The sequence below is a fragment of the Trachinotus anak genome, unplaced genomic scaffold (genome assembly GCF_046630095.1).
Source record: "Trachinotus anak isolate AG129_WGS33_773 ecotype Australia unplaced genomic scaffold, CSIRO_AGI_Tana_v1 ptg000023l, whole genome shotgun sequence".
In the NCBI taxonomy this organism is placed as follows: domain Eukaryota; kingdom Metazoa; phylum Chordata; class Actinopteri; order Carangiformes; family Carangidae; genus Trachinotus; species Trachinotus anak.
Genome location: NW_027273874.1, coordinates 3,497,557 through 3,743,918, shown reverse-complemented (window position 1 = coordinate 3,743,918; position 246,362 = coordinate 3,497,557). Strand labels below are relative to the sequence as shown.

At 40.9% G+C, this 246,362-nt stretch overlaps 18 protein-coding genes and 2 non-coding genes across 41 annotated transcripts; 9 read left to right on the top strand and 11 right to left on the bottom strand.

Annotated features, from left to right (window-relative positions):
• Nucleotides 1-15,781: 15,781 nt before the first annotated feature.
• Nucleotides 15,782-45,116, top strand: rin1b (Ras and Rab interactor 1b). 3 transcript variants are annotated; one of them, XM_071459421.1, is made up of 12 exons: nt 15,782-16,040; nt 29,019-29,162; nt 29,462-29,576; nt 29,816-29,888; nt 30,288-30,379; nt 31,302-31,459; nt 31,752-32,036; nt 32,315-32,870; nt 38,643-38,951; nt 39,173-39,304; nt 40,423-40,592; nt 43,142-45,116. In XM_071459421.1, exons 2-12 carry the CDS (start codon nt 29,019-29,021, stop codon nt 43,463-43,465), a joined length of 2,358 nt encoding a protein of 785 aa, XP_071315522.1. In that variant the 5' UTR covers nt 15,782-16,040; the 3' UTR covers nt 43,466-45,116. The 3 variants fall into 3 exon arrangements, with proteins under 3 accessions (XP_071315522.1, XP_071315521.1, XP_071315519.1); XM_071459420.1 differs by having other exon boundaries at nt 31,302-31,468; nt 31,755-32,036; XM_071459418.1 differs by having other exon boundaries at nt 31,302-31,468.
• A 349-nt stretch (nt 45,117-45,465) lies between these two features.
• On the bottom strand, nt 45,466-51,716 carry LOC139606952 (actin-related protein 2). Its single transcript, XM_071459422.1, has 9 exons — nt 51,497-51,716; nt 50,316-50,426; nt 49,141-49,299; nt 48,733-48,862; nt 48,393-48,529; nt 48,075-48,224; nt 47,665-47,810; nt 47,408-47,540; nt 45,466-46,527 (listed from the first exon to the last, which is right to left on the bottom strand). Exons 1-9 carry the CDS (start codon nt 51,542-51,544, stop codon nt 46,357-46,359), a joined length of 1,185 nt encoding a protein of 394 aa, XP_071315523.1. The 5' UTR covers nt 51,545-51,716; the 3' UTR covers nt 45,466-46,356.
• Nucleotides 51,717-52,334: 618 nt separating this feature from the next.
• clcn3 (chloride channel 3) lies at nt 52,335-120,675 on the top strand. Of its 12 annotated transcripts, XM_071459021.1 has the most exons (17): nt 52,335-52,491; nt 53,630-53,706; nt 84,067-84,288; nt 91,222-91,403; nt 104,049-104,209; nt 105,524-105,623; nt 106,605-106,792; nt 107,255-107,377; nt 108,441-108,647; nt 108,842-108,922; nt 109,032-109,284; nt 109,676-109,968; nt 110,057-110,243; nt 110,506-110,904; nt 111,216-111,432; nt 112,992-113,067; nt 117,930-120,675. In XM_071459021.1, exons 4-17 carry the CDS (start codon nt 91,241-91,243, stop codon nt 118,107-118,109), a joined length of 2,628 nt encoding a protein of 875 aa, XP_071315122.1. In that variant the 5' UTR covers nt 52,335-52,491; nt 53,630-53,706; nt 84,067-84,288; nt 91,222-91,240; the 3' UTR covers nt 118,110-120,675. The 12 variants fall into 12 exon arrangements, with proteins under 12 accessions (XP_071315122.1, XP_071315126.1, XP_071315125.1 ...); XM_071459025.1 differs by lacking the exon at nt 91,222-91,403 and having other exon boundaries at nt 52,336-52,491; XM_071459024.1 differs by lacking the exon at nt 112,992-113,067 and having other exon boundaries at nt 52,336-52,491.
• On the bottom strand, nt 53,379-59,358 carry six7 (SIX homeobox 7). The gene is made up of 3 exons (XM_071459044.1): nt 56,989-59,358; nt 55,246-55,409; nt 53,379-54,873 (listed from the first exon to the last, which is right to left on the bottom strand). The coding sequence occupies exons 1-3, from the start codon at nt 57,394-57,396 to the stop codon at nt 54,663-54,665; spliced, it is 783 nt and encodes a 260-aa protein (XP_071315145.1). The 5' UTR covers nt 57,397-59,358; the 3' UTR covers nt 53,379-54,662.
• b4gat1 (beta-1,4-glucuronyltransferase 1) lies at nt 70,005-75,475 on the bottom strand. The gene is made up of 2 exons (XM_071459034.1): nt 72,883-75,475; nt 70,005-72,238 (listed from the first exon to the last, which is right to left on the bottom strand). The coding sequence occupies exons 1-2, from the start codon at nt 73,984-73,986 to the stop codon at nt 72,047-72,049; spliced, it is 1,296 nt and encodes a 431-aa protein (XP_071315135.1). The 5' UTR covers nt 73,987-75,475; the 3' UTR covers nt 70,005-72,046.
• On the top strand, nt 74,563-74,644 carry trnas-gcu (transfer RNA serine (anticodon GCU)). Its single transcript has one exon. It is a non-coding gene; the product is annotated as a tRNA-Ser (tRNA).
• Nucleotides 75,623-78,943, bottom strand: pfdn2 (prefoldin subunit 2). The gene is made up of 4 exons (XM_071459046.1): nt 78,786-78,943; nt 77,585-77,673; nt 77,189-77,312; nt 75,623-76,884 (listed from the first exon to the last, which is right to left on the bottom strand). Exons 1-4 carry the CDS (start codon nt 78,867-78,869, stop codon nt 76,693-76,695), a joined length of 489 nt encoding a protein of 162 aa, XP_071315147.1. The 5' UTR covers nt 78,870-78,943; the 3' UTR covers nt 75,623-76,692.
• Nucleotides 79,170-82,919, top strand: nit1 (nitrilase 1). The gene is made up of 6 exons (XM_071459043.1): nt 79,170-80,352; nt 80,703-80,936; nt 81,558-81,661; nt 81,783-81,919; nt 82,182-82,307; nt 82,412-82,919. Exons 1-6 carry the CDS (start codon nt 80,288-80,290, stop codon nt 82,676-82,678), a joined length of 933 nt encoding a protein of 310 aa, XP_071315144.1. The 5' UTR covers nt 79,170-80,287; the 3' UTR covers nt 82,679-82,919.
• Nucleotides 120,676-122,518: 1,843 nt separating the features above from the next.
• mfap3l (microfibril associated protein 3 like) lies at nt 122,519-130,649 on the bottom strand. The gene is made up of 3 exons (XM_071459039.1): nt 130,491-130,649; nt 128,578-128,977; nt 122,519-124,706 (listed from the first exon to the last, which is right to left on the bottom strand). The coding sequence occupies exons 2-3, from the start codon at nt 128,888-128,890 to the stop codon at nt 123,757-123,759; spliced, it is 1,263 nt and encodes a 420-aa protein (XP_071315140.1). The 5' UTR covers nt 128,891-128,977; nt 130,491-130,649; the 3' UTR covers nt 122,519-123,756.
• A 2,670-nt stretch (nt 130,650-133,319) lies between these two features.
• On the bottom strand, nt 133,320-141,892 carry aadat (aminoadipate aminotransferase). Of its 3 annotated transcripts, none has more exons than XM_071459035.1 (14): nt 141,831-141,892; nt 141,320-141,391; nt 140,393-140,561; nt 139,813-139,945; nt 139,299-139,373; nt 138,980-139,189; nt 138,673-138,738; nt 138,430-138,512; nt 137,628-137,724; nt 136,769-136,830; nt 136,581-136,645; nt 135,168-135,274; nt 133,778-133,879; nt 133,320-133,662 (listed from the first exon to the last, which is right to left on the bottom strand). In XM_071459035.1, the coding sequence occupies exons 2-14, from the start codon at nt 141,384-141,386 to the stop codon at nt 133,621-133,623; spliced, it is 1,278 nt and encodes a 425-aa protein (XP_071315136.1). In that variant the 5' UTR covers nt 141,387-141,391; nt 141,831-141,892; the 3' UTR covers nt 133,320-133,620. The 3 variants fall into 3 exon arrangements, with proteins under 3 accessions (XP_071315136.1, XP_071315139.1, XP_071315137.1); XM_071459038.1 differs by lacking the exon at nt 141,831-141,892 and adding an exon at nt 141,713-141,780; XM_071459036.1 differs by lacking the exon at nt 141,831-141,892 and adding an exon at nt 141,474-141,703.
• A 376-nt stretch (nt 141,893-142,268) lies between these two features.
• On the top strand, nt 142,269-145,145 carry ino80b (INO80 complex subunit B). Its single transcript, XM_071459040.1, has 6 exons — nt 142,269-142,405; nt 142,629-142,753; nt 143,101-143,281; nt 143,409-143,566; nt 143,796-143,968; nt 144,068-145,145. Exons 2-6 carry the CDS (start codon nt 142,711-142,713, stop codon nt 144,530-144,532), a joined length of 1,020 nt encoding a protein of 339 aa, XP_071315141.1. The 5' UTR covers nt 142,269-142,405; nt 142,629-142,710; the 3' UTR covers nt 144,533-145,145.
• On the bottom strand, nt 145,044-163,151 carry intu (inturned planar cell polarity protein). 3 transcript variants are annotated; one of them, XM_071459019.1, is made up of 17 exons: nt 162,392-163,151; nt 160,220-160,821; nt 158,327-158,412; nt 154,319-154,534; nt 152,199-152,317; nt 151,205-151,294; nt 150,489-150,566; nt 150,066-150,249; nt 149,741-149,794; nt 149,294-149,356; nt 148,471-148,689; nt 148,028-148,120; nt 147,461-147,892; nt 147,009-147,103; nt 146,685-146,874; nt 146,392-146,534; nt 145,044-145,859 (listed from the first exon to the last, which is right to left on the bottom strand). In XM_071459019.1, exons 1-17 carry the CDS (start codon nt 162,475-162,477, stop codon nt 145,748-145,750), a joined length of 2,862 nt encoding a protein of 953 aa, XP_071315120.1. In that variant the 5' UTR covers nt 162,478-163,151; the 3' UTR covers nt 145,044-145,747. The 3 variants fall into 3 exon arrangements, with proteins under 3 accessions (XP_071315120.1, XP_071315119.1, XP_071315121.1); XM_071459018.1 differs by lacking the exon at nt 162,392-163,151 and adding an exon at nt 161,560-161,876; XM_071459020.1 differs by lacking the exon at nt 162,392-163,151 and adding an exon at nt 161,560-161,875 and having other exon boundaries at nt 160,709-160,821.
• A 687-nt stretch (nt 163,152-163,838) lies between these two features.
• On the bottom strand, nt 163,839-164,055 carry LOC139607313 (small nucleolar RNA U3). The gene has a single exon (XR_011684832.1). It is a non-coding gene; the product is annotated as a small nucleolar RNA U3 (small nucleolar RNA).
• A 952-nt stretch (nt 164,056-165,007) lies between these two features.
• Nucleotides 165,008-168,409, top strand: trmt10b (tRNA methyltransferase 10B). 2 transcript variants are annotated; one of them, XM_071459041.1, is made up of 9 exons: nt 165,008-165,156; nt 165,410-165,588; nt 165,839-165,947; nt 166,074-166,207; nt 166,409-166,561; nt 166,933-167,011; nt 167,455-167,522; nt 167,759-167,882; nt 167,965-168,409. In XM_071459041.1, exons 2-9 carry the CDS (start codon nt 165,457-165,459, stop codon nt 168,099-168,101), a joined length of 936 nt encoding a protein of 311 aa, XP_071315142.1. In that variant the 5' UTR covers nt 165,008-165,156; nt 165,410-165,456; the 3' UTR covers nt 168,102-168,409. The 2 variants fall into 2 exon arrangements, with proteins under 2 accessions (XP_071315142.1, XP_071315143.1); XM_071459042.1 differs by lacking the exon at nt 165,008-165,156 and adding an exon at nt 165,236-165,258.
• A 2,735-nt stretch (nt 168,410-171,144) lies between these two features.
• cxcl19 (chemokine (C-X-C motif) ligand 19) lies at nt 171,145-175,529 on the bottom strand. The gene is made up of 3 exons (XM_071459047.1): nt 175,354-175,529; nt 173,307-173,442; nt 171,145-171,775 (listed from the first exon to the last, which is right to left on the bottom strand). Exons 1-3 carry the CDS (start codon nt 175,403-175,405, stop codon nt 171,646-171,648), a joined length of 318 nt encoding a protein of 105 aa, XP_071315148.1. The 5' UTR covers nt 175,406-175,529; the 3' UTR covers nt 171,145-171,645.
• A 4,251-nt stretch (nt 175,530-179,780) lies between these two features.
• On the bottom strand, nt 179,781-181,978 carry cxcl8b.3 (chemokine (C-X-C motif) ligand 8b, duplicate 3). The gene is made up of 5 exons (XM_071459215.1): nt 181,690-181,978; nt 181,364-181,472; nt 181,150-181,230; nt 180,376-180,451; nt 179,781-179,874 (listed from the first exon to the last, which is right to left on the bottom strand). The coding sequence occupies exons 1-5, from the start codon at nt 181,748-181,750 to the stop codon at nt 179,854-179,856; spliced, it is 348 nt and encodes a 115-aa protein (XP_071315316.1). The 5' UTR covers nt 181,751-181,978; the 3' UTR covers nt 179,781-179,853.
• Nucleotides 181,979-185,963: 3,985 nt separating this feature from the next.
• LOC139607253 (protein mono-ADP-ribosyltransferase PARP14-like) lies at nt 185,964-195,126 on the top strand. The gene is made up of 14 exons (XM_071459976.1): nt 185,964-186,659; nt 187,765-187,898; nt 187,998-189,110; nt 189,186-189,422; nt 189,968-190,192; nt 190,335-190,389; nt 190,680-190,826; nt 190,967-191,029; nt 191,156-191,332; nt 191,708-191,890; nt 192,027-192,656; nt 193,209-193,345; nt 193,424-193,601; nt 193,919-195,126. Exons 1-14 carry the CDS (start codon nt 186,488-186,490, stop codon nt 194,209-194,211), a joined length of 3,744 nt encoding a protein of 1,247 aa, XP_071316077.1. The 5' UTR covers nt 185,964-186,487; the 3' UTR covers nt 194,212-195,126.
• A 1,077-nt stretch (nt 195,127-196,203) lies between these two features.
• parp142.2 (poly(ADP-ribose) polymerase family member 14-related sequence 2.2) lies at nt 196,204-204,380 on the top strand. 2 transcript variants are annotated; one of them, XM_071459470.1, is made up of 14 exons: nt 196,204-196,492; nt 196,577-196,683; nt 196,929-198,437; nt 198,533-198,769; nt 199,305-199,529; nt 199,633-199,687; nt 199,854-200,000; nt 200,232-200,294; nt 200,379-200,555; nt 200,658-200,840; nt 200,962-201,585; nt 201,982-202,118; nt 202,433-202,610; nt 203,110-204,380. In XM_071459470.1, the coding sequence occupies exons 1-14, from the start codon at nt 196,318-196,320 to the stop codon at nt 203,394-203,396; spliced, it is 4,104 nt and encodes a 1,367-aa protein (XP_071315571.1). In that variant the 5' UTR covers nt 196,204-196,317; the 3' UTR covers nt 203,397-204,380. The 2 variants fall into 2 exon arrangements, with proteins under 2 accessions (XP_071315571.1, XP_071315572.1); XM_071459471.1 differs by having other exon boundaries at nt 196,413-196,492; nt 196,626-196,683; nt 203,110-203,543.
• Nucleotides 204,381-204,432: 52 nt separating this feature from the next.
• Nucleotides 204,433-215,385, bottom strand: f13a1b (coagulation factor XIII, A1 polypeptide b). Of its 2 annotated transcripts, none has more exons than XM_071459472.1 (15): nt 215,224-215,385; nt 211,691-211,914; nt 210,647-210,832; nt 210,171-210,419; nt 209,934-210,052; nt 209,747-209,854; nt 209,249-209,426; nt 208,834-208,972; nt 208,385-208,488; nt 208,013-208,101; nt 207,689-207,842; nt 207,188-207,463; nt 206,755-206,915; nt 206,355-206,491; nt 204,433-205,672 (listed from the first exon to the last, which is right to left on the bottom strand). In XM_071459472.1, exons 2-15 carry the CDS (start codon nt 211,875-211,877, stop codon nt 205,531-205,533), a joined length of 2,229 nt encoding a protein of 742 aa, XP_071315573.1. In that variant the 5' UTR covers nt 211,878-211,914; nt 215,224-215,385; the 3' UTR covers nt 204,433-205,530. The 2 variants fall into 2 exon arrangements, with proteins under 2 accessions (XP_071315573.1, XP_071315574.1); XM_071459473.1 differs by lacking the exon at nt 215,224-215,385 and adding an exon at nt 213,689-213,793.
• A 4,610-nt stretch (nt 215,386-219,995) lies between these two features.
• Nucleotides 219,996-228,044, top strand: LOC139607106 (trichohyalin). 2 transcript variants are annotated; one of them, XM_071459738.1, is made up of 3 exons: nt 219,996-220,200; nt 220,544-221,320; nt 222,357-228,044. In XM_071459738.1, exons 1-3 carry the CDS (start codon nt 220,152-220,154, stop codon nt 227,951-227,953), a joined length of 6,423 nt encoding a protein of 2,140 aa, XP_071315839.1. In that variant the 5' UTR covers nt 219,996-220,151; the 3' UTR covers nt 227,954-228,044. The 2 variants fall into 2 exon arrangements, with proteins under 2 accessions (XP_071315839.1, XP_071315838.1); XM_071459737.1 differs by having other exon boundaries at nt 220,496-221,320.
• Nucleotides 228,045-246,362: the final 18,318 nt, after the last annotated feature.

The window sequence follows — 246,362 nt, the reverse complement described above, 5'->3', positions numbered from 1 at the left end:
ATATCGATGAGAGATGTTCCTGTGAGTTTGTGTCAGAGACTTGGTGAATATGTGTTTTACATACTGAAGTTGGTTAATATATATGTTGGTTGGAAAGCAGTGAACTGAGTCGTTCAGTGTGTAGTTCCGTGTACGTGTGAAGACATACAGTATATTCTGCACACGTGTGTTTCTGTGCTGTTTTAATGCAGTGCATGAGGTGTACATCTGAGGTAGTGAGCTCTTCTTTTGTCTTCTCTGCGGCGAATTTTATATCTTTGCCATTGCGTGTGTGTCTGAATTTGTTTAGCGGGCTGTCAGGTTTATTATTGGCTGGTTGTGGAAACTCCTCCATAAACATTCATTAGCTCCAAACTTCAAGCAAGAAGGCAAGTCCAGGGCAAGTGTGAGTGTGTAGGTGTACAGAGCTACAAAGAGCATAGGAAATGACACAGACTGCGGCTGGGAAGATAACTTTTCTCTTCTTTTCAGTTTCAATCATCTAAACCCAGACAGAGAGATTTCATAAGTCCACAGTGTCAGTGGTATGTATTGTTCGTAAACCAGGTTTGATATGATTTAATGTAAAATTTAAACCCCATAAAAATGTCCCAGTGTGGTGTGGTTCTTGAAATGCTGACATTTTGGAGACAGGTGTTTGTCACCTGACGGAAACAGTCTGGTCCAGTTGATTCGGGCAACGACAAAATTTCATTTGGCTAAGATTTCGCAGGTAAACGTTGATGTCTAAGTTTGCCTCATCAGTCTCATCTTAGCTTTGTTACGTCTGCCCTCATCTTTCTTTATTAGTGTGGTTAGTTTAATGAACTCATATTAATTAGCTTGTAGCATAGATCACCTGAAACCTGGTCAGTCCACCACTTTGGTCCAGACTTAAATATCTCACAGACGATTTATTTATAAATCTAGTACAGATACTCCTGATCCCAGAGGATCGATCCTATTGACCCAGGAGAACAGCCGTGTGTTTTTCTCTAACACCAGCAGGAAGTCAAAGTTTCCACTTGTACAGACATTCAGGGCTGACTCATCCCCTGACTGTCATCAGGTTGAAAGTGTCACTTTGTCCAATTCTCTGACTTATGACCAAATACCTGCAAATAAGCAAATGTTGGCATAATAACATCAAGCCAAACTAAGATGGTGAACATGATAAACATTATACATCCATTCAGGTGAGCTGATTATCCTGGTATTGTCCAACAATGGTTTACTGAGACTAATGGAAGCCGTGCCGTAGGTCTATTACATTAAAGATGGCTGTGTTTAATTTCTGTTTCAGAGTTGCAGCTGAGGTGTGCCACGGCTCAGGAACTGGCCGAACTAAATGTCACGAAGCCACTGTTGTTGGTCATTAATTAGACCTGCGTGCTGCCTGCTGTGACATGTCAAAATGTCTGTATGAGTGACTTAGTTAACATGATCCCCCCACACATTGCTCCAGGACTCCAGCCACGGCGAGGTCGGAGTAATCGTCAGTCTGACTTTGTGATTCACACTAATACAGCGTCACTGTCACTGCACAAAGATAAATAATATCTATTTCTCTTTAGAAATCACAATTTTAACCACCAACAACAACCACCAAGGAGATATTTATTTATTTATACCTAAGTAAAAATATCTAATTTCAGTTTGAGCAGAATCAGCCAACATAACGGTGGGTGCATTTCTGTGCACCTGTCTGTCACGTGCAGCTAACAATTCAGTTTAGGCAACAAATCCAGTTAGGATTTAAGTATCATTTTGATCCCGGTAAAATAAGATTAACTATGATTAAAAAGCAAAAAAGAAGCTAAAAATAACTTAAGTGATATCACCTTTATTTTCCTTCCTTTCTTTACTTCAAAATCAGACTGTCCTCAATCATTTTGCCTTCATATTGTTCTTTATTGGGTGGAAAATGCAAGTGGAGCACCGTATTTCTGTATTTCTCTTACTTGTCACGCACAGAGCTTCACACTCATTTCACCAAATTACGTCACATGTTCATAACGTCTGAATGTTGAAAGCAGCATGTTTACATTTACACGTGTTTACAGTTACAGAGTTACAGTTACAACGCCCCTCGGCCTCACAGAAGACTTTTGTTTTGGTTCCTTTTTGCTGCAGCGGTGTAATGAGAAAGCGACAGCAGGCGGTGTCAGAGAGATGACAGGGGCCCGTCTCACTTTCATTAAAACCTCACACAGCCCCGACTGCACCCGCAGATAAAAGAGCAGAGGCGGAAGACAGGAGGGTAATTGGAACAGCAGTATATGCAAATATTTAGCCATTCAGAGGGTTCAGGGATGTATCTGTGTGTGTGTGTGTGTGTGTGTGTGTGTGTGTGTGTGTGTGGGGAAGTGGTGGGTGGTTAGGCTTGTGTATCTGTATATTGTGAAAATAAGTTACATGAGACTATGAAAACATCCTCATATAACATCCTAATGCAACATCTTTTCACAATGACGAGTATATAACAGTAACACATGAGTTATCATTTTGAACCGTGCTAGGAATTCATTTAGTTGAATATGAAATGATGTGATTTTTCTATTAGGAATTAATAACCCCTGTAATGTTTCTTGTATTGATCCGATATCATTACTAGTTATTAAAATCCTGTATGTTGAAGCTCTCTCGTGTAGGCATGATGAGGCGGAGGATGTCGGTTGTCATGGGTTACTCCCGGACTTCTAAGAGGCGAACTACCTTTTACCCCCCTTTCGTTCTAGGCTGAAGAGCCAGTTCGTAGCTGGTGCCTCATCTCGAACCGACAGCTGAAGAACCAGCTCTTGGTCGGGAGAACTGGTTCAAGAGCAGCACCAACACTTTCCAGAACCAAGAACCGCTTACGTCAGAGGCTGGGGGTTAGATTATTGTGACCTACCAGACTGAGTTAAGCTTTGTGATCGCCATGAAAAAATAAAAAAAGGTTGAGCCAGTGTAGCATCTAGTCTGACTAATCAAAAGAAGAAGAAGAGGAAAAAAACAGAGCTTCAGTAAAACCCTTGTAAAAAGACAATGTGGTCTGACACTAGCGTTGGTGGCGGACCACGCTGTGGTTGCTGGGAAAGCGGAGACATAAACAGATGTGGGCTACACAGTGACGTGAGGATGTGGCTGTATGGGGGCTCGCTACCCTGCGGAAAAGCAAGAACCAACTCTGAACTGGCACTAGATCTGCTCTGGAGGAAAGGCGGTATCTGATCCAGCTGATCTCACAGCCCTGGGAGGCCGAGGAATCTCTGTGGACTCAGCACTTTGATCCTTTCACAGAACTAATGCAGAACCTGGACCTGCTTCACAACCAAAAACACATGGAAATTTCACTTTTTACAATATGGGACCTTTAAGAAACATATAAAGGCCTGGATAACATTTAGCTCGCACACATCACAGAGCTGTATTTTGAAGTGTGTAAAAGAGAGTTTGTAGCTTGCGGTGGTCTGTTGTGTTCTTCTCCTTCCTCCTTTGTCTGCACTGTGAGCCTCTGCTGCGAGGAGCCAGTCTGAATAATTAGTCGCCGTGTGATGAGGGCGTCGCGTACTTGGGCTCGGCCTTTTTGAGCAGAGTGCAGGCACGTGTGGCATTTCGTGCTGTGTTGGGTGCATGGGAGGGGAGGGGGTTTGCTTTAAGTTTCTGTGTGGATGTGTAAAGTGTGTTTTAATGTGCAGTGAAAGTTCGTCTGTTCGTGTGTGTGTGTGTGTGTGTGTGTGTGTGTGTGTGTGTGTGTGTGTGTGTCTTCTCCCCAAGCGGCTGATGTCACTCAGTAGCCGAGCGGAGGAGCATCTCCGGTTTCCTGGGCTCACAAAGAAAATAACGGCCGCTCTGTTGCAGCGCTCCATTCTTCCAGCAGCCTGCGGAGACCTGGTGGGCCTAACAGGGGACCCCTCACCCCGCTCATTATCAGCCACTCTTTTTCTCTCTCTTTCAATGCCCCCTCTCACACACACATTTCATTTTCTCTGCCCTTTTCCTGCCTTTTTCTTTCCCTCCATCCTCTCGTGCGTCTTTCTCACAGCCTCTCTGTCTGTATCCCAACCTCTCCTCAGTCCTCTGGCCTTCGCCGGCAGAATTTCACTTCTGCTGCCAAAGAAGCTTAAAAACGATTAAAAAACCATCATGTTGGCAAAAGAAAATCCTCAAAGGACACAACCAGTGAAGATCAAAGTGTAAATACATCACATTCTTCCTCCCACCACCTTTCTATCTTCTTTCTAAGATTTTTCCGACACCTCTGACTTTGACAAAACACCAGTGAATTATGCATCTCACTTCACCGCTGCAGCTTTTTTCTTTTCTTTAATTATGATTCATGTTGTGTTTCAAAACAAGCAGATGTGTTTCTGACTGAAGCTGAGAGTGACTGCATCTCTCATGGAGGAGGGAGCGTGCTTTTCTGTTGCCTTGTTTCAATAATGCAACAGTCTGAAGCATTCATCCATACATCATTCAGAGGACTGGGCTTCACTTTCCTCTCGCGTGCTTCCTGAACGCACCACAACAAACTTTGTCAACAAAACTCAAGTTTTTGTTTTTGTCTGATTTTCACAGTAAAATTCTCTTTTATTTTTAAAGAGGAGCTGATGGCTCTTAAATTGATTTTCACTTTGATTTTATGTCCCCAAACATCTAAAAGTTGGTCTTTTTGCAAGACGATGCTCACCACTGTGTTTTACATTGACTTGGGGACCAAAGGGTTCAATGGGGCCCCAAAGCCAGAGTGTCTGGGTAAAGTTACTCTTATAAACATTTCTTGCTGACGAGTCAAAAGGCTCAGTCAAATGTTTATCTGAAAACATCTTCACTGTGGGGCTCTGCTAGGTCACATGGGACACCTTTGGGCATCTGTGCCCAGGGGCCCGTCATTTCACACTCACAGTCACAAGGTCCTCTGGTGACAAGCACAGCTCAGGAAGACCTCTGCTGGGAGAAAACCAGCTGCTGATTTTGACTCCATGTGGTATTTAAGAAAAACAGAGAATGTGGTACCTCTTCCTAATCATTAATAAATGACTTGTTCTTGTTTTGTAGATCAGCTATGAGCTGGTACCTTGCCAGGTGTGAGAAATCTCACAGCTCCACAATGAAATGAAGGTTTAGCTATTTTAAATAGTGAAATATTGTCGGTTGAATATGAAACTGTGATGGGACTAATTAGACTGTGGCACAGGACGCTAAAAGAATGTGGACACATGGACAGAAATCCATCTGTTTTCACATAACTGTAGATCCGATGGTTTATTTATTCACATTTATAACCTCATGCAAAATGATGTATCAGCTTTTTGCATTTGCATGTTTATTTTATGAACATGCAGAATCTATAATCTGTTTAATAACTTATTGTCATTTATATTTGCAGGCATATGGCTTATTGGAAAGTGAGCTTCACCAGCAAGAGACCTGGCAACCTTGAAATTGCTCTTAATCATGGCTTATCACTGGTTTAGTTTTCAAATGTCTAACGAACATATTTATGATTTTAAAAAGAGTGACTTGTACAGGACATGCATTTACAAGTGCAATTTTAAAACTGGGTGACTACCTATCAATATACTGTTGCATTTATATTTATATTGTATATTTTTACAACATGATTTAAGGATATTTCTTATGTTTATATTTATCTTATCTTTATTCTTTATCTCTTAAGTCATTCTCTATTCTTGCATTTCTATTCTTCATGGAGCAACTGTAACATGACCCAATTTCCCACTGGGGATCGATAAAATATTCGGATTGATTGATTGACATTTTGAATGACAGTGTCGCAGCAACAGAGCGTTTGCTGACGTTTTGTTTTATTTTATTTTGGAACTCAGATTTAAAAAATCTTTTGTAATATTCAAACATAAACAGAGACAAATTGGCCTCGATAACTGAATATTGCACAGATCAAATTGTGTGGATGCTTTTCCTGCTATTATTCACTGTAATATTAGCTCCTAACATCCTCAACAAGCCTTCATCTGGTGAGCAATGGTAAAAAAAAAACAAAACGAACAGACAAACAAAAAATAAAATGCTGAAGATAATAAACCATTCCCATAAAGCATAGTGACAGTGCACAAGATTATGGACACTGCTGCTGGAAAAAACAAATATAGAGGGAACATCAAGTATTTTCAGCTAATGTGCAGAAATACAGTCAGCTCCGGGTCTGTCTCGCTTCTCTTTTGGGTCCTTTTCTCTGTCATGTTCAGGATCCCAAAGAGCTGGAGCGTGAAACTCGAGCCTCCGATAAAAGTACTTGGTTATTGGGTTATCGAACAGAAGGACAGAGGGCTGGTGGAGGAGGTGGGGGTTGGGGGTGTGGGGGGGTTAAGGCGGTGGTCTTAAATGTGCGCTGTGGCCCGGAGAGGGGGAGCCACGGATTTACAAAACAAATGAACGGTTACTGGAGGAGAGAGGAGGGGGGTAATCTGACCGCTCCCCTGCTTTGCATTCACATTAAAGAACTACTCTCTGCTACTTCTACCCCCCACCCCACCCCACCCACTCTGGACTGAACACACACACACACACACACACACCCTCCTCCTCCTGAAAGACAGCTTTCAGAATTGGATTACCAGCTCTGAATGGGGTCGGTTCCCCTCCGCTGGGTTCCGTCTCCATCCCCTGCCGGGACTAGTGGTCCTGACACACACACACATACACACACACACATACACACACACACACACACACACACACACACACACACACACACACACCAGTCCTCCTTAATTGGTGGACTGTGCCCTCATTACATGTCCAAATATATGCATGTGCTGCCATTGTCTCTCCCTAAAGACTCCCTCTTTGAATGCAGATTGAAAGCACACTCCTGTGTGTGTGTGTGTGTGTGTGTGTGTGTGTGTGGTGATCACAGCTGCGGATGTGTCCTTGATGGCGGCGAACTTGAATCTCAATCTGACCCTATTCTACTCTGGGGGGGCTCAGAGACAAAGCTTCATACTGTCCATGGGGACACCCTGAGCACTCTTTCTCACGCCGAACTACACACACACACACACACACACACATTCACATGCAGGTGAGCTCAGTGGGAGCTTGGAGGAAGAGATCTGGTGTCTTGTTATCTGCTGCAGCCTGTTGTTCTCCCTGCAGAAACCTCAGAATAATTACCATAAAATATTCAAACACAAGTGAAAATCTCTTCTGCAAAAAACACAATTATGTCCCATCCAGACCCCACATTCTGGCAACACACCAACAGAAACACCACCTGAGCTCATCTTTGGTCAGCTAAAGACCAGACCAGCTGGTTGCTGCTAGAGAAACTGAACAAAGAATACCTCCAGATGCTGGCTGTGTGAGCTGTATTTATCTGTCTCTTGCATTGGCAGCCTCTCAGTCTGTAATACTAACATGTATAAAATCACAAATGATAGTAAAATCAAATATAGTGTAGCTACATACCAAACTGCATTTATGTTTAATTTCCTCAACTGTATCCATCATCAACTGTAACTCATCCAACTGTATATATATATATATATATAAACAAAAAAACAGTCACGAAGCTCATTTTATTCCCAGTGGTTGTACAGCTCTGCTTTATTGTCACGACCTTCAACTTGTGCACTTACGCTTGAATTATGCAGAAAAGACACCAAAGTCTGAAGCTATATAAATGAGATCATGGTTTCCCGTGTAATTCATTGCAATTGATGCCATATTACCTCATTACATTAGATCACATGCCAACGTGTGAAGTGGATGGAGATGCTCATAACTCACAGAGAAGCAGGAATGCTACCGATGCTGCATATCTGCTGGAGAAATGAGGCGGTAACGTGAACATATGTTGAGTTTACCGCAATCAAAAAACTCAGTTAATACAGGTTTAAGATGGAGGGTTGATACAGGATGTGGCTCTGATATGTAACTCCTCATAGAGCTTAGACTCTTTTTGCTAAAGTGGAAATCACAATCATAAATGTTCAGTGAAATCCTCATCCACTGTTAATCGGCGCTTAGAAACCGTGGTTGACTTATAATAGACGAGGAAGTGTATTGATCTTCTTTTCAAATATCTTCCAGACTTTGGGTGCAAACGAATGACCCCGACCTATTTCCTGTGTGCATCCACCCGTCTGTCACTCATCCAGGCCTCTCATTGCTTAACAGATTAATTTGCCGATGGCGGAGGAGGGATTAGTCAGCCAGAGGTGTGATCGTCACGCCTGTCGTCCTCCCACTTTACACGTCCCTCACCTCACCACCGCCGCCCCCGCCCCTCAGTGAAAAAAAAAAAGATACTTAATCATATTCTCCCGTCTTCTCTCACCTCCACACACACACACACACACACACACACACACACACACACATCCATCACTCCCTTCCTGTTTTCTATATCTGTGTCTGTCTAGAAGCTGGCAGTGGCATGCTTATATATATATATATGACAGACGAAGAGGAGAGGACTGTAGGTGGAGCGTTTAAGTGCATTTACTGTATATATGTATATAGAAAAAAGGGAGACACTGTGGAGGTGGAGGTGAAGCAGTGGCTGCTGAGGATTGAAATGTGACTGACAACTGATTGTTCTTTTCTCTCTCACTTTCGTACCATATGATTTATAAGCAGACACATGAGATTTTATTATCAATAATACTGATTATGTAATGAAATATAAATCTGATGAATGTTGTGGAAGCTTATTCTCATAGCACTTGTACAAATCTATAACAGTACATTTCAGAATTTCTCATTAACTTTTCATACAAAGGATCTTTTATGGGCTATAAACATGGGTAAACTGAGTGTTTTCCTGACAGTGTGTATTCAGTCCATGCACACACACACACACACACACACACACACACACCACATACTTTAAGTTGCCAGACTCATCTGCAGGCCGACAGACAGATCTTCTCAGGTGGCCGCAGATTTTCAGGTACTGGGAGTTTGTATTGTGTGATCTCACCTCCGTCTCAGTGTTTTCAGACACAGCGAAACCCTGTGATGACTGCGGAAGAGAGAGAGAGAGAGAGAGAGGGCCGACAGCTGCAGGGAGATCAGGAGACGTCAGCTGACGTGCGGCGTCGCGAACAGATGTCGGTGTCAAAACATTTTTATGAAGTGTCTGCTCCACTGGATGGGCTCTGATGTGGGAGTTCTCGCTGTCCCTTTCTGCTCGTTCTCCTCCTGTCTTTCTTTAATCCACAAACACAACGAAACGTCTTGCCACCTATTGGCATTTAAACAAATCTAAACTTTCAATTACTGACATTAGTAGTGACCATTTTCATGCCACAAATATAAATGCATTCAGTTTCTTGCTCTGAGCTTTTCTCTGCTGATTCGCATTAATACCATTAGATGTGGGCTGGAGGCTTCTGTATTAATACAGGCTGACACATAACACACCCACTCAATGACCAGTGGGTTTATTAAGACATTAATGAATTGTTAAAATTGAATTAGGAAGAAAAACTCATTTGATTTACAGGCTTTACAGACTGTTTTATCTACAGGAGACAGAGAAGAAACCATGTTTTTTCCTTTAGGTCACTGCTGATTATTTTCCAAAGCATAACTTCAGTTTTAGATTGATCTTCTTCTTTTGTGAGCAGACATTGATTTTCCCGTCCTCTGAAGGAAGTTTCATGTTTTTGCAATCTGATTTTTTTTGCTGCTCTTACATAAACTGAGACAAACAGAGGCTTAGAAGGAAGTAAATCAATCTAAAAAATGATGGTATCCTTTGAAATCAATTGCTGTGCTGTAAAGTATACACTTTTTATACTTAATGGACTGAACAGAGTATAAATCTCTCACTCAGAGGGTACTAATATTTAATCTGACATCTCAGTTTACTTCAGGTTTAGTTGGAAGAGTTGGAGGAGATGAAGCCAAGTGACTTATATATGATATATATATTTCATTATGAACAATATGCAACAAAAGGTAAAGCTATAAACATCCTAAAATACAGTTTGCATCCTGTATTTTATTTCCCAGTGTGAGTCTTTAAACTCTGGGAGGCAGCACTGGGTGCATTTGGCAAGTAAGGATGCTTTCAGAAAGTCTTGAAGAATGAAAGTTCAGTCTAGACCTTTCCACTTTTTGGCCTTTTCCAGAGCTTTCCAATATATGACATGGTCTTCACCTGTAGTTAAAACTGTCATAAGGACATGTGAGCTTAGCAGCTGTTCTACAACCATTTCATGTCTAAAAAACATGAACATGAAAAAACACGAAAACATGAAAGTTCGCTCTTGGCTTTGACAAAACAATCTGGACTCATGGTCCTCTTACTGGCTTATTCCCAGGGCTTTTAAGATCAGATAATTGTTAACTCATGAGCTAAAGGTGAGTGATGTCCATCGCCATGACAACTGAGTAACCCGCATCTGCTGGTGAAGACTGTCTGATACGGTTAAAATCTCTGGAAAAGGCTCCAAGCCTTTTGCAAACAGGTCGAGAATGAACTGATCACTGGTGTTTTCAGTTTTTTTCCTCTTACTTGCTCCTGAGCGTGTTGTTTACGCCGTGGTGAGAACGAAAAAGCCACCCCACTCGCACTTTCTTACAGTCGGCCAATTAAACAGGTCAAATTCCTTGCAGATCCTGTCCGCTTGGCAGACGCCCTCAGTTCTCGCTCTGAAAAGCACTAGACTGAGGATTAACTTATTGTACTGTCGTTAAAATTCAGCTCAGTGCAATTCTGTCGGGAGCAAACTGATTCAGTACAAACTGCTGTCTACCTGGTTCCGGTTTGTTGGCCGCCGCTGTCGTTATCCAACCACAGAGTCCGGACTCTGTGACTCAGCTGTTTCTGTCTCCGGGTGCGGGAGATGTGAACGAGGTGTCAACTCGACTATGTCACTGAGCCGTGCAGCGGAGGACTGATCTGCGATGAAGGGAGGGAACCGACAGACAGAGGAATAACAGGGTGCCGGGGACATGGACGACAAAAGTCAGCTCCTCTGCCTGTTGTCATATGCTGCTCAGCCCTCGGGCATTGTGGGAAATGCATGTGCATGTGAGAGTCTTGGCACGTGTGTGTGTGTGGATTTAGTCTCATACCCTTGATGTTTTTCACCGTCGTGCAATTCTTTAGACACTGAGTGTGAAAGTACAGTTTATTAAAATCAGGAAAATATATTTCAAGTTTTAAAGTTAAATACAAATAAAAAAAGCTAATCACATGTTTTACATGTAATATCTTTATCTATGTGGAGTAGAAGTGTAAAGTGCAGCCCTTCTACTAACCTCTGCTGTAACGAAGGATGTAAAAATGGATCTCACACAGAAAACACAACCTTTCCGAGCTGCCACCTATTGCTCTGCAGCTACTCTGAGGTCTGAGCGGCAACACACCTGCCTGTCTCCACGTCCTGCCCCCAGCGTCCGACATGAGCATGCACACAATATATGACATGGGTGTAACATGATAACACTCCTCTACACACACACACACACACACACACACACACACATATACACACACCGACAGTGTAGCAGTGCCTGTGTCCCCGCTCATTTCTCTTTTGGTGAGTCAGAGATGTTTTGCGCAGCGTTGAAACCACAACACATCACTTCCATTTTAGTTCACACTCTGAAGGGCTGTGGGCGGCATGAGTGTGTGTGTGTGTGTGTGTACAGAGAAGAGCGAGAGCAGAAGGGCAAAAAAGGAAATAGAGGTAACTCATGTGTGTGTGTGTGTGTGTGTGTGTGTGTCTGGGCTTCCAATTAATTAACATTATCTCAGCGCTGTTGGTTTCCGAGTGGCTGCAGATTGCCACACTAGTGATTTTTCCACTCAGTGGACGGAGGAACTGGCCCACAGTGATCTGGCATGTGAAAGATGCTGGAGGAAGAGGAAGCTGTCCTAACGTGGCAAACACCCAGCAATGAAACACTGAGAGCCACACAACATCTGAAGCAGAGTTTCCGCCCTGAAGGCGTGCAGCAGACCGCAGCTCGAGAAAATGGGACATTAAAAAAAAACCACATCCTGACTTTGGAGTGATACAGTTTTTTTTTGTGGTGGTGGTTTGATCAGCCTGAGTTATTCATATGAAAAAGACAAAGGAAGTGTGGCTATGTCTCTTTATGAGTTTTTGGAGATTGGTTCTATTGTGCATGATGCTATAAATAAAAAAAAAGCAAATAGAAAAGGTGACAGTAAATTAGTTTTTTTTTTTTTTTGCTATTTGAAATCTCAAAATTTCCCTCATTGCAGGCAGGGCTGTACGCTGCAATTTTGAGGCTGTAATTTTGTAATTTCACCCAAAAGCAGAGTGAGAGTCAGTATTACCAGGCCCGGGACGCTGAGGTCACATCTGTATTTTTAGCCATGCTAGCGGTATGGCTCCAGGGATGGAACTGTCTGTCTGTCTGTCGATGAATTGACATGAAGTTTGCTGCAGACACTCATGGTTCCCAGTTGATCCACTGACTTTTCCTGTAGCGTTACCATGACGTTGACTTTTGTGTGAAATTTCCCTACAACCATTGAGTGGCTTGCCAAGAAATTTGCCAGAGTTATACCCTTAACTTTTTATCCAGCATTTATTCATGTCAAACACTTATGGTTTATGGTATCATTGAATTAGTTCAAAAAGTATTCAAATAAATACAACAGATGAATTTCCAAATATGGAAAAAAAAAAAGAAAAGAAAAATTAGCTCAATTAAATTAAATGGAGAAAAATGTATTTGTTAAATTGAAACAAATTATTTTAAACTAAATTAAATGTACACTATAAATTAATTATGTGAAATAAAAGAAAAAAGATTTAGTCAATTAAATAGGTATATTTAATACGATATAAAATAATTAAGTGATGACATTGGCTGAGGCATATAACCATGTGGTGGTAATAAAAAAAAAAAAAACCAAGAGCAAAAATGAAGAACTAAGAGCATAAATGTGTTAAACAACTTTTTTTTTCCAATCACAACTTCCACTAAAATTACAGAGGAAAACATGAACATTTTCATAATTGTCATTGAGTGTCAGTGTCATCATTTTCAGAGTGGCAGGAGTTCACAGTCACGCTCATCATCTGCGAGAATGAGTCCAGAGAGGCATGAAAATGAAAAGAAAGCAAGTCTTCTTGGAAGAAACGAGAAAACAAATTTGATTGGATTAAAGAGCGTGCAGAGGAATGAATGTGGCCATTAAGATGCGTAGCTGAGGCTCAGACAATAATGGTCCACTGCCAGGCACCAAACAACATCTGGAGCTGGCATAGCACCAACAAACACTACAAACAGAAAAACTAATAATGAGGAATGTGTATTAGGAGGCACATCACCATGTTTCAAACTTAATCAGATCCGAAATGTGATTACATGGCATGAAATTAGGATAGGAACACCAGAATTAAGTTAAAGTCTGACCTTTTGCTGAAAGACAGTGACAATGTGGCCAAAAGTATGTAGACAGCCAAACATTAAATCCGTATGTGATTGTTGAGCATCTCCTTCCAAAACCACGCACATTGATCTGCTTCTAGAGACGCCTCCAATCTTCTGGGAGGGTTTTCCATGTGGTTTTTTAACCAGGCTGCAGGTTGATGAGACCTGTTCAGAGTTCATGTTCCAGATCATCCCAAAGGTGTTGGATTGAGTTCAGGTCAGGGCTTTATGTAGGGCTATATATGTTTTATATTGTCTTTTTTATTACCCTGTTTATTTCCTTAATTTCATTCATCATTTATGTCCAGCACTGTATCACATCATTGTTGAAAGATACAAACCAGCTTCTCTTGCCTCACTTTTCCTGGAGCTGTTATTATAACAAATTCCACAGTCTGGGGCCCACAACAACCAAAGTGCAGTCCCCCATGATGGTCCAGTCTAGACTGTAGAACTGCCAGCAACTTTAACCTAGACGACCTCAGAGACCTTAATGAGATTTGAGGGTTTAACGTGTCTGAGATGTGAGCAGGAGCCAGCCCAGTGAGTGCCTTTAAAGCGATCAGTCAGTCAATTCTGTACGGCAAGGAAGAAGTCCTGTCAACCTCCTCCATGTCTAACTGGTGAAAACCATTTCTTTATGGATCTGGCTTCGCCCGTGGGAACATAGTCATGTAGAAACAGGACAGAGTCTGTATAGTCAGTATAGATAATGGATGGATGGATTAGAAAACAACCTGTGCTCCCAAACAAAGTTGTACTGGAGAAAATGAGTTGCAGCCCTATATGTCATATATATATATATTCAGGCCACCTCATTACATGTATAATCTAATGAAGTCCAATTCAGTTCATCCATTCATTCATTACTGATGTCACAGTTAAAGGTGGGTTTGTGCTGAGCACCATTATACTGAGAGGTGAGAGGATCAGCTTATTAGAAACACCTTTAAGCTCCAGTAAAACATCAGGCTACCTTTAACTCTGACCTCGGTGCTAAAACGCATAATTTAATTAACGACTTTTTCAATATTTAACCAAGTGCTTTGAGGGCCTAACCATAAAACAAAGTTTAATCAAGCTTTAGTTGCTATCTGTTGATGATATTGGGACAACAAAGAAAATACACGGTCAGTGAACACTCTGCAAATTCTCAGATACATTCATTAAAAATGTTACGTCACTACTATAGTTTGATAAAATGCATTATTCAGTAAAATGAGCAGTATGTAAAAGCCGTTTCTAGCAGACTGGGTCGGTGTTGGTGTGTGTCAACTGTAAGCTATGAATGTTTAAGTATATCTATGTTTTGTGGCGCATGTTTATTTTTGGTGCCATTTCCTTCATGTGAAAGTGTTACTTCCGTTTGACACCAGTTCGCTTCAGTTTCATTTCCTGCAGTGAGATGAGACACTATAAATAAAATTTGGTCAGACTCACTAAATAATCCATAGAGGTCCTGAAACAGAGCAGCACCAGCCTCTAAACCTTTCCTTATTAAAGACTCAACCCTTTAAATTCGGCTTTAAATTAATGCTCCACTCTCCCACAGCTCACGATGCTTTCGGCCCTTGGAGGTGAAGCTGTAAACACAGCCTGTGGCGCCCTCCAGTGAGGAGAGGCTGAATGACACATCCTCACCTGTAACAAGGACAAAAAGATGGATCCAGATTGAGCTTGCAGAAAAACCACACTGTTAGGATTGTTTGACGCTCTAACAGCTGCCCCACACTCAGTGTAATGCTTCTGATTAATGTGAGAAATGCAAAATGATTCATCTGAACACAGTGTTGTAAATACAAGTCCGTCATGTGATTGAAGGTGATGGTTTTTAAGTGGCTTTAAAACACTTTAAAATCTCCTATTGTATCTTTATAGTGTTTCCATAGCCTAATGTTTTGTGCGATATAACAGATATGAACCTGTTCCTTTTTATTGTGGTTTAAAACTGCAGGCATTTCTTTAATAATGTAAATTATAATCTTAATTGTCATCTTAAAATACTTTGTTTTTATACTTCCTGGCATCACTCTTATATTCCTTAATTCATTGGTTCTCAATGGTGGGGTGTGAGGACCTCCAGGGGTCCTTGAGGGGCCTCCTGGGTGTCACCAGTAAAAATAGTAAAAATTTATTTTTTGTTATGGGTTTCAAACACTTTTTGTGTAATAAAACACCTAAAAGCAGAAACGTCATCCGATGGGAGTGAGTAAAGGGCTGAGAAATCTGCGCAGTAATCTTTTAAATGTTCATCTTCTACTATTTCCTCCGTGTCAACAGCGGTGTCGCTGACAGATTTAAGATTAGTCAGTGACATAATGTGATCATGTTTGGTGTGTGTGTGTGAGAGAGAGAGAGAGTGTGTGACAGAGTGAGGGAGGCGGGAAGGGGGGGGTGGAGGGGGCGCGCACACACACACACACACGCACACGCACGGTGTCTCCGCCGCGACTGTGTGTTTCCCTTCAGATGCTCGGACAGAATTAAAAAATGCGCTCCTCCGCCCTGTCGCCGGCGTTGCGCGCATCTCCTTGACGAGCCTGCGCTCCCACAGCGTGGTGCTCGGGCTCCGGGGCTCAGCAGCGTCTCCACACACAGACCCTCAGACTCTCCCGGAGGCTCAGTCACACCGCAGAGCACCACCTGTCCCCACCTTCACAGGCAAGGTAAGTCCCTTTCTTTTTTTTCTTTTTTTTTTGGCCATGCTTTAAAGAAAACAGGCTCCATGAAAAGTGAGGATGCTGGAGATGTTGGCACACACGCAGGCTACAGATTCAGGATTAATGTTTATTTATTTTTTCCCTTGCTTCCTTTAAAAAAAGGTCTGTTCTCAAGTTCAAAGCGCGTTGGCGTTTTGTTGTTTAACGTAGTTTCCGGTCCGCAGGGGACGTCTTGGTAAACAATGCTGCTCAGTGATTCATGCACATGTGCCCCCCTTGACTTTCAAGCTCTGCCAATTAATCAGCCGGTGATCAGGAAACATCATGGATCTGCGGGGTGTCCCACAACTCAGCCTGGCTCCAGCCAAAGTGGTGGTTTCTTTTTAATTGAGAGGGAAAGCTCCGCTCTCCAGGCAGGAACAATTAGGGATTCTCATGTCATTGTTCCAGGCTGGCGTTTAAGACACAAAGTGGAGGTGTTGTAATTGTTATGAGCCCCAGGTTTATCCTCAGGTTGTCAGAGGAGCTTTTGTTCTGGCTGTGTAGACTGACACTTGGCTTTCTCTCAAGTTTAGTCAATAAAATCTTTTTTTTTTTTTTTTTTGGAAACATCTTAATGCTGTATTCTTTAGAGGAGAAGAAGAAGAAAGAAAAAAGAAATACGCCTCCAAAGTTTTGACTCTTTGTATGCACATAGCGGTTGTTCAGTTGTATAGCTGATGTTTTGACTTATTCAAATCCAGCGCAGGTGAGGAATGATGCAGATCATTTATTATCTTTATTTTCATTTTTGGGTTTCACAGGTCTAGAGGTGAACTAATGCCGTGTGTGCACCTGTGTTCTGCCCCACATCCACCTTTATGAGCCAGAGTGTGTTCAATTAGCCACTCAGACATTTAAATTGTAAGCATCCTGATCTCTCGTCTCTGAGGGCAAAGTGAATGTAATCTCACACCGTTGGACTGTTACATAACTTTAAAACTGAAGTGCCATCCTGCCTGCGTAGGAGTAGATGTGATGTTCCCACTTCCTTGCTGTTGTTTTGCTCGTTAAATCTGAGAGAGCCACATTACTGTAAGTGGCATTTTTTTTTTTTTTTTTTTTTTTTTTTTGTGACTTTGCAGGACTGATGCTGATTTTCGGGGGGCTTTCATGCAGATGAGGCCCCCGAGCAGCACTGATTGCTTTGCAAGTCCTCGCTGTGATTATGAAGCCTACCTACATGAAGTCTGGGATTGTTGACTGTGGAATGACATGTTAATTTTGAAGGTGGCATGACCAAATGTGTGTATATATTTGTGTGTGTGTGTGTGTGTGTGTGTGTGTGTGTGTGTAGGGGGGCTGCGTTCTGCCCTGTGTTGTGTGGGAAGAGTGTGATCGCAGAGTGAACCAAGCATGACGCTCAGAGCTGTTGGACAGAGTTCAGTCCTTTGCTGAGCAGTCTGTCCTCGGTGCTGGAAGTGGTGCGCAGACAGACATGTTACAGTAACCTGACTCATGTATATGGCAGGCTTCCCCCCCAACGCTGCTCAGGAATTGTGTCATCGTCATGCAGCACAACAGAGGAACCCGAAATGAGTTTCATTCCCGAAGCAAATGTCCACCATTTTGAAAAAAATCAGGCAGATACTCGGAACAAACGACGGCTGGCACACAAGGAAAACTAATGACTGTCAAGTGCTTCACTTATTTTTCAGAGGAAAACCACCAGCAGCGTCAGGAGTAAAGTAATGTTACTATCTCATCATTGAAAGCTGCTTATCTTTACATCCTAAGTCCTTCTCAAATAGAGTAAAAAAAAAAAATCAGCAACCTTTCAACTTAATCAAATAGATTTTTGAATGTTATCCCTTATTTTCCTGCTAATACCCAGGAAATTTTCTTAATAGTTTCCTAAATAGGGGCAATCTGGTAATTCTTAGGATGTTTTCATGGAGAGCGGTTACGTAATTTGGTAGTAAATGAGGAAACTGCTGATGGATACTCCCACATTATAGAGTTTAAGAACCTAATGTCCTTTTCTCAAGTTTATCCTTATGCTCTATTTGAATTTTTTTTTTTTTTTCTAACTGCTGGATTTTTTGCCTTTGCTTTTATTGTCCTGTGCAAACATTGCACCCATGCAAAACAAGAGTGAACCTCCCACCTTGGACCAACCTGTATGAATAAAGTTTGAATGTCCCCAAGAATTAAAGGTTGCATTCAGGAAGTTAGATCTTTGTATTTATGTGAAGCAGTAAAAGATACAGCTCATTTTAGTTCCTGAAAATAGCTTCCACATACACAGGCTCTGCAGTTAAAGTCATATCCCAAGAGAAGAAGGTACATCCTGCTGTGCTTCTGCATTAGATAAGTCATGATATCACCGCTGTAGGTAAATAAATGTTCTGCCGCCTCAAGTGCTGGTTCCTATAAGGCTCGAGAACGTCAGTCAAATCCCACCTACAATAAAACATTTTATGGGGGCTTATTTTTGATTGATTTGGTGTCAGTTAGGACTCCTTCCTCAACAGAGCAGCTTCCTAAATGTGTCAGCTGAGTCAAAAACATACACACGTGATTGGATCTAACCCAACGCACCTCAGCCTCGATGTGAATGTGATTGTGCAGCTCTTCTGAAAAGCCTTGAGAAAGGTGCCAGACATTGGAAAGGGTTGGTTAAGAGAGGCGAAGTTGACGGGGAACAGGTCTGACTTGACATCCTCCCTCCCCGGCCGCTTCAGAGAGAACAGTATTAATGCAGGCGTTTGTCCTCTTGTGGTCACTCTAACACAATCTGAAAATGGAGGATGAAAGTGGTCCCTCGTTGTCATTGTCAAGACCACACTCAGAACATTCACATGAGGAAGTAAAAAGCCTTCTTAATGGAAAATGAATCAAAGCACAAGTGGAAAGCATTTAGGAAGATGCACAAAACGTCCAAAATAACAGTTTTACATCCCAAAATGCTAAATATCATCTGTTAACTCACTGTCACGTGTGTGTTAGCTTGATGTTTTTTAGTTATTTGGAAAAAAAAAACACCTTTAGGTTTAAGTAATCTGGTCTGATTGAGAAACAAACCCCTGACTCCAAAGTTATTAACTCAGGTCTGGAAAAGGCTGTTAAACTGGAAATGAACAAAAAAATCTGCCAAAAACCTGTGTAGAGTATCTGCTCCGAACATCCCCAACAAAACTTGAAAAAGCACTCAGCATTTTAGAGGCATTATTCACACTCACTTATCAAAAACCTCTGACATTACCTAACAGTGCTTTACAAAAATAACATTTTGTATGAAGTGCTTCTCATGCCCATCTGTCATTAGTCACACTGTGAATCACGCAGTTCGAAACAGATCAGAAAAAGCAGAATATGTGACGTTTAAAGCCTTTTTAAGTGCTTGAATCCTATTGTTCTCCCACAAATATCAGGATTTTGGATTACACACTTCAAAAAAAAATTACATTTCTATGTCACTTACATTTTTTTTTTTTCTTGAAAATGTTGCCAAGCAGTTTAGGCACAGCAACAGCTTAAAAACAACATGGTGAAATTATTCCAGTTGTTTTTGTTTTTTCTTGGGAAGTGGAAGCAACAAGTGGCAGCATCTTGGAGAAGCAGGAAACAAATGGACAGATTAGATCTAGATTGTTATTCTGGCAAATTAATCCACTTAGTATGAGAAAAATTAGATTTCAAAACTCCGCGATAAATTCGGTGACCTGTTCAGATGGCCGGCTTTGGCACTGCAAGCCAAGTGCAGCCTTTCCAAACAACCAAGAGACAGACTCATTTAGCCAGAAATATTCTCCAAACATCAATTAAAACTTCCATCAGTGATCAACAGAAACATTCAGCACACCAGCTATTAGCTAAAGCCTCCACATAATCATACTCCACAAGTGTTTTGCGCTCGATGAGACTTTTTTCTCAAGACTCCGATTGGCAGTTCCCTCTCATTCCTGTTCGTTTGTATTGTGCCTTTCATTACATTAGTATCATTATTATTAGTTGGTAGAGTTTGATGAAATGACATAGTTCCAAGTGTAGCTCCACCCAGCTTCAAGAATAAGTAAAGACACTCATTACTTAAAAGTGTTTCTAGTATTTAAAATTTACCCCACCAACTCTAAGCAGGGTTGGCCCATACAGGTTGTGTCCTTTTCCGATTTAATATCCCAAGTTTTAAAAGAACTAAAATGATTTTAAAATGAACTTTGCAGTGAAAACATGTTAAACAATAATCCACTAAAATATTTGCAAGACTGCAGTGGTGCTATGTAAGTACACACATATATATACATTTACACAAGTATTGCACAATTAAGAGTTACTTCCACTTAACTAGAGTATTTCCATTTTATGCTACTTTATAACTCAATTCCACATCAGGAGGAAATATGTAGAGAAGAGATATATAAAGAGGGGAACTTAAGTGTAAATAAGGGAACTTTTAACAAAAAAAGGGATATTCTGTGAACGATTTATGTGCACAGAGCGCTACAGAGTCAAAGCAGTTTCTCCTCAAAGTGTCGATTCAGTGTCGGTGTAATTCAGTTAAGTGTCGCGCTGCAGAGAAGAATCGGTGGAGACACTGCGGACCATTCCTGGAGAAATATGAGATGGTTTAAAGATTTAATGACATCATGATGGATAGTCTATAGCATCTCCCTCCCTTTTACACACACACACACACACACACACACACACACACACACACACACACACAGCTCTGGTCTGACAGAACTATTTGTGATAATGCCCCTTCTGAATCACTGCAGCAGTTAACTGATACGCTTCTAAAATTATGAATATTCACAGTTATGCTAACAGTCCCTCTTCTCTCCTACGGCCCAAGTGTTGCGTCTGACTCATACTAATGCCTTTGTACAACTTCGTCACACACACTCACACACATTAACACACATTAACACACATCTCTCACTTCCCTGTCACTGGCCCTGAGTGCCATTGCTACGGCGCTCTTGCAGCAGGCATCAAAACGGACACCTGTCGTCAGTCCACAGGTCCCCGTGCCCACTGTTGCCCCCCGTGGATACTTATAGCCCACTGCAATTATGTTGTTCCATTAGTCATCCTACGCATGCAGTGATGGGCTGCCTGCTATACTTAGCCACCGTCATGGTCACTCTTGTGCGAATGAGAGATTTTACAGGCTGATGCTGGTGGTTGGCGTCAAACACGATGAATAGCGGTGAATAATGAGTAAACAGTTGTTGTTGACTTGTGTTATTGACAAAGTTTGGATGTGCAGGAAACAACCATTGCTCATTGATGTGTGGTCAACTACTATTGTGCACGTTAATTAAAAGATTTGCCTCATAAGGTTAAATTTGGTATCTACAGAGAGTGAAGTGCTATTTTCAGTACTTTAGCTTATTCAGACTTGTGCTTATTCTCTTTTTTTCCCCAAGAGTTGAAGGTAAGATACAAGGTGTTTGCTTCTCCAGGTTCCCTGTCTGCAACAACCTCCACAAAACTCCAGAAAGTTGCTGCCACCGGTTGTTTTGAATTTTTACTTTCCACACAAGATACAGTGTGTTAATAAATAACCAGGACTGAAAAACAACAAGTTTTCCAACTACATATTGCCTAAGTCTTATGATGTGTTGTCAAAGTTTCATTGGAACTGTGCTAACGAAGTAATCGTTGTCGTATTGTCGTGATTATCACTTGACAAGAGCTTCAGCCATCGATTAGTTTACAAGACAGAAAGAAGGTTATAATACGCAGGACTATGTCTTACTAGATCAGGTATAGTAGCCTAACATTTACTGTATGTTACCCAACAACGTGGCAAAAGTTTGAATTGTAGCCTGTCCATTAAATATAAGGCTATAAACAGGGAACAGGCAAACAGCTAGACCCCGTTTAAAGGTTAAAAAATCTGCCTCCAACCGCCTCTCGATTTTTAACATATCTTTATATCTTGTTTCATGCACAAAAAGGTCTCGAAATTACATACTGTAGTTTATACTGGTTATGCTGCTATTTTTTTGGCTGAGTGCATTAAATTTCTGTAGCACTTGCATCACCATGAGGTGGCAAGGGAACCAGCTATAATTACAGTCATTCATCTGCAAAACAGGTTTTGAAATCCATGGCTTGATCATTATTTTTCAGCTCACTGCTGTCCTCCAGCAGTGCTGCCACCAAATGCCAAATATCGCACAGGCGCTGTAGATCTATCTGCGATAATCCTGCAGTGTTTAAAGGGAGCCATTATAGCTCATTTTCATCACAGAGAGCTATATACTAGAATGCCAAAAAGCCACGACTTTATAACCATGCTAAATTGGAGTTGTGGAGCAGAGGCTAGCTATAGGAGAGGGGGCAGGACTTTGGTTATTTATCATGGAGAGTTGGAGACTTTTCAGATCTGTTTGTTGAGGTGCACCTCAACAAACTGGCTGAAAATGCATACGTGTAAACTCAAGTGTTTCAGTCACTAATCGGAACAAACACCAAGTTCCTGCAGCAACCCAGTTAAAAATCATTTCAGTTGCCTCTGCAGAGAGAGAGCGAGAGACAGTTTGCAGAAAGTTACAGACTCCAGTGCTGACAGTGCACATGGATTCTTTATTTTGTGACTGGACTGTTAAAGTTTTAGTAAAGTTTGGGGCTGGCTTCTTTTTGTGAGCATCTGCATTTCTCTCTGTGCAGAAATAAGGAAATATAGACTGACAGTAAAGTAAAATCTGTCGGAAATTAGAAAGATTGTTCATTTGTTTGTGGAAAATAGTGCTGTAAACATGCAGATATTAAAATATTGACACAATGTCGTCATGTAGATGTGCAAAGAGCTGTGAAAATTACTTAGAAACAAACAGCAATTCATTCAGAATATCTAAGAATATCTAAATATCTAACCAACAAGAGGATTACAAAAAAATAAGTGTGACTTTACAGTGACTGGATGTGGATGCTTCGCCGGCTGCCTGCTTATCAAAATCTCCAGATGGAAATACCATATGTAGGATGTGACAATGAGCAAAGTTCACAACATCGCTGTCTGTTTTCAGCACCACTATCATCACGTTTATTGGCTGAAGGTTACTCTGGTGCAGAAAAACATGTATCCCGAGAGTTGTGAAGTGTTGGATGCTGAGGCAGCGGCTGGAGGTGGTCTGTATCAGCATAAGCTCTGTGTGGGGGTGGAAGGGGGGGGGGGGGGGGGGGGGGGGGGGGGGGGGGGGCGGTAGATGTTGTCAAGGACTGTGTTTCCTACTCATCCTTCCTCTGCTGCTGTCTCAGGAGTCTCTGCAACCGTCTCCAGACTTGTTCTGTTATGTTTTGTGTTGTTCCTCTCTTTCTGGTGGATGACTAGCAGAAACGTTAAGTACAGTTCAGACGCCTCATCACTGCAGCTGAACAACAGCAGCATTTTCATCTCATTATTTTTGGACAAAGGATCCGTAATTGTCTTAAGAGGAGGCAGAGAAACTACTCTCTGCTCTGCAGCTAGAAGACGTGCTGTGCTAAGTGTAAAGGCCAGTTTTTCCTCACTGGAAACCTGCGCTCTTTTGCTCTTACTATCTCTATCATTATGGCCATATCCACCTACACACAAAACTCAGCTGAATACAGCCTCATGTGTTCTCTGGATGAAACTGAAGTGGGAAATGTAGGAAATCATTTAGAGAGGCGGGTTGAGGCAAAGTGAAAATATGAATACAGAACATTAACAATTATTATTTATTGAAGTTTACAGACTGATAGATCCCAGGGTTCCTTTACAGAACCATTTCCATATTTGCATATTTTTATTATATGTTATGGCCTTTACCAGATAATTCCTTCATATATTTTAGGCTGCCATTGTTTTGTTTTTTTTAGGTTACATATGAAAATAAACTTGAAAAATTGAAAAAAACTAAAACGAAACTGTAACGAAGTGAGATTTTCAGCAGTTGCAACTCTGATGATTGAGTTTAGTAGAAAGAAAGTCATAACAACTCATAACACCACTGCACCACCACATCATGAACAGTATGAGGAAAAATGTTTTCTTTGATTATCTGTCTCAGACAAGTTTCAGGTTTCTAGAAGCTAATTTTACCCTCTTGAAATAAATGGAAACCAGACAATCGAGCAAATCACCGAAAAAACTATAGGAACAGTCAACAGTTAATATTTTTGTGTTGTGTTTTTTAGATTCTTCACTCATCACCAGAGCCAACATGTTCAAAGAGCAGTCTGTGTCATAAATCACCTTAAAGGGACAAAATTTTAAATCAACTTTATTGGCAGAGCAGTGTCCTTTGTATGAAGGCCTTTTCCGTCTCCATGCACTTTGCAAGTATGTGAATTTGAGTGAGAACCCCCCCCCCCCCCCCCCCCCCCCCCCCCTCAAACATGGTGATTTCTTGCTCTGCTGGAAATCAACACTGAGCTGCAGGTACCCGACAACACTCTTCACCAGGCTCCTGTTCTCCCCTTCACCTGCCTCAGCGATGCATAACATGACAAAGCTGTTATCAGGCAACATCTGGAGGTGGCACAGAGAGTTGATCCTGCGGCGGGGGAGGGGGGGGACCACTGCACTTTCTCCGCAGCCTGTCAGGGCACTGGTCTGGAGGCGGACGAACTGAATCCTGCAAATCTGGACACTATGACGTTGTCCATCTGCATCAAGCTGGTCTTCTCTGTGAGCAACTGATCTCTCTCATCCTACACTGTTCTCTAAAAATCCTTCATCCTCCTATTCACGCTGCAGCCCGAGTGAAGTAACTTCTTCCTCATCTCCAGCCCTGAAAGCCTTCATTTAGCCCTGAGGCTTATCTAATCAAGTTGTGCACATATCTCATTGTCAGATATACGAAGCTGTTGTCTGAAGAGCGACAGGTGGTGATGTTATCCTCAGTAAAAAAATCTATTATTTATTCGTACCAGTGCCTTCAGCAGCTTAAAAAACTGGGAAGAAAAAAAGAGTTCGGCTCTGTTTTCTCAGATGTGATGACAATGGTCTTTTGTAATGTTTGAGTCACTCTCTCTCTGTCATCACTCGCTCAGCCAGCATGTCGGTCAGTCCGTCCTTCTGTCCAGTGTTTCAGCAGAGCTCTGCCCAAACCTCCCTGCAAAAAGGTCTAAACTGCACGGTTTCTTTTCACGTCAGTCAGTCGGTGTTTGCAAAATAAAATCTGATGTTCCCTTTCCAAAAATACTCATTAACAACCCGCTGATTTTTGGCACCGCAAACGCTCCAGTTTCAAATATGTGGGTCCATTCCCCCTCTTCTGATCCTGTCTCCCAGAAAAGGAGGGAAGTAATTTAGGCTTTTCAAAAACTCCTCTCTACAGGTCCCCACAGATTCCCACTTCTGGGCTCAGCACTCCTTTTCCTCCGCCTCTTTCCTCCACCCCACTTCTGATGAGTCTCGCCCTAACTGTCTCTTCATCTGCTCCTTGTTAAGTGCTCAGTGCGTTCAGCAGCATCAGATTTTGTGCTCTCTCCCGCTGGGTTCCCGGCTGCTGCTGCTGCTGCTGCTGCTGCCTGCAGGTGCAAAAACACCTTGTTAGATAGACACTGTACGTCTCCCTCTGCTTATTACATTTCCAGTCTGCCAGCTTGAGCCGCTGAACAGCTGCAGGCCCACTGACTTTGTGATTTCCTTACCCAGCTTTAATTTTTCGGGCCCGGCTTTTCTCCTCTCTTTTCATCATTTTATCTTTTATCTGATCTCCTCTGTTTCTCCCTCTCTGTGTGTCTCTCTTTCTCTGAGGGAATTACATAATCTCTGTGCGTGTGTGTGTGTGTGGGGGCAGCGTTGAATTTTATGTAAGGCGGACCTGGAAATGGCTAGCGAAACACTTGGGTCTTGCTCTCTGTTTTGCTTTTTTTTCTCTCTCTCTCTCTCTGCTCGTCTTATAGCCTTGTGTGGTCGTGTGCTGGGTCTTCAGGTTGTGGATGTGCGTGGTGGCTGGCTCCGGATGTACAACGGGGTGACTCTGCAGGCCCACTCAGAGTCACACACACGCACACACACACACACGTATTTATTTATTTATAAGCACACCTTGAAATCAGAAGTGTTGGACTGCTCATTTGAAGATGATGATGCTCGTTGACTTGTAGTGCGTCTGATCCCTCCAGTGTATCTTGGACAGATAAAGCAGTTTGTGCTTTATTTATTTGCATTTTGCTGTTAGTTAAGCCCCACCCCTCTTAGTTACTGTTGCTACGTCAAGCTTTCTATTCACACATGGGACATACATCATGTATTTTTCAGTATTCAGGCCTTGTATTATAGCGCTGTATTCTGAATGAAAACTTAATTAAAATTCTGAAGGTAAAGGTTTAGATGTGTATTGCAGAAAAAAACATTCTTAGACAAGCAACACAGAGATTAGATTTAAGATTTACAGGATGTTTCACTTGTGCAAGACAAAAAGGATTTGAGGAGTAATCTTCCCCAAACCAAACACAGGACAGAACAGAGCCACAAATGTTCCTCTAAACTCTGATTGTATGGCTTTGCGCTCTGTAATCTGTAATCTCACAAGGTAATATAGTCGTCTGATAACATGCCCTCCACCCATACAGAAATGAAATATATGACATCTATGACTCTGTATCAACAGTGATGCCAATTATTTCATTTATATTATTATCATATATAAATACATCCTTTGGATATAAGTTTATAATATAAATGAAATACCCACAGTGACATTTGTATACTTAGATTTATTAAAATATCTATGATAAATTCTTTTAGATGAATTTAATGTAGTTTTTATATGTAGGTTTATTATAACAACATATAAAAAAGATTTTAAAATTAATTTCTCATGAATTTTAAACATGTCTAACTTCCCATTCTGTATAATATCTAAGTGTAGCGCAGGTGTAATTGTGTATAAAATCAACATGTTGACAGACTTTGGGATGGATATATATTTATTTAACATGTCTACAATATAATGTTTGGATGCTCTAGACATACAGTATAAGCCCTGTGTCAATATATTACATTATTTCAATTTCTAATAGGTCTCATATACGATTTTTTACATGTGTTTTCATTTATTATGTTCATACATGACATAAGTGAAGTATACATACAAATATTACATTTGTGTATTGGCATATTGGCTTTGAGCTAGGTTGCTACTGTGGCTAACATAACATTGCTAATGTTCACAGCTAAATGCTAATTTAGTCAATTCTTCTCAAATACAACCAGGATCAGATTCTTCCACAGTTGTTTGCTGACGTCTTGCAGCTGTCTGCACAAACCTGTGACTATTACATAACACAGCCCCCCTCCTTTGATTGACATCTCTTGTACTTGAATGCTAACTCCTCTAATGCTATTTACCATTTCCTTTCAATGGTCCTACAGAGCGGAGATTGGCACATGGATAACTGGTGTGCCCTCGAGAGGAGACTTATATAAAAAGGTGACAGAAGGTGATGAAAAATGTGGAAAAGTCGACGTGTTGCTGAATGAAAACAATATTCATAATGCTTCCTCTTACACCACTGGAACAGGTTGCTGCATCATTGCTCAGAAGTGAACTTTAGTGCTCTGATGTGAGGGAGGAAGCGACTAAAATAAAATAAATAAATAAAATGCAGATTATTAATGGAAACACTTCAGAAAACCCGTTACCCCTTTATCATAGGGAGTGTGCATGTTTGTGTGTACACAGTGTATACATGTGTGTTTTGCGTGTGTGCGTGTTCGTGCATGCACGCGCAACTCCAACTTGTCAGAGAGAGAGAGGGTGTTTCACTGAGTGGGAATGCCTGGTAGGATGTGGGGATGATAGGCCCGGGGTTGCCATGGCAACCATCTGCTGCTACGCTCGCAAGCGTTCGCCGGCAGCCCACACAGTGTGACATCCAGCAGCAATCCAATCTGAGAGAGAGAGAGAGAGAGAGAGAGAGAAAGTAAATCTGTGATTGAATGTTAACATTATAGAGCCAAAAATAAGGAAACACGCAGTTTAAACTGACTGAGGCTCTTTTAAGTACATGGAAAGGTGCATTTTATGCAGAGAGTGCAACTTCAAATCCATTAATTCTGTAGAGACGTGTAGAGTTTTCAGTTGTTATAGTGAAGACAGACGGAGGAGAGGTGGAGGCCTACCCTGTTCAGAGCAACACACAGCAACACTCTGACAGATTATAGAACAAACAGAAGGCTTTAAAGCTGCTTTAAGAAGTTTGATTCATAGTTTTTTGAGGGATAACTTAATTAAAACCACTCTCAGTTGCTGAAAGTTATGATGCCAAACAACTCCTCTGTTTCAAATCTGGCCACGAACCTTTGTTGCATCTTTTTCTCCCTGAGTTCCTGTCATCTCTCGGAGAAAGTATAATGTATCACAAAAAAAGTTTTCATCGTTATTTTTTACTTGGCAAAAGAATATGACATAAGTCTGATTTGTGGTAATGCAGCCACAGTCACAACATGAGTCATAATGAGTCTTTCTAGATGAGGCTGGTGCCACCAATCAGATGAAGGAAAGCTGAGATGAGTAGATGCTTAGTAATTTTGAATCTGCAGTCAGCAACAGTATCTGCTTCAGTTTAATTTGTTTACCTCTGCAGGAGCAGGTCAGATTAAAAACATAATGTCAGTAACCTGAAAACATCAGCAACACAAAGGAAGTGAGGACGTCTGCTTTCAGTGTCAGTGTGTGAAGAGGTTACACGACTTTTACTGGACATAGATTTCACTTCAACTTTAACGGGCACTGTCTGAAAAACATGAATCCAACTCTATAGACAAATACAATGTATTTTTTATATATATATATATATATAGCATTATTACTATTCTTAATAGTTGCAGCTTAATGATTGATTTGCATACAGATAGACTTATCGATTACAAGTTATACAGCTTTATTTTCTTGTCACTTCAACCTCAACATTGATTTGAAAATCGAGAATGGGTTAAAAAAAAAACACACAGAACAGTATTTGAAGCTGTAATAAATAAGTTCTTGTACGATAAAACCTGTGTTTCAGATGCAGGAGGTGGGCAGTACCCAGCGAGGCTCTCAGCGGGCCTTCAGCGTCCTGGACCGTCTGCTGCTCACACATCCTGTGTGGCTGCAGCTGTCGCTCAACCAAGACTCTGCCCTCTACATCCTGCTCAGAGAGCCTGTTGGGGTGAGGACCAATCAATAATATTAATCATTAATACATGTTGAAGGAAAACATGAAGAAAACAATACCCATTTATGTTTTTTAAAATCATTTCTCAAATTTATATTACCAGATTTCTGTATACAACCGTGGGACTTCATCTTGTTTGAATAAACATCACACAAACAGAACATTTCTGTGCTAACAGCAAACTTCATACAGTGAAATATTTCATTAAAGTTGATCTTAAGCACAGATTTTGGACTTTGCATTGCTATTTGCACCATGCACCAATAACACCCCTGTACTTCTGGTGCTTACAGACTTTTTTGGTGCGTAAATGCAGCTCCAGCCTGAGGAAGGTGCTGTGTTTGAGAGTGGCAGCCGACACAAGTGCCTCCTCTGTTAAGGAGTGCTTCATCTGTGAGGAGGACTCCAGTGAGTATAAAACAAGATGGATTCGCGTGTTTTAGCCACCTGTAGCTACAGAAATACACATTTCTCTGCTCAGCTTATGAGGGTGCAGTGCACTTCATACACTTACTGCTCGAAGCGACGTGGGTCGGAGAATATAGGTCCTCCAAATTATTTGCAGCTGCTATATTTCCCGTTAAATTTGAACGAGTTTCCCTCTGCCTCCACTGCTGTCAATCAAACTCTGTCTGTTCTATAACCAGCATTTGCCTTGGAGAGCTCAGCACTCACCTTCCCTGACTTGTGTCGACTGGTGGCCTTCTACTGTATCAGCAGGTAATGTATCATATTAACTGATACACCAAAGTAAAATCAAGTGAAATCTTAATGCTGCAGATATTCTAGGCAATATTGTGTGGTGACAGTTTGTCTCAGGCCCATTCCTATCCCACAAAGAAATCATTCTCCTGGTTTGGTGTGGAAGAATTTGCACAGAGCCCTGATTTCATCCCCGTCCAACACCTTAGGGATGAGCTGTAATACTGACTCCAAGCCCACATCAGTGCTGGATCTCACTAATGCTTATGTGGCTGATTGAGTGCAAACACCTGCAGCCAAGTTCAGAAATCTTGTGGACGGAGTAGAGGCTGTTACAACAGATTAATGCCAAGCACTGGTCATCAATTATGTATTAATTGATTTTATTGTTGATTTTTTTTTTTTTCTTGTCTGCAGGGATGTGTTGCCTTTCCCACTGGAGCTACCAGAGGCCATTGCTAAAGCCACAACTCACAGGCAGCTGGAGGCCATTTCACACATGGGACAAGGTACAGTCACCGTCCCTTTCAGAGTGAACTTACTTTTCAGTGGCACTAGTGGCATGGCTCCAATGACAGTGTCAACTAGACCGTCCACCACAGGTCTAGATGAAAATACCTCAACACCTGTTGAATTAATTGCAATGAAATTTGAGACATTCATGTGCCATGAACTGTAAAAAGTTTGCTGATCCCCTGAGTTTTTATGCAGCATTATACCCATGTGGAAGTCTAATTGCTGCAAAACTAATTCTCATCAGCATTGCTGTGCCTCCGAAAAGTTGCTAGCGTGGCAACTTGTTTACAAGTACTTCTTTATGCTACTTCTCATTGCATAGACAAAAGACACAAGCAGAACGAGAGTAAAAATGTGTAGCCTCTCTGCAGATCACTGAGAGAAAACAAAAATAACCTATTGAAAATATGAGACAATAAATTAATAACTGACAAAAGAAGTGACTGCCAGGTTGTATCTATTTTAACATGGTAACATGTAGGACTGTTGCAGTGCGGTGGCAGAGAGCGAGGTGTGACTTATGGCTAAAAATGACAGAAAGATGCAGGATGTGTCACTGACTGCACCTCAAACAGAACCAGACGCCGTTGTGCAAAATCTGTTTGCTCCAGTCAGCTACACAAGAAAAACTTTTTATATCCGTTAGTGTTTATCTGATGTTTAGTTTGTGTATTGCTCTTTTCAAAATGTAATGTTTTTTCCCTCGACTTCCTCACCACAATCAGGAGCCTAAAAGGGAAATTTATGGTTTTATGTGCTGCATTTTAACACAAATTATTCATTATATCATTAATTTAAAGCTATTTGTAAACATCCACCTTAAGCCTGTGTGCTGCATTTTACAGTAATCTTAATATCCCTGTTACAAACAAATCCTTAATTGAAGAGCTTTTGCCTTCCTGTATTTTCTCCTAGACTTCTGGAGCTTGCCGAGTGCCTCAGACATCCAGAATGGACCAGTGGACCTGTTTGCATCAACCAGCGGCAGCCAGGCCCAGGATCGATGTACCCTGCTGACCCGAGGCAGACAAGGAAAACTCTGCTTCATCAACCCGCTCTTCCTGCAGCTGGAGGTTAGCAAGGTTAGTCATGAAGGCTGTGTGATTATTTCAGCGTTTATCTCTACTTTTGAGGAGATTTTCATGCATTTTTACTAAAGACCAAAATCAAGAAACCCTGTTGAAAATGTGTTTTGTAATTTGGTTGTTCAGTTCCTGAAAAGTTTGCTTTGTTTTTAAAATTTGCATAAATTTCAAGAGCTCTGAAGCCATCCCCCTTACTTATATGACTGCTAATATAGCGTCTGTTTACTTTGTTCACATTGGCTTTGAAAAATAAGAAGAATCCGCTCTTTCTTTTCTATAGCAGCCACAACTCACAAACCACAGTGCCTCCAATAAACGGCACCGCTTCAAGCGCAGCATGCGTCTCCGGCTCTCGGAGTCCTCCATGAATCTGTCCCTCGAGGGGATCGGCTCCTACTCGCCTCCCCCGTCACTGGAGCAGCCTGGTGGGTCGGAGAGGCTGCAGAGGGGCGCCACTAACCCACAGAGGAGAGTTCATGCTGGGGCAGGGGTCCTGAGGAGAACCCCCGCTGTATCACCGGGTTCTGCAGAGGAAGAGGACCTGATGTCTGTCTATGTGCCTGAAGTAATAAGTTTTAATATATTGTTTTGTCTTTCAGACCAGGGGGGATTGTTAATATTTAGAATTTTATAAAATTATCTTGCAGCCAAATTAATGTTTTTAATGTTACTTAAAATAATAACTGCCTCAAACTAAGCATAGTTTCACATGTTGTAAACTCATCCAGTACTTCAGGCTCATACAAACACTAACACTACTCAAAGTTACCTTAACTGTCTCATTACAGCTGGCAACAAATAATAAGAAGAATTAATGAAATTATCACTTCTCTCCTGCTCAAGACATCTGCCAAGGTGGAAGAGTCTCCAAAGTCCCAGGCATCGGCCCGAGCAGAGGAGCCAGGCACTGAGGTGGCGGCTCTGGCCCTGGAACGGCGCCCGGCTCCGTCCCTGGCCGAGCTGGACAGCAGCAGCTCCTTCAGCAGCATGGACGAGGACAATGACTCGGATTCAGAGCCAGAAAGCATGGTCCAAACCCAAACACACATCTACAAGCGCCCGCCACTTGTGCGCTCCCGGGGCCGCGGCGGGCTGCACCGTATGAGCGAGGCCTTCGTCTGTTTCTTTGCTCCGGACAAGCGGCTGACGCGGCTGGTGGAGGAGCTGTCCAGAGACAGGCGCTCCATCTTCGGAGGCATGGTTCAGGACTTCCTCCTGGAACAGAGAGAGGTGCTCAAATCCCTGGCCTCACCTTCATCATCATCGTCCTCATCCCGGGTGACCTCAGTGCAGCTCCTGCAGGGTCTGCGGCTCTTTCTGTCCCAGGCAAAGTGCTGCCTGATGGACAGCGGAGAGCTGGAGCCCCCCATTGAAACCCTGGTGCCAGAGAACGAGAAAGGTAAACAAACAGCAACATGGTAAATGTGGCAATACACAGTAATTTCTCACATCAATTATATCTGAACCTTAGCTTGAACCATGACTTTCAAACACGCACTGTTGACTTTGAAATGGCAGCAGTGTTACAAAGGAGCAGGCACAAAAAAATTTCCACTTTCTAGCACAATAATTAACTCTCATTTGCTGAACCAAAAATTCTAAAGTAACAATGATGGCAACGTACTGGTACATAACAACTCCTCCAACCTGAACAATGGTTTTTTTCAACCCTCTAATTCGAGCCCTCCACTGCGGTATCTAGAGCAGCGGATCTACCTTGGTGGCTATGGTTACTATAATAACGGTCATGGCCTGGTTCAGTTCAAGTGATCTGGGTTAAAATAAGTACTTCCTCAACATTAGATGATCTTTGTTGTCACGGTTACAATAATAACAACGTGGATAACTTTGTGGATAATAGAAATAACATAAACTGCCAACCCCACATGAGAATTACTTCAGCTGCCAGATTTTGCCTTACAACAAAACGTAACTAACTTTTTTACAGGAGACTCTCGGACTCTCAGTATACTGTATGTTTAAAATGACTTTCTATTCAAAAAAGGGGATTTACAAGCTTCATCAGTGTTAATATAGCACCTATTGTTTTCATTAATATGCTTTTTTTGGGTTACCAGCTGCACGAGAATCGCTTTGTCCTCAGTCATAAATCTGTTTGAATGTTTTATCTGTGTCCTCAGTTCAAGTGAATGACTTTCATTCTGGATCGAGTAACTCACTCAATTGTTCCTGATGTTCTGCAGGTGTTTTTCAGAAGAGGAGGAATCTTCCAGATTAATTTAAGTTATTAATAATTGACAAAGCAAGTTATACAGTAGTTTGTAAATGTCTTATTACTGATCTATTAAGTATTAATGACTGACTAAAGCCATTAAGTAAAGCTTATAAACCCCTGACAAAAGAAGGTCCACACACACTACAGTACACCCGTATGTTGCCAAAATTGTCATATTATTGTAATTTTTGTTCAAGCGAATGTGAGTTAAATCTGTTGCAAACAGAAAAATATAACTCATTTATGTGTGATCAGGTTTTCTCCAGGCACACAACTGATAGTTTGTTCAAGGAAGTAGAAATGAAATGTTCCAGTTTCTTCTCAACAATATTCACACCTGGGAGCTGCCCAGTGCTTCCAGTCTTTCACGGTTCACCACTGAGAGCCTCCAGCAGAAAGTGACTAGGATTACGTTTTTTTTTTCCATTTAGAAGCAAAGGTAGAAGAGTAAATGATGTTTTCATTTGGTTTGAATCCTAAATTAAAAAACTTCAGTTTGTCTTCCACTGAGGTTTAAGCATTTACAGTCACCTGCTGCTCAACTTTCAGTGGACAGGTTGAGTTCTTCAGACTGAGAGAGAGAGCAAATTGACTGAAGGGGAATGAAAATCGTTCACTTTAACTGCAGAGCTACAGGAGATGAAGAAAGTTACGATTAAAGATGATATACAGCAGCCAAAGGGATTTTACAGCCTGGAAATCCATAAGTGGTCCTTATGAATAGTTCATTAAGGATGTAAAAATGGTTAATAAATAATATAGCTTTGCAAAAACACATAAAACATCTCTGCGGACCAACAACCAATGCAGATGTCTCTGAACAACACCTGCATTTCCACTTACGTGCTCAAAGAATAGGCTTTTACAATATTAAAGCCATTAGTAGCAGTCAAAATGAATCTCTTATAAAATATGAGGTGTTTCCAATTAAAGTTAAAAAAAAAACAAAACAAACACATTGCCATTTTAACTCATTTGATTTTATCGGCAAAGAATCTCAAAATGAATTTTTTAATTGGATTTGGCTGATTGTGCTGGATTACGTCCTGAGCTCCGTCTTCTCAACCTGGTGAATTTCTAATATGCAAGGACGATCAGTTCATTACATCAAAACAAGGAGACGGTGACTTCAGCAGGAGACCGGAGGAGGGAGAGAGAGATATGTGGGAAAAAAAACAAAACAAAAAAAAAAACTGTACTATTAGAATAACACCAATTCAATAGACACAGTGCCAGAGGACGCAGGTCTATGGAAACAGACAGCCTTTTCTGTTAAATGGTGGGCTGCCCAGGCTCCAGGCTCCTGTGAAAGGCACTGTCAACACAAAGTAGTTTGCGTGGGGGGTAGAGCCTCATTCACTGGAGCTCATATTGTCTCTGGTATTTAGAAAACAGCATTAGGAAAGCCCTGCCCGACGCGCCTGCACTCACATCCATCAAACTCGGAGTGTGATTCTTCTCATTATTGTAAAGGCATCGCAGGGTGTTGCTTTGGAGGGATTGTAGTTGGATCTTTTGACACTGCCCTGTGCGTAGGTTTTTCTTTTTTGGACTCCTCTGTGTGCGGCTGAGTGTGTGTTTGCAGGTGTGTTTGTGTGTAAATGTGCGTGATGATGGATGGTTGCCTGGCAGTGCAGAGGCTTCAGGGGAGAGTGGTTGGCCGCTTCCTTCCTTCCTCCCTTCCTTCCTTCCTTCCTGCGCTCTGATTCTGATTTATCTCGCTTTGCGTCGGTGGGAGGCATTTGCATTTTTTTTTCTCCCCCTCGTTTATCATAAAAAGATATCACAGTCCCACGCTCACTTGAAGAGCAGCACGATTCAGGGGAGGGTGGGAGGGAGCGATAGAAATAGGCAGGTTACTTTGAAAACGTAATCAGTTACAGATCTGCGAGTAATAGCAAAAAAAGTCGTGTTTTTTCCAGACTAGCCAGCAGCTCACAAGGCTGTAATCACATTACATGTAATCTGTTACTCTCCAGAGCTGTAAAAGAAAGAGGGATGCTGGGATTGAGCAGAGAGGGAGGTGGAGTATGGAGGGCGTGAACGATAAATCACAAAGGGGAATGATATAGTAAGGTAGATGAGGGGGGGGGTGTTGGGGGATTATGAGGATGGAGAGGAGGGAGGGGAGGATTTTGATGATGAGTGGAAAACAGTGTGCACTGGAGAATTGTTACACACATAGTCAGGACTGCCCACTGCCTGCAGGAGGATCACCAGGGTGTGTGCGTTTTCACGTGTGAGAGCATGCATGCATGTGCGCTGTACATGTACACGAGTTTCTGTATCACACATCACTGTTGTCAGGTGTTTTCCAGGAGCAAAGAAAAATAGCTTGACGGCAGGAACTCTTTAATTCTCCTTATTCAGCGTTTATATGCAAAATAAAAGCATTTAATGGATCGTTTATAAAGTGTTTATTAATGTACAGTATTTGTCAACACTTGTAACTCCTCCTGTGTGGTGATATTTTATATCATATAAAATCTGTTTGCAGCCTCACCTGAAAAAAAAGCTGTTGACAGACACATTAATAATCATTTACCTTACAACAACATTCTAGTTTGTTATAAACCATTTATTGAACATGTATACTCTTTATTGGTGAATGTTAAATAAAGGGACTTAAAGTAAAGTTTTATCTTATAGTTAAATATTATGGGAAATGCACCTATTAACTTCCTTTCACAGATACCTAATGTCTGTGTGTTAAGTTTTAAGCAAGAGACAGGAGGGGATTAGCCTAGCTTAGCATATAAAGACTGGAAACAAGGAGAAACAGTTAGCCTGCCACTGTCCAGCAACTGTAATACTCACTGTGTAGCATGCTCCGTCTAGTATTTTCAATCTGTTCACTAACAGACATATAGCGGTGAACGCCCACTGAACGTGATGTGATGCATAGTAACGTTTACCTCTGTTTGTATTTTTTTTTTATATGTGAATGAATCATCTTTCACAGATTTGTGGGTTAACACATCACTTAGCAATTACTTAGCCTCCTTAATGACGAATTACAGTGATGCAATTACTTTTTCCAGTGACAAGTAGTTTAAGGGATTCCAGTAATTACATTACACTTATTAATCCCAGTAATGCTCCATTACTTTGATATTTGGGGGTCAGCTTGTTTGCTGTTTAGTTAGGTGCTAGGTGCCTGGCGGGGCGCTGTGGTTAGTTTGCACCAAAAGAGGAGTAAAGCGACTATAAGTCATCTATCATTCACAATCAGTGCACCCACATTCAGGAGTCACCCACTTGTTTTGAGTCAGAGGGTGTGTTGACCACACATCTGAGGCTGGGATTTCTGGAGAGCTGTGCACCATCACTGGGGCTCGGCTACTGAAGAATCTGTTGGTCAAAGGTCCCTGTGAAACTTCGTAATGTAACACGTGACTGTCGCTGCTGCTTTGTCAGTGTGTGTAATGAGTTACTGATGAAAGTTTTCACACTTTCACTTTATGTAAACGAGGGTGAGGTTCACCTGCAGTCTCCAAAGTCACTTCAAGAAAAAGAAAAACATGAAGCAGTGGTGAATGAAGAGGTTTTGTTTTTACTTGCTGGAGAGGACGTACAAACAAAAAAGGAAATACTAATTGGCACAGAGAAATTATTGGAAAAATCATAGCCAACCTATTTACACAGTGTTTGCTAACAAGCTAACTGCACACTAGCTTGTGAGCATCAACATGCCCACAGCAACGAATGAGAGGTAGTGTAGGCAATGTTGTGTAATTTGTTTGCTACCAAAAAGACACTTTGTGATTTCATGTGTCTTGGCAAACAACAGCAGGCCACAGCCTCCCAGAGACTCATCCTCACAGTGGGGTGTCCAGGTTTGGTACCATCATGCCTCACTGACCATATCTGACAACCCTGGCTGTAGCCGGAGTACGAGAGCTGGGCAGTTGGATAAGCAGGTTAGGTATTTGCCCATGCTGCTGGTGTTTACTCCTAAATTCCTGAAATAGTTCTGCAAAACAGGCTAATGAAGAAATCTGCTTAATATCTGGTTAATCTGGCCATTCATGTAGGTGAATGTGTGAAATAGTGGGTATTTCTATGGTGCGGACTGTAGTGAAAAGTCATTTGGATTATCGCAGAATATGCTCTGGGATAATCCCGAATTTAAAAGCACACTTAGTTGATTTGGTGGACAAAAAACAAAAAAACAAAAAAAAAACTTAACACCTGGACAGTCTGATGCAATCCAGTACAGCAGCCCTGCAGTAAATTCTACCTTTATGTAAGTTACACTGGTTTTTTGTGTGAAATGTGTGAAGTTGATTCAACTTTTTGATATAATACAATTGATATGATAGAATTTGTGATTCTGGATTACATCATATAGTTAGATATGTATGTGTTAAATTATATATATATATATATATATCATTTTTCATCATACTACATGGGAGACTGAAGAAACTGTGCATTACAAATCACATGTATTTGTATTAAATATTTTTCCTGGGTATGTACACTTTATACTCTGTGTTGTTTCAGTTTAAAAAGGGAAAAGTAACCGTCTCTCCACTCATGCAATCAGTAAGACAGTGAAAGTCCTGTACACACAGCAATATAATTTCCCCAGGCGCTGGTCAAATGCAGGCAATGCCTTGCCGTACACCAAAACTACTCAGCTCTGCACCAAGCTAAACCCTCTTGTTATATATTTAAACATTTCTACAAGTGGAAGAGAGCTTCTACTTGACACTTCATTCACCCTAATGATTCCATTGCAATGATCAGCATACCTTTCTGGGCCTCTTGCCAGTGCCTCTAGATATGTAGACACATTTCTCTACCGACAAATGCCCAAACAAATAAAACACACAAAACACACGCAACCCTATCCCCAAAAAATGTCTCACACCTGTACAAAAATGTTCAGTCTCTGTCTCTCAAACAATGAATCCCTCCCTCTGTCCCCAGATCTGGCACTGGAGCGAGCCATGTTCTCCTGCGTGCTCAGGCCTCTGAGGTCCCACCTTGAAAAAGCCCTGGTGGCGTTGCACAATCTCAACGGCTCCAGCCAGCGTCTCACCCAGAACCTGCTCCATCTGAAAGGGGACGCCGCCATGGAGCGGCTCGGCGTGCGGACGGGTGTCCCAGACAGCCGCGAGGTGGAGAGGGTGAAGCAGAAGCTGGTCCTGATGCAGAGGACGCACTCGCCGATCGACAAAGTGCTGCTGCTGCTGCAAGTGTGCAAGTGCGTCCATAAGGCCATGGGGTCCTTACATGGTGAGACCAAAATACTTTGGTATTTTTTGAGATTTTAAGCCTTGACTGTAACTTTAAAAACAAGAACAGCTCTTTTAGTAGCCGTCCTTATTTTGAAAACTGCAGAGAAGGACAAATATCTTCCATAGTTTGAAACAATACATCAATGATTCAACTCAAATTGTCAAAGTAAAAAACAAATGCTTTACACTTATACTGCCCTCCTGTTACTTTCTCTGCAGGACAGGAAGTGAGCTGGGATGACTTCCTGCCATCATTGTCTTATGTAATTGTGGAGTGTAACAGGCCTCACATCCTGATCGAGGTGGAGTACATGATGGAGCTGCTGGAGCCCTCCTGGCTCGGAGGAGAGGGTACGATCTATACTAACTGATATAAACCCAAAATGTTGTCAGTGCAGCAATAAGTGGAGGAGTGCCAGCATTTATACAGTGGTTTTTCAGCCAGGTCAGCAGGTAAATGAACATGAGAATAGTGTCACATGACTTGAACTCTATTCAGGCTCATCCCATGAGTATGATGACTTCAGACTCAGCTTGACGAAACCAAGACGACTCAACTCAAATTCAACGCTATTTAACTTTAGTATGAGGAAGAAACACATTATATATTTACATTTTTAAGTGGCAGTAAATTAAATAGTGGTGCTTTCAAATTTGTTCAGAGTTTCAAAGCCAAAGTTTAGGTCTAATGTTGCTGTTTGGTGAAATGCATAACTATTTAAACTTTCATTAATTTGGTCATTTAAGGACAAAACAAGCTATAAACAGGAGATTGACTTAAAGTTGCACATTTCAGGCAAAGCAACATTAACGTTCATTTAAACTTCTCCTTCTGTCTGCCTGATGAATAGAAGTTCACTCTCTTTTAGCTCTGTTTTTGGTCTCCACCATCTCCCCAAAAAAATATCTGGCTCTTTAGTTGCTAAATGCCATATTCTGAGTGTGAACCAAGACAGTAACGTAACAGCCCATTAGCCATTAACCATTAGGAGGCTAAAATGCTCTGGACTGCAGTGTCGGGTGTTAAATCTCTGTGAGTTTTTTTCACTACAATTGACCTCTTTTGTATTAAATATCGTCAATTAATCCACTGTTAACAAAGAAATATTGATTAGCAGCTTTAAATCTACATTGTTGAATATGTTGCATATTCTACAATTATTTTGTATGTATTTTTTCCATCAGTTTTACACTATTTCCAGTGAAATATAAGTCAGATTTTAATTCATAGCTGTCAGCTAAATATTATAGGTATCAACTTTTAATTACTTTAATAATATTTAATTAATTAATCAATTATAGTATACCAAATTAGATGTAGAGAAGAGCATTTAGGTAGTAAATGACAAAGCAGCCTCCTATAAACTGAGTAGAACAGTGAAGTTTTAGTCTATTTAGTCCATCATTAAAAGCCTTTTTAGTGTAAGTGATTTAGTTTAGCCCTCTACCTTTTTTTGTTTTGCTCCCAGGTGGGTACTACCTGACCAGTGTGTATGCCAGCCTGTGTCTGATCCAGAGCCTGGACAGGGAGCAGCCATTCACAGGCTGCCTGACACCAGAGGCCCAGGAGGCGCTGAAGGAGTGGAGCTGCAGACGGAGCCGGGAGGCCCAGAGACAAAAGGAGAGCCAGCAGAACCAGGTAGGTAAACACTGGGAGCATTATGTGTGGATTTGTGTAGTATAGTAATCTACTGTATTGCTATCACACACAGATGCCCTGTTTGAAATTTAGACTTATGTGTGGACAGCAGGGACTTCTGATTCTCCAGTGAACCATGTGAATGACACACTGCAGTGGCGAAACTGAATTAAAGACATTGAAGTTTTCTATGTTGGACTTGCTGTTAGCAAACACACTGTATGTGTTTTATAATTTGTCTAAAACCATGAAATACATGGTTTTTTTGGGGGTTTTTTTTAACTTAACTTATGGTTACATGAACATTAGCAGAGGAGAAAAAACATCACGTGCTAACTGATGCTGGAGGTGATAAAGTGTGGCCGAATGAGGATCAAAGGTTGTAAAATTCCACAGTCAGTAATGTAATGTAATGTAATGGTTTTTGTGGACAGCAGAGGTTTCTTACTCTTCTTTATTGGATATGCTGCACAGATCATAACATATCACAGACAGAACTGGGCAAATAGTTTTTCCAAATACCTTCTCTAAGTGGATGTTTAATGTTTGTTCGGATCCCCATGAATTTTAATCTTGGCAGCAACTACTCATCCTGGCGTCTTGGGACCACCTTCAAATTAACTTAAGCTGGGCAGATGCTACACAATAAAAGGCCAATCTGTGGACAGATTTTCACGATTGTGGAAAATGTGCACAGGAAGGAAAATGAAAGGTCAGATCAACACTGGTCCAGGATTCACATCTGTATCTGTTAATCTAATCTGAAGCTGTAGTTTTAGATAGTTAGTAACTAGTTAGACCTGTATCCTTTAAACCTTTTTTATTCTTTGAACCTGTTTATTGTCTTTCAAATGGCACAAAAGACACAAACAGCAGCCAAAACACAGATTATTCATCCAAAGAGCTGGGATGTTACATTAATTACACCGATGTTGATGCACAATGAGCAACATCTGACTGTCCTACATCTGTAACTGTGTTTGGAACGAGCGACAGTGACCCATATTTGCTGCTGCTGCTGCTGTTTGAGAAGGCGAAGACTACCTCGAATTTTCTAGAGGTGAAGCAAAAGGTGGAGGTTTTCAATCAAACGTCAGATCATCCATCACAAGTCAGACAACACACCTGGGTTTCCCTCCTTTGCGTGCAAACACATTTCAAATTCATTTGAGGGGATTAGTTTTTAGACATTTTTAGAGGTAATCCTCTGATCTGGGGCTGCCGGCTTACAATGGGGCATGCACTAATGCACACACACACACACACACACACACACACACACACACACACACACACACACACACTGAATTTTACCAACGCTCTCCTATTATCACTCTCCCGGCCCCAGATTGGTATAACAGTCCACCAGATGCCATGGAAGAAAGGCATTGTCATCCACAACGTTTCTGTCTCGTCACGTGGTGCCTCTCCTGGCTTCAAATAGCCGATCTAACTCACCCGGCAGCCAGATTTTCCACTGACACAGGCGGGGATCAGTGAGCCAAGTGCTATGAAGAAGTGGGCGGTCAGATAACATGAAATTTATTGAGCCGCATCTACCCATCGAAGCAGGCAAACACAATATGCACACGGACAGCGAGGAGCTCAGTGACTCTGTAAGTTTTGACGCTGGAAGACCTGTTGATTATAATTGCTGGTGTGTGTTTTTCTTTTTTTTTTTTTTTTTTTTTTTCTTTCTTGAGTATATTTATCACTTGTGTATCTGTGTGTGTGAGAGTTGTGTGTGCAGGTAGAGTAGGATGAGTAGTGTGTGTGCGTTTGTGTGTGGCAGAGAAAAGGATTCTCACTGGTTTCTCAAGATTGGATGTTTGGTAAAAGCATTATGTTCAGTATGTTTTCATTGTGTGTGTGTGTGTGTGTGTGTGTGTGTGTGTCTTTAAAGAGAGTTGTGAGGGCGTCTGTAGGTGGTTGTATCTGACATTATATAATAGCTTAGGTACATTACAATTCTGGTAAGTGTTTTAAGAGTGGCAATTGTTGAGACACTCGTTAGTTGTGTTTGATCGCCTTTTTTTTTTTTTTTTTGCTCTGTTGAAAATGTCGGAAAGTTTCTGTTTGGATTAGAGTGCAGAGGGAAAACTTCACCAGCACACCCAGGTAGAGCTTAATGGATTACATTTTGTGAGTTTGGACGAGGACTTGCTCTAATGGATTAATTCTGGGAGTTTGTCAATGAAGCTGTTACATGCAGCAGAGAAAAGAGCGGTTTGATGAGGAGGATTTTTCATGTAAAGCTCTTGGACCTGCAGGTTGTATGTGTGGGAAGCAGGAGCTTTGTTTTAGGGAGAATTTCTTTTATGAACATCATTTTGACTCATTTATTGTAGTGGATTATCAGCCTGTGTGCTTGCACAGCTCTCACTCCTCCTCTGGCTCCATCTCTCTCTCTCTCTCTCTCTCTCTCTCTCTCTCTCTCCTCCCCCTCTTTTGCCCTCACTCCGTAAGCCTCTTGACCTCTATTTTGCATGAATATACAGTCACTCTTTTTTTCCTTTCTATCTTTTCTCGCCCTCCTTCCCTCCCTCCAGAGGTGCGTTCGGATACTGTTCCAGGACGGGGAGCGGAGCGCCGTGCGGACATTGCAGTGGAGAGCCGGGGAGACCAGCCAGGCCCTGGCGCAGCTGTGTGCCGCCACCTTCGGAGTGTCCGACCCGCAGCAATACACCCTGTACTGGCGCAGCGGCGGCGAGATGAGGGCCCTGCCGGCTCAGGCTCAGCCCCAGGACCTGGCCAGCCACAGCGAGGGAGGCCCCTCGCTCTCCTACCTGAGGACCGACCACGACTTCAGCAAGATGCGGCGGCTCACCAGAGGTGGCGCCGTGGACCTGAGCGAGTCAGTGTGTGAGGAGTGAGTGGGAGGGATGGAGGAGGGAGGAAGGAGGGAGGAGGAGGAGGAGGAGATGGTTGGTCGCTCTGGCTTTCTCTCTTTCTCTCTCTCTCTTGTTCTGTCTCTTTCTCTCCGGCGGTGTGTTGTGTCTCGTCGTGGGTCAGGACTTGTTGTGAAAAACTACAGCCCTTCTCCAGACCAGGAGCAGACCTTTAACGGTAAACTCTTCCTTAAATGGACCAACATGCAGAGCAGAGCAGGACCAACATAGGGACTGTTGCCCAAAGTTGTACTATGTACCACTCAGTGTGGCTGCTAGTGTAAAGGAGTGTACTTTTTGTGACATGGAAAAATGTGTAATAAATGGATTTGGTTGTTATGTGAAACATGAACCCAGAGTATATACCATGAAGGGATTACATCATTAAAACGTGAGGAGGCTCAAATCCAAAGACAAATTCTGTGAGACTACTGTTGCCTGGAAACAAAATCACTTCCTGTACGCACACACGAAGGCAAATTGTCCACCGTGGTGATGTAACCCTTTCCGGTATAGTTCTGGGCAAAATCTAAAAGACACTTGGATGTTTTATTACTTCACTTTTATCTGTAAAAGTCTGCAGATCTTTGGATGGAACCACGTTGTTAAAGGGTTTGGGGATAGAAAACCTGTCTGTGCCCCTGGGAATAGACTTTGACTAAAAGGTGAGATGTGTTTATCGCCAAGACCAAACCTCAATACCAAAGTGACAAAAACAGAAAAAGAGAGGCCCTTTTGTGATGCAACAGGTGTTTACTTTGAAAGAAATCAGGTTTACAAGCTCAAAGGAAGCTTTAAATCAGCCATTTATTTTTAGAATCACCCACAGAGACAATTGTATTTTTACTTTTTTGAGAAAAGGCGCAGACTCTCCTCCTTGCTCGTGTATTCTATTAAGTGTTTTTGGCAGTTGGAGTAATAGGCGAGTAGGAGGGAAGTGATAGAAAAGCATCAGCTCTCTGTTTTTAAACCATGTAAGAAAAAAAAAAAAAAAGAACATCACATCGACGCACCGAGACAAACCTGCAACAGACTTACTGAATGACTTGCGAATGTATTCAAATCTTTTTTCCGGTTCAGAGTTTAATCCTCTCAGAACTGCATTCACTTCATGTTTCAATCCACCGCTTTTGAGTTCTACTGTTTCTCTTGGCCGCACTATTCAATAACACTGCGTTACAACCTGCACTGAGAGGACAGTCCGACCAATAAACCAGGACCTCGCGGTGACTGGTAGAATGTAAATGTAAACGTCACCAGCTTCTGGTGGCTCCTGCTGCAAGTCATCACTATCAACTGACTGTTCAACTCAGTGTCATTATCAATTATCATATTGTGTATTTGAAACTAACTTTTAATTGTTCAATTTGTTGGGTAGATATCAAACCTAAATATGGGATTTTCAACATATCTGGAGTTTTTAATCAGCTGGGGAGGTTCATTTTGAGAACTATGATGTGTTTTGAGCGTTATTGCATGCTTTTTCATTTGCCGTGAAGGTTCTGCGAATGTGGTGTATGTGTGCGTGAAGCATGTGTTCATTGTGGGAGCTCACTATTTCTTTTCTGTGTAAAAACACATTACTGTATTTTGTCAGGTAATTCAGTATCGCAATAAAAAAATTGCAATATCTGTTCACAGTGTTGTTACATGCAGTGTGAGCTGCAGTTGTCGTTTGGTGTCTTAAACAAACTCAACCACCAGAGGGAAGCAAATACTAACGCCACTCTTCCACTCCTTGCTATTAGACCACATAAATACCTCAAACTGTAATACTTTATTATTGTTATTATTATTATTATTATTATTATTATATTAACCCCTGAAAGACAGAACTACACACTTTTTGCATGAGGTTTAATTAGCTTGTATGAATTTAAGAGCCTCTCAGAAAGATGGCAGCTCTTTAAAAATATTTAACATTTGACTTATAAAATATTGAAATCAATAATGTGAAAATGCAAAAAAAAAAAAATCAAGGCAAATTATTTGCATTCTTTTTATTTTTTGACAATTTATCTTGATAATAGGATTCAGAAATAGCAATGACAGAGAAAAACAGTACTGGTTACTACAGGTTGATGGTTATTTATCGTTTTAAACATTTCACATTTTCTGCATCAGTCAGTGGTGTTTTTCAGGCCTATACTAACATTATTATCATTAGTTCCTGTATCCGTTCACATAAGGAAAGTCCAAGGCAATGTGAGGTTAGATTCACTTCAAAATTCCTGTTTCATTTACCGTAACTCATCATTTAGTTTCTGATTGGCCATTTAAGACAATTTCACCCAAATATATATGCACACTTTTCGACACATCTGAGTCTTGTGTGAGGTTGAATGGAGACTCAATTTAAGCGTTCAAAAATGCCTCAAACTGCTGATTCAGTGCATAACCTAATTTCAGTATCCTTGTACTTTATCTGCTCAGTCAGAATTCACTGCTGTGATGCACCACCATCACCTACAAGGTCACAAATATCTTCAGTCAGTTATATGGGTTGTGATAAATGTATGAATAAATTCACAAGACTCACAAGACAAGAAAAAGATTTTATGGAATATTTTGATATGGTTGTGCTGATAACATTGGGTCTTGATCCAACTTCTCTAACGGATATTTTTAATGTTGGTTAATTTGCAATTAACTGAGTCATTGTTTGATCCATAAATATCAGAAAATTACAAAGATATAAAACAGCAAATGCTCACATTTGAGAAGCTGGAACCAGAAAATACTTTTTGCATTTTTCTTTATATATGACTAAAATAATTAATCAATTATTTCAGCACATGTGGCTATGAGAAGTGAGGTGATATAAAAACTTGAAATGTGTGGGTGACATTTTCCTATTTCAGTTAAACATTTTTTTTTCATCTGACTCCACCTCCCAGTTTCTGCAGCACCCCCAGGCCTTTCTCTTGGTACTCCGCTCTGCTCAGCCAAAAGGAGTCCTTGTCCTTCATGATGTTGGCCAGCACAGCACCACCCAGGAACACCATGTGTTTACGTCTGGGAGGGTCCTCGATGCGAATCTTAAACTTCTACACAGGTGACGAGGAAAGAGGAGAGATGCCATTAAAACACAGAGGATGAAATGTACAAACATTCCCTCTGTTATGCTTTTTATTCTCTGTGTTTCTGCCAGTGTGCAACTACAGTATATTACTGGATTTACAATAATACCATAATATGAATAAAAGTAAGAATTTTTTGTATAATAATTCATATTTAGTACATTGCTCAAAGCTGGTCTTTAACTGGCTCTATACTTAAAAAAAAAACAAACAACAACACTATCATTTATTTTTATTAACATTATTATTATTAATAAATATATACATTTTTATTTGGTGATAGTTAATGGCTGACATATTGTTTTTTCAACCTTTTATTATTAATGCAATGAAATCAAACACTGCAACACTTTCTGAACCAACTGTAACAAAACAGTCTTGGCTCAAGGTCCACTTACTTTCAGTCTTCATCTTATGATTCAAACAAAAGCTCGAGGACAAGTGAGTTAGCGGAACTTGAGCTGAGATTGTTTCCTTAGCTGCTTTTAAGTCCTGGAGGTGTTCAGAATATTTATAAATATCATTTTTTAATGCATACAAATCAAACTCCGTCTGCTGATGAAGACCATGTGATATGATCAACAGCTCCAAAACAAGGAAGTAAGCGACCCCTGAGTTGAGATTGTTTTGTCAAATGCAGTTATTATTACAAAACGTTCAGAAAAGCACTATTATATCAGTGGTATGTAAAATTTATCATATAACTTACACTTGCATAACATCTTATTTAACATCCTGGTGTTGTTGTGTTTTAAAACACAGATGATGAACAATTTAAATTCCAGCTGTATCCCCACTGTGCTGTCCTCCAGCAGAGCGGAAATACCATGAATGTTCAAGTTCTTACTGATAGTTTCTGAGTGTCTCCGTCCAGCACTCTCTCCAGGTAGAGCTGCTTGATCTCTCTTTCCAGTCTGGATGGAAGGCCGGGATACATGGTGGTCCCTCCTGACAGAACGATGTGCTTATAGAAGTCTGCCCTGCAAAGAAAAACAGGTTGATAGATGGGAAAATGAGTTTGTGTTTCGTCTATCTTCGAGTAGATATAAAGTATTTTCTATAGCTGTGCACATTCATTACAAACAGCAGTGATGAAACTCAGACCTGAGGTCAATGTCTGCAGCCTGGATGGTGTTAAACAGCAACTCAGCCACTCCCGCTCCCTCCACGTTGATGAGGTGAGGCTGGAAGAGGGCCTCAGGAGCCCCGAACCTCTCTCCACCCACGTTCACCTGTCGGCCATCAGGGAGCTGCAGCAGAGAAAGGAGACATTTTAGTTCATACGCTTAGGTGTCGACAGATCAATACCACTCTCAATGTGAAGCTAGAGCAAATTAGCTCAGCTTCCCCTTGTTTCCAGTCTTTATGCTAAGCTTAATATAAATGCATACAGACACAGGCCTGGTGTTGGTCTTCTCATTAAATGCTCAGCAAAGTTTTTTCCCAAATTACCGAACTGACAAATATTAACCTTTCCAAAAAAAATGCTCCTCTGGGGTTTTGTTCTTACGTACTGTGAACGACTCCACCAGGTAGGTGGTCTCCGTGGCCAGGCGCTGCTCTTGCTCGATGTTGTATCCCACATAGCAGAGCTTCTCCTTCAACATACGCACAGTCTCAAAGTCAGCTGTGTGGTTGAAGGCGTAGCCGCGGAGCAGCAGGAGCTGACGGTGGGAAGATGAGAGGTGATTTGTTGAAGCAAGCATCAAAAGTGTTTATGTCATTTTTCCTACATCCATTTTTACTGACAGATGCAACGCCAGATTTGACTTGTACCACCTACTTCGAATCCCTTCAGGTGCAAAGTTAAGACCCTACATTTGCCGACTCACCTTAATGAGGTAGCGTGTGATGTCACGTCCAGCGATGTCCAGCCTGCGCGTGAGGTGGGGTAAGGAGAAGCCCTCGTACACCGGACAGATGTGGGTGACACCATCCCCTGAGTCAACGACCACACCGGTGAGCAAACCTGTAGGCCCAAATGAAACATTTCAATAATCAATGAATCCATCGTTAATCAGCAGGAAGCAGAGAGTACATAGGGGTTGCATAGGTAGCCTAGATCGGGAAAGACAAAATAGAAGTCTGATTTCCTGTGCCATTACAAATTGCCTCACGATGAAAAGGTAAAATATTAGTTAGTTAGTTTAAAAGCTGTTGTTAATACCTTACCCTGAGCGTACAGAGTGAGCACCGCCTGAATTGCCACATAGATGCCGTGGAACTGGTACTTCTCAAACATGACCTCTGCAATCTTTTCCCGGTTCTTGGTGGGGTTCATGGGTGGCTCGGTCAGCAGGATCTTGGAAGAGTGAAGATAATATACAGCTGTGTGAAGGAGTATTTCTACAGGTTCAAGTTAATATTTTCTTGTAGATAACAGCAAAAGATGTTGAGATATTAAGCACAAAAATTTACCATTAATTACAATTACGTGCATTTCAGTACTTTGTGGATTTTGTTGTTTACTTAATGCTGCATTACAACATGATATATATGCTACTGAGCTTTATTTTGAAAGGTTGAAACTCTGTGTTTCTTGCAAACCACCATAGCCACCCCTGCCCAGCAGTTTTGTACCTTGCACTCTGACGGGCTGATGTTCAGGCGGTCAGGCCCGAAGGTGTAGTCCCACAGGTGGAGCATGTCGTCCCAACAGCGCACCATGCCATTCTCCATGGGGTAGGACACCTCCAGCATGGAGCGACACTCGCTGGCCTCATCCCCCACCATCAGATCCTGGGTAAAAAACACAGGAGGAGTTCAGCCATTGTAGAGGAGTCTGTGGATTTATTTTGGTGTCAATAAAGAATAGATTTTTTTTCTTGAGGAGAGGGGGAAAATTAAAGCACATTTTTTCGTTGTCTTTTTTCTGTTGATAGATACAGTGAATATAAAAAATATAAGAAATTTAAGATTCAATAAATTACACAAAACATGAAAAAGGACAAGGGCTGGGTATCATTTCATTACCTGTGCTAAATGATCCCTTAATTTTGGTACATGGACAAAAATGATGCTGTAGTTTGAGGAATGTTAATTACTGTCTTAATACAAGAAGCCTTACAAGAACTTTGTCTAAATGAAGATTTCTAAAAGTTTTCTTATAAAAATCAGAAAAAAATGAGCGAATAACCCGACTAAGAATCTGATAAGGTCACAGATTTTGATCGTCACTGCCACAGATGCATTTCAGTCATTACTCGGAAGCTATTGAGGGCCCAACGGATCTTTGTTGGACAAAAAGAAATAAGTACTTTAAAGAGAAAGAGCTGTGAAGGGAGAAGAATTACATGGTTTAAAGGTCTGAATGATCTGCTTAGCCTCAGGTTACACGAGCATATGAACTTAACTGTGTCTTAGGAGGCTAACCAGAGTACAGTTCTAAGTCACTCTAATGCGTATGAGCTAAGAGGTAAGAAGAGCTGGAGGAGCAGGTAGGTCAGGCATTTAATTATCTGAACTGAGAGTGTGTGTCCACATTTACCTGACAATAATTTGCTTTTCTTTAAATAAAACTACACGTAGAGAGAGAGAGATTACGACAGTTGGTGACTCTGTTAGTAAAGCTAGTTTTGTCCCTTTTTCATCCCTTCTATTGTCCTGTTGTTTATGTCAATTCAAGAGCAGTTACAGCAGCTTGGGTCGTGAGAATATAACATGGCCTGATAAAGGTGAGTGTGTATGTAGTGCCCTCAGCATTAAGAACCTCATTACATTATGCAGAAGGATAAGGAAGGATGCCATGACCTCACCTTTATCTCAATGTTGCCCACTTTGGTGCTGGATCGTATGATTGGTCGACCCACCATGGCAGGGAAGATGTGGTCGGGGAAGTTGGATCCAGCAAAGCCGCACTTCACAAACTGAGGAGGGATGTGAAAAAGAAACAAGGGATTTGCGTCTGTGAATAAAGTTCTCGTTTTTGAATGTAAACTGAAACTGAAAGTTTGGTTTGTATAACCCTGAACAAATGCTACACATGAATTGTAACCTTACTACACTACAAGTCTTTTGTACGGATAATTTCCATCTATTAATCAATTCCATTTGGTTTAATCCAGTGCTCGGCTTAATCTGCATCCAGGAAACTGACCTAGAGCATATTATTATTATTATTATTATTATTATTATAATGCTTTTACCAGATTGTCTTATTTATCAGACAATGCAATTGCAATTTCATTACATCTTTAAGAGCATGTAGAATAATTTGCATGCATTTGGTTAATAATCACGGTGTTACTTGGCCTTTTAATGGTATGCAATTCACTGCAGACTGCTTCTCTCCCTGTCATGACTACACCTCATACTCTACTGTCTCAACTTGTCTTTGTGACAATGGACACATTCCTTAGCCCAGAGGGATGAAATACATTCCTAGCAGAGGCAAAAATAGGCTGCAGCCAGTTTCTGACTGCAGGTATCCTACAAATCACACCTCATACTCCTCTCAGATAGCAACATTTAAATGCTACAGTACAGTATTAAAGAGCCACTCTTGCAGTTTTAGCACCTCAAATCTCTCTTCCTGCTTTTCAACCAATTGTTGCTCACTTCAAAGCATTACAACCATTTATGGCTGTGTGTGCACATAAGAGGTAGGGTGACAAGTCCAGACAGATGTGGATGTGGAACCAGGCTCTAGTGTGCACACAGATTCACACCCTGGACTTTTTCATATATTTGCCTCTAAATCTTGGAACAATTATTTGAAAACAAAACACTGAAATTTAACACACTTGGTTTAGGTTTGCATGAAAAACTGAAAAAATATGTGGTTTACACAGACAGTAGGACACAATCAACTGTCACAGTCATAATTAGAATTCAACTAAATATTTACTAGAATAAAGACAATGCATAACTGATACTGGTAATACTCTGTAAGGCTATTATATGATACAGTATTGACATTTAGGAATATCTGACTTACCCCCGTCCCATTGTCACAGACCACCACTTTCCTTCCCTCGCTGTCCATCTTTAGACAAATCCTGTAAACAGCTCCAGATACTCCCACCTGTCAGAACAGGGGTCCAACTAACAAGTAGCAAATTCAAGATTTCTACACATGAATTTAGCAGTGACAACAACAGACAGGTAAGCAGAAGTCTTCTTGCTACTCCTTCAAGTGTGGGCGGGATTACTGAAAGTGAGGACACCCTTTATCTGTGGCCTGTGAGGAGGAAGGAGACCTGCACTACACCTTTTTAGTAGCAGTCTGATGACATAGACCATCACAAATAATTTTTAAAGTTGACATTTGAATATTGCTTTTGATGACAAAAAAATAAGAAAAAATTTATAGATTTGTATATTGACTGTTCATAAAGTCTTTAAATTAAAAGGCACTTTTTAAATGTAAATTAAAAGTATTATAAATCACAATCACATGAAAAATTGTATTTAGATTAAACAAAATCAAAGGCTTTTTTGTTATAATGAGTCTCTTGGATGTTTTTACTTCCTGTTTATAAATGTATTGAAATTACACATCTTGAGTGAGTAGAAAGGGTTTGGAAAACTGGAGATTTTGAACACTGTCCGTTCATCTTCATGGAAAAAAATATTTTATTTTGCAAAGTATGAAATATTCCTATATAAAAAACTGGACACATCCAAAAAAATACCCTAATTGAGCTGAATATTTTGAATGGAGTTTCTGTGTTGAAGCTTTTAGAAGAAGATACGAATTAAAAGTGAAGAAAATATAGAGACGTCATCATTATGTGCCCCCTTGTTTACTACCGTTAATTGGGCTACATGACGAGCAAGAGCCACCGCCGCCATCTTTGTTTGGTTTAGCAAACACTTGCAACTCTGATGAACAATTAAACATCGTCTTTATTCTTCTCTAGAAAGTATATTTTTCGGTTAAACTGGGTAGAGGAATATTTTCGGGAACCTGGAAATGTCCTCAAACCATTGGTGAGTGTTGTCCAACAACGTGTCTGGTTTTATTGTGTGTTTAATTAAGGCCAACCTAATTGTACAAAAGCCAAAATTCATTGTTAAAGTCTTATCTCTGATTAAGAAAAAAACAAAAACACTGGACTCAAACCCAGCTGGTGAACATAGTGAAGAATTTAGCAACTTAAAGAGAAAGTTTTTTCTCTCTGGAGACTTAAATTGAGCTAAGATGAGAGTGGTTGTTGGACTTTACACTCATTAAATTAGCCAAAAACACAGCTCCAGATGAAAGCTAATGTTGCTAACGTTGTCTGCCATTACAACTGCAAGGTTTATAATGTGTTTCTGTTTGTTTTGCACATCACCAGGGAGGCAAATGTGGAGTGAAACCTATGTTGAATAGATCTTTTTCACTACAGATATTCAGACTTGCTAACACAGGGGTTACATGTGAAATAATTAGTTGTTGATGGCGAGATGGACCATACAGTTTGTGTGAATCAGTATTCACTGATTTTGACTGCTGTCAGTGTCACAGCTCAGCTTTTAGTTGATTCACATGGGTGGGGGACATCTTACTCTGTCAGATCCAACAGTAAATTACCATATCTGCCTCTGTTTGCAAGCACAAAACAGTACAATTGCAACATTAACTTTTCTGTGTGTTGAAATAGCTGTAATTAGTAGATGTTGCAACTGTACCTCTCTTTTGGTTTCCGTCTTTAAAAGTAAATGACTCTCATAGCTTACTTTTTAATTGGAAAATGATAACTTCTTTTCGTAGATCTATGTTACAGGGGTTTATTTTGTAAATCAGTAAGAATCCTGGATTTGTATTTTAATCTGAAAACACAGATTGTGTTCCCTGGTTCTGAGCTTTACAAATATACTGAGCCAGTGCAATGTTGGATAAAAATAGGTTCATTTATTTACATAAAACATTTACAAAATACATGTTTTCATTGAAATGCAGTTATATGTCATGTGAAATGATGGTTGTAAGAAAGACAGCAAACAGTAAGCCTTTGAGTGTGTCGTTGTGTCATGAGGACACAATCATATCTGACTAGGTCTCACTGTTCTCAAATGTAATAGGCACATTGAGTTAAGACCTATTTAGTGCTTTACTTTCTCTTTTTCATCTTTTCTGTTTCAGCTCCTGCAGGAATTCGTCATCAGAGCAGCTCAGGAGCATTTAAAGAAAACCCTACATATAAAAACAGAAGTGAACAGGTAAAACACAATTGGTAACAAAAATGTTTTGAGCAGCACACGTGCATTGTTAATTACATAAAGTTAAGACTGTCTAAAATTGTGTTATTATGTAGTATTGCATTGTTAAAGACTGATGCCCTTTGTTCCTTCTTAAGGCAGTGAAATGTGTTGAATTGGTCATTCACTATGTTTACATGCACATTATGACCTAATTACTCTGATTAATTTCATTAAGGTAACAGTAAAGCCGTTTCTCCTCATGTGCGAGGTGAATACACTGTATGAAACTGGACTGTGCATATACATGATCAGATCGAGTCAGTCATTAAGCAAAAATGTGTGTTAATCAGTTCATGCTTATGCTGAAAATTACTTTAATTCATAGGCCTCATGTATTTAAAATATGCCAAATATAAACTGTTTGCATGGCAATATCAACAGTCTGATAGTAGCAAGTTATTAATGTGCATGTAAACACATACACATACAGTAGTTGCCTACTGAAGGCATTTAATGTTGAGTGTGTCTGAGTAATTTCCATACAAATATGTTATGTGGCTGACATAGAAACTATTATAAAATGATCTATCCAAAATATTCACTGAAACCAGTATCAAAACTTAAAGCATTAAGATTCACATTATCTAAAGACCATGAAAAACACTTGTTCGATGTAGAAGTACTCATTGGATGTTTACCTATCTACTGTCCTGAGTCATGGTCAGCAGTAAACTAATTCATATAACAGTCAAGGTCATGTGCCATGGTGCTGTTTTAAGTGCATAATATTGTTGCATACATTGTCCACTCAGAGCCACATCCAGTGGGCTCCTCGCGCTCACCCTCCTCCCTCTGAGAACAGCTCCAGTGTGTCCACTGCCTCAGACAGGTCAAGAGTCTATAACATATGTCTGAGTCTGATGACAGACACTGCGCTCATCCCTGTCCGTGTTGATGGACCACCGTCCACCGTCTCAAGACTCGAACTCGCTGTCGCTGCTGACGGAGATCTCTGGAGTGGAGGCTCCTGTGCCTCTGCGCTCGGTCTCTGTGCTACAGTCGCTGGCCTCTGGGCTGCCTAGGTGGTGAGGGGAGTTAGGCAGCAAGTGGGGGTGATGGCGGCGCTCCTGAAGGGACCCATCGGGGGAGCTTTCAGAGGGCAGGAGGGAAGGATCCTGCTGCAGTCTAGGGTGAGAGAGAGATGAGGTCCCAGATTAGAATCTTTGTTTACAATGCATGTGGCAGAGCTGCTCTTCAGATAGAGATCTCTTTGGTTTAGTCAAGGCCTGGAAGGCAGAGCTATAAAAAGTTCCTTAAGCCATATTAAGCGTGGCAAAGTATGACACACACTGGAATTTTTCCTCATTACTTTGCCTCATAATATCAGTCGATTGCCTTTTAATAGAACGTAACCTGACTGAAGGTGAATTGAGTTTTTCATGTTATTTTTTTTAGAGAAGTCCTGCCTCTCAGAAGATGTTTGTACAACACAAACTGAATGTAGTCATAATCTTTTTTAGTAATAATCAGCATAATCTGATGTCATTTTTGATATACCTGTTCTTTGCGGATGCAGCGCGGTCTCTTTGGCGGCGGTTCTTGAACCAGTTCCCGACCTGTGTGGGCGTGAGTCCAGTAGCCTGGGCCAGATGTCGTTTCCTGGACGGGTTGGGGTAGGGGTCTTGGAGGTACCACTCTCTCAGCAAACTGCGAGTTCTTTCCTGGAGAAGACATAGAAATATTTGTCAGACTTCCATGCTTGGTTCTGTGTGTCTCATTAACAATATGTGATTTCAGCTATTCTGTCATCAGATGTGTTACACTTTGAAGATACACCATATGGTGGCTGGCCATAGTAATGTTGCTTTGACATCATCCTATCATCCAATAATCTTTAAATCACTATTGAATGATGCTCAGTATAATCTTGTTAGATTAAATTTATAAACAGATGATCACAGACTACACCATAAGTATAGCCTACATAAAAATGTATATCCACTAAATTGGATCATGTTAAGGGGCTTAATCGGAGGCTGGAGAGGCCGTTCCTTCTGAGGTTTGGAATTAGAGATTACAGTACATTTTTGAACAATACTTCACCCTGCCACAAGAGGGAGATCACACACACAAACACACTGTTTGTTGTTTGCTCTCTCACCATGCATTATTTCGAATCTTGTAAGCAGCTCTTTGGTTTGTTGCTCATTTCTCCCTTTATGAATTTTATCGTAACTTTAATTGACAAAATGCAGTCACTCTGCTTCCACAGTAACCACTAACAGTCTCATGACACTGAAACCTGCATTTTTTGTAAACAAGATGATGGTTAAGATGCTCTGCACATCAGAACATTAGAGGTTATTAGTTTGTGACAGGAAGAATAGTTTTGTAAAATGGACAAGGTTAGTGGTTTCTAACAGGAAAAGTCTCGCTGTAACTGACTGCATCATACGACAGTCCTCTGGCTCAGCAGCAGGTACATGGAAGGAATGTCTCCTTGATAGCAGACAGATGGCTGATTGAGACCTGTGCAGGTCTGTGCTCATAGCCACTTAAAGTGATGTTTGTATTTGAAAGGAGTAGCAGATAGTTAAAGATGAGATGAATCTGGCCTTTGCAGCTGCAGACATTAATTGATACAAAATATGTAAAAAAAAGTGGCAATTTTAACACAAGAATATTTATTTCTATTTATTTCTAAATAGCCCAATTATGTAAAGTTATTTGAAATAGCAAACATAAGCTCTAAGACAAATATGAGAAAGACAACAAAAATCAAGATGCAATCACAATTACTGATAAAACACAAGATAAAAGAAATACAGTTGCGGCACTTCCAGGAACCATAAACATGTTGTCTGACATTAAGTATGTCAGAGCATGAATAAGCTGGTCAGAAAATAGCGTCCAGACCTGTATGGGATCTCTGATCTTGCATCAGGACACCGGGACTAAAGTAGTTCAGTAGGCTTCACAGCAGAAGGCAGAGGGATAACCACAGCTCTGACTATTATCATCTTAAGAGCTCAAAGACCAGGCAGCTTGATACATCAGAGTTAAAAAAGCACCTTTACTTGAGAGAAACTGAAGGTCAAGCTTTCAATGTTAAGGTGTAATTTCATATGATCTAAATGCATGTGATGCCAGCAGAGGACTTTTCTGATCTGATCTGATCTGATCTGATATTCAGTGTTTCGCCCAAAGACGAGGGAACACGTCGGTTTTACATACTACATCACCCTGTCACCTGCAGCCATGTGGGTCAAATTATAAATGAATCGTTATCAGGTGATTTACCTTGAAGCAGTGCGTTTTCTGCTCGCCGTCCCAGATGGTGCGGGGCAGAGGGAACTTCTTGCGGATCCGGTACTTCTCCACCGGGCCCAGCGGCCGCCCACGGAGCCTCTCTGCCTCTCGGTAGTGCGCGTCCAGCCACAGGTCTTGGAGTTTGGCGTGCGACTCCCGTGTAAACCTGTGGCTCTGAAGGATCTGGTAAAGAGCCTCAAAGTTTCCTCCGTGGAAAGCCACCAGCGCTCTCGCCCGCATCACGGATTCGTGTCGGTTCAGAGCTTCCCCGGCGGAGCCAGGGACAGCGGCGGGCAGGGACCAGAGGAACCGGCCGAGGCGCTCGATGTCCCCGGTCTCCTCCAGGTTCTCGCACACCCGAGCGACCTGGTCCGGCGTGAACATCGGCAGTGGGAACATCTCTGCCTTGTTGCGTCTCAGCAGCTCAGAGGAAGCTATGAAACGCTCACAGGGCGCATGAAACGATATATCCAGCCGTGCGTAAAACTCCGTGCGCTCGGTGCCTTTTTTTTTTTTTTTTTGTTTTTGGAGGACAAGTTTATTGACACTTGCAGCATCTATCTGCTGCCTCTCTTATGTAACTGAGTCTTTCCTGGTATTTGGGCAAATGTTCCAAAGAAGCCGATGCGTGAGAGAGTAGAGACGAATAAAGAAAGAGGACAAGCAGTCGACCTGTATTTATAGCAAGATACAATTAGCATCTCTGTAGTTGTTTTGAGAAGGATTATACGTTCAGGCCATTAGCCTCTTAGTGGGGGGTTGTGTGTACAGAGGTGACTGGCTGATCAGCTTGTTTGGCTTAGCCTGAGGATACATTGACTGCCAGGATAACTGCAGTGAGCAAACAAGCAAGGGTAGGTTATTTAATAGTCGGATCTGATAGAGATGGAGCACACCAAGCAAGTGTGGAAGGTGGTTCAACACAGAAATGAACCCAGATTTTAGACAGCAAGCAAAATCTAAGAAAATTGAGGCAAAATGCAAAAAACATGAAGTTTTCTGATGTCACCTTTGTCTCTTTATGACTGAGTGAAAACTTGAAAACTGTAATAACTATGTCTTATGTCTTGGATGTCACAATTAAGTGTTGATGGTGATGAAAATTGGTATGACATGTGCCTGACATTTGGTTAAGAGGACATGTTGGGGAACAGAGCTGTAACGATCTCTGACCAGCTAATACCCATGTAATTAAAACAGACATTGTTGTACCTATAGGCTACCCTATGCGACCTCTTGCGTGGCCAAGACATGATGAAAAAGCCCCTAGACATGGATGTGCTGCGGTGCAACTCCAGGACACACAGTTAATGATCCGCTGCCCGGTTCAATCCTTCTGATCTTAGTAGCTCATTAATCAGTCTTAGGGCAGTTTTCTTATTAATCAGGTTAAGGACCCTGTAAGCATCTGTCAACTACAATGCAAACATGTTACATTTATTTGCACACAATAGCCTAGAGTAAAAATAGTAAAGTGTCAGTTTAGCATGAATGGAACAAAGCATGAATAAAGAATAATAAGTTATAGATATTAAATTTACAACTTCACTGAAGTCAACAATAACAAGGCAGACATGGATTAGTCCCTACAGTGAATATTAGGCTTTGCATAAAGGTTGCAGTCAGGTGAAGGATCATCTGGTTTAAAATAAGGTGAAGGGTTTTAAAACCCGATCTACAAATCTGTCTAGAATACAAGTATGAGCCCGGCAGACGCTGAGGCCACGTCGCTGAACATCTGGAGTCCCAACTTGTGTATGCCAATAATTAAGATCTCCAAATTATAAATAATCTCTCCAGCAAAACAACTACAAACAAAAGATGCAGATATACACATATAATAATTACACCACAAACTGTTTGCATATGAAGCTGATAAATTCTCTATCATTCATCAAAAAACTAGATGTAAAAGACATTTTTTGTGATTTTAAAATGTTTACTGGAACATACTAAGATGTTTACTCCAGAGGACGACCATATACCATACACAACGAAACCTTTCAAATTAGTGGCATTATTTAAGCAATAACAAATGTCTATTCAGTTTTTTAAAACAAGTTTCACCACAGTTTTCAGATGGACGCGTCTTTACAACACTTACATTGTGATTGTGGCTTTACTAGGTAGCTGTCTGTGTAATAATCAATTTTAACACTGTCAGAGTCGGGTTTTCAGAAAGAAATATTAACATTTGCAAGTAACAAAAAATATAATTTAAAAGTTGATTGAAAAGAAACACATCAGTCATTTAGTAATTATGTAGTTTGTAAGATATTCTCACATTTGAGGAACCTGTAACCAGCAAATATTTACTAGATTACTTGAATCTTGTTAATTTTGTGTCAGATAACCATCTGAATAATCCTTTCAGCACCAGTCATGGAGGAAGCTTTCCAAATCTGCTCCTGAGACGCTGTTCAGTAGAGTTTCAGGTATAGAAAGCGTATAGATTTACTGTATAAGCAGTGGGCAATCATTTGATACGTGTTAGATCCTAAACCTAGATTAAAATACCAGGGGGATTGGTAGGCTAATGGAAAGGGGGGCATGTGTGATTATGTGTGTGTGTGTTGGCACAGAAGGGGAGAAATGACCTCAGTGAAGATCATGCTTAGGTTAATCTAACCCCTCCAAGTTTCAGACACTTTGCGCCACTGACCGACACCACTACACACACACACACACACACACACACACACACACACACACACACACACACACACACACACACACACACTCACCTTCATTACAAGAAATCCGATGGCCCAATCTGTTTAACACTTTGAGGGCAGACTGAACCAAAATCTGCTTAAGTGCTCCCAAGCCGTTACAACAGGATGAATGATAAGATGGTGATGAGATGAACAGATGATGTGTGTGCTTGTAGAAGGGTGGAGTGTCCAGGGGGGATGATTATATATATCTTTGTAAAATAGAAGATCTTGACATCACCACTAATGCTACTGTAAGGACTTACTACCCTTAAGGCAATTACTATTGATAATTTACCCCCCACTTTAGTGATAGAATGGTGTAACCTTGGGATATTTAAATTATTTTGCCCTTTACCATGTTTTTTGTCAGCATAACACCACCTTTCACTGCTACCTTAATGATTCTCAACATCTCCAACAGCCTCTGGCAGACTTTTATTTTGAAATTGATACTAGAAATGTGCACTGTTCTACTTTTAGATGACAAGGAGAGAGAGAGAGAGAGAGAGAGAGAGAGAGAGAGAAACAGATTGATTTAAGGTGTGATGTTAAATAGCTACAGAGTTGTGGTCGTGTGTGCATTTAACTGTCACGTGAGAGGAATTGCACAGCAGCTCTTTTAAAGGGAAACACTCAGGACTATCAACTTAATCTCTTCATATAGTGGTTGTTAGGTAAACACTTCTTTAGCAGCAACAATGTTTTGTGTACAAGTCAGTACACAGCAATGGTTGAACCTGGTTGGCTGGAGCAATTGTGTGTGGAGTTTACATATTTTCAGAGGTTATGTTGAAGTGTTGTAGCTCCCTCCCTCAAACAGACCAATCACATTTAGAATATTTGAACTGGAAACCCAACAGTTCTTGTATATGTGAATGTGTTTGTTTGTCTTTTGCTGTGTCCTAATTCAGCTGCTGGATCGTCCAAAAGACTTGGAAAACTGGATCTAAAGGTGAAAGTGTGTCTGTGCTTCTTCCCTGAATGCCAAATGACAGAAACTACTGTTACATGAAGGTACCTCTACCTGTCTTTACAGGTTAAAAAAAGGAAGTCGCCTTCAGATGGTTGACCTCTGGAAAACTTCCATGTTACCCAAGTTAACAGCTTATGCTCTGGAGTTTTTGAGTACTAGTGCTATGGAGAAGTTTCGAAAACAGGGGGCCCCCTTTTTTCACCTATTTTTAATCAATTACACAGTGTTGCTTGCTGTTTGCAAACATGCACACATAACAATGCTGAATTTAAAATATTGAATAAAATGAGCTTTGCAAATGTTTTAGGGGAAAGGACATGTATGATTAGGCCTCAAAGGCAGAAACAATAAGTTTTGTTTGGAGACAGTTAATTAGAATACAACTTTTGTTTATTTACAAGAAAACTTGGAAAACAATACTGTGTGATGTCAGCTTATCTGTAACACTGACATGTCCAAACTGTTAACAAGAACAGCAGAGTTTTAGTGTCTAGCTTTCATTTTTCATTTGAGTAATTCATGTTTATCTTCCAATCTTATGAGTCAATGAGGAACAATGTTCCATCATTTTCAGCTTGCTTTATAGGAGCATTTGACAGGGGAGAAGCCGTGTTGGCTGTTCTTGAAATCCAGATCCAGTCCCTAAAGTGGGACAGCCCATTAACCCTATGATAGGCTCACAGTCTGTCTTGGACATACCCCATCTCTCACCCAGTTCCTCCTGTGAGCCCATCTTACCCCCATACCCCCAGTATAATGTAATGTTATTCATAAAGAACACATTCTCTGTTCAGTAGATATAAACCTGTAGTTCCATAGATTGTATTTTTTGTTTGGTCACTGTGTTTTGTTTTAATGCAAGAACGAACTGACGAACAGAGGTCGACTGAAACGGTATTTCCAATGTCCGATGCAGATAAAAAACTTATTTAAAAAAATTCTTTAATGTCTGCAAATATTTTTTGTTCATGCTTGATATCGGCCTGATTAATCAGCCAACCAATTAATTGGTCCTACTGTAGAACACGTCAAACTTGTCAGCAGCTACAAATTAACACACACACACACACACACACACACACAATATATGGTGGAACCCCACTTGACATAATTAATTAGTGGCCTAAACAGAGGCCTCCTGCTTAAAAAAATGACCTGTTGATTTTGCCAACAGCCAAAGCGGGGGGCATGCATCTGTGTGTGTGTGAGTGTGTGTGTGTGTGTGTGGAATGGGGGGAGTATTACCATGCTGTATAAATCCACACCAAGCACAATTAACAAGCAATTGGGAGGAGAAGTAATTAGTATTATCTGCTTATCACCGTCAACCCCATTCTAAGGAAAATGGGTGAAAAAACACACAATGACACATGCACACATGCACACACACACTAATTCCCTCCAGGCAAATGTGTAAGGGCTAATTACAACCTAATTTGCAACTCAATAGCAGTATCCTCTCAGACAGGTCTATCCCCCTGCGTCCTCCCCTCCCCTCGTCCCCAGCACACTGTGTGTTAGCTTTGCCTCTCAGCTCACGCTGATAAAACTCACCAAACAAACGACAAAAATTACCCCCCCATCCGTCGCTGTGGGGTGAAAAGAGGAAAGAGAGGAAGATCTCTTGATTCAATAGACACAGGTGATATAAAGTAAATGTGGACTGTGATTTCAGCAAATACTGATGGGGGATTTCATTAAAACTTTAAAGAAGTTTACATCTTTAGTCACGTTTTATGAAGTAAAAATACAAAAAGGCTAAATAGTTATATATAGAAATATTTGACATGCATCAGACTAGTGTGAAGATCTAATAAGCAGTATTGACTATTTTATATGAGTCTCCTGCTTTAGAAGCACTTTAAGAGACTAAAAGTATGTCTCATAAATATATTAGTTTTGCCTTACTCTGAGATCAAGAGCTGCAAGTAATGATTATTTTCACTACACCTAAAAATCTTCCAATTATTCCCTCAATGAACCATTATCATATGGTGTATAAAATTTCAGAAAATGATGAAAAAAAATCCTCATCCTTCCACAGCCGCAACAGAAACAAGAGTGCTGTCACTTGTGGAATTAAAAAGTGCGGTCCTTATACATTTAAACTATAGGGTTAGTGTTTTGTGGAGGTATTTCTAGTAAAGATTATGTGGCCCTTGACTTCAGGACTACATGTTCCCCCGATTTCTAGATTTCTTTAATGAAATCTTAGAAATTAAAAGTTCTGATTAATAAATGAAATTTCAGAAGAAGTACCATTAATCCAAAGTCAGTGTGACTAAATGCTCTGTTCTTTTGTAGAGCTGTGTCACTGTGCCCCGTTTCATAACATCATAGCGTGTCAAGGGGGAATCCCTTCTTGAATTAATACGTTAGTAAGAGCAACAAGCTTCTTTACACTTTAAGGTGTGAGGTGAAAAGCTGTCTGGAGATTATTTGTGTAATGAGATGTTCTTTCCAGGTATCGTTCACTGATGGATTGGGTTATTGTTCCCTCCAGTGTAATGAACCGCCCCCAGACAGTATCATGTTCGCTGTTTGAGGGATCAGCTTACCACAAGCTCACGGTTAGCTGGCAAACTCTAATTTAAGCCTTTAAAAAATAGCCCCAGCAAATCACTGCTTGCACTGGAGAATTTGTTTTCTTGTTTTGCTGATTGTGGTGACAGAGCTTTGAATGCCTTGAAGCGACCGTATGGGTGACACGGACGGTGACGTGACAAGCTGAGTTTAAACACAAGCAGTTTCAAAATTGGTGTTTGGACTGATCAAGTTTTTTGAAAGAACCAGATGATGATTTTGTTGTGAACTGTTTTAATAATTAGCCCCAAGTGACTGAGTGAATCTTTAAGTAGTTTAAAGTAAACATCAAGCTGACACATTGTACTGGATAAAAAGTAATAAAGATTAGATCATTTCAATGAGTTTTGTAGGGTTCAGTAGCCACCACGTATTAAGTAAGTATTATCAGTACTTTTATTGGTATTAACTGCTGTTATGGGCACATTTAGTCATTAAAATTTTAATTTAAACTGACTTTCTGAGATTAAACAGCATAACTACAGAAGCTTGTACAATAGACAATAGACAGCTCTGACTACAAACTTTGTAAGAAAGAAGTAAAATACATGATTAATATTCTCTGGAAGAGAAGTAGACAAAATTGTTTCACTTAAATCTTGGTTAATTTTCTTATCAAACCCTTTGCCTTGCTTTGTCATAAAAAAAACCCTCCTCTTCCTCTGTTTCCTCCATCATCATATGTAACAGGTGTTACTGGAGTTGTTTAGGAATCCTGAGGGATTTAAGGTGGGACTTATTCTTACCTAATACTATAATGCTCATTAATTCCTGCTTTGGTGACTTACCTCCCCCTGATCCTCTCTGGTTGGCCTGGGCCAGGCCAGCCCATCCTCACCCTCTGTGTCTGCTGATGCTGTCAAGGCCTCAACAGAAAGAATGCTCAGATGTCAGGCGGGAAAAAGCAGTGGAACAATCATTTGTCTTACAGAGGGGTAACCATTGGGGAAGGTGGGAACACGGTGTTGTAAGATAAGGGCATGTCACAATTATATATATCTTTTTAATAAACCCCCCAGTGCAAAATGGGGTGTTGGAGAGGTGTGTCTTGTCTAAAAAGTGTGTGTAGGGATTTGGAGCATAATGCATCCAAAACAACACTTTCCTTTGTCAGGGCAGGGTGAAAAATGATAAAGTTCATTTACTACAAGTTCCTCATCTGGAAATCCTGGCTTTGAACCTCATGACCACAAGCTTTCACCCCGTTGAGGCTTTACACACTTCGTTCTAGTTTCCTGTTCTGTACCTGAACTTGCACTCAACTTGTATAATAAGCACACAAGTGCAGTTGTGCCATGTCAAGTTTAATTTCTGCATTTCCAAAAACATGTGTATGAGGAGCTTAGGAAGATCAATAGAGCAGCAGTTATTAGTTGATTAATTGATTAGTTGATTAACAGAGAATTAATAGTTGAATCAAATAATTGTTTTAGTACATTTTTAAACAAAAAATGCCGAATATTCTTTTCTTCTAGCTTCTCAAATGTCAGGATTTGATCATTTTCTTTGTCATACATCACAGAAAAATGAATATCTTTGTAGTTTTTGACTACTGGTCACACAAAACAAGCCCCCAGATTGTGCACCTTATATGTTGCGCTGCTTTGTAATTATGAGGAATGGGATTCATGAAAAGCAACAGGACACGCCAGGACACTAAGTGCGTTCTGTTGGTGACCTTTCTGCTAGGATAGGGGTGTGGGGGTGTGTGTGTGTGTGTGTGTGTGTGGGGGGGGCCCTGTGATGGTCATTTGTGTAATGTTTTCTATAACCTCATGTCTGAAAACATGGGGGATGGACATATGGACTGTGCCCCTTGTTTATTGTGACAACTGTCAACATGTCTTTCACATGGACCAAAACATGAACACACTGTGGTCAGGCAGCTGGACATCAGATGCATGACTGCACTTTGGTGGTACTTAAGAAAATAATTGTTAATAGTGAAGTTTTTGTTGTTTATTGGGTATAGTCTGAAACGTTTAATACAACCTATATTTTTATTTTTTGCCAAATGTCTTCAGTTTATCCTCACACTTAACAAGATTCAGAAATTTGACTTGCTGAATACTGGGCTGATGCTCACACACTGAAATGATGGATTTAATGAGTAACAGTTTGTCCTCAGTGTTGTCAATGCCTGGCAGTTGTTCTATAAATGCCACTAGCCTAAGGATGCTCGTAAGTATTTTAGGCAGAGGTAGACTGAACAAGCAAAGCAGTTTAGCATAGAATTAGTCTAATGCTAATGAAACATTTTTGAAAACAGGATGTTATAATGCAAAGTAAAACAAATCCACTAGAGCATAACATAGGTTTATTATTCCTGTCAATATGAGCAATATGTTTGTGTTGATTATTTCAGGACTTGACAGGACTGTATAGCATCTGCTCTGTTGAAACTCATCCTCCACTAAATGTAATACAACGTAGTTACTGCATGATTTGCACTTCTATGTTGCAGTGCAAAGCAGAGCAGAGACTGCTCATTGCAGTATGTTGCATTTATGAGCCACAATATCGTGTTTAAAACTCAAACTTTCAACAAACTAAGAAAATGTGAATGTTGTGATTCACATTAGAATTACCATCACATATTTGTACTCTTCTGGTTCAGTCCACACCCAACTTAATATTGAGGCAGTTGTTCCAGTAAACATCCAGTGACAATTCTGACATCATGATGACAAAAAAATAGTGAAAACAAATACGGTCACCCTCACTACTGGCTTATATTGATTTTGTTTAAAGTCGTGTGGTGAGATCCTTTGGTACACTGGCTGACAGCTCAACTAAAGTTTAATCTGTCATATAAATCCCACTTAATCTCCTGTACTACAACTGCTTTATTAAGTATATTAACTGGAGCAAGTGTTCGGCCAGGTTTATTGATGCCAAAACAGTTGCTTCTTTTACTAAACTCGGTTAACTTTAATCTTTTGTAGTACTTTTGATAGACGTTTTAAATCACTACACAGAATAAAGACAGCCAGTCTTTTATTTGTTTTCTAGTGCAGCAATCGTAGAGCATGATAGTATCACTGAAATCCTTATGGTAATCTTTGTGACAATGTTGGCATACACCCGGTTTGTGTTGTGCAAACATTAGGGTAATTGTATCATAGCTTCCATCATCTGTTACTGAATGATCGTGATGTATGAGCCTTGTATTAGGGAATCGATCGAAGCAGAATTAACTCACTGTGGCTATGGCGCCCACTGTAAGTGTGTGTGTGCGCATGTGGGCGTGACTGGTCAAGAACATATGTTTCAGGGTTTCACTTTGTGGTGCATACTGTGTAAATATAGTATGTATTTTTCAGTTTCTTTCAGTACAGCATGAAATGGCTTATATATGTAAGCGTGGTGAATTTTAATGATTACTCACCTGTGTGTGTATTTTTGTCTGCTTGTGTATGTCTTTTGTCTTTTCTCCCACTGGGTTCATGTGACAGCAGGGGTGGGAGGCTAAGAGGCGTTAGCTTGGTGAGAAGGATTACCTATATCTGTTAGGCCTCCTTTTCTTTCCCCCCGGGCAGTGTCATGTCTCATTACTTCTGTCCTTTAGCAGGATACATTTAAACTGCAGGCAGCCTGGGCGTCCAGGAACACCAGATTTACAGGCAGAGTGATATGCGTGACCTTTGCTTGAGAGGCTTTTTCCAGTAAGCAGACAGGTAAACTCCTAAAGCAGTCATTGATGGCAGCTAAGCCTTCACTTGTTTAAGTGAAACGGATGCCTGCAACTCAAAGAGAGACACGCTCAGCGTGTGGTTACAATCTGTTGTCGTGATTGTCTCAACAAAAAAACGTCCGTGTTCCCGGCTGACACACCTGCATGTAATTAACATACAAAAGAGTGCACACCACATATATGAAGAAGGGAGGTTACACAGGAAGAAATCAAGGTGGAGTGCGTTACTAGAACAGAACATTGTAGAACACTGGGGGTGATATGTTAGATATAATGTTAAAAGCTTCATGCTGAAAGGATTAGTAGGTGATTTGATTAGCTGACTGACTAAATTAATTGGCAACAATTTTGATAATCAGTCGTTTAAATCGTTTTTAAAGGTGCTATGTGTCTGTTTTTGCTATGGCTACATAGTCAACGTTAGTATTAACGGCTGTTTACTTACCAGTCTATAAGACATGTTCTGAGTTAAGCCTTGGACTTCATTCCTTTATTTATCACGAGCTGTCTCCAGCACTGGAAAGCAATGCCAACGTTGACAATGCTAACATCTTTTTTTCTACTGATGTTAGCACGCTAACCAGCTATCCTCGGTCAGTAAAATAAGATGCTGTAGATGACGCCTTTATCTTCTGATCTACGAAATGTGAGCAAACAATTTATTTATAATCAATAAAATAATCAAGACATTAACCGGTTATGAAGATAATTGTTAGTTTACAGCTCTAGATTTTTCATAATGTTGCCAACCTTACCTAACACCAGACTTCAATTAAGTTTGTAACAAAATTCAGTTCAACCTACATGGATGGATATGCATTACTTTATCAGAAAATGTAGGGATAAGCTAAAAAAATATAGATTTTTTTAAAACTATGTATTATGTCTAACCCTCGTGGCACTCAGGCCTATTTTTATTTTTGGCAACAGACATTTGTGAGAGAATTGCTGACACTGTGCAAGTATTTTCCACACTGCAGATACTGCCCCAGTGTGTAAAATATACAGTGTAAGAGTAATCTATTCATGTCAGTTTTCTGTAACAATATATTTTAGGTTTCCCCCAAAACACTTCACTTAACAAATCATTCATTCAGTCGATGTAAAGATCTTTTCAACCACATCTCTAAACCATTTGGCCTAATCACTTGTAAATCCTTCCAGTCAAGTGGCTCATTAGAAGAAATCACTGATGTTAAGCTGCGTGACATAAACATCCTCTATAGTCCTTTTCTCTTCAAACTGCTGTTAAACATGCTACAGTGGACAAACAATCAATTCATTTGCACCCACGTTTCATTTTGCAATTTCCCTCCATGAGTATGGGTCATTGATTCCTTCATTTCTCACCCATTCGTTGACCCATACAGAAGGGCCTGTATGTCTGCAATGCCTGTATGTTGACCCCTTGCTCTCATCGCCCTCACCCTTTCTTCCCCCTCCTCTCGAGGAACCCCCCACCGCCTGCTCATCTCGCCCTCCAGCTGGTTGCCTCCACTGTCCAGAAGCCATGGAGCTCTCCTGGCCTTAGCAGGGCGGCTAATCTAGATGGCGGGAGGCCTCCCTCCTGCTAGCGTACACAAGAGAGGGGAGCCCTAATTGCTTATGTCGTAAAGCTCTCTGACCCAGATAAGCCTTCACTCCCCAAAGCTGTCGAGATAAACCCCACTTTACCTCACCAAACCTGCCTTTCCTGATCCACAGAAGCCACCCCCCTCCTCACATTTCTGCACCTTCTGCCACATTATTAACACCCAGGGCAGGGGGAGAGGGGAAGAAGAAAATGAACCCCATGAATAGACAAAACTTTATGTCTCTGTAGAATATTATTTTTTTCTGTCAAATGAATACCAACAATTTATTTACAGCATGTTAATAGTAACCATGTTAAAAAAAAAGTTTTCATGTAGCTCAGAGGAGGTGGAAAAAATATGGATAGCGATACAAGACAAAGAATTTTAGAGGCTTCTTTCAAAAAAAATCAGTGAAATATAGTTCAGGATATGCATATTAGTCCTAGCAAGTGCACATCTTTGAAGAGAAAGGTTTGAGAAATTGATCAGAAAGCAAAAGTCCCTATATTTTCTAAGTACATGACTTGATAAGGTGGACAATAATTGGGTGATCCCATTGAAAGCCAAACTAAAGCCAAAAGTTTGGAGTTGCGTGCCACTGGCACTCGCGTGCCTGGCTCATTATTGAGCTCGGTAATGCAGGCTTAACCACGAAATGCCACAGTGCTTCTGACAATAGTCAAGTGCCGAATGTCACACGTGCTCTACTTCTTTAACAGATGGCCAGCTCACCGATCAACACTTGGGTAACTGAAGCTACACAAACAGATATTGAATTAATGTTTTTAGTTTTCCATGTTAACTTTCTAAAACCAGCTTTTGTTATACAGCGATGTAATGAAAACCATTGTTCTTCAGGAATAGTAACAGTAACTCTGGTGGCATAGATAGAGAGAGCTCCAAAGAGAGAACTCTTAAAGTCCACTTTAATACAGATCTTAATTACTAAATAGGAGCTTTTAATTGGATGCTGGCCTGACTGACCCTGTGATCACCCATCACATGCTATTGGTGCAGGGATGACTTTAAATCCTCATCTTAAGCCATGTTACACCACAGGTTAACGTCAACTGTGTCAAGTGCTCAGTGAACGATACTTCTACTGATATCTTGTAGCTTTTCTCACAGTGAATGACACACAAATTGGAAATATATGAGTTACTCCCAACCTAATGTCACACACAATTTCAGCTCAAATGAAAGAAATTTGCTGCATTATTGCCTTTTAGAAACATTTTTGTCATGTTTCTGTACTTGCCCTGCCCTCAGCTTCTTTACCTCCTATTTAAGTGATACTTCTGGAAACACTGTTGACATTATTTGTCATTACAAATCCCTTCGGTGAAGTTAATTGATTGGATTTGTGCATTTCCAAGTGCTCAAAGAGCCTTCTGATGACTGAGGGTGATGTTCTTTATCTTTGACCAATCTTGCATAATAAAAATAAAGTGAGTTACAGTTATGGGTTAAATAAAAGTCATCCAGTAGGTTTAATATAAATTCCAACAATACAAATCAGGCATTATATACTATGAACACAAAAGACAAAATAAATACAAAAACTGCATTTTCAAGTAAGGAAAAGACACATGAGAAATAAAGCACCACTTCACATCATCATACAAGGTAATTTGTTGAAATTGATCTCACTCCAAAAAAATACCAAATAAAATTATTTCATAGTAGCTCTGAAACAAAAATCTTGAATGTGCCATACCAAACATACATTTTCTCACAATCACACAATTTTGTGCTACGGTTTTTCCTGCTTGGGGTCATTCAACAAATGATTCAACCAATTCCTGTTAAAGAAAAACATTTTCACAATAAATATATCACTAACACTACAAGTGAAGAAGGAAAAAATATTTAAAACTCTCCAAAAATCAACAATTATAGAACAATTTAACACTTAAAAGTAACCAAACGTCATCTTTTGTGTATGATGCTTATATATGTTTTCACTGAACAGACATGAGAAAAGTGGTAGTCAATGTTTAATACTGTTTGTATGTATTAGTGGGTTACAGAATCTAATATAATTTGCTATTTGTTTACTAGTGGCGTTGATAAGTATTTCCACAGCAATCCTTTTAACAACACAGGCTCTTTTTTGTTTGCAGTTTATATTTTGATTATGCATTTAAATTTTTTACTTTGTACCCACTAATCATGCTACATTTCCACATGTAGCTCACTCACTCACATACACTCTGTTAAAAGGGAAAAAACCCAAGCTTTAGATAATCTAATCGACTACCTGTGTCAGATCCTCAGTGTTATAATACAGTAGTTTTTCACAGTGTTGGCAAAATGCTAGTGTTGTGTCTCTATACAAACCTTCCCAGTACTTTGTTGTCCTTGTGATGTGTGAGTAATAACCTCAGACAGTTTGAGGCAAGAACAAGCACTGACAGTGTACTGAAAACTTCTGAAATGTGCTGACGGCTGTGGTGCAGAGTGAATTCACATCCCTCTGAGCACCAAACAACACTGGTGTTGTGTAATCCCTGTGTCCTGCTGTGGCGTTGCTAACACTCACTTCAGGCTAAAACATGTACAGCAACCAAGGGCTTAACACTCAAGTGCCTGTTGCCATCTGGTGGCCGGAGCACATCACTGATTGGCACAAATTTCAAAGAGTCGCACTTGATTTCCCATTAGTCTAAAAATTAAAGTAATTAAAGCCAATGTCATAAACAGACTGAATTGGCATTTTGTTTCACATCATTATTATCAAATCTGACAAAATTGCCGAAAACCATACATAAATGGAGAGATTGTTACCTTACAGCCAATCACATTGTTTCATTATAAACCGTATTTGCATACAGAAGAAACCTCATGGTTCTGTCTTTAGGACAGAAAGACTTTTTTTCTATCTTTTAAAAAGGACAAACTGTTGTTTTGAAATTACCTTAACATTAGTTTTGACTGTAAAAAGGCAATCTTTGATCAGCTGTCATCAAATGTAAAACCTCAAACTTCATGTTACACGAGAAACAGAATTTCTGTTTCTTTGAATATGCAGACACTCTGGCTTGCACGGACATGTTTGTACCTATTTTTGTATCTGGACAGGTTTTAAAATAGAACCTCGAGGATGTACCTCGTATAGTTTGAAATTATATATATCTGTAGTAGATCTCATGCCATCTAATCTTTAAATGACTGGTTGAAATGTTAATGTATTTGATTCAAAAAACAGCAATTTCATGAGTTGCCAGTATTTTCTTTTCAGTACCAACAAGCAGGATGCTCTCAGAAATCCCTGCAGAACATTTCCCTGCTGCTCATTTTCAGAAGGACTTGAAGAGTTGGATTAGCTTTAACTCTTTCTGTGCTATCATCACAAGAAGCCATAGAAAAACTAGGATGCTGTGGGCTGAAAGAGTCTGACTGGAAACGAAATTTGATTAACCTAAGAAAAATATATGTCCATCATTTCAGAAAAAGACTGATTTTGCTAGAGACTGATGCAGGCAGGATAAAGAGCCCTCATCTTTTCTCAGCATCGTCTCGTGGAGGATGGGTATTTGGTTTTCAGGCCCTCTTTGAAGCTGCGAAACAGAACCCGGTTGTGTTTGTTCTCCTCATCTTTCCTGGCATGGAACTCCCCCTGGATCTTGAAGCCCCGGTGAACCACGAAGGCAGAGCTCAGCACCGAGAACCTGTATCCGGCCACATGGAGCTCGCAGGCCTGGATGGAGATGAGAGGAGAGGGTGAGCGGGCCGACATGAAGTAGGAAGTGATGAGAGGGAAAGGAGGTGACAAGGAAGATGACAACAAGGAGGAAAGATGAGAAGTGAGGAAAAGAGATTCCTCCTTCAGAGGCTCATAAGACGTGGAAATGTACCAAATTACTCAGTTTGGTTCGGTAAATGAAGAGATTTAAAAGGATAACACTGGAAACATTCTACATTTTTGTTGTTGGCAACTTTTCTTATTGTCCGAACCCACTGAGACATTGACATTTGGTTGGTTTGGGTCTTTTCATGGGATGTTGACAGTTACAAAAATATATAGATTCACCAACCCCAGCCCGATCTCACATTTCAAAAGACCGTGTTACACAGTTTATTTCCAAACTACTGGAAATAATCTATTACTGTACAGCTCAAGAACAACAGAAAATGTACATCTGATTCTAATTTTACATTAAGGCCAGTTGTTCAGGACAGGGTTGTGATAGAGTCTCTGGACATATCAAATTTTAAAAAGAAGAGCAATTTTATGTTATGTTATACTATTTCTAGAACGTTTAACTGCATATCATGATCTTCATCAGCTTCAGCAGCTATAAAGTGAGCCTTAAGATGGGGTTTCTTTTTCAAATTACTGACCTGGCTGATGCGATTGAAGCCATATTGCTTGAAGTTCTCATCATAGAGGGGCACAGTGCGGGGCCCAATATAGAAAGGCTCCCAGGGGTCCGTCCAGGTGAGCGTGTAGGCAACTTCCAGAGTGCCAGTCCCTCTAACGTGGCTGTTAACCCACTGTGAGTAGTTGGTGGGGGCCTGACAGCGAGGACACAGCTCTTCATAAAAGGGCCGGACCTCACCTACCTGGTAGAGCTGAACCAACTCTGTCTTGGTGCCAGGCATCTTCCTGGCGTGTCGGATCTCGAAAGCAGGCAACACAAAAACCTCTTCGCTCCCTGGCTCTCGGCTCGTGATCATGGCCAGGAACTGCTCGTGCAGGTCAGCACTAGGCATCATGTCAATGTCAATGACCAGGATGTAGGAGGACTCTGTGCCACCCCGGGCAACGTTACGAAGAAGGTTGTTTGGGTAGGAGATGTTTCCGCTGATGGCATAGTTCTTGTATTTATCCCTGTGGGTCTCCAGTCTGGAGAACACAGAGGCACAGTCCTCAAGGCCTGCAAAATGCTCTCGGTCCTGGTCAGGGAAACTAGCCATCTCTCCTGAGAGGCAGACCAAGTGGAAGTCCACCAGGGCTTGGATCTTAGGGCAGAAGAAGCTGAGGGCATAGACCAGAGCTGTGGCAAACTTGACATCTTGCCCATGTGCGAATATGGCCACAGAGAGCGGGTTCTGCCACCTTTCCAGGAGAGATTCCAGATGATGCAGGTTGTTGATGGTTGTGTGTGTGGCTAAAGCCAGGACATTGGAGCTGGGGTCGGACCCTGGTTTCTGATTTGTGGTGAAATCGCTTTTGATCAGGTTCTTGTACACCCGGTACTGACCACTGTTGTCGAAGATGCCACCAGTAGACAGAGAGTACCTCAGTCGCTCCTTCCGAGTGTTTTTCTCGGCGTGCTCATTTTTCTTGACTCCGGAGCTCCCAAAGAGCTCAGAGTATCGGTACCGCTGCTGCTTACCGTGAAACTTGGACAGAAAGGACAGGTAAATGAGCTGCAGCAGCGCCACTATCAGCAGAGCACTCAGCACCACTTTGAAGGCGGAACATTTCTTGGAGAGATGCATTCCAGAGAAACTGAGAACTGGCCTTTTACTGTACACAAAGCAGGTCCAAACACCGGAGCAGGCAGCTGTTTCCTTCAGGGCTGGCTACGTCCGTCCAAGCTTCCCAGCTAACGTTAGCTACATTGCTACCACGATGCTAACACTACAGCCTGCAAGACTGGAAATGCAACGGCATATTTTGCTGGTTAGTGGCAACGCTGCCCCAGATGTTCATACGGCTTTCGACGGCGCTAAGAAAAAAAAAAAAAAAAAAAAAGGACGAATGAATCGAGTTACTGTGATCTCCATCAAAACACAACAGTTGTCGTCATTCTGCTGCTGCTGCTGCTGCTGCTGCGACCGCGGCGCATATCGATGTGTAATAACCGTAATGCCTGAAGTAAAGGCGCCGGCGGAAGCACAGCTAGGTGGCTAGCTATTATCAGAACCGACTGAATTGAAAATGAACAGCCATTTTCAGTTCTTAGTCGGTGTACATGAGGGTGAGGGTATCAAACATAAACAAAATAAGTATTGACATTAATGTGATCTATGTCTAACATAAGAATCTGTCAGCTACGGTAACGGAGTCCATAGGACGAGGTGGCCGAGTGGTTAAGGCGATGGACTGCTAATCCATTGTGCTCTGCACGCGTGGGTTCGAATCCCATCCTCGTCGATCGTTTTTAATTTCATTTTGCTGAAATCAAATGTAGTTTAATTGTCAATTTAACTGTTTAATTCAATTGTTCGATTGTTTCATTTAACTGTCAGTAGGCTTGGTAGCAGGAACAGCACCATCACAGTTGTAATTCATTCTGTCTTCACGTGTTCTCCCGCCATCACTGTAAAGATGTTCCTACATATCTGATTTATATGACACAGTTACCTAGGTGATTCTACCTGCTAACATGCAGATGTAAAGGGTTACACCACCAGAGTTTAAAAGCAGCATAAACCTGCTATCACTGTATCATGACCTGTATCATGAGGTGAGATTAATGAGTCACCAGCCATCTTTGGGTGAAATTCCAGTTTCACGAAGCTGGCCCACTTTCAACCAGGAGGAATCTAAGTAGCAGATTATGCTGCATTTCGTAGCTCACCTGCTCCAGTATCATGAAACCCTTATAACACCCATGTTTCCAGTTTTCATCTTCCAGTCCAGATGTTTTTTTTTTTAGTTTCTATGTTCACCTTTGGTATAAATTTGAGCCTAAGAAAAACTTAATAGAACCAAATTTGGAGGGGCATTCAAGAAAAGTCCTATAAACACACATTCCCATCACAGGGAAGAGATAAAAACAGAAAGGCTGTCAAACATAATCTGGTACTACCTATTAATTGATTGACCTGAGTGGTACAATGAACGACAGATACTTTACCTTCCCTCTGTTGGGAAGGAAGGAGAGCCCTCCCCCATAATTTACAAAAATGATTGTTATTTTTTGCTGTACTTGACTGCAGTACTGCTTGCAGTCCTCTGGTCACATGGTACCATTTATATAATCAAAATATGAAATGTATCACACACATGCATGCATTGCTGCTTTAATGGGTTTCACTTCCTGAAAAAGGTTACACAGGTGATGCTATGGTGTAAACAGTAGCTATATCTTAAGGGTATAACATGAAATGAAGACACCACACAACAAAGCACAATTGTGACATTCTTTATTTGATGATCATTAACAAAAACATTTTTGCCCTTACAACTACGAGAACAGTGTGACAGTATTCATCAGGTCCTCGGAGGCATTTCCTAAGTTTAGACTGTTAAATATTTAACCATTCCAAGCTGAACCATGTATAAGAGATCAAAACGAATATAACAAGTTCTATTGTGATTTCAATGACTGGACTTTATTATTCAGGTGTGTTGTAGCATTTACTGGTCACGTTACAGTTTTGAGCTTAAGTAACTACTGAACACATCAGTAGTATAAATACAAACCAGCAGCCTTTAAAATGTTCTGAGTCGCACATAAAATGTGTCACGAAGGGTGAACAAAGCTGACAGATTCATTTTGATCTATAGTGACATGTTTACAGTATAATCTCTCGTTCATGCTCATAACATGTGTTGGCAAAATGCCTTCCAGGACCTGTTCTGCCTTGGCAAGGGTGACTTTCAACCTACTTTGGAGGCCTATGAAATCAGCTTTTATTTTTACACATTTTTAAGTTGTTAGTCCAAAATCCTAAGTTTACAAAACGTAAAAGCTTGTTTACTCAAAATGCAATGTGATCTAGTTTATCTTGTATGTTCTAGGTGTTTGAAATGTTTTTTTTAAACTTTTAACTTCCAATCCAGCCTCCTGGTGATAATCTTACATGGGGAAAAATATTGTAATCTGAGACTGTAAAATAATATGAACTCATTCATGTATAAATGAGAGTAAGACTAAAAGGCAGAATTTAATTGTTAAATTTAAACCACAAGAAAAAGGCAAATATAAGACAAACAACTTGAATTTTTACACACACTAGCATTCACACTGGACATAGGTAAGTAGAGCACTATGTACACTTTGAAAATGTCTGTTCCTAATTACTTCAGTGTCATGTGCATTATGTTTAGCAGAAATTCCCACTTTGGATTTGATCTCCAAATCCAAAGCTTTCCTGTAAAGGGGTCAGTTTTTGAACTTAGATTTTGTGACTCCAACTGTGTTTTCTGTACTGTGGAAATCATAAGGCCCTCCTGTCGCCCTACGTTATCATAAATTATGACACTAAAACACCAGCACCGCTTTTGGGCCCGCCTCCTTCGCTGTCCCTGGAGGATGCTGCTGACTGGCCTTGTGCCTCTCCTTCGCCCTCTCCCACCAACCGAATGTTGTAGCGCTCCCTGTACTCTGTGAGCTCCCGTCCTTTCACCTGCATCTGTGTGTTGATGGACTCGATTATTTTGGAGATCTGTGGGGACAGAAGGGGAGAGAGTGAGGTCTTCTTGTCTGAAATTGTCTCCTGACTTATGACATTTGTATGTTTTAAATTAATACATACTGAAATAAGGTGCTTGTTATTAGCAGATTGAAAGGCTACACGTATACAGCTATTAGAGCAAAGTGTTGACTTTACAAGTATGTACTTTAAATTGAAATACTGTGAAACTGTTGTGCTCCTGTTATTAATCTCAGTTACCTTTTTAAATTGAACAATTGAACACCACAAAAAGCAGGTTTGCTAATACATTTATTTTACTTTTCTCATCCATCACCTGTTCTTTGTTGTTTTCCAAGGCTGGTAGAACTTCTTTTACTGTTCTCTCCACCAACACTCCTCCTACTAGACGAAAGCATTTCCTCGAAGGATCCACATCCTTCAGCGTGTCAATTACTAAGCTGAGTGGAAAAAACAGACACATTAGTAACTAAAAATTATTCCTCTGAGACAAGATACACTCACAACCCAGTTTTCTGGTCTGAAAACTGTAACTTAGAACTCAACTGGAGATTTTTCTTGACTGTTATAATACTCAGAAAGTGGGATACATGCATGTTACCAGTGTACTTTCACATTTCTGCACTATAGCAGTCAGTAGCATACTGTTTTTAACAGCTATTAAAAGAAAGATGCAAAAATTTAAATGCAGCTACCAACATCAGCCACCAACCTGTGCTCGTTGATCTCCATCTCCAACTCAGCAGCTTTAGAAGCCATACTGCGCTGTTCCTGCCGCATCCTCTGAAATGTTGCCACCACCTGTCATGCAAAAACACACAATCAGCAACACAGTTTTGTTTCACACAGCACATTAATCTTTGTTTTTTATCAGCATTGCAGTGGGCTGCAACTAATGATTATTTCGTTATTGATTGTTCTGTTGATTGGTTAGCCTAGACAATATCAAAACAGTTATAAATACCTTTCAAAATATCCTACAGCATCTGGTGATGTCATTAAATATCCTGTTTTGTCCAACACTCAGTCCAAAACCATTTGGATTTTTTGGAGCATTTGCCTGAAAAATTATTTATTTAATCAATTATCAAAATAGTTGGAAATGAACTAATGATTTATCAAATAATTGTTGCAGCTCTACTTTTGATACCCTACTCAATTAGTTTGTAAATAAATCAATTAGTTGGTTGAGAAATGTTTTATTGTTAATTTTAATAGTGATAACTCATTTAAGTCATCCCAACATTACTATAAGAGCAAAAATACTGAATATTCACCAGTTCTGGCTTGTAAAGTGTTAGGATTTTGCTTTGCTTTAATTTATGTCAGTGTAAATGTTATGTTTGGTTTACTGTCTGTTGCTCACACAAAGAGTCTAATTAGTTACTTTCCACCACTGTCTTTTATGGGTAACAGTTCTGCATATTTACAAAGCATTTCGATGGCAGGACTGCTGTAACAGAGTATTACATTCTTGTTATCACTACTTTAACTTAAGAAAAGGATCTGAATCATTTCTCCAGGTTAAGACCTCTGTTCCTCTATGTTGGTACAACAGGGCTGGTGGTCTCCAGTGATAAAAATAGCCTCTCCCACTCCCATTCACCAAACCACACCATCCCATTAAAGGCACATGCTAATTAAAATGCGCCTGAACCGTATTTAAGTGTACGTCAGACACACAAACCCACGATAAACTCTTAATAAATGCAAATAATATTCGGGGTTTCACTCCGGTGCAACGTTTTGTGGTGAGAAAGCAGAACGGCAGCCGGGTGATGGCGATGGGGAAGCTAACGTTAGCTTGGCCGAGCTGGGAGCCAGGTTAGCGGCTTTAGCTTCACCTGACACGGCTGAACAACGACGGCTATTACTGTTACGACATAGGCAGACCGATGTGGAGGTGAGGGTACCTGTTCGGCTGAAGGGCCGGACTGTTTTCCCCCGGCGCTACTGCTGGACTTGCTAGCCGTGCTGCTGCTGCTGTTGGCTGCCATCTTGGAAGGGTGTTGCGGAGGAGGACCCAAGGCGCATGTGTAGAGCTGGTTTATGCGACCGCCTGTGTGCAAATAGAGTCCAACTTGTATTTTCTTCCTTTTTTCCTTTTTTCCTTCAAATTGTGGGACAGTCAGTATTTTTTTTTATTCCATATTTTAGGTTGCTGGTAGAGCAGCGGCACAATTGACTTAAAACAGTCTTAAAAATAAGATGCAAACAGTTTTCAGATGCATAAAGTCTGAAAGGAAAAATAATTTGGTCCCAGATCTATTAATTCCATGACTGATGCCTTTCTCTGCTGTATTTACCACGACAAAAACAGTCATGCTGAACTGTTTCTGGATCATTATACTGGCAAACTTGCTTGTGATTTTCAAATAGTCTTCTTAATCATTCCTCATAGGCATTACATAACCTTTTCTTTTTAATAGTTACTTGCAAAGAAACTCACTGTCTAATTTCTCTCATGTTTTCCCAACAAAACCTTCAGATCACCTGTAAAATTTGCAAGAGAATTTTCTCCATCTCCTGCGTGTTCTGGCACCCAGGAAAATGAAACAACCAATGACATCCCATATTCTCATTCCTGAACAAGCAGCATTAAATCTCTTGGAGCAGTTGTAGGATGTTAAACGCAAAGATGTGCGTCTAAACAGCTGTTTTGATCATTCTGACACAGTGTGTTTTGGTATAATGACTGTAACCGTCTAATTCTTCAAGTTCAGGTGACAAAGCATTACACAGCCAAAGTGGGTCTGTAAAATATATGCAGACTTTTAAAAAAAATACACATACATAAAAGTATTAGCACCAAGAGAGAGTTGAAACCTGTTTTGTCCACCAGTTGCTAATATCTCAGAAACACCTTTCATTCATCGGTGCAGGGCTGTTGGATTGGATTGTAATGGATGTCATAGGAGCACACAGTCAACTGGCAGCTCATTCATTCATCTTTATTACTATTCAGAGACGGGTTGCTTTGTTTTTGTAATGTTTTTGTCATATTGGTAAAATCAATATGTAAAAAAGTAAATTTTATAACAGAAAACCTATATTGAAAATTTTCAAAAATAAATTGCAAAACAGTATATCCAAACCATTCTGCAATCTTATCAGCTGTAAAGCCAGAAAGGATGTTTTTATTAGTCTGTGTTGGTCCCATTCATAATTTTCCCTGTTCTGTTGATAGTTATTTTGGAAAATGCACCTTATTAACAACACAGACATAAATAGTCCCCAGAAGGTGGCGGTGGTGTGCCTTAATGCTGGTTTCTAGCCACTGAACAGTAGAGAAGGAGAATGTAGCCTAAGCCTTCCTGTTGCAGAGGACTGAACTGAACACTGACCCAAGCGTTAATATGATACTAACATGGACTAAACAGGAGAGGTGACGAGCTGTGCGGGTTTCCTCAGATCAATGTTCACGGTCAGGTGCATTTTGGGATCATCAGCTTGGAGACACAGGATCAGGCTGCAAAACAGGTATGTTTTTTATTCTAACAAGGGAATATACTGTTTTGACTATTAGCTAGCCCTTCTAACAAGGAATCTATGATAAAAATCCACATTTGTATTGCGATATTTAAATGATTTTGTACTGTGGAGTTAATATCTGCAAACACAAACCGCTGAGATGGAAACAGTTCATTGACACTAAAGTTGTGGTTGTGTTTTTGTTCCAGATGTTACATTGAAATGAGGCTGACTTAAATGTCCTCATAAGATCACCATGGATACAAAGCAAAACAATCTTATACAGTAAATATGTAACAGGAAGACTAGTGCAGTTAATGCTCAACAGTGCTCTATATAATAACTTCTTCTCTGTGCAGCATGTCCACTGTACCTCACTCAGTGGCTGCAGTCTGTCAGGTAACGGCCACCCCGGACAAAGAGGCCAACTTCTCTGCCTGTAAACAGCTGGTGGAGGACGCCACGGGTCAAGGGGCCTGCATGGTCTTCCTGCCTGAGGGCTTTGACTACATTGGATCCAGCCGAGAGGAGACGCTGTCACTGTCCGAGAGCCTGACAGGAGACACAATCTCACGATACACTCAGCTAGCCAGGTAGACAAACTATTATTTACTGAGACATTTTAGGATTTTGTAAAAGTTGATGTAATGGCAAGTGCTAGTGGACATGCATGTCAATGATATAACAATCTGTGACAGCATTGGTAGGTTTATAGCTGTCATATGCGTCAGTGTATGTTTCTGAAGTTTTTAAAATGTGTGTTTCCTGAGCCATAATATTACAATCAGAGGACTTGGCCACCCACTGCGTTTTGCTACCTGTTTATTCAGCCCTGCTTTCTCTGCTGGAAGATATGTTCAGTATGACTGCAAGCTAAATGCTGGATGAACTAGTCTTACAAGGCTCTTATTTTTTATTGAGAGCTTTTTAATTAAAAAAAAAAAATGTAATCTTTAGAAAATAAAGTATATTCGTGTACAACAGATAAAAAGCTTCAGACCTTTACTTTTTTAAACAATTGTCTTGTGTTCAATAAGTATTTCACACATTTAAATTACCAATCTGTCACCATGCAGCCACATTTACAGGATAACTGAAAACTGAAGTTTCCTGCTCTTACAGTCAGTTCTTTATAATGAAGTAAAATCTAGTTACCTTGCCATATGTGTCAAGTGAGAAGAATTTGCTCTTGTTAAGGACTCTCCTTCTTCCAGGAAGTTGCAGGTGTGGCTGTCCCTCGGAGGATTTCACGAACGAGGACATGAATGGGAGACAGACAGACGAATCTACAACAGTCATATCATAATTAATGATAAAGGTACTTTGCACTTAACAATCTCTCTCCACTTTCTTCAATCTATGTTTTCCACTCAGTGATTCCTTATGGTACACAAAAATATACACGTGCATTACTGACACAGTGTTGTTACACCCCCTAGGTGAGATTGTTTCGGTCTACAGGAAGTCCCATTTGTTTGATGTGGAACTGCCAGAGAAAGGCGTATCCCTCAAAGAAAGTGCCTTCACCATCCCTGGACCTTCCCTTGTGTCTCCAGTCCAAACTCCCATCGGCAAGGTGTCATTTTATGAGATAATAACCATCACCTAACAGACCTGTAAATGCACATGAGGTCTTTGTGTTGCATGTTACCTTTGAGAAACCCAATGTCGCAGAAATCTTCAACAGTTGAGGAAAATAAAATGTTATTTTTTCAGCTTTGAATCCTTATTGCAAAATGGTCGGAATTTTATTGAGAAAAGTTCTAGACATGTTTTGCATCTACTTTGGACTTCCTAACTGTAGCTTAACATTAAGATCTGTTCATATGTTTTCATAGATTGGTTTGGGCATCTGCTATGATCTGAGATTCCCTGAGTTATCGCTCGCTCTGCAGAGACATGGGGCTGAGATCCTGACATACCCATCAGCCTTCACTGTAGCAACAGGAGCCGCTCACTGGGAGGTGGGATGAGTCATTATAAGACAGCCAGAATTTCTATAAGATACGTTTAAGCAAACTGAAGCAAGAATTCAATAAATATATGCCTCAAATGTATTTATTCCCAGGTGTTACTCCGTGCACGGGCAATTGAGACCCAGTGCTTCGTGGTGGCGGCAGCACAGGTTGGTCGGCACCACGAGAAGCGCTCGTCGTACGGCCACGCCCTGGTGGTGGATCCCTGGGGTGAGGTGTTGGGTGACTGTGGAGGCGATAATCCAGGCATGGTGCTGGTGGAGATCAACCTGGGAAAAGTCAGCAGCACCAGGAGAAACATGCCAATCCAACAGCACCGTAGAGACACTGGCTTCTACCACAGTCTGGAGAAGACTTGACTACAGGAGAAGTTGAAATGTTAAAAGCTTTAACATTTCAATCTATTATTAACTGCATTAACCGGATAGTCTCATTTCAAGTTAGGAATGTTTACACACAGGTTTTTGTTGATTTTGAAAATTGAAAAAATTGGTCCAGCCCAAGTCATCCCAAATTAGTTCATTAAGGGCATTTCTCACACTGATCAATAGATGGCACTTTTGTCCATCAAGAACTGGAGAAAAAGGTTCGCTATACATTTTAATTTTGTAAAAGCTCACAGTAATACATTCCTGTTCCAATATACATTGATATGTGACATTGAAGGGGTGTGTACAAAATCACATGTAATTTTCTGCAGTATTGAATGAAATGTTATTGTGCTAAAACGGTACACTATATTATAAACTCATAATCTGAAAAGTGTCTCTTGGTCTGTGTTCTTTTGTCTGATACAAATAAACCATTACATTATTTTTTCTTATATTCAGTGGTCACATGACCTGAATGTACATGACTGATGTGTAAAATGATAAAGGTTGTGGATAAAATGTAGGATGCATGTGTATAAAATGTTGGATTATGTACATATTTAGACCATAAATGCTAATGTGCAGCATTTATCTTCTAAAGTCTTACAGAGAAGGTTTCAGTTTGAGCCATGTTGGAATAGAAAAGGGCTTTATACACTATGTTGGAAGCACTATTATTGTAATTGTTATTCGTTGTAGCTTAAAGATTTTCTTTTATTGGAACAAAGTGGCCAAACCATGAGAATCAGCCCGAGACCTAAAATAGTTCCTCAATCAAACATTTGTTTCTGGTCATGTTTTATTTTATTTTTAGCAAAGCGCTCTGGGTTCCACTTTATGCTTTACACTACTACTACTGCTTTTTTAGGGTTTTTTTGCTTGTTTTGGGGCAAAAATAAAGTCAAAAAGCACTAATAAATCCCATAAGGGAAAAAAATCACATTTTTTCTGACTAATTGATTACCTGCTCAATTGATCAGTAAAGTGAAATGGTCCATGACAACTATTTCTTGAGCATAAAAGCATTATTCATAACCAACACTGATTGAAGTTGCTTTTTTCCCAGAACTTTCAACCGCATTTCAGAGCCTTCCTCAGACTCTGATTTCTCCTTATGTGCAACCACCAGTCAAAACCCCAAAGATTTTTTACTTTGCAATAATATTAAACCAGAGAAAAGCTGCAAATCCTCACATTTGAGAATGTGTCCAGCAAATATTGATGAAATGATTATCAAAATTGTTGACTAATCGACCATTTATTTCAGCAGTGCAAAGGACCATAAAGCTGGTTGGCTGTGTTTAAGCCTTGTGATCCCAGTGAGTGGATGACTTATTGATGAGATGTTCTCCTTGCTGCCTGTTTCTCTATCACAGAGGCTGAACAAGTGCAGGAGGGGGCCGCTGCTGCTGCTGCTGCTGCTGGGATGGGAAACAGGAAGTGACCATCACTGACACAGGAATGGGACTGAAAACAGAAAACACCATCATGATGAGGAGGATGTCAAATCCACTCCAGTGGTAGGAAACTAAATCCTCCCTTCAACTCAGGAAAAGGATGAATTGTTGTGTCCGGGCTGGAATCGAGGCATCAGGAAGGTAACGTTGCTCTGCTTTTTTTTTTTTAATTTATTTTTATTTATTATTTTTTTTCCCCATCACCCGTTTGGTTGGCTAACCTATCTAAATGTGCGTCTCGCCATCCGAGGCCATCCATCCTCCTATCGCTGTCAAATTTGGTGAACTCGCTTCCTCCTCTCTCCCACGGACAGGTGCTAACTAGCTGCTAGCTCAGCCTGCGTGGATTTAATGGAAAAACAACCCCACCGCTAGCTAGCCTGCATACCTGAATGCATTGGTTTGAGGGTGTTTTTTTTTGACCCAGGCCCTCGGCTGCAGCTGAGGGAAGCTGAGGCTGCAGGACAGTCCGACAGTCCCCTCTTACGATGTGCTTTCCATGTTCATGCCCACCGGGTGAAGCTGTGGGGCTGCAGGGAAAACCCTGCTGGCTGTGTCATGGTTGTTTTTCTCTCATCAGCATTGGAAATCAAAGCCATCAGAAATTCAGCCATGCAAAGCCGTCATCTAAAGGCTGGATTTTCCCTCATTAATACATAAGAAATCAGAGAAACTGACCGGCAGCTGAAGAGAGTGGAGAAACTTGGGTCATATATTAGCATTTTATAGTGGCATTTTTCTAGCATTGAAGTTTTGTTGTATTAAAGGTGTGTTAAATAACTTGTGAACAGCTGAAAATATCATTATATATATCATTATATATTAATCTAATAATCAGTTATTAAGCAACTGATTCCAAGTGAATTATTTAAGTCATTTGTAAAAGATATTTGCTGGTTTTCTCAGTCTTCTGTGATAGTTAACCGGATATCATTTAAATATGGGATAACTTCACTTGGGCTATTATAAAATGTATGCATTGTAAGAGTGTTTTTCCCCCCACTATTTTCAAACACTTTATAGACCAAATGATTTACCAATCAATTGAGAAAATGTATTGTATGGTGTTTATGTTTATTTGATGGTTACAGCATGAACCACTGTCATATACAACAGTATTTATAGGCTAAGCTAATTTGCAGTGCCCATAATCAATACTAAAAACTAACTTTTATGACTTTTTTATGAACTACACAACATATTATGGTGATTTCATTGTTGATGAATGTGTTGATTGCATTTTCAATTAATCACTTAGTTGTTTAATGTGTAAAATCTCAGAAAACTGTCCAGCACAATTTCTTGGCCCTTAAGTGATATTTTCAAATTGCTTGGTTGCTCCACACAACAGTTCAAGCACCTAAAATATTTATTTAACAATGATATAAAATAGAGGAAAGCAGCAAATGCTCAGTTTGGCAAAGCACAGTGAGCACATACTTGGTATTTTTGCTCGTTGAATGACTTAAACAGTTAACCACTTATATAAAATAGGTGATCAACTAATCGTGTCAGCACTAGAACTCAAGCACGTTGAGGTCAAGGGACTCTTGTGTAGAGTAAGCTGCGATGCTGTACTCTAGGTTTGAGTATGCTGGTCGTTCTCCTTTCAGTGTAAATGTAAACTACTGCACACGTCTCTCTAAAATTTGTCTGATCTGTAATAAAACTGTGGTCACTATTTATATCCACTGTAGTATTGATCTTATTCCATTTCACATAGCCCCAGTAACCAACCCAGACCAATAAAAACAAGCTGACCTTAACACTAACTTGTGTGTTAATGTCAATCATAAACTTAAGTTAATTTTTCCCCACTCTTTCCTCTTCGCTCTAGTCAGCCATTCAGTTATATATTAATGATTTATGATTAGCCATCTGTCCTGCCGCAGCAGGATCAGACTTTGTGGTAGTTTTTCTCCTTCCACCCAGAGCTCAGCGACAGGTCAAACCAAAGTCACTGCAGAGTTCCTTATTTAATTTGCTTTGGCTGTTGCTGTAATCAGCACCCCTGATTGTGTTATGCTTGGCTGGAGTGTTTGCGTCCATTCTGTTAAGCATGACCTCGGAGTTTCATTCACAGTCAGACAGACAGTCGTGACATCTCATTTAAGTGCTTATCTCCCTTCACTCAGATCACATATGACCCGGTCTGCGAGTTCACCTACGGTTTATGTCTGATATTGTTCATCTGGATGGAGAAGGTCACACTGCACAAGCCTGCAAAGATAACTAATGTTTCTGAATCTTGCTAAATTTCTGTCTGGACTTTCACCTCCTTATGCATCCTAGGTGAAAACAGCAACCTGGTCTTCACATCTCCACAGTGAGATTTCTGTTTTAAAGTGAGACCTATTAAATGATCAGTAGCACAGAATTAAAGCTAATTAAGATACTTAAATTAACTTTTAATGATGGATGTTCATTACACAATTGACATTTTTAGATTGGGATCAAACTCCTTTTTATTCTAGGATGTATCCACTGCCGTCCAATTAAAATAATATTACCAGGCTGGCGTAGGCTGGGTGCAATTGATAGCTGACAAAGCCTCGTCCATAGTGCGCACACACACACACACACACACACACACACACACACACACACACACACACACACACACAAGCATTTCTTGAATGGCTGTATTTCTTTTATTTTCGCTGCAGGCCACAGGACATGCATTATTCATTTTTTAGCATCATTTGGAAAAGACAGAACTTCCTCTGTCTTCAGTCAGGCCCATTGCTTTTATTTTGAGACAGCAGCGTATTGACTGATACTGTAATTTACATGATGTGTAGGTCTCCATCCTACACAGATCTGTGAGACTCATGCAGACATACAGTATTGCATATATTAAGAGCTGGAGCCAACAGTTATTTCACTGGTAATTAAGCTGTTACTTTTTATGATTAATTCATGATTCATGAACTCGATCAAATATCAGATGTTATTTTGCTAATTTGACAAGTCTTGTTGCTTTTTTCCTTTCATAATAATTAGATACAGAGGTAAACAAGCTAAACTTCTAAAACTATCTTCAAGTCAATATAAACGAGACATTTTTTGCTTTATGTGGTTTTCAACAACATCAACTCAGTCTAGAAGTGGAATGACAATTACTGAGTTGCTACTTTGATAATTGTTTAATGAATTTTTCCAATAAAATTAATAAAAACATTTTCTCTAGAGGGGAAATTCACTGTTTAATGTGGCGTTTTACTTTTTTTCCTATGTGAAAAACTGAATATTATTGGATTTTTTTTAACTCTTGGTCATCTAAAACACATAATAGTCACTTTGGTCTCTGGTAATTTGCATTTGTTATATTTTTTAAATTGAATAGACTAAATGATTTAATGAAAAGCTATATAGACTAAGAGGTAATGTCTCTGTAATTAGGTCAAATCAGCAACATACTTTTATTCATAGTGTTAGCATGTTTTCCTCCATAAACTGAATATGCATGTATTATTTTCACGTCATGCCTGCACAGCTTCAGCAGGTTGTCAGTGTTAGTGATACTTCTGATCGGCTCCACATTGTTGAAGTGTCGTTAATTGTGAGGAGTGGAAGCTCCCTGTTGTGTTGGAGCTGCTGCACGGTGGATGTTTGGCTACAAGGCGATCCATATATCGACCGCCTGCTGCCTTTGAAGGATGTGTGTCAGCTTATTGGCCCTGTCTGCGGAGGAGGTGCGAGCCTGTCGGTTAGAGGGAGCGCAAAACGCTGAATCACATCCCGGCAACGGTCGCCTGGGCAACACCTCCATAGTGACCAGCAGGAGGAAGATAAGGCTGCTGCTCGCTGCTCAACTAGTTGTGTAATATCAGCAAACGTTTTGTTCCCTCGCTGTTGATTATACTGCTGTTATCGGCAGTCACACACACACACACCCCTCCACAGCTTATCCACGACCCCAAACTGCAAAATGAAATCCGACTGGCTGGGTGGAAACTCCTAAATAATCAACAAACTCCAGTCTCCATGGCATAATTGCTGTTTTGATTTCTGTTGCGAACAAGAGGGAAGAACATGAACAAGTGCGCTGCAGACTGTTGTAATTATAGCTATCAAATGTCACCAGTAGAAAGAAATAGGAGGAAGGATGACAAGTTTAATTAAAGCAGACCATCGTTCAGAGGCTCAGCAGCGCAGTTCATTTGATATCAGATCTGTCTGTCTGAAAAGATAATTACACACCTTTAGCATGCTGTATTTTTTTATTCTAACTCCACTTTTTGCTGGTTAACGGTGCTGCATGAATCAGCACTCCTGTTGTGCTGTTTTCTTTAAATCTCAGAATGATCAACAAAGCTTTGTCTGAATCCAAAATGTTGTGTGATTAAGCAAAATTCGCTGTGGTGCAAAGTAAAACCACAGCTACTCTCCATTTTAACTCGACGTCAAAGGGCAATAAACAATGATATCACATGAGCTTACCTAGAAGCTCTCCGCCTCGACATTGACTTTGCATACAAGCTGAATTGAATTTCATGGCCACGCTGATTTGATATAGCTGAAAGGGAAGTCCTGTCTCATGGTGAATCAGTGTGTTTGTTGGCACAGGAAAAGTTTCTCTTTCCTCTTTGCCTCGCATTATAGAGTTTGTGCCCGTGAGGATCACTCTTCTTTAGTTTCACTGTTTGCGTTTTCCAAAGGCTTTTGTCCTTGGCCAGCCTGTAGCTTCACTGTCATAACAATGTGTCAGGACTTATTTGGTGGAGGTGAATGACTCTCACTGCAACAAAATCTCTGAAGTAAAAGGCTTACTGCCGCTGCAACCAGCTTTTAAATGTAAAATAAATCAGGATTGGAGAGGACGATGTTAGTTTCTTTAAGATATGGGAATGTGTGTACAATGTTCCACTTCTGGCAATAACTTTTTTTTATTTTTATTTTTTTTACAAGCTTTTTTCACAGAAGAAGAGAAATCCTCTTCCTAAATCAATTGTGCTGACTTTCCTTTTCACTTTAAAAGTCCACAGCACACTGCAGGGGAATAAAACCAAGACAAAGAAAAAATAAGATCAAGTAGGAAATTGAATCTGCCCAGGTTGATATGGAGGGAGCTTAGAAATCTATTAGGCCTTGGTCTTTTTTATCAGAGATACAGGGGAATATAGAGTCACCTGTCAGACCCTAAAGGATTAGAGAAGATCAGTCGGGCCACAGCACTGGTGCACATTAAATGTCTCTCTTTCTTTATTACTTTGTGACTCATCGTGCCTCTAGGCTAATATTCCTAAAAATATCTGCAGGTTATCTTTAATTTTCTAGTGTCATTGGACTGTCATTGTGCTTGGCCTGGTGGGGGTCATTTTAGGTCAAATCTGTCACCGCCTGAGTCACATTTGTGTTTACAGATTCTGGTGTATTTTCCAGCTTTTCCACACGGTGGCAAAGTTTGAGAGCGGGTGATGAGCTTTGTGTTGATGCTGCTCTGCTCTCTTCGCTCCAGCAGCATTATCATCATAATCATCCTCTCATTGTAGAGAGGATGTCCATGTGTCGTTTTAATCCCAGAGTCTATAAATACACCAGTTGGTCGTGCGAATAGAAATGGTTTTTGTTCGTTATGTCATCGCTGCCAAATATCTTGATTTCATATTTATTTATTTATTGTCCTGAAGGAAACAAAATAAGATGTTCGAAGTTGTTTTTTTTGTTTGAATGATTAAATGTAACTTAACAGCATTTACAAAATTATAGACAAACTCTCCCAGTCAGACCATTTCTCAACGATTAAACTGCAAACCCTCAATCAACATGATTAAAATGAACATGACCTGATGTCGTCAGTCCATCAATATAACATTGATTTGAAGAACACCACAAAGACCATGATTTATTTTCACAGCTATAGTACATTTAATTCCTGAATGTGTTTCCTGGAAAGAAAGAAATGTACATCACTGGAAATAAAAGCTCACATTAAACCCAGGTATTCTTTAAATATGAATTAATTATTGGTAACTTTATTCTCCATATGTGTTGAATTTGATTTTTGCCTGTAGACATATGCACTGGCAAGAAGACATCAGCAATTGCTTGGAATTGGTTAATCATGAGTATACCACCTCCACACTATCTCTACTTACCCTCAAATTAGTACCAAATTACTTTAGATTACAAATAGAAATAATATGAGTTAGACAAGAGCTAAAGAGGTAAGAATAGAAGAAGGGAGGCTGTTTCATAGCTGAGGTATTGACTTTTTGTCAGATGTGAGTAAGACTCCCAAGCTAGTGTGAAAAATAATCATTTACACTGGATTTATTGATCGTCTAAAGTCTACAATCAAAGGTCAGATGTGTTTGTCTTGTACTCTTGGCATCGCTGATCAAAAATACCCAAGTTTTTATTCTCAATCAATCTGCTTGGCCACTGGCATGGAGGGTCGGGCCTCATGAGTTCACTTTGGCTGATCGTCATCATCATCATACGTCTTTTCCTCCAGATCAGACCCCCGACAGTCCACATTCATCTTACAGCCTAATGGACGCGCCGTATCAAACTGTGGCCCTTGGCTCTCGAAGTTAGCTGCAGCTTGGAAATGTAGTTGACTCTTTTGTATGTATGTGTGTGAAAGGCCAAATTCTCTGTGCCATATATAAGGAAATACTTTGCTCACACTGCTGGTTGCTCCATCCTCCAAAAGATCGGGACAGAAATCTAACAGATGGATAAAATGAATGAATGTGAAAGATTATTACTCCTCAGTTTGTATTATAAATTAATATTTACAACAAACTCCTTGTACTTTTTTGTTGTTTGTGCACGACTGTAAGATGGTCTGAGAACTAGCTCTGGTGCCTGATTGTTTCTGTTGTGCTGTTCAACTGATGACAAAGTTGATTCTTGTATGACTGTGATCTCATCCATCCCAGCCACACTGCATCCGTCTGTCTTTGCTGTTTACCTGTGAGTCAGTATGCACGTTAACAGCCCTCCTCATCTGTGTACCCGATAGGCTCGCTCCACCTTGTAGACTCTATAATCTAGCCTCCTCACAACACGGTGTGTATATCTCCACCACCCCCCCTCCTCCCTCCCTCCCTCCTTATCATCCAGGGCACCGGCGTGTTGCTAAATGGAGTCGGAGCAGCTGTACCACAGAGGCTACTGCAGGAACAGCTACAACAGCATCGCCAGCGCCAGCAGCGACGAGGAGCTGCTGGATGGAGCCGGTGTCATCATGGACTTCCACACCACTGAGGACGACAACCTGCTGGATGGAGACGCTGCCTCCCCAGGTAGGGAGAACGGGATACCTCCACATACCTCACCTAGCAGTTTGATTGGTCCCAAATCTGGATCTCTTGAGCTTCCCTTCCATGGCCCAGGCTTGATGACCCCCAGCCCTCTCTCTCCAATCAGATAGGATCTTTGCTTGAAATCTCGCTGAGCCTCCCGTCATACCCTGACCTTTCTGTTGCTGCGCTTCAAATCCAAAATCGATTATCTTCTGGTTCACAGTTGGACAGACAAAGCAGGGAAGTGCTGCTCTGGTTGTGAGTCACCTCACTGCTGATGTCAAGATGCATCAAGTGTGTGTCCCTGTGTGTGTGTGTGTGTGTGTGTGCGCTGTTGTCCTGTGACACAGTCGCTCTGCCATCTGCCCCTTCTTCATCTCCATGCACACCCATCAGCTGATCCACATGCCGTCCTGTCGCACCCCTCAGACACCTGCTACCCAGCATCATTCAAGATGATTGTCCTGCTCCCATTTTGACCTGTTGAGCCTCACGAATGGTTATAAACTAATAACTGATACTTGAAGTTGAAAAGGTTTTTTTGGCCAAAATCACTTATTTGTGACTTGCTCATGAGAATATGTGACATATATCAACTGTATCTCACTGTCTTCATTCAGCATATAGGGCTGGCTCAGGTCAAGTGACCTCAGTTTGGAAATATGTATGACAAAATAAAACTCAAGCTTTATTTTTCAGAGCCTTCAAATACACCATATGATCTTAATGAGTAAATGGAATTGGCTCAAGAAATCAATAACGGAAAGAGATTTTTTTTTTTTTTTTTTTTTTACTGGATATTTGTTTTAGCAAATCTGTTTGCTCTATATACTAATAAATTAATTAATTCATTTGTGAAGTCTTATTAATCCCTGTTTGTATTTTCTATTTAAATATCAACGATAATATTTTGGTTCATAACCATCTGTAAGGCTCTCAAAGGACACCAGTTTGTTTTTTTTATTATTCTAAGTTGTTATGTTTTGTTGTCTTGTCTTGTTGTAATTTGTAGGTGTTCTGTTCTTGTACCAAATGTTACTTGTTTTCACGGTTTTGCCGGCTCCCCTTTCCTGTTTATTTCATTTTTCTCTGTTTCATCTTGACTTGATCACCTCTTTAATGTTCTTGCTTCCTGTATCCTGCAGTTTACTTTGTTTTCACTACAACTTTTATGTGTGCTTCGGTCTTTGTACGCGGTACCTCTTCCCTTCTGTCTCCTGCCATACATAGATTGTCAGGTGGCAATTTATAGATGGGTGGTAGTAACAATACAGACACGTGGCAGAGCCTGTTTTTTTTTTTTTTAATATTCCTAAATGCGTCACCGGCTGTCTAAATATAGAGGTGAGGTGGAGCGCAGTGTACAAGTGAGACGCAGTGATTTTAGCTTATTAAATAAAACAGTGATTTATGATGCACTTTTAAAAGAGCTTGTTGTACCTTTGTGTTTTCTGCTGAGTAAGGGTAAGTTAGATCATTACCTCATTTGTAGTTGGACAGCTGGAGGTGATCTCTGCCATGCTTCTGCTTGTTTGGCTGCCATGCTACATAAATGTAGTAATACCTGCCATACCAGCACACTCACCTGTCTCATTCATTCAGCAGCCTAGTGGCATATCTGGTGTCCCTCCACCATCTGATCTGCTGCTTCCTGTTTGTTCTTCCTTGTTTGTGTAAATATGCTGATTCCTGTCTTGTTTCCCAATTTCTTTAGCTTCGACTTGCAGCTGATCAAACAGAAAAACACACACTGAGGGTTGTGTTAGAGGTGTTGGTTGAGCTTGGCTCTCCAAACATGAATGGCTTGTATTTAATTGCACCGCTTCCATGCTGAGAATTTCCTGGTTTGATTTTGTGTGAAATCCCTGCTCTCTTTAAATGCAGAATGAGCAATGCAGTTGGCAACCTAGTGTGTTTATGGAAAGGATAAAAACACTCTGTCCTGTTTAAACTCTCTTTGAAGTGTTGGCTCAGCAGAGAGGTTATTTTCTGTGTGTCTGAATTGGATAATTAGGATGAACTGCCTTTATTTGATTCAGTTTAATTCTTTTGGGTTGCTGACAGGTCTCAGAATAAAGATACAGTACACATAAATATATGTTTATAAAAGAAAGTAAAATGCACCAGTTGCTTCAAGAGAACCCAGGCCTTTACCAGGCACTAATTTGACTATTATCAATCATCTTCTTTGCTTCTGAGAAGAAACTTTCTTTAGTTTAGTCCTGATCACAGCTGTTCCTGTTTTGCACTGACAAGACAAGTCATTCGGACAAGTGTGAAATTTTGCATGTTGTTGGAGCTTGAAGAAAAGTGAGGGGATCACCAGAGTCGGGAGGATTTACCCCCTGGGGCGGTGTTGTAAATGATTTTGCTGCTTTTGGGATTGGGGATTTTCCGTACAGTCTTGATGAGTTTTGTATTTTGTTGTTGCCGAATCAGTGTATTAACAGAGGTATCAGAGGTTGTATTTATATACTGTATGTGTGTTTATGTAAGAGGGATTGGCTTACATTTCAGTGTCTCCAGTGTCTGCCTGGTGATTAGCCTCTTATTCTTTTACTCTGAAACTGGACCTCTGGGCAGTTAACCACAAAAGGTGAAAGCACAGAGTAACCTTAACCTACCAACACTTACACTGTCATTGCTCCTACAAATGCAGAGCGAGCTTCAGTGTGATGCTGCAACAAGCAGATACACAACACATAATGGTACTATCATACCAAAGAGATATTTTTTTAGCTCTGGTAATGTTCTACTGTACTGCACTGTACTGTATGTGTCACCTACCCGTCTCATCAGTCTTGATTTGTGTGCGACACCCAGACATGCACTTACATTCCCATGAACCAGTTTGGCTGCCAGTCGGTGTGAGCTGGTGTTTCAGGAAGTCTCTGGATGAATGTCCCTCCTTGAAGTTGGTGTGCTGCCTGTCTCTGCCTCCCTGTGCTATTTTTACGTAATGGTGAGGGGTGGGTTCACAGAAAAGCTTGTAAAGCCCTCCTCCCGGCTAAGTCTGCAGTGTGAGCGGGGGGCTGGCTCACTCCATAGCCCCATGGAGATTTTTGCTGAAACTTTTTGTTGGCTTTGGAAAACTTTGGCTCATGAACTGAAATGGATTTAGCCTGGTTTCTTTTAACTCACTGGATTACAGAAACTCAAGAGACTTTCCTGTTTTAAACTTCATATTGTGGTTTTGTTTTCTTTACGTCCTGACGGGACTTGTTGAGGAGGGTGATAACAGACTATGATGGCTGACATCACCTGTGCCACTGCTTAGCAACAGGAACCCTGCTAAAAGGTAAGGGGCCAAGGGGCTCTAAGATATGACGGGCTGTTTTTATATTACAGTTACAGCAAACTTGCAGCACAGGAATTGTCAGGGTACTAGTGTTTAAGCATGGGAACTGCAACTAATGTGTAAAGACATGACTTAGCTTCATTGTTTCATATAATAACAGGATTACACCTAGTTTACAAAACACCTTCTGCCTTCAAATACAGCGACTGCGCAACCCCTTTTGGATTTCACCCATTAAATCCAGTTCTGAATGGTGTAATGGATGTAAACTAGGGGGTGTTCCTCTATATATGAGGGAGTAAAAAAAAAAAGTCAGGAGAATTGAGCAACTTCTGTTTTGTTTTGTTTTGTTTTTTTTTTACATTGGAGCCAAAGACAAACAGCAGTTGCAGAGGAATTTATTAAAAAAAAAAAAAATTAACAAGGCAAATTAGAAAATAACTCAAATGTTATGTTTGTATCTTGGTTGTGCAACCACACAGCTTTCTTTTATTTCATTTGAAGTGCTGTTGAGCTGAATTGTAGAATACTGCTGCAGAAAAGTTTGTCTGTTCTCCTTTAGGGTTGCAGCTACAGATGCACATTAATTTTTCTCTCCTGATGCCAATTTCAGGACCTGAACTTCAGGTTTCTGCTGATGCCGATTATCAATCTGATACCAGTGCTCTTCTGTTCTGTCTTCTAAGATCTTTATACCTCAGTGTACTGAGCTCATTTGTACTCCACATGAGCTCAGTCCCTGCATACAGTAAGGTAACATCAGGTCAGGGATAACATTGGCAATAAAAAAAAAACAAAACTGAGTCATCAGCCCGCTGTAACTGAATGAATGTAATTTTAGAATGACATGGCCAAAGAAACTATATTTAATGTGGATTGGTCAAATCTGGCTGATACCTGATTTGCCTGAGATAGAAGATACATATTGGCCTTAAAGCTGATCCAGTGTATGGCACTGATGCATATCTACCTGCAACTAATGATTATTTTCATTATTGATTCATCTGCAGAATACTTTATTTACTAATCTGGTCTTTAAAATGTGAGAAAATACAAAAAAAAAAATGCCTTTCACAACTTTTCCGAGACGACATCTTCAAAATAGAATTTGATTATCAGCTTGTGGTCTGGCTCTGTGTGCTGCCTGCAGTATAATCAGATTGGTTATATGTATGAGTAAATAGCCAGTCAACACTGAACTTTGTGGTTGTGGGAGAGATGTGGGAATGCATGCATCACTGAGACAAAAGGCGTTTTTTTCAGAGAACGCAGGTGTTTCAGTAAAGTTGTGTTTGGACGTAGCATACAAGCAGAAAAAGCCCCATTTTAATTAAGGGCAAAATGGATGAGGGATTTCATTCAATTAAGACGATTACATCAACAGTCACTTATCTCTTCCTTCCAAGTCCTCACATGATGCAGTTTGTTGCCGTACAAGAGAGCTAACATTTTATGCAGTGATTTTGACGTTAGTGCTAATATAACTAGAGATTTGTAATGTTTGTAGTATAGTAACAATTAATATTAACACATGTACGAGTAGGTGTTTTTACAGGTTATAGCTAATGATGGTAATAATGGTGGTAGTTAGCTCGCTAACGTTAAGAGGTTTAACAAATGTTATCTCAACATTGCTAGCATTGCTAACTAGCAAATCATTGCTAGCAAACTAGCAAACAAAGTGCTTGTTTTTTTTCCATTCAACAGTATAAACCAGAGGTAATCAGTTGACTGTTACATTTGAGAAAGAAAAGTGGGACACATTCACATTTTAGAGGCTTGAAACAGCAATTTTTTGGGGGCATTTTATCTTAGAAATTGTTGCTTTTATAATTACCCACCTGACAATGTGTAGCATAACTGTCATCAAGCTAATACCAAGCTATTAAAACTGCCATTTATCCTCCTCGCTGCAACTCCACCGCACTTGCTTAGAATGGAATATTCCATTTTGAGAACTCACCTCCGTTCCAGACACACCCCTGTGACCCGGCTCCATGGTCTCTCCCATACAGGCAGGGCTCACTGATCTCCCCTAGCAACCAAGCAGGCAGGGCTGACCTGTGTGTGTGTGTGTGTGTGTGTGTGTGTGTGTGTGTGTGTGTGTGTGTGTGTGTGTGTGTGTGTGTGTGTGTGTGTGTGTGTGTGAGATGACATCAGCAGCTCTAGCAGTCAGCTGCTGCAGTGGAGAGAGAGCGAGAAAGAAAAGGGAGGGGGAGGGAGAGAGGACTGTGCGCACACACACACACACACACACACACACACACACACACACACACACACACACACACACTCTCTCTCACTCACACTGCCCCGCTTGCCTTCCTCTGGTAAACATGGCAGCGGCAGCAGAGACCAACACACACACAGCGGGCAGTGCGTAGTGAAGCCTAGCTTAGCTTAGCTTAGCTTAGCTTAGCCTCGTCTCAGCTGTCAACATGGAGGAGGAGGACCCGGCGGCCGACCCCTATCTGCCCTACGACGGGGGAGGGGACACCATCCCCTTGCAGGAGATCCCTAAAAAAGGTACGCCACATCCCCTCCTCTCCTTTCCCCCCCTTCCCTCCTTTTCCTTCGCGATGACAGAGGCCGTCCTCCTCCTTGTGCACTGAGTCCATGTCACCATATGGCAGGCAGACGCGCTGCAGGTTAAGCAAACGCCGTCTCCTCTGCTGGATGGGACCCGGAGAGCCGGTGTGGATTAGGGGCTGCCATTGCTAATGACAACGCTGTATGTATCTGTGGCAGGAAAGCAGCTGGCGGTGCTGCTTATTTCACCATTCACCTCTCAGTCGATGATTAACCAACAGAGTGTGTGTGTGTGTGTGTGTGTGTGTGTGTGTGTGTGTGTGTGTGTGTGTGTGTGTGTGTGTGTGTGTGTGTGTGTGTGTGTGTGTGTGTGTGCAAGTCAACCACAGATACAAGATAAAGAAAGGGCTGTGTGAGTGTGAAGGCGTGTGCTTGGGCCTTTAAGCAGCAGCAACTGAACAGACCATCACAGGCATCCATTTTAATGTCCTCACAGACACACATGCACAGCCTGTGGATGGTCTCAGATCCAGGCTGTGTGTTGTCAAAGCAACCTTCCTGCAGTGTGAGGACACCTGTTGGCCAGATTCAGGACGTCATCCCACGCCACGCATAACAGGATCCTCAGGGTGAAGGCATGCAGTCAGATTATGGCGAAATTATCGCTTCTTTCTTTACTACAATTTGTGTTCTTGCACTGTTTGCTTTGCTTGTTTGTCTTTCTTGTGTGGCCTTAGTGGAGTTTTCCTCTCAGTTGTGAGGCAATGGTTCCTCCAGGCCTTGTTAGATTTTTTATGGTGAGTGAGCAGGGACAAAAGGCCCCTAGTGAGTTTAGGACACATGCGTTACAGCTTACATCCATTTTGTACAACAGCCTCAGCCTGCAGACGTCTTTACGTCTAGGGATATATTTTCTCTTCCCTTGTGGACACAGTTTCCTTGTCTTCAGTAGAACATGTGGACCTGTGGAACGAAATATTTCTTCTGCAGTCAAGTTGACCACATTTTCCCACACATCCATCTCTCTCTTTCTATTATGGCTGTTTTTCCCTTTATGCTCTGGCAGTTTTCTATATCATGGTCATGTTTAAACAGGAACTGCAATCCAGACACTTAGCCATGGTCTTACTTTAATAACTGGTGAAAGAGGACAAATAGTGTCTATTATTTTTACAAAAAAAAAAAGTAATGACGTCGCTTTAAGGTCAGTCAACTTGAACACTGTGGCCTTGTCTAAACTACCAAAACCAGCCTTTCGTATGTAAACACACAGGGGAAAGTTGTGTAAAAGGGTCTTTTGAGTCCTCAGGCTTTTTGGACTTTGATCTGTAATCCATCAGCCTTTCATGTGACTGCGGGGATTCCTCCAGTCTGGTCATCAGGCTGGCGTCGGTCAACAGCAGGGCTCTTCAGACTCTAAGGAGGTTGTCGGGTCACTGTATGATACTGATCACATGACGGCTGAGCAGACTAACCCTATTCCAACCCCGCTGACCCACAGTGTCCTGGCTAGCTGCTTCTAAACCTTGTTGATCTGATTTACTTAACAGTAGTATAGTAGGCCTAAGACACAGGAATGCAGGAGTGGTTGTTAAACTGAAGTAAACCTGGATGTTTTTGAAGCCATTAACTGCCAGAAACCTCTGAACAAGGAGCTGGCTGGTGGTCGTTTCCCGCCTCATTGGTCATTGTTACGCAGAAATGCTATGTCAAGTGCTGCTCATTTAGAGAAGTGGTATTATTGACAGTAAGCATATGGTATTATTGACGGTCAGCATGTCTGTACGTGCACTGATGTAGCTTTTTGGCTCTTATGGAGGCCGAACAGAATCGCATTGTCACTGTGCTAAGGCACAGGAGAGAGGAAACCTTATTTTTATGTGTGTCTTTTGTCTGCGTGCCTGCTGAACCATTCGAGTGCAATGCTGGCGACCTGCTCGCACGCAGTCCCCTCTGGTTTCTGTTTTCCGTGGCATCACCGTCGCTTGGCTCTGCACTCCTGTTTTGGCTGATGGGTGCCAGTAGTGCCGCATCATCAGGAGGGCCTCGTCTGGTTTCTCATCAGTCAAATTGTTTTAAAATGTTTCCCTTTGATCATTTTTGGTAGATGAGCTGGAAATTTAGCTGTAGTTACTGCGGTGTAGAGCAGCAGTCTTATCTTTCTGCTGTGTTGTCTTCATAGACCGGATTACTATCAGTGATGTACATTTCACTTGAACTTGCAATAGATATCTTACTTGAATATTTCTGTGTGTGTGTGTGTGTGTGTGTATGTGTGTTTGCGTCAGCGTTTCTGCTGCTACTGTACGTTTCGTGGCTTCATTGTTTTTCATGCTTTCTAGAGCACAGTTGGTTGCTCCACAATTAAGTTTGTTCCACTTGTCTCATAAGTGAAATCATGCATCATCCACAGTCGCTCATGGGACACAGTAATATCACTGGTGTGTGGATATTAAATTTTCCAAATAAATAAATTTTCCAGAGCATTTTTTTCTATAAACCGCTTTTACTCTCTGACCCTAATAACAAAATATACTCTTCTGTCACTTCTCTGTTGATAGATCATATATTTTCTTCTACTGCCGCACATAACTGGCCAAAATTAGATGCATGTTAACTGCAATTTAGTTTAGTTTTAGTCAAGTGTTAGATGCAAATTAGTTCATTAACATGTTGGCAGGAATTTTTTAATGAATGAATGAATGAAATTTTTTATTGCCCATTATTGAATATGTTACCAGTATACACCTGGACACTAAGATTCACCCAGATGGAGTTCAGAGTCAATACCATCACTACCTCATACAATAGGTGGTTTGAAAGGCCCATTAAAAAATCTATATAAATGCAGTGTCTTCAATTCATATCAATCCCTGTATTTATTCAGGAAACATTCAGACTCAAGAAATAGTGACAGGAACAGGCTGTCCAGTCCTTTGTTAATAAATAAATTTAAATAAATTCATGTTTATGCTGACCCGTAGTTTTCAGCTGCATCACACATTCCTCATTTTGTGTTTCATGATCAATTAAGTAAACACAGTCCATGCTATGAAATTTCACCAGCTGAACAGTTATACACATTTCTAACTAATTTCCACAGATCAGACCTGTAAAATAAAACTATTTTATACTATTATCACAAATTATGTTGAATGTTTCCAGGATATTAGATGGAAAATATAGGAGTCATAAAATAGTCACCAAAATTTCCTTAAAATAGGATTTAAGTTATAAAGCCACACCACCCACAAGAACAACTGGTCCAGAAAGTTCATATCTCCGTCGTTTGCAAAAGCCCGACCTCCCGATGAGACTCATTCTGTTATTGAGTCAACATCTGAGTCATCACCATCCCGCCTCCCCTTCACTCAAACACACCATGCGTCCCAACAGTCCAGACTGCTGCTGTCACTGAAATCAAAATGGAGAAAGATAGTATCAGTGTCTCTGCCAAGCTTTTTTACTCTTACTGCTGCTGACTCCACACGAACAACTATAGTACCTTACTCCCTCGGTTTCCTTTCTCCTAACTGGACTGGACATGTTTGGGCTGGTCAGATATAAGCTGTACTTGACCATTTTGTCTCTGCCTCTTACAGAAATTCACACCAAAGGGTTTCAGCTTATTTCTCCTCCCCCACATCCCATCAAACATCAAAGGGAGCGATATGAGCTAATAAGCTGCACTTTCAAAGACGCTGTCATGGCCCAAATTCAAAATGTGGGATGTCTTTGGGAAACAAGCTTTATCCTCTGCTTATGTCTCACTTACTGGGGAAAAAACTTTTGCAAAGGTGCAATAGCTTTTTTTCTCAATTGTATTTATTTGATAGAAAACAGCTTCTAATTTACTCTCCTTATAATCTGTCCCACCCGTGGTGGATGAATTTTATGGTGCATTGAGTTATGAAGCTCATTTACTACATAGTTATAACATTGTAATGGTGTATTGGTTTGGAAGTGATTCAGATGTGTCAGTTTTATTTATAATGTTTTATGGCCCTTAAAGGCCCTTTAATGGCCTATAATGCTGATTGCAAAGGGGCAACATCTATGAATGAGGCAGTGTTTGATAGTGTGACCCTGTCCCAGTTGTAGTTATACTCAAGAGATTAAAAGCATAAAGGAAAAAATTTATTGTGGATTGGAATGTGTATGTTTAACGTTCAAAAGGTTGCAAGGTTTTCTGGGCTTAGTATTAAGCGTGACGTGTCATTCAGCTGGTATTAGTCCCGCCCACATTTCTGTATTCACACCTTTATCTTAAGCAGTGTGAGAGCAACAAAGTCAAAGTAATACTGAGGTGCTCTGGTCACATGTCAGTAAAGAAACTGGCTGGGTTTAAGAAGTGCCACTTTAGCAGCAAATTATCTCTCATCTGTTGGTTCTTTTTCTAAAGTTGAATTTATCTGGTAAAATAGTTGAATAACATTAATAACTACTTGGCGCTGAATGAAGAAATGAATGGATGAATGAAAGGATGCATCTCATAGCAGGGGAAATAATGATAGATGCTAACAAGCTAACTGTATAACAGTGTTCATGTGGCCTCATCTCAATGCTACTTGTATAAAAAGTGTCTCCTCCTGGCTTTTTTAGAAATAGATGTCTGAAGGAAAAAGAAATATCTATTTTAATCTTTTTTTTTCTGGCTGGCATTGGTTGGAGTTTGCAACCCTTTGCAACAGTGATATATCCAGCAGTGCTTCCTAAAATCAACCAGAAATGGTTGATGAAACAATAGTTGGTTTTTTGCTGTTAATTTAAGATACAGTGAAATAGAAAGTGCATTTTTTTTTAGCTCTTACCTTTTGTCCCTCTGTTAATTTTTCTCTTCTGTCCCGATATACTCTTGAAATGATCACCATGTATTTCCATTTTCAGGAGGAAATAAGTCACGTTGCAAAAGCTAAAGATGCTGTAACTGCCACTTCATTTGGACTTACAACACAACAGTTGTTGTTGTAGCATATGTACTGTTTTTGTTTCGTTTTGCGGCCTCAGATTTAGCCCCACACAGTAATTACACGTGTTTCAATAAGGTTAATCTAATATGGTGAATGTATACAAACGGGAGAAACAAGTCGTACTTGAGATGTGTCGCATAACTATTTGGACCAGTAGCAAATATTTTCCTTTTTGTTCCTTTGAACACTTAAACAGAAGCTTTAACTGTTGCTCTGTGCCTCCCTTTTTCATTGTTACACACAGTACGGCCTTTGTGTTGCAGATGAAGAAGTCTCAGATATTTGTGTCATCACACGTAGGAAGCTGTGGCTCCGCTTCTCAGACAACTTCACATGTTGGACGACGGGTTTTCCCTCATTTATCAAACACACTTTGTGCCAGATTAAACATTTGACAGGGCATTTTAAAATTGATGAAATTGCCTCTTACACTTGAATATTGGAATTGAAGACTATGAAGATGTTTAATTGTCCTTTTGTTGATTCAGAACTACAGTATACTATTATGTATTACTGTTTTCTCTGTTTTTAGTGGAAGTAATTTCTTGTCATGCAGCCGACAACACCAAACAGCCACGTAACTCTTGTGATGCTTTCCAGATAAGAATAAACCTCTAGGCTGCTTTTCTCCGTTGCAGTCAGTGTGTGTGTGTGTGTGTGTGTGTGTGTGTGTGTGTGTGTGTGTGTGTGTGTGTGTGTGTGAGAGAGAGTCAGCCAGTCAGTATGTTTTGCTGTCCCTTCTCATATTGAATCTGTGCATCCAGCCAGAACAGATCAGACGTAACGAATGAGGTTTAAAAGTCACTGTTATGAGCAAAGTCACTGTCCTGATCTATTTAAAGGCATTGGACAATGTTTGCTCTGTTTTTTGTTTTGTTTTGTTTTTAATCATTAATGTGTCATGTTGAAGTCATTGCTGAACTTACTGTTCATGATTAACGGGCCTATAGGCAAACTGACACGGTCAGACCAGCACTAACGAGGCAGACAGACAGCCAAGATAGAGCTCCAAGAAAAAGCCAACAACAAGGCATCTGTTAAGGGTTTAATATGTAATTAAATCGTTGTGTACTCGAAGTTTTAGAAGCAACAGGTCTGGTTTGTACACAAAGAGCATTTGGTAAACATCGTGGTTGACTTTTTGAAAGCTATGTGAAATATCAAAAACCATCTGCGTACACGCACACATCCGCCCACACAGCGATCTGCATCTCAGACCAGCAGAGAGAGTTCTGCCTGTTTGTATGAAATATCAATAAAAAGATCTCCTCCAGGTGTTTGAGCACAGTTTGCACATTCAAATGTTTCAGCAGTGCACATGAACCTCCACTGCCTCAGCACATTAGTTCCAGATGAGAGGATGGACCACAGGCCTCACAGGGTTTTCTCAGCGTAGCTGTGTTTCCGACGGTCTCACATCTCAGCGGTGACTGTGAGGTGAGCTCTGCAGTGTTTCGGATGGGGATGTAGCTCTGATGTGCAGCCAGCAGCAGGCAGTGCAGTGATGGATCTTTTTGTTTTTCAGGATCACATGTGCAGCAGAGCAGCACGGCCAAAATAACCACGTCACAATCTTTTTTTTTTTTCTTCTTTTTTTTTTTAACGTTGTAAAAATATTCGACGGTGTTTGCTGCTGATCCCTGTTGCAGGATCTAACTAATCAAATGGAGTACAGACAGGTTTCTCTTGTAAAGTAAGCGTTTGTGAGTGTGTGTGTGTATACGCAGTTTTAAAAATGTGGTTGCTGGGGAAACCACTAACATGCTTCTGTTTATATTCTGTTTGCATATGCTTTATCAAATTGTATATTGTTTAATGATAGGCTTTCTGCCTGTTTGTCCTCCACAGGGTCTAACTACGCCATGTCTAACGGGGGAGGGGCCGCCAGCAGCTCCACTCACCTGCTGGACTTCCTAGAGGAGCCCATCCCTGGTGTGGGGACCTACGACGACTTCCACACCATCGACTGGGTGCGTGAGAAATGCAAGGACCGCGAGAGACACAGGAAGGTGAGGACCCTGTAAATCTTAAAAGCTTCCATATGCTTCACACAAACTTTTCGTATGACAAGTAATCAGACTTAAGGCAGGGGGGGTTTATACCTGTTTTGATTGGCTGTCATATCCTCCTCCTGCATCCCGAGTTTCTCTCCCACATTTTTGTCTCTTGTGCATAAATCATTAAAATGGGGGTAACAGAGCCCACTCTCTGAGATGTTGCACTCAGTTGTATGCATGTAAATTAACTCAAGTAGCTGTGTGAAGAATGAACAAACACTGCCTACGTTTCACTGTTTTACAGCTGTCCAATTAGAGAGGGGGTTTTCAGACGCTGTGGGACACTCTGATACACTTTGTTTGAAGCACGTCAAAGCAGAACCTTTGACGTGTTTGTAACGCCACGTTTAAATTGACGCTCGGCACAAGGCATTTTTGTGGCTCGGCCTGTTTCCAGTTCATAAATCTCTCACGTTAGCTGATGTCAGCGAAAAATCCTATGCTGCACAGGAAGTGATGTGTCACACATTTCCTGCAGCGGCAGCAACAGTTTGTCTGGATCACACAAAAGAAGAAGTGGGTAGTTAGGATCAGCAATTTTAGCCACTTGGGCTTAACAGTGGATGAAAATAGCCCAACCTTCCGACAGAAATCAGAACTTCATCCACAGAAAATCCAAGGAAAAATAATTTAATATCAAATATTTTCAAATGGAAGTTTTCTGCCTTAAGATTCTGACCAATTGAGGCAACCTTTTCTGAGATCGTCTTTTATTGTAGAAATGTAGATCGATGAGAAATAAATTCCCTGGGTTCACCATATTGGAGCTTTCAGTTACATCTCACAGTCTTCACCAGGTGGACACAAGAAGGAACTTGACCAAGTCTTGGCCATTGTAGAAATGTAGTTGTACAGATGTCATGGATAAACCAGAATGAAGAGAGGTGTGGGCTTTCTGCCCCACACCTCCCCATTACTAATTCACCTGTGTGAGTAAACACTTTATTCAAATATTGACTCAGTTTCCTGCCCCGCCCTTAGAATTGTTTCAGTGCAGCTCTCCTGGGAATGACAACACTGAGAAGTTGGATTGTATTTGAATACCTTGTCCAAACATTGTTTTTATAACCTGCTCTTGCCTGCCTTAGAGCAAACAGTGTAATCATCAGTTTTATTGAAGCTACACTGAGAATCTTGCCACAGGAGCAGATTACTCAATGACTTATCTTCAGTAGTAGTTTGACCTACTTGCGTCACTGCCTGTATATAAGCTTCATTTCCTTTATTATTAATGCATCTTATTATTTATTTTCCCTGTATTTTCAGATTAACAGTAAGAAAAAGGAGTCAGCATGGGAGTTCACAAAGAGCCTGTACGATGCCTGGTCTGGGTGGCTGGTGGTGACATTGACTGGCTTGGCCTCAGGTAACACACACACACATACACACACACACATACACATACACACACACACACACACACACACACACACACTCGCCGTACAGACACACAGCTGTTGTCTCCTCTGCTGGTGACTCTCACATGCTTCGCCTCAGGCAGCCCACGCTCATCTCTCCTGTCTCTGTGCTCTTTTACCCACTTCTCATAAGCACACTTTCTTCACCAGAGCACTAATCCGCTCAGTCTCATTTTTTGTTTATGTTTTTCTGACTACCAAAACACAGAAAACCCACCAGCCTGTATACCAGTACCTGCACAAAGTGAAGTGACTGTAAAAATGTTTGAAGCTTCTCAAAGTTACAAAGGAGGAGAAATGAGAAATAGGTTCATATTGTTCTCCTGCTTTTATCCAAATTCTAATGAGGACTGAGGTACAGACTGACATTTCTCTCACTAAATGAACCTGTGACCCAGCTGATAGAGGCTCATCTGACCTGGAACACGTTGGCCTTAAATATGAAATTAAGGATTTAATTTAATTCAGATCATCACTGATTTTTAATATATAGTTCTAATATTTATTCTGAGAAATGTCTGCTTTCTGATGTGGAGATTTCTTGTGTGGAATAACGTTCCTGTAGTGATTTGTTTACAAAACATTGTGTATAGTTGGAGGTAAATATTTAGGGAGTGTGACTGTAGGTGTCCCTGTTCTTCAGCTGTCAGGAAAAGCACCACATTTTAGGAGAAGGATGCAGATGCAGAAAGGGAAAGTTATTAAGGCAAAAAGCCTCCATGTTGCAGCCTGATCGCAGCTTCGTCAGGATGAATTCTGTATGTTATTTTGGCGCAGTGACATTTATAACAGGCTCATATAAATCTGGTAGCACAACAAGCAAGCTAACTGCCACCAAACACCCTTCTCTTTTTTCCTACTTCCTCTCACCTCCCTGCCTTCACCTCCTCGCCCCCTCTTTTCCTTCCTCCTCTTCCTCCTCCTGCCAGGTGCTTTGGCTGGCCTTATTGACATTGCTGCTGATTGGATGAACGACCTGAAGGAGGGCGTGTGTCTGAGCGCCATGTGGTTCAACCACGAGCAGTGCTGCTGGACGTCCAATGAGACCACCTTCGCTGAGCGGGACAAGTGTCCCCAGTGGAAGAGCTGGGCTGAGCTAATACTGGGGCAGGCTGAGGTAGACTAACACAGGCACACGAGAGGCCCACTGGTCACTGCAGCAGCATTTTTCTGTTGCTTAAAAGCTCAAGTTAACATGAATTCTAAAATATTTCAATTTATTACATCAACTTCAGAAAGAACCAGGCCTTTATTTTTTTTCCATTTCTATACAAGCGTATTTTATTATATTTTAGCAAAAAGACTCCCTGTTTCCTGATCTGCTCCTGTTTTAATTTGCCATTTTTTAGTTTGTTGTCACTTGAGACACAAAACCTCTTGCTTTGAGACACAGTGGCCCTAAAATCTTTTTTCTTACAGTGACAAAGTTATAGTAAAGACAACACAAGTTTACAGAGATATTTCATACTCTACTCACAGTGATGCTCACCAGTGCTCACATTCAGATGTATACAGACGTTACACTATATGATGCTGATTCTTTTACTTCACCTGCTCCCTCTTTCTCGCCTCTCTGCAGGGTCCCGGCTCGTACATCATGAACTACTTCATGTACATCTACTGGGCTCTGTCCTTCGCCTTCCTGGCTGTCTGTCTGGTAAAGGTGTTTGCGCCTTACGCCTGTGGCTCAGGGATCCCTGAGGTGAGGAAAATGGTGCTCTTACAAAAGTACACTTGAAACTTGCTATCAGCTGCATGTACAGTCCACTTTTAAAACCTCTCCTTGGCAATGCATTGAAGTTCATGTGGAAAACTCCATTGACTGAGACATGAGGATTGGCTTTAGTGCAGCAGCATTTCATACAGCAAGTCATTTTTCCCCTATAAGAAGTTTTGAACTCATGTGGTAAAAGATTTGACACTTTTTACTACTAATCATCAAACTAACAAGGTTAGTCGGCTGTCTCTTTTCGTGCCCGAGTGTCTCCCCTGTTCTCCTTCAGAGTGAGTGAAGGAGCTAGTGTGGGATTTCTGTAGACTATTGATGTTCAGTTTTATCCCTCGGTTCTTTCATCGATTTGCTCTTGGTGTCAGAACCTACGAGCACATGAAATTTCTGCGGCTGCCTCTGACTCTCCATGACAGTGATCGAATTGGTTATGTGCACTTTTTGGGACCTGCCCACTGTGCTTTCATGGTTGTGGGTTTCCCTTTAATGCCCTTGAAGTGGCTTAAAATCGTTAATTCAGTGGGAAGCAGTAGATAGAACAGGTTTGACCGCACTGTGAAAAAGCCATTTTGAGGTTAGGGCTCTGAGCTTTCAAAAAAAAAAACATTTCCTTTTCGTTGCCGTGGAAACAAGAAAAGTAGAACTGTGTTGCTGGAGAAAGTCTCTGGTAAGTCGGTGACTTTGAATCTGTTGACGGGAAGAGAATGAAAGAGATGCTGCTGAAGCAAAAGCTGAGTGAATTTGCTCAAAGAGATTAAAAAAGCAACTTGAAATTATCCTGGTTCTGTCCCTGAGCTGACTCCAGCCTGGAACTGTCATTATCCATCTCTCTTTACCATCATTTCATTGTCCTGAGTTCAATGTCCCTCATCATCGGACTGACTTAAGGATGTAACCTAACATTTGTGAAGAGCTCCTTACTCCACCATTAAGATGTTTCTGGCCTTTGTGACCTCAGCGGGAGTCACACCCTGAACCAGCTCAACTTCATTTTAATCTGTACCTTATTCCCCTCTACCCACCCCTTTCCCCGCAGATCAAGACCATCCTGAGTGGGTTTATTATCCGGGGCTACCTGGGCAAGTGGACCTTAATGATCAAGACCATTACTCTAGTGTTGGCTGTGGCGTCCGGCCTCAGTCTGGGGAAAGAGGGCCCCCTGGTTCATGTGGCCTGCTGCTGTGGGAACATCTTCTCCTACCTTTTCCCCAAGTACAGCAAGAACGAGGCCAAGAAACGAGAGGTGAGAGAGAAGAGGTGGTGGTTAATATTACAGCGACAGAAATGCTCACTTGCTACTTATCATTGAGACGATAAATTGTCTGACGTTGTTTTTGGTGTTTTTTGCGATGATATTTGACTATGTTTCAAAGTAAATGTAGTTGTTGGTGAAGAAGCCATCTTGTCAGCTGAAGTGCGTTTGTTTTGTCCTCTCAGGTTCTCTCTGCTGCCTCAGCAGCTGGGGTGTCTGTGGCTTTTGGAGCCCCGATAGGAGGAGTTCTCTTCAGCTTGGAGGAGGTACAGAGCATGTCCTTTTACACTAAAGATCTAACTAGACATTGCTCTGTAGCTTAATTTTCATGCTTCAAAATCACAACATAATCCTCTCCTCCTCTCTCTCTTCCAGGTGAGCTACTACTTCCCTCTCAAGACTCTGTGGCGCTCCTTCTTTGCCGCCCTTGTGGCGGCCTTTGTCTTGCGGTCCATCAACCCCTTTGGTAACAGCCGTCTGGTGCTGTTCTATGTGGAGTACCACACGCCATGGTACCTGTTCGAGCTGATCCCTTTCATCCTTCTGGGAGTGTTTGGAGGTCTCTGGGGAGCCTTCTTCATCCGAGCCAACATTGCGTGGTGCCGGCGGCGCAAATCAACACGCTTCGGTAAATACTTCATTCAGGTGTCAGATCAGGATTTGTGCGAAGGCGAAGAGATAAAACTGTTGAGATCAGTGAGAGATGTTTGTATCAGCAGAAAGACGTCAAATGGTAGCAGATGTGGGATTGAATCATGATGGATCAAGCATGAATGACTGAACACATTGAAATTCTCTAGCCATTCTTGCAGCCATTATGTTCCTCTATCAGGCTGTGAGAAGAGGAGATTGTTTACATATCATGCACAGCTGGAAATTCTAGTTCGAGTTATGGACACAGCTCTGATTGTTTGTAATCTCCTGATTATGCAACAGTGTTTGATTTGAGATCCAGGTGAGTGGAACATTGAGCTTAAATCCTCCCACAGAGTCACATGTTGCGTTGTCTGTTTCTTCAGGAAAGTACCCAGTGTTGGAGGTGATCCTTGTGGCCGCCATCACAGCTGTGGTTGCTTTCCCGAACCCGTACACCCGTCAGAACACCAGTGAGCTGATAAAGGAGTTGTTCACCGACTGTGGCCCACTTGAGTCATCACAGCTCTGCCAGTACCGCAGCCAGATGAACGGCAGTAAGGCCTTCACTGACAACCCCAACCGGCCGGCGGGGCCCGGCGTCTACGCTGCCATGTGGCAACTCTGCCTGGCGCTGATCTTTAAAATCATCATGACCATATTCACATTTGGACTCAAGGTGATCCCTGGATGTTTCTTCCGAACAGTCCAGATGTTTTTGCACGGCTCCATCAACACTAAAACCAGTTCCTGCTTCTCGCCCCTAGGTTCCGTCGGGCTTGTTCATCCCCAGCATGGCCATCGGGGCGATAGCAGGGCGAATCGTTGGCATTGCCGTGGAGCAGCTGGCGTATTACCACCATGACTGGTTCCTGTTCAAAGAGTGGTGTGAGGTCGGAGCCGACTGCATCACTCCAGGGCTCTACGCCATGGTAGGGGCTGCGGCGTGTCTGGGTGAGTCAGCAGAATATATAGCAATAGTTGTGACAATGTGTGGATAGAAACTGGCGTATACAGTCAGTTGGCTGGTGTTGTCACCACTTTATTTTAATGCTTGTCTGTTTACTGTTTTATATTTGAAGTTTGATTTCTGGTCTGTGACTTTTGCCTCTTTCTTGTTTTATGTCTTAATGTTCATTCTGGTAAATATAAATAAATAATACATTTTGGTTTCAGTCTCTAGATGTGCCTGATATTCTTACTCTTCTCTGTGTAGGTGGTGTGACCCGTATGACGGTCTCCCTGGTTGTCATAGTCTTCGAGCTGACAGGCGGGTTGGAGTACATCGTCCCCCTCATGGCTGCTGTCATGACCAGCAAATGGGTGGGTGATGCGTTTGGCCGCGAGGGAATCTACGAGGCCCATATCCGTCTGAACGGATACCCCTTCCTGGACGCCAAGGAAGAATTCACACACATCACGCTGGCCAGGGAGGTGATGAGGCCACGACGCAGCGACCCGCCATTAGCAGTGCTGACGCAGGACGACCTGACGGTGGAGGAGCTGCAGGCCACCATCAATGAAACCAGTTATAATGGTTTCCCTGTGATAGTGTCCAAGGAGTCCCAGAGGCTGGTGGGCTTTGCTCTGCGAAGGGACATCACTATCGCTATAGGTAACACTGCAGAGCGAGACGGTTTCTACAAAATAGTTTCTTCCACATTTCAGTGCATGTGAGAGCAGTAACACAGCAGAGGAGTGGAACTTGGTCGGTCAGGTTCCTAGATTCACTTAAGGTTTGCACCGAAATCTCCGAAATGAATTAATAGGGACGTAATTTATTACATTAAAACACTGAGCCCCAGTCTGCTCCCAGTGTGTATATATTGGTAAAAGTGAAGTCACAGAGGTACAATCTTTTGATTATAGTGTTATAGTCTCTTTATTTCATCATACTCCTGTATCTCCTTGTTCCTCTCCCATCAGAAAATGCCCGTCGTAAGCAGGAGGGCATCATGTTAAACTCCAGGGTGTACTTCACTCAGCACGCACCCACCCTGCCAGCCGACAGCCCTCGGCCCCTCAAGCTGCGCTCCATCCTGGACATGAGCCCCTTCACCGTCACCGACCACACGCCCATGGAGATCGTTGTGGACATCTTCAGAAAACTGGGGCTGCGCCAGTGCCTGGTCACTCACAACGGGTAAGTAGGAAATGAAAAGCAGGGAATAAAAGAAGAAGAGAAGGCGAATCCTTCTCTCCATCCTTTTTTTCATATTGTTACTCTTGACTAACCCGTCTGAAGTTGACAAACATCGCACAAACATGTACACACTGTCTGGTGTTGCATGGGCTCTCAGATCCCTGGATTTACCCTGTAATCTGCATGGCCTGGCCTAACCGCTGTGCTGCACTCCCTTTATCCTCTACTGAGCAATAACAGACAGTCTCCTCAGTAGAAGAGACTGAGCTGCTGAAACTAACCACAACTGCATAACAGGTATCGTGCCGGGAGAACATAGTAAGTCAGGAGAACCATTCGATTTGTGTTCTGAAACTGAGAGAAGAAGCATGTTGTGAAAGAATATTGGAACTGTTTAAGGTTCCCATTAATTTATAACAGTGTGAGGCTTTGTTTCTTTTACAGTTAGTAGAAATACATGACAAATATCTCATGATTATATCTCATGGTTTGGGACACACTGTCAGGCGGTCCAGTCTTAATTTGTTTATGGGCTTGTTTTGCAGAGGGCCATCTGCTGGTGTGATGTAGGAATTACAGGAATTATTGTGCTTAATAACTCCGCAGTTTACTGAGAAGTTGTTACCAGCAGTGTTTGTTTTTATTTAAATCTTTATGTACAACTTTTTAAATTTACATCTGAAAGGAGGAGTCTGGTGTTATTCTATAGTTTGTCAATAAATTTCATGAAAAGGTCAAAACGAACAACATTAGTTCGTCCCTTGGTATTTTACAACTTCTCTACACTGTCTGTTTCGTTCAGCCAATTTGCTCAAGAAGACATCTTTGAACCTTTAAAAATATATTGATTTACATTTCTTTTTAACGGCTCAGTCTTCTCCTAAAACAGCTGAGCGCTGTAGTCTTTAATCAAATGTTACTCCAACAGTAAATAGTGCTTTTGTTGAGGACTATTCTAAACTGGGATTTTGTACACATTTGTTGCCTCAGTGAGTATTTATGAGAGCAGAACAGTGTACGTGGGATCAGCTTAAAATAAACTACAGTGTCCATGTTTATTTTAAATTATGTCCCATGTTAACTCATAAATGTGTAACAGGAACCATAACAGTTTTCAGACAGGGCACAGAAGAATAAATAATCAGAGTATGGATACACAAAGATGAATAAATTGTTGGTTTTGGTCTTTTCATTCAATTTGTTGACATGAAGAAAATCATAGAATGTATCCAGACTTATACTCGAACATTGATTCAGCATTTTCTTAAACTGCAGTTGATATAATTTACAGTTTTGTTTACATAAATTCTTATGACGCTATTAGACATAATATTTGAGTTTTGTAGTTTTGTTTTTGTGTTGATTGAGTTGTGTAATTTTAAAGTATATTTTATGTTATCACTAAGTTATCTGTTCAGTATTTTAAGTTACACCCTGTTATGTATGTTTTGTGTTTGCCGCTGTCTGTTCTCTCTCTGTTTCTCTTTGTTTGTTGTTTTTTTGTTTGTTTGTTGTTTTTGTTTTTGGGCAGTTTACCGAGTAACGGGTGTGTGTTTCAGGATTGTGTTGGGCATCATCACAAAGAAGAATATATTAGAGCATCTGGAGGAGCTCAAGCAGCACACGGAGCCCTTGGTGACTAGCCCCACCCCACACATGTGACCCCTCCCACACTTTCACACCTGTCTCTTAGGCTCCGCCTCTTAGGAGGGATGCATGAAACTTGGTGTGAAAGGCTGTTGACAGTTCCCAGCTAAACATGAAGTCCTCCCTATTCTTTTTCTTTCTCACTGTTTGCACTCTGTTGTTCGTGGGTTGGTTTGGTTGGTGTGGATTCACCTCTAATTGAGTCGTTCATATTAGACAAACATCTCTACACAGGCGTTCTCTGACCTCCATCTTCATTGCTGGTAGCTGTTGCACTTTTGGAGACATGGTGTAGAAAAGCTTTCTTGTGTTTTGTGGGTCCTGTAATGTCGGACCTCCATGGGAACTGTCACCCACATCACTTCAGAGCCCCTTTCAGACATGTACATCATCATGTAAAAGTGCTGGCAGTTAAACATGTCGATATATTTTTAAAAATTATTATTAAAGTTGAGACAGCACTCTTACTAGGTAGGACTTTGTAACATTTCCATAAAATTTCCAACACTCCTCAGGTCTGAGTTAAATGCTGTCACAGTATAAACACTACAGCAGCATAAGAAAATAAACCCTTAGAGATTTTAAATGAGTGACTTGTTCTGCCTTTCAGGGGCACTGCACTGGATTTGTCCAAAAAAAAGAACTTTGATGCTTAACTTCTAAGCCAACATGGCTGAGTAGAATTAAAAAAAAAAAGATAATGATTAAATCCTTACAGCTACTGAGCTGTCTTTAAAAGTCTTAAATTTAACTTGGTGAAAACTGCGGAAACCCAGGTCTAGAAAAATATGTGTTTGTTTATAAGGAGTAAAAACACCTGGAAAATGATTAAAAGCATCAGACCATCAGTGTCCCTACACTTTTAGCTTTAAAACATGCAAGCTGCTCACAGCAGGAAACTTTCATGTAAAGCATGTGAGCAAATATTCATATTGAAGTTTATTTAACAGGCTGCAGAGTTCTTTATTTCATCTGATAAATAATGACAAAATGTGTTCAGAAATCTGAGTTGAGACTTGTGAGAAACTGAGCCTTGGAAACCACAGATATAAACAGTCTATCAACTGCAAAATACGTTTTAAAACCCATCACTGATGAGGCCGATGTGACAACTGAGAACTTTCCTTCCATCGCACCATTACCGTCCAACTCACTGCTGTTTTCAGTACCACTGCTCCCACTTGGGAAATGAAATATAATCTGAGCATTACAGCTCACATTTAGGTTACAGAGGTTTATTGTGAGCTCAATTATGGGCCAATAACATTTTGAGGTTGTGAAATGATTTTATAGTAAAAGCAGTGACAAAAATCTTTTTTTTTTTTTTTTTTTTTTGCATGTGTCCATGTTCACAAAAAATACTTATTTTTGGCTCAGAGCTTTTGCATAACCACACCACTGATATAATTAGTCCAGAAATTTTAGATTTTTTTCCTCAATCACAAACCTCTACATGTTCACTAACTTGAATTTTTGCCTTTATGCGTTCATGACTTGTTTATTTACTGCCTTACAAAAGGTGACGTACAACCACAGGTTTTTAAAACAATTTCTCAAGATCGTTTCACAAGCTCAAAACCATATTCACCCTTATTTGGTCCTGTAGCCTGTGCTGCAAGAAAGCCTTTGGTTCAACACGCAGATGAAGCCAGCAGTGTTGCAGATCACATGTCTGAAACGCGCTCACTAGATTCCCACAGTGCAGCTTTGCAGCTCGTCCCTGCTAAACTGCATCTGTGCCAACTGTAGCTCTGCTTAGTGCCGTGTCAGCTGCATCATGCACCTTCATAAGATGTTTTTGTATTTCCTGATGTGTAGTAACTACAAAGATTAGATGTGTTCTGGCAGATTTTAGATTATATGCTGTATAAGTAATCGGACATTCATTCAGTAGTAGTTGTCATTTCTCAGCATGTCTGCAGTCATGTAACCATGATGCCTGTTTGTTTGTTCAGTAGTCGGTCATTTCATTTTGAAAGTATTCACCCACCCTCGGTTCTCTGTCTTCATTAACGACTGCTTTTTCCTCTTTTTTTTTGTTTTTGTTTTTTTAATCCCTCCCCTCAACCCCACCGTTTCGCCTTGGGTCTCCACAGATTGACGACATCTGACCCGTCGCCTTAACAACTACTTTGGCGAGTAGCTAGCCGCCTTGGGAAAGCGGACCACCATTATGTTTTTTTAAGGGTGGAATATGATATGAAAGGGGAGGGAGAACATCTGTAGTGTTTAGATTCATTCCCATACTTCCCTCATTCTGTAGTGGTAGTAAGCGCTGTGGTGGAGTGACGTGGTTGTGTTGATTGGTTGTAGTAGCGCTGTAGTGCGCTGCCCAGTTAACGTGGTATGATAACATCACCTGGATGAAGCAATTACTAATCCCATGATCAAACCTGCCAATGTTTCCTCTAAGCCAGCTGTGTCCTGTCCAATATCAAGAGAGAGAAAACAGGAAACAGCGAAGTACATCTTTGCTTATAAACAAAAGGCAGAAAAATGTTTTTGAAATAGTCAAATTGAACAAAGGTGCTCTTTTAAGTCAAGGGCCATGCTGAGAAGTGTTGTTTTGCTTCTTTATATTTCATTATCTCAAAAAGCCCATACAAACACTGTTGCTCCCTAAGCCAATGTGTAGTGAATTCAGCCACGTATGTCTCTTGTCTAATGGGAAATGTAGGAAATCTTAAACAGTAGAAGGATACGAAATGAGGGTAAACGTTGATTATTTATCTTCCACGAACTGCTGATCCAGAATAGTGTTAATATGCACTATACCTTTTCCACTCAGCACAACTGTAGTTTGTGTCTGTAAGAAATTGCATTTTTTTCCACTTTATACTCTTTTAGCTTTATTTGATATTATAAATTAGTTTTGAATTTAGTTCTGTGTAGTATTAAAAGGGCTAAAAACCCTAATTTCACTTCCTGCTTTTCAGTTGTTGCCTGGAATTAAAACATTAAACTGAACTGGACACCGCTGACTTACAGGGAACACTGCCTTCTAGTCTCCCATCCCTGATGCCCTTTGATCTGTCCCTGGTATCCCAAGCGTCTGCGACTGTCTGTGTTTGTTTCTCTAGTTGGAAAATGAACAAGACAGTTGCAGGTCTCAGCAGCTCTTGGGAAACTCGTGTCTGATCTGTGTGACGTCTCACCAGTGTTTCATGCCTCCTGCTGCTCCGTAGCTGTAGCTCTAATCCCAGCACAGGTCATCTCCTCTCACACAGACCTGGGTTCAAATGTTTCTGTTTTTTTTTTTGTTTTTTTTTTTTGGTGAACTTTATTTGACTCTCCAGGGTTCAAATGAAGCTGAATGTTTAATAAGGAACACATGGACTCAATGTGTGAATCTTCTCCACCTGACAGTATTAAAACAAAGCACGCTAAACGGTTTGGACCCAGCTCTGCACTCTTTTAGCTCTGTACCAGACGGACAGCTTCTACTCACCGCTTTCAGCTGTTCTTAAGTCTTCAGACGCTTCTCTTCACCTGACCTCAGACTGCTTTCATACCTGAATTCAGGAGCACAAGAACCAGAACGAATGTGATCTTTTGTAATGTTCAGGAAGCCGTGAAATCAAAGTTATAATTAGCTGACTCTCATATGTGCTCTTGGTTCAGCTGGAATAATTCTGACTGAATATTCAGAAGCATGTTAGGGACACAGACCCAGACCTGGTCATTTGGAGTTGGGTCTGTTAAAGGTAAAGGTGCTTGAAACGTAAAGGAGAAGAGGAGGAGGAAGCAGCTCTGTCCCAAGAGTTAGAAACTGTGCACATCACAATGAAAACAACACAGCACTCTCTGCTGGTCTCACACTGTAAGAACAGGAACTGTTGCTCTGACAGTTGTTCAGTCATGTTTCAAGGTTTAATCCAGGTTGAAATTTGTGTTTGTGTGAAACAAAGTCACATTGTTGTGGTTGTGAGACGCTACAGTTTAAACTGTTGTTAGTCTAAACACAGCTGCTGTGTTTTGTAGACATCACTTAATTACATTTTAACTGTAGAGGGAATTCAAAGAAAAATAATCAGATGCACACAACAGAGCTTGTTGGATATATTTAAAGAGATGATGTCAAAGCTTCTCATGAAAGATTTTAAGAATTATTTTTAAAAAGATTAAAGAAATATAGAAAAGTAAAGGAGAAAGTGTTGCTTATATCCACATATTTGTCTTTGCTGTAATCAGCTATAGTATCTGATCAGCTGTGTTCAGCTCCACAAACAGACAAAAAGAAGTTCCCATTCAATGTAACTCAAAGTGGGACATCCTGGAAAAATAAAAAGACAAAAGCGAATTCCCCGTCTCCACATCCATCTTAAATGATTTCAGACTCCTGTGACAGAGACGTGTCTCCTCTTCTCGATCTTCTCAGAGGCTTTAACTTTTCACTGCATCCCCCTCAGTATTTCCCGTCTTCCCTGTAGGATCCAGTTTTTCCTTCTTCTCACCAGCTTCTCTTTGGACGGATTACATAAAGCCGAAAGCGGAGCAGTTTCTGAAATGACACCCTGCTCCGAAGTGGGCAGCTGGGTGCTGTTTCTGACCTGCTCTCATCTCTTCTTCCTCCAGTGCCTCACCCCGTCCTCTCCTCCTGCTGACTTTTGCTTCCTCAGGGACTCGTGTTTTTGTTGGCTCCAGATTTTATCATTCATAACCAACAAACCAAAATGGAATAAATTTCAAATCATGTGCTTCTCTCTGATTGGATGTTTCCTCGCCAACAAAAACACGATGTTGTTTTCTCTCCATCACTACAAACCACCAGCGCCTCCTCACTCCTCTAAATCATTTTTTTTTTCTCTCTCTCTTTCCTGTTCCTCTTCTCCTTTGTCTCCCCCCCGCAGACGGCTTCTTGGTATTATCACAAAAAAAGATATCCTTCGTCACATGGCTCAAATGGCAAACCAAGATCCCGAGTCCATCATGTTCAACTGATCCGCTCCTTCCAGGACGGCCGGGTGGGAGGGGGAGGCGACAGTGAGGAGGAGGAAGAGGTACATCTCCTGGACGGCTCCAATCTCTGACATTCGGATCCTGTTTTTTTTTTTCTTTTTAGTTTTCAGCTTAGTAGACCCTGAACCTCACCGACTGACTGTGGCCCCCAGAGACTGACCGGCCATGAGAGGGAAAAGACAATGATAAAAAAAAAAAAAAAAAGACTTTATTATCATTCTGGCTGCTGAGGACACAAGGAGGTCACGGGTTGAAGGCACACACATGAGGAATGCACTTTTTACACACACACACACACACACACACGCAAAAACACACACTTTTGCACTTGCAGACACCTCAAACATGCATGCTGTCTCTGCACCCACACAAACACACAGATGACTCCCTAACCTGTAAAGAAACACCCATTTGCACTCTTCATGTGCCTCACTCTTGTCCTGTCTCTGCCGAGGTCATGGTGGGCGTCGCCTGGTTGGGGTTAAAGGTCAGAATGAACCGCTGATGAGGGATGCGATGAGGGGCCGTGAACCCTCCAGGCTCCTGTTTAAAACAAACAAAATAAACCCATCACGTTCCTCACCCCACACACACACACGCACACACCAGACCTGTCCGTCCTCCAGAAGCCACATTGTTTACCTGTGAATTAAGTGTGTGTGAGAATATGTGTGTGTGTGTGTGTGTGTGTGTGTCCCCTTAGCGCCACTACATTCCAGCCAGGTAACCATGGGACTGAGAGGACGTTAGGTCTAAATGAGATGGCTTCAATGAGCGTGTGTGTCTCTGGAAGCAAGACAGGGAGGTATTTCAAGAACAAAAATGTTCCCTCTCAGAAGGAGAAACGTGAAAAAGTAAGACCTTTGTGAGCGTGTGTGTATCATTTCTGAGCCAGCTTGAACTGCGCGTCTGTCTGTGTCGTGTGTGTGTGTGTGTGTGTGTGTGTGTGTGTGTGTGTCCCGTCCATTCAAACAAGGCGGGTGTTTACGTAAGGAGACAAAAAAAAAAAAAAAAAAAAAAGGAAAAAGTGTCCGGGTTGAGTTCTACTATGGTTACAGGAAAAAAAAAACAAGTTCCCAAATCTCCTTTTTCATCTCATACTATAACTCATTGTTACGACTTTTGAACTATTGATCTCACTGTAATCTACTTTTAAAGCTTGAAGCAAAACATAACTGGAAACCTGCACTTGTTTTAAATGAATCAGCCGAAGTTGTTGCGGACGCAGAGAAAGATGACGATGATGCTACGTGGTGACTTCTTGTTTTCTGTTTTCTTTTTGCTGAAATCTGTCCATGTCTTTAGGAAAAATAACATCTTATATTTTCAATCAGAAACATTGTTTGGTAGATAATTAATTCCCCCCTCAGTTTATCGAAGTAACTAAAGGCTAAAAAGCATCTTCTCTCAAAACCCCAACACATTCAGGTGGATACTTCATCCATCTTTGGAAGAAAGGATCTTACTTTACACAAAAAAAACTCAGTTGTACATTAAAGATACAAAACATTTCAAAATGTAAAGAGATATTTTATCTATTTGGTACCTTGTCTACATCACGTTTTGTTTTAATAGAACTGTTAAAATGCGGCACCCCCAACATTTTGAGCCCGTTGTGTTTGGACGTCAACTTTAGACCCTTCATCAGAGGTTACAAATGAGTTGTGAACAGTATCAACAAAGAGCGACAGTCATAATTTCTACAGGAGATGAAACTGTCCTGTTCACTCATCAGTTGGATTTAGTTTCTCCAATATAATTGATCTCCACTCAATGTTTATGAAAGTTGGACCTTTCAACCAACATAAATGAGAAATCCTAAAAGTGCTGATAAGGGTGTAAAGATTAAAGCTCTACCACAGTGTTGAACACGGTCAAAAGCTCTGGAGTCAGTAACTGGACCTTAATTCAAGATTGTTTTGTCAACTGCTGTTTCTAAGGTCAAGAATGAACCGTGAAGCTCAAAATGTGTTAATTTTGTGTTAAAAATGAATAAATAAAATTCTTCATTCATATCCTGTCAGTCATCCAGCGACCATTAAGATCAAATAAAAACATCTGGCTGCATCTGCTCGCTGCTTCTGGTCACAGCAGGTTGTGCTCAGTCTGCCAAGTGCCTGGCAAAGGTTTTTAAGGCTTTTCACACCCGACTTTTGTTCTAAAACCTGAAAGAAACACCTGCTTACTCCCACTAATCTTTGTCCTCAGAGCAGTGTGTGATCCTTTTTAAGTAATCGATGAAGGGAAATGAAGCAATGGGGAGATGGCACCTTACCTGTAGAGTGGCGGCAGAGTGTGTGTGTGTGTGTGTGTGAGTGAGGAAGGTGGGATTCATTCTGTGTACGTCTTTCCGTTGCAGTGACTGTCCTGCTGTGGGTTGACAGGGAGCAGAGCATCATCTTTGTTAACCAGTGGTGTTGCCTAACGTTGTATTTCATACTGATCTCGATGTTTTTTCCTTTTTTTTTTTTTTTTTTTTTTTTTTTTTTTTAATTTATGGGTAGTGTCGATAGAGTTGTGCATTATTATGAAGAATTTTATGTATGATTACATTGATTGTTTGATTGTACATTTAAAACAAAATATGTAAAGATTAAATTTTGTTTTAAATTAAAAGGAAAAAAGATTCAAGTTGCACAGGGTTGGTCTTGGGACTTCTTCAGTTTATAAACTCAGCCGTCACTTCTTCACCTTTTATAACAGACATTTCTTGGTAAGTATTTTTTTTCCCCATTATATTCCAAGATACAGAGGTTCTGGGCCAATGCCAAAATTTTAACATTTTCATTCCTTAACTCAAAAAAATATATAATATCTATCAGTAATGTTTGCGTAGATGGTTAAAAAAATAAAAAAAAAGTAGTCTCAGAGTCTCAGACTTTTGGACTGTACTGCACGTTCTATTAAAAATACGGTATTTTGTTTTTAAATTAATATATAAGAATATAAATAAGCTTATCACTAAAATAATTTCCAGTCAATGTCCATTTTTTACTTGTTCTGGAGCTTTCAACAGTATCAAACGACCTTCATCAGCAGAGTGTTTTCAGTATGTTGCTGCTTTCTATGGTCAAAAATGAACGGTACATTTTAGTATCCGATGGTTTGATCCTTTGTGCTATAACACTGGTTCCTAAAGACCCCGTTAAGCGATTACTTTAATTTCATGGAAAAACTGGTTTTCACTTCTTGACTACCTGTCAGAGTTTGCTTGTACTCCTTGTGAATGTTAGGTTAATTAGCAACATAAACTTATTTTACTAATAGTTAGAACTGCTTATAAAAACAGTTGCATGATACCCTCCATAGCATTATGGAGACTACAAATTTAAATTGGTTCTCCCACCTCTGTTCTTTTGCAGGTCCCCCAGCTTTAAAGAAACGTAACACTAAATCACTGTAGTGGTTCTCTTGCACAAATGAGCATTATCAAAAAAGCTTTCCACTTTTCTCAAACACAAACCACCTTTTGTTAAAAATCCCATCAGAGTTTGAATGTAGCACAGATACAAAGAAAGATGGCTGAAAGAGACGACTCCATGTCTACTCCTCGTGTCCCGTTACAACACATCTATGATGCATGACTCTGTCGGTCTGAAACCTGACACTTTATTAAGCTCACTCTGCTTCTGCCTTATGAGGATTCAATCTTAAATCTTATAATTAAACCTATAAGCACCCAATGTTCTGATTTTTTTTTAGTCAGACACCAAAGCAGATCATTCAATATTGATTTGAACTGAAACAGTGACAGTTTCATTGCCTTCCCGTGTTGCCTATGGGAAAGGTAGAATGGTGAAACTGAAATCGAGACTGGATAGTAATTCTTCAGTGTAAACAACATGATCAAATCTTAGTAACCTTAGCTGCTAAATGGTCCATTGTAGTATCTATGTATACTAATATTTTTTAATTAACATTAGCTTCTAAGTTTGGCCATCGAACAGGAATTTCCTATTGAAATCTTAACTTTTCAATTGCTTTAGCTGCTAATTTTGACATTGCAATTATAAGGGAAAATGAAAAAATGAAATTAACATTAGCTGCTAAGTTTGACCATTAAATTTTAAACTTATAGTTAAAATACCACCATATTACTCCAATGTGGCCATCACAAATGAAAATGAAATTATAATATTATTGAAACTTAAAGAAAAATCAAAATTACATTAGTTGCTACGTTTGGGTAATTAACATTTATTTTGCTGTTAACATTTTTGTAAAAATCAGTAACTTCAGCTGATGATTTTGGTTGTTGCAAAGGTTGATTTGAAGCCACGTTCTGATTTGTAGCTCTGTTCTGATTGGTCAATTGGAACTGGAAAGTCATAGTTTCCCATCTCAGGCTCCATCAACTCAGAGCTCAGCGTTAGAGTCAGAGTTTCTTAAACCTGCTTTCTGGAATAGTCCCCTATTTCTGGTTAATTCCAAAAAGTGATATATGCAAAATTGAAAGAAATAAAAGACCCACACAACTGAACAACTGTGGAAATGTTTTCTACACAGCACTTCCATTTATTCCACTACAAAAAAGAGGCATCTCAGGAGCACCAGTAAAAGAACAGAGTCCAGTTCATGACCACCACAGGCTGGACTGTTAGCCAAGCAAAGAAGAAAGAGAACAAGTCCTTTTAGTCCCAGAGAAAGATGTCAAACATCTCCGCTGTCCACTTTCACATGCAGCAGAAGTGCAACTGTACTGTAAAGCCTCTGCAGAAGCAAGACAATTCTGAGATCACGTCAGGAGTCAAATTAAAAACCCTAAAACAGCACATGACAGAGGAAAAGAAGCTACTCTTCTCTACTGAGGCAAGAGAAGACAAAAGACTTTCTAAACACTATTTAAACTAGCTGGAAAACAAAAATCACACCACAATGGGTAATAATATAATAATACTTTTAAAAACATTTCAAAGGAAACATAAACTCTACCCAGAGGTGTGTGTGTGTGTGTGAGACACGCTGTCAGGAAATATACTATACACTCAGAGGTTTACCCGGCTTACTTGTTTACAGAAATACAGTAGGCCATACAATCATGAAATTGGGACCAAACTTTTTTTTTTTTTTTCAGTCCAGCATGCATCTCTAGTTGAGCAGGATGATTCATTAACCGCGGATCAGCTGTAACAGTAGCTGGATGTGACTACTTGAGGGAATGAAGGAAGCTTTGCTTTTGTGGTTTGGAACAAACGGCATGAAGAGCAGCTTGAGGCAGATTTCAGGAGTTAGTCATAAAAATTAGCACTGTAAGAAACTAAAAACTGAAAAATCACCCCCCTTCCTCCCGAGACTGAAGAACCCTAATTCTTTAAATAAGTCTGAGCTATGAAAATTTCAACACAGGTAATGTCCCTTTACAATTCATTGCTTATTACTTTAATTATAATAATAATAATAATAATAATAATAATAATAATAATAATAATAATAATAATAATAATAATAATAATATTGATTACCCCTCCCATGTACATTCAAGCATGAAAAGACCAGAGTGAGAAAAACGCTCAAGTGTTTAAAAACCTCACGGTTTATTCTCAGTAGAACAGCCTACAAAGGTTCAAAGAGATTGTTCCATTCAGAAAAGATAAATAAAAATGTGATTGTTTCTCTCCAAAATGTGAAATTAAAAATGTTTTATGGACCTTTTCTTGTCCTCAAGTGAAAATGCATAGCAGGATAAACTTGTGGTTCCTCCAGGGTTGGTTTGTTCCGTCACACGTGGCTCTCATAAAACACCTGGCAGGGAGGGGTCTTATCTTCCGTCGGTTCAGGTGCGGCCTCTTCGGCATTCTGCTCCCCCTCCACCTCAGGCTGCTCCTCCTGGTGAAGAGGAGCTGGTGGTGGGGAGGAGGAGGAGGGAGGTGGTGAGGAGGGTGTGGTCTCTGGCTGAGGTGGTGCGTCAATGCTGCAGTAACCTCCGACCGCGAGTGGCGGGTGGACAGACACCTGGATGGCGATTTGCTGCGGCTGCTCCTGAACTGAGGAGTTGTCCGAGTCGGCGGCGGGGGATTCACTGCGCTCCCTCTCCCGCTCCCTCTCCCGCCCTCGCTCTCTCTCCCGTTCCTGCAGGATGGTGAAGACGTCTCTTGCCCCGATGGAAGCCACCCTGCCCGCTGCCTCACGCCGTCCCTCTGGTGCTTGTCTGACAAAAGTGTGCCTCATCTCCTCCACCCCCACCACCTCCAGGATCTCCTCCATGAAGGTGCGGCAGTTCATGATGAGCGGCGGCAGTGGGATGCTGCGAGCAAGCTCCTCAATGTACCGCGCAAACTCCATGGTCTTGAACTGCGTCACCTTGGCGAGCTCCAGCGTCTTGGCTGAGGTGATGATGGGGATCCTCTTGGCGATCTCGAAGGCCTTCTGCAGCTTCTCGGCGCCCTCGGTGCGGAAGAATTCGTTGATGGCTTTCTCTGTCTTCTTTAGGTGGCTGCTCATCATGCAGAGGCGTGTGACGTTCAGGGCCATGATGATGGTGAAGGTGACCAGACACACCACCATGTAGTACACACCCATGTCCCCGTTGGTGAAGACCACCCGTAGTGTCACTGTGCAGTTGGAGCTGCCGTGCACGTTGGACGCCATGCAGGTGTACTTCCCGCGGTCTGCGAACTCGATGCTGGTGATGTTGAGGACGCCACTGTCCAGCAGCCACCACTTCCCACCTACAGAGACAGACAGACAGATGTTATGAATACAGCAAACACCTGTAAGGACAAACAACCACAAAACTGTAGTTTATTACAACTTGGGTTTTTATTTTCTCTTTTTTTCTCTCTTCTCTTCCAACTTTGTTTGGCTCACCAGGAGGTTTGTTTGCAACTATAAAAATGAAACCCAAGCTGTAATTAACTGTAGTTGACCTTTATATAAAACTGATAACCAGCTACTGTTTGGCAAGTTCTCAAAACCCGTCTGATAAAGTAGAATAAATAACTCTCAGGTCACTACATTGAGTGATTGAGAAGAACAACACTTTTTTGACCCGCTTTTACAAACATGATTATTCATCACCCACTAAGTGACTTAGATCAAACTTTAAACCCTGCATCTGTTCATCTCTGCTGAGTGATGCCACAGTAAACTCTCCTCTGCAGTGTTTCTGCAGCTGATGTTTGCTGCTTTCGAACAGGAACTTGCTTTATCAGATTTGCTTACGTTGCACTGTTCTGACTCCTTTTATGGAGCCCGGCAACTAAAGAAAACATTGTTTGGCACACATATTTAAGCGAGTTAAAAAAAGGCTTAGCAGAAATTTGTTGGTGTACAGAAAAGTCCTTGAGACAGCAGTGTTAACAGTGATCTCATGTCTAAGCTTCCACCTGTGCTGATCTCAATCTTTGGCTCTGAAATGTAAAGGTACATATATTCAATACCAGATAAATCTGTCGATGGGTTTTAAAGGGAACAATGAGCATGGTTTTCATCTGTGTTTGTGACTTGAGTCCAGAGAACAGCAGTGAACTTTTTAATGCTTTCCATATTGAAACAGGTGGCGCGGCTACATCTCATCAGGAAACACTGCTCTGAGTGCTGAGGTTTGAGTCCCTGATCAAAACAAGAACAATCTATTTACATGCTGAAGTGGAGTAAGATAAACAAGCATGAAAACATGTTTTAAAGGGTCAGTTCACCCTATTTGCAGAACACAGAACGATTACAAGTTTCCATTTTACAGGGGGCTGTGTGCTGGACTACTGCTCACCACAAAACCTACAGTAAAAAAAAAAAGCCAACAGTCTTTTTCACACTGAATTAAACAAATGAGATGTAACATGTTCAGTACTCAGCTTTAGATGTGCTGGTAGGTGGGATTTGTTACCTTTGGACAGAACCACACCAGCTGTTTCCCCTGTTTCCAGTCTTTGTGCTAAGCTAAGCTAACCAGCTGCTGGCTATAGCTTCATATGTATCATAGTGTATTAAGTCAATAAATGTCAAATTCAGTACAGAAAATTTCAGTTTTATCCGCCAGTGTTTTGTACCTTGTCATAATGCAGGTGGATGAAATTTAATGTAACCATACTCAAAGCAATGAAGCACTACTTTTTAACTGAACTCTGAACTAGCGGTTCGCGGACGACTTCGAGGGCAGCATTTGTCCACAAAGTTTGAGTGAATTCAGCAGCAACTCCCCCTCCACTACTCTCTATCTCCACAGTGTGGGAGTACAGATGGATATCACAGAAGGCGTCTCTAAATCTGTGGTCTGAAGTCTGGACGAGACCGCCCTCATACTGCTAGCACCATCAACTTCCCACGCTGGTATCCTCTGGAGGAGATGAATGAGCAGTCAGGAAAAGCAGCCTCGCCAACAACAGCACTCTGCCCATCCGCCTTTTCATGTGAGAGCAAGGTTTCTAATTTTATCTCCACCGCTGGATCATGTGATGTGACTGATGTACTGCCCAATACTACAAGCAAGTTTGTAGGGGGGGGGGGGGGAACACTCAGGAGCCTGAGTAATAGACAGAAATCAGCAGAGGAAACCAGCGAGGGCAGGTTAGAAACACTGCTCTTAAAGTAACAGCTGTTTATCACTGGGCAAACTGCTGTGGCGAAAAGTCTGTCACTCCCTAATAATATAGTTGTGTGTAACCCAGGGGTAAAGCGCTCTGATGGTTCAGTCGCTGTTCTGGGTTTGTGGGCCATAATAACACTGCTGCCTCTCCTCTCTCTGACAACAGGTTTCAACAGGTCGGCTCAGGAGAAGCAGCAAAACAACAAACGACTCTTCCCTCGGCATTCCCTCTGAGGTGAATCACAATATTCAAATAGATGAAGGAGGCTTGGTTTGAATGAAAATCATTAGTCAAAAAAAAAAAAAAAGACTTTCTAAATGACTTCCTGAATGTAACTGGTAAACGCCTGCCATAACAGCAAGAAAATAATCACTGCTGCCGGACAAAACTTGCGATGATTGAGCGAAATTTCCCTCAGGAACACAAAGCCGTCCCATTCGCGTGCTCAGAAGTCGAGTTTCACTTTGATTAAACATTCAAAGAAACCCGTCTGTGGTGTATTAGAGTGGAACCAGGACTAAAACCAACCTTGTGCACAAGGTCTTCAGTTCCTGTCTTGTCTTTTCACTCTTCCTTTTTATTTGCCAAGAGCATTAACTGCCATTATCGTCCAACATCTCAGTGGCCTTGAATACACCCAGTTATAAGCTGCAGGGCCAGCGTCTTTGTTCTGACTGCAGGTAATCCTCATTCTCTTGTGATAATACCATTACATATGGAAACTCTTTCGGCTGGAACAGAAGATGACATTTCAGGACCCGACTTAACATCAATTGATGAGCTCGAGTAGCTGCATTCACGATGACGACCCCAGATTATCATCATATTGAGCCTGCACAGTGGCCGTGAAACACAAAGTGAACTGACTGCAGCTGCTTTTTCTGTCTCTTCGCAAGTTTAACATTAACTTTCTGTCCAAAACCAGAGAGAGAAACATTTCAACACTTCCTGTGGTTGCTTTAACTGCAGAGATCCCCCTCCCCTCCCCCCTCCATGGTGAATGAAGTGCATGAATCCACCTGTGACTATTGTTTTCTGTATAAGCCCACACACCGGCTGTGTCTTCGTGTGTATCAAAGCATCGGGATACACCAGTGTCCTATTTTGCAGTGTCGAATCATGTAAAAGCAGCATTTTTTTCATGTTTGCTCCTCAGATGAAAACATCCTGGCAGCGGTACACTACTTTCTACCTCTGTCTGGGTGACATGTCTGGTGTGTGCTGTGGTGTGAGTGTCCTCTATACATTATCTATATGCTGTGTACTACGTAACCAATGTCATCAAAATGTAAATAAATTCATTTTTAATGAGTGTAGTGAGTTTAAATTTGTTTTTTTCCATGAGAGGGTGAGATGGCTGCATGGCTTTTTTTATGTAGTGTACCTACATCTTTAAATTGCCTCCCAGCTAACTATTGGTCTTTTTAATTACAGTATGTGAACCATGTTGATCCCATTCAGCCGGCTGAGTGGGATTTGTAGTTTTTGGGTGGCTCTACTGGGCATTATAATAAAAAAATCAGTGAGTGTATTTTTAACCTGGTTATTCACAGTCATCATGTTACTGTGCTGCATTTCCCCCGGTTCTTGTTGAGTAAGGCCACCTCCACTAACACTGTAAAAATTGTAGACACTTTTCATCAGCCTTCAGAGAATCTGAGCATGGTTGCAGTTTCACAGACCAAATGACATATATTTAATGAGTATGGCTGCTGTCTTTAGGTCGTCACTCACTAAAAAAAAAAAGAATGTGGGTGGCTAACCACCGGCCCTCCATGATTTCCTTGGAGAAACCCTGTAGTATGCATGATGGAGTACAAGTAATGACTACTGACTAACTCACTACAGTTAAGAAACTGACCTTAAAGTCCTGTTGTTACTTTTCAGAAGCCTTGTTAGTAAATAACAAACCTGACACCTTTTCTGCTGATGAAATTATAATTGAGTGATTGGCAACGCTGACGACAAAGAGAACAGGAAACCAGGTTTAAAGTAACCACACAATCTGACTCACCAGTCGCCTCCGTGTCCAGACGGTCTCCATGGGAGTTGAACCATTGAACTCTGGGGAACGGGTCTCCGGTGACATTGCAATCAATCAGCGCACAGCTCCCCTCCCGGGCAATTATCTGGCTCACTTTTGTGAACACACCAGGGACAAATCCACCGTCTGTCACATTGCCGGTTTGTGTACGGTTTCCATCCGTGTCCAGCGATAAGGCCCCGGCGGTGTGGGAGGTGATAAGGGACACCAGGACCACAAAAACGTATCCAACGGTCCAGTGCATTTTCTCCGAATGTCGGTGAGGGGGAAGAGACTTTGTCATTCCTCCTGGGTCTCCATCTTGCACACTGGCTATCTCTTGATAGTTGAAGGCAATTTGGTGTTCAGCTCCGTGACTTCAAACATCTCACTGAAAACAAGAAAGTGAGTGGCATTTATTAATCAGAGACAACACAGGACAAAACAACATGTACCTGTTCGGGACTTGATGTTCAGCAGCTGGAATAAACTGATAAGGAGGCTGTTTTTGTAACCAGCCCTTAAATGAACACAGGACTGCAACTAATGATTCATTTATTTTTTTTTTTAAAGGTTTGGCCTGTAAAACATCAAAAAAATAGACAAAAGTGGCCCTCGTAATCTCACAGAGCCAAAACTGACACCATCAAAGTGCTTGTTTTGTTCAACTATGAGTCTAAAACACAAATAAATTCAATTTACAGTGATATAACAGAAGGAGCAGCAGCAAATCCTCGCATTAAAAAGCTGGCACCAGACAATGTTTGGCTTGGCTCTGGCTTTTACTTGAAAAATACTTGATTAAAAAAAGCTCTAAATAATTAACAAACTTTATTTCTTTTTGCATTGTTGTTATCATGAAAAAATACAAAGAATCTGGAGGTTGCAACTTCACATCCTTGCAGGATTTTGAATACCATGCTTTTAGCTGATTATTGATGGGCTTTTATTGTTGTTCTGCAACAGACGATTAATCGGTTGGTCAAATAAAAATGATAAAATAATAAAATAAAGTCTCGCATGGCTATATTTGACTACCAATCTGGAAAAACAGCTTCTCACTGAGGCTTAGCTTACATGCAGCCTCAGTAATGGCCTGTGTGGTTTTACTAACATCCATTCATAGTTACCCAACAGCACAAAACACCAGCATTTACTCTGGGCTTTCATCCATTATAATCCAGCTAATACGTGTTCACAGCTAAAGGCAGTTACACCATATGAAAATATAAAAATAAAGGCATCTATAACTTACATTAACATTACTAACATTACATTTACACAGGTATATTTCTCCTCTGTGTTAACGGCACCTACAGGCTTGATTAATATGAAAACAAAGCCTCACTACAACATAACGGAGCTGTGTGTGGGCTCCGGCTATTTACTGGCTCCCATCGTTGCCAGACATGGAGGCGCCGAAAATAACATCTTTAGCTTCCGTGTGAATCAGATGGAGAAGAAACCTCGAAATTATCCGGATTGTTAATTGTAAATGTTGATTATATCACGAATTAGTCGCCGTTTAAACGCAACAGAAAACAAAGGCGTGGGATCCGGCTATGTGCTGGACGGCCGTCGGTTTTGTACCACCGGACCCTTCCAGAACCGTGTCCCTGCTGTTTACAAAACACTGTAATGCAGCTTTTCTTTTAGCACATTTAACGAAAAAATGGACGTTTTGAGTGTAGATACAGTTTACAGTGCGTGTTACCGCAGCAGTGGTTTGACACAGAGCGTTAAAAGCTCCGGATTCACGCCGACAAACCTGGCAACGTTACCCCCTCATTGCAAGCAAGCCCAACGGTCCAGCAAACGGCTAAACTCGGTGTCGACGTTAGCGGTTAAATGCTGACAAAAAAAACACGCAAATTCTTGTAATTAAACGCAATTTTCTTACTCACATCATAGCGTGTCGCCGTTCAAACGCGGATGTTTGGTGGGAGGCATCCGAGTCGACGTTTTGTCGCTTATTTCCCCGGCATCTCGATCCTCCTCCCACCGCCGCTCATCCGCTATGCAACCGGCAACTGGTCTCTGGGCTCCGGGGGCAACTGGGCGGCAACGTCGCCGAGGTGCTCCGGTTGCACTGCTGGCACAGGTAGGGCACTGAAGGCCACTTAGATCATGATTTAGACTAATAAATCTATATTAAAATATTTTATAACTACATAATAAAAGAGTTTTAATCACTGTATCATCAGTGTAAACACTACTTCCAAACTGGGGTCATTTATGGGGTCATCTCAAGAGCAAATTAATTTAATTTCTGACACATAATAATAGATTACAGTCTTCAATATACTTACTCATGAACTGTAATTAAGTATTTAAGTACAAATTTTTGTGCTAATTTATACTTAACTACATTTCAGAGGGGATGTTGTTATTTTTTACTACACTATATTTATCTGCAGTGTTATAATAAGCAGTTCCTTTGAGACTTCACATGTAATAATCTTATGAAGTACAACACTTCAGAGGTCTGTAAGTTCTCAGATGATTTAACCTAAATGACCAAAATGGTGAAAAAAGCTTCCCCCGTTCACCAGCAACAACCACCAAGAGTGATGGGCTTGAAAACCTTGTTCACATAAAGGTAAATTGAAGGTATATTTAATTTTGTGGTGCAGTAAATCTGCAGTAAAACGTGGCATATAGTGGCGCGTAAATGCACTGTGGTAAAAACCCACTGCCCCCAGCGTTTATTATCAATTAAAGCTAAAAGGTTGGACTATGAAAGGGCAGTCAAAGCAGACTGTGGTGTTTTGGAGAGCAGACAACAACAACAACAACAACAAAAAAACACAATCAAGGAAAAGGTGCATAGAAAGCAGGAAGACACAGAAACAATAAACTTCCTTTTGGAACAGTTAAGAAATATGGATAGCAAAAAAGTTTCCTGGATGAAAATAAAGACTGAACAAAAGGCTGCACAGGCTGTTTGTTTGCTAACTGACTGACCTTGAAGCCACACTAATAGTCTGAAATCGACACTCTGCACCAAAGGCCTCAGCAAACAGTCAATAACTGAGTCGCTAATGCTCCATCTATGTGCAGAAGCTATGGATATTTGAGGAAACGTGCGTTCTCAAAGTACGGTTTGAAGGTAAAGGTATCGACTTTTTCATGCTAAATTTTATTATTTATTATTTTATTTCTCTCCTTTTTCTACCCAAGATGCTAAGGATAGATTTTACAGTCAAAAGTTTCCAACATTTTGAATCCAGGGGTCAGGATGTATATCTGTAATGTAGTATTTTTACACAGTGGTATTGCAGCCTTTACCTGAGGATTTTAAGCAGGATTACTGCAGCAGGAGGAGTGTTGCAAAAGCCTGATTTCTAAGCCGCCCCCTCTGATCCTCTTATCCTTAACAGATGAATGTTTCAGTTGAACACAAACACCTCTGAGAGCTCGGACACAGTGTTCACAAAGTGCTTCGTATGAGGTGCGGCCGTATTAAATAATGAGGCGAAAGCTGGTTTGACTTGATGTTAGCCCAGTCTCGTGATAACACAGCAGGGAGAAAGTCTGTACAAAGGAGAAGGAAACTCTTTGCACCAACAGACGGGCTCTGTTGTTGTCAGCAAGTACTGTGACTTGAACGCTAACTATGCAGGTTTAAAAAAAAGATGAAGACAAGCAAGAAACACTGAGAGGACACCGGCTTAATGTTTATTTCAACCATAAGTAAGGCTTTAAAGTTAACCTGACTCTGTTTTTTAACTTGCAGGCTGTAAAAAGACGACTACAAGGTCTTGTTTATCCTCTCTGACTTTACATCGGGCTAAATCTTGAGAGCTTTGGTTTGCAACAAGATTTTGGTTTGGAAAACCTCCAAAACATTTTGGCTTTTTAGCATAATTTAGCAGATTGAGCCCAGGCCACGGAGAGGGGTTTAGATGGTAATGTGGCATTTTGATTCTCAAAGCTGCACCTGCAGAAAACAAGAACAGCTCTACAAAAACATCACACCATTTCCTCTCTGAATTTATTTAGAAGCCGCTATGGTTACTGAATGTTGATGGTAGCTGGGTTTCCTATTTTTGAACATTACCTCTCAAAGATGCACAGAGAAGTGGAAACATTGTTAAATTGCTAACCTCTGGTAGTTATTGTGAAGCCAGCTGTGAACGCGGCATAGTTTTCCTCTTGACTCTTGTTTTAATCTCACAGTAAAGGTGTTCTTGATACTGTAAGCGTTGCAACATCCCAGCTAGAAGATGAATTTGTCCTGTGAAGTGCAGGAGGACTTCATGTGGATTAGAAGGACTGTCAGTCATCCTTTCCAAACATTAAACCTCACTGCACCACCTGGCTTAACTTAACATATAACAGAAAATTGAAGTTAATGCATAAACTTCTCAGACCTCACAGAGCCAAAATGACACCTGACATAGCATAAAAATTCAACTAATACAGGAAACAATGATATCAAGTGGTGCAACTGTTGCATCTGAAGGGTAAGAGCTATGTAGTTTAACGTAAAAAGAATCTCTCTCTTAAATTTATTTTTGCTTTATGTATTTAAATTACTGAGAAAAAAAAAATCACAGCTCCCAGAACCAGGGTTTTTGTTTCTCTGAACCCTCCAGCAGGTTTTCCCCAGATGTGAAGTTTAAGATGTAGCTTCCAGTGGAACTATTTCATCAGGAGCAGTCGTCTGTTCTCTTTGCCTCAAAGTTTTAAGCATCTAGTGGAGCAAAAATATGCACACTCAAAAGACATAATACAGAATAATTGTAAACGTTATTTATTTTTCTCCATTGAAAAGACAACATCACCGTGTAGTGCAACGACAGAGTAACAAATTATTTTTTTCAATGCTCCAAAGGGTTTTTAATGATCAGCAACATGTTGAATGGACATGAAGCCAAACATTAAAAAAAAGCTCTTGACCATGGTTTAAATATAGTGAGAGGAAACAAAATATTAAAATATATTTAAACTTAACAATATATTTTAATATAAAAGCCTGCAATAATAATTTAGAAAAAATACATCATCTGTCAGGGGAAAGTAAACCTCTCATCACAAGGCGTCTTTGATGAGTGAAGAGAGTCTTCTGAAAGCCTGTTGAAAGAAATGTGAGAGATTAGAGTCAGTTACAGAGTGTGTGTGTGTGTGTGTGTGTGTGTGTGTGTGTGTGTGTGTGTGTGTGTATTTCCATGTGTTTACGTGTGTGTACCTCATCAATCTGTTGTGGTGTGGAGAGAGAAAAGGCCGCTCTGACGTAGGGACAGGGGTCACTACTGTTGATCATGAAGACGCCTCCGGGAACCAGCAGCACCTTTAGTGCGCACACACACACACACACACACACACACACACACACGCACACACACACGCACACACACACGCACACACACACGCACACACACACACACACACACACACACACACACACACACACACACACACACACACACACACCTCATGTTACTTGATATTTTCATTGCTTTTCTCTTTTTTTCCCCACAGTTTTTACACAGTTGATCTTTTCATACAACTAAGGCCTTGGGAACAGAGCTGGTCTTTGTTTTTATAAGCTGGTTGTTGTGTGAATGCTAACTCGAGTGTGTCTTGTACTACTGTAAAGCCAGACAGGTCATCAAAAATCATTCTTAACAATAACTATGATCACTATGAACTATTGTCACTACTCCCGGGCCAAGAAATAGTCCCTCATATAAACCACAAGTTGTAAGTCGTTGTTTTTACATTGAGTTTTTTGTGCAGATTAAATAAGTGAAATATGATAAGTGGGCTTTAGATGTGCTGGTATCTTGTATTTTATATCTTCAGACAGAACCAGACTGGCTGTTTTCCCTTGTTTCCACTCTTTATGCTAAGCTAAGCTAACTGGCTGCAGCTTCATATTAAACCAACAGACATGACAGTGACATTCGAACTTCTCATGAATGAATGAATAAAAGTATTTTCCCAAACTTTTCCTTCAGCATGTTTCAGACACACTGCTACTTAAAAAAATCCCACTTGTCACAAACCACCATAAAACACTTTATACAGCTTTAAATCATGAGAAAGACTGAACAAACCGGATTCTCTTTGTTTATTCATTTCAGTTTCAGAGTGCTGTTATTCCTCCTCTGTTAGCAGTGAGGATAAACCGGAGAAGGTTTGAGATAACCAGGATTCAGAGGAGAGAAGTCTGATTGTACCCACTCTTGTTTTTATATGGGTAATCAGCTATTCGCTAGCAGGGATTTACAGACCAGAGTGTGTATGTGTGCGTTTGTGTGTGTAGGAGGGGAAACACTCAGCTGCTAAACCCACTCGCAGTGTGCACAATGGCTGCTTTACATGCACCATCCTTCACTGTATTCACACACAAAACCTGCCTGGTGCAAAATATATGCTCACAAACAGTGCAAATGAGAGACACAGAGAGTAACAACAGCACCCAGATGCCTTCTGGGTAGCTGTAATTCCCATATTAGAGTCAAGCAGGTATGTGTTCACCTGACGTGGACAGAGTCAAATCACAAAAAGATGAATATGTGTAGGTTTTAACTGGAGGGCGACAGGATTGTGTTTGTGTGTTTGTGAGTTCTGACCTCTTTCTCCAACGCCTTCTCCATAATCAGCTGCTGGGTATCAGCAATGCCCTTTAGTTTGATCCACAGGAACATGCCTGCTGATGGGCTGTGCCACTCTGCTACATCTACACACCCACACACACACCCACACACACACACACACAGTATACACAAATTAGGGAATTAGGGTGTGTGCTTTCTGACTCAGCCAGCACTCAGGATTCCTTCTGTGGTCTGTTTTTGTTGCTGCAGTGAATTCGTTTCTGTGCAGCTTCTTTAAAAGATATTCTCCATTTAACCAACTTTTGACCAACCATACAGTATAGTAAGTAGTTTACACCTTTACAAACGTGGTAGTTGCTGTTACAAATGGCATTCATGTGAAAGCTAATGAAAAAAAATTGTGTAACATGCAGTTCCATAAATGGCCACTAAATGGTGGCCCAAAGAGAACTCAAGCTGTTTCCCAAACTCATAACACATAATACTTTTTTTTTTTTTTTTTTGCATTTTTTGACCATTTAGTGTGTTCATCCTGAAAATCCGACAAACAACAATCAGTGCGCATATGCAGAAGACTAAACAACTGTGATGGACACTATTCTCTCACAATGCAATACTCAAAGGAAGTGGTGGAGCTGCTCACAGCTGGAAAATATCAAAACAAACTGTAGATGGTGGTAAAACTGTTCCAGGAACAGTTAAAAAAACATTACATTTAAAGAAAAATACTGTGTCTTTGTTCCATGTAACTGTGCTCCTGGTATGAAATGGTTCCAGTATAATAACAGCAAAAACAGTTCACTATAAAGATTAGTATAGAGAATATACTGTATACAGATTCAGACTGTACTTAAGTGACTCCAAATCTTTTACCATAAATGGTAAATTAATGGATAATATATTATATATAGCTTATATATTTTCAAAAGCTATGTTTACAATCAGCGTTTCTCACCATAATAAATAATAAGAATGTCTTCAGTACCTAACAAACAGGCATTTTCTTCCTCATAAAACATTTACAAAGCAAATCTTTTTCTCTTTTAAACCTGTTTTGTTTAAGTCTACAGTCTCGTTCTTGTCAGCTGGTAGCACGGGGTGTGTACGTAGCCTCACGAGATACAAAACAAAACATTAAAACGCTGCACAGACTACAGCACAATTAGTGGTTTGAACCAAAAAATGGGTGCTGTTGGGGGTGGATTTGCCTGATTGACAGGTCTATATGTGTGACATGCTCAGTCATGGTGGTGGCCATCTGCTCCACCCACATTAGCTCCCACCCACATCTCAAATTTGGGTTTATCTGGTTATAAAATGTTGTTTTGATGCTGTTAGTTTTTTAAAGCCAACTCTGAAGCCCACAACACGACAGTTTATAAGTTGATAGGTAATGCTTTGTTTTTCTATTTCAATGAGCCCACGAACCTTTGAGCCACTTGTCTGCAGAGCTGATCATGGCATCGCGTTGTTTCCTGTAAAACTCAATCACCCTGCGAGAGGAAAGAAAACACAACGGTTTCATGCTTCCCTGCAGGAGCGGCTGTTTATTTAACTGGCACTGCTGTTATTGTGAATGACCTGACTGTACAGGGACACTGTTGGAAGTGACATACCTGTCTATGTGCTGGAGGAAACCCTCTTGACCCCAGCTGTGCAACAACTGAGACACCATGAGCTGAGAGGAGGCAGAGATGGTTTATAATGAGAGGACGGGTACAGATTGAAAAAAAAGACCTGTGAGGAGCCGAATTCTTTCACTGTAGAACAACTTCACAGCAGATGTTCCACCTTCAAATCTGTATTTCTATTACAGTATTACAGTCTCTGTTATATCTAGTGCAACCATGCAGTGAGAGTGTGACGCCTTCTTCCTTTCACCACAGAGAAAAAAAAGACGTGTACCAATATGCACGCATTGCTGAGTTATTGCCAACATTTGAATCCAGATTAGATGAAAGAGCAGAGGCGGAGGCTGAATCAGAGGATGGTAACAGATCCTAATTAATCCTCTTCTTTCTTATTAAAAACCTCCTCTGCAGCTGTTGCAAATCCAGACACACCACAACATCTTACTCTACTTTATTTGGCTTCAGCTGCATTGTGACAACACACCCCTTCTTGCTGGTTGGTTTAAAGGTGGCGTGCCTGAGGGGTGGAAACAGACTATACAAGCCTGTGATGACTCCGCTCAAAAATATGCTTCATCTTTGGCGCTGTGTGAACGTTTAGGGCATAACTGAGCCGCCCTGCTCCGCGCTTACTGCTGCACAGAGGTCTGCAGTAGCGGCAGCATCAACAGCAATTTTAAGATGATTTCCTTTAGCCCATTTAGATGGCACCAAGATGGAGGCTGCCACACAGGATGAACATCAAACACCAAGAGGAAGCAGGAAGCGGTTTGCAAGCAAACGAGAAATGCAATATGTTTATTTAGTGATAGGGAAAAGAGCAGGATGTGGTGGTTTTATTTACCTGTGTGAAGGTACTAGTGTGCATTGTTGAGGCCTGGATGTGCAGCACCACCCGGTCCACCAGAGGTTTGGGACCGGTCACAAAACCTATCCTCAGCCTAAAACAAAACAAAAAAAAAAAGACACAAAGACAAGTGGTCAAAGACGTAAAGGTGCAGTTACACGTTAAACACCTCCCACACAGAACCAGGTGTAATATTTAACTTGATATTACTTGAAATATTAAACCCACAACCTTGAAAATGACCTCTGTAGACAAGAAATTCACTTTTTATGTGGCTCTGAATTTGCTGTGGACTGACTTCACACATCGTTGTGTGTTCTTAATCTGAAGTTTTTTTGGTTTGTGCTGATGCTGCCTTGTCCTTCATAAAAAAATTCTTCATTTCAAATCAACAAACCAACATAGGGTTCAACTCATGAATGCAGATTCTAACCCTGAAAGTACATTTGTCTGTAAAACTTTGACTGCGTCAACCATTTTTAGGATTTTTATGACGTAAATCTGGTGAGAAAGGGGGCAAGAAAGATTCCTTCTTTCCTATAAACACACTCATCAGCTGTATCCTGCACAAACAACCATCAAATATGAGCAGTGGGGAATTACATTAAGATTGACCGGAAAAACACACCCTGCTCACATGTCAAGTCCTGACTTGTTACAGGAAAAGAGTCAATAAAATCTTAAATGCTAACAGCAGAGCTTCACATGCACTGGTATTAAAGACCACATACATACATACACACACACACACACACACACACACACACACACACACACACACACACACACACACACTCACCCTGAAGACAAGATCTTAGAGAAAGAGTCTGTCCTGATGATCCTCCCGTCAACGTCCATGGAGAGAAACGTGGGGGCCCACGGCTGCCAAATAAAGAAACACAACATGAATCAAACCAAGTGAAAGTGTTAAGATCCTAAACCATAAAGTGACAGTAAAGGAGACAACTCCACCATTTTACCTTTTTAAATATAATGTCATGTGAAAGTACATTTTGACAAATACAGAGTGACCTTTTTGTACCTTGTCAAACTGCAGGAAATAGTACGGGTCGTCCTCGATGATGAGCATGTCGTACTGCCTGGCCAGCTATTAAAAAGACTCGAGGACGTTAATGGGAAACGACAGAGTAAATCTGCAGGGAAATCAGCCTCACAACAATCTCTAATTAAAAGAGTCAGCGCTTCGCTGGCTGCTTCGCATAAATCTGACTGAAGAGAGATTCACAGAGAGATTTACAGAACATAACTTCATCTGCAGTGTGTGCACGCAGTCATCTTTGACTCCCAAAGTCAGAAAGTTGTTCTGTGACTCTGCAGGAGAGACGAACCTCGTACACTTCTTTCTTCCTCTGAGCCGTCATGGAGGCACCGGTGGGGTTTCCTCCGTTGGGGATGGTGTAGAGAATTCTGGGGGCGGTGCTGCCGGGCTTGTGGACCTCTGAGGGGTCCCATCGAGACAAGACCTCCTTCAGGGCTGCAGGTATCATGCCGTGCTGATCACTGGGAACGTTGATTAAATTGCAACCGAGCGGCTGCAGCTACAGAGTGAAATAAGTGTGGTATGAGGTCACAGCAGCTTAAGTTACTGTATATTTGTGTCGTTATAAATATTACACAATTATTATAATGAAATAAAGCTCCACTCACCGCTGCCAGTGTGCCTGAATAAGTGGGTGCATCCAGCAGAACGTTGTCTCCAGGGTTGACCAGCATCTCAAACACCTAAAAACCACAAAACAGTGAACACACAAGACTCGAAAACATGGAGGGGCTCAAAATCACAATAATTATCAGGACTTCTTTTATAGCAATATATAACACAATAATGTTTATATAGGGAAAATCACATGTTCAAAAACAAATGTATTCTATTTATAGCTTAGTTTACTGTATATACTTAAATTTGTGTAGTAAGATAAAAACAGAAATAGTTTAAACATGGATGATGCACAAATACTGAGCTGTTCATATATGAAAGACTTAAATAAGCCAGTTACGTGGAGAAAAAAAGCCCTTTATCAGGATAATCTTTATGCTTGTTGTATTTCTACACTTTCACTGACACCACCGTCTTTCTGTGATCCTTTGTTTTTACATCTGCTCCTCTAACAACAGCGTGAGTGAAAGCAAACAGCAGCACTGCAGCTGGTGGGGTCAGTACCTTGCAGAGCCCCTCCTGACTCCCCGTCGTCACACACATGTCCATCTGGCCGTTCTCGGGGGTGAAGCTGGCGGTCGGTGGATTGTGCAGGTCCCTCTGTAGGTTCTTCATCCACGTCAGCAGCTCGGGGATCCTACGCAGGGATGGAAACTTTAGAGTTCACACTGTAAGAACCGGCGGTTCATTCACAACAGCTATAAACTTCAATTAACATACAGGAGCAGCTGTATGGATTTGATGTCTAGACTTATCCTCAGTGCACTGATGTTATCACTGGTGGTGAAGTGAGTCACTTGAGGCCGGGAAGTTTACAGAGGCGGTCGTAAAAGATAAAGGTCACTGCAGAATGATAACCTCCACACAGTGCTGTACAGATGTTATTCTAATGTAGCTTGAAGTAAAGATAAGATACACATTTTACAGAAGGTCTTTAACGTCCAGACACTTCATATCAATTACTACTACGGCCACATGCTTAAAGCAAATTCTCTGTAGTCTGTCTAATAAAACTACTCTGGGGAATCTAATGAAGACGTGACTGATGCCACAAAATCTGGATTCCTGATTCTTGAGCTCTCACCCATTCGAGGCCGAGTACTGCAGAGCCCTCTTCATCGCCGTTTCGTCGAAGGTGACAGTTTGTCCAGTCTTCACCGTGATGGACGCTGACTGGAAGGGGAAGGTGTTGGGGTTCGGCGCTCCACCGGCCAAAGAGATCAGGGATGGAGGCGACCGCTGCTGCAGCTCAGCTTCATACAGGTGGAGACGGAGACGATGAGAACTGACTAACACTGAGCTGAAATACTAAGATTTATTGATCTTACTACAGAAATCACACTAAAACCTATAACCTACCCCAACAATTAAGCATTTCAGTGACTGTATCCCTGTGTATGCCAGTTTTAGTACAGGTGACGCAGCAAAATAGTCCCTTAAATGCTATTGTAACGGTGATTATTATATTATAAATGATTAAAATACTTTTAAAGCCTTGTCTTGAGGAAATCCCAGAGTCAAAAGTCTGGTTTTAATACACTTATTATTATTTTAATTAATACTGTTTTACATGTTACATATGTAGAAATGAATGTTCAGAATTTGTCGGTACAATATTTGGGTCCAAATTTTGGTTAATTGTTACATATATCAAGGAAAAGCAGCAAATAATCCCAACTGAGAAGCTGAAACTAGGGAATATTTTGTATTATTTGCTTGAAAAATGACTTACAAAGTGGATCCATTCATAAAATACTTAATTTTCTGCTTATTGACTGACTGATTATTTGTACTTTTTAGCTCTGGTTTAATCACATTACCACACAGCAAGCCTGGGGGGCAGGTAGCACTCCTGCAGAGACTGTACTGAGACAGGGAGGAATGGGGCCCAGCAGCTCAACTTGTTCACCAGATACCACAACTTTCTCAGTCTCTTAAATCAGCACTCCTCTTATAAATAGTGGGTGTATTCAGATGAAACTTGCTATGAAAGGAAAAAAAAGAGACTTACTCAGCATCCTGATGGGAGAGGGCTTCCTGGCTGCACTAACAGCTGTCAGAAACCGAGCGTAATTCATGACTCCTGTACAAACGATAAAACCAGAAACATCAGCTTCCCCTCACATCAAGAAATGATTTTGTTTATTGATCCATTCAGTCTCCACCTGCAGCTGAGCCTCACGGTGAAGCGTCTGCTGTTTTTTTTTTTTTTTTTTTAAATATCTTTTCTTTTATATTTGAAATAAAACACAGTCAAAGTTCTTGAATGAACCACGTGTGGCTAAAAGGCAACATAGCAGAAAATTAATTATTAATGTCGCAATGCCGAGTTCACTTGTACGTTATGTACGTTACTTCTACAAGCAGCGTAACTTTGCACTAAAGTAAACAACACTAAACTGACACAGACAGGGGTCCGCACTTATCGGGACGTCGCCACAAACGGAAATAACATCGATTATGTGATCGATTTAACGGGAGTTACGGTCCTAGCTTGACCACATTCAGCTGTTGTAACTGACCTTGCGTATCTCGGTGCGAACGCCGCGGGTGCTTCTGGTTAATGTATTCCTTGGCGTGTGGCTTAGGCGTAACGGTCAGCTGCGGTGTCCGCTGCCGGAACTACATTACCCAAGCTGTAAGATAGAACATGCAGCTAAGTGTTCTGCTTCACGAAACGACTTCGCTGATACTTTATAGTTTCAGCCGGTGTCATTTAGCTGCTTAGATTAATTTGCCCAATTGGGAATCGCTTTAAATTCTTGCGGGTGAGAAGTCTGGCACGACTGTCGCCAGTCAGTTTCTGTTTTTCCCCGCTAGAGAGCGATAAGTCGTGTCCACAGGCGAAGAATGACCGGAAAACGACGAAGCGGACGAACTTCCGTGTTGTTAGCATAGCTTAGCCGAGTTGTGCTAACTGCGAATAACACAATTTGTAGCTTGAGTCTGATCAGTTGCGGACAAAATTGCTTTAGGTTTGCAGTATTTTCCGCATTTTTTTCCCTAAAATTGATCATTTTGCGATGGGGTTTCTAACGTTAGCTGTAGCCGCGGAGTGTTTGCTAGCAAATGAGAGAGACCCCCCCTGTTGAATAAGGTAAAGTTGAAGCTGACGACCTCCTCCTTTTAGTTAGCCTTTTACAATTGACTAAATAGATGCATAAAATACACTGAAAATAAAATATGCTTTCGTGTTTTAGCTAACAAACACTCAGATAACTGCAACTCTAGCTGTCTGCATTCATGTTGCATTGAACTGAGAGGGACCAGGTGTGTTTCTGTGCGTTTTGCAGTCCAGAGTAATCAGGTTAGTTTTGTAGGTAACTTTGAGACCTCAGCTGTTATGTAGAGCTGCAGACTGGCTGTTCTGTCCTTGCTGTTTACATCCCTGTCGTCGTTTAAATGGGGAAAAGAAAAGACATGATGATTCACCCCAGGTTTCTCGGTGAGTATGCAAAATTTTGATAGCCATGGTTTTCCTCTCCCTGTGCTGAAATATACACTTAATTATCAGCGTATTGGATACATCTGATGCAATATTTATAGTACCCTTTTTCTACTACTAGTTTTTTTTATGGGAGGATTTATTGCAGGGATGCATTAGTTTGGGTTATGTATACATACACAATATATTGTCAACTACTAACTGAATATAACTGCATTATATTTGGGATAAGGCTGGAAATATTCAATTTAGGTTGCACACTTAATTAGAATAATGAGACCCTTCAAACTGTTGAGACATATACTCAACATGCTTCTAATACCCATGTTCCTTCTGGTCTTCTGCAGCTGAAGGCAGCTCTAGCCTGCACAGCGTTCACAAGCGGAAACACAAAAAGCACAAGAAGCACAAGAGGAAGCACCACAGCTTCAATGAGGCCCCGGAGCCCGAGCCTGTGGTGGTTCCACGGCCCCCTCCACAGCTCCGACTCAAGATCAAACTGGGCGGACAGACGCTGGGGACCAAGAGGTGAGCTGTGATGTTGAAGGTGGCCTCGTTGATCATAGTCTATTACAAGCAGCTGTACTGGTGATGATTTGCCAGTTTGACCAGTACACAATCATTTAAAGGTCTGTCTCCCTGTTTCCTCTACCAGTGTTCCCACCTTCACCGTGCATCCTGGTGTGGCCCGTCCTCCCTCTCCATTGATGATCATTGATAACGATGATGATGACGACGATGAAGATGATGACGATGATGATGAGGATGAAGATGAGCCCTCTGTGCCTTTGGAGCAATATCGAGCTTGGCTGGGTAAGTTACAAGTGAAGCTGATAATGTTTACCTGGAGATGATATTCCTATGCTGTTATTTATATATTTTCTGGTTTTAAAAGCTGCCTTAAAGTTAAACGACACATTTTTAATGTAACTTGAGTGAAATATCTTTTTTTTTTAAATGATTTTTTTCAACATTAAAGACCACTTTCTTGCCTTTGTTGGGCAATAAATCCATCCTGTTTATCTTGTTTGTCCTGTACCAGATGAAGACAGCAACCTGGCCACATCCCCTATGCCAGACATGGACTCAGACTCCATGCTGGTTGGGCCCGTGGACGAGGAGGAGAGGTGGCTGGACGCTCTGGAGAAGGGAGAGCTCGATGACAATGGAGAGCTGAAGAAAGAGATTGATGAGTCTCTACTCACAGCCAGACAGGTGAGGAAGAGAAACAGAAAAGATAACTACTTCAATCACCTGTTGATCAAAAATTGTTTAAAAATTTATCCCTGAGCTTTTTTTGTTGTTTCTGTTCAGAAAGCCCTGTTGCACAAGCAGCAGAGCCAGCCTCTCCTGGAGCTCCCCATGGGCTACAAGGAGAAGGAGATGACCGCAGAGATGATGCAGAAGCGGGAGGAACGAGCTCGAAAGAGACGCCTGCAGGCCGCCAAGAAAGCAGAAGAGAACAAGAATCAGACAATAGAGAGACTGACAAAAACCAGCAAGGCCAAGATCAAAAGCATGAAGGAGAAGAAGTCCAAGCAGAGTCAGTGTCCCATGATCCGGTACAGTGACTCTGCTCAGGGCATGGCCATCTCCTTCCCCACAGGAGTCCCAGCTCCGGACCCGGCGCCTCCCTGTCCTCCACCTCCGACCCCGTTGAACTGCGGAGTCAGCGGCTGCACCAACCTGAAGAAGTACTCCTGCTCAAAGACCGGGGTTCCTCTCTGCAGCCTTGAGTGCTACAAGAGGAACCTGCTGCTTGCTCAGAGCGCAGCCTGAATTTAACAGGGACAGGTGTAGTCTAAAATGGCCGTGGTTGTAGTTCTGCCTGTGCTACACTGGGATGCGATGAGGTGTCCACTGTCTGCATGGTCATAAATGTTAATGAAATTTACATTACATGGATACTCTTGGCTACACACATGTGGAAGCTATCATTTCAACTTAGACTTAAAGCGTAAACGTTTTCAGGACTCAGAATCCAAATCCATTGTGGATTTACTTTTTATCGAATTGTTTTTGTTGTGTTATATTGATAATAATGGCTTTCCCTGCGGTGATGGTGGTAACATAACTCAATTATGATATCAAAATCTGTGTACAAACGTTATTCAATATTTATGATTTCCATTTGTTGAAGACTACATAAAACCCATATTTTTGTACAAGTTTTGAGACGGTAGTGTTGTTTCCACTGGCTTTAACATCTCAGTTTGTGAATAATGTGAAAATTATGCTAAAAAACTGACAAGGGTGTTCCATGACAGAGTAGTTTAAAGAATGAAAAACGTTTTTTTAATCTCAAACAATGTTTATTTTGGTAACAAATCTGTCAATTTCCATACAAAACTATACAAACGTACTTAAATTAATAAATGAAATTCCTTTCCAACACTGCATACAATTTGTGAAAATATCAATACAGCCTTATTTGCTCTGTCAGCATGGAGATGTGCGCAGCAGCATAATTTTTATTGGTCCAGCTTTGTAAACTTAATGGCAGCAAACTGTCAGGGCGACTGCTCTCACTGGAAGGTCTTGTCTGCTCTTATCAGAGGTTTACACCAACATGCCTGAGGTATTCACCGATTGAGTGGCTTTTAATATACACAAACACATCTCTGTTCAGCCCAGAACTGCTTTTGATGTGGATCATGTTACCTGGTTGAACAACAAGGCACAAAAACGTCCTGGTTTGAACTTGAGGCCAGCAGCCGGCCTGCTATTTGCTTATCACTGCTATAAGGCCACGGTCACGCTCTGCTGTTATCTGCAGAAACTCATCTGTAAAATGGAGGCACGTTGTAAGAGTCAGACTCCACGTAGGCCCATTTTACATTATCCCACAGAAACCAGCATAAAGGTCCCACATGTTCTCTCTCAGGTGCTTTCCACAAGCACCACAGTCTGAGGCGTTTTCCTGAGAATGCAGCTGATGCTTCATTGGTTCAGCAAATCTCCATCCTTGTCACTAATCTAAAGAGAGATGACGCATCACAAGGCCAGGCCGAAGGAGAGTCTGAAGGCCATCTCCACAGGAACCTCTGCCACCGAGTCATGAAAACACACATAGAATTCCTGAGGGACGGGCTCGAGCAACATCCGCCTGAAAGTCAAAGAAAAGATGAGAGAAAATGACTTTAGATGGAGATAAATGGCTTAATTTATATTCAAAGTGGAAATGCAGAAAATCTGAGTAATTTGACCAAAAACTGTACAAAAAGCCCACAATGTGACCCAATTATAAACAATACAGTATACTGCTTAGAATGAGTGTGTGGTAATTTGATTGGTAATTTGGGTCTCAGCTATAATGTGTTCAAAGAGACTTGTTTCATTCTAAAAGTAAAAAAACCTTAAAAAAAAGGAGCAAAACCTGACAACTTGTCAAGTGAATGTTTCCTCTCAACCTCTCATTCACTGGAGGTTAAAAAGAAAGTTGCTGCTCTGAGATGAAACACAGACATAGTGGCTGCATGTAGACCTAAGTCAAATTTAACAAATTTTCTAGTATCTACAATATCCAAGGATCGTTTCACTGAAGATGATACACTATGATCCTGCTTCAAACAGAGATCTGAATAGTCCCATTCTCCATTTCTGGACCCACTGGTGTAAAACTAAAACAGCTGATGTACCCTATGACCCAGTAAGTCATGGTGGGAGCAGGTTTCCTCTGGTCGGTCCAGTTCTCAGGTTTACACTGGAACAGGACCCCGTGTTCCTTCACAGGGCCCAGACCCCAACCACCGCCCTGCGGCCTGTCTGCTGCCCGACGACCCTGCAGGAAAGAAAATCACACTGATAATCAACTGGATTCATCCCAGTGGGTGGCCTGGACTTTAACACCTCTCCTTTTGATTGGTGTGAACTGCATAGTTAAGTGAAATACTGTCTGAGGTTGAGACTATCGTGGTGCAACATGAGTCACCCTGGCCGGCAGGCTCTGCTGGAACGCAGCCCGTATGGAGAGGCAGCAGTGGTGGAAGTTGCGGATGAGCTGTGGGTGAATGGAGCCGCTGAGCTGGGCCACTTCTCTGTGAGTAGGAGCGATGAAGATTCCCTGAACAGTTTCCATCAGGACGTAGTGGAACAAGGTGTTCTCAGCACCTGAGGTTAGTCTGTCACAAACACACAGGACAGAAAGATACAGCTACTGAGAACGAATGCATTTTTAGTTTATGGCAGGTTTTGGCCAAAAATAATTTACATATGTATCTGGAATGAATGGAAAAGATGATTCTCCATCACTTACTTCATGGTGTTATACATCTCCTCTGTCTCCCTCTCAGTTAGGGTCTTCTTTAAGGTACCAAGGTAAAATGGGTTTGGGTGCTTCATCCTGGGAATCTGATGTTAGGGCAAATGACAAGAGTAAGCCAGAACATTGCAATACATTACAATATGATAAGTACAAGGTCCAATAAAGTCAGAGATTTGAATTAATATCTATCATTAGAGTAACTAACTCTAAATTCACTTTGACCAGCAACATCCCAGTCCAAGGCTTTTGTCCACTTCCCCATATCAATTAAAGTAAAAAAAAACAAAAATACAATGAAAATGTTCAAAACTTTCCTATTTATTATTTAAAGAAATCTTTAAATAATTCCTGGATCTGAACTTTTCTGGATATGCTTTAGCAGCTGAATCGCTGGTTCCACCAAATTTCATTTCAATTTTATTCAAGTCTGACCACTACTGCACCTTGAAGAGGCCTCCACTGCCTCCACTTCCATCAGACCCTCCAGACCCCAGAGAATCCCGTCTCCCCCCCAGCTTCCTCGCTGAGTCCGGGGTGGAATGTGGACTGAAGCCTGGAGCCACTGATGAACTGGACCCTGACCCAGCATCCATCTGTCCCTCACTCCCGCTGTCCGATAAACTCCTCTGCGGGCTGGACCTGCGGGACTTCTCCCCAAACAGGCTGCGGCCTCTGGACCCTGATGAGGAGCCTTTAACTGCTCCGGCTAGTTTACTGAGAACGGGGGAGGAAGACGCCAGGCTGTCCAGACGGTCGCGGGCTGTGGCAGCAGGGAGGAACCAGTCGGCACAGGAGAGGCAGGGGGCAGGTGGAGCATTCAGACGCTCTTCAATACCTGCCTCCAACACCTCCAACTGCAGCAGGGTGGCCTTCACCTGGGGTCAGGACAGGAGAGAGTTTTAGTTTATATTGTGGTGAAAAACAGATTTGGTTCTTTGTGGTTCTCTTGGTTGCTACAGGACAAATGAAGCAGTAGTTTTATTTATTTACTACCATTTTTATTTATTCACCTGATCCACGTAAACACAGTCCGGTCCTGGAGAGCCCAGCGCTGGTGAAGCGCATCCACCTGCCTCTAACAGCACACACTGCATGAAGTGTCTCTGAGGTGGAGAGAAAGAGAAGCACAAGCAAACACATGGTTTTTACGGTGAACCAATAATATAATAATGAACAGACACTGGGTGATGGCGACGGATGGCCTCTGGTTACTTACAGCTTGTACTGACATGAAAACAAAACCACTTCTAGACACTGAAACAGTTGAAGCTGCACCATGCTGAACTCCTCTGAGCAATAATGGACACATCTATGCAATCAGCCCAACAAACTGACTGAGGGTCTGATTTCACTGTCCCAAGTAAGATTTCTGAAAACACACTAAGAAAAAGCAAAATCGCTTCTTATGTGTGTGTATGTATCTTCAGTTCTCTCACATAACAAGCCTCCTTACCAGCCCCACTATGAGGAGGAAGTGTCGTCCTTGTGGCTGGCTGTAGCCCGGTGCAGTGCTGCTGCCGCCGTTAGCTCTCTGCTGGGGGAACACCTCCCTCCAGATGACCAGCTGACCCACACGCTGCTCAGACGCCAGCGGCAGGAGGCAGTAGTGCTGGCAGTACAGGCACACGTCCAGCAGGTCCTCTTTAGGCAGATGGTTGGCGATCAGGTAGGACTGGGAGGAGGAGAGGGTATGGATGATTGAGCAAAAAATTGTTTTACAGAGCTAAATAAATGCAAAGAACAACAATATAGTGAGTCAAAAAAAAGCCCTTTTGGACCATGTGTCTATCCTCAAGCCCTAAAAATGTGCAGAAGAGACATAATTATTATCATCTATTTAAAACCACCTTTCCTACAGATCCATATTTCTTTGTCAAATTTTAAATGTTAAAATTTCTCTTTATGTATTGATTATTTTTTCATGAACATATGTTGCACTTAAAAATTCAATTCAATTCAGTTAAAACTTCTCTGAAACAAAGGATGCTGCACAGTCCACTGCTCACTGTCCTCCTCCTCCCCTTTCCACTGAGTTAATATTTTAACAGTGATTGGGTTGATGATTTGTCACCGAGTCAGAGGACAGACTCGTTGTGTTATCTTGTGTGAAAGGCCATCGTCTGCAAACAGTTTCTGTGAGCTGGAGTTGACATTTAAGGATCGCTGTCTAGACGGTGGGGTACCATCAGGGGAGGACATAGATATGATAAGACCGCTGGCACTGAAGTGCGCGTGTGTGTGTGTGTATGTGTGTTTGTTTTGACTGTGACACTTACCTTGTAGAACAAACAAGAGCCAAGAATAACATACAGACGCCTCAGGCCAAAAAAGTCCTCTGACTGTAAAACATAAAGACAGAGATAAAAATATCAGACGAACTCTGAAGGATAATGGCCTCCACTTGACTTAACTGCTTCTAGCATCAATAATCCCTCTGTAGTCAGTTAATTAATGCTGTACATTCAAAGGACTAACCAGACCCCATTAGCTTCTCATTAAAAATACACACAGTGGTGTGTGTGCACATGCACATGCGCATGAACATGCTTCTAAAAATAGGTTAACCTTCTCCTGTCCCTTGCTAAAGCTAGAAGACAGATGGCGTCTCGGCGAATGTCCTGACAGCATAAATTTAGAGGTACTTTATGTTTCAAGACAGTAGGAGTGGAGAACCAGATCTGGTAAAAGTGTGTAACTGACAACATGTTTTTACAGAGTCTTACCATTTCGCCAAAATCAGAAGACTCAAAATCAGAAAGAACAGTATCCACCTCCATCTGTGGATAGAGAAAATCAAACAGATGCTTAACAGTATTTAATTATTAGTGTTTTATGTCCACTTTCTTGCAGAGTTATCTATAGTCTCCTCATTGCTTCATGAAGATCATTAAATTTTCATCTTATTTCAATCCAGCTGGCGTCTAAGGGATAAAGACAATGTGTGTCATTTTTAACAGTGGACACTAGAGGGCACCACAGCTGCATTCAAATCAAGTCGAAAACAATCAACTTCAAAAACTTGAAGGAACAGTCTCCACATGCACACACCTTGATTTCTGGAGGCAGAGTGAGCCACCGGACCGCTGGCAGTCCGTCGAGGAAAAGGGTCCCTGAGACGTCGGGGGGTGGGGCTGAGGAGCCGTCCCTCAGACGAGACGGCTGGATGAGCTGCTGGAAGAAGAGGCAGAAGAAATGGTCCAACCTGGGAGCGTGGTCTGCCTTACCGAACGCACTGTGGAGGGCACAATGGTCACAGTGACGTCATAAACGTCATAAACGGTAAAAAAGAAAGAAGACAGGATAAAAGAGGAGAGTGAGAGAGTGAAGAGTTTGAAGAAATCAACTTTTGCTTTGTTTTGGTAGAACACACTTTTTATTCCAGTATTTTCTGCATTAAGGATTAAAAATGCCACAGTGGAAGTTTTAACCAGGTCTCTCAGCAGGACCACAGGAAAGCTAAGACTGACAAACCTGTCTAAAGAGCCGTACATCACTTTTAGTGTCCGGACTACGTCTCCCACCACCGTCTGCAGATACAACAGCGGAACCCTGGAGGGAAATGGAAAAATGTCAAACACAGACCTGGACAAACGTCAGCTTTAGCAGATCTACTGCTTATCAAATATTTGAACTGACAGCTGGGAGCCATGAAGAAAAAGCATTTTAGAAATCCTTGTTTTTTTTCGACATGTGGGTGTTCCTCAAGGATCGATCCATGAGCCTTTTTTCCAACCGAGATGATGATTGATTGGGCCGACCTGGTTGTTAAAAATGAGAAGGTGGCTTATGAGTCATCTCAACAGCCATTTTACAAGCACATGCTGCTTAAAGAGGTTTTCATCCTGCCAACAAAGGACAAAAACCAGCACATGTGCGAGCTGAAACTGAGAAAAACGGGTGGTGCTTTCCAATTGTTTTTACAGATTGCTTCCTTTTCACCTAAAAAAAACGTAATTTCTCGAGCACACGTCATGCTCTGGGAATTTATTACACCATTATCATCGCCCTGATTTTAAAAACGATATCCTGAAGATTTGCTGTCAGATCTTTCACACCTGCCACCCAAGATCCTGCTTTGTGTTGGGTGTGCGTCTGCGTTTGATCGCTTTGTTGTTGCTCAGCAGAGGCTGAATCTCACATTGTAATAATCTGAGTGTTTGTGTGTGTTTGGTGCTGCCTCCCTCTACCTCTCAGCAGGAAGACCAATGACCAACAGGTTGTTGCTCTCCTTCCAGTAGCCAACATGTACCAGATGTTTCCCCAGCAGGAGAGATGAACTGAGGGAGAAGACAGAGGAGAGGTAAACGCCAACGCTAAGGTTAAAATCCAATAGTGCCCTCAAATGCTGAAACCTTCTCCGAACTCACTTGTTTTGAACTCAACTGTGAACTGTGTTGATATTAAAAACAACAGAAAAGTTAGCCTTATTATAATTTTTTATATAAAGTGCCACTTTAGAAGAAGAGCAGTGAAGTCTGTTTGTCCACACACTGCATCTTTTCTTAAGCGCCACAGGCTTTAATTTGAAGGACAATTTTGAGGAAGATGCTGTTTATTTAATACAGAGGGTGGAAAGACGGCTCTTAACAGCAAGACAGAAAACTTCACTGAATACGCCCACACTGTCTTCATCAAACAACCAGTACTGCCTGACAAAGACAATGTATCGCTAATGTGTTTACAACTAAAAAACCATTATACTTAAGTACAGAGAGAGCATCATTATAGTTGAAAAACTGTTAGAAATCATCATCTGATAGGATCATCACCAGGACTGACTTAAAGAGTTTGTCATTAAGTTATTCAACAGAAAATTAATTGTGAAAAATTTTGATAATCAATTCTTTCAAATAATTTTATAAGTAAAAGATCCTGAAATTTTGCTGATTCTATCTTATGAAATGTGACAATTGACTGTCTTTAGAACAACAGACATTTTTTGAGAGAATAATCTGCATATTAATCAATAATGAGAATAATTCTGAGTCAGAAATGTTGTTTCACATTTAGACACATTAACCTCACGAGGAACCAGTTTGAAGTCAAATATCTGATTGGTAAACATGGTTGAAAGTAAAAATTGTGCATTTTAATTTCTTTTACACTTTACACACTTAAGTGATCATAAAGTGTTTATAATGCCAAGACAAGCTACATATTACTATGTTTTCTCCACGTTACCTGATGATCCTCCCTCCTGTGACATTCTCCAGCATGTCACACAGAGTGAGGAAGATCCCTCTCACTCCTTTCAGCTGGTTGGATGCTTCAGACACAGGGTACTGGTACAAGATCTCCTCCTGCAGACACACACACACACACAGTATAGTCTGGAATATCTGCCTTAAATGTTGCTCTTCGCCCTGAAAATTATACATGCAGCTGAGAGAAAAATCTCTGGTTAGCCTATCAACAAAAAATGTCACGTAAAAATGTGAAATATCTGCTGTCGGATGCTTCAGTTACCAAAATTTATGTCTGCTCTGAATTATGGGCAGCAAAGAAGAATGATTGGATGAACCACTGGATGTTTGTTCTGTCATCTCAGTAATGTTTGGTTTCAGTTTTGCAGTCAAACCCATCTTCAGAAGAAAAAAAAATGTCACTTTAAAGATGAATGTTCCTCAAATATTTTATGTTTGACTTTTCACGGTAAAGAAAAGTAGATTGGGGAATACAGGAATTTGACTAATGCTCCGGGAAACTGTCATGTGTGTTTTCATTTTCAAATAATTACAATGGTATTTCTGCCTTGATGTACACTTATTTCTGAATCTACAGGACCAAATGTTGCAGAAAAAACACTTAAAGCACAAGAGAGCTCTGAGCAGATTCAGTGCATTATTGTGATATTAGTATTCCTCGCAGCATGCTGGCAACTTCGAAGGATACATGGTGGGTAAGAGCTGAGCCGCTGAAAGAGTCAAAGGACGAAGGGGATAAAAACCTTGAAAGAACGGCCCCTTCCAGCCCTGGCAACCAGAACAAAGACACAAGCAAATGCCCATGGAAGATATTCACCCTGGGGTCAAAGCCATGCACAGGGAGTCTGCTAAAAGTCTGAGTGCTGCTGAAGAACAACCAACACAGTGAAACCCTTCGGCTACATCTTGTCTGTACATGGAGAAAAAAAAAACAAAAAACCCCACTCACATCATCAAATCATCGCACAGTCGAAACTCAAAAATACCACCACACAACCTCTCCAATTTCTGCTACTCTGCAATCAAAGGACTAAAAAATCAAAGTCGGAGTTTAGCGGGTTTTAGCACGACACTGTCATTTAGAAAATCAACCACTGGCTGATGTGGCTCCAGACAACCCCTACTCTCTCTCTATCTGCACTGCCGTTTAGGTCAAGACACACACAGACAAAAAAAAAGTCTGGCTTGCAGATACACAAAAAGGAACTGCAGAGCCACAAAGAAAACAAAAACCTGCCAACAGTCATCCGCAGGGAAAATGTGATTACAGTGTAGAAGGTGTCGGTCAGCAAATGAGTGTGGTTTGCTCCTCAGAGCAAGAAAACACACACTCTGGGATTAACATTTTACTACGAGGCAAGCTGTGTCCCACCTTACGGGATATAAAACACTGCCCTTTGCATGGATCCAATTAAAACATGGAAATATGTTATTTTGTTTATAGACTGCTGCACTTCTGCCAAAAGGGGAACGTGTGGATTCACCCTAGAGAGAATAAAGTTCTCAGCATTAAAATGATGGATCATTTATTGACAGGAGCTGTGCTTGGGGCAGGGCTCCTTGACTTCTCTCGTTTCTCTCCCCCTTCGTTCTGTTTCCTGTTAGTAGCACCCGCAGGCGCTGGAAGCCGTCCAGAGCAGTAGTTTTCTGAAGAGTCTGACTCACATCAGAGAAATCCAGAGACAGATTTCCGCTCCTTGACGTGGGGTTTCCTACACAACTAAGGCCATTCTTCACATTCACGTATCAAGATACACTTTGGATGATAAAACAAGTCTGTTTGGTATCGTTCAGTGCTTTAAGTGCGGTTTTGAAGGGTCGCTCAGGGTCATGATCGGGTTTCCTCAAAACCAGTTTACTTTCCAAAGAAAAGGAACAATATGTGGTCACCCAGGGTTTAATATCAACAACAGCCTTTACGTTCAGCTTATTCTGCCATTTGTGTTTATGTTAAATTTATTACAATTCACAAGAAAGTTTTCAGAAACTGAAACTTTAACTCCATTTGGACTGGAAGACCCTTCAAATCATCCCTGCTTTGGTGCTACACTGTAAAGACCTTTAAATGTCTCATCACACATTTTAATACAAACTGACCTCCTCCTGTGGCGAAGCCGAGTCCAGTTTAAGTGACAGGTACATGACGATATGCGGGATGTGTCCTATTGACATCTGGAGCTCTGCCGTGTCCTCCCCCCACAGCAGGCGCACCAGCTGGCTCACTGGCGGAGAGACCTTTGTCTTACGGGTTGATGAAGTGTCGCTGGCATTGCTGCCGTCCACCAGAGCCACTGTCTCCAAGGTCAGCCTCACCTGGAAGATGTGGCAAGATGGAAAATGAGAGAGGTAATGGAGAAGAGATGGTTTTGAAAATCCAGTAATGGAACAAGGGATCAGAGAGGAGGAGAGAAGAAAGGGATAAGTTATGGGAAGGAAAATAATTTATAAAAAGGACGACCAAAAACAGCTATTCTGTTATAATATCATTGCATCAGCTGCCTACCAGTCCCCCTCAGAGTTTTCATTCATTCAGTCACTATGGCTCCACTTAGATTATACTTGGCAAGGGATTTTAACAGTGCTCATGTGTCTGTTTTAGGAAAGTAGAGGAGTGCGTGTGTGCCATGCTTCCAGACAGAAGAAAAGTTTCAGTCATTACAGATTCACTGAGGGGAAAAGGCAGAAAAGTGGATAGCAGGATGGCGATTGTCAGAGAGAAAGTGACACCGACATCCAGACCTAACCACAGCATAACAAATAGCAGGGATCTGAGTGTGTGTGTGTGTGTGTGTGTGTGTGTGTGTGTGTGTGTGTGTGTGTGTGTGTGTTTGTGTGTGTGTGTGCGTGCTTGTCTGAGTGTGTTTCACTAAATTAAAACCAGACCACTGCAAGCCTAAGAAACAGTGGCAAGACAACAGACGGTCTATCTTCTCTCGTTCATGCAGTAGTTTTTTTTGTTTGTTTTTTTTTTTTAACTTTCCATACTGCGCTGCTTTATTTTACATTGTCATTCGCAGCAAGGCGCAGTGGAAACAGTAACAGAGCTGCATGGAAATCCAACGTGCACGCACATGGAAACACGGGCAGTCAAGACGCAGGGAAGGATGAGAAACTGCAGCTCTGTGGGATCACTGTCATTTGAGTCCGATTATAACAAGCAGAGGCTGTGTGTTGACCTCACAGATGAACCACACATCACGAGTCTGGAGAAAGTTGAATCTAAATCACTGGACTGGAGTTTTTCTAAATTCAACTCTCTACAGACTTTGAACCACCTGGATCATTGAGATGAACTTTCACAGACATGTGTATATTGCTAATATTAGTAATGCCCCCGAAATTATATGCACAGTCGTTGTGAGTACAGAATGAACCCAACAATCCCGAATTCTAACAAAGAAAGGTTTCATTTATAGACACGTCATGGCTTCATACTAGTTCACACATTGTCTGGACTCTGGGCCGAAACCTGTCAGCGCTGGAGGGGCCGTCTGTGGAGCTGGGCTGAGGTTAATTCAAGTAAATCAGAACCAGATGTCAGATGTGAAGAAGATCCTAAAGGTCAGCAGAGTCTGGCTGAAATCACTGATCAGGGAGAACTGGTTCGGAGTCCCGAATAAGTAAGGTTCTACCTTCGTTCAGTAAAATGCTCGAAGTTATTTTTAGAAAATCAGCTGAATTCTTTTCCAACTTCTCCAATTGAGAAGGTTGAGACGGCCAGAACAGCGACTGTACAGGAACGTGCTCTTTCAGTGACATATGTAATAGGTTATAGCTTATATGTCATTATATACATCGTAATATATGGTCCCTTTTTCCATATTGGCCATTTAAAATTACAATCTAGTCATAAAAGTGCAACAGTGCAGATGGATGGATCACTTTTCTTCAACAACTATGAAAAAGGCTGATGGTCAAAAAGAGCATGATTACCCCAATATGTCAAAGTTTGAAATGTCAAAGCTTCATCTATATTGTTGAGAGATGTGTTTGTTTTGCACAGTTACTTTATCAAAACTATCGACTACTGATCGGACTGTTTTCTCCCAACACTTCATCTCTGTTCACTATGAGCCAGTTGCTGCCAAAACAAACAATAAACAACAACAAAATCAAAACGAGTCTTTACCTACTGAACTTACTGCATTTATATTGTACCTCTGTGTTGTGTAACGCAGGGAAATATCCCATAAAGGCAACGCAGTGGGTCTGAGGAGTTTTCTCTCACTGAGCCATGTGGTAGAAAAGCTGAACGGCAGGAGAGTGGAGCCTCTGCTGGGATTTGACCTCAAACCACCAGAGACCTTGTTCTAACCGCTCCATCTTTACTGGCCGCGCCCCAACTATATTTTGGTGTTTGACTGAAACACAGACGGTGAAATGTGCCATTTACTGAATGCTCCATTTCTGCTTACATTGTTTTACACACACAGAAATTCAGCTCCTAATAAATGTCTGTTTGTGTCTGTAACTGACCTAAGAAAACCAGTTAGTTACGCTCAAAGACATAAATGAGGTGTTGTGAGCATAACTTCCAAAACAGTAGGGTCTGTATTATTCTCAGTGCTAGACCATATGGTGCCGAACAAATATGTTGAAGAAAAAAAAAGATCATTTTCACTGGTCAAAAATGTTGAAACTGTATTTTTCTAATCCGACGATGACTCCCAGAACTCTCTAAGGCCTGTCAGCACTAACCACAGGCCACACGCCTCTCCAGTAGGCGCCTACAACTGGGCTCGCAGCCATTTTAGCCAATTTCAGGGGATATTATTAAAGAAGAGCCCAGCAGTGGTGGAACGCCACGTGATGTACCTTTCAAATGGTGACTCTGCCTGGCTCGCTCACAAGTCTGTGAGTGAAGGGAGAGGCCACGCTTGTGAAATGGATTAAAAACGACAGCGTCCTCGATTCTTTAGGATGCACAGAGGATGCAGGAAGTAGCTCTGATTGGACCTGAGCTGACTCAGACGTGAAAAAAAGGGAAGAAATCTTTGAAAAAGGCAAACTCTAAATTTGGGAAATAATTGGATAAAGAGGCTGAGTGGGCTAACTGCAGCACTTTCTCTCATCATAAATAATAAGGATGTGGTTAGACTGGAGTGTGTGCTCACTGAAATTCCAGTCTGTTGATGTCAGTCATTTAGCGCTCACTCATGGATGAGACGCACACACACACACACACATACACGCACGAAGGAGTAACTGTAGTTTGTCCAGGGTTAGTAAAAAGCACGGTGGACTGACTGTAATACTAATATTTGCTCCTCCATATATAATAAGTACTGTCTACGTTCCATCTGGGCGGGCTGGCACACAGAAAAACCACCCTCCAATACACACACTCACACTCACACTCACACACACACACACACACACACACACACACACACACACACACACACAAAACAATCATTCTGTCAGCAATACAACTCTATTTCAAGTTTTTTGAAAGTCACTGCGGTGCCTGAGGAACCTTGTATTTTTCCGAAAAGTCTCCCTCGCTCTTTTTCCCTACGATGTAATTTCGCTTCTGACTACATCTTCTAATCAGCTGAGCTTTCAATCCCACAACAGCTTCCTGTGGCACCGAAAAAGAGTCACACCACAGGCCCGTCTATCCGCCGTGCTCACCATCAACCCTGTAGTCACTCTGTCATTTGCAAATTCCTACTTTTTGATGGTTTGCTTCTTGGTGCAAATGCACAACTGAGGCGCAGACTATGGATTTTTTTAAGCTACCGATCAAAGGATCATTTCTCAGTAATTGAAGGTTTTCTGATGTTAAGCGGCGCTGGCTTCTGCTTTCTATATACATTTTAGCATCTTAGAAGAACCAATGTGTTTGAAAGCAATTTAATGTCTATATTTACTGCTCAAATTGAGTGTTCATGTTTAGCTTTCGAAGGATTTTGAAGACCCAAATGCCACTTTTTGAAGGCTAATCCAATAGGGTACTAGCTAAGATATTAACAACTTATTTTAATGCATGGCAGAAAAAATCATGAAAACCAATTTACTATCTAGAAAACTACAAAACGGTGTGCAATTTATCAGATTTTTAAATTTTTTTTTTTTTTTTTTTTTTTATACGCAACCACTAACCTGTGTTGGTCCTGGGATGCAAGACAGAACCCTCTCAATGTTTTCTGAGGTCACGTCCACATCGTCCACTGCTACAAGCACATCACCTGGACACAGCACACACACGGTAAACATTCATCAGTAACAGACCTGGATCAAGTCGTAAATAGAAAATAACTCAGGATGATGCCGTTAGTGTATGTTTTACCATCTTACAATCCGTTAAAAAATGGTTTGTTGAACACTTTAAAATATATATTAGAATTGGAAGAAAAAAAAGGGAGGGAAGCAGTGCTACATCGAAACACGAAGCGGATTCTCTTGATGCACAGTTAAGTATAATACTGTCCACAAAAAAGGTGATGAATTGCACCAGAAATCAAGGCATGATAACATGATAACAAAGGCTTCTTAACGTTGCAAAGTAACAAAGCAGTGTGTCTTCATGCTTTGGTGCGATTCTGTAACATTTCCTCAGAGGTAACAAGAAAGTACCTTAAACTTTGCCTGCATGTCGTTTTGAAAGTCAACGCACCCGATACTGCCTAATCTAATTTATTGTAACATTTGACCCAGATTAGGGTTAGGAATTCGACACTGACAGTCAGAAATATTCCCTCGACTTATACGATAAATAAGAGCGCTACTTGAATATGAATCGTATGTGTTTTTGACCTGAGCACTGCCCTGTAGAGACCCAGTAAATGCCCTGTAAAAAGCTTCACCTGCTTGTGTGCAGGGAGGCACACTACCATCTCAGTAACAGAGCTATTTCAGGTATTTAACCACTCTAATTGTTTAAGTATGTAGCTGTGCTGCATAAAAGCTTCTCTAAACAGTAACTCATGTGGGTAGTCATTTGTGGCGAAGCACAACTGGCATTCCTCTGTCTGCTAGTAAAAACTGCCCAATGATTAGCCCAGATAGAGGAAAATCACTTCAGAGATGCCTCGCTTTCAAACAGGCACATTACCATTTCTAAAGGGCCAAACCAGCGCTCAGAGTTTCTCTACGAAAATGTGCTGAAAGTTTTGCACAGGCTAAATATGGATGCTGCTCAAATTTGGCCGTGGGAAGTAGCTATTAAACATCTTACACACATTTTTCACAAGAACCGTGTGGTTTTACAACTCAGATTAAAACCAAAACTATGGTAATGATTTGTATTACTTTGTAGTTGTTACTATGGATTCAACACAATGAAGAGCTTGGCTATTATCTAGACATGCTGAAGAATAAAAAAAAACAACTAACACAGCCTCAATTGCGGTCCTTCAGAATAATAAAAAATCTATCTAGTTACCGTCACAAATTACCTTCCTCTACTTTAGTTACATAGTTACTGCTGATTTGATTAGATGTTTTGTGTTACGCTCATTGTTTAAGCTTTGGGCTCTTATTTTCTGAAGAAATATCTGTGTGTGAATATGTAATAATAATTGCAGGCCATTCTTTGGCAGTGCATTTGTGTGGTGTGCAAATGAATAAGTCAGAGTTGGTTCATGACTGTTATTGAAATCATATCTGCTGCAGAGCTGTATTTTCCCAGTCTTGAGGGTAATAAGTTCTTCTTGAGAATGGAGAGAGCACGCTCTGCACAAGATCAGTTACAAAACTACTATTTTTATCCAGATAAAGTTTTCCTCTGAAGCTCACACTTCTCAGATGAAATGCCCCCGTCACTTAGGTGTGTATGCATGTCATCTCTTGCTCTTAAACTCTCCTGAACACTAGAGGGGATTGATCATCCATCTGTAAGAAGGTTGATAACATGTCTTTGCTCCTTGTAAACTTATAACGTTACACTTGTATACTGTATAGAAAATACTGACTGTATTTAGACAAAAAAAAAAAAAAAATTGGTAATATTTTGTAGTTTTGTATAACAACTAACTGTTGGGATAATGGTCTTACCAATTAGTATTTGGCCACATTTGATGGCTGGGCTGTTGGGTATTAATCCATGAACAGTCAGTCTTTCTTCCTGTCTGACAACTGCAGGGTCTCCCTGTGCTCTGCTCCATGACGGACGATGTACCACCCCCAGCAGAGCCTCCAACAAGCCTCCACTGTCAGAGAGAGGTGTTGATGAACCTCCGAGACGTTTAGGGTTGAGGTAGACACATACTTCCTTCAGCTGCGGCTGCTGAACAGTCACACCCTGCTTTTGGCATGGCTGGTTCTTCAGGATGGATGCTGGTGGTGATAAAGTCGAGTTGTCTTTACCCCCATCCTTCCCTCCTCCTCTGCGCTGAGACGGCCGGCGTTTTCTCCTCAGGATCCTGGCTAGCCTCTTAAGAGCAGGCTCGCCCTTCGTCTGTGAACCGCACCGCTGCTTCTTGTTTTGCTCTGTGATGATCTCTGCTTCCTTTTCGCTAAAGCGGACATGATTAGTGGACACACCTTGACTGGCGTTCACGTGGGCCAGCGCAGCCTCCTCTTCGCCCTCACTCAGCTCCAGGTAGAAAAGCTCGCCATTCTTCTGAATGTCGTCCAGCCATTCTGGTTCCAAGTCACTGAGAGAAACCAAACAGAGCATTTAGAGGTAGTTAGCATCAGTGGCACAGTGGTTTGAAACTGGGAAGTAGAGACGAGAGACAGTACACATGAAACAGGACAAGGTATAATTTGAGACCTTACATGTTGTCTACTCCTGGTCTTAAAAGCTGCACCTAAATGGCAAAATGTTCTTTATCTTGCAGTTTTTGATGGGTGAAGTGCACAAGAAAAAAGCTCTACCTGCCATTACATCCACATTATTCATTTATGTCCTGAGACGAATGAAATATCCCCATGCACAGTTTCAGTATGTGGGGAACAGCCAAACCAGCATCTTTCCAGATTGATGGAAATTTTACCTCTACAATGTACAATCTACAAAGTGTCATCTGTTATAATCTTTAGCATCCTCGTATTGTTAGCTTCACTATGACCTTCCTACAACACTGAAATCACTTCCGATTCACAGCTTCTGATTGGAAAATTAAAGGAAACTTAACCTTTGGGGGGGGAAACCTTAATTCTGTCTGAGACCCACTTTCAAACTTGTAAAAATGCAAAAAAAAAAAAAAAGGAGGAGATTTCACTGCTTTTTTTTCCCCACATCTAGACCACATCAGACCAGGTTCAGATCAAAACCAATAAACTCGGACTGTTACATCTGGACTAAATTATCCCCGATAGGCTACATACTCTTTAAAGCATTTGTGAAACCTTAATTTTATTTGTAAAAACACAAAAAGGGAGAGTTTTACTCGGAGTAGTCGGAGCCGTTGAAACTCGCAGATGTGGATTCACAGTCACCGCCGCTGTCGTGCTCGGTTCCGTCTGCTTCCGTTTCACCGCCATCAAAAACCTTTTCGGGACAGCGGCGGGAATTCGCGGAGGCCATTTGCTTAAAAGTTGTTTTATTCTCTGCGCACTTTTTTTTTTTTTTTTTTTTTTTTAGCAAAACAAACGGTGATATTCTGTCGCCATGTTGTTAAAAACCGACGAGTCTTCCTCCTGCAGCGTCACATGACGCGTCTGCGCCTCATCTGATTGGTGGACGGCGCAGTTGCCCCTGACAACGCAGAAGCTTTAAAAGAGGAGTCACAGACGGCGTGAAGCAACAACAACAACAACACAAACCTTCTCAAATTATATTTATAAGAGACTTAGATTCAATTTAACCCTGTAGAAATAAACACTGCTGATAATATACAGCACCATCCTACAAACCCAGCTGGAAATAAAACTAATTCATAAAGGATAAAATGCACAAGAACCACGCAAACCACTTTCTTTCTACAAGAGGAATGGCTGCAACCATCTATTAATTTTAAATTCCCACATGTGCACTTTAATTTATTCTTTTATATTTTTTATTGTTGACCCCGTCCCCACCTCCCCATGCAGGCTTGCAAGAGGTTTTAAATCCCCTCCGGTATTCAGCAAACTTCTGGCAAAATGCCTCTGGCCGAACAAAAGCACACAACTTCAGGTTTGCATTAAAAACAAGAAAGAAAAAGAGAAAAAAGACAAAGAACATACAAGCTCTACTTGAATATTTGGGCCGTCCTTGAGCGGTGAGAAGTCTTTACTGACCTGTAAAGGAGAACACTGCGGATAGAGTCGAAGTCCTCCAAGTTTTTAGAGAATGATCCTCCATCTATAGAAATGTTAAACATCATTTGTGTTTCATGTTTTCGCCGGGATGAGCGCGGCCAACGATGCGGCGTTAACTTAAACCGCCCAGTTTGTGAAGCCGCATTGTAAAACCCCGACAGGTCTGCAAGGAAAGGGTCTGAAAACGGTTCGTCCTCAGCCACCGACGGGATCTGAATTCATTCCTCTCCTGACCGCATGAGCACCAGCATGCGGGCTCAGCCGCGTCTGCACGACCGGAGCGAACCCGGAACCCAGTTTCTCAGGTCAACCGGTGACACGGAGCGGTGAAGGGTTCACACCAGCGCCATTCAAAGGGAGAATAAAGACACTGGTGGGTTTTTTTTTTTTCTTCTTCTTTTTGTCAAGGTTTGAGTGTTTCTGCAGGCCAGCAGTGGTTTTCTTGGCAGGTGGAGTACAGACCCGCCTATTCTGGACTGCTAACAAGCGCAGCAGACAAGCCCACATTTGTACTTTTATAAAAAAACAGCGTTCAAGCCTGAGGAAGTAACGGTGCTGCACCACTTGATCCTTGGCAGAACTGCTCAATGAATGCAAGACGCTCTGTCGGTGCTGTTATGTCAGTTGGATTATTCTTATTTAATACAAGAAACATTGTAATGTTTCAGCTGGAGGTCATCTGAGCTACTTTGGGCTGTTTATTGTATTGACGCATCATATGTTTTGTAGGTAAAAATATCATAATCTGTAAAAAAAAAAAAATAATAAAATAAATAAATAAACCTTAAAAATCATACTGAGATGCATTTATAAGACACTTCATTCGTCATTGTCATTGCAATAATAAATATAAAAGTGAAAAAAGTAAAAGTGTCCTTTATCCACATCTAATAAATAAAGGCATGTGGATGAGGCAGGCAAACAGCGCAGTATAAAGAATACTGCACAACACATTCGATAGTTGTTGCAATAAAAAGGTATAAAAAACGAGAAATAAGAAAAATAGTCTGTTTTTTTTTTTTTTTTTTCCGTTCCTGATAAAATATGTGCAACGTTCGCGGGACGTTCCCTAACGGTTGCCCTCGGAACGTTCGCGACGGGACCCAGCGAACATTCTCGAACCCCCAGCGAACATTCTCGAACCCCCAGCGAACTTTCTCGAACCCGAAGCGAACTTTCTCGAACCCGAAGCGAACTTTCTCGAACCCGAAGCGAACTTTCGCGGAACATTCTCGAAGCCGAAAAGAGTGAGCTGGGTAAAATACCCTATATTTGAAATGATGAAGTTCAAAGGCATTATTACTGTGAATGAATGAATGAATGAATGATGGTCATGCGTTTTATATTGTCAGCGCCATAATTCATCTCCGTACTTATCAATGCATTCATAGATTGATGGTTTGTTTATATTTAACAATGAAGCACTACCACTCTGATCATACTCTTTCCCTCATTGACCCCGGAGGAGACAGTGAACGGTCATCAAAAGCGAAAAGCATGTGAAGTGAATCAAGTCTTTTCGCCCGCTTCGCGCTCAGGAAAGAATATCACCGACTCTTCATCGTGGTTAGCGAGACCATACACTTTAGAAACACATTTCTCAAGTCAGAAACTATAGAAATGATCCCTGAAAGTATAGTCTTAACCTCACAACTGCAATGCCCGACTACTAGTATGACGATCCAGTCCGTCACTGTCATGGTTCTCCCACCACCTACTGTAAAAAACGCGTATTTATTGCGAAAACCATTACAAGTAGATTACCTTTGGACAATACGAGATAAAGACCACTGTGTAAATTTGTTCGCCATGTTTAAAAACATTTTAAAACGGGTAATTATAACTATTTCGGCTTTTGAACATGTGTTCACACACTTTTATCCCCAAAATACAAAACACAACCTACATATGGCAGCTGACTTAACAACATTATATTAACGGTAAAATAAGGTAAAATAGTCTTTATTAAGTATACCCACAATGCTCTTCGGTGTCACGGCCCTCCTCCGTTATCTCTGATTGGTTGCTGTGATCCCGTCAGGCAGCGTGGTAGCTTCAATTGCTAACAACAACTGATGTGTAACTCTTATTTTGAAAGCCCAAACGTTATAGAAACCTGACGACATGTGTATTTACTGGACGCAGATATCACATAATATAAAATATCGGGGGTTAGAGATAATGTCACTAAGGAAGAGACGAAAAAATTACAATTTAACGTTAAAAATGTTTACTAGCAACAGGCAACGTGTGCGCCAATTTCTTTGCTTCCGACCAGAAACGGGACTATACGATAGTTCCCGTACATGACCAAATATTTTCAAAACGTTTTACGTTCAGTAATCCGGCCACATGGAAAAGTGAATCATGTACCATGGCCTAACTCAAGTACAGATTTGATTTTAGGAATAAAATATTTTGGGAGTAATTTACAATAATTAACAATAATCTACAAAAATTATCTGACTCCCACTCACTGGATTGTATCGGTCTTGCACCGCCCCCTTCTGGAAAATAATAATAACTTCTCACATTACAGGTTATTGTAAATGCACCAACTAAGCAATGAAAACTACAAATCAGACGATTTATTTCGGTCTGTCAAGACATTTGGTTCGTTAATTGACTAATTTGATTTAATTAATTCTCCTTTTGCCCCCCGAACCTTCCGTTTGTTTACTCTGACGTCATACGTATGCGACGCTCACATGTTACCCCTGGAATCGACTCCCGTCTCTGCTCAGGTATGAGTGTTTCTGCTTCTCCTGCCTTTTGATCAATTACATGCTGCTTTCAATATAATATTTACTACATTGACAACAGTTAGCTCTACGATTGCGATACTAGTATGACTTTTTTTGCTACACACACACACACACACACACACACACACACGGACAAGCTTGATTTACTCAAACTTATTTTCTATACAAAACTAGAGAAATATCTTGACTTTTACAGAATAAAATAACGTGTTTCTAATTTATTTATTTTCAGGTGATGCATCTGAGGTCAGTAGATACACATGAGTGCAGTAGACTGAAATGGCACGTGTTACCTCAGAAGTGAGTGACATGCAGATGAATGGAGTTTCAGAGGTGATGGATCTGCTTCACATAGATGTGGAGGCTGATGTGATGGAAGACAAACCTGGGAGAGAAGATGCACTGCATTCAGTAAGTTCTTTTCCGCTAAGTTTACATGTGAAATACAGACTACTATAAGATAATTATTTGCTTTGTTAATTCTGGTAAATGTGACCCATTGGGCTTATAAGATATTTTAAAAGCCTTTAAAACAAGATCAAAAATCCATTGTCACAAACTTCGAACCAAGCTGTTTTTCTGATGCGTTGTAGCTTTCCTCAAAATGCTCGATCATAACGATGCTTTCTGTTCTTCTGCTGGTATTTTGTTCAATAAAAAGAGGAATGTGTTGAGGAAGCAGCGAAACTGGGAGCGGCAACTCGCTGCGAAGAAGAGCAAAAGGAAAGAAGAGAAGCAGCGGAGGAAACTAAACCGGGAGCAGGGGTCAGGTAAAGAACTAGCGGAAATAATTAAACAGTAATTTTGTTATTTAGAGAGGTTGGAGTGGACGTTACATTTCTTTGCCTTCTTCTATAATCATACCACCTGTCTTTCCTGTGTTCTTTGTCACGCAGGTGCAGGTGTTGACAGTCCTCAGTTTACCAAACGGGTCATGAAGGCGATCACCAAAGAGCGTTTAGCTGAGGCCCAGTCCACAGGGCCCAGACTCTGTGTTGATCTGAGTATGACTGACTGCATGTCTGACAAGGCAGGTGTCTGAGGAGAAGCCCCAAAACAGCATCGTCACTCTCAAATAGCTGCTTTAAAAAAAAAACAACAACAAAAAAACACACAAAGCACAATACAGCTGGTTTTGTTTCACGCAGCGGCTGGACTAGTTTCCAAAGAGAGATATTTATGTGCGCATCCGTTCACCTGCCTTTTTTTGGTGTATGCTTTTCTGGTTCAGGAGATAAGCCGGCTGGCTGGTCAGTTAAGAAGGCTGTACGGGTCGAACAAGAAGGCTGCTCGACCGTTCCACCTGTTCCTGACGGACCTGAGAGAGGACAGCCGTCTCTACAGAGAGTGCATACGAATGAACGACGGCTTCCTCAACTACATGGTGAGTGATGGTGTTGTAATTCCATCCTAAATTCACTGAGAAAATGTTTTTATGTTTTAATGATGTTTGGCTTCTCATAGTTCTATGCTAAACCCGATAACAAAGCCTTGGAACAATTTTGCTAAACTATGGAATAAATTTCATGTATTCCATATGTTGTTGGTTAATTATATTGTGAGCATGGTAAAATGCAAAAATAAGACTTTAAGGCCTATAGTTGGACGTTCATTAATTATAGGACCCTCACAAGCTTACTGTAACCCTAGTGGTTCCACTGACTCCCTCTGCAATCTGGACCTGGAATATATTTTATATTGAACAATAGTCTCGGACTGTTTCCATTTTACATCCCTCTCGTCTGCTTATTTCAGATGGACATAACGGAGGAAAGCTGTCTGGACCTTTTTCCTACAGAAACTGTCATCTACCTCTCTCCAGATGCTGAAGAAGGTTGGAAGGATTTGAATTAATTGAACTTAAAAGTCAGTTTTGTTTGTTTGTGCAGGGATGATGGAAATTTCAGTAAGGGTGAATTTTGTCGATGTAACTTTTTTTGTAGTTGAAATGCATCCTTTGGCCAGCAGAGGGAGCCACCTGACCACTCTCACTTATCCAAAAACAAAATTACTGCTGTTACTGCCATTATTATTAATATTACTACTAATAGTGATAAAGTTGTTTGTAAAGTTCTTTAATTATTTAAATCATGTTTCATCATACTTAATTATTACTGCCAGTATAATAAGAATCTTTTTTGAGTTTTTTAAAATAAAAACATATGCAAAACAGAGAAAAGCGATGTAGTGCTATATATGTATTCATATTTGCATGTTCAGTGTTTTTGCCTGTTTCATTCTCTAAGATACTAGAAAAAAAATCTTCTTTCATTTCAGCTTTGGAAACAGTGGATGCCGACAAGGTGTACGTCCTCGGTGGCCTCGTGGATGAAAGCATCCAGAAGGTGATGTACATATATAATAACTGAGCAACACAGACATCACAATCAGAGAATTCAGTATGACTGAGAAGATGTTCTTTTCACTTTTCAGTGCACAATCCACCCTTATTTCTGTTCAGGTCCAATAAAATCCAGTATCTTTTGTTGGTGATGCAATGCTATCACTGCAGTCAGTGTCAGTGATCAGTGTTTGTATGTATGTAATAAATGTGTTGATTAGCGCCATCTCTCCTCTGCAGAAGCTGAGTTTCTCACGGGCCAGAGAACTAAGTGTCTGCACGGCGAGGCTGCCCATAGATGAGCACATGGTGAAGAAGAACAATCCCAAAAATTTCCACTCAAAGATCCTGGCAGTTAATCAAGGTTGGCAACGATAGCTGCGTCTTTTCCTCACCTCTTTTGTTTGTTATCAATGAAATCTCTCTCTCTTTCTTTGCATCCACAGTGTTTGACATCTTGTTGACTTTCTGTGACACGGGCAGCTGGACTGAAGCCCTGCAGGCGTGGTTTCCCCAGGGGAAGGGTTATATTGTTGCACCCGATGATTCCTCACCACCTCCCGCAACACAGACATTGAATTAATGGCATTGTTTTCATTTCAGACGCTCATTTGGATGGAAAATAAGAGAAAAAGACTGTACATGTTAATTACCTGAGGGGAGCTGAAACACTGAGAAGTGCCTGCTGAGAAAAGACAGTAAACTTTTGTCCAACGTGTCCTGGTGATTTTTTTTTTTTCTCTGAAACCAAATAATGTCATGGAGATGATCGTTAACTCTCATCCGGCTTCAGGAACAAAACAGAGAAGCGTTTGTGACACTTTCTCAGGAGTCATTTTTGTTGAGTTCAGTAACAGTGAAACATAATTTTGAAATAAAATGAAAATCAAATCAATGTGTCACGTTTTTGGAAAGTTTTAACCTTTTGAAACATGTTCATCTTTTGAAAAAAAAAAAAAGTTAAAATAATTTGGAAGATTTGGAAGACTATTTATCTAATCAGTCTTTGTACATAAAATCCTACTATAAATTTATCTTAGTTTTGTGTGTTTCGACATTAACACAGTCACATAGCAGAGAAAAAATAAATGTTACCCCTGCAGATGATCCAAGTGTGAGTCAGTCAGCAAAAAGTGTTTTCCTTCCAATTAAGTGAGTCACTGTAAACTGTGGGAGAGGGGGGTCTGCATGTTGTTAGAAATGTACTGTAACTCCTCTGTCTTATCTTTTTACAGTTAACAGGATGACAGGCTGTGTTGTTGCACTTTTAGATATCTTTTTGATGTCCAGTTATTTTTTAAAGGGTTTTGGCTCCTGTTTAAGTACATTCGGACTTCCTCTAGGCCGAGCCATCTTTGTGGCTTGTTGGCAGAGAACATCTCTGCAGCAACTTAATCAAATGCAGTGTTTAATATATTCTTTCAGCTTGATCAATATATTCTTTCAGCTTGATCAAGTCTGTCTGTTGTTTTATGCATATTCATACATATGCATATTCATACAGTTTTAATAATCTTAAAATTAGCTTCTAAAAACCACTGAATTACCCTATTGTCACTGTTGAGGCTGCTCTTCATCATCAGACTAGATTGCTGCAATGAATGAACCATCTCCTTCAAAATCCTCGATTTAACATATGCTGACAGAGCCTAAGTATTTATGCACTCAAAGCATAGAACAGCCTCCCTGCTGATATGAATAGATTTTGCTTTTTTTTTTTACTCAACTAGTATGTGTGTGTTGTTGTCTGGATGCAGGATTTAACTTTGAGATGGGATTGTGCGCCACAAACACCAGTACATAAACATAGGATTATGAGTGCCTGGGGTAAAATGCTCTATATAGCAACCCTTTACTCCTGTGAGGGATTCAAACACATCTTCAAGGAGGTTTCCCAATCACCACAAATTGGAGGGAGTTTGGTCTGGCTGTTGATTCTGACAATATTTGCGAGATAATAAAACAGTAACACTGATGATGTCATGATTAAAATATCTATAGAAAAAAATGTCCCGTGGGAAGATTTCCTCCATCCTCATCAGCAGTGAGGACTGTAAGCTGGGCTGCTCTCTGTGTTTAGTGGAACAGATAATTTTTCTCCTGCTGCACTGGACATTTTCAATAGGATAAAAAAAAAAAAAAAAATCCACTTTTTTTTTTCACTTGACAGCTCCGCTACTCCCTGACATTATTTCTTAGGAGGTCCAAACATTTTTGTGTGTAATAAATGTTAAATGAATTATAACAGTTGATTAAATGTATCAGTTACAATACATAATAACAGCACTTAGTTAACACTGGTCTCACTTCCCCTTGGCTCTTCACACAGACGTCAGGGAGTGATTTTGTAAATATCTGGGAGAGAGCCCAGACATTTCTGCTTGTTAGCCTCATGGAAACAAACCCCTCGTAAAGTAGACAGTAGAGAAGAACATCACTTTTTTATGCTTTTTGGCATATGCTCTGGAATCCAGACTGCTTTATCAGCAACTAGTGCTACTGCACATACTGTATGTTTTATGTTATGCATTGTTACAACCAGAAAAATATTGCAGTTTGGATTAAAACAGTTAAAAAAAACATGCAGAAAATGACAGTGGTTACAGGGAGAGCTTCTGACCTTGCAGTAGTCTACTTTAAAGTCCCTGCTTATGGAAATTGCTGTTTCCAGTTACTGTACAGTGAGTATGTGTCTGTGCCACCTCCTCACACTGAGTGGCCAAGAAACTCACAATGTGCTTATTATGAATGAGAAGCACTACCAAAGAAATGTTTGTGAAAGAGCACCTTTCAAAGCAGAATTTATCTGCCTGATGTAACGTTAACCAAAGAGATTCACTGTGTGCCAACAGGTTTACAATGTTGAGTCACTTACAACTCCTGCAGTCTATAAAGTCTGTATTTTGTCTGTGACCTGAGTTTGTTGAATTTCATGCACTACTGATAACGCTGTGCCTGTCCGGACAGGTACGACAAACTTTAGGGGAATAAACATGTCAGTCAGTGCACACACTCATGACAGGATTTGACTTTTCTTTTGAGGCATAAAATGCTCAGATTATAGGTGGGTACTTGTTGACCTTTGAATATGAGGAGAAATATATTGATGACTGATAACTGGGAATGACAGGTGGCAATTATATCTAGAAATCTTCCACCTTGCAGCTGATCCACATTCAGGCCCTCAGAATTAGAGAAACAGCACTTCATGGCAAACGGACAAAAATGTGGATGATTGCTGCACGTAATCCAGATTTTAAGTTACATTGTCACTTGGTTGTGTAGTAAGTTTTAGCATACAGCTTACTTTATGTATTTTTTAGCCATGCTGCCAGTGTGGGTCCACCACTTTGGTTCACTAGTGCCACCATGAGGTTTATATCTGTGGTTTCGAGTGAAATGCATCAGCATCTATTGGTTGGATTTCAATAAACTTTGGTTCACACATTCATGACTGTGTGTTGTGTTTTTCACTTGGGCTGCAGGACTAACTTGTGGGGACAATAAAGTTGAAGCTGAAGTGAATTACAGTTTAGCCGCACAGATGTCAACTGTCCATCATACATTTTAAAACAGGACTTCACATCCGAAGGCAGCAGCAAAGACTGAATGCTTGAAATGACACGTTTTACTTTTTAAGCATATTTTTATTAAATGTCTGATCTTCAGTATAAAGTAGTTCTTTCTAAGGTAAGACCTTAATGAGGAACTTAGTTAAGCAAATGATTGTTTGTTGCTATTTATGAAGCTTCATCAAGAGAAAAGATTTACATTTCAGGTCACGCCTCACTTTTTACAAACACAATCCCTTATGCACACAGAGTCTTCCAACATTTTAACATTACAGCTGGTTGCTAACTTTCCATTCAAATATAATGACACACTTTTCAGAATCAGTAGTTTTGAGAAAATTAACATAACATATTTAGTGAAAAAAAATAAATGGAGAAGACAAAAAGAAATAGAAAGACAAAAAGCAATGACACCAGAAACCAGAAAAGACATAAGGAGTAAAAAGAAATACACACATAGGTTGAATATAATGTCTTATTTTTTAAAGTAAAACAGCATGGCTCATTGTTGCAGCAAGGAACTGCGGTCAGCAAGTCTTTTGCAACAGACTTAATTTATGCTCGATTCTTGGGAAGTGAACTTCCCTGCTGATGCAACTGTTTCTCAAGAACAAAGTGGATCAGCTTCTTCACCCAGGAGGACCGAGGGTTCAGACAGACCTTCTCTCCACTAGCCAGTCCAGCTCTGATTAAAGAGATACATCACAGTTAGAGCCATAGCAAAGATTTTAGAAACACTAAGGTTATGGGTTCCCAGAATACCTTCACCCATACAATTTTCTCAGGATTGTTCACATTTGCTATTAGACTTTATGTCAAATCTTGCTATATTATTGAGGTGATAATAGGCCAATTTAAATGTAGGTCTGGCTCCATAACTACACTAAGATACACCCAGGTTAGTGGTCTTTAATGTTATGAAGCAAAGGAAGCAGAGCACTGACTTTTAATTGCTCTTCTTTGGGTCCGAAAACAATTATTTCTTCCTTTCTCAACATTTTCTTACTCTATCATGTGTTATCAACACAGTAACATATTAAAATTACAGCACAAGCAATTTCTTGGTTCTTCAACATATCAAACGATTGATTTGTTCAACACGGTTGCTCAGAGATTGTATGGGGCCATGGGTGATTTTTTAAAATATAAATCTGTGCATCATCTGCATAAACATGGCATGATATTTTGTTGTTTTCCATTAATAGCAAGTGGGAGTCTAGGGGACCTCTATGACATTTGATAAATTATCATTGTCTTGCCTTCCAAACCAGCACCCAGTCCCACACAGTTTTCTAGTCTGTTCTGCTGTTGTTTGTGGGAAACAAACACAAATGCAAATGCAGCACTGAGATTCAACAATAATAAGACTGACATTTTGCAACTGTCTGCATTTGAGTAGATGTAATCATAGTCTTTTCCCCAATGCCAGAATATAATTCAGATGGAAAAAGACACAATGTCTTTATTTTAGAATATTTTTTGGCTAGTGAAATTTAGATACTGACTGAAAAAAATATCACCCATATAAAAAAAAAAAATCATGTGTAATTTACATGTAATTGTAGAATGTAAACTAATCCTCAGTTAAATCCCCCAAACTCACAGTATGAGGACAAATTCTTATATAATAAACATCAGTCGAGATTCTATTCACACTCGACAGTTGTTCATGGTGTAGACCATTTCCTGTGTAATTGATGAGCCCATTCCTAATCATTTATCACAAAGGCGAGAATCCAAAAGCTGAAATGAAAAACCTGAATTTAGGTTGATGGACCTTTAAGTCCTGTAAGTTTGTTAAAACCTCCATTTTGCTGGGAAAGTTAAAAAAGATGAAATGATGTTTACAAACCGGAGATCAGCTCAATATGATCTTTACGATCTGTTCTCTCCTTTTGTTTTAATAGTTCTTTGTAGTTCTTCTCACACAACCTTTGCAATTACTCCCCTGTTAAATACACCTTTTCATCATTCATGGGACATGGCTGACAGATGTTGTTTGTATTGGCACCTCCAGACAAAATTGTGAAACAAGTGCTTTCATACTGAGGTTTTATTGGTGACACATGATTGGACTAAATAAGCAAACTGAAGGTGTAACCTTTAGTTTTGGGGAATTGTGATGGCTATTTCTCTGATTCTTATCTTATCTTTTTTCACATCATTAAGACTGTCAATGATTAATCTGTTTGCCTTTGTATGACGAGTTCACTTACATTACTTCTGTGTCTGGGCAGTGAGGTCCTTCGGGGACGAGCTTGATGCTCCTCAGATTGTCTGGAGGGATGATTCTCGACTCCACCTGAAGGCACCGGCAGTGTGTGTTGAAGTCCCTGTTGATCGGCGGCATCCCTGTCATCAACAGACACGTGGTCAGATTTGGCCAGTTTAAATGAACTTATCACTTTGGCTGCTCTTCTGCGGCAGAGTTTTCATAAATAACTTGTGAAAATAAACTTTGTTTTATTTTGAAAGTCGGAACATGCAGATGTTTTCACTTTCTTTCAGATCAAAAGAAAATAGCTCTGCTCTTCTCCTTCTATCAGCTTAGTAATGAACCTTGGCAGAGGCTTTCACTTGACTTTTACTTGACTTTAACCAGCCAATTGTCAATATTTTCATGAGGTCAGGAGTTCACCCTCTGACAACAAATGCAATGTTACTGCAACCTTTTGTTCAGTTTTACTGGGAACTCTGCTCATTACTTTGCTAACTTCTGCTTAATATGCTGACAAGTCATATTATTGCAATAAACATTTCCCCATTTTCTCATCCGGTCATCTTCCTGCTCACTACAAGTTAAATACTCAACGCCACTATGAGGTAACAGTTATGCTCTCTGTTCTTACTACACACTGGAAAGTCTTGCAGAGATTCAGTCAGTGATCATCATTCAAATGAACTCCATGTACATAAAAATGCTTTAATCATGTTATTGCATGTTAACTATTTTGTGCATTGGTCTCAATGGGTCCATCAGTGGATCGATTTTTCAGTCTATTAAATTATCTAATTATTCAAACCAGTGAACTTCTTTTTAAACTTTAGTCAAAATCTAAAAGTTTACAAAGGCAGTGAATTTGTCTGGCCCAATTACAAAAAGTGCATATAAAATTATACACATGTAGATGTTTTACTTACCTTTGGTTAAACCGTTCCTCTGTCTTTTAATGTGTTTGCATATTTACAAGAAATCACAAAAACATTTCACCTCTGCCATGTGTTTTTCTACATCCCATGCAGCCACTACTTTCCATTTTATTTCATTACCTACAGTAAACATTTTTACACGTAATCCATGTCTGCATTTATATTTGCACAAGTTCCCTTATTGCCATGTAGCACAATAACACATTTCACGAACAGCTGCGCTATCGTGGAATAAAAGCTGAAATGATCTTCACATGATGAAACAGAAGCAAGTTTCAGTTCCTGCGATAGATTTTCATGTTGTGGTGAAATGAAAAGAAACAAACAAGTGGCTACCTGAAATGTGGAAAAACACTCTCGCAATTCAAATGTCAAGAGTTTCATTCTTGATATAAAATTCTCACATATTGGAGTTTCATCTGATGCTGCAGAACAGTGGTGGATCACTCACTGGTTTACCTTGATTTTAAAAGCATGTTTAATGTCCAAGGAAAGCCAGATCAAGGGCAACTGGACTTGGTTATAGATAGTGATTTTTTTCAGTTCGGACCGACTGGTGAGGAGATCCAGGCATTTAGCCTCTGTGGGTTTGTTATCAAGGCCATTGATGGTTTGTGCTACTGGTTGTGTAACAAATGTTGATGACAGTCTTTGCTGGAGTCACTTAAGACCCATTACATTCACACTTGGCCTCAGGTGACTCCTACGATGACTGTCAATAACACTTATCTGTCATTACACAAGCAGGAGCACCACTCAAGTACCATCAATAGCCTTGATAACGACCCCACAGAGGCTAAATACAGGCAGTCAGTCAGAACTGAAGAAGAGAGATGAAACATCACTAAGTATCTACAACCAAGTCCAGTTGCCCGCGGTTCAAATCCTTTTGGAAAACCATGACCTGGATGACGGAGAATCTGCAGAGATTTTTAATGAAAGTACAACAGCTGTTTCCAGATACAGTATCTATCTCAAATAGCTTCAGATTCCCAGCATCCCTTTTCAGAGACCCTCATCCAACTTTCATTCCAAGTTTCTGAGGTGTCCTTTCCAGTCAGTCTCAGAAACATGTAGTCCCACAGAAACACTGTGTGGCGGCGTAGCTCTTACCGTTAATGACAACGAAGAGGGCCAGAAGTATGAACGGCAGGCAGAGCTTCATCTTGTTAAGGCAGCTAGTTGAGTCTTCGAACACCGTCAGATATCGTACAGCTGTTGTGACAGTTTACGTCCCCCTGCACCCAAGTATTTAAACACACAGTGATCATGTGCTCCTCATCACCTCAGCTGTGGGAGATGTGAGTAAAAAACCCATGTCTGTGTTTGTTGTGTGTGTGTGATGTCAAGGTTTCACTTCGATGCATTCACATGTGCAGCAGGAGATAGTCATGGGATGGCAAGTTCAGGGACAAACCAGAGGCCCCGCTGAGGTTAAGAGACGACATGCTCGCGGTCAGCGGCCACAGAAATGAATCATACAGACGGAGCATGCCTGTGTGGACAGTGGGGCAACAGCTTCATTCCTCATCTGCTCGACGTAGCTCTGCAGAAGAGTTAAACTATTTCTCCCCCTCTCACTGCCAAACAGGAAACTTGGAACGATCATCAGATGCAGTTTTGTAAGGAAGCTCTGTTTTACCGGGGGCTACAGTACATATGATTCTGTGATACAGTGTTTTTGTTGATGGCGGAAGGTTTTATTCCCATGGGCTTGCTCTGACCTTGCTCTGGCCTTCTTACACAGTTTTCTTTATTTTCTATTTACTGTTTGTGGTGAAATTTTGTTTTGTGTTATTCGAGGTAACTATTTATTGATTTGGGGGATATTAAAGCAGCCTTAGTCAATATTTTGCAGCCTAGGCAATGGCTCAAATTATGATATGCACCCACAGAGAATAATCACCAAACTTTGCATTTCCCTCAGCCCTATGGAGCGTTTTAGCATCTGTTGACTCATTGTTTTGGTTTTTGGGCCCTCAGCTTTACTGTTTTGGTTGGTTGGTTGGCTCTAATCGGTGTGGTATTTGGCTGTTTTCAGAAACAAGCTTTGATAGACTACTTGATGCTATCTGCCCAGGACAAAATGACACACAGAAAAAAGTTAGCAACTGGCTGGTGCTGGAGAATTTAGCAGCTAAGGTGCCAGACATCACCCCCAGGAGCTGAGACCAAAGTTAGTTAAAAAGCTAGTGAATATTGGACTTGAATTCATTAGGTGGACATTAGCCTGATTGAAATTAATGCTAATTTTGTTCTGCGTCTGCTGGATGCACTGTTCTGTATATAAGCCACTGTTTGCTAATGCTTACATTAGCCATAAAAACGTTATCAAATATGTCAAATGCATGAGTTTTGTGGCCCCAAGAAACTGATTGTAGTGATAGAGGAATTTTGTTTTGGGCCTATGTCTAACCTGTACAGTACATGTGTTGATGTTTGCTTTCTTACATGGTACCAGGGAGTCTAGCAGATATGCAAGAAGATACTGATTTACGGTTGTCAGGAGTTACTATGTATGGTCAGGCATATTGTTATAACACATGTTACAACCTAAATAAGATCTGTGTTCACGAGTTGCTCTTTGTCAATATCTCCTGAATGCATGTTCGCTGATTATTGACCCGTTGATCAATGATAATAAAATGTTCGACTGAGCTTTGACCTTCCAGTATCTACTATATTATTCCATATCAGTCAAATTCTCCGGCCTCCGATAAGTTACTTACCATCTCTTCAAGAAATCATCCTTACATGTAGCTTTAAGTTTCTGGGACTTTGGAGGTGGTATATTTCCGGGCATATTTTCAGTTTGCAGGGCACTGTGTAAAAATGAGAAAATGAAAAACACTTTTCTTATCATGTGTTTTAATTTAATATTTTTAACCTATCATTCAGTATTAGCTTTAATATTTACATCCTTTCCTATCATTTCAGATTTAATTTACAGTAACAACCATGTTGAATTGGGGTAAGATGAAATTTAAACTGAAAGTTCGTTGTACACACAGTATCAACATCAAGTGATAAATCTATATGATCACATGAATCATCATCAAATTTAGCTCAAAACAAGGGATTTCCAGTAGAAAGTACGTGAAGAACACAATCCCCCATAAACTTTGAATGTTGACAATACAAGTAGTTCTTGGTTTTAACCAATTTCTTGAGACAGAAAATATTTGTTCAAAGGAACTCCCCCTCAGCTCAGTTATGGTTGAAAACAAGATTTGCTTGAAGAGAAACTCCATAATTCAAATAATAGTTATTGTCTCCTCAGTTAATAATTGTTTGGACAGACGTCTGTATCTATGCAGCAAGTGTCCTAATTTGGTGAAACCTTTGAGACAAGAGACAGACAGATAAACAAATAAGCAGACAGAATGAAACCACATCCACTTCTGCAGTGGTAAAAACTCACACCACATTTTCTGTGACAAGGTGCTTTCTGGTTTGACTTGAGTAACATTGCTCCCTTATGATTGAAACCATGTGTCTTCAGACGTTCAGGTCGTGAATGTGGGATAAAAATGGGTCATAATGCAAAGTCCACATGACTGTAAGAAATGAAAATATGTATTACAGAATGACTTGGCAAAATTGCAATTTTTTGAAGAACAAGAGGATATTTAATGGGATTTTTGCTTACCAAAGCACAAAGGACCACAGGACTGTATATACTGTCTATTATCAGGCTGATGAGGAAATTAGTAATAAGTAATAATAAGTAATTACACTGTTTTTGTTTGACAGTATCTGGTTTTTGATGTAGGATGAAGCGTGAACACAACACACCCAAAAAAAAAAAAGGAAATGAAATAACAGAAAATAAGAAAACTGCATCTCTGTTCCAGTAGAAACTAGTTTGTTTGTGTCTATGGAACAAGGGTGTAAGGGTGTGAATGTGATCAGACTGTTCCTGTCCGAGAGAGATTACCACCTAACATCCATCCATCTTCTATACCACTTATCTGAAACCGGGTCGCCGGGGGGCTGGAGCCAATCCCAGCTGGCTTTGGGCAAGGGTGGAGTACACCCAGGTTGACAGTCCATCGCACATAGAGATAAACAACCACACACACACACACCTACAGGCAATTTAGAGTCATCAATTAACCTAATGTGCATGTCTTTGGACTGTGGGAGGAAGCCGGAGAACCCAGAGGGAACGGGGAGAACATGCAAACTCTACAGAGGTGACAGCACTGACCCCTGCACCACCCTGCAACTTCCCAGCAAATTCAGCCTAATTAAACAAAAATATAAAAAATAATGCAGGGCACGTTAAAGCAAGAAAGAAAGAAAAAGTCGGTCTACTACTAATGGGTGGATTGGCACAAATGCTGACCGACATTCATGTTCCTGAGTGGATATTTGTGGACATTTGTGGTTTCAAGTGAAAATTCTTGGACAAGTGAAATTTGGTAGCACATCCTCCTCAGGACTGTAATCACTTAGTTGATCCTCTGACTGCACATCAAGTGTCATCTTCTGGTCTGACTGTTAATCTGTCCAGTATTTTAGTTGACGACTGAACATCCACCAAACTAGTGACATTCCCATCATCAACCTCAGCTGTACTTTGACTTTGTTGCTCATAAGCAAAGGTTAGCTCGGGAACACATCAACCTAAAAGGGTGACCATAGTGAACATTATACCTGGTAATGTTCATATATTCATATTAGCATTATGACTGTGATGCGTGTTAGCATGCTGATAAGCATGATGACCTCCATCATTGAGTCCATCCTCGCCTCCTCCATCACCATCTGGTACGCTGCTGCCACGGAGAGGGACAATAACAGACTGCAGCGTATCATCCACTCTGCTGAGAAGGTGATTGGCTGCAATCTTCCGTCCCTCCAGGACCTGTACGCCTCAAGGACTCTGAGGCGTGCAGGGAAGATTGTAGCTGACTCCTCCCACCCTGGACACAAACTCTTTGAGACACTCCCCTCTGGCAGGAGGCTGCGGTCCTTCAGGACCAAAACCTCTCGCCACAAAAACAGCTTCTTCCCATCTGCTATTAGCCTCATCAACAAGGCTAGAGAGCCCCACTGTCACTGATCCTCCCGATCCCTAATTGCACCAACTACCAGCACAAATTCCTTGTATGTGGAAACATACTTGGTAATAAAACTGATTCTGATTCTGATGTTAGCATTAAGGTAAAAGCGAGGTATAGCCTCAGAGAGCTGCTTGCGTAGCTGTTGTCGCTCATTCTTGTTTAGTTTCTGCCTCCGTCCTTTAGTTTTAACATTGACTCTCATGTCTATAAGTTTTCTGATTATTAAATCATGTGTGCCTACAGCCTCTGTGTTCATGAGTCAGGATGGAGCACACACTTTGATTTTGAGAATAGAATATATACAGTGTAAGTAAGACAAATACAGATGACGGACTGCAGTACATAAATACAGGGGAAATATATGTAGCAAATGCTAAAACAATACAGCCACCTAGAGGAAAGGAAACCACTTCCCTGGCTGCTTTGAACTGAGAACTAGTTATTTCTCAATAATAAAATGCCAAACATCACTTTTTAAATGACAAAACAAATTTATTGCAGCTTTGCAGTTCTTCATCAACGACATCATGTGGCATGAGTGGGTTTAGTAGATTATTATTTCAGTCTAAAGAAAGAAAAAAGAACACAAAAGAACCAAACTGACACATGTACAGAGTAATATAAATACAACACACATTTGTAGACAGATGTCCTTTAAATTATACAAATAAATGGCAAAAAATGTTAAATGAAATAATGTTAACATTTAACATCATTTCTAAAATACTAAAACACATTGCTTTTTCACATGTATTTATAACACTGTTATATAAAAAACCCCTCTACGCACTTCACATTTCCCTGACTTCACAAACTGTTCACTAAGTATGCCATCACTCAGTTCAGGCTGCTGGAGTATTAAATATTTCACACTTTTTTTCACTAACTTTAAGGTTAGTTTTACCTGCCAATGTGGACAGTATTTCAGTAGTTTCAGTATTTTTCCACAAGCAGGAAGGGCACCAGTCCTCCCCTCACCTTGGGGAGGTCTGTTGCTCTTTGTACTTATGAAATGATACCATTTTAAGTGTAACAGTGACAAACACATGCAATGTGTTTATGATACCGGTTCTATTGTGGTTGACACTGTGGCTCGCACTGTTTGTCGGGCAGTGTTGTTCATCTTTCGTATTGCCATCTGCCTGTGAATAAAAAAAAATATATATCATGGTCAACATTTAATTTGAAATTTCAATCATCTGAAACATTGGTTTCCATTCTACGTTTGACCCATCATGAAGGGTTGCAAATATCCTGTCAGATGCATGTTTTTCTTCTCAACTTGTCATAGTTTGTGAATCTATTCAATTGTTGGATTGGATTGGAAAAAAAGTCACTGATTTAGTATTTTCATAATACTCTGACACTGTGATTCAGTACAAGTGATGCGCTCAGGCAATGATCCCCAAGCTTTTTGGTCTGTCACCACTTATACAGAATAAATGCCAACTTGAAATTTGACTTCAGATGAGTTGAAACTCCTCTTTTTCTGTACTTTAGCTTAAGAGCCTTGAACAAGTGAAATTATGTGGCAGTTCACTAGAAAAACTGAAAATACTGGAGAGAAATCTCAGTCCTCAGGATTGGAATCAGTGCTCTAACTCTAGTGTGCAGCTCAAAATGCATTTCATGTTTGATTGAGTACAGTTTAAAATCAGTTTATTAGAACCCTCTTTTCTTTTTCTTTGGTATCAGCTGCTTCTACTCAAGCAGCTGCAGGAAAGCATAAACCACGTGTTACTGTCTTGCGAAGCACCTTATTCAGCAAGCTGTCACATATCTAATTACATATCTATTCATGCAGTATGCAACAGTAGCAAATGAAAAAAAAATGACTTACTTTCGCATTACTTCCAGGATTTTTTTGGTAAATTTTTCTTTGGGGTCAAGACACCTTAAAGTCTGGTCTTTCATTGTGACACTGTAGGAAAAAGAGAAGGCTTTAATGTAAAACAACTCTCTAAAGAACACTTCTGTCAATGGAAAATAAGAACTTAATATATGGTCTATTTCTTAAATTCTGCCTAATTTTTCATGTTACAGCAGGTACTTACATGACTTCTTTTGTGCTGCAGTATGGACGAGGATTAATCACCTTGGCACTAATGATGAGAGAGGGGTCTACAATCTTGCTTGTTTTTGGACACTGGCAGCGTATCATAGCTGTAAAAAATAAAAGTGACACTATAAATAACATATGGAAAAGGTACCGTTTAATCTATCATGTTTGCAGAAATGTTAAACCCAACAAAAGAAGAAGAGAGGGAGATGTTTTTAGTCAAAGTTTAGCTCATTCCAAATGCAGAAAATGGCAAAAACCCCCCCCAAAAAAACAACAAAAAAACAACAAGAAGAAAAACCAATAAATGAGCACACTTACGTGTTGAAGAGCACATGGCCATGCAGGCCAGGAGAATGATGCACTGGATTGCAGTATTCATCCTTGTCTTAGATTGCAGAAATTAGGAGGATCTGCTGAATTGCTGTATCTTTTATCTTTTGAATTGCAGTCGTCTCTTTTTGCTGTGGTTTCTGCTCCTCAAGCAGGAAGAATATTGCCCCTACTGTTTTCTTTCCTTGGGCTGCCTGAACAAGCAAGACTGGCTGCTCCATGCTTTCTGCACCTCCTTTTTATACACTCACACTGGGGTGAACACCGGCCAAGGGCATTTTCCTGAGAAGTGCTTAAGAAAAAACTCAGACTGTCTTCCCACAGTTTTGTAATTCATTCACTTTCCTTAGAATCTGGGTTGGCTTGGCTCCAGTTTCACTTCCCTTTAAAGATTTCATGAGTGTTGAGGAATGGACTCCTCGTGTTGAAACACATTGGCTGTGAGTAACAAGTACTATCACAACTATCACACATGAGTCAGTTTTGCATAGGAGGGCTTGCTCCTGCAGCTGTACCTATGCGTTATTAGAATCTCATATCAATATCATATCATATAGATCTCATATACATCATTCTAATAACACAGGTGCTTAGTTCTTATTTTGCAACAAGTCCTCTCTGCTGAACAACCATATAGGTCTGGAACTGGTTCTGCTCAACGATTCTTCCTGTTTCAGTGGAAGTTTTCTTTGCCACTATTGCCTAGTGCTTGCTCATGGAGAAATATTTATATCCAGTGAATTCTAAGGATTTATATTTATAAAGTCTAGACCTGCACCATATGAAAGTGTCTTGAAATAACTTCTGTTATGATTTGGTGCTATATAAGTAAGACTGACTTGACTTGACTCAGTTTACCTCACTCAGCCAGTTGGTTCATGCGTGTTGAGACTGTCGTCCAGGATCATCTTTGCTGATCTGATCAGTTTCCAGATGGTGACGTGCATGTACTCCTGGCTTCCCTGCCCTACTTCTACAACAGGCCTACTCTTGTGTGTAAACATTGTCTGGTATAATTACATATGTTATTCTATTGTGCTATGCAGTATTTTAATTCTAAAACTGCGGTCATCTATGGTCACACACTGCACACCACCTGTAATGCAGCATTAATCTAATCAATGCCACACTACTGAACCCCCAAACATTTGTGTTGACGCTAAAAAGCTAGGTTTATTTAGAAAAAGTGTTGAATTCATTTTATACTCTTATACTTTATACCTGCCAACCACATATGGGGACCATCTTTGACCAATGAGCTATTTCCATGTGCTAATGATTTGAAGACCGTGGGATACAGCTGTACAAAAGTACAAAAGTACAAAAGTGCAATAAGCATCTTCAGGTGGGGGTAGATTCTCTATTTCGACAGTAGCTACACCTTAATGTGAGACTCTCAGTTCGATATTGTAAAATTAAAAAAAAAGATTCAGAAAAAAATCAGATTATCGCTGACGGGCCAGTTTTGGCCTGCGGGCCGCCACTGCTGTAGACTTACATCAAAATGACCTTCGTTCAGTAAGAATTCTGAAAAGTGTAATTATTTATTTCTCTGGTTCATTTACTTTTTTAAAACTCCCATCTATGGACAAGTCGACCTCTGCAATTTGTGCAATAGCATGTTTCACCATGAGAACATATAAACTCCTCGCAGAAGGAAACAGGGCTGAGACTGAAACCCTGAATTTGCACTGTAAACATTTATTTTATTGAATACCACTATGTTTTAAGTGACTTAAGACGCTCAGTGGTTAGCAAAAAGATTACGGGTTACGGTTAGATTACGGAACTGTGTGTCTGGTCGTCTGATCAGTAACATCGGGGGCCGGCTTTACTTCTTGAGGAGGCTCAGGTCTTTTCATGTCTGCAACAAGATGCTGCAGATGTTCTATCAGTCTGTTGTGGCGAGCACCATCTTGTTTGCTGCGGTGTCCTGGGGTGCGGGCATCAAGGCAAAGGACGCCAGCAGACTGAACAGACTCATCGAAAAGGCAGAGTCTGTTGTTGGCTCTAAACCTGTCACCCTGGAGGAGGTGGTGCAGGAAAGGATGCTGGCAAAACTGCTGGCAATCATGGACAATCCTTCTCACCCCCTCCACAAAACACTGGACAAGCTGAAGAGCAGCTTCAGCAACAGACTCATTCAACCCCGCTGCTCTAAGGAACGATACAGGAAATCGTTCCTACCTACTGTGATCACACTGTACAACTCATCTACCTCTGTCAGAGCCAAGATGACACAAGATGACCTGTCACACTTTGCACTCTGAATCATTACAACACTCCACTCCAAATACTAACCGTATTGATATTATATATCATATTCATGCAATATTTGTGTCCTTCTTTTTGCACTTTCTATTTACATATGCATATTCATAGTATATTATTATTTATGGTATTTATATCTTGCCATTCTGTATTTTTATTTCTATTCTGTCTACCTCAGTATTCTATTGTATTGTATTTTTGTATTCGGGGATGAATAAAGTCATCTATCTATCTATCTATCTAAAAATTCTCAGAGCTAGGATATTAATATTGCATTCACCTCACATGGTTCTCCACTTTATGTGGTAGTACTGCACATTTGACACTTTTAATAATAAAGACCATAAATATTTATATTGATATTGTTCATTCTGGCCCTATTGTGACTGAGAACTGGATGGAAACCAAATTTTGTGCTATCGCTCTCTTGCTCTATAAGCTAACATCAGACTACTTGGCAAGAAACTTTGGCAGTTTTCCAAGCATTACTCACAGAAACAGAGATTTCCGAATAACTGCCTCACTGCAGTCATATCTAGGAAGAAAAAGAGGAGTTAGTCAACAGCTTTGAGTGTGTTTTTCCACGTGTGTGGGTGGGTGGTTGATGGTAGCGATTAACTACTATGTTGCAATTCAGCATAGACATATCCCAGGAGGACAGGTTATATTTCAGTCATAGCTGCTGCATCTTTTGTTCACTACAGGAAATGTCACCTGTCCGTAATTAAATATGATGATCAGACCTTTAGCTCACACCTCATACCTTCGTCATGACCACGATTGTAAGATAAGGGCAGAACACGCAGCAACAAAAACCTTCATAACTGTTCGACTAAAAACATTGAAGATTATAATTATGAGTATGTTGCCCAACATTACAGGTGAGATTAGAAACATCTAGAGTTGATGAGATTTTTTTTTTTTTACAAGGGATAAGATGGGTGAACAGACCCTTTTGCCATTTCCTTTTCATAAACTATATTCTGCATAACTATAAAGTTTTATATTACACAGTTCATACATATATGAGTCTGATCAGTGTGAAGTCATCAGTGATAAAAACTGATTTCTTCATTTTCCCCCATGTGGTTGCAAAGCTTTGTTGTATTGACAGGCTGAAAACTGCAGTTTTACCATTGTCAGTGCAGAATTTTTTTAATCTTAGTGTGACATCTAGTGGTTTGGTGTGTCAGTGCAGCATGATGCCAGTTTCACACCAGGCTTTTACTTTCTGTGGTGTGAAATAACAACATACCACAATGAGGAAATACCAGAAAGCATTGGTCACAAGGCTTCCTGGTGGACTAGGGATTAGAGAACACCTTAGGGTTCACGTCCAGCAGCTGAATGATGGTCCAACTCTCAAACTGATGGTTCATAGTGTTTATTTATGAGAACACAATTCTACTAAATATTTAAACACCACACGAAAAGAAGTGATAACAATCAGCCAGGTGCTAAATAAACGAGATAGTCGCTTAGGCAGACACATTTATGACAAGCGGACACACTGATGATTACCTTCAAGGCTCCTTCAAAATAAAAGTCCCGAATTTAACGTCTAAGATAATATGAGAAATAATAACTTGGATTTAAGAAAATACTCAGAAAATGAATGATTAAACGTGAGAACAACACATTTATGGAAATATACTCATGCATTAGGTTGTAAACATGTAATTTTTTTGTATCTATATATTTAGCACATTATTATATTGTTATTATTTATCGTTCTAAATATTTGTTATTGCAGTTTCTGAAGCTTTCCTGTTCTCTGCACTGCCACTTTGCTGCTGTAACACTGTGAAACTAATAAAGTCGATCTTATCTTATGTTCAGACTTTATCATGTGTGCACAAAAAAAACATTATTTTTTTATTTTTTATTTTTGGCGTTTTGAGAAGATTTGCGAAACTGATTTGTGAGATATCAGAGACAACCGCGCATAATGTTAATGTCAAATTGAAATAGGTTTCTGTAGTGAGGTAGGATTACGTTCATGTTTTGCAAAGGTCTACTAACATGAGCGACAGAGCGTCACCGTAACCATGGTAACTGACTGCACACCTGAGTGGAGGGGGGCGGGGCAGCGCTCCCGGAAGAGCCGCGTCGCTCTGTCCTGTCGGTGCGTCTTTGTGCGCATGATCCCTTACACCTGCATCAACATCAAGTTAAAACATTATCATCAGTATGATCATCATCATGATCCCTTACACCTGCATCAACATCAAGTTAAAACATTAACATCAGTATGATCATCATCATGACTTCACATTACCTTTGGCTGTTACTAATCATGGTGCCTGCACAGAAAGACAAACAAGGAAATGCACTGAGAGCCAAAGGTTTATGTCTTTGGGTGTGTTCGTTTGCAAATCTAATTGGCCTCCAGTAAATAAGAGGACTAAAAGGAAAATGAAACTAAATAAAAACACGCCAGTGCATTAACTTCATTCGGGAGAGTGATACAGGGAAGTGCTGAAGGTTTTCCCATAAGTTGATAATTGTCGGTGAAATGGAAGAATATAAACATCCGGTGTTCTTTGAAGCAAAACATCTGACAGACAGAGAGAAGCAGAAGATCAGGAGACACTTTCAGAAAAAACGAGTTTCGGGTGGAGGTGAATGCGGAATGATTGAAAAAGCTGGAGGCAACATCTATAAATATTGCTTCATGGAAGAAGAAGGTAAGCAGTCGTTTTGTGTTTAAATTACTAAGTCAACAGCCATGACTCTGCCTGGCTGTACTCACAATGGTTTATTTACTGTGTTCACTATTTCATCTTATCAGTAGCAAAATAAAAGTTACTACTTAGCACCAAATACTGATAATGGCTGATAATGCGCTCAGGACAACTGAATATTTAACTTGATGATGGCACTAGATGAAAAGTTACAGTTTATCCTAAAGGAATATGTGAACCAGCCAGCAGTTTTGAGGTTGAAAATATTTACTTTCTGTTTCCATATGTTCAATGGGATTTCCCACAGTATGATTTCATACTGCTGTCATTGCTGATTGTTCTGCTGTGCTTTTCCTACACTTGATTGAAACAGCTTCAGCTACCACACAATAGGAAATAAAGTCCTAAGTAGTGTGGCTTCCCAGTGTTAGCAATCCAATGAGACACAGTGAACAAGGCTTGAAAGGCCCTGTCACATAGGGCTGAAGTCCTAAATTCATGCACGTGTTTCTATGAAGTGGCCTGGAGGTGATGGCATTGTTCCAGTGTTTCATGGACTCATGGACTGGGAAGTACACAATAAACAATATTGTGTGTGCTATTACTGTATTTCATATAAACTTACTTTAGCACACTTCCTGCAGCCCCCTTGCAACTCCTAGGTTAAGAACCACAGGTGTGTACCACTCTTTATGGCAATTAATCCAACAGTTTCATTCAAAATTGAACGTTTCACTCAAAACCATGTGCATTGTGGTGAGGAAAAGTAGCAAGATAACCAAATATTAGCTTGCATCTTATGCAAACCAAGAATATCAGAACAAGATTTTGTGCACAAGTGAAAGGTTTGTCCTGTTGGTGGCATTAGAGGAAAAGTCAAAAAATCACCACTGTCTGCAAGATTCATTCTCTGGGCACCATGACACCATACACCATATCTATAAAATATTTCATGGAAATCTATCCCATAATTGCTGAATTAGTTTTACGAGGTGTTACAGGTAAAGCATTGCCATTCCTACAGCCACACCGCTCGCGTGGCTAATAAAAATATTTCACAGTTTTAGTTTAAATGTAGTCCTTTGATGGACTTTTTTGCTCTTTGCAGACCAGGAAAGAGTTTTGCAGAGAAAATGTCACACCATCTCTTTTCCTTGTCGGGAGCTATATCAGACCATGAGCCAAACCAGTTTGCTTCACAACCCCACACATACTGACCAGCCATCCACTAGTCGATCACAGGTAAGTTAACAGTGTAATATGTGTGCTTGAAATAATGCTGACACTTGACACATTCAGATTTGATTTACTATAAATTTTCTTCTACTTTTTTACTTTTAGCCTAATTTCCAGAAGGAGTGCCCGGTTGTGGAGAAGCAGTTTAAACTTGTAGACAAAGGCCTCACTCGAAAAATGTGTGCTGATTACCCAGATGTTAAAATCCCAAGAGGTAACACATATACCATCATTTTAGAGGGACTTGACAGAGACATAAAGTCAGGAGCTACAAAACCTGTGATGAAAAGTGTAAAAGAAAAGAGACTGAAGCTCCCTACAGATTTAATTACCTTCATAAAATCCAGTTGTGCCGTCTCCAAGTACCGAACTCGCTTCCAGCAGAGTCTCAGAAATCCTGTTTCCCTGGAGGTGGGCTCAGGCCTGGTTTTATCCAGTTTGTCCTCTGATGCCGTGGATGAGGCTTGGGAAACAATGAAGACAGACCTGAGTGTGGAGACTGTGAAGCTGCAGGGCGCTGCAGCTGTACCTCCAGATCTGGACAGAGTGAAGGAAATCCTCATCAAAGCCAAGAACGAGGAAAACTGTCGAGAGTTCAGAGTGAATGTCAGCTTCATCCCAGGAAACAGTGGAACACCAGAGATCAAAGTACGAATGGTGGGCTACAGTGAAAATGTGACCAAACTGAAAGAGGTTCTGCATGACTACCAGATGAATCAGGCTGAGATACAAGAAGTGCTGAACCTACCCCATCCTGAACTGGTTGACTGTTTTGATAAAATCTTGAACCTAATTGGGATGAAGCAGACGAAAGTGACGTTCAAAGCCTTAAACTCCCCATGTCCTTGTGTTCACTTGTCTGGTCCCCGTTGTCATGTCCAGGAGGTCAAGGAGGCCCTAACATCAGCTCTAGCCAGCCTGACATTAGACAGACTGGTTCTCGATGGACCAGGGGCTCAGCGGTACTTCCAGGGAGAGGGTAAAGTGGGCAAGGACCTGGTAGAGAGCTCCTGTCAGGTCCTTATCAGGGAACAACAAGATGTGTTTTCACCAGATGTGAAAATCAAATCACAAAGCTTCAGCAGTCCCAGCCCCAATCCCAGCCCCTGTGTCACACCTCGACCTTCCATTGCCAGATGGCGCAGCCACAATTTTGGGAACATCGTGGTCAACAAAACAAGCCTGAGGATTAAGCTTGGCGGTTTGGAGGATGAGCAGGTTAGACAGTTTTTATTCTACTTTGAATCAGTTAACCGTGCACCCCTTTTTCACATCCTCACATCATTTCCACAGGTGAACGTGTTGGTGATCCCCATGCTCAAGAGGCAGCTAGCTTCAACTAAAATTGGTAAACGTCTACTGAGTAAAGCTGGGAACAGAATCATGCTAAACTTTGCCCTGATGGCAGCAAAGTGTACCCTCAACCCTGGAGACGTTCTGCAGATCGATGGGTCTCCGTCTTTGGGCTGCTCCAAGCTCTTCTTCATTGAGTGCTCGCCTTGGGATGGAGTCAGAGGACAGAGTGTGCAGGTGAAGTAAGATACTTGGCAAAGGGTCTGCTTGAATTTGAGGATTATAATACTGACACAAATCATGTGAGCCTATGATTTTAAAGACGTAAAAAAGAGCAAAGACATGAAACTCTGAAGATCAACTACACTGTGGTTTCTCTGATCAACATGAGCCAGGTCTGCTATGTTAGCTTAATGGCAGGTGAGTCTGCTACATAGCTAGGAGCGTGTGATTGGATAACACCTCCACTGTCATGACAAAAAGACATCATGACCTAAAATTATGAAATAAAATGTGACATGAAATACTATAGCCAAAGTCAATAGCTTTTTCACCTAAAAAATACCATCATGAAAGTAAATAAATAGGAACTTAAATAAAAACGTTAAGAAATTGGAACTGATAACATTTCACACTAATGAGGTGAATTATAGTATTTTCTTATGTTATTTCACAATTTGATTCTTCATTTATGTATCTTACATCTTATTCTATATATTTATATGATTATTTCATAATTTATTATCTTTTTTCAAACAAAATATCTAACTTTTGTTTCATAGGCTCTCAGCAATGGGCTGAAGAAGTGTTTGGACCTCTGTGTACAGCAGGGCTTGAGTTCAGTGGCCTTTCCAGTTATTGGACCAGGAATTGTATTAAAATACCCGCTGAGAGAAGCTGTTCAAGTGCTGACTGAGAACATTCACCAGTTTGGATTATCTGCATCCTCTGGTTCTCTCTCCACCATCCATGTCGTCATTAAACCTGGCTATCCTGACTCTGAGGAGGTGAAACACAACGTCTTTTAGTGGTTTAATAACAATACATGCAACAATTGAAACCGTTTGTATGTTTGTAGGATGCATCTAAGCATGATTTGCTTTACATGTATAAGAAGATAATGTTTACTCCAAGCATTTGTATTTACAGTGCTACCATGATGTCTACAGACACCTCAGCTTGAGTTTGAATCAGGGAGGACAAGGTAAATTAGACAGATGCTCAGGCTGCTTTGATTTATTATTAATAACGTGCAGAAGATCCCAGAGGGCAGATTCTTTACTTAAGCAAAATGAAAATCACAGCTCATATTTACTCTGTTACTGTCCTGTATTGAAGATTCTACTTAAGTAAAAAGTACAGAAGTGTAATCATAGTGTTCATTAAAATAATTCTATCTCAGTACCACAGTACAGTACCTCAAACCACTATAGTAACCCCATCATTAGATTAAGTGTCAAATATGAAATATGAATACAGTTTTCTTCCTCTCAGTAATTTTCAGGCCTCTCACCAGTGACCTTGATGAAGTCACCATAACAGTGGGAGGTGGGGTTAAACTACAGCTGGTGTTTGGCGACATCAGCAATGAGACTACAGATGTTGTGGTGAACACGACCAACTTTGTTCATTTATACAGAGGTAGGTGTGAGCTACTCTGGCCGCTCACAGTAAGGCTTCGCTTGCAAAGTCTCCCTCTGAGCAAGAAGACCATAACTGAGCTGTACCTGTAATTTAAATCATTTTTGCAGTTAAATGTTGCTATTGTCATTATTTCACAGATGGCGTGTGCAAAGACATCCTAACAAAGGCTGGACCCCAGGTGGAGGCATTACTAAAAAACGGTAAGAAAAGGAGACACGCTAGACACGCTCCATCCCCAAAACAAACAAACAAACAAACAAACAGACAAACAACAACTCAACAGCTTCTCACCACTGTCCTGTTGTCTTTTCTTGTTCTGTGTGTAGCAAAAGTGAGGAGAGGAGAGCTTTTTAAAACCCAGCCTGGTTCATTCCCCTGTAAAGCCATTTTACACCTGTATGGAGAGAACGATGCAGGCGTCGTTGAACAACTGGTGTGTCGCATCATTCAACACTGTGAGACCTTTGGATACAAGTCTGTAGCCATCCCTGCCATTTGTGCTGGTAAATATTGCGTAAGACAATCTACATACCCAAATAAAAAAGAAACGTATTTAAATATGAATCGACCAGCAAAGACAATGCCACTTATTAATGTAGTTTTGTTCACTGGATGTAATGATGAAATGAGGGTTGTGGAGAAGGAAATGAATTAAGGGTTGAGTCAGGATTGTTGATGTGTTTAGGTCAGAAAGTGTTATGATGTGGAACCTAGGACGATGGACTCAAAGTGGGGGTAATGTATAAGATGAGGGAGGGAAAGTAGGAAGGGGTTTTGGAGAGGAAGGATATGAGAACTAAGGCAAACAGGAAAGAGAGCAATAGACAGGAAAATGGATGAGAATGAGGTGTAAAAAACGTAATTCTCGATTTACACAGGAGGCGGTGGGCTGGACCCTGGGGTGGTGGCACGTGCCATCCTTCGAGGGGTTAATACTGCCACATCATCTACTTCCCTCCACTCTCTCACCAACATCCGTCTTGTACTGATTAAGATCGAGGTTTTCTTGGCATTTAAGCACCGAGCATCGCAGGTGTTTCCCTGCGCTGAAATCAACACAGGTAACAGGAAGTTAACCTTTCTTGAATCCTAACATCAAGATCCTCTTTTTTATGGTCGTTCAAAAACATGTTCTGTTTCTATCAGAATCAAATTGTTGTATTTTCACTGATTATTGTATTTTCATTCACTTTGCAGTGTCAGTACTTCAGATGCCAGACATACCACAGCAACAGTCCACAGCATCTGTTAATGCAGACCAAAGCATCCTCCCTACCAGCTCCAGCGGTCAGCAACAGCAGCAGTCCGTCTTTATGTTCTTTGGTCTTTGCAAAAAAAATGTTGAAGATGCCATGACAAAGCTGAAGAATCTGTATCAGGCTCAGTATCCCACACAAACTTTCACAAAGGATGACCTTCAAGGCCTCACCCAGGAGGACATGAACAATCTGAGCAAGCTTGTAGAGATCCTGGGTCTGTTCATGCAGAAGGACCAGTCCGGCCCTGGCAGCTTAACAATGAGCGGGTTAAAAGATAGGGTCAACCAGGTGATGCAGATCATTCAAACCATCGGTCCGCTTAGGAGGGAAGCAAGAGTCAGGGAGGAGGAAGATTTGTACAGCCGTGTGGTTTGGTGCATCCTGGTGCAAGGCGGCAAGTGGGAACGGCTCCCCAAAACAGTCAGTCACAATCTGGAAAATGGCAATGTGCTGAGAGGGATAGTGGACGCACACAACGTCCTGTGGAGAGTGGATCTACAGAGGATGGAGGCCACAAGATCATTGACTGGACAGACGGCTAAGCTGAAACGACTTGAGACTCTGCCAGGTGAAGAGATGGTTCTTGACAGGAAATGCCATTATGGCTAATATGTTCAATCCAACACCAAGGAAGTGACCATTTATATCAAATATAGTCAAACTGACAGAAAAGGCTCTGCTGTTTGAGGGAGCTCCAAGCAGTGAATGTGGGCTCTGCTGAGAGTTAATTTTCCAGATATGAACATGAATCTTAGTTAAATTAGCAACACAAAATACAATTTAAGGAAGAGGTTGCTAAGCCAAGATAGCTGCCTGATGGCTCTAACTTCACATTGAGTCAACAGGCATGAGTACAGTATCAATCTACTCATATAACTCTTGGAGGAAAGCAAAGTAGTGTATTCTCCAAAATGACAACAGACGTTGCAAATTCAACTTATTTCACTAAATGAGATTCACCTTCTCTGCCTACAGGAGGCATGAAAATGCATTGTAGCATTTCAGGGACACTGTGGTTTACTTGATTAATTTGTCTTTGGAAACAACATTTACATTTAACAAAAGTCCTCTGAACATCAGAGATTTTTCTCGTTCATTACCTTGTCTAACTCATTTTCAGACCTCACAGTCCCCCTGTATTGGGACAACATGATGGAGATAGAAAATCTGAAGGTGGTCGAACTGCAGGCTTCCTCTGCAGAGTACTGGACAGTGGAAAAGGCCTTCAAACGAACTGTCACCATGACTATAATAAAGGTTGGTGGCTTTTCACCATTTGATCATGTGTATACAGAATTGTTTGGCTGCTGAACCTTTTTTGGTCTTTCTTATAAGATCGAGCGTTTGCAGAATGTCCATCTGCTTCGTGCCTATGAAGTGCAGAAGAAACACATTTCTGATAAGAATGGACAGAAAGGGGCCGGTGAAAAGCTTCTGTACCACGGGACGACCCAGGACAACTGTGACTCCATCATGAGAGCTGGGTTCAACAGGAGCTTTGCTGGGCAAAATGGTAATGATGGTTTTTTTTGTCCAATCCACACATCCTATTTTTCTACAAAAGGTTGTTGTTACCTCCATAAATTTTAAATGTTTTAAAAAGATGCAAGTGTCTACAGGACCTTTTGAGGGAGAAATGGGTCATCAGTGTTGTCTTTGTCTTTGTCACCAAATCTGTTGTAATGAAGAGCAACCAAACTGATACTTGTTTACAATAGGGAATTTCATCACTTTGAAAGGGGAAAATGCATCTGTATTTCCAAAACTTCCAACGCTCCATTTCTCCCTGTTCTCAGCAGTTGTTAATTCGTTGTTCTCTCTTATTCTCAGCAACTTCATATGGTCCTGGAACCTACTTTGCTGTAAAAGCCAGCTACTCGGCCAAGCCCACCTACTCCAAGCCAGCTGCTGATGGTTCTCAGTTCATGTTCATGGCTCGAGTCCTGACTGGCGCCTACACTCAGGGCTACAAGGGCATGAAGGTGCCTCCGCCTCTAAACGACCTGCAGCCCCATGACCGTTACGACAGTGTGGTGGATAGAATAGACAACCCCAGCATGTATATCGTGTTCCATGATAACCAGGCGTACCCAGACTACCTCATCACCTTCAAGTCCCTGTGAGGGAAGGACTGAAGTCCAACTGAAAATGTTTTTGTGGTATGCTGGAACATACATATCTACTCTGTAAAGCACTTGTCCTGTGTTCTCCTTTGAGAAAAAAAAAAAAAAAAAATCAGAGGTTGTTGGTCTGTTCGTTGTTTCTGTCTACATAGATGAGTCATGCTGGGCTGATGAAATCTGTAGACGACTACAGGATGAATAACAAAGGCTCTACTATTGAACAAAACTGTAAATAATACAATACAATACAAATAAATATAAGCACTACAAACATGTAACATATCATTTTCAGCTTCACTGCAGACTCAGTCCTTTATATTGTACTGTTAAATATTGCAGAAATGTGATTAAACCATGACCTCCATCTAGTGATAATCACATGAAGAAAACATGCCCTCATTTAACATTCACTTAGTTGACACTATGTAATGGTCTTACAGATTTTAAGACAGGTTTTGACCCTGCTTTGATCATGACTGTGTAGGTAGAAAATGTAATCATCGACCACAATATAAAAAAAAATAAATCCTGTGCTTAATGAAGGTTGAACACACCCACGTCATTATCAGTGACTTCAGTTGCATTTGCACATTCGACACTTTGATTTTTTTTTATACTGTATTAGTCTTTTGATAGATTATTTAAAATGACTGACTAATTGTTGTGCACTTTTGTATTCATTGTGTAGTTGGTTTGCTTGTCTTTGTGTTACAAAAAGTTCTGATCAATTAGTATATTTTTTCCTGGTTATGTTCAGTTTGTCTTCGTTCAGCCAGTTTAGGCTGTCCAGTTATATTCAGTTTTTGTTAAATTAATGTTGTCTTAATATTTTCTGTGGCCCCAGAACTTTATTGCATATTTTGTAAATTGTTATTGTTTTTTCTATTTTGGGTAAATAAAACCACCTCTAACTCCTTTTGCCTCCGTGCCACCTCAGTCCCTCACACTGCACTAAGTAAGAACAGTAATGCAGGGAAACAGCAAGACTATAAATTATAATGGGTTGTTATTGCAACTGTGTGAGTGACAGCTGCTACTTTACTGTTGCCACTGGATCTGTATAGTTTTTAGTCTCAGTGTGACATCTAGTGGGTTGATGTGATAATGCTGCAGGATGCCAGGTGTACAGCACAACTTCATGTGTGATGGTGTTTCTCTGGTTTGAATTTGTTTTTTTTAATTTCCTATAGTGTAAAATCACAACAAAGGAAATGGATTGAATAGCCTAAATCTAATGGGCGCCATCATCATGACTGGTTGAATAATTATTCATATTACATGTCTCAACACCGTCATTAGTGTTATTATCATCATTACCTTACAGAACATAATCAAAGGCCAATTTTAAGAAACTGATGGATGAAAATGTAAATTAAATTTACTTTATTGTGTGGCCACATTCACACACACATATATACATATATTTGACTGATTCATTGAACTGTTGTTATTTTTTCACCTCACGTCATATGTCTGCTCTTTCAGAGGTCTATCAAGGCGACAGACGGAACTTCCTGTCAGAACTTTTCATAATAAAAGCTAAAAGCTTGTTTGAACAAAAAAAGAAAAAATGAACATTCTTGCGCTTTTATTTTGTAGACAAAATCGCTACAGAGGAAGTGATTCTGTGGGTCACTGTTTCTGCTTTGATGGAGATGTGACACTGTCGTGACTGTCATTCACTCTCAACCTGGATAAAAGTAGAATAAGAATCTCAGGTGGGAGGAGAGTCTCTGTTTAGATATATGCCACAGCTTAATGTGAGACTGTCAGTTCCATATTTCAAAGATTAAAAAAAAAATCAGATCATCAGAATAATCTGGCGGGCCAGATATTATTGCTGGCGGGCCAGTTTGGGCCCAGGGGCCACTGCCTTACAGTATCACTGGTCCCGGTATCTGCACAACAAGAGAAACAGGGAAATTCTCCAATTAAAGCCAAACTGGAACTATTCAGGTCAATGGGTGTGTGCATGCAGAAAGGAAGCAGCATTTCCAATAACTGAAAGTGAAAGAAAAATCACTTCAGACGCACTATGCACTCGGACAAAGGAGTGCCACATTTCAAGTTTTCTTTAGTTCAAGTTCAGAGTTATTGGTAAGAACAATGGATGAATATCAACACACGCTGTTTTTTGAAGCTCTGAAGGATCTGACGGACAGAGAGAGGGAGAAGATACGAAGACACTTTCAGAAGAAACGAGATTCGGCGGGAGGTGAATGTGGAGTGATCGAAAAAGCTGGAGACAACATGTATAAAATCAGCTTCAAGGAAAAAGACGGTAAGGAATCACTTTGTGTTACAGTTAGTTCTCTGTAGAATATACTTTATTTGCGTTTGTTGTGACTTTGGCTGTTTACTACAGACCAGGAAAGGGTTCTGCAGAGGAAGTTTCACACCATCTCTCTTCCTAGTGGGGAACTGCGTCTGACAGTGAGCCGAACAAGCTCACCAGAGCAGCCATTCACACAGGTGAGCTTATTTCACCCTGTTATGTTGTAATGTATTGTAAATATCTGAGCTGAATGATCTGGCCTGACCAGATTGAGGGAATTTCTGAGAGGCATCAACGTCTGCACAGTGCTGAGACTGCTGTGATATAAAAGATTATCATTTAGTTTTTTATCTTTTTATAATTTACAGATCTAATTCTTATCTATATAAAAGATTTATATAGATATAAACTCATTCATTTGTTTGATGTCGGTTTTTTTCAGACATTTACAAAAGCAAACACAAAAGGCCTTGAGAAAATTTTCAAGATGGAGATTTACCTCTTGTATTACCTGAGAGACAACCTGAAAGCAAATAAAGTGCTACAGAAACAACTCTCTTCTATTGGCTGCACACTGGAATTAAATTTTGATGAAGAGGAAGCAGTGGTTCGGGGAGATATTGAGAAGGGGCCTGGAGGAGCTTTTGGTGCTGCAGATAAATGGGAGATACAGGTGGATCGGATCTTCATTGGTCTTATAGAGAGCTACCTCTGCTATCATGTGCTTGAGGCTAAACAACGCAAAATGCTACTGCAGGACAGCTCTTTTGTGACTGATGACATTAAAGTTTACTCAGAGAATGGTTACCCTGTGGTTGTGGGAGAAGCTGAGGCTGTGAAGGAGAGGATCGCAATCCTGGAAAAAAGCACGCCATCCCGGAAGGAACTGCCAATCATGGTGAAGCAGTTCAAACTGGTAGAAGAAGAGTTCAATAAGGAAATGCGTGCACAATACCCAGAGGTTAAAATCCTCATAAGCAATAACATGATCATCATGGAGGGACCGGCTATAGGGGTGCAGTCAGGAGCTACCAAACTTGATCAACTGATGAAAAATGTTAAAGAAAAGAGAATGAAGCTTCCTACAGACTTAATTACCTTCATAACATCCAGCGGTGCCATCTCAAAGTATGAGGCTCGCTTCCAGCAGAGTCTCAGAAATCCTGTTTCCGTAGAGGTGGGCTCAGAGCTAGTTCTGTCCAGTTTGTCCTCTGGTGCCCTGGATGAGGCTTGGGCAGCAGTAAAGAGAGACCTGAGTTTGGACACTGTGAAGCTGCAGGGCACTCCAGATCTGGACAGAGTGAAGGAAATCCTCATCAAAGCCAAGAATGAGGCAAACTGTCGAGAGTTCAGAGTGGACATCAGCTTCATCCCAGGAAACAGTGGAACACCAGGGATCAAAGTACGAATGGTGGGCTACAGTGAAAATGTGACCAAACTGAAAGAGGTTCTGCATGACTACCAGATGAATCAGGCTGAGATACAAGAAGTGCTGAACCTACCCCATCCTGAACTGGTTCACTGTTTTGATAAACTCCTGAGCCTGATTGGGATGAAGCAGACGAAAGTGACGTTCAAAACCTTAAACCTTCCATGTCCTTGTGTGCTTGTGTCTGGTCCCCGTTGTCATGTCCAGGAGGTCAAGGAGGCCCTAACATCAGCTCTAGCCAGCCTGACGTTAGACTCCCTGGTTCTCGATGGACCAGGGGCTCAGCGGTACTTCCAGGGAGAAGGTAAAGTGGGCAAGGACCTGGTAGAGAGCTCATGTCAGGTCCTTATCAGGGAACAACAAGATGTGTTTTCACCAGATGTGAAAACCAAATCACAAAGCTTCAGCAGCCCCAGCATTCGCCCAAGTGTCCAACCTAGATTGCGCAGCAATACTGTTGGGAGCATTGCAGTCAGCAAACCAAACCTGAGGATCAAGCTTGGCAGTTTGGAGGATGAGCAGGTTAGACAGTTTTTATTCTTCTCTACTTTAAATCAAATCTTAAATACAGCAGCAATGCAACATGCACATCATGTTATTTCACACTATTTCCACAGGTAAATGTGTTGGTGGCTCCCATGCGCAACAAACAACTGACTTCTACTAATATTGGTAAAAGTCTTTTGAGTAAGGCAGGGAACGTAATCAAGTCATATTTTGACCCAGTGGCAGCAAATTATACCATCAGCCCTGGAGATGTTCTGCAGGTCACTGGGCCTCCATCTCTTGGCTGCTCCAAGCTCTTCTTCATTGAGTGCTTGCCTTGGGACGGAGTCATCGGACGGAGTGCACAGGTAAAACAAAATACCTGGTGGATAAAAAAAAAATGCTGTGTGATGAAGACAAAAGGAATACATTCAAATTCAAAGTCCATTTACTGACACAAAACCAATGAAGTGGTTCTTGCTGTATTAGTTGTATTTCAACACCAGGAACAGTAATTGTCAACACTCAGAAAATTGAACATTTGAATGTTAAACAAAATCATTAAGCACAAATCTAGATGGTTGCAGTTGAGAATATAGCTAAAGCTATTTCTGCTTTCAGTTTCTGCTTAAATCCAACAAGAACTTTGTTTGAAGCATACAGAGGCCTTTAGAAGGTTAACAGGCAAACTAGCGTATCAAATGTACCACTGTATGGCCTAGAATTGGGTACACGGAAGTTTTTATGGCTAAATAGCAGCATAACAGCAAAACATTCTTGTACTCCATCTCTCTTTAATCTGTTTTATGTGAGATGAACTCACACATAAACTTAGAAATAAATGTGCAATGCAAGAGTGACCTTTGAAAAACTGTGACTAAATGTCTCCCTTTTGCTTCCTAGGCTCTTAGTAATGGGCTGAAGGAATGCTTGGACCTCTGTGTACAGCAGGGCTTGAGTTCAGTCGCGATTCCAGTTATTGGACCTGGAATTGTGTTAAACTACCCGCTGAGAGAAGCCATTGAAGTTCTGACTGAGAGCATTCACCAGTTTGGATTATATGCATCCTCTGGTACTCTGACCACAATCCATGTCGTCATTAAACCTGGCTATCCTGACTCTGAGGAGGTGATTATCAACACTTGGACAACTGTTGTATCTGGTTTGTAAGACCTTTGCATGCATGATTTACTGATGGGAGAGTGTTTAATATCTGTCTTTTTATGTACAGTGCTTCCATGATGTCTACAGACAGCTCAGCTTAAATATGTGCCAAGGAGGCCAAGGTAAACGAGACAGTTATTCAGACTACTTTGATTAACTTTTACAAATACAGCTAGGAATTTGGTAGTAATACATTTTCTTCTTTTCCTTGAGTTTCCATTAACATTCTTCAGTATTAAATAAAATATCAAACAAATATGAAACATGTTGTGCTTTTCTTCCTCTCAGTAATCTTCAAGTCCCTCACCACTGACCTTGATGACATCACAATGACAGTGGGAAGTGGAACTAAACTACAGGTGGTGTTTGGCGACATCACTAACGAGACTACAGATGCGATTGTGAACACGACCGACTTCGTTAATTTTCAGAACGGTGGGTGAGAGCTGCTGTAGCTGCAGATGCGTAAAGAGGCATCATGAGCAGGAAGATGTGCTATAACTGTTATTTTTGCCAAGAAGCGCGGCTCTACTGATGGAAATGTTGGTTGGCAGGTCTACTGCTTTGGTCCGGACATAAATATCTCAACAACTAGCTTGTGTTAGCATGCTAACTTGCTAAACTAACATGGTGAACATGTCTTGTTTTTTTGTCTTTACTCTACAGATGGCGTGTGCAAAGACATTTTAACTGTCGCTGGATCAGTGGTGGAGGCTCAGCTGAAAGCAGGTGAGCAAAGATCACGTAGAAATTTTCAGGCAACACGCATTTAACAGCTTCTAACTCATTTTGCCTCTGTTTTGTTGGGTGTAGCAAAAGTAAATCGAGGAGAGGTTTTCAAAACCCACTCTGGATCATTTCCCTGTAAAGCCATTTTACATGTGTGTGGAGAAAAAGATGCAGGCCTCATTGAGCAACTGGTGTGTCGCATCATCCAACTGTGTGACACCTCTGGATACAAATCCGTGGCCATTCCTGCCATCTGTGCTGGTAAGTATTGCATGATCTAATTGTCAGTTAAATTGTTTAATTGTTTTTCAATTCAGTTTAAATTCTGCCACTCAAAAAAAAAAATCAACCTCTTTGGTGCAGGAGTTGGTGGGATGGACCCCTGCATCGTGGCAGGTGCCATCCTCAGAGGGGTCAGAACTGCCACATCGTCCACTCGCCTCCACTGTGTCACTGATGTCCGTCTCATCCTGATTAAGATCAATGTCTTCTTAGAGTTCAAAGAAGAGGCAATGCAGGTGTTCCCCACTGCAGTAATCAACAGAGGTGACAGGAATTTTCACAAGCAGCCTTCTTCTTTTGTGGTGGTTTAGAAACGTGTTCTTTAAAAAAAATCTGAATTATCTTATTTTGTTCGGTTTTTTCACTGATTGTTTTGATCTTGCAGTGTCAGTACCTCAAATGCCTCAAGAACAACAACAGCCACTAAGGTCTTTGAATGCAGACCTGAGCATCCTCCACACCAGCTCCATGAATCAGAAGTCTGCCTTCCTGTTCGTGGGTACTGGCAGAAAAGATGTCGACGATGCCAAGATAAAGCTGAATGATCTGTACCAGGCTCAGTGCTCCACACAAAACTTCACAAAGGAAGAGCTGGAAGGCCTCACTCAGGATGACATTTACGATCTGAAGCAGCTGGTGGAGACAGAGGGTCTGTACATGCAGAGGGATCCGTCTGGCCTGGGAGGCTTAGTGGTGAGTGGGTTAAAAGATGGGGTCAGCAAGGTGATGCTGATGATTAATGCGTCTCTACACGGCAGCCTCAGGAGAGAGGTGAGAGTCAGGGACGAGGATGATTTGTACACACGTGTGGCGTGGTGCATTCTGGGACCTAATGGCAACTGGGAGAGACTCCCCAAAACAGCCAATCATGCCCTGGAAAATAGAGTCGTAGCAGGAGGGATAGTGGATGCACAGAGAATCCCATGGACTGTGCATCTACGGACAATGGAGGCCACGAGACAAGGAACTAGACAGACAGCAAAGCTAAAACGACTTAAGAATCTTCCAGGTGAGATGAAAATGATTTTGCATTATATCATAACAAAAACAATCATTTTGTGGTTAAGATATTTTACATTGAAGTACATATGTCATCATAAGAGGTGACAGTAGCAGAAAATACGAGAAAACACTGAAACTATTTATTTTAAATGAAAATTCTCAGCAACTTGGATTTTTTTCACCCTCAGGGGCATCCATGTTAGTTTCAAGCTGAGTTTCAAAGTCAAAAATATACTATACTATATAAATTAATTCCAAAAATCTAGAAAAATGGTGCCAGTAAAAGATTTTTTTTCTTTTTGCACATCCTCACAACCTTGTTGAATTACATTAGTTGAATTACATTAGTTGACCAAATGTAATAAAACACTGGATTTTCATTCCATCCTCTAACATTTTTCAGACTTCAATCTCCCTCTGTACTGGGACAACATGGCTGATGGGGACGACTTTAAGGTGGTTGCACTGCAGTCTTCCTCTGCAGAGTACCGGAGAGTTAAGGAGGCCTTCAAACGAACTGTTGCCAAGACTGTAATGAAGGTACTGTAGGTAGCTTTCCATGGAGAAAACAGATTTGACAGATTTGATTGTCTGTACACACAAATTGCACAAAGTCACTTTAAATTTTTCTTTTTACAGACAGATATTTTAACATTAAGACTGCAGTGTATTCAGTACCTTATATCTGTAATAACTAAATAACTTTTTAATTACAGTTTTTGCATTTTAAGTGTATTATAAATGCACTAAATTTGACTTGCTTTTTATTTAATGCTTTTTATTTCAAATGACATTCCAATAACAAGGTTATTTTGGCAGCTCACAATTTTCTTCATTATCTTTTTTCATTTTAGATCGAGCGTTTGCAGAATATTCATCTGCGTCGGGCCTATGAAGTGCAGAAGAAGCGCATTTCTGATAAGAACCTCCAGAATGACGCAGGTGAAAAGCTTCTGTACCACGGGACGACCCAGGACAACTGTGACTCCATCATGAAAACTGGGTTCAACAGGAGCTTTGCTGGGCAAAACGGTAATTATCGTATATAGCCATTCAGGATGAAAAGCAGGCATGTGTCTCAGCAGTGTAGGATCAGGTCCAAAAATAATGTGGCATCTGCAGACTGTGGCTGCTTACTGTCACTGCCCTGTTCCCATGCAGCAGAAGAATTTTTAAGGAAAAAAGGGATCAATTTATTTGATTTAAGAGTAAAAATTACTGCATGTAAATCTTGTTACTATAGGTTAAGGATTTTACAGACTCACTTTTCAGTGTATGGTTTTATCTGGACTGACAACCTAAGTGTTTCTAAGATCCTGGTTGGAGACCCGATTGAAAGCAGTTATCATGGCATTTTGTGAAAACATGTAGATCAAAGTATGCGTCCCTCTGCACTTCCCTCTGTGCTATATTTCTGTCAACAATGCTCATATGAGCAGGTTTTGTAACAACCATATGGGCCAGTTTGAAAGGCTGTATCATATAGGTATTGGGTACTTGTTGTTAATCCCCTGTTCTCTCTTATTCTCAGCAACTGCATTTGGTCATGGAACCTACTTTGCTTTAAAAGCCAGCTACTCAGCCCAACCCACCTACTCCAAGCCAGCTGCTGATGGTTCTCAGTTGATGTTCGTGGCTCGAGTCCTGACTGGCGCCTACACTCAGGGCCAAAGTGACATGAAGGTGCCTCCACCCATCAACCCCCAGCAGCCCCATGACCGCTACGACAGTGTGGTGGACAATATAAACACCCCCAGCATGTATGTTGTGTTCCATGATAGCCAGGCGTACCCAGACTACCTCATCACCTTCAAGTGACCATGAGGGAGAGTTTATGTCTTTTCCACTTTGCAAATGTAGAAATATAGAGAAAGTCTTTAGAATAATGTAAAAGAGATGTTTTCAGGTATGTTTACTTAGAGTTATAGCTATATGTAGGACTGTTTGAAGAGTAAGAAGAATCAAAATGCAATATGTAAACTCTAAATATAAAGGATGAATGAAAAAAAAAAAAATAATAAAAAAATAAAATATATATATATATACACACATACACACACACACACACACACACACACACACACACACACACAGCTTTAGTTTTAAAAACTTTAGCTTTAGCTACTTGTGTACCTGCGGAGTGCAATATTTTACATACCGTACCGTTTCTGGATTTTGATTTTGGATAATGATTCTTTGATGGACAATTTTGTGTTTGTATTAAAAGCCATAGTTTCTATACCAATCTAAGCATTAAGGCTGGAGTGTGGGACCTTTAAATAAATGTCAAGTACATTCAAGTTACGTTCAAGCCTTTCCCGAGCAAGTCCTCATACTGCGGATTAAACCTATTAGCACCAGGTAAATCTGTGTTTGGTCTGGAGTTTTAAATCTGTCATCTTTGGCGGCATTCCCTACCAGTGACGATGCATTTTACGTCAACCAGCAATTACATGTTTGCCAGAACTGAAGAGGGGAACAAATGTAGCAACAGAGATGGAGTAGGCTACAGAAACTCGTAGTACGGCTGAGTGCAAGGCAGGAAAACCTAGGAAGCATCCAAAAAAAGTTTCTGTTGCTCCAAGTGAAAAAAAAAAACTTAACAGCAAGGACAATCAGATCATAACTGGTGCGGCTTTTCCTCATTGGAGACCACTGTTGGTGTAATTACTCTCACTGCCAGAGGGGGGAAACACAAGTTCCACGCTGCAGGTTTAATAACATATGTTGAATCATTGATGGTGCCGCTGTAAAGTTTTGGACATTGCTACTAATGAAATAAAAATGTTATATGTCATCCAAGTATCACCACTGAGTCACAGTCATGCACAATTATTGGGAACTTGCCACAAAATTCTGCTGTTATTGATCTTTTATTTGGTTGATATTTGCATTTGTTGTTGTACAGAAAAAAGAAGAGAAGAAACTGATTTCATATAAAGAGGTGGGATGAATACTCAAATAGAAATGTCGATATTATATTTAAATTTAATTGTAGTTGAATTGTGGGGGTAAATATTGAAAATTGTTTATGTGCTAAGTTAAAGCTGTATTAATCACTATTTTGTACATTAATTGTAACATAGCATCAGAAGTGTTGCTCAAATCCACTGAGAATTATCAATCAACTCTGCAGCTCATCTGAGCTTTTGAGCATCTTTTAGCTCATTGTTTTGATTTCTAACTCACTGTCTCACTGACCCAATCAGCCCTGTTTCTATTAGAAAGCCTTTTTTGTTAAACTGATGAATCCACTTTATGCTGCCCGCCCAGCGCCAAATGGCAGACAGACAAAGTTAGCAAAGAGCTGGTGAACATAATCAATCATCTATCATCAGCAAAAGAAACAGATATTTTTCTCAGGAGTCAGTGGAGACAAAAAACTAAGCTGAAAGGTAAGGAAAGTGAATACTGGGCTAAAATTCATCAGAAATTCCAGTTGTAATTTTGCTCTGTGTCTTCTGGACTTTTAAGAGAACATCATTTTTGTTGTAATAATTCTGCCCCCTAGTGACCAGATAGCTATTACTGCAGCTTTAAAATAGAGAAACTCCTGTATTTGTATGCTGGGCTAAAAATCATTTCAAAAAAGATTTTCGAATGGTCAAAAAGACAAAAAAACAAAAACAATATGAGATAACATTGTTTGATCCAGTCTTTCTTAATCATAAAAAATCACACAGCTTGTGTTCAATAGGGTAGAAAACTGTTTTGATTTGCCTATTGTGAATTCACAAATTGAAATTTTAAAAATGTTTTTTTTTGGGCAGATATTAGTGCAGATACTTTTCTTATTACTACTACATCTGCAGAGTATTTTAAAACTATAACCATTGTTATAAGTACTGAAGCTATACCTGTTGTAAACCTACAGTTACGTTACTATGTTATAGGCCTATATAAGTGTAACTGAGTTAAATGATGTCGGGCATCCGTGATCCTGCCGTGATCCTCAGGGCTGGATGGTGACAGTTGCCTGGCCGTAGACCTGCCTGAGAGCAGGACAATCCAGAGTAGCGATCACCCTGGTGGAACCAGTCCTCTGCGGGGTGAAAAACTCGGTCCAGGTCAGAGAGGAGCCGCCCGGGATCATGCTGAAACCAGAATGGTCAGGAGTTAGATCGCAGGAGGACAGGGTTGATTTTTGGTGTCATTTTTACTGTTAAATGATAGTGAAACAAATGGCTAAAGACAAATGGCTATGCTATGTAATAAAAGTACAAAACACAGGTGTTACTATTGCTTTATACACTGACAAATAAGCTGGAATTCGTTAGAAAGAAAATCAAAATTCATGACCATGTAACAGAACACTTCTTTTAATAATAATAATAATGATAATATAATGATGGAATTCATTTTGGCTCTGTTTCTCCTCTGAAGCATTTTCAGGAAATTGAATGGACATGATGTAGTTATGAATAAAAAGCATCTATTCCACAACTTACATGAAAAAAAAAAAAAAAACGTTTTAGAGTTTTTATGTAATTTGAATATCAAAACAGGAGTTCAATTCAGACAGTGGATTTCTTTTATAATGCAAATTTGACAAAATATCTGCAGCCTATCATGAGACCTTTGTGCTACACAACCTACACACAGACGTGAACAGATGAATGAATGCTGTACTGTTATGAAGATTGTGCTTTTAAATGAAAACAAGTGATTTTTCCCTTCAGCTGAGGGTTTGTATCAGTTATGACAAAGGTACCGTCTTTAGTTTGACACCCAGACACACACGTGAAAACACAACTAATTCTTCTGTGCTGAGCTCACCTGTAGTATTTGGACTTGGGCGACATGAGGCCAGGTCCTTCCATGCGAATGTAGACGCCCTCCAGGCTGAAGGTGAAGGGGTTTGTAAACTGCACACTTGCCATCATCTCTTCACTGACCCTGCCTCCACCGGAAACCTGAAGTACACACAAGACATCCATTATACGAACAACTTCGCAAATTCCACCTTCAAAAACTTACATTCATAAACTAAACAGTGTTTGTTAGTTCATCAGTTGTTGGCTCTCACAAATGACTGCAATTAGATCATGTAATTTTTGAAAAAGAAAGTAGTACCATGTAGGGTTTGTACAACAAGCTGATCCCAAGAAATTAAATTGATTGATTTGTATAGAAAGTTTTAGATATGGCCGGAATGAAAGCAAGCGTTGTTTCAGACCTCAACGATGAGTTTGGGATTGTGTAGGGTGACGACTTTCATGGCAGTGACGATCTGGCCAGTCTCCTTGATCTTCCCAGTAACAATGAAGTTAAGGTTGGCCTGTTCCACCAGTTTACTCATGTATTTCTTGGACTCAACCGTCACCAACTCCTTCACACCTGCAGAATGTAAAAAAAAAAAAAAAAAAAATGCTGTGATTATTTCTCTTTAAATTGCATGTGTCTTTTTCCCCTTTAGATCAATAATATTTATGATCCAAAGCAGGTACAACAGATTTTGAAGGTTCTGAGATTTCTAAGGTAGAGGACTGAACTCATGTCTAATGATTTCCAACAGTGTTCACATTTGAGTCTGTGCTTGTTGAATGAATTTGATAAAAAAAAGTGTATTTTTGTTGGTTTTATTTGATTAAGACGAAAGTAACACTCACTTTTGTTGGGGTCAATCTTCACTGTGGGAGACTCGTTCAGGAAGTCATTGCTGGTGACTCCGGTGTAAAACACCACGCTCCCGCTGATGTAGGCTTCCACGGTGCGCCTCTGGTCACTTCGGTTTATGAACTCCAGGCTCAGCTCGAAGTCGTCACCCACGCTGATCTCCAGGGTGGGGAGGACCAGGTCCACGTCAGCCGGAGGAGGGTTGGACTTCTCTCGTTTGCAGCCGTACTGCTCTGCTTTTTCCAGGACGGTCCGCTCCTCTGTGCTGCCTGGATTGGATGATTGAAATAAATGAGTGTGTTTGCACATTTCTATATGTCAAAAGGAAAAACATTGATGCTTGTTTTGGTTTTATCAAAGAGTTTTACCTTCCTGATCATCTGCATCTGTCATATTTGGAGCTCGCAGGACTTTCTTTACTCCCTCAGTAACAAAATAACTTGGGCTTAAAATGGTCTGAATAGAAAACTAAAGTGTTGGACAGGGTAACCAACCTTCAGGGAACTTGTACTGATCAGTGAGGTCGCGGCGGGTCATGCCTCCCGGAGCTTTGGTCAAAACCAGGCGGCCTATGTGAGTCTGGTTCACTCTGACTGGATCCATGGTTCCATCCTTCCTCCGGGAATAAAACACCACATCACTGTTGACCTGTCAGGAGAAAGACAGTGAGACTCCACAAAACTCCAGCTTGAGACCTGACAAAGAAAGCTACAGACACAGTGTGAGCCCACAGTATGAAAGACAACTACTTCAGACAACAATAAAAAAGAAACTTTTTACTGACATCAACAGTGAAATAATATAGTTTAAAGATTCACCTCAGCAAACACAAAGGCAGCATCGAAGGGGAAGCATATCTGCCCATGTTTGATGGCCTGGACCGACGCAGGGCCACATCTGTACATACCTTGATGGATAATGGGAAAAGAGATTAAATATTGATGCCCCATACGTGTATTTACTTTTATCCTGACTGAAAACACAGAAAACAATGCTCCATTCTTTGCATTGCATTTATTCATAGAATATACTGTACAACCCAGAGAGAAAACAATTTCATTCACATTTGTTTCTTTTGTGACTGGGATTTATCTGTTAATAATTAGAACGACAATTAATACAAACCATAAGCTGTTATTATGAAGCCGGTAAATATCTCATGTTTTTTTTTTTTTTTTTTTTTTATTTACCATCGCTTGTCTCCTGTGGTGTTGCATCCACAACTTGCCAGCCTCCAAAGCCAGCTGGGAGGTCTGGCCTGGACATGTAGCACTCATTCCAGCAGTGATAGTTCCTGACAATGACAAACATTATTTTACATATCATTAGGGAAATTATCATTATCATTATCTGAACATGTTAGTTACTAATAGATGCCTTAAAATCATATGTCCTTCACACTGGCCGCCACAGTACTGCTACAGCCTGTATTGTAATACAGGATCCTATGTGAAAAAAGTGAATGGGGTTTTCAGAATCGGCCATGAATTCTCTTCCCAATCTTCATCAAAATCATGTAATTCACTTTTAAAACACCTTTTCATGAACCTGAGTGTTAGTGGGAACAGTACCATCCTCATAGGCCACGAAAACAGAAAAGAACACAAAAGAATTAAAAATGTCGAGGACGATGTGGTACCAGACAGAGTCTCTGGTGCGTTCGCGGTCAATCGCTCCATTCTCCTTCAGGATGATGTCAGTCTTCAGGTTCCCGTCGTTGTCATGGGCAGAGAAGAAGTTGGTGACGACCCGGGATGGGATACCCAGACAGCGCAGGACTGGGACACAGTAGCAAAGACAGAAATCAAGCACTGGACATAGAACAGAAAAGAAAACTGACCAGACGTTCTCAGCCATGATAAGAGTTGGTTAAATTCTGTAAATGCTGAGAAAAGGTGCTTCTATTCTTCCTTTCCTATGTCCTCGAGCCTAAGACTTACAACAAATATCTTTCATTAAAGGAAGCAGGGTATTTATTACTGTCTCACAAAGAAAGGAAAAGTGTCTTTTTAATAGGGAAAATGTAAATTTCTAGGATCCATTCCAGATCTCACAGGTGTTGAAGACCGCGGCGTAGACCCAGCACTGAGCGTAGCACACTGGCATCTTGCTGCTGGCGTAGGCGAGCAGGATGTCTGTGCTGCCAGTCCAGGAAGTGGGCGCCACTCCGTAGGTGTAGTCGCCGCTCCAGTTCCCCACCAACACGCCATTATCATCATCATGAGAATTCAGCTAAGTACAAGAAATCAAATAAGCATGTTTCCCTGAATCTGCGGGTCAACAGGGTGATATCATGCTAAAAGATAAAGCCATCCTAACTGGGACATACTGTTGTAATACTGCTACTGTGCCAGTTACTGTAGCTGTTCTGCCTTTGTACGAATAACTACTTTCCATTGCCAATAGGTTAATTTGACTCACTGTATCAGTAACATTGTATATTTTACTATACAATAATAGTATTTACATACTGATACTGTATTGACTGCATCTCCAGTCTGTCTCAACCCAGTCTCATCTGTTTTAAAGTATGTCCATAAATATTTTCTTACCATAGCAGAGGCCTTTCTGGTCACCTTGATGGGGTCTCCTCTGTTGGTGATGGGCATCTCAGACCTATCCATGATGTATATGCAAGCATCCAGGACTCCATAGTTAAACTGGGAGAAAAAATAGTTCAATTAAAAAAAAAAAGTATTAGTCTAGAAAGTCTTGATCATTTTGTTTTTTTTCTCCTACCTGTCCATAGTTCCAGTTTCTCTCAGAGATGTCGTCGTGGGCTCCATGGTAGATGATCCCCACCTCATTCATCACACACTCCTTCCTCTCAGTCTCATCATCCAGAAACACAGCATCAGCTGAGAAGAAACAGCAGGTCATGTGGATGATATGAACATGGAGGTGAGATAAAAGTGAAAACGTCTTGTTGCATGTCGATGGCTCAATAAAATGACAAAAAAAAAGGTCTAAACCGACCTGAAGCCCAGGGGTTGAAGAGGATGTAGAGGTCTCGGCTGTTGTCCCGCCTGGTCCTGCGGATGCCGAAAGGCGTTGACACGGCAACGTACATGCTGTACTTCCCCACAATGCAGTTTGCTGCAGGAGTGATACCCATGGTGATCTCGTTGCCTGATTGGTTTGTGATGCGGCCTGCCCAGGAGCTCTGACGCTCCTTGGTGGGGAAGACAGGAATGTAGGTGCCCTTGCTGAACTGAGGGCTGGAGCCTGGGTGGACAGTGGGCGTTGGCTTATTTAAGTGAGTGGAAACACATGGTTTTATACTGCACCATACATATGTGAAAGTTATGCCACAGTCAATAAAACATTGGTTTTTGTTGTCTTGAAACGATTTGAAAAGATTTTTGATGCATCTACATTCTGCAAACACGTGAACTGGACTGAACACGTGATCCAGAATTAAGAGGTTTTAACAGGATGGAAACTGAACTCACCGATGATAAACTCCACAGCAATCTTGTCTGTTGATACATAGGGGCGGTTGAAGGTGATCTTGACCTGGAACTCTTGTCCTCGGCGGACGATGAGCTGGTCAGAGTGGTAATGCATGGTGTGGTGTTGCATCTTGTTGCTCTCATTTGGCCTCCTCATCATATCCACGTCAGTGATGTCAAGGTACTCTGAAGGGACGGAGTCAGAGACAAGGAGGAAGGAGCAAGATGTCTCAAAAACTTCAGGATGGATTTGCATTAGAACGAGCCACAAAACAACTTTGGAGGTTTGGATCAGACTTCATGTCTTCAGGACAGTGAAAGCAAAATGAATGAGCCTCGTGCCCAGCAGTGATAGGGTTGACTTCACCTGCCCTCCTCAGCTCTGAATTGGCTTGTCTTTGAAAACTTAATTTAATTAGGTCATGTCTCTACCTTAATTGTACACTTTTATGTTATATTTATGCCTTACTATCACATCAGAGAGGCAAGAGAGGGCAGAATACTCCAGATTATCACAAGTATCTTGCTTATATCAACAATTGTCAGCAAGTGTCAGCAGCTGCTAACTGTAAGTAGGAAATCCTAATTTGTTATTTGCTGTCAATTTGATATCCTGCTCTTTACCACGGTAATTACCGACATTGCATTAATAAATTCCTGTCACATCTGGATATCTCAGTGTGTGCAGCTCTGTGTGCAGGAAGTGAACAGAGTTTATCCTGGTTGGATGTCATTCATGTGTCAGTCATGCACAGAACCGACTGGAAACAGTGTCATTGAAGACCTTATCTTCTCCAAACAAGACACACTGTGACATCTGTCTGCTTTTTTGATAAACTTTTGCTCCATTGTGTATCAATAAGAGCTTATCTCATGACAGGCTTCTTTTTAAGCTTATAATCTGAGAATGACTTTCCCACATGAGGAATTTCATCTGCTTACACATTTGATAACATATCATCTTTTTCCTAAGGTTTGAAGCATAATTACACAAATACTGTCTACACACACACACACACACACATCACAATACCCCTCCCTCACCAGTCAGAGGTGGAAGTCCTCTTGGGCCTGGTACACCAAAGAACTCAAAATCGGGGATGTCACTGGAGGCAGAGTTGGAGCTGGGGATGGGAGCGGCGGAGCGGCCACGGTTGGTCACCTTTGGAGGGGGTCCAGAGGGTGGAGGGGGGGCGGGAGAGGGAGTCGGGGTAGCATCTTGATCAGACATGGTGATGATAGCTCAGGGTGGATGATTCCTTGCAGGACTGGAAGAGGAGAGAGGATAGAGAGCATGTATTTTTATTTTTCTCACTTGTATTTTTTTGCACAGATTTCAGTATTTGCCACATTGCGTCTCCATTGCTTTCACAGTATTTAATATAAAATATAATTGTGCAGTAAAAAATTTATTAATCTGACGCATTTTTAGTAAAATGCCACCTCCTCGCCTTTGATGTCATGTCTGTAAAAGGCTTGTACACCAGTCAGTGTTTTGTGCAGTTTTTAAAGGCTGAATTCTGATGATTCATTCCTGCATAGTGGGAGAGCTGCTTTCACACTCATCTGCTTTACATATGTGGGGAAACGTGCCAGTGTGTGCGTGTGTGTGCTCATAACTTTTTTTGCAAGAAGGAAAGAAAAAAGCTGTTTAAGCTAAGCAAATAAAAATATGGATGTTCATGACTGATGAAACTTTCTACATGTGTAGATAAAAACAAAGAGCAGTTTTCAAATCACATGTGGTTTTTTTAAATGTGTGTCTGTGGGTTGGGGTAGAGGGGAGTTTACAGTAACACCCCCTCCTGTGAGGATGCTGGTGAGGAAACATACTCTTAGTGATGGGTGTTTATTTTCACTTCACAAATATTGTCTTGTGTGTTTGTGGTCACGCAGAGAGGAACACCAGTTTTAACACAGAGCATCAATCATGTCTATTAAAAGACAAAGTTCTGCACAACTGACAATTAACGGTCACTGCCAGTCATCGACCCACAGCAGTCCCACAGGGTTTCCTTTTGTGCGATATCATGTTATAATGACGTTATGTTATAGAGAAAAAGTATTGATATAAAAACACAATTCAACATTGTGGAGTGTTAAAAGTGGTGCATGGGACTATTTATTAGTAGTTCCTGTAATTTTATTACCACAGAACCAGTGGTAGTAGACGTTGTATTGTAGTAGTGGGAGTATTACTCGTGGGAGTACTCATTCATATTTGTATGTATGAAATAAATGTTAAATGAACTTTATGTACATTTGTTCAAATAGTGTATTTCATGCACAGTTTTGAGGTACTTTTGAGTATTTCCATTTTCAGCTACTCTATGCTTCCATTGCACTACACTCAGAGGCAAGTATTATACTTTTTACTGAACTACATTTATTTGAAAGCTTTACGAATACTACAGTACAGTACTACAGTTAGTAGTTTTTTTAGATAAGATTTTACATATAAAACATATGATAATCTTATAAATATATGATGCATTGTTGTAGATTAACGTACCAAGCAAAATAAATATTGCTTTCTCGACCAGCTGCAACAATAAAGAGCTGCTTAATTTATGCATCAGTTATAATAATCTTATAATATAAAATAACATAATAATATAGCTTTGAGAGGGGCCATTCTGTTGCACAATGAGTTCTTTTTCCATTGCTTTTCTGATACTTCTTCTAGTTTTATATTTATAACCTGTTTGCATAACTTTAAAATAAGTATTTACTATGTGTTGTCGTCTGTCTGTCTGTCTGTCCATGTGCCAGCCTGCAGAGGGTACACATGTCTATCTCTGCCATTGGCAGTCAGTGTGAAAACAGAGCTTTCACTGTGCTAAACGATGACTCATGCAGCCAAACATGGTCCCAAACTTCCCTCCTCGTCAGCGCACTCCCACATTACGCAACAGTGAGCCCTTTTCTCAGGCAGGTGTGTGTACTACAAACTTACTTACTACATACTGTGGACCCTGCTAGCATCTTATGAAAACAGATATTGTGTATGTAATGGTTAAATCAGTCTTACCACATACTTACATAATCATCGTGGCAGAGACTTCACACCTCTCTGACAGGCAGCGGAGCCCACTCTGCCTCCGGGAAGCAGGTTTTAGGTGGTAGACCCCATGTGGGCTCAGGGGTTGATGTAATTTTAGCTGTGTGTCATGTTTTGTGGATTTAATGAGTCACAGCGAGCGGTTTTTGGTTTGTTCCTTTCACCTTTAGAGACAATTTTAATAATTTCCACTCCTCCATGAATGGAAATGACTTTACCTTGTACAACAACTGATACGACTACTATTTGTAAAGTACCCTAATATTATCATGATCAGTTCTACTGCCATTGGAGTGGGTTAATCATTATTACATTTCTCTATAGCAACAACTGACAATTTTTTTTAATTAACAGCTATTTTTTATTAATGGCAAAAAAGTCAGAAAATAGCTTTAAACGATGCCCCATCTTTTCATGTGCCAAAGGTCATATCTCCAACTTTTTGTTTTATCTATCAGTCCAGAATCCAATATGTTCAGTTTGCTATCATAACTTGCCATTACTGACATTTGAGTAGAGCTTATCTAATGATTGAATGTCTATCAAAACTATTTAAACTGCTGCCTATGTCAGTCGATTAATAAATTAAAGGACTAGTTGTTTCACTTTTTGCTATTATTACTTGAACAACCACTACTGCTGCTCTTTGTGCTACTCTTGTTGCTGTAATTTGTCCTATTCTGAGGCCAGTCTGTACAATATACAACCAAAAGTATTGTCTTTATGAATAATGTTCTATATCCTAAGATTTATAAAACACTCTCTATCTCTAAAATTACTACCACTCCCAATAGTTTTGGGTTAAGGTTAAGTAAAAGTACAGAGGTATTATCAGTCAAATGTTCCAAAGCATCAAAAGTAAAAGTACTCATTGAACACAACAGACCCTTTATGTTGTGATTATTCTACACTGTTATTACTGATGCATTAATATGGAAGCAGCAAATATAGTGAGATAAAAAGTGTAATACTTCACTCTGAAATTTAGTAGAATTATACAGTAACATAAATGGAAATACTCATCATCAAAAGTCTGCTTATCCACAATACTTGAGTGAATATACTTACCTTACACCCCTGAGCTACAAACTTCTCCATTTCTTAAACACGTATTCAGTGACATATTCACACATAATGTTTCTTAACACAAGTCTGACAAATGCTGACACGGAAAACCTCCACACAGGTTTAGGAGCAGTAAAAAACCCATGGTTAAAAAAATAAAACAAAAAAAAAAAAAAGAAAAAACTGAAAATGTGATGCAGCCACGTAAACAAATTGTGAAATGCATCAACAATTGTGATGAAACACAATATGTTCACTATATGTTTCGTTAGTGTTACTTTGTTTCTTCAAAATAGTTTCAAGTACTGTGCAAAACTTTATAAAAGACTCTCAGATGTGCCGGCAAATTCATTTGCATCATCACATCTGGAAGATATAAACAAAAGAGTTTCCAAACTGCTGAGAAATCTTGGTGCAATAAAACTGTTGCACCATAGCAGAGTTCACTTACCAATGAAAACCTTCGTATCTGTTTCAGGACGCTGCTCAGATGCAGTTGGGGAGAGAAGCTGCTGTTGGTTGGAGTCAGTCTGCTGCTGCTTCTCCTACTGAGAGCCCTCTGCTCCTGCTTATATACCCTACAGGGGCAAGGAAGAGCTATCTGTGTGTGTGTGTGTGTGTGTGTGCATGTATGTGTGTGTGTCCTCTGCGGTAAAATAGTGTTGTCGTGGGTGTAACCGGTCAGTCCAACTTGGGAGCAGGATGTGGAATCTACCATCTCTGCACAAACCACAGCTGGACGGGGCTCAGAGAGATAAAGTCACAGACCGATCAAACTGTCAGAGGGGACAAACTTTGATTTACACACACACACACACACACACACACACACACACACACACACACACACACACACACACACTTACTGTGATGAAATGATTACCTTACATCTTTCTTATATTAATTTCTTGCACGTCTTTGTTTTGTTTCATTGTCTTCGTCTCACACTTTGGTCCAGACTGAAATAGCCCAACACCTACTGTATGGACTGCCATGAGATTGTGTTGAGGCTTTCATGTTCCCCTCAGGATGAATTGTAATAACTTAGATGACCCACACATCAATCAGCTATCCGGCTTATCCTTATGAGGGTCGCAGGTGCGGCTGGAGCCAATCCCAGCTGACACTGGGTGAAAGACGGGGTACACCATGAGCAGGATGGATCACAGGGCTGACATATATGCTCACATTCACACCTATGGGCAATTCAGAATTAACCAAACCTGCATGTCTGTGGACTGTGGGAGGAAGCTGGAGTACTGGGACTAAAACCCACACAGGGGAAGAAATGAATAAGCAAACTCCACTCGGAAAGGCCCCAGTCAGCCGGCAGGTTCAAACCCAGAACATCATAATTGATAAACATCAGTATGTTAGCAAATTAACACCACTGTGCTTAAGTACAGCTTCACTGAATTGCTATTCTTGTTAAAATCATTATTATTGTAAGTGGGTCGGCTGATGAATTTTATTCTTGGCTGAGAAGTTGAAAAGAATAGTTGTCTGTGACCTTGTGCAACATATGTGATGTATTAATTTAGTATTGCAAATGATTCATATTTATCTTTGGCCCAGTTTTGCAACTGCATTGTTTGCTCACAGACGGCGCACTGACTGATATCTATTTCAGTATGTTTGTTCTAATATTGTTGATTTAAGTATTTATCTCAGCATTCTTTGTAGTTTTGCTCATTTTGGTTCTGTTTTAATTCTGTCTCTTCGGTCGCAGGTGTGTTTGGGGTCCTGGGTGTCCACTCACCTTTGATGGCCGTGTGGTTTGTTGTTTCTTATTTACTGGAGTGGTGTTTTTATTTTAAGTGTTGGTTTTGGTTTGTGTTATTGTTTCCATGGGGAGGATACTCCCAGTGCTCCACCAGTGGGTGTTTGGCTTTTGGTCGCGGGTTTGGTTTTTGTTCTTAATAAATAGCCAATTATGCAACAAGTCCTCCAAATTAAACAACTCCTCTCCAGAGCCACACATAGAAGCATTTTCTGATCTGGCGCCTCTATTGACAGGAAATCATTATGTTACAAATCACTGTGATATATTGTGGCAGCGCTGTGGTTAAAGTTTGGTTTGCTTTAGGCACAAAAACGAATTGGTTTAGGGAAAGATCATGGTTTGAGTTCAAATGACTTAATACTTGCCTTACTTTTGCTGTTAGTACTACTATTACTACTTCTACTATTACTACAAATATTGCTGCTGTTACTGCCACTATCACTGACAGTCAACTTTTCCTGCAGGGCAAAAGGGGAACCCAGTACAGTGCAGGTACATGCTTCAGTGAACTGAGGTTTTACAGTCCTGACAGTATCTTGCTTGTTTCACTAAAGCTGTCAAATAAATATAGCGGAGAAGCAAGTACAACATTTCCCTTTGAAATGTAGTTCAGTGGAAGTATAAAGCAGCATTAAATGGAAATACTCAAGTAAAGTACAACTACCTCAAAATTGCACTTAAGTACAGTACTTAGAGTAAATCTAGGCTACTGAATTAGTTTCCAACAATGCTAATATAACTACTTAGCCTTCAGCGCACATGGATTTTATGAATTCCTTAGTGAAAACAAGGGGAGTGACTCTTCAAAACCTAATATCAAAAAAGTAAGAGACTAACTAATCCACCACAGCTACACAAAAGACTACTAAAATTAAATAATAAGCTCTATATTGATGTCAAAATGTATCTCCACAACAATTAATCCTCTATTATCTCACTGCTCATGGCTGATCACCAGCGTCTGATCATATGTCATTTTATTTTGGTAATGAAACGACAAGCTAACACTGGAAATGAAAGGGCGCGCTATCAGCGAGCTAACATTAGTTAGCTAAACTGTAATTCAAGGTCAAAGTTCAAAACTAGCTTGCATTAGTGTTCATACTTGACATAATGTGAAGGTAAGAAAGTAAAGTAAACATCTATATGTGTGTGTTGTTTTTGCCTCTTTTGGTGGGGTTCCAGGTTTTAATCAGGGGGGTCAAACCCCAATCACCCTCCCATCTCCCCTGTAATTTGAACCCTGCTGCTACTACTTCACTGCTCCTATTGTTACTCCTGCATTACTTCCTCTGATTTCTGCATTCGCTGTTGCATGTATACACTTTTCTTTTCCATACTGGCACTGATACGGTGTAAAGAGCAAGAAATGAGTCCAAACACAATAAAAGGCACAAAAAGTCCCTCTGCTGAAGAGCCAGTGCAAAAGATTTCCTTCTCACGCATTCATTCAATCATCTGCTGCTACCAAGAGTTTCCATCAGTACGACCCAATACAAGAACATAAAACACAGTTTAATTTCCCTCTAAAGCAAAGAGGGGTGTGTACTAGCTTTACTTCAACACTGATTCTAAGTGTGCAACAGATGTGGAAACAAGATTTAAGAAAAATACCCACACACGTCACTATTGACAGGTTTCTATGGTTCCCATTTCCACCACGAGCACTTAGCTTCTTGATTGACCAGATAATTTCAGGGACAAACTAATCAGCAAATGTCAAGTCAAATGTATATGTTACATTAAAAAGAACAACTATGAACTTCAGTGCTGATTATAAAATTTTTGGGGGGCTGTTTTTTTTATTCACGATATGGAGTCTTTTAGATGCCAAACAGCCTCATATTTGGAGGGAAGTGCTGCTGCTGCAGGGAGTCCAATAAAAAGTAATTCATTTGACATTTACAAAAAAGCCTCACACATGTGAAAAGGCATCCATCATGGTAATATTCACCAAACACTTAACAGACCTCAAAACAACTCTGCTTGGGTTAATGGCGCCAAATCAGTGCAGCTGATTCAGTCCTTTCCATAAACAGGGTTTGTTTTTATTAACCCTGACTGGTACCGAAGGAAAGGGTGAATCATAAAGGACGTGATCTAATGTGTGTGTACGTGTGTTTTCGTGGTACTCACTGGACTGGACATGAGAACAGTTGTACCATGTTTGCAGCCAGGGACGCCACACAGCCAAGGTGTGGCAGTGACAGCAAGCAGCTCTGACCACGAGCATGATGAAAGGATACTGGCTCTTCACACAATACGACGACTGTTTGAAAACACATGTATCTCTATTTTAGATTACCATGAATTGCAGCCACAGAGTCCATCTATCATTAGCTGTCGTGTTTTGTTCTTGTTGGTGTTGATTTAGCATTTACCATACGACACGATGACCACAAAGCCAGAACTGATGGAATAAAGGATGAAATATTGGACTGAATCCTTGCACTACAATAATTTTAAACAAGTAAACATGTTTTGGCGTGCAATTGTTCAATACTGCAAAAATAATCTCGCCACAAGTTCCATTTGGTAGCTGTTCTGGATCTTCTTTATATATATTATGATCTTCATCAGCAGATGGTGTTTGGTCAGTGTAGAGGCTCAAATTTTCATTTTGTCAGACTGCTTCAAGAACCTTTTGTGCATGTTAGCTTAAAGGACAAGTTTAAAAGTTAATTCTTGACCCTAAAAATCAATATAACACACGGTGAAGACAATGTGATATGATCAAAAACTCCAGAACAGTTACTAAATGGACTTTTTTTTGTCAATTGATGTTTCTGAGAATTATGACTGGTTGTTGAATTTCTTGTGAAGTGTAACAGTGGATAAATTAAGGAACACACAGTACGCCTTCTGATGCTCAGATAAACGTAATGCAAGATGTTCTTCCTCATTCCACCACGTGTCTGTCAGCTTGTATACTATGGGAAATTTTGATCTTTTGCAAAAAATACTTAACAGATAGATTACAGCAGGTGTTTCATTACGTTCCTGCTGTTTGCTCACTGTAGTCACATTTTCTTGTAAAGCACAAAGACAACAGAATCTGAGGCAGGAACTCTTTACCACAGAGCTAAGTTAGCTCTGTGTGAATTTGCTTGTGGGGGAAGGAAACATAACTGCCACACATTTACCACAGGAGAGCGTCTGACGGTAAAGAGCTCTGCAGCTCTCATCATGAAGCCTGCATGTGTGTTTTTAGCATGCATACATTTGCTCTGTGTGCACTAATGAATGGACCCTTGCAACTGTGCGCAGCATGCATGTCTCTGTGTTATTGTGTTGTTGGCATGTGTTTTGCAAACATGTAAGTGTTCAACTGTGTCATAAAAGCTCACAGTGCCACCTCTTAACTTCCTGTCATCTTCAATGAGTGCATGTTAGAAAACCACAGGTGAGTCACGTGACGCGGCAGGTCTTCCACTTTCTGTCTGCTGCTTGTGCAGCACGAATCCTCATTTTGAATCAAATGAAGCGTTGCTGTTCTCTTTCACAACGACGCTGAAGAAATTCTTCCTGTAAAAGACGCACAGGAACCAAAAAGAGGAAGAGGAAGGACGAGCGGAAGAAAAGTGGACAGAGAGGCGATGGACACGACAGATAAGAACATCAGTCTAGGCACCGTGGCGAATGGTGGTGAGTCTATTGATGAGCTCTTTTTATTCTTTGTTTATTTAAGTTCTATAAATTTGAAATAAGCTTTTAAAGATACGCCTTCCTGTAAGGCTACAGCAAAGTGGATAACACAATGTTCAGGTATTACAATAAAAACATAAAAAAAAAAAAAAACATAAAAAGTAATTTACAAGAAAAGTATATCCATCTAGCTGCAGTACTAGAGATGAAACAATAAAAAAAGAAATAAAGTCAGGGAGAAAGCAGAGACCAGATGACTGACTATTGTTACACTTGTGTGTTTTGTGTCATTCAGCTTATCCGGTACGGTGCACTGAGGAAGCACTTCTCCCTTTCTTCACAGATGAGAGTCTGCCGGCTGCGATGGCCTCACAACATGCTCCCGCTTCAAACGACGTCCCTCCTGCTCTCCCAGAACTTAGACTGGTCCTCCTGGGCAGGAAAGGAACCGGGAAGAGCGCAGCAGGAAACACCATCCTGGGAGGAGTAGGAGGGTTTGAAAGTGGGAAGCCCACGGAGGAGTGCGTGAAAAGACGAGCTGATGTGACGGGGAGAAAACTCACGGTGGTGGACACACCTGGATGGGAGTGGTACTACCCGCTCAACAGCACCCCCAACTGGGTGAGGAGAGAAACTTTACGGAGTGTGTCACTTTGTCCTCCTGGACCCCACGCTGTGCTTCTGGTGGTTCGGTCCTGTGCCTCAGTGACTGATGCCTACATCAGGGAGATAGAGGAGCACCTGGAGCCGCTGGGAAAAGGAGTTTGGCAGCATACCATGCTGCTGTTCACCAGGGGAGACGAACTGGGCCTGACGACCATGGAGCAACGAATTCTGACGAGCGGCCCAGCACTCCAGAGACTCCTCCAGAAGTGTGGGAACAGATACCACGTTGTGAACAATCGGAGTAAAGGGGATGGGATGCAGGTCAAGGAGCTGATAAGGAAGCTGGAGCAGATGGTGGCGGCGAAGAAAGGAGGAAACAGTCATCTGGAGATGGATAACACAGTTGTGTTGGGTTTGGAAGCAGACGGGAAGAGGAGAGCCAGGGAGAGGAGGAAGAAACAGAGGCAGATGGAGGCACAGATGCAGAGAGGGACCATCAAAGCAGCTCTCACAAGTGAGTTCTTCAGTCTGTTTGATTTATTAAACTTCTCAAGTCTCAAGTACATGCAATCATTTTATTTCATAATAAGGCACAGAAAGTGTTTTGAGGCTCATAGCTTATGTTGAATGCCTTGTTATTGGAAAAAATGCAAATATAATGCAAATATGTAATCATATTATTATATAAATATTATTATTGAAATACTATTGTATTGTAATATTGTAACAGACAAGACAAACTTCTTTAGCCTCATAATTTAGTCATATATCTTGACATTTCCTGTCATTTAGTCATATATCTTGACATTTCCTGTCATTTAGTCGTATATCTTGACATTTCCTGTATGGTTTAAATTTAACTTATTTGATCAAAGATGTGCTGCAACAACAACAACAAAAGAACATGTGACCAGAAACATTACTCCAAATGACTATTAATGCTGCTATGTGTCTGCTGGATCTGTCTGTAGGCAGGCAGGAGTTTACCAGTCAAAACTAGTCTGAAGTCAGTGGGGACCAAAACAGAGCTAAAATAGGAGAGATTAATAGACTTATATTAATCAGCTAGCTGGAAATACAACTATGCTAATGTTGTTTTCTGTCAGCAGGAAGTGTTTTCTCTGCCACCATGAAGGCCAAATAATCCATTCAGTGCTCCAATTTACACTGGTAAAGAATTATACACTGTACTCAGCAGCTTTGGAAGCTATTTTAGCCTCGTTGTTGGGGTCTTGTGGCTCAAACATGTATTGTATGGTTGTGTTTCACTGATTTTCTTCCTTTTCCAGCCTTTTCTAGAAAAAAAAACTGTCTGTCCACTGTTTGGAGCTGTGCAGATATCAAATAGTGGGTTTATCAGTAACTACCTTGTGAAGAAATCTCATTAAGACCCAGACGTTTTTATTAGGAGCTGGTGGAGACCAAAGTAGAGATAAAAGGAGGATGACTGTTGCACATAATCCAAATCAATTTAGTAAACTAATGAAGCAGTTGATTGACTGAGTGACAATAGTTGTTTCACTGAAAGTCTGTACCTTTGTCCCTGCTAGGTGATGGTCCTCAGGGCTCCGAGCTAGATGCTCATCAGTCTTTCTCCAAGGCCCCTCGACGTCTACCCGAGGTCCGGCTGGTTCTCCTGGGTGAGCGTGAGACTGGAAGGAGTTCTGCTGGGAATACAATCCTCGGCAAAGCAGGCGTCTTCCAAGCAGGGACAGTAACAGAGGAGTGCATCCGTCAACAAGCAGAGGTGGCCATGCGGCTGGTGACGGTGGTGGACACACCGGGCTGGGAGGCAGGTGTGGCGGGTGCTACACCGGAGAGGGTGAAGAGAGAAATTGTTGGCAGCGTGGCCCTGTGTCCACCGGGGCCGCACGCTCTCCTGCTGACTCTGAGAGTGGACACACTGGTGAAGGTGGGACATGTGAGGGAACATCTGGAGCTTTTGGGTGAGGGTGTATGGAGACACACAATCTTGCTGTTCACTCATGGCGATCAGCTTCGAGAGGGGGTGGATATTGAGCAGCACATCCAGGGTGGGGGCAGAGACCTGCAGTGGCTGATGGAGAAATGCAGGGGCAGGTATCATGTCATCAGCAGTGTAGATGGAGGCGGAAGAGGAAGCGGAGGCTCCACGAAGGTGACAGAGCTCCTGGAAAAAGTAGAAAAGATGGCGACAACAAACAGGTGTGAGGCTTTCTCCAGTCTGGTCCAGGAGGTCAGGGATCTGAGCCGACAAAGGAACGAAAAGTTCAACCAGCGCCTGAAGGAGATGGGAGATAAGATGCTTCGTCAGGAGGTGGAGTTGAAGAATATGAGAGACAGAGAGATGAAGAGCATCAGATGGTTCTTTGATAGGAAGAAGAAGGTGAAATCACCTGGGAAGGCTGATGTTCAAAGGGAAGAAGAGGACGATGAGGACAGGAGGAGCCTTGGAGAAAGGAAGAATGACATTGGCGAGCTAGAGGAGAGAATACGATGGCTGACAGAGGATAAAGAGAGAGAAATTCAGGATCTGGGTATAGAAAATGAAAGAATCCGCGTAGCACTAAACCAATGTACACAAGAAAGGGATGAGGTGATGCTTAACCTGGAGCTAAAAGAGAGAGAGATTGAGGAGCTGACAGAAAGAATGGATGAGCAGCAACTGAAGCTGCTCGACCTTGAACGTGCTGGTGTAGAAAATGAACATCACAGAAAACAGAGGGAGGATGCCATTAGAGCAGAGAAACAGGAGTGGAGGAAAGAAGTGGAAATATTGGAGGAAGCTGTAGAGCTGCACAAGAGAGAAAGAGCAGAGTGGATGGAAAAAATTGATTCTTTAAAAGCACAAATGGATGAGACCAAAAGACACTATGATGATGTTTTTGAGAGAAAAGAACAAGAAAATAACAGGGAGATGACAACGCTGGAAGAAAAACTAAAAAAAGAGATGGAAATAAAACTGTCTGAAAAAGACAAAGAGCTGGATGAACTGAGAACGAAAGCCTCAGAGGAAAAGCAGATAATTCTAGATAATGCAAAACAACATGAAAAAGAAATGGACAGAAAAACTGAAGAAATGAAATCAAAACACGAGAAAGAGATGGAGAGAAAAATGCAAGAGAAAGAAACAGCGTTACAAGACCTGAACCTGAAGCATCAGGAGGAGATGGCCAGAAAAATCAGGGAAATACAACAAATGATGGAGAACGCAAAAGTTCAACACCAAGATGAAATTGATCAGAATTTGAAAGAAAAAGCACATGATATGGAAAGCATCAAACAGCAGTATGAAAATGAAATAAGGGACATGCAGCAAGAAAACCAGAGAGTGATTACAGAGCTGAAAGAGCAGTTTGCAAAAGAAAATGAGGAACACAAGCAAGCAAATAAGAAAGAGATAGCTGAACTAGAACAAAAGTATCACACCCAAATAGATGAAAAAATGCGAGAACATGAAAAAGACAAGGAAATGATTCATCTAAATCACACACAAGATGTGGCAAACAAGATGCAAGAGAAAAAGAAAGAAATAGAAGCTTTAAAACTGCAGCATCAGGAGGAAATGGAAAGAAAAGTGAATGAAATGGAAAAACTGATGGAGGCGAGGAGGGCCGAACAACAGAACGAAATGGATAGAAAAGTGAAAGAAAACAAGGAAGATGTAGAAAGAGTGCAACAACAGTACATGACAAAAATAAGGGACATAGAGGAAGAAAGAAAAAGAGAGACGCAAGAGCTGAAAGAACAGTTTGCAAAAGAAACTGAGAGGCAACTGCAAGAAAGACAAACAGAGATAAGAGAGTTGGAACAAAAGTATGCTGCCCAAATAGAAGAAAAAGTGCTGGAAAATGAGAAAGAGAAAGAAATGATCCATCAATACAATGAAAAATACATTTTGGAAAAATTGCAAGAGAGAGACAGACTAACAGAAGAGTTAAAACATCAGCACATTCATGAAATTGAAGTAAAAATGCAAGAAAGTGAAAAGGAAAAAGAAAGATACAAGAAAGAGATGGAGAAAATGGTGGAAGGAAAGGAAAAAGAGATCGAGGAGGTGAAACTGAATGTCAAAGAACTGATGAAAAAGCTGCAACACAAGGAAGAGAAAGAAATAGATCACGTGAATTACAAAAAAGAAACAGAGCAAAGACTGGAAGACAAAGAAAAAGAAATTGAGAAGATGAAACTAAATGTCGAAGAAATGAAAGAAAAACTGCAACATAAGGAAGAAATGGAAGCAGTACATTTAAATTACAAGAAGGAAACGGAGCAAAGACTGAAAGAAAAAGAAAGAGAAATAGAGGAGATAAAAGAACATTTAAAGCAGCTTGAACAAACCCTGCAAAGGACAGAAGAGGAAAGACAAAGGGATCAACTAAATCACAAGAGACAGATGGAGCAAAAAGAACGAGAGATAGAAAAGTTGAAGCAGCTGTTAAAGGATGTTGAAGAGATCCTGCTAAAAAAGGAAGAGGAGAGAGGAGAAATTATTCTAAACCAAAAGAAAGAGGCAGAGGAACGACTGCAAGACAGAGAGAGAAGGATGGAGGAGATGAAACTACAGCTTTTAAACGAAATGGAGAGAAAGATAAAAGAAAAGGAAAGTGAGATTGAAAGCATTAAACAGCAGGCTGACTCAAGGGAGACGAGATGGAGGGAAGAGCAGAAGAAGAAGGATGAGAAAGGAGAGAGTGAGATGAACAAGCTGATAGAAATCATTGATAAGAAAAATAAAGAGATAACTCAAGCACAGTGTCTTATTGCAGAGAGAGACAATGAGGTGGATGAAGCAAAGAAGACATGTGCAAACTACTTAAAAGAAATTGAAGATCTGAAAGAAAGCAATAAAATCCAGACCTCCTGTATCACTGAGATACAGCAACGTCACACAGAGCAGGAGAGGAAAAAAGATGCTGAAATGATGGAAAAACTGCAGGAGAAAGAAGAAGAGCTCGAGCACCTGAGGCAAATAGACAGAGAAAACGAGAAAGAGATTGTCCAACTGAGGCTAACAATCGAGCAGACAAAGTCAGAACTGAAGGATCTCACCAACAAAATGGAGAGGGAGATGACAAGCATGATTCAGGAATATGAAAAGGAGATTGCAACACGAAATGAGAGCATAGAATCAATTACAAAGGAGAAAGATGATGCTATGATTCGTTTGGAAGAGGAAAGTCAGCAAAGTATTTTGGACCTCACCGAGAAATACGAGGAAAGCCAAAATAGAGCTGAGGAGCTGCAGAACCAAAATGAGAAGATGAGAAAGGAGACGGACAACCTTAAAATAAAGTATGAGGAGCTGAAGAAGGAGAGTGAAGAAGAAGTTAGGAAACATCTCAGAGGATGTGAAGAGCAGGTACAGAGCAAAGAATCAGAAATCCAAAATATTCTTAAAGAGAAAGATCTAAAGGTCAGGGCATTAAAAGAGGCAAATGACAAACAGCAAGTAGAGATAGAAAGGATGAAAGAGAGAGACGATGAGGCAAAAATGCTGATGAATGAGCTGAGAGAGAATTTTGAAAGACAGCTGGTGGAGAAACAAAATGAGTTTAGAATTAGGGATGAAGAGATTGAACAGAAATTCTTAAAAAGGGAAGAAGAACTAGGGGAGAGGGAACAGGCCTTGAGCAGAAACCAAGAAGAGTTGAGCGAAAGAGGACTCAAATTAGATGCGAAAGAGGTAGAGCTTGTTGAAAAAGAGGTAAAGCTTGAAAGTAAGGAACAAGAACTTAGAAAACTGGAAGCAAATCTAGAGATACAACTACAACAGCAAGAGGGAATAGATCAATATGAGCAAGATGTGAAAATGAAAGTGCAGAGCATTGAGAAAAAGGAAAGGGAGCTAGACAGCTTACTTCAAGCTCTGGAAGGCAAACAGAAGGAGCTAAGCTTTCATGGTCAAGATCTTCAGAAGAAGGTAAAAGGGCTGAAAGACCAGGGGAAAGAGCTAAAAGATAGAGAGCACTACTTAAAAAATGAAGAACAGGAGCTGCTCAACTGGAAGTCGGAGCTGCAGATGCGAAATGAGCATGTAAACTATACGACTCAGCAGTTAGACGAGATGGGCAGAGACTTGGCTTTGCTGAAAGAAGAACTGCACCAAAAAGAAAAAAACCTTAAGATCTCACTTAAAAAACTGAACGAATGGGAGAAGAGCCTTGAAACACGAGAGGCAGAATTGCGTGAAAGGGAGCAAACGGATTTAGAGAATGGACGACATGAGATTGAAGACAACATGAGAGTCCATGAGGTGAATTCTTTCAATCTTAAAACTGCTGATGACAGCTCAGAAGATAATGTCCACGGGATGTACCAAGAGGTCAGAGAGAGTAGGGAAGAGGGAAGAGGAAAAAAAGAGTCAGAAAGCACAAAGGATTGGGAGGATCAGACAACAAAAACAGCATTGTCAGCTGCAGAGAGCAATAACTGTCATCTTGAAACACTAAAAGAGATCGACACAGCTGATGAAAAGGGAGTGATGACAGGAAGAGCAGGAGAAACAAGGAGGAAAGAAGGCAGAGAGGACCTGGAAATGAAAAGGGTCATCGGGGATTTGAAGTTTTCTCAGCGTCACAGAAACAACAAAGACTCTCTGGGGTCGGATTTGAGGGTGATGGTGTTAGGGGAATCCTGGTCATCTCGCTCACCCGCTGGAGTCACCATCCTGGGTGGAGAAGCGTCCAAACTCGATAGGTCCACCTTCAGGTCTTGGAGAGGTCAGATCGCCGGGAGACACCTTGCAGTTGTAGAGCCACTAGGTTTGAGGTGGCGAGATGGACCAGACCCAACAAACATATCGCAGAGGAAAAGCCTTCTTGACAGCATGTCCTGGTGTCACCCAGGACCTCACGTCATCCTCCTGCTCATGCCGGCCTTCTTAACCTGCACACGGAAGTACAGGAGAGCTGTGGAGGAGCACATGAGTTTGCTTGGGGAAGAGATTTGGCAGCGCACCCTGGTGTTGTTCACATGGGGGGAAACTTTAGGGGTGAGCGCAGAGCAGCACATCCTGAGGAACGGGGAACTGATGGGGCTCGTAGAGAGATGTGGGGGCAGGTATCATGTGCTGACCAGCAAGAAAACCAACTCTGTGATTGAAGGATTGTTTGAAAAGATGGAGGATATAGTGGCTTTGAACAACAGTGAGCAGTGTTTGGTGTAGAACTGTAATGAGTGTCTGAATTTATCATGTAAATACTGTGTTTTTTCATGTTGTTATGTGAATATTTTCTAATAAATTTAAGGAGGAACTACTCAGGTCTTTTATTTAAACAAACTTATTAACACCAGAGTGTAAAAATCGCCCATTACAAGTAAAAGTATTGAATTTGACTAAGTTTTTTGATGAAACATTGAACATTTTAGCCTAGTTGGCCATCAAACAATTATTAAAAATAAAACCATCTGAGATGTTTAGAGGGGAAAATCACTCTTCAGTGGAACAGCTGACAACTAGGAGAGCTGAAAAATGACAAGGGTCCCCTCTTAGGGGAAAATAAGTAAATAATATAGTCTTGTATAAGTCTATCATGTGTTTTTAAATGTGGTTCTGAAAACTAACTTGTAACTATAGTTGTCAGTTAAATATAATGGAGTAAAAAATATAAAACTTTACTTTAAAATTTAGTAAAAACTGAAGTAGAGTGTAGCAGAAATTGGGAATACAAGTAGAAGCACCACAAATACTTGTATAAATAGTAAATGTAAATACTAAATGTATTATTGTCGGGCATTAAATTTAACATCCTGCTATGAGAATGATTCATGTAAACATTCAGAAATTATTCATTACTTAAAAAAAAAAAATCATATGACATTCTGAATGAGTTGCAAACTCAACATGATTTTTAAGACAAACCTTAGCTGACCTGCACCGTCACCACTCATGTCAGAATGACTTTCATACTTTGTCCACAAGATGGGGACCTTGTGTCAGTGTGGAGCTGACTGAGCACCAACGTAATCAGTGTTGAAAGTCACTGATGACAAGGAGTTGATGGTGAAAGTATAGTGAAGCTAGTCAAATGTTGTTTTTTTTTTTTTTTTTTTTTTTTTAAACCATGTTTTACAATTTTCTGTGTAAATGGCTACTTTTAAAAGGAAGAGTACACAAAGCCTGACTAGCAGGCCTGTGCTCCATTTTGACTGGAGGTATTTCAGTTGAACCAAACCATCTCGCAATTATAACCCCAGGGAGCCTCCCGCATGCTGAGAGGACTCCTGCTTTGACAAGTAAATTATGACTCTTGATGAGAGGAGTACGGCTTTCTCAGAATGCAATTTTTGACAGCCAGGAAAATGCGGGTGGATACATACAACAACTTCCATCATCCGTGGAGCCAGATGCAACATCCAAAAACACTCGTGTGCAATCATCAGGCTAATAATTATGGACTGTGAGTGCTGGTCTGTATCTAACATGGCAGCAATGTTTTTTAATCTGTCCATTCAATGTGAGCTGCCTTTAGAGGCAAGATGAGAGGGTGTTGTGTCAAGATGGATCCCTGCTTCTTTGATCATCTCTGTTTTCAAAGTGTCTCGGGAGAAATTAAGAAAAAAAGTTGGCAAATTGCAGTTGATGCAGACATAATTTTCGTACATTTTAAAGCATAATGTTTTAAAGATACACAAACCCAGCCATAATATGTCATAAGCATTGGCCTTTTTCATGTTCATCCTTTGGTTTACCATCACATGGCTCATTTATAGTATCACAACACTTGATTTATTGATTATAAGCTTAGATTGATTAGAGTGCATTGATTACAAAGACCTGGTTATTAATGGTTTAGTTTAAAAAACTTTCCAGATAGATAGATAGGTCGATCTTATAAGATAATTCGAGGTGAATGTGTTTAAAGGGATAGTTCAACATTTTGACCACTATGTATTTGCTGTATTGCTGTTAATATGACCAGATCAATACTATTCTCACGTATGTATACAGTGAATATGAAGCTGCAGCCACTGGCTTAATAAAGTCACTACGGCACATAAGCTGGATTTTGATATATTTGTGTTTTCCCCTCTTTCCAGTCTTCGTGATAAGCTAACTGTCTGCTGGCTGTAGTTTCCTAATTAGCTAATGGACAGACATGAGAGTGGTATCAGTGTTTGTATCATCATCTTAGCAAAATGTCAAAACTCCTGCTTTAAATGATGCATTAGGTATTAAGAACATCTTTTCATATGATCTAATGGTGTGAATATTGGGATGTTTTTTAAAAGAAAAAACCCCAAAAAAAACCTTTAAACTGCACAACATTTTAAGAAGTTGTTTTTCAAACTTCTTTCACAAAAAAAACAAAAACAAAACAAAACAAAAAAAAAAAACCCACATTGCTTAACCCAGGTGAGATGATCCTAAAGTTCATTAATACCAAGGTCAGACAGGTTCAGGCAGGAGGATTTAAAAAGTGCAGGCATGTAAAAATGTGTTTTTAAGTGAACTATGATCCTAAAAGCCATCCCACACTTTCTTCTCTGCATTCAAGGACATTCAGGAAACAAAAAAATCAGCACTATATCTGTGGGTTCACAGGTGAATCCTTGCTCCATATCAGCATTGTCGCGCTGAATGGTGCAAACAGTGAATGATAAAACCACTCTTGGGCACTCATTTCGGTTTTAGCTGGCATTAGTTCAGATTAAGGCAACATGGTAACCCTAATTTATCTTTATTTGAAGCCTTTTAAGGTCCTGAATTAGGCTTTTTGGGAAATATGGATGGGGCCACATTTACATGCACCACAATAGACAGGAACATCACAGTCAGTCATGTCTACAAATGTTGGAAACAAAATTACTGGGCTGTGTTAAAACAGAAGTTAATGGTTGGGCTGATTTTTATTAAGGACTGTGCACTCTCATTTGAATAATGGTCTTTCCAACAATGTTTTTTCTTTTCAGTACTTGACCCAGGAAGGAAAAAAATGTGATTCCGCTTTAACACCTCCATTAATATTCAAGTGGCTTTAATACTCCAGGTTTATTTCTGACACACCATAATTAGCGCAGCAGTCTGGCGCTAGTTTATGATAAATCATGTTCTGATTGTGCATTTGGGTGGTGGTGGTGGAAAATGAATGAGTTTCGTTACAAAAACATGCATGGCTATTGTGAGGAAAGAATACCTAGCAGTCAGTAGTTTGAAAAACAAAACAGATTTTGTCAAATACATAATTATTTTGTTCGTTGCGTTTGAGGTTGATTCAGTGTAACACAAAATCGGCTCCTGTTGCATGTGAATTGTCGATTTAGCCTTAAACTATATACATCTGCTGTTAGCTCTTTAATTCATCGGCAAGGCCCCTCAGGTGGACTGTTCAACCACTTTATAAGTTGATGTTAAATGGATTTCGGTTCAGATGTCCTGCAGTTCTCCAGAAAGAGAGCGGGATGCTAGTAAATAAAGCACCAGACGAAAGGAAAAGGCAGGTGAAATGCTGGATGAGGATTTTCCACAACTTGGCAACCCCAAATTTTCTCTTATTGATAGTCTATAACTGATCATACAGCATTAGTAAATGATCCATTAACCATTAAAAAAACATTATTTTCAGCTATTTCAGACTTATTCAAAAGCAACATATCTTTAAGGCATTTAGTTTATCTATTAATTTTTCTGGAGACGTCAACACTCAGGGAGCAGCTGGCAAAAGTCAGGGGTGACATTTGGTGACGAGGACAGGTAGGTATTCATGGATGGGAATCGGAAACTGGTTCCAGTTGAGAACCGGTTCCAAATCCTTCTCACTGTTGGAAAGCTTATTGCTGCAGAACAATGACTGGAAACTGCTGGAAACTTTCCACAAGTCATGGCGGAGAGGAAGAAACGATCCAAAGTGTGGCGTCATTTCACAAAGACATGTGACGACAGCGCCGTCAAGTAAGGGTGGAAACACCAGCAATATCCTGAAACCTCTTTCTGTGCAACATGAGCTTTAATTGCAGGAAAGCCATGCACAAGTGCCACTGCTTGTCATGCAGCGTAACCATTACCAAGTGTAAATATCTAATGTTATAAATAAATAACAATGTAAATTATGCAGCAGGCTTAGAGGAATGAAAACAGGGGTTACGCAGTAGAGCTTTTGCACACCTGAGTCACGTTCGTATCTTTTTAACACCCTGTGTTCAGACTGACATGATTTTTTCCCCCCACACATAAAACTGGAATCAGGAATCATCAGGGGAATCAATAAAGAATCGGACTGATAAGCAGAATTGCTAATTGCAATCGCATCAATAAAATCAGTCCCCGTGATTGTGGCTGCCATGGTCAACAACGCTCCCTCGAGGACAGGGATTTATATTGGACCTGATGGACCATGACAATTCTTGATCCGTCCCCCAAATCCCTCCCCCCTTCTCCAACTCGACCATGTCCCAGGGGGTACATTTAGATAACGTTACCCTTTCAGAATATAGATAGCCTACTTCAACCAGTTACATAAACCACCCATGGTCCCACACATGCCCTCTGGAGTCTGCACCAAGGAAAAAAAAAATACACAACCATTGTGAGGACAAATATCTACAGTATTAAGGCTGTATTTTGGGAAAATAAAAACAATTATTTGATCAGAGGCCAAATTAGCTGTAGTGTAAAGGAGGGTCACAAAAGCACAAAGTGTTCCCGGTGAAGAGGTGGCCAGAAACTACATCAGCTGAATCTTGAAAAAAAGCATCAACTGCTGACACATAAAATTAGGGAAATCAAAACAAAAATTCAACTAATATTAGAATTTCTTTCGATTTATCACCCAATTCTGGCAGTTTGGTGCTTCCGTGTGTTTTACTTCCTCACCCTGCCTGCTCTGTCCTTTCCTGAAGAGGGAGGAGGGAGAGAGCGAGGAAGAGGAGAGACGATGCAGTAGATGATGAATCCCCCTCTGGACTGCATCCTTTCCGGCTGAGTGCGTCCAGTGGGCCAGAGCCAGGTCCTGGAATCTAGCTAATGAGACACACCCCCCCGAGGGCTCTGTGCCATCCTATTGGCCGAGAGGCTGGCGGCAGCTGAGACGATTGGTCGATCGAGTCCTGTGCGGGCAGCTGTCTGAGCGTGTTGCAAATCAAAGTCACAGTATTCATATCCAGAATGGCACACAGTGAAGAAGCTAAAAGAGCGGAGTGAAATGTATACTCAAACTAACATTTCATAAAAAGACAAAAACTACGGGCTGAATCTGAAGCTGCATCTCTTTAACATGTTTGATGTAACCACATGTGCAGACGATGAAGGATTTTCACCTGATGTGAGAGACTGCGCCTTATGCTGAGTCCGTAACAGAACATTCACATTTTTATTCCTGCTGTAAAATACATCTCGTACACCATCTTTAACTCTGTATCTACGGCAGACTTATTGTATTTGATCTTTTATGTGTTCAAGCTTTCCTCTTATGGCTGAATGAGTTTTGCTGCCTGCACAGAGAATCATCTTTCAGGGCTGTAATTCACTTTTTTCAAGGTCCCATTGAACTGCAACACATCAAAACGTCACATCATCCAGATATGATTGCCGACTTCCATTTGCTGTAAATATATGTGTATATATATAAGATTTTATTTATTCAGTGACACATCTGAGCAGGAGCTTTGACAATGACAATGACATGCTGTGTATCTTGCAGCATGAATAAAAGATTGTATTTTTTTACTACGTGCAAAAGGCCGCTCCGCTCATCTGGAATGTCTTACAAATATTTTTAGTTGAACTTTGACTCAGATGAGCTTTCCTAAACATGATGTGAACACTTGCTGCAGAGAGGAACGTCATCTTCCGCCTTATTAACCCACGATGAAAATCTTATACTTTGTATTTAATTTATCTCAAATACTTACATTTTCAGTATTTTGCCTAAGAGGAAGACTGCTGATGCAAGACAAGTTCAGGGCACTGGAAAAGTACTAATGTCCACCATGGGATGTGTCAAAACCTGCTGCTTTTTCAGCCCATCTGTGACATCTTTCCTCTTCCTCAGTGGCCTTGGAGCTGTGAGGCGAGTTCAGCTGAAGGTCAGGACGCAAGAGGAGCGCGTGATGAACATTATCTGATCGCAAGCGAGGGCCCTCTGATCAGCTCATGGTGGCAGATGCCTGAAGGCTGGTGAAACGGCAGGAAAAAAAGAGCAGGAGGAAGAGGAAGAGGGTATGACTACAACCAGGAGGGGAATAGAAGGGAAGGGAAAATCGAAGCCATGGCTTCGGCCTGGCAGGGAAGAATGTAGGGCAGAAAGCATGGATGGATTACAGGCTCCTGGGCAGAGACATGTAAAAGGGCCCCTACGCATCCTGCATAGGAGTGGGCTGCATTTCTTTGCAGTCATTTTGCATCTTTTTTGTAGTTGTTTTGCGTCTTTTTGTAGTTGAGTTGCAGCTCCTTATGGTCTTTTTGCATATTATATATATATATATATAAAAAACGTTGTTTGCATTCGGTTGTTTACGGTTGTTTGCATCTCTTTATGGTCGTTTGATGGTGCCTTTGAAGTTATTTCTGCATCTCTTTGTAGTCATTTGATTGGCTTTCCAACAACAGAGGAAGAGGCTCAGACCCACGGGCTCCCTGACCCTTTGAGTCCTCAGTCCCCTTCAGTTATCCATCCATGGTAAAAAGAGGTGAAAGAGAAAACTGATGCAGCAGAGGGTAGGAGATATGTACAGCTCTCGAGTCAGCACTGAGAGACAGAAAGCTGCTGTGTATTTGAATCCTCACAGTCATCGAGTGAACACGTTCACATCTATTACAACTCCTGTCAGCTCCTCTCGCTCTTCTCCTCCCACGTTCCCATGTCTCCCTTTTCTCTCTTTCTCCTCCGTTTCATAGTTTGTCAATTTGCATCACTTCACACCCTCTGTTTGCTCTGCTCCTTTAATTGTCCAGCGGAGGCTCTGTCCTCGTTCGGATGGTCACAGAGTCAGTGTGTGCTCTTGTATTTGTCTAATTAATCAATGCTGGATAACGTAATAACAGATGTGATATTGTCTGAATGCCCAGCGGCAGGGGTCAAAAGTTCACAGAAGACGAGCGCTCTCTAGTGGCGAACACAGTGTCGTCTCTGCACACTGGGCTGTGTTTTGCTCATTATTCTATGCGCGCTGATGTATACACTGATGCACAGCTGCATCCGTGGGCAATGTTTATTTTGGTGTATTTGCATCATGCCATGGAGTTTAGTCCATGTTTTTTCTTCTCTGCTCTATACACTGTCACGTCCTGAGTACTGACACAGATACACACATATACACACAGCACAGGGAGTCTAATCCAGGAGATCCCTGAATGACCCATTCACTTTATGTGAGCTACATTATATAAGACTGAGAAAAAAAGAGCAGGGAATTACATGGCTTTACAAAGTTACACACACACCCAAACACACACACACTTTTATGTCAACTGCTACAATGGAAGGAGATTTTTTTTTCACCTTCAGTACCTTCAGTACAACATGTCCTAGTTTATGCAGGACAGACATAACCCCATACATCCTTAAACACACACACACACACACACACACACACACACACACACACACACGGCCCGACCGCTCCCTCAGGCCCCTGTAGAATATTCTATTTGAAAACACACTTACACTCGACGCCATACAAAGGCTGTGCCGCACATTTGGGGAGACGAGCTCATCCAGAGCGCTGTCTGGCACCTTGTAACACCTTGAAAACGTTTTCTTTCACCTTTCCTCTGGGACTTTATAGAAGGAGCAGTTATTCCATTTCAGCTTTATCTCAATTACCCTCATGAAAGTTTGATGGTGTCAGCAGAGAACGGGAGCCACAGCTCTGGATGGAGGTGATGAGCAGATTAAAGATTAATTGTGTATGTATATTGAAGTCAGCCTGGGAGGGACTATTTTTCTCCTGTTTAGGTCAAGTGTGTGTTGTAGGTACACGCATGTGAGTGCACACCAGTTTGAAAGGCTACATTTGCAGCCTGCATCTTGTCCTTAGAAATAGATGCATACAAGGTGTAGCTAAAAAATCCCTAACACCATATGATAGAGGACTTTACAGCTAGAGTTTCTAGCCGTGGCTCAATTCTTCAAAGGCTGCATTTAAATTGAAGGTTTGCATCACAGCGGTGCCACAAGGCAACAAGTGGATCCTTTGTGGCCCAACCAGTCCTAAGAGGTGCCTATAATCTAGCAAACAACACCGACAGAGAGGCAGAGGATTACACTTTTAAAGGTAAGTATTTGATTTCAGCTTCGTTCAACAGCTGACAGCACACGGTGTTAAAACCGTGGGCCTGGAAACCTCAAGTTTTTGTGAAACAAAGTTACGTGTTGTCAAGGTTGCTAGGTGAGCTGTGCTTTGCAAAACAGTGGTGAGGGCGGGAACAGCTGGTGATGCAGAGCGAAAATCCTCCATAGAACTGACTGTCTCATTTTGGTTCAGCCATCGCAGTCTAAGAAGGTGTAGCCCTTCGTAGCTGTTGTAGACCGTGTCCTCCGAAAGATGGGACACGGCTGTAGTGTAAGAGTTCTTAAATTAAATAAACAGGGAAATACTCATATTGATCTTCAGATTCCTTCACTTGTTTAAAAGGAGACTTTCTGGCAGGACAACCAAAAATTACTTTATAAGTTGGAGATTTTTTTTGCAGTGTTTGACCAGCACTAAAGCAACTGCATTATTCAACAATTACAAGTTTACAGGCACACATGGTCAATGGACTGTACTCACAAGATTAACCACAGCACTGCCCTAACACCTCCGTGTCTCAGCGTCAACACTGTGAACGGTTTGGAGACAACTTGAATGAAAGGCCACAAATTTTCATAACCCGAAACACAACCTTCGCTGTGGAGCAAAACCTGGAAAGCTCTTGAGCCATGAAAATACAGAAACACAGTCTGATTAGCTGTTAAAACATTTCTCCCACATCGAGAAGAGGTTACACCTGCGGAGAATTAAAGGATGCCATGAGGTCACATGATTTCTCTCAGTGTGCAGCCCCGTTACAGGACATTATGACACTACTGTTGTTGCTGCTATAAGATTATCAGGCTTTTTGTGTGTGAAAGACTGCTTTACTAACACCATGATGAAGTTGAACACCTTTCATCAGTCAGTCAGACTTAATGGAAAGCAGCAGAAAACATCAGTTTTCTATATTCCTCAAAGACCAGGCGGCTTTTCTACAAGAAGAAAGGTCCAAAGTCCAAATACACACAGTTCATGACTTGTATTACACTATTCCAATTAGGATTTAAGCTGTTCTGCAACACAGTGACCTTAATACTTATGAGCCTCTTAGTATTCATATATTGTTGTGTTTCAATTACTCTTTTCATTCTCTGTATGTAATGTAAGTGACATTCAAAGCATGACTTGGATAAATCACTGTAAACCTTGATTTAACCTGACCTAAATAAATACGCAACTTTATGTTAGAATTTGCAAACTAGGAATTTAAGTTACTTGTGAATTATGCAATTGAGTTTAAACAAATTTTAAGTCAATGCCTTTTTTTGCCCCCCAGATGAATATCACCACACTCTTCCCTCCTGTTTGGATCTGTACCCAAACGGGGCCACGGTCAGGAAAGTAAAAAAAAAGGCATGTTTAACACAGGGTGACCTCATGGTTAATGGAAGGATCCTGTAATGTCAGATTACTGCTTTAATCTTTGCAGCAGCTCATGTCCTTGCTCAAGATGTCACTCCCCCCGACAAAAACAAATCCCTAAACCATGAGTTTAGATTGAAAGGTGCATGTGGCCTGTCCTGTATGTTTTTGGCTTCTCTGCAGTGGACGGGCGGGAGAACGTAATTGGCTCAGTGGCCGAGATGATGGTTGTTTGTCTCTTTGTGCATTTGTTGCAGAACTGACCGCATGAGTAACCCAGCTGACGGTAACAGGACACGGTCAGTGCACATGCACCCATCCTAACACGAAGCACATAAAATGCAGCATTTTAAACGAACATTTTAGAAACTCACTTCAGTTCAGTTTAATTCAGTTCATCTGAATTTTGTTCAGCCACAAAATAGAGACAAAAATCCCTCCATTAGACACAGTGACCATGATGAAAACATTGATTACATATTTATAGTTCTAGTTATTGAATGAGAAATAACATGCGTTAATACTTTTATGCATTTAAACTGCTTTGCTATTGTGTTATTGTTATTAAGTAGCTCTCAATGCTTTGCTGTATAACTCTATTATGGTGCCAAATTTGCCAAGACCCTCTCAAAGAATCATGTTCCATGCTGTTTTAGTAAATAAAATATAAAAAACCAATTCCAATTATTAATTCATCAGTTGTTTATGGCTATAGCGCAGCCTGAGCCCACTTTTAATAACACTTTTTAGCAATACAAGGTGAATGCTCGGTGTTACATGACAGAATATGATGTTGGCAAAAACGGCGACATAAACGCTCAGCAGAAAGAGGCAGCCGCGCAACAACAGCTGGTCAAGTAGATGTCCGTGCATGTAAAGCGTCAGAGCCTGCAGCCTGCATGTTGCAGCCTGTGGACAGCATGCAGAAGTGCGCCCTTGTGGTTACTGTAGCACTGCTGTGACTCACTTTATGCCCGAAGCCATTAATGCATATGTGCATCCTTGTCTGTCAAATCTGATCTACAGCTGGTTCAGCTGTGTGTGTGAGTCACATTCAGCAGGTTAGGCCATTTTATTCATATGTAGGTTAAGCAAAGATGGCAGCCTACTTTACTTAATATACATAAAAATGTTTTTGTCTGGAATGAGATTCGTCTCGGCTGTGGAATCTGTTGCTTATTAAAGATGCACAACTGCTGAGGTATCGTCACACTTGGATACAGAGGACGTAAAGATACAGTTTATACTGTATAGTCTAAACATACAGCATGTGTGTGTGTACTGAGGCAAAGCCTCAGAGCTTGTGAGTGAAGTAAATCGTCCAGCCTCTGCAAGTAAGTAGGCCCGCTTCATAAAAAATGCATACAGTGGCATATGGTGTGCCAAGCTACGTTGGAGGCAATATAGCTGCAGCCCATACACTCATAAATCCATATCCATTACTGCCATTTCTCTTTTTTTAAAGGCAGAGGGCAATAGTTCACATCCCATCACACAGGAGAAACCCCTTCAACATCTGCTTCTGTTGTCATGGCAACTGCCTGCTGCCACTGCTAACAGATGGAGAGAGGCAGCAAAAAGTAATTTAATCGCTACAGGTGTATTTTAACGCGTTTGGACGCATGGAGAGCAGTGACGCCTGCGTTTCAGGAGCCCTGCAGGGCTCAGTCCTCTCTGTCCTCAATCCTCTCACACACCTGCACTATTACAAGTGTTTTTCCAACACATTGAAACACGTCGTATTCACCTGTTCCTGAGGGAAAGAAATGTCTAGATGTGACCTCTGGTGACTCTGCACAGCCTTACACGTCAAAGAACCACAGCAGTGTAGACCAATAGATTCAGGGTAATCATACATAGCAGAGCTCAGGTAATGTATTTAATGATTTTGTGACCATGTTGTTGTTACTCTAGGTTAAAACTCATATACTCAAGACAACTCTACTGTGGAAGACCCATACAGATATGTAATATAATGACATGTACAGTATGTCTCTATATCAAGAGTGATATTGCCATTTGTCATCAGGGGATATATTATTATCATATATAATCCTCTTGATATATGAGGGTATAGGTTGATAACATATATGAAATACCCATAATCTTCATATATGTACATGTATTTAAACAACATCTGGGATACTCTGGAGATATGAATAAATAGATAAAGATAAACTGGATAAATAAAAATATAAATGACTACTGAAACTTTGGACACCTCTTTTCTTGTATAGTGAAGTAAAGAACTAGTAAATGAACATTTTGTTGGGATTTAACACCGAGTCCTCGTAACTGACCTTAATACTAAAACATACAGTAGGTGACCCTTTGGACTGTCATATAAAATACAACTGTTTGATAAATGAGTTCTAAATCAGGTCCGTCTGGCATCTACACTACAGGACCATTTATTTATTTATTGTAAAAAAAAAAAAAAAAAAAAAATAATCAGCATTAATGAAGAATAAGTCTTAGCCTTGCTGTAAGACCCAAGATTCATGCAACTAGTGAGTTGCTTAGCTGTGCACGCAGAAAGAGGTAGTAAGCGTAGTTGTTGCATCAATTTTAAATGTAATTTCAAAGTGGATTTTGTGTTTCAACAACCTTGACCTTGGTTCAAACCTCACACCACAGTGACATCTGAGAAATCCAAAAGGAGGGAAAAACACATTTAGGAAAAATATTCACTCAGTCATGAACTTAATTTGACCTAATTGTGTTTGTACTCTGCCTCAACGCGTATTAACCTTCGTTTAACTGCTTCACTGTGAGGCACACACTCACCTCCTGGCTGCTTTAGAGCGCACACACACACACACACACACACACACACACACACACACTAATGCAGCCATAAGGGCTACTGTTGTGTATGCACCACTGGAATGACGGTTTAATTAAAAAAAATATCCAGTGGGCATGAAATTGAAAAAATAACTAATAATAAATAATAACTAGTAATAACAACTCTTCTGTGGCCCTGATGTGACCGTTGTAGAAAAATAACTTCTAGGTTTTATTAAATAAATAGATATAAATCTGAAATAGAGCACACATAAAATCAATAAGTTGATCAGAATTTTTTGAATATTTTAGTTCCATTATTAATTTTTTTTTAAATTTTATCCTCTGTTGAAATACCTCTCTTCCTGACTAGTTTGAAAAGAAATATTACCATATCTCCACTGGCAAATAAATTGAGCTATTACACAAATTAATAATTAAATTAGCTGTTTGGGAAACAAACTGCGATCAGATTTAAAATTAATTTCCTTGAATCTGTTTTCAAATTAACAAGAGGGTTAATGCAGGGCTATTAGAAAAATATCTTTTCTCACCATCACATTAATTTAATTTAATGTTTAATCGCATGCACCAAAGCTGGGAATAATAACAATAATAATGATGATAATAAAAAAGGCACCAATTAGCGTGCTCATTTGTGGTTCTGACTGTGTGATGAATTATTCATGAAATCACAGTTAACAAGAAGGAGAATGAAGGGATCAGCTTGGCCACTGAGGAGGAGATTGGTATAAAGACAGGAGACACTGCAGCCTTTTCTTAGAAGATACAGTGAGTCTGCTGCTGCTACTTGGTGGATACAGCTGCACAAATAAGGTACTTTTAACTTTTACAAATATAGTTATCTGTACTTTTAATATAACACTTTAGTCTATTTTTATTTGTTTGAAAATTACCTTTTTTTAAAAATTTCCTATTGTCATAAATTTGATAAATTACAGTGCTTTTATGACATTCTATATGTCTTTAATTTTAGAAGTTTACATTTTAAAATACTTTATATTTACAAATTTGTCTTTTACATATTTGCTTTTAAAGAATAACTCATTAAATTGTAGAAAATAGATATATAAATTTATCAAATTCATATATTGCATTGCATGCTACAGAGTGTTAATATTTTATTAATTACTAAAAGATTTAAACCTTTTATTCAAGAGGGATTTCAACAATAAATGCTTCAGATGTCCCTTCATATGCACAAAAGAAGTAAAAACATTGTTTTCCTTTTGAATTACTTGTTTTATTTTTACTCTTCATTCAGCATCTTCATTATACACAGTAAAAAACCTAGAAACCATTAACAACTCCCTCCACATGGGGGGATCTTCCCTGAAAGCGACGGACCCCAGGACCCAGAAGCCTCAGCGTGGCTGAGTCCCTGCGCGCAGTGCATTCACAGTTCACAGGCATCTCGACCTAAATGCGATGTGACGGGAGAACCTTTACTGAAACAAACGGGAATATAGTATCAGGGAAGGCTGACCGAGCTGTGAACCGGGGCCCTAACACGGAGCAAATTAACATCAGCAAAAATAGCTCTGCGTTTTCAGATCGCTTATGTGCCAGGCAGCAAATGCATCAAGTGCTGTCAGGTCATTTTAGCCCACAGATGTTTAACAGAACAGGCCGATGTGAGAGGGCTCCTTCAGCCGGGCATAGTCCTCGAACTCTGACCACCGAGCCGGACCAGCTCCTGAGGTGCTGCTGTTTTGTGTCCTGCGGGCAAACGTCCCTGAGCCTGAGCTTTCAGTCCCACTATCATCCATCATGAGATCTCTTTCGTGATGTCTTTGGTTGAGCTGAGTGGACTAATGATGCTATCTCTGCCACTCTGCCTAGCCAGCTGAAAACACAGAGGGGAGAGGTTTTCTCCTGTGAAGCCAGTTTGATTTTAAGGCCACTAAAGGGCTTCTCACGGCATTCCTGCTCTGGTGTAAGCAAGGTCAACTCCTCAGACTCATGACAGTGATGTACAGCTGTCAAACCAGAGCTTCTGTTTCTGACTGACAGTCCATCAGAGAACGCCGGACTGGACCGGTTTAGTTCAGACGACAGTTGTAGGTTTTGAGGAATTTGAAGCAGCAAAATGGCAAAGCTGCATCTTATCTTTTTAAATCATTTTCAGTGACAGGTTGAGTGTGTCCAGTATGATTTAAATTAAGACAGAGTTCGATGGGGGTTGAGGCAGCGAACGCCCTTCAGTGTGCAGAATTAAATGAGTGGAAAGTTTGTAAGCTTGAGCAAAGATGTTGATCTCTCTGCAAACCTGTTCTGTTCTGTCATGCAGCAGAGCATGTCAAAGCACCCATAAAATCAGGACGCAAAGAAGACAAATCACCATAATGTTGCCAAAAACCATTATGTTTCCACAGTTCATTTTATGCACATCGTGGCAGAAGATACTACCAGCCTCCAGCCAAGGCCGAGACCAAGGCTGATCCAAGTCACATGTAAAAAACAAAGAAGGAAAAGCTCTTGACTAGAATCAAAGTCTAAGCCACACTTTGTTTCCTCTTTTTCCTGCTATCTCCTTTCACAGAATGCATCATGTGCATCCTTCTGTTCTGATTTTAGCACTTTACAGTATATGTTGACATTAAACTCACGAATGACAATTTCCTTGAACGTTCTCGATCCTCGAGGTTCTGGTTTTGATCAGTCAACCGTCAATCTTGCTGAAGCGCTCAGTGTCATGTCCTTTCAGTTTTAGACATGTAGTGGTATCATTGATTTCCTTCATTAAATTCTCCTGACTCATCCACGCCTCCTGACTCAGGAGATGAGCAGCAAACGAAGAGGAAAATACAGATTTAGTTGATTGAGCCAAGAGGAAGTTCTGCAGAACAGGAAATGAGACAGGGTAATTAAAGAGATTCCCTCTCTGTCTCTCCCTCTTTTATGCCCTTGTCTTTATAATCCTTCATTCTTTTATTTCCATCTGTTCTTTCCCATCCTTCTCCCCTGTCTCCTTCCTCTCTCACTGTTCTCAGTTCTCTCTCCAGCCCCCTCAGGTTGACCCCAGTCTGATTTGGAGCATTTCAAGTGTGCAAACAGCTGGATATCTGAGCAGCAAACATTTACCTTCACTCCTCTGTGTGTGTGTGTGTGTGTGTGTGTGTGTGTGTGTGTGTGTGTGTGTGTGTGTGTGTGTGTGTGTGTGTGTGTGTGTGTGTGTGTGTGTGTGTGTGTGTGTGTGTGTGTGTGTGTGTGTGTGTGTGTGTGTGTGGTTTTCACTCAAGCAGCTGTGCAATAACCCATAATTTAAATTTTGGTATTTTGAAGTCTTCTGGCCCCTGCCTCCACACTGGTATGGACGATTTGGTCCAGAGGCTCTGCAGCTCTCATGTAAACTAGGTTCTGTTTTTAGACTCGCAAGTTCAGTGCCAAAAATACTGCAGGCGCAGAACTAAATCACGCTCAAAAGGAATAAACGCTTTTGAGAAATCAAACCAAAAATAGGGAAAGAGACACGCAGAGGCGGAAAAGGGGAGATAAAGGTGTCAGCACTCCTCCCTCCCTTCGCTGCTTCACAGCCCATTAGGTCAAAGCGGAGTAGTGAGCGCGGTTCCTAGGCTAGCAGTGTAATATTGGAGAGGACACAGCTAAGGGAAGGGCCGCGGAGGTTTTTAAAAGCCTGTGTTGTTGGCTGTGTGGGGGAGGTGAGATGACATGTCCTCTCACTGCCTGAGAGCACCATCGCAGTGATATAAAAGCATGCAGTTCCTCAGCAGCTGCTGAAGGATGGAGCAGGTAAACGATCAGGAGGATGAAGGCGCTAGCAACTGCAGATCACGCAGATGTGCTCAAATTGAGCTGTTGTTGACAGGAAGTCTTATTCAAAGCAGCAAAAATATTAAAAACACAAGCTACAGCAACTGCGTCCACTTTTCTTTTTTTTTTTTTCTGTCCACTTTTCTTAATGTTAAAGTAACAGCTGGTGTTTCCCGACCTTTTCCCTGTGGCCCCTAAATCGAAATGTCTCATTGTGACCCACTGTCATCAGCTGAATGTCTATGACCGTGTCAAACACAGAGCTAATTTTCCTGGTTGATCTGAAGAATTTTCAGTGGCCTGAAAATGTAAATTTATCCACCAACTCAAAAGTTTGAAAAAGCAAAGATTAGTTTAACTTCTGAAGACTCCTTTCAACCTCTTGTAGGGTTTCTTTCAATAACCGTATTAAGTTTTGCTTTCCCGTGCCTCAAGCTTTAAAAGTGATGGTCACTTTGTTTAAATTCGGATCAGGTCACGTTAAAACAATAGTTTTAGTTAGCAGAAACACAGCATGACTCATATTTCCCTTTGTCCAGAGTCCAAATGTGATTTGCTGAGGATATTAGTTGTATTTTACCTCAGTTCACTGGAGTTTAATGATGTGTTTGAGGTAGTCAGGTGCTGTGGTCACCTGTTACAGAAAGCCCTGTTATAATTCAAGTCAGTGCACGGCCGACTATAGATTTGAATCCTTAAAGATGTGGTGTCTCAAGGTTTGTCGCTAGAAACAGTGTTTGTTTTTTTTTTTTATTAAATATTAGCAGCAATATTTCAACTGTATTTTCTGTACTAAAATATCATCCAGTCATTTTCAGATAAAGGACCCATCTGTCTTTGATGGACTGTAAACTAATAGCAAAATCAGCTTCATCAACGACATAAGTTCTCCTCTCTATGGAAACTGCAGTCTATGAGAATCCCCCATGACTCAGACTATGACCTTGTTATTCCATATGTGTGTTGCGTGTGTGCATCTACCCCCATGATGTCATGCAGTTTGTTAGGGTCAAATGTCCCTCTTCACATTCATGTACGTGTTGAGGTGTTTTTTTCCTGTATGTTCATACAGATGTTGCACAGTATATTCCGCACCTCTGCATGTCTCCAGGGGAATTTCACATTGCTTCAAAACTCTGAACCACTGGTGTTTGAGATTATAGAGGAGAGAGACAACAATGGTACCCTTTAACGCCCTCTCTTTGTCCTTTGCTTTTACGGAAACAGCCTCTCAGGATCCTCTCGTATCTGCCCTCTTCTCTGCACATTAGCATTATCTGAGGTGAGAGGACACCTGTGAACCAGAGGAGCCAGACTCGGGTCTGGGGTGTGATTTAACTCCGATTTCTCATGCCCAGATTTCTTTTCACACTTTGATCACAATTGCAAAGGCGACCCCAGGTCAAGCATCTGGAGATACCCTCACCCAGCTACAAGAGGCACCACTGAGCATGCTCGCGGCCTAGTTTATGGGTCACGTCTTCCTCCCTGAGGGCGTTTGAACACAAACAAAACGCATGAGGAAGGCCCACACACTCAGATGTGAACGCATGAAGGCGCACATGTATCGCATCCAAACATTTTCAAATGAGATCAAATAAGGTCGTATAAAAGGAGCCCCATATGATATAATACATACACACACAGCCACAGCACATCTGACAGTGTCTGAGCCATATGGCCTAACAGCACATGTTGCAACTGAGGTCAATGTATATGCAAGTGTAACAAGAGGGAAACACATGCAGCTGTGGATGTGTTAAAAAAAAAAAAAAAACACGTGTGGGGTTGTCACGGATACAAAGACTCACACACACACACACACACGAGTTGTAAGAGCATAATACATCCAGCACAGTAGGTGTCTCCATGCAGAGGGAGCCCAAACATGCCAGACGGCATCAAAATCCACTTCTCTGTGGCCAGCCGATGTCGTGACCCCCGGTAAGAGGAGCCGGACAGGAAGGGTGGCAGACCTTAGTGTTGGCACTGCAGGGGATGCCAGGGGAGGTGAGGATCACACACACTAAGCTGACAGACACACTCACAGACCTATAGCATGTATGAGGGTGGAGGTAACATGAGAGCGGCTCCTGCTGCGGTGTCTGAAAAGTCTTTGTCACCTTAGAGTCAGGAACTTTGCTTTTACTTAAAGCTGCTCTAATCAGTGAGTCAGATGAAGTAGAGTTGTGTGTTTTAGTGTCTTTCAGCTCATTGTTTTGTTTTTTTCTGTCATTGCTCTCATTAACTTTGTTTCCAGCAGAAAAGCTCTGATGAACCTGCTGTACACCGAACAGCAGACAAAGTCAGTGAGAAGTTTGCTGACAGTGAAACATTTCGCAGCTGAAGAGCCAGATGTTTCCCTCAGTTAAAGCCGCTTTAAATACATTTTAGCA

What these genes read in the sequence shown, in the direction of transcription:
- rin1b (XM_071459418.1), top strand. Translation starts at nt 29,019, where the DNA reads ATGCAGGAGGTGGGCAGTACCCAGCGAGGCTCTCAGCGGGCCTTCAGC. An exon ending in GCCTTCTACTGTATCAGCAG is followed by an intron (nt 29,889 to 30,287) that starts GTAATGTATCAT and finishes TCTTGTCTGCAG; the next exon opens with GGATGTGTTGCCTTTCCCAC. An exon ending in AGGAGAGCCAGCAGAACCAG is followed by an intron (nt 40,593 to 43,141) that starts GTAGGTAAACAC and finishes CCCTCCCTCCAG; the next exon opens with AGGTGCGTTCGGATACTGTT.
- LOC139606952 (XM_071459422.1), bottom strand. Translation starts at nt 51,544, where the DNA reads ATGGACAGCGAGGGAAGGAAAGTGGTGGTCTGTGACAATGGGACGGGG. An exon ending in TCACACGCTACCTCATTAAG is followed by an intron (nt 48,225 to 48,392) that starts GTGAGTCGGCAA and finishes TCCCACCGTCAG; the next exon opens with CTCCTGCTGCTCCGCGGCTA. An exon ending in GCTGCAGACATTGACCTCAG is followed by an intron (nt 47,541 to 47,664) that starts GTCTGAGTTTCA and finishes TTTTCTTTGCAG; the next exon opens with GGCAGACTTCTATAAGCACA.
- six7 (XM_071459044.1), bottom strand. Translation starts at nt 57,396, where the DNA reads ATGTTCCCACTGCCGATGTTCACGCCGGACCAGGTCGCTCGGGTGTGC. An exon ending in AGAAAACGCACTGCTTCAAG is followed by an intron (nt 55,410 to 56,988) that starts GTAAATCACCTG and finishes TGTCTTCTCCAG; the next exon opens with GAAAGAACTCGCAGTTTGCT. An exon ending in GCTGCATCCGCAAAGAACAG is followed by an intron (nt 54,874 to 55,245) that starts GTATATCAAAAA and finishes CTCTCACCCTAG; the next exon opens with ACTGCAGCAGGATCCTTCCC.
- b4gat1 (XM_071459034.1), bottom strand. Translation starts at nt 73,986, where the DNA reads ATGCATCTCTCCAAGAAATGTTCCGCCTTCAAAGTGGTGCTGAGTGCT. An exon ending in GCTTCAATCGCATCAGCCAG is followed by an intron (nt 72,239 to 72,882) that starts GTCAGTAATTTG and finishes ATCTCCATCCAG; the next exon opens with GCCTGCGAGCTCCATGTGGC.
- pfdn2 (XM_071459046.1), bottom strand. Translation starts at nt 78,869, where the DNA reads ATGGCAGCCAACAGCAGCAGCAGCACGGCTAGCAAGTCCAGCAGTAGC. An exon ending in CCGGCCCTTCAGCCGAACAG is followed by an intron (nt 77,674 to 78,785) that starts GTACCCTCACCT and finishes TTTGCATGACAG; the next exon opens with GTGGTGGCAACATTTCAGAG. An exon ending in ATGGAGATCAACGAGCACAG is followed by an intron (nt 77,313 to 77,584) that starts GTTGGTGGCTGA and finishes TTTTCCACTCAG; the next exon opens with CTTAGTAATTGACACGCTGA.
- nit1 (XM_071459043.1), top strand. Translation starts at nt 80,288, where the DNA reads ATGTTCACGGTCAGGTGCATTTTGGGATCATCAGCTTGGAGACACAGG. An exon ending in TCCAAACTCCCATCGGCAAG is followed by an intron (nt 81,920 to 82,181) that starts GTGTCATTTTAT and finishes ATGTTTTCATAG; the next exon opens with ATTGGTTTGGGCATCTGCTA. An exon ending in CAGGAGCCGCTCACTGGGAG is followed by an intron (nt 82,308 to 82,411) that starts GTGGGATGAGTC and finishes ATTTATTCCCAG; the next exon opens with GTGTTACTCCGTGCACGGGC.
- clcn3 (XM_071459021.1), top strand. Translation starts at nt 91,241, where the DNA reads ATGGAGTCGGAGCAGCTGTACCACAGAGGCTACTGCAGGAACAGCTAC. An exon ending in TGGAGACGCTGCCTCCCCAG is followed by an intron (nt 91,404 to 104,048) that starts GTAGGGAGAACG and finishes TGTCCTCCACAG; the next exon opens with GGTCTAACTACGCCATGTCT. An exon ending in TAATACTGGGGCAGGCTGAG is followed by an intron (nt 106,793 to 107,254) that starts GTAGACTAACAC and finishes GCCTCTCTGCAG; the next exon opens with GGTCCCGGCTCGTACATCAT.
- mfap3l (XM_071459039.1), bottom strand. Translation starts at nt 128,890, where the DNA reads ATGACAAAGTCTCTTCCCCCTCACCGACATTCGGAGAAAATGCACTGG. An exon ending in TCTGGACACGGAGGCGACTG is followed by an intron (nt 124,707 to 128,577) that starts GTGAGTCAGATT and finishes CTGTCTCTGTAG; the next exon opens with GTGGGAAGTGGTGGCTGCTG.
- aadat (XM_071459035.1), bottom strand. Translation starts at nt 141,386, where the DNA reads ATGAATTACGCTCGGTTTCTGACAGCTGTTAGTGCAGCCAGGAAGCCC. An exon ending in GGAAGAAAGAAGTGTACGAG is followed by an intron (nt 138,739 to 138,979) that starts GTTCGTCTCTCC and finishes TCTTTTTAATAG; the next exon opens with CTGGCCAGGCAGTACGACAT. An exon ending in ATTTCCTGCAGTTTGACAAG is followed by an intron (nt 138,513 to 138,672) that starts GTACAAAAAGGT and finishes TTTATTTGGCAG; the next exon opens with CCGTGGGCCCCCACGTTTCT.
- ino80b (XM_071459040.1), top strand. Translation starts at nt 142,711, where the DNA reads ATGGGGAAAAGAAAAGACATGATGATTCACCCCAGGTTTCTCG. An exon ending in GATTCACCCCAGGTTTCTCG is followed by an intron (nt 142,754 to 143,100) that starts GTGAGTATGCAA and finishes GGTCTTCTGCAG; the next exon opens with CTGAAGGCAGCTCTAGCCTG. An exon ending in CTCTACTCACAGCCAGACAG is followed by an intron (nt 143,969 to 144,067) that starts GTGAGGAAGAGA and finishes GTTTCTGTTCAG; the next exon opens with AAAGCCCTGTTGCACAAGCA.
- intu (XM_071459018.1), bottom strand. Translation starts at nt 161,696, where the DNA reads ATGGCCTCCGCGAATTCCCGCCGCTGTCCCGAAAAGGTTTTTGATGGC. An exon ending in GCTCTTGTTTGTTCTACAAG is followed by an intron (nt 148,690 to 149,293) that starts GTAAGTGTCACA and finishes TCCTCCTCCCAG; the next exon opens with TCCTACCTGATCGCCAACCA. An exon ending in GAGATGTATAACACCATGAA is followed by an intron (nt 146,875 to 147,008) that starts GTAAGTGATGGA and finishes TGTTTGTGACAG; the next exon opens with ACTAACCTCAGGTGCTGAGA.
- trmt10b (XM_071459041.1), top strand. Translation starts at nt 165,457, where the DNA reads ATGGCACGTGTTACCTCAGAAGTGAGTGACATGCAGATGAATGGAGTT. An exon ending in GAGAAGATGCACTGCATTCA is followed by an intron (nt 165,589 to 165,838) that starts GTAAGTTCTTTT and finishes TTCAATAAAAAG; the next exon opens with AGGAATGTGTTGAGGAAGCA. An exon ending in CTCTCCAGATGCTGAAGAAG is followed by an intron (nt 167,012 to 167,454) that starts GTTGGAAGGATT and finishes CTTTCATTTCAG; the next exon opens with CTTTGGAAACAGTGGATGCC.
- cxcl19 (XM_071459047.1), bottom strand. Translation starts at nt 175,405, where the DNA reads ATGAAGCTCTGCCTGCCGTTCATACTTCTGGCCCTCTTCGTTGTCATT. An exon ending in CCTCTTCGTTGTCATTAACG is followed by an intron (nt 173,443 to 175,353) that starts GTAAGAGCTACG and finishes TGTTGATGACAG; the next exon opens with GGATGCCGCCGATCAACAGG. An exon ending in TGCCCAGACACAGAAGTAAT is followed by an intron (nt 171,776 to 173,306) that starts GTAAGTGAACTC and finishes CTCTTTAATCAG; the next exon opens with AGCTGGACTGGCTAGTGGAG.
- cxcl8b.3 (XM_071459215.1), bottom strand. Translation starts at nt 181,750, where the DNA reads ATGAATACTGCAATCCAGTGCATCATTCTCCTGGCCTGCATGGCCATG. An exon ending in GGCCATGTGCTCTTCAACAC is followed by an intron (nt 181,473 to 181,689) that starts GTAAGTGTGCTC and finishes TATTTTTTACAG; the next exon opens with CTATGATACGCTGCCAGTGT. An exon ending in TGCAGCACAAAAGAAGTCAT is followed by an intron (nt 181,231 to 181,363) that starts GTAAGTACCTGC and finishes TTTTTCCTACAG; the next exon opens with TGTCACAATGAAAGACCAGA.
- LOC139607253 (XM_071459976.1), top strand. Translation starts at nt 186,488, where the DNA reads ATGGAAGAATATAAACATCCGGTGTTCTTTGAAGCAAAACATCTGACA. An exon ending in TTGCTTCATGGAAGAAGAAG is followed by an intron (nt 186,660 to 187,764) that starts GTAAGCAGTCGT and finishes TGCTCTTTGCAG; the next exon opens with ACCAGGAAAGAGTTTTGCAG. An exon ending in GCGGTTTGGAGGATGAGCAG is followed by an intron (nt 189,111 to 189,185) that starts GTTAGACAGTTT and finishes TCATTTCCACAG; the next exon opens with GTGAACGTGTTGGTGATCCC.
- parp142.2 (XM_071459470.1), top strand. Translation starts at nt 196,318, where the DNA reads ATGGATGAATATCAACACACGCTGTTTTTTGAAGCTCTGAAGGATCTG. An exon ending in CTTCGTTAATTTTCAGAACG is followed by an intron (nt 200,001 to 200,231) that starts GTGGGTGAGAGC and finishes TTTACTCTACAG; the next exon opens with ATGGCGTGTGCAAAGACATT. An exon ending in ACGACTTAAGAATCTTCCAG is followed by an intron (nt 201,586 to 201,981) that starts GTGAGATGAAAA and finishes AACATTTTTCAG; the next exon opens with ACTTCAATCTCCCTCTGTAC.
- f13a1b (XM_071459472.1), bottom strand. Translation starts at nt 211,877, where the DNA reads ATGTCTGATCAAGATGCTACCCCGACTCCCTCTCCCGCCCCCCCTCCA. An exon ending in GAAACTGGAACTATGGACAG is followed by an intron (nt 209,855 to 209,933) that starts GTAGGAGAAAAA and finishes TTTTTCTCCCAG; the next exon opens with TTTAACTATGGAGTCCTGGA. An exon ending in CCAGAAAGGCCTCTGCTATG is followed by an intron (nt 209,427 to 209,746) that starts GTAAGAAAATAT and finishes TCTTGTACTTAG; the next exon opens with CTGAATTCTCATGATGATGA.
- LOC139607106 (XM_071459737.1), top strand. Translation starts at nt 220,152, where the DNA reads ATGGACACGACAGATAAGAACATCAGTCTAGGCACCGTGGCGAATGGT. An exon ending in AGGCACCGTGGCGAATGGTG is followed by an intron (nt 220,201 to 220,495) that starts GTGAGTCTATTG and finishes TGTGTCATTCAG; the next exon opens with CTTATCCGGTACGGTGCACT. An exon ending in CATCAAAGCAGCTCTCACAA is followed by an intron (nt 221,321 to 222,356) that starts GTGAGTTCTTCA and finishes TGTCCCTGCTAG; the next exon opens with GTGATGGTCCTCAGGGCTCC.